The sequence below is a fragment of the Oncorhynchus gorbuscha genome, linkage group LG14, assembly GCF_021184085.1.
Source record: "Oncorhynchus gorbuscha isolate QuinsamMale2020 ecotype Even-year linkage group LG14, OgorEven_v1.0, whole genome shotgun sequence".
In the NCBI taxonomy this organism is placed as follows: Eukaryota; Metazoa; Chordata; class Actinopteri; order Salmoniformes; family Salmonidae; genus Oncorhynchus; species Oncorhynchus gorbuscha.
The window spans coordinates 39,943,371-40,197,396 of NC_060186.1; the positions used below are offsets into that span (position 1 = coordinate 39,943,371).

At 43.2% G+C, this 254,026-nt stretch overlaps 3 protein-coding genes and 1 long non-coding RNA gene across 6 annotated transcripts; 2 read left to right on the top strand and 2 right to left on the bottom strand.

Annotated features, from left to right (window-relative positions):
- Positions 1 to 37,041: 37,041 nt before the first annotated feature.
- LOC123995645 (probable G-protein coupled receptor 132) lies at positions 37,042 to 44,593 on the bottom strand. Of its 2 annotated transcripts, none has more exons than XM_046299295.1 (2): positions 44,442 to 44,593; positions 37,042 to 40,439 (listed from the first exon to the last, which is right to left on the bottom strand). In XM_046299295.1, exons 1-2 carry the CDS (start codon positions 44,482 to 44,484, stop codon positions 39,361 to 39,363), a joined length of 1,122 nt encoding a protein of 373 aa, XP_046155251.1. In that variant the 5' UTR covers positions 44,485 to 44,593; the 3' UTR covers positions 37,042 to 39,360. The 2 variants fall into 2 exon arrangements, with proteins under 2 accessions (XP_046155251.1, XP_046155252.1); XM_046299296.1 differs by lacking the exon at positions 44,442 to 44,593 and adding an exon at positions 44,173 to 44,311.
- A 23,293-nt stretch (positions 44,594 to 67,886) lies between these two features.
- Positions 67,887 to 75,169, top strand: LOC123994931 (cell division cycle-associated protein 4-like). Of its 2 annotated transcripts, none has more exons than XM_046298054.1 (2): positions 67,887 to 68,095; positions 73,191 to 75,169. In XM_046298054.1, the coding sequence occupies exon 2, from the start codon at positions 73,198 to 73,200 to the stop codon at positions 74,002 to 74,004; it is 807 nt and encodes a 268-aa protein (XP_046154010.1). In that variant the 5' UTR covers positions 67,887 to 68,095; positions 73,191 to 73,197; the 3' UTR covers positions 74,005 to 75,169. The 2 variants fall into 2 exon arrangements, with proteins under 2 accessions (XP_046154010.1, XP_046154009.1); XM_046298053.1 differs by lacking the exon at positions 67,887 to 68,095 and adding an exon at positions 71,368 to 71,938.
- Positions 75,170 to 87,429: 12,260 nt separating this feature from the next.
- Positions 87,430 to 218,083, bottom strand: LOC123994932 (serine/threonine-protein kinase MRCK beta-like). The gene is given in 38 exon segments (XM_046298055.1): positions 87,430 to 89,069; positions 92,670 to 92,740; positions 94,200 to 94,308; positions 96,116 to 96,230; positions 100,741 to 100,771; positions 100,774 to 100,857; positions 106,613 to 106,697; positions 109,246 to 109,343; positions 111,115 to 111,469; positions 111,827 to 112,068; positions 115,957 to 116,019; positions 116,475 to 116,691; positions 120,617 to 120,698; positions 120,851 to 120,990; positions 121,432 to 121,568; positions 121,786 to 121,891; positions 121,993 to 122,073; positions 122,450 to 122,533; positions 127,068 to 127,147; positions 129,656 to 129,744; positions 137,930 to 138,078; positions 140,291 to 140,396; positions 140,548 to 140,672; positions 140,919 to 141,024; positions 141,443 to 141,696; positions 144,284 to 144,394; positions 146,748 to 146,990; positions 147,755 to 147,888; positions 157,777 to 157,896; positions 158,088 to 158,331; positions 163,174 to 163,422; positions 167,200 to 167,400; positions 172,207 to 172,300; positions 178,276 to 178,424; positions 180,228 to 180,323; positions 185,261 to 185,344; positions 204,988 to 205,079; positions 217,164 to 218,083. Coding segments are annotated over 38 exon segments (5,106 nt in total). The 5' UTR covers positions 217,339 to 218,083; the 3' UTR covers positions 87,430 to 88,964.
- Positions 218,084 to 240,347: 22,264 nt separating this feature from the next.
- Positions 240,348 to 246,164, top strand: LOC123995785. Its single transcript, XR_006831891.1, has 3 exons — positions 240,348 to 240,600; positions 245,844 to 245,948; positions 246,103 to 246,164. It is a non-coding gene; the product is annotated as an uncharacterized LOC123995785 (long non-coding RNA).
- The last annotated feature ends 7,862 nt before the right edge of the window (positions 246,165 to 254,026 follow it).

Sequence of the window (254,026 nt, forward strand, 5' to 3'; positions counted from 1 at the left end):
TTGTACATTTACCCAATATGTCATGCTAACTATTGTCTTCTTCTCTACCTGTATCGCTGCCAACAGGGAGGTATTGAGTGCTCGATTACATCTAGCTTTTTTTAAAGATGTCTGAGCTGCTGATCCATATGCTACACTTCCATAATCCAGTGATCACCTCTATATAACATTTTTGATGCCATGCTATCTTACCGCCACTCCATTCCAGACAAGCAACACATCACATTCAACATTTTCTTTCTTTTGACAACTACTCTGCGAACATGCTCCACCCATGCCCAGATTTATTCCATAAAACCTCAAGTGTATTTCTTCCCCGACCTTACTTCTAGGGAAAAAAACACTGTGTTTTCTCAACTGAAAACGTATAGCTCAACTTCACTAATCGCTTCTTGAACTCTTCTGGCTGTATGGGTAATACTTCTCCCTTTCATCCGCAAACAATGACCTCCCAGTATCAGGCCTCACTTGGGAGAATACATTGTCAATCATAATGTCACACCCTGATCTGGTGTCGCCCATTTTACCCATTATCCCCTGTGTATTTATACCTGTGTTCTCTGTTGCCAGTTCATCTTGTCCCGTATGCCTGGTTCTCTCTCTAGTCCCTGTTTTCTAGTTTTGACCATTCTGTCTGCCATCCTGTATCTTGTGACACTGCCCTGGATTGCTGACCTCTGCCTGCCCTAACCCTGAGCCTGTCTGCCATACTGTGCCTTTTGGACTCTGCTCTGGATTACTGACCTCTGTTTGCCCTTGACCTGTCGTTTGCCTGCCCTCTGTTTTTGTAATAAATGTTTGTTACTTTGAACTGTCTGTGTCTTGGTCTTATCCTGAGGTCTGATACATATTGGAGAACAACAAAGGCCTAATTACACTTCCCTGGGGGATACAATTATCTACCTCAAATCAAATTGTATTGGTCACATACACATGGTTAGCAGATGTTAATGCAAGTGTAATGAAATGCTTGTGCTTCTATTTCAAGTAATCTAACAAATTCACAACAACTACCTTATACACACAAATGTAAAGGGATGAATAAGAATATGTACATATACATATATGGATGAGTGATGGCTGTGTGTATTTATATAGCCCTTCTTACATCAGCTGATATCTCAAAGTGCTGTACAGAAACCCAGCCTAAACCCCCAAACAGCAAGCAATGAAGGTGTAGAAGCACGGTGGCTAGGAAAAACTCACTAGATGGTATAGGATACAGTATATACATATGAGATGAGTAATATGGTGAGGATATGTAGACATATGTAGACATTATTAAAGTGGTGTTATTTAAAGTGACTAGTGATACCTTTATTAAATCCATTTATTAAATGTATTAAAGTGGCAAGAGATTTGACTCTATGTTAGGGATGGCTGTTTAACAGTCTGATGGCCTTGAGATAGAAGCTGTTTTTTGTAGCTTTCTGACATAGAGCTCCCCACCCTCACTTGTATTGATCACCAAAAATGAAAATCCTTTATCCAGTTAAAAACCCTTCCTCCAACCCCCATGTTATCCATCTTGATAAGCAGGCCTTCATTCCACATCATGTCATAAGCCATCTCTACATCAAATAAAATGTCTACCACCACCCCCTTATTTGCCTGTTCCTTCCATATGACTGACTCAAAGGACAGTACAGGATCCATCATTCCCCTGCCTTTCCTGAACCCACTTTGATCTGGTGACGTTAGTCCTCTACTCTCCAGGATGTAAGTCAGTCTTTCCGCTATCATCCTTTCCATAAATTTACATACGTGAGATGTCAACGCTATTGGCTTATAGCTTGAAGGACTAGTAGAGTCTTTCCCTGGTTTCCATACTGGCACCACTACCGCCTGCTTCCACCCTCCAGACAGTTTCCCTTCCTGCCACACCTTATTCTAAAGGCCCAATACTTTCCCCATTGCAGTGTCACTGAGATGAGCCATCATGATGTAACACATCTCATCCTTCCCAGGAGATGTTACCCCAGCTTTAGCTAAAGCTCTCTTCATCTCAGCACACATAAAAGGGCATATTCAATGTATCCCCCACCATCTCTCTCTGATCCAGGACCCCTGGATGTTCTCCTCTGACCCTCTCTTCCCCACGCTGCCCTTCTTCTGTCAGATTATGTGAGCTGTGCATCTTCACAACTCATGCCATCAGAAAATTAGATTTTAAAAAATTAAAAAAGATTAAAAAACACCTTATTGTACAGCGGAGACTGTGAAGCAAACACAAACATTGGCACAGTGTCACGATCGTCGTATTGAGGAGACCAAAGCGCAGCGTGGTGTGAATACATACTTTTAATTAACATGCCATTAACATCACATAGACAATAACCCACGAACCACAATACAAAACCGGCTACCTAAATATGGTTCCCAATCAGAGACAACGACAAACACCTGCCACTGATTGAGAACCATATCAGGCCAAAACACATAGAAACAGACTAACTACACATGCAACATAGAATGCCCACTCATATCCCAACTTGACCAAACAAAACATAGAAACAAACAACGCAAATAATGAACAGAGTGTGACAGTACGCTTGCACTTGTTCACTGCCAAGTTCAGTCTGTTGGACTAGGACAGCATCAAGTCCAACATCAATTGCATCAGTGTAAAAAACAAAAGGGCAGTCAAAGTTGGGATGACCCAAAATGGGAGGTGTGACGAAGTGTCGTTTCAGGGTTTCAAAGGTCTGGCACTGCCATCCATCGGAATTTTGCTCCCTTTCTCTTCAATGTGTTGAGTGGTTCTGCCACCTGGAAGAAGTTCGACACAAACAGATGGTACCATCCAGCCATCCCAAGGAACCGTTGAAGGGCTTTGAGTGTGGTTGGCACAGGGAAGTCTTGTACAGCCTTGGTCTTTCAGGATCCACAAGAATGCTTGTTTGGTATTGTTTGGTATTTACCATGCACAGGTTGATGTTCTTTGCTATTTACCATGCACCGGTTGATGTTTTTTGCTGTTTACCATGCACAGGGTGATGTTGTTTGGTATTTACCATGCACAGGTTGATGTTGTTTGGTTTTACCATGCACAGGTTGATGTTGTTTGGTATTTACCATGCACAGGTTGATGTTCTTTGCTATTTAGCATGCACAGGGTGATGTTGATGTTGTTTGGTATTTACCATGCACAGGTTGATGTTCTTTGCTATTTACCATGCACAGGGTGATGTTGATGTTGTTTGGTATTTACCATGCACAGGCTGATGTTCTTTGCTATTTACCACGCACCGGTTGATGTTTTTTGCTGTTTACCATGCACAGGTTGATTTCGATGTTGTTTGGTATTTACCATGCACAGGTTGATGTTCTTTGCTATTTACCATGCACCGGTTGATGTTTTTTGCTGTTTACCATGCACAGGGTGATGTTGTTTGGTATTTACCATGCACAGGTTGATTTCGATGTTGTTTGGTATTTACCATGCACAGGTTGATGTTGTTTGGTATTTAATAATATAATAATAATATATGCCATTTAGCAGACGCTTTTATCCAAAGCGACTTACAGTCATGTGTGCATACATTCTATGTATGGGTGGTCCCGGGGATCGAACCCACTACCCTGGCGTTACAAGCGCCATGCTCTACCAACTGAGCTACAGAACCCCCCCAGAACCCCTATTTACCATGCACAGGTTGATGTTGTTTGGTTTTTACCATGCACAGGTTGATGTTGTTTGGTTTTTACCATGCACAGGTTGATGTTGTTTGGTATTTACCATGCACAGGTTGATGTTCTTTGCTATTTACCATGCACAGGTTGATGTTCTTTGCTATTTACCACGCACCGGTTGATGTTTTTTGCTATTTACCACGCACCGGTTGATGTTTTTTGCTATTTACCATGCACAGGTTGATGTTGTTTGCTATTTACCATGCACAGGTTGATGTTGTTTGCTATTTACCATGCACAGGTTGATGTTCTTTGCTATTTACCATGCACAGGTTGATGTTGTTTGCTATTTACCATGCACAGGTTGATGTTCTTTGCTATTTACCATGCACAGGTTGATGTTGTTTGGTTTTTACCATGCACAGGTTGATGTTGTTTGGTATTTACCATGCACAGGTTGATGTTGTTTGCTATTTACCATGCACAGGTTGATGTTGTTTGCTATTTACCATGCACAGGTTGATGTTCTTTGCTATTTACCATGCACAGGTTGATGTTGTTTGCTATTTACCATGCACAGGTTGATGTTGTTTGCTATTTACCACGCACCGGTTGATGTTTTTTGCTATTTACCATGCCCAGGTTGATGTTGTTTGCTATTTACCATGCACAGGTTGATGTTGTTTGCTATTTACCATGCACAGGTTGATGTTCTTTGCTATTTACCATGCACAGGTTGATGTTGTTTGCTATTTACCATGCACAGGTTGATGTTTTTTGCTGTTTACCATGCACAGGGTGATGTTGATGTTGTTTGGTATTTACCATGCACAGGTTGATGTTCTTTGCTATTTACCATGCACAGGGTGATGTTGATGTTGTTTGGTATTTACCATGCACAGGGTGATGTTGATGTTGTTTGGTATTTACCATGCACAGGTTGATGTTCTTTGCTATTTACCATGCACAGGGTGATGTTGATGTTGTTTGGTATTTACCATGCACAGGCTGATGTTCTTTGCTATTTACCACGCACCGGTTGATGTTTTTTGCTGTTTACCATTAACAGGTTGATTTCGATGTTGTTTGGTATTTACCATGCACCGGTTGATGTTTTTTGCTGTTTACCATGCACAGGGTGATGTTGTTTTGTATTTACCATGCACAGGCTGATGTTGTTTGCTATTTACCATGCACAGGCTGATGTTGATGTTGTTTGGTATTTACCATGCACAGGCTGATGTTGTTTGCTATTTACCATACACAGGTTGATGTTGATGTTGTTTGGTATTTACCATGCACAGGGTGATGTTGTTTGGTATTTACCATGCACAGGGTGATGTTGTTTGGTATTTACCATGCACAGGTTGATGTTGTTTGCTATTTACCATGCACAGGCTGATGTTGTTTGCTATTTACCATGCACAGGTTGATGTTGATGTTGTTTGGTATTTACCATGCACAGGTTGATGTTGATGTTGTTTGCTATTTACCATGCACAGGTTGATGTTGATGTTGTTTGCTATTTACCATGCACAGGTTGATGTTGATGTTGTTTGCTATTTACCATGCACAGGTTGATGTTGATGTTGTTTGCTATTTACCATGCACAGGTTGATGTTGATGTTGTTTGCTATTTACCATGCACAGGTTGATGTTGTTTGGTATTTACCATGCACAGGTTGATGTTGTTTGGTATTTACCATGCACAGGTTGATGTTGATGTTGTTTGGTATTTAGCATGCACAGGTTGATGTTGATTGCTATTTACCATGCACAGGTTGATTTATGTTGTTTGGTATTTACCATAAACAGGTTGATGTTGATGTCGTTTGGTATTTACCAAATACAGGTTGATGTTGTTTGGTATTTACCATGCACAGGTTGATGTTGATTGCTATTTACCATGCACAGGTTGATGTTGTTTGGTATTTACCATAAACAGGTTGATGTTGATGTCGTTTGGTATTTACCAAATACAGGTTGATGTTGTTTGGTATTTACCATGCACAGGTTGATGTTGATTGCTATTTACCATGCACAGGTTGATGTTGTTTGGTATTTACCATGCACAGGTTGATGTTGATGTCGTTTGGTATTTACCAAATACAGGTTGATGTTGTTTGGTATTTACTATGCACAGGTTGATGTTGATGTCGTTTGGTATTTACCAAATACAGGTTGATGTTGTTTGGTATTTACCATTCACAGGTTGATAATGTTTGCTATTTACCATGCACAGGTTGATTTTTATGTTGTTTGGTATTTACCAAATACAGGTTGATGTTGTTTGGTATTTACCATGCACAGGTTGATGTTGATTGCTATTTACCATGCACAGGTTGATGTTGTTTGGTATTTACCATGCACAGGTTGATGTTGATGTTGTTTGGTATTTACCATGCACAGGTTGATGTTGTTTGGTATTTACCATGCACAGGTTGATGTTGATGTTGTTTGGTATTTACCATTCACAGGTTGATGTTGTTTGGTATTTACCATGCACAGGTTGATGTTGTTTGGTATTTACCATGCACAGGTTGATGTTGTTTGGTATTTACCATGCACAGGTTGATGTTGTTTGGTATTTACCATGCACAGGTTGATGTTGTTGTTGCTATTTACCATGCACAGGTTGATGTTGTTTGGTATTTAGCATGCACAGGTTGATAATGTTTGCTATTTACCATGCACAGGTTGATTTTTATGTTGTTTGGTATTTACCATGCACAGGTTGATTTTTATGTTGTTTGGTATTTACCATGCACAGGTTGATGTTGTTTGGTATTTAGCATGCACAGGTTGATAATGTTTGGTATTTAGCATGCACAGGTTGATAATGTTTGGTATTTAGCATGCACAGGTTGATAATGTTTGGTATTTAGCATGCACAGGTTGATAATGTTTGGTATTTACCATGAACAGGTTGATAATGTTTGGTATTTAGCATGCACAGGTTGATGTCGTTTGGTATTTACCATTCACAGGTTGATAATGTTTGGTATTTAGCATGCACAGGTTGATTTTTATGTTGTTTGGTATTTACCATGCACAGGTTGATGTTGTTTGGTATTTAGCATGCACAGGTTGATGTTGATGTTGTTTGGTATTTAGCATGCACAGGTTGATGTTGAGTTTGTTTGGTATTTAGCATGCACAGGTTGATAATGTTTGGTATTTACCATGCACAGGTTGATAATGTTTGGTATTTACCATGCACAGGTTGATTTTTATGTTGTTTGGTATTTACCATGCACAGGTTGATAATGTTTGGTATTTACCATGCACAGGTTGATTTTTATGTTGTTCGGTATTTACCATGCACAGGTTGATGTTGTTTGGTATTTAGCATGCACAGGTTGATGTTGATGTTGTTTGGTATTTAGCATGCACAGGTTGATGTTGAGTTTGTTTGGTATTTAGCATGCACAGGTTGATAATGTTTGGTATTTACCATGCACAGGTTGATAATGTTTGGTATTTACCATGCACAGGTTGATTTTTATGTTGTTTGGTATTTACCATGCACAGGTTGATAATGTTTGGTATTTACCATGCACAGGTTGATAATGTTTGGTATTTACCATGCACAGGTTGATAATGTTTGGTATTTACCATGCACAGGTTGATAATGTTTGGTATTTACCATGCACAGGTTGATTTTTATGTTGTTTGGTATTTACCATGCACAGGTTGATAATGTTTGGTATTTACCATGCACAGGTTGATTTTTATGTTGTTTGGTATTTACCATGCACAGGTTGATAATGTTTGGTATTTACCATGCACAGGTTGATAATGTTTGGTATTTACCATGCACAGGTTGATTTTTATGTTGTTTGGTATTTACCATGCACAGGTTGATAATGTTTGGTATTTACCATGCACAGGTTGATTTTTATGTTGTTTGGTATTTACCATGCACAGGTTGATAATGTTTGGTATTTACCATGCACAGGTTGATTTTTATGTTGTTTGGTATTTACCATGCACAGGTTGATGTTGTTTGGTATTTAGCATGCACAGGTTGATGTTGATGTTGTTTGGTATTTAGCATGCACAGGTTGATGTTGAGTTTGTTTGGTATTTAGCATGCACAGGTTGATAATGTTTGGTATTTACCATGCACAGGTTGATAATGTTTGGTATTTACCATGCACAGGTTGATTTTTATGTTGTTTGGTATTTACCATGCACAGGTTGATAATGTTTGGTATTTACCATGCACAGGTTGATTTTTATGTTGTTCGGTATTTAGCATGCACAGGTTGATGTTGATGTTGTTTGGTATTTAGCATGCACAGGTTGATGTTGAGTTTGTTTGGTATTTAGCATGCACAGGTTGATAATGTTTGGTATTTACCATGCACAGGTTGATAATGTTTGGTATTTACCATGCACAGGTTGATTTTTATGTTGTTTGGTATTTACCATGCACAGGTTGATAATGTTTGGTATTTACCATGCACAGGTTGATTTTTATGTTGTTCGGTATTTACCATGCACAGGTTGATGTTGTTTGGTATTTAGCATGCACAGGTTGATGTTGATGTTGTTTGGTATTTAGAATGTTGAGGTTGTTTGGTATTTAGCATGCACAGGTTGATGTTGTTTGGTATTTACCATGCACAGGTTGATGTTGATGTTGTTTGGTATTTACCATGCACAGGTTGATGTTGTTTGGTATTTAGCATGCACAGGTTGATGTTGATGTTGTTTGGTATTTACCATGCACAGGTTGATGTTAATATAATAATAATAATATATGCCATTTAGCGGACGCTTTTATCCAAAGCGACTTACAGTCATGTGTGCATACATTCTACGTATGGGTGGTCCCGGGAATCGAACCCACTACCCTGGCGTTACAAGCGCCATGCTCTACCAACTGAGCTACAGAAGGACCACAGGTTGATGTTGATGTCGTTTGGTATTTACCATGCACAGGTTGATGTTGATGTCGTTTGGTATTTACCATGCACAGGTTGATGTTGATGTTGTTTGGTATTTACCATGCACAGGTTGATGTTAGTTGGTATTTACCATGGACGGGTTGATGTTAGTTGGTATTTACCATGGACGGGTTGATGTTAGTTGGTATTTACCATGGATGGGTTGATGTTAGTTGGTATTTACCATGGACGGGTTGATGTTAGTTGGTTTTTGCCATGGATGGGTTGATATTGTTTGGTATTTATCATGGACAGGTTGATGTTGTTTGGTATTTATCATGGACGGGTTGATGTTAGTTGGTATTTACCATGGATGGGTTGATATTGTTTGGTATTTACCATGGACGGGTTGATGTTAGTTGGTATTTACCATGCACAGGTTGATGTTAGTTGGTATTTACCATGGACGGGTTGATGTTAGTTGGTATTTACCATGGACGGGTTGATGTTAGTTGGTATTTATCATGGACGGGTTGATGTTAGTTGGTATTTACCATGGACAGATTGATGTTAGTTGGTATGTACCATGGACGGGTTGATGTTAGTTGGTATTTACCATGCACATGGTGATGTTGTTTGGTATTTACCATGCACAGGTTGATGTTGTTTGGTATTTACCATGCACAGGTTGATGTTCTTTGCTATTTACCATGCACAGGTTGATGTTCTTTGCTATTTACCATGCACAGGGTGATGTTGATGTTGTTTGGTATTTACCATGCACAGGTTGATGTTCTTTGCTATTTACCACGCACAGGTTGATGTTTTTTGCTGTTTACCATGCACAGGTTGATTTCGATGTTGTTTGGTATTTACCATGCACAGGTTGATTTCGATGTTGTTTGGTATTTAGCATGCACAGGTTGATGTTGATGTTGTTTGGTATTTAGCATGCACAGGTTGATGTTGAGTTTGTTTGGTATTTAGCATGCACAGGTTGATGTTGATGTTGTTTGGTATTTAGCATGCACAGGTTGATGTTGATAATGTTTGGTATTTACCATGCACAGGTTGATAATGTTTGGTATTTACCATGCACAGGTTGATAATGTTTGGTATTTACCATGCACAGGTTGATTTTTATGTTGTTTGGTATTTACCATGCACAGGTTGATAATGTTTGGCATTTACCATGCACAGGTTGATTTTTATGTTGTTCGGTATTTACCATGCACAGGTTGATGTTGTTTGGTATTTAGCATGCACAGGTTGATGTTGATGTTGTTTGGTATTTAGAATGTTGAGGTTGTTTGGTATTTAGCATGCACAGGTTGATGTTGTTTGGTATTTACCATGCACAGGTTGATGTTGATGTTGTTTGGTATTTACCATGCACAGGTTGATGTTGTTTGGTATTTAGCATGCACAGGTTGATGTTGATGTTGTTTGGTATTTACCATGCACAGGTTGATGTTAATATAATAATAATAATATATGCCATTTAGCGGACGCTTTTATCCAAAGCGACTTACAGTCATGTGTGCATACATTCTACGATGGGTGGTCCCGGGAATCGAACCCACTACCCTGGCGTTACAAGCGCCATGCTCTACCAACTGAGCTACAGAAGGACCACAGGTTGATGTTGATGTCGTTTGGTATTTACCATGCACAGGTTGATGTTGATGTCGTTTGGTATTTACCATGCACAGGTTGATGTTGATGTTGTTTGGTATTTACCATGCACAGGTTGATGTTAGTTGGTATTTACCATGGACGGGTTGATGTTAGTTGGTATTTACCATGGACGGGTTGATGTTAGTTGGTATTTACCATGGATGGGTTGATGTTAGTTGGTATTTACCATGGACGGGTTGATGTTAGTTGGTTTTTGCCATGGATGGGTTGATATTGTTTGGTATTTATCATGGACAGGTTGATGTTGTTTGGTATTTATCATGGACGGGTTGATGTTAGTTGGTATTTACCATGGATGGGTTGATATTGTTTGGTATTTACCATGGACGGGTTGATGTTAGTTGGTATTTACCATGCACAGGTTGATGTTAGTTGGTATTTACCATGGACGGGTTGATGTTAGTTGGTATTTACCATGGACGGGTTGATGTTAGTTGGTATTTATCATGGACGGGTTGATGTTAGTTGGTATTTACCATGGACAGATTGATGTTAGTTGGTATGTACCATGGACGGGTTGATGTTAGTTGGTATTTACCATGCACATGGTGATGTTGTTTGGTATTTACCATGCACAGGTTGATGTTGTTTGGTATTTACCATGCACAGGTTGATGTTCTTTGCTATTTACCATGCACAGGTTGATGTTCTTTGCTATTTACCATGCACAGGGTGATGTTGATGTTGTTTGGTATTTACCATGCACAGGTTGATGTTCTTTGCTATTTACCACGCACAGGTTGATGTTTTTTGCTGTTTACCATGCACAGGTTGATTTCGATGTTGTTTGGTATTTACCATGCACAGGTTGATTTCGATGTTGTTTGGTATTTACCATACACAGGGTGATGTTGTTTGGTATTTACCATGCACAGGTTGATGTTGTTTGGTTTTTACCATGCACAGGTTGATGTTGTTTGGTATTTACCATGCACAGGTTGATGTTCTTTGCTATTTACCATGCACAGGGTGATGTTTTTTGCTGTTTACCATGCACAGGGTGATGTTAGTTGGTATTGACCATGGACGGGTTGATGTTAGTTGGTATTTACCATGCACAGGGTGATGTTGATGTTATTTGGTATTTACCATGGATAGGTTGATATTGTTTGGTATTTACCATGCACAGGTTGATATTGTTTGGTATTTACCATGCACAGGGTGATGTTGTTTGGTATTTACCATGCACATGGTGATGTTGTTTGGTATTTACCATGCACATGGTGATGTTGTTTGGTATTTACCATGGATAGGTTGATATTGTTTGGTATTTACCATGGATAGGTTGATATTGTTTGGTATTTACCATGCACAGGTTGATATTGTTTGGTATTTACCATGGATAGGTTGATATTGTTTGGTATTTACCATGGATAGGTTGATATTGTTTGGTATTTACCATGGATAGGTTGATATTGTTTGGTATTTACCATGGATAGGTTGATATTGTTTGGTATTTACCATGGATAGGTTGATATTGTTTGGTATTTACCATGCACAGGTTGATATTGTTTGGTATTTACCATGCACAGGGTGATGTTGTTTGGTATTTACCATGCACATGGTGATGTTGTTTGGTATTTACCATGCACATGGTGATGTTGTTTGGTATTTACCATGGATAGGTTGATATTGTTTGGTATTTACCATGGATAGGTTGATATTGTTTGGTATTTACCATGCACAGGTTGATATTGTTTGGTATTTACCATGGATAGGTTGATATTGTTTGGTATTTACCATGCACAGGTTGATATTGTTTGGTATTTACCATGCACAGGGTGATGTTGTTTGGTATTTACCATGCACATGGTGATGTTGTTTGGTATTTACCATGCACAGGTTGATGTTGTTTGGTATTTACCATGGACAGGGTGATGTTGATGTTAGTTGGTATTTACCATGCACAGGTTGATTTCGATGTTGTTTGGTATTTACCATGCACAGGTTGATGTTGTTTGGTTTTTACCATGCACAGGTTGATGTTGTTTGGTATTTACCATGCACAGGTTGATGTTCTTTGCTATTTACCATGCACAGGGTGATGTTGATGTTGTTTGGTATTTACCATGCACAGGTTGATGTTCTTTGCTATTTACCATGCACAGGTTGATTTCGATGTTGTTTGGTATTTACCATGCACAGGTTGATGTTGTTTGGTTTTTACCATGCACAGGTTGATGTTGTTTGGTATTTACCATGCACAGGTTGATGTTCTTTGCTATTTACCATGCACAGGGTGATGTTTTTTGCTGTTTACCATGCACAGGGTGATGTTAGTTGGTATTGACCATGGACGGGTTGATGTTAGTTGGTATTTACCATGCACAGGGTGATGTTGATGTTATTTGGTATTTACCATGGATAGGTTGATATTGTTTGGTATTTACCATGCACAGGTTGATATTGTTTGGTATTTACCATGCACAGGGTGATGTTGTTTGGTATTTACCATGCACATGGTGATGTTGTTTGGTATTTACCATGCACATGGTGATGTTGTTTGGTATTTACCATGGATAGGTTGATATTGTTTGGTATTTACCATGGATAGGTTGATATTGTTTGGTATTTACCATGCACAGGTTGATATTGTTTGGTATTTACCATGGATAGGTTGATATTGTTTGGTATTTACCATGGATAGGTTGATATTGTTTGGTATTTACCATGGATAGGTTGATATTGTTTGGTATTTACCATGGATAGGTTGATATTGTTTGGTATTTACCATGGATAGGTTGATATTGTTTGGTATTTACCATGCACAGGTTGATATTGTTTGGTATTTACCATGCACAGGGTGATGTTGTTTGGTATTTACCATGCACATGGTGATGTTGTTTGGTATTTACCATGCACATGGTGATGTTGTTTGGTATTTACCATGGATAGGTTGATATTGTTTGGTATTTACCATGGATAGGTTGATATTGTTTGGTATTTACCATGCACAGGTTGATATTGTTTGGTATTTACCATGGATAGGTTGATATTGTTTGGTATTTACCATGCACAGGTTGATATTGTTTGGTATTTACCATGCACAGGGTGATGTTGTTTGGTATTTACCATGCACATGGTGATGTTGTTTGGTATTTACCATGCACAGGTTGATGTTGTTTGGTATTTACCATGGACAGGGTGATGTTGATGTTAGTTGGTATTTACCATGCACAGGTTGATTTCGATGTTGTTTGGTATTTACCATGCACAGGTTGATGTTGTTTGGTATTTACCATGCACAGGTTGATGTTCTTTGCTATTTACCATGCACAGGGTGATGTTGATGTTGTTTGGTATTTACCATGCACAGGTTGATGTTCTTTGCTATTTAGCATGCACAGGTTGATTTCGATGTTGTTTGGTATTTACCATGCACAGGTTGATGTTGTTTGGTATTTACCATGCACAGGTTGATGTTGTTTGGTTTTTACCATGCACAGGTTGATGTTGTTTGGTATTTACCATGCACAGGTTGATGTTCTTTGCTATTTACCATGCACAGGGTGATGTTGATGTTGTTTGGTATTTACCATGCACAGGTTGATGTTCTTTGCTATTTAGCATGCACAGGTTGATTTCGATGTTGTTTGGTATTTACCATGCACAGGTTGATGTTGTTTGGTATTTACCATGCACAGGTTGATGTTGTTTGGTTTTTACCATGCACAGGTTGATGTTGTTTGGTATTTACCATGCACAGGTTGATGTTGATGTTGTTTGGTATTTACCATTCACAGGTTGATAATGTTTGGTATTTAGCATGCACAGGTTGATGTTGATGTTGTTTGGTATTTACCATTCACAGGTTGATAATGTTTGGTATTTAGCATGCACAGGTTGATGTTGATGTTGTTTGGTATTTACCATTCACAGGTTGATAATGTTTGGTATTTAGCATGCACAGGTTGATGTTGATGTTGTTTGGTATTTAGCATGCACAGGTTGATGTTGATGTTGTTTGGTATTTAGCATGCACAGGTTGATGTTGATGTTGTTTGGTATTTACCATGCACAGGTTGATGTTGATGTTGTTTGGTATTTAGCATGCACAGGTTGATGTTGATGTTGTTTGGTATTTACCATGCACAGGTTGATGTTGATGTTGTTTGGTATTTACCATGCACAGGTTGATGTTGATGTTGTTTGGTATTTACCATTCACAGGTTGATAATGTTTGGTATTTAGCATGCACAGGTTGATGTTGATGTTGTTTGGTATTTACCATGCACAGGTTGATGTTGATGTTGTTTGGTATTTACCATTCACAGGTTGATAATGTTTGGTATTTACCATGCACAGGTTGATTTTTATGCTGTTTGGTATTTACCATGCACAGGTTGATGTTGATGTTGTTTGGTATTTACCATGCACAGGTTGATGTTGATGTTGTTTGGTATTTACCATTCACAGGTTGATAATGTTTGGTATTTAGCATGCACAGGTTGATGTTGATGTTGTTTGGTATTTACCATGCACAGGTTGATGTTGATGTTGTTTGGTATTTACCATTCACAGGTTGATAATGTTTGGTATTTACCATGCACAGGTTGATTTTTATGCTGTTTGGTATTTACCATGCACAGGTTGATGTTGATGTTGTTTGGTATTTACCATGCACAGGTTGATGTTGATGTTGTTTGGTATTTACCATTCACAGGTTGATAATGTTTGGTATTTACCATGCACAGGTTGATGTTGTTTGGTATTTAGCATGCACAGGTTGATGTTGATGTTGTTTGGTATTTACCATTCACAGGTTGATAATGTTTGGTATTTAGCATGCACAGGTTGATGTTGATGTTGTTTGGTATTTACCATGCACAGGTTGATGTTGATGTTGTTTGGTATTTACCATTCACAGGTTGATAATGTTTGGTATTTACCATGCACAGGTTGATTTTTATGCTGTTTGGTATTTACCATGCACAGGTTGATGTTGATGTTGTTTGGTATTTACCATTCACAGGTTGATAATGTTTGGTATTTAGCATGCACAGGTTGATGTTGATGTTGTTTGGTATTTACCATGCACAGGTTGATGTTGATGTTGTTTGGTATTTACCATTCACAGGTTGATAATGTTTGGTATTTACCATGCACAGGTTGATGTTGTTTGGTATTTACCATGCACAGGTTGATGTTGATGTTGTTTGGTATTTACCATTCACAGGTTGATAATGTTTGGTATTTACCATGCACAGGTTGATTTTTATGCTGTTTGGTATTTACCATGCACAGGTTGATGTTGTTTGGTATTTAGCATGCACAGGTTGATAATGTTTGGTATTTAGCATGCACAGGTTGATAATGTTTGGTATTTAGCATGCACAGGTTGATAATGTTTGGTATTTACCATGCACAGGTTGATAATGTTTGGTATTTAGCATGCACAGGTTGATTTTTATGTTGTTTGGTATTTACCATGCACAGGTTGATGTTGTTTGGTATTTAGCATGCACAGGTTGATGTTGATGTTGTTTGGTATTTAGCATGCACAGGTTGATAATGTTTGGTATTTAGCATGCACAGGTTGATTTTTATGTTGTTTGGTATTTACCATGCACAGGTTGATGTTGTTTGGTATTTAGCATGCACAGGTTGATGTTGATGTTGTTTGGTATTTAGCATGCACAGGTTGATGTTGAGGTTGTTTGGTATTTAGCATGCACAGGTTGATAATGTTTGGTATTTACCATGCACAGGTTGATAATGTTTGGTATTTACCATGCACAGGTTGATAATGTTTGGTATTTACCATGCACAGGTTGATTTTTATGTTGTTTGGTATTTACCATGCACAGGTTGATAATGTTTGGTATTTACCATGCACAGGTTGATGTTGTTTGGTATTTAGCATGCACAGGTTGATGTTGATGTTGTTTGGTATTTACCATGCACAGGTTGATGTTAGTTGGTATTTACCATGGACGGGTTGATGTTAGTTGGTATTTACCATGGACGGGTTGATGTTAGTTGGTATTTATCATGGACAGGTTGATGTTAGTTGGTATTTACCATGGACGGGTTGATGTTAGTTGGTATTTACCATGGACGGGTTGATGTTAGTTGGTATTTACCATGGACGGGTTGATGTTAGTTGGTGTTTACCATGGACGGGTTGATGTTAGTTGGTGTTTACCATGGACGGGTTGATGTTGTTTGGTATTTAGCATGCACAGGTTGATGTTGATGTTGTTTGGTATTTAGCATGCACAGGTTGATAATGTTTGGTATTTAGCATGCACAGGTTGATTTTTATGTTGTTTGGTATTTACCATGCACAGGTTGATGTTGTTTGGTATTTAGCATGCACAGGTTGATGTTGATGTTGTTTGGTATTTAGCATGCACAGGTTGATGTTGAGGTTGTTTGGTATTTAGCATGCACAGGTTGATAATGTTTGGTATTTACCATGCACAGGTTGATAATGTTTGGTATTTACCATGCACAGGTTGATAATGTTTGGTATTTACCATGCACAGGTTGATTTTTATGTTGTTTGGTATTTACCATGCACAGGTTGATAATGTTTGGTATTTACCATGCACAGGTTGATGTTGTTTGGTATTTAGCATGCACAGGTTGATGTTGATGTTGTTTGGTATTTAGCATGCACAGGTTGATGTTGATGTCGTTTGGTATTTACCATGCACAGGTTGATGTTGATGTTTTGGTATTTACCATGCACAGGTTGATGTTGATGTCGTTTGGTATTTAGCATGCACAGGTTGATGTTGATGTCGTTTGGTATTTACCATGCACAGGTTGATGTTGAGGTTGTTTGGTATTTACCATGCACAGGTTGATGTTGATGTCGTTTGGTATTTACCATGCACAGGTTGATGTTAGTTGGTATTTACCATGCACAGGTTGATGTTAGTTGGTATTTACCATGGACGGGTTGATGTTAGTTGGTATTTACCATGGACGGGTTGATGTTAGTTGGTATTTATCATGGACAGGTTGATGTTAGTTGGTATTTACCATGGACGGGTTGATGTTAGTTGGTATTTACCATGGACGGGTTGATGTTAGTTGGTATTTACCATGGACGGGTTGATGTTAGTTGGTGTTTACCATGGACGGGTTGATGTTAGTTGGTGTTTACCATGGACAGGGTTGATGTTGTTTGGTATTTACCATGGACGGTTGATGTTAGTTGGTATTTACCATGGACGGGTTGATGTTAGTTGGTATTTACCATGGACGGGTTGATGTTAGTTGTTATTTACCATGCACGGGTTGATGTTAGTTGGTATGTACCATGGACGGGTTGATGTTAGTTGGTATTTACCATGCACAGGGTGATGTTGATGTTATTTGGTATTTACCATGGACAGGTTGATATTGTTTAGTATTTACCATGGATAGGTTGATATTGTTTGGTATTTACCATGCACAGGTTGATATTGTTTGGTATTTACCATGCACATGGTGATGTTGTTTGGTATTTACCATGCACATGGTGATGTTGTTTGGTATTTACCATGCACAGGTTGATGTTGTTTGGTATTTACCATGGACGGGTTGATGTTAGTTGGTATTTACCATGGACAGGGTGATGTTGATGTTAGTTGGTATTTACCATGCACAGGTTGATTTCGATGTTGTTTGGTATTTACCATGCACAGGTTGATGTTGTTTGGTATTTACCATGGACGGGTTGATGTTAGTTGGTATTTACCATGGACAGGTTGATGTTAGTTGGTATTTACCATGGACAGGGTGATGTTGATGTTAGTTGGTATTTACCATGGACAGGGTGATGTTGATGTTAGTTGGTATTTACCATAGTGTGTGCGGTTCCAGTCAAGCACAGGAAGTTGATGGCACCGTAATTGGGGAGGACGGTCTTGTGGTAATGGCTGGAGCGGAGTAAGTGGAATGGTATCAAATACATTAAACACATGGTTTCCATGTGTTTGATGCCTTTCCATTTGCGCCGTTCCAGACATTATTATGAGCCGTCCTCCCCTCAGCAGCCTTCGCTGCTGAGTCAAGTATTATTAACACATGAGCTAAGGATGAAAGATTAGTTGATTTGTTTAGTCAGGTGTGTTAGTACTGGGTAGAAACAAAAACCTGCACACCTTCTCCAGGACCAGGTTTGAAGAACACAGGACTACCACCACCATGTAAATCATTGTCAACACGTACTGGTACTGCTTGTACCTCAGTTAGCCAGCAGGGGGAGACACAGGTCCATAAAACAGCAAAACGTGTACATTTGTTTGACCCAATTTTCTACTCTTCCCAGAGACTATTGGTATCTCTGTTTTTCATGTTAATGCAGACAATACATGCAGGTTGCAGAAAACAGCTGCAGGTTAAGGTTGCCCCATAACCACAGATCTGGGATTTGGGTTGGCGTATGTTTCCGTAAAATACTGGATGTAAAATGCAAAACTGAGCAAGAACACGGTTAGCTACTGGTGGTCCCCTCTAACTATGTATCCTTCTAGCATCTATCTTATTAAACAACTTTTTATCACTTTTGTCTGTGCCCTTTTTGCTATTTATTTTATGTTGAACAACAGAAATATAAAAAATGATTGAAATCTTTTGTTTCCTCATGCACAGGTTGATGTTCTTTGCTATTTACCATGCACAGGGTGATGTTTTTTGCTGTTTACCATGCACAGGGTGATGTTAGTTGGTATTGACCATGGACGGGTTGATGTTAGTTGGTATTTACCATGCACAGGGTGATGTTGATGTTATTTGGTATTTACCATGGATAGGTTGATATTGTTTGGTATTTACCATGCACAGGTTGATATTGTTTGGTATTTACCATGCACAGGGTGATGTTGTTTGGTATTTACCATGCACATGGTGATGTTGTTTGGTATTTACCATGCACATGGTGATGTTGTTTGGTATTTACCATGGATAGGTTGATATTGTTTGGTATTTACCATGGATAGGTTGATATTGTTTGGTATTTACCATGCACAGGTTGATATTGTTTGGTATTTACCATGGATAGGTTGATATTGTTTGGTATTTACCATGGATAGGTTGATATTGTTTGGTATTTACCATGGATAGGTTGATATTGTTTGGTATTTACCATGGATAGGTTGATATTGTTTGGTATTTACCATGGATAGGTTGATATTGTTTGGTATTTACCATGCACAGGTTGATATTGTTTGGTATTTACCATGCACAGGGTGATGTTGTTTGGTATTTACCATGCACATGGTGATGTTGTTTGGTATTTACCATGCACATGGTGATGTTGTTTGGTATTTACCATGGATAGGTTGATATTGTTTGGTATTTACCATGGATAGGTTGATATTGTTTGGTATTTACCATGCACAGGTTGATATTGTTTGGTATTTACCATGGATAGGTTGATATTGTTTGGTATTTACCATGCACAGGTTGATATTGTTTGGTATTTACCATGCACAGGGTGATGTTGTTTGGTATTTACCATGCACATGGTGATGTTGTTTGGTATTTACCATGCACAGGTTGATGTTGTTTGGTATTTACCATGGACAGGGTGATGTTGATGTTAGTTGGTATTTACCATGCACAGGTTGATTTCGATGTTGTTTGGTATTTACCATGCACAGGTTGATGTTGTTTGGTATTTACCATGCACAGGTTGATGTTCTTTGCTATTTACCATGCACAGGGTGATGTTGATGTTGTTTGGTATTTACCATGCACAGGTTGATGTTCTTTGCTATTTAGCATGCACAGGTTGATTTCGATGTTGTTTGGTATTTACCATGCACAGGTTGATGTTGTTTGGTATTTACCATGCACAGGTTGATGTTGTTTGGTTTTTACCATGCACAGGTTGATGTTGTTTGGTATTTACCATGCACAGGTTGATGTTCTTTGCTATTTACCATGCACAGGGTGATGTTGATGTTGTTTGGTATTTACCATGCACAGGTTGATGTTCTTTGCTATTTAGCATGCACAGGTTGATTTCGATGTTGTTTGGTATTTACCATGCACAGGTTGATGTTGTTTGGTATTTACCATGCACAGGTTGATGTTGTTTGGTTTTTACCATGCACAGGTTGATGTTGTTTGGTATTTACCATGCACAGGTTGATGTTGATGTTGTTTGGTATTTACCATTCACAGGTTGATAATGTTTGGTATTTAGCATGCACAGGTTGATGTTGATGTTGTTTGGTATTTACCATTCACAGGTTGATAATGTTTGGTATTTACCATGCACAGGTTGATGTTGTTTGGTATTTACCATTCACAGGTTGATAATGTTTGGTATTTACCATGCACAGGTTGATTTTTATGCTGTTTGGTATTTACCATGCACAGGTTGATGTTGTTTGGTATTTAGCATGCACAGGTTGATAATGTTTGGTATTTAGCATGCACAGGTTGATAATGTTTGGTATTTAGCATGCACAGGTTGATAATGTTTGGTATTTACCATGCACAGGTTGATAATGTTTGGTATTTAGCATGCACAGGTTGATTTTTATGTTGTTTGGTATTTACCATGCACAGGTTGATGTTGTTTGGTATTTAGCATGCACAGGTTGATGTTGATGTTGTTTGGTATTTAGCATGCACAGGTTGATAATGTTTGGTATTTAGCATGCACAGGTTGATTTTTATGTTGTTTGGTATTTACCATGCACAGGTTGATGTTGTTTGGTATTTAGCATGCACAGGTTGATGTTGATGTTGTTTGGTATTTAGCATGCACAGGTTGATGTTGAGGTTGTTTGGTATTTAGCATGCACAGGTTGATAATGTTTGGTATTTACCATGCACAGGTTGATAATGTTTGGTATTTACCATGCACAGGTTGATAATGTTTGGTATTTACCATGCACAGGTTGATTTTTATGTTGTTTGGTATTTACCATGCACAGGTTGATAATGTTTGGTATTTACCATGCACAGGTTGATGTTGTTTGGTATTTAGCATGCACAGGTTGATGTTGATGTTGTTTGGTATTTACCATGCACAGGTTGATGTTAGTTGGTATTTACCATGGACGGGTTGATGTTAGTTGGTATTTACCATGGACGGGTTGATGTTAGTTGGTATTTATCATGGACAGGTTGATGTTAGTTGGTATTTACCATGGACGGGTTGATGTTAGTTGGTATTTACCATGGACGGGTTGATGTTAGTTGGTATTTACCATGGACGGTTGATGTTAGTTGGTGTTTACCATGGACGGGTTGATGTTAGTTGGTGTTTACCATGGACAGGTTGATGTTGTTTGGTATTTAGCATGCACAGGTTGATGTTGATGTTGTTTGGTATTTAGCATGCACAGGTTGATAATGTTTGGTATTTAGCATGCACAGGTTGATTTTTATGTTGTTTGGTATTTACCATGCACAGGTTGATGTTGTTTGGTATTTAGCATGCACAGGTTGATGTTGATGTTGTTTGGTATTTAGCATGCACAGGTTGATGTTGAGGTTGTTTGGTATTTAGCATGCACAGGTTGATAATGTTTGGTATTTACCATGCACAGGTTGATAATGTTTGGTATTTACCATGCACAGGTTGATAATGTTTGGTATTTACCATGCACAGGTTGATTTTTATGTTGTTTGGTATTTACCATGCACAGGTTGATAATGTTTGGTATTTACCATGCACAGGTTGATGTTGTTTGGTATTTAGCATGCACAGGTTGATGTTGATGTTGTTTGGTATTTAGCATGCACAGGTTGATGTTGATGTCGTTTGGTATTTACCATGCACAGGTTGATGTTGATGTCGTTTGGTATTTACCATGCACAGGTTGATGTTGATGTCGTTTGGTATTTAGCATGCACAGGTTGATGTTGATGTCGTTTGGTATTTACCATGCACAGGTTGATGTTGAGGTTGTTTGGTATTTACCATGCACAGGTTGATGTTGATGTCGTTTGGTATTTACCATGCACAGGTTGATGTTAGTTGGTATTTACCATGCACAGGTTGATGTTAGTTGGTATTTACCATGGACGGGTTGATGTTAGTTGGTATTTACCATGGACGGGTTGATGTTAGTTGGTATTTATCATGGACAGGTTGATGTTAGTTGGTATTTACCATGGACGGGTTGATGTTAGTTGGTATTTACCATGGACGGGTTGATGTTAGTTGGTATTTACCATGGACGGGTTGATGTTAGTTGGTGTTTACCATGGACGGGTTGATGTTAGTTGGTGTTTACCATGGACGGGTTGATGTTGTTTGGTATTTACCATGGACGGGTTGATGTTAGTTGGTATTTACCATGGACGGGTTGATGTTAGTTGGTATTTACCATGGACGGGTTGATGTTAGTTGTTATTTACCATGCACGGGTTGATGTTAGTTGGTATGTACCATGGACGGGTTGATGTTAGTTGGTATTTACCATGCACAGGGTGATGTTGATGTTATTTGGTATTTACCATGGACAGGTTGATATTGTTTAGTATTTACCATGGATAGGTTGATATTGTTTGGTATTTACCATGCACAGGTTGATATTGTTTGGTATTTACCATGCACATGGTGATGTTGTTTGGTATTTACCATGCACATGGTGATGTTGTTTGGTATTTACCATGCACAGGTTGATGTTGTTTGGTATTTACCATGGACGGGTTGATGTTAGTTGGTATTTACCATGGACAGGGTGATGTTGATGTTAGTTGGTATTTACCATGCACAGGTTGATTTCGATGTTGTTTGGTATTTACCATGCACAGGTTGATGTTGTTTGGTATTTACCATGGACGGGTTGATGTTAGTTGGTATTTACCATGGACAGGTTGATGTTAGTTGGTATTTACCATGGACAGGGTGATGTTGATGTTAGTTGGTATTTACCATGGACAGGGTGATGTTGATGTTAGTTGGTATTTACCATGCACAGGTTGATTTCGATGTTGTTTGGTATTTACCATGCACAGGTTGATGTTGTTTGGTATTTACCATGGACGGGTTGATGTTAGTTGGTATTTACCATGGACAGGTTGATGTTAGTTGGTATTTACCATGGACAGGGTGATGTTGATGTTAGTTGGTATTTACCATGCACAGGTTGATTTCGATGTTGTTTGGTATTTACCATGCACAGGTTGATGTTGTTTGGTATTTACCATGGACGGGTTGATGTTAGTTGGTATTTACCATGCACAGGTTGATGTTGTTTGGTATTTACCATGGACGGGTTGATGTTAGTTGGTATTTACCATGGACGGGTTGATGTTAGTTGGTATTTACCATGGACGCTAACCACTGCTAGCGGTCTACAGCTAACCTTTCGCTCGGAAAACTCTCTCCAGTTTGCACAACGCAATTCAAACCATAGCATACCAGACTTATTTTCTCTCCATATCCCCAGATTCCTACCACAAGCTCTGAACCTTTTCACCGGATCATCGCAGCTAGCTAGCTGCAATCTGAGTGACTACTCCTGGCTAACATCAGTTCCGAAGCTAGCACCAATTAGCATGGAGCTAGCCCATGCTAGGCCCATCTCCCGGCTAGCTGAAGAGGTCCATCAGCCACTTCTGGGCTACAATACCCGGACCCCGGCTATTATGAGGATTATGAGGATATATTGACATCAGTCAGGAAGTTCAAGTTTGGTCGCAAATGGGTCTTCCAAATGGACAATGACCCCAAGTATTCTTCCAAAGTTGTGGCAAAATGGCTTAAGGACAACAAAGTCAAGGTATTGGAGTAGCCATCACAAAGCCCTGACCTCAATCCCATAGAAAATTTGTGTGCAGAACTGAGAAAGCGTGTGTGAGCAAGGAGGCCCACAAACCTGACTCAGTTACACCAGCTCTGTCAGGAGGAATGGGCCAAAATTCACCCAACTTATTGTGGGAAGCTTGTGGAAGGTTACCCGAAATGTTTGGCCCAAGTTAAACAATTTAAAGGCAATGCTACCAAATACTTATTGAGTGTAGTAAACTTCTGACCCACTGGGAATGTGATGAATGAAATACAAGCTGAAATAAATGTATCTCTCTACTATTATTCTGACATTTCACATTCTTAAAATAAAGTGGTGATCCTAACTGACCTAAAACAGGGCATTTTTGCTCGGATTAAATGTCAGCAATTGTGAGAAACTGAGTTTAAATGTATTTGGCTAAGGTGTTTGTAATCTTCCAACATCAACTGAGTTGGTTACTATGCATTTTTTAAATGTTGATTTGTGTGCACTTGCTGTCTATGTGTACCTCAGACTCACAGTAGTGACTCATGAGCCAACTAGAGGAAGTTAGTCAGCATTTGCGCTACCTACTACACAGCGTTACCAAGGCCGGAGTTGCTATACCTGTCTGCTAGTACCACTTCAGTAGCCCAATGATTAGTCTCAATGGAATGTCTGAATGGCACCAAAGGGACTATTCACTCCCTGTTGGGTTTGAAACATTAGTGAAAATGTCACCGTTTTGAGCACAAAGTATTTGAGGTAAACAATGTATTGGAGCCCAACTTCAACGTTACTCATATATTCCGTCTATAATTACAGTGGTGGTAGCGTGTCAGAAGAGCAACAGCACAAACTCTGAAATGAGAGCAAACCACTTAGTCATGAGTTTCCGATTTGCCATCTGTGTGGCATGATAGAACAACTTAATGTACATTCTCGTCAACTCAGCAGACATAGATAATTGTTAGATACCTCAAAACAGGGGAAGGATCAACAGTTACCCCAGCTGGACAGAAGTAATGTTTTGAATGTACTTTCTACTGACAGGTTGGCTATAATAACTACAATTACAATATATACCCATCCATTCACCCGTTATCCATCTGTCCATCCATCCACCCACCTAGTCATTTATGTTTGTGTGTGTGTGTTTGTGTCTGTTTTTCTGTCTGTCCATGCATAATCTGTTGCCAAGGATTTGACAAGGATTTTTTTTCGTTAGGTGACCTTCTCCTACCTCCATCCCGTCGATTCATAGTGTGTGCGGTTCCAGTCAAGCACAGGAAGTTGATGGCACCGTAATTGGGGAGGACGGTCTTGTGGTAATGGCTGGAGCGGAGTAAGTGGAATGGTATCAAATACATTAAACACATGGTTTCCATGTGTTTGATGCCTTTCCATTTGCGCCGTTCCAGACATTATTATGAGCCGTCCTCCCCTCAGCAGCCTTCGCTGCTGAGTCAAGTATTATTAACACATGAGCTAAGGATGAAAGATTAGTTGATTTGTTTAGTCAGGTGTGTTAGTACTGGGTAGAAACAAAAACCTGCACACCTTCTCCAGGACCAGGTTTGAAGAACACAGGACTACCACCACCATGTAAATCATTGTCAACACGTACTGGTACTGCTTGTACCTCAGTTAGCCAGCAGGGGGAGACACAGGTCCATAAAACAGCAAAACGTGTACATTTGTTTGACCCAATTTTCTACTCTTCCCAGAGACTATTGGTATCTCTGTTTTTCATGTTAATGCAGACAATACATGCAGGTTGCAGAAAACAGCTGCAGGTTAAGGTTGCCCCATAACCACAGATCTGGGATTTGGGTTGGCGTATGTTTCCCGTAAAATACTGGATGTAAAATGCAAAACTGAGCAAGAACACGAAGTTAGCTACTGGTGGTCCCCTCTAACTATGTATCCTTCTAGCATCTATCTTATTAAACAACTTTTTATCACTTTTGTCTGTGCCCTTTTTGCTATTTATTTTATGTTGAACAACAGAAATATAAAAAATGATTGAAATCTTTTGTTTCCTCATGCAATGACTGCATTATCTAAAGTGGGATAATAGTCTATGATATACTGTACCTGAAGCATAATGTTTCACATATTGATAGTATCAGCTTTTTCAGGCTTTCCTGAGATCCAGTACATTTGGGGAATTATCCTTTGGGGAAGGGAGAAGCTTTTCCCAAGGAATGCTGGAGGATCCAAGTGTGAGATTGTGTTTCCTGAGGCTGAAGTCAGTGGGAGTCAACCCTTATTTGTGCATTAATAATTCACGTCTTTCAGGAAAAAGGAAGATATAAAGGGCAGTGCCATGAGAGAGCGAGAAGCAGTAGAAAGAACAAAAGAAAGAGCCTCAGAGACTAGAGAGGCCAGACAGTGTACAGAAGGAGGAGAAGAGAGAGCATGGAAAACAAACTACCTTGGTAAACTGACAGATTTAAACTCAAACAGCAGAGAAGTGGGTCAGTGTGAAAAAGCTGTAATTCACAAATGTAATTCATTTGCTCGCTCTGCCCTCATATTTAGCCTCACATTGAAATGTTGAACTATTTTATTATTATGAAACCAGGGCTTCAAGTAAAAGTAGTACAGAAATGGTTTGCTCAGTGGGAAATTAATATCAGGCTAGTCAGTGACAACTGTGTGCAGTTTGGAGTTTGTGAGAGCCACTATGAGCTTATTGCAGTGACATAGACACTGTCCTGGGATTTCCTATTATCTTCTATGTAGAAGAACATTGTAATGCCTTTTGTGTGGCTTGTGAGCACCATAGAGCAAAACAGATTACATGTGCGTGTTCGAGAGTCTCATCTTTTCATAGTGGGGTAAGATGTTTTTGTAAGAAAAAACATTTCCGGGATCAAAACACCGCTCTAGTTCAGCTAATGGTTGGTATTGGTGGATGCAGAAGAAATAGAAAAATACAACGCAAAAACCCAGAAGTCTGTAATTCAAACACACAATGATGAAAAGGGGTTAGAGGCACTAAACGACGCCGGTCTTACCGTGGGAGACTCAAAGCGTTTAAACACTCTTGCCAGCACGCCATATACTGTAAATAGCTACTTTAGAAACCTGTTATTTTTCTAGTGTATGAATATGTTTCCACATGTGGCATACTACATAGTAGTCTTTTGAACCATCATCAAGCCCTTGACTTGTCTAAGTGCTGGATTGGATGACGTGCACTCCTGTGGGTCCCTATGGCGACACCCTGCTTTAAGAATTCCACCATTGCTTAATTATGACACGATCAAGCCAAGATTGTGCTCTTTATCATGGACTGTTCTGTGCAACTGTTGAAACAGGTCAAGATGAATAAAATTGTCCCTTTTGAACTCAAGTCTCAAACTAAGAAGCCAGGTTATACTGTATGTCTATTCTGTAACAGTTCCATACAACTAATCAGCAGAACTTGTTCTGCCTCAATTCCTCTTTTTTTCAACCCAGAACGGCCACAGAATAATTTCTCACACTGACACAACCAGAATACACAGACCTCAGAACTGATAGGACTGTATATAGACGTTTCCTCTGCACACTTCCTCTTGATCATTTAGTTTAAATCACTCTCCTTTATGGTCTGACTGGGAGAATCAGTCACCTACAATGTGTTACTTCCCTGTTTTATTAAGCATAGAGCCATAACGGCAGATCAGTACTAGACAGACCCCTAACCACACCCTGGACAGTAGTGCACATCTGAAACGATTGGATAGATAGAAGGAAAATAGTGGAAACAGAACCAAAGGGCAAGGATGTGCGTGGGCCTTCAACGACATTGCTTATTTCAGATCTACACAAGTCTCATCTGTTCAGGCTGTGTATTATTAGTATTATATATATATGTTAAGGCTGTGTAAGGGAGGCAAAGTCAGGTGCAGGGGAGCAGAGTAGAGTAAACAGGCACACTTTTATTCCGTTCAACAATAGGCACAAATAATGAAATAAGTGCCCAAACACATGCGCGTGAACATACACCATTAACAATGAACAATTACACACAAAGACATGATGGGGAACAGAGGACTAAATATACTATTGATTGGGGAATGAAAACCAGGTGTGTATGGAACAAGACAAAACAAATGGACATATGAAAAATGGAGCGGCGATGGCTAGAAAGCCGGTGAACAAGGAGAGGAGCCGACTTCAGTGGAAGTCGTGACATCGTCAACCATTTAATTAGCCAAATCAGGTGACTTACTGCTGGGAAAAAGCTCAAATTCAACCCATGTGGGTCAGGATTAAGAACCCCGGCACTAGGAAGTATGGAGGCTAGCTCTTGATTTGTGATTGGGTGTAAATGATCAGACTTTGGCAAGGGGACAACTTTCAAACTTTGGAATGAGATACTGTCTGATGAGATACTGTTTGTGTCCCAAATGGCACCCTATTCCAATTATTATTAGTATTATAATTAATACACATTTTTGTAAGGATTGACTATTTGTCAAAGTGGAAATTACAAACTTCAGAAGCATTTTTGAATCTCAAATACACTACACATTTCATATTTTCTGCATTGCAACAGGCTGATCAAATTAAGATCCTACATCTGAATGTAGTACACAACTTTTAGTGTACTACTTTTGAACAGAGCCCAAAAGCCACTGTCTGCCTCCTGTATCACTCAGCTCACCCACTCAGTATCGAGCGGTTATAGGGTCACATGCCCTTTTCACTGACCCTTCTGTACCATCTAACATTGTCAAGTCAAATGTATTTATATAACTCTTCTTACATCTGCTGATATCTCAAAGTTCTGTACAGAAACCCAGCCTAAAACCCAAAACAGCAAGCAATGCAGGTGTAGAAGCACGGTGGCGAGGAAAAACTCCCTAGAAAGGCCAGAACCTGGGAAGAAACCTAGAGAGGAACCAGGCTATGAGGGGTGGCCAGTCCTCTTCTGGCTGTGCCAGGTGGAGATAACAGAACATGGCCAAGATGTTCAAATGTTCATAAATGACTTGCCTGGTCAAATAATAATAATCACAGTAGTTGTCGAGGGTGCAACAGGACAGCACCTCCGGAGTAAATGTCCTTTGGCTTTACATAGCCGATCATTAAGTGTATCTCTACCACTCCTGCTGTCTCTAAAGAGTTGAAAACAGCAGGACTGGGACTGGTAGCACGTCCCGTGAACAGCTCAGTGTTCCATAGCCGCTGGCAGAACAGTTGAAACTGGAGCAGCAGCATGGCCAGGTGGACTGGGGACAGCAAGGAGTCATCATGCCAGGTAGTCCTGAGGCATGGTCCTAGGGCTCAGGTCCTCCGAGAGAAAGAAAGAAAGAGAAATAGAGAATTTGAGAGAACATACTTAAATTCACTCAGGACACCGGATAAGACAGGAGAAGTACTCCAGATATAACAAACTGACCCTAGCCCCCCGACACAAACTACTGCAGCATAAATACTGGAGGCTGAGACAGGAGGTGTCAGGAGACACTGTGGCCCCATCCGATGATACCCCCGGACAGGGCCAAACAGGCAGGATATAACCCCACCCACTGTTCCAAAGCACAGCCCCCACACCACTAGAGGGATATCTTCAACCACCAACTTACCATCCTGAGATAAGGCTGAGTATAGCCCACAAAGATCTCCGCCACTGCACAATCCAAGGGGGGGGGGGGCAACCCAGACAGGAAGATCACATCAGTGACTCAACCCACCCAAGTTACACACCCCTCCTAGGGACGGCATGGAAGAGCACCAGTAAGCCAGTAACTCAGCCACTGTAATAGGGTTAGAGGCAGAGAATCCCAGTGGAGACAGGGGAACCGGCCAGGCAGAGACAGCAAGGGCGGTTCGTTGCTCCAGAGACTATTCGTTCACCTTCACACTCCTGGTCCAGACTAGACTCAATCAAATGACCTACTCAAGAGATGAGTCTTCAGTGAAGACTTAAAGGTTGAGACCGAGTCTGTGTCTCTCACATGGGTAGGCAGACCATTCCATAAAAATGGAGCTCTATAGGAGAAAGCCCTGCCTCCAGCTGTTTGCTTAGAAATTCTAGGGACAATTGTGACTTCTTGTGACCGTAGCGTACGTGTAGGTATGTACGGCAGGACCAAATCAGAAAGATAGGTAGGAGCAATCCCATGTAATGCTTTGTAGGTTAGCAGTAAAACATTGAAATCAGCCCTTGCCTTAACAGGAAGCCAGTGTAGGGAGGCTAGCACTGGAGATATATGATTTAAAAAATTGGTTCTAGTCAGGATTCTAACAGCCGTATTTAACACTAACTGAAGTTTATTTAGTGCTTTATCCGAGTAGCCAGAAAGTAGAGAAAAGCATGGATTCATTTTTGTGCATCATTTTTGGACAGAAAGTTCCTGATGTTTGCAATGTTACGTAGATGGAAAAAAGCTGTCCTTGAAACAGTCTTGATATGTTCGTCAAAAGAGATATCAGGGTCCAGAGTAACGCCGAGGTCCTTCAGAGTTTTTTTTGAGACGACTGCACAACCATCAAGATTAATTGTCAGATTCAACAGAAGATCTCTTTGTTTCTTGGGACCTAGAACAAGTATCTCTGTTTTGTCCGAGTTTAAAAGTAGAAAGTTTGCAGCCATCCACTTCCTTATGTCTAAAACACAGGCTTCTATCGAGGGCAATTTTGGGGCATCACCATGTTTCGTTGAAATGTACAGCTATGTGTCATCCGCATAGCAGTAAAAGTTAACATTATGTTTTCGAATGACATCCCCAAGAGGTAAAATATATAGTGAAAACAATAGTGGTCCTAAAATGGAACCTTGAGGAACACAGAAATATTCAGTTGATTTGTCAGAGGACAAACCATTCACAGAGAAAAACTGATATCTTTCCGACAGATAAGATCTAAACCAGGCCAGAACTTGTCCGTGTAGACCAATTTGTCATGTTTTGTCATATATTGTCTTGTCCTTGTGCTTTCCCTTCTGTTCCGTTTCCCCCTGCTGGTCTTATTAGGTTCGTTCCCTTTTTCTATCCCTCTCTCTCCCCCTCCCTCTCTCTCTTCTCTCTATCGTTCCGTTCCTGCTCCCAGCTGTTCCTCATTCTCCTAACTCATTTACTCTTTTCACACCTGTCCCCTATTTTGCCCTCTGATTAGAGTCCCTATTTCTCCCCTTGTTTTCCGCTTCTGTCCTTGTCGGATCCTTGTATGATGTTTGCTGTTCTGTGTCCTTGTCTCGCCCTGTCGTGTTTTGTCTCCTTCAGATGCTGCGTGTGAGCAGGTGTCTTAGTCTGCTACGGTCGGTGCCTTCCCGAAGCAACCTGCAGTCAATGGTCGAGTCTCCAGTCTGTCCTCGTTACTACGAGTGGATTTAAGTTTTTTCCTGTTTTGTTTTCTTCTTGATTTTTCCAGGATTATTACTTTTGTCATATACTGGAATAAAGACTCTGTTTTCGTTAAGTCGCTTTTGGGTCCTCATTCACCAGCATAACACAATTTGGGTTTCCAAAAGAATGTGTGGGTGATCAATGGTATCAAAAGCAACACTAAGGTCTAGAAGCATGAGGACAGATGCAGAGCCTCGGTCTGACGCCATTAAAAAGGTAATTGACCAACTTCACAAGTGCCGTCTCAGTGCTATGATGGGGTCTAAACCCAGACTGAAGTATTTCCTATACATTATTTGTCTTCAGGAAGGCAGTGAGTTGCTACGCAACAGCTTTTTCAAAAAAAATTGAGAGGAATGGAAGATTCGATATAGGCCGATTAGTTTTTTATATTTTCTGGGTCAAGGTTTGGCTTTTTCAAGAGAGGCTTTATTACTGCCACTTTTAGTGAGTTTGGTACACATCAGGTGGATAGAGAGCCGTTTATTATGTTCAACATAGGAGGGCCAAGCACAGGAAGCAGCTCTTTCAGTAGTTTAGTTGGGATAGTGTCCAGTATGCAGCTTGAAGGTTTAGAGGCCATGATTATTTTCATCATTGTGTCAAGAGATATAGTACTAAAACACTTGTGTCTCCCTTGATCCTAGGTCCCGGCAGAGTTGTGCAGACTCAGGAGAACTGAGCTTTGGAGAAATACACAGATTTAAAGAGGAGTCCGTAATTTGCCTTCAAATGATCATGATCTTTTCCTCAAAGAAGTTCACGAATTTATTACTACTGAAGTGAAAGCCATCCTCTCTTTGGTCATGCTGCTTTTAGTTAACTTTGCGACAGTATCAAAAAGAATGGTATGGCGCCATTACCGTTCCAATTTTATGGAAGCTTGCTTCAGAGCTCGGGTATTTTCTGTATACCAGGGAGCTAGTTTCTTATGACAAATGTTTTTGGTTTTTAGGGGTGCGACTGCATCTAGGGTATTGCGCAAGGTTCAATTGAGTTCCTCAGTTAGGTGGTTAGGAGGGAGTCTGGAAGGGCATCTAGGAATCTTTGGGTTGTCCGAGAATTTATAGCACGACTTTTGACGATCGTTGGTTGGAGTCTGAGCAGATTATTTGTTGTGATTGCAAATGTAATATAAAGGTGGGTCCGATAGTCCAGGATTATGAGGGAAAACATTCAAATCCACAACATTTATTCCACGGGACAAAACTAGGTCCAGAGTATGACTGTGACAGTGAGTAGTTCCAGAGACATGTTGGACAAAACCCACTGAGTCGATGATGGCTCCGAAAGCCTTTTGGAGTGGGTCTGTGGACTTTTCCATGTGAATATTAAAATGACCAAAAATTATAATATATCTGCCATGACTACAAGGTCCGATAGGAATTCAGGGAACTCGGTGAGGAACGCTGTATGTGGCCCAGGAGGCCTGTAAACAGTAGCTATAAAAAGTGATTGAGTAGGCTGCATAGATTTCATGACTAGAAGCTCAAAAGATGAATTTTATTTTTTTGTTGTAAATTGAATTTTGCTATCGGAAATGTTAGCAACACCTCCGCCTTTGCGGGATGCACGGGGGATATGGTCACTAGTGTAACCAGGAGGTGAGGCCTCATTTAACCCAGTAAATTCATCAGGCTTAAGCCATGTTTCAGTCAGGCCAATCGCATCAAAGGCTTGCAGCACAGCTATCCTCACCATAAAGCGATAGTTTTCCTGTATATTAGGAGTACAGCGACTGCAATTAGAAGGCATCATGTTAATGTTACTACTTAGCTTCGGCTGTTGGAGGTCCTGACGAACCATGTCTTGATAAAACGTCCGGAGTGAAAAAGTTGAATGAAAAAAAGTATAAACGGTAATTAAAAAGTAAAAACCGTAAAGTTGTCAGGTAGCAAAGTAAGGTTGGCAACAAAACGCAAAGTAACACGTAAACAAGTCTGTAAGTTGTGACCAGACAAGCCCTCAAAACTATTTAGAAACAGGACAGGGGAACGTTGTCAACAACTGTTCCCTCCTCACTCTTCTTCAACCCAAGTCCACACCACACCCTTTTCCAGTCAGCTCTGCTCTGTTTATCTCTCACCCCCATACCTTGCCAAGCCTGCCTGGAGACAGGGGTTACGAGAGGGTGGGGCTGAACAGTGTAGTCAGGTGAATGATGCATAAATGGCCACCAGCTGAGATTGAGGACCCCTCAAAGCCCCCGTAGGCCATTAGGCTGTCCAGACAGTTGCCAGTGCCACTGTCACTGCCACCCAGCTCTCAGACTCAGACAGACGGGTACATTAACAACAAACACCAGCCGGACCAAGTAGAAGGCTGGCAAAGGGGAGGGGCTGGGGTGTTCCCCCTGAGCAGAGGAGGGCCCTATTGGCTGTTGCCCGGTGCTGGGTACTTAAATATTCATCAGGGTCCAATTAAGCAGGCTGTCTTGGTCATTTAGTGGATTAAATATTCATAAGATGTGTGTGGTAGGAGTGGCCGGATGCACCAGATGACCGTTTCTCTGTCCCGGTCACACCGTATGACCTGTGTAGTTATCCCACTATGATTTAGTGGAGTGCTGTGGTGGTGGGTATGTGTCCTTTTGCATCCCCTTGGCCATTCTCTGTAGTATGATGATGTGATCACGCTTTGTTAGTGATCATGTGTTTGTTTAAAATAAAGAATGGTCAACCCTCATGTTATTACCAAATCCTTCTTTTTTTAAATGTTGATGTAATACTCTTTTCGGACTAATACATTTCATGGCATTACCAACTTCTTTTCTATTTTCCTGAAGCCATTTGATTGATATTACCTGTCGACCAGATGCTATACATAAGAGTTGCCCTTTTGCCTCCTTGTCCGATTATGCTTGACATAGTAAAAACACATCCCAGAGCTTTCTATTTTAAAACCTATTATTTATGACCACTGTACAGTATATTCAGGACTTCCTGGAATCAGGCTGACGAGGTGGAAAGTCTGTTTGATAAGTCCATCAATCTCTCAGCAGAATAATTGAATAGGCCTGTTAATGCTGCTCAGACAGTGGTTGTGTTGGTGGGGGAGAAAACGTCCACAAATAGAATATGCATCACATTATGGAACACAAACACTCTTCACAGACACATCACAGGTTCACACACTTAAATGCACGACTATCCTATTTTTCCACCATGGAAAACTGTCAGTCCTTCAAATACAGCACACTAAGATAAACATTCTGTCAAAATCAAATCATAATGAATTATTGTAATCTGGGATGGAATGGCAGTAAGCTATATCAATAGAGCTGAGTTGTAACTGGGATACACAGGTGTTATGCTAGTGTGAGAGGTGAGGCATGTTTTACTGACATGGTGAGGGTCTGAAATATCAGTCGAATGAAGCACGTAAACTGAGTGACTGCGCTTGTGTTATGCACTGTGTGCATGATGACACAGGCAGGGCATGAAGATGATTGGCAAGTGAGAGAGAAAGAGTTCTATTAAACATAATTATATTAAGCATTAATTATTTATTTTATGCATGTGCCTATTCCTTTGAGGAGATTGTACACAGAGCTGCCATTGTGGATACTTTTCTTTCACGTTTCCCATGAGAAACAGAGTTGCAGTGAAATCTTGGTTGACTCTGTTTTTGTAAGAAAATGAAAAGACACTTCAAGCATGTTGCTGTTGTAATTATGAATGATATCCTCCCTAGATGTGGAACAATCTCTGCTGGGATTTCTTCTTTACTTTTGATGAACTGTCAAAAACAGTTGAAGTCGGAGGTTTACATACACCTTAGCCAACTACATTTGTACTCAGTTTTCACAATTCCTGACATTTAATCCTAGTAAAAATTCCCTGTCTTAGGTCAGTTAGGATCACCAATTTATTTTAAGAATGTGAATATGTCAGAATAACAGTTGAGAGAATTATTTTTTTCAGCTTTTATTTCATTCATCACAATCTCAGTGGGTCAGAAGTTTACATACACTCAATTAGTATTTGGTAGCATTGCCTTTTAAATTGTTTAACTTGGGTCAAATGTTTTGGGTAGCCTTCCACAAGCTTCCCACAATAAGTTGGGTGAATTTTGGCCCATTCCTCCTGACAGAGCTGGTGTAACTGAGTCAGGTTTGTAGGCCTCCTTGCTCGCACACGCTTTTCCAGTTATGCCCACAAATGTTCTATAGGATTGAGGTCAGGGCTTTGTGATGGCCACTCCAATACCTTGACTTTGTTGTCCTTATGCCATTTTGCCACATCTTTGGAAGTATGCTTGGAGTCATTGTCCATTTGCAAAACCCGTTTGCGACCAATATTTAACTTCCTGACTGACTTGAGATGTTGCTTCAATATATCCACATAATTGTCCTCCCTCATGATTCCATCTATTTTGTGAAGTGCACCAGTCGCTCCTGCAGCAAAGCACCCCCACAACATAATGCTGCTACCCCCGTGCTTCACGGTTGGAATGGTGTTCTTCGGCTTGCAAGCATCCCCCTTTTTCCTCCAAACATAACGATGGTCATTATGGCCAAACAGTTCTATTTTTGTTTCATCAGATCAGAGGACATTTCTCCAAATGTACGATCTTTGTCCCCATGTGCAGTTGCAAACCGTAGTCTGACATTTTGATGGCGGTTTTGGAGCAGTGGCTTCTTCTTTGCTGAGTGGCCTTTCAGGTCATATGTTTCAGGACTTCTTTTACTGTGGATATATATACTTTTGTACCTGTTTCCTCCAGCATCTTCACAAGGTCCTTTGCTGGAGTTCTGGGATTGATTTGCACTTTTCGCACAAAAGTATGTTCATCTCTAGGAGACAGAACGTGCCTCCTTCCTGAGCATGGTCCAATGGTGTTTATACTTTTTGTACAGATGAACGTGGTACTTTCAGGCGGCTGAACCAGACTTGTGGAGGTCTACAATTGTTTTTATGAGGTCTTGGCTGATTTATTTCGATTTTTCCATGATGTCAAGCAAAGAGGCACTAAGTTTGAAGCTAGGCCTTGAAATAAATCCACAGGTACACCTCCAATTGGCTCAAATGATGTCAATTAGCCTATTAGAAGCATCTAAAGCCATGACATAATATTCTGGAATTTTCCAAGCTGTTTAAAGGCACAGTCAACTTAGTGTATGTAAACTTCTGACCAACTGGAATTGTGATATAGTGAATTATAAGTGAAATAATCTGTCTATTAAACAATTCGAAAAACAAGTTTGAAAAATGACTTGTGAAATGCACAAAGTAGATGTCCTAACCGACTTGCCAAAACTATAGTTTAACAAGACATTTGTGGAGTGGTTGAAAAACGAGTTAATGACTCCAACCTAAGTGAATGTAAACTTCTGACTTCTATCACCAGCGAAACCACATATAGTAATTCATACACGCAGTATCATTAACCATTGAATTAAATCTGTCCACCTTAATGAACTTTGTTTACATAAATGTGAGAACCAAAATGAAGGCCTGGGAAGAGCTAGACCTAACAGTTTAATGTATTCTTTGTTAGCGAAAACGAAAATGAGAAAAGTTCCACACCACAAGCTTACCGGATCCTCTTTCTGTTGACACAGCTCTTAAACACATTTTCATCTGCACGTTCAGAGATTAAGATCATTTGTGACACTAACGAGAGTTTTTTCCATCTCACGAAAGAGTGCCAACTAAAAAATCTGACAGTGTATTAGTGCAGGAATGCTTTTTTTGGTGCTATTTTATGTGTTACCCTTTTAGTGTGAAACTCCTCACCAGTAATAGAAAGATACATATGTACAGACATCCACTTCAATAATGAAACTGAAATGAGACATTTTACTTCAAATGTTTACTTAGAAATGTTCAGAAACAGTATAAATAATATTCAAGAAGTGCAATTTTCTAATAAAAAGAACAAACTTTTGCTTTTTTACAAACGTTTACAATGGTCTGCAATATAGGAGGAAAAACACCAAAGTATATCAAATGTTATATTGCGACTATAAAAGGTTATATGAAGATTATGTCTTGACTTATATTTACATTGTTACAAAACACTTAACACCTAAAACATGACGAATACTACAATTGTTCTTGTTTTCAAAATACACTTGATTAAAGTTTAAGAACATGATGTAGATCTATGCATCTACTGTGAAACACAATATCTATGTATTGCAACATAACATATTGGATTAGCTTTTGCACGATTTACTTAACAAATACTGTTCCTCCAAAGGAAGACACATTATTTCATAGAAAAGCTTCAGTAATAGACAGTTTTGTAGAAGCTTCTCACTCCTACATTAGCAGCAGAGAGGCAAGTTTCAAACGTGTCTTTCATATGGACACGAATAACTGCTGAGTTTGTCAAAACATTGGCAAGCCCTTAATCTGGAGATGAAGAGCAAAACATGACGCAGAAATGAACTTAACGTTAATGTCTCAGATCAGGGCCTCGTTTCCCAGCTGTGATGTAACTTAAAGGTCCAATGCAGCCATTTTTAAAAATCTCAAATCTTAAATCATTTCTGGGTATCAATTAAGTATCCTAATGTGATTGTTTTCAGTTAAAATGGTCAAAAAGAAACAAAAACATAGCTTCTTAGCAAAGAGCAATGTCTCAAGCAAGAATTCTGCTAGGACTGTCTGGGAGTGGTCACCGCCTTGTGATGTCACCAGACAGACCAAAACTCCATCCCACCCAAATAGACAGACACTTCAGGCAATCTTTTCAAACATCTCTAACATTAAAGGGTACCAGAATAATTTCACAGTATTATTCCATCTTCATGGTGTGGAAATATATACAAATCATGTTTTTGACTGCACTGGGCCTTTAAGCATTACGACGATCGTACCAGATGAACCTTTCTTTACAACCTGTTTAGTGTTTTCCAAACAAACACACAGAGAGGGCGTTCTCTAAGTGCGTTGTAAGACCATGTGTCGATACTGATAGGATCCAAAGAAAAGCAGCACTGTTCTCGGATCAGCTTTCTCCATTCAATACATTGGCATTAGAATTATTCCACAATACTGAAGACGGATCAGCTCCTAGAGAGATTTTACCACCTATGGCTGCAAATAGGCAATTGAGGCTGCTTATTATGTTTACCCAATAATAATGCACTAAATTACAGATAGGGCACATCATTACGCACATGCTGTCACAGAAACAGTAGCCTAGTCGCAAAATACAACTCAATTGATTCAATGCTACAAAGGCTCTGGGGAATCAAGGCCTTGTGTGATAACTCACAAACAATCAGGGATAGCTAACAAGGCGTTAGGCTACAATATGCTGTCCTAACATTAGAAAATGTTACCAAGGTGACATCGTCCACTGAACCCCCTTTCATCCTCAAAAGAGTCCGAGTTAGTCTTACCAAAAACAATAAATCTGTAGCTAATAATATTGACGTTTTTTCCTAATTCTACATCTATCTAAGGTGTGTTTATGAAAATCGTAATGTGCACGAACATTTGCTAGCTAGCTAGTGTCTGCTTGCTGGCTGAACCAACTTGCTGGCTGAACTCAGATCCATCCATATGATGAAACTAAGGGATGCTAACAACGCCAGTTCACAGAGACACTCAGATCTTTCACTTCACTGTATTTCACTTCACTGTATGTCAAACAAAAACCAATGACTGCAAAGGTAAACAAACCATACAACTCTATGCACAGTGAGTGCGTCAAACAATTTCCACAGAAAATTTGACAAAAAACACATTTACTTGATAAACAGTGCAGGTGCAAAGTTGGATAACAGAATGATGGTTTGTGCTGTTTGTGCCGTCATTCTCTTATCAAACTTTGCAACATTTGCCGTTAGACAGATGGCTCCTGGCAACTGCGAGTCTTGTTAGAATGATGCCATCAATAGGGAGAGGTTGCCCCTACTTGAACCGTTTCAATGATATCATTTCAGATTTGAGTCAGATTCTGGGATAGATGGATTACATCGTCCCCCATTGCTCTTGCTATGTTTGGGGTTCCACCTGGCTCTATGCTGATTCTGTTTCATTTTCCAGAGTACCTGCAAGTCACCAGTCCAGGGTTCTTTCAGTAGTCACACCTGCATATCCCCCTGGCTCCCATAGTTTGAGCATACATACTGTACATCGAACCCCTAACCTTCCTCTGCCATCAACGACCATGCTTTTCCCCCTCTTGTGTGGCGGCCGCCACTTCTGACGAGTTCTTGGAGTTGTGCATCTTGTGCTGGCTGCTGTCGGTGGAACGTGGCCGCAGGGTGGTTCGCCCGCAGAGGCCTGCAAGGCCGCGACGTAGCTCCTTGCGGATGTTGTCGCTGGAAAGCACATAGAGGATGGGGTTGATGGCGCTGTTGAAGGTGGACAGGCCCAGGGAGATAGTGTAAGGGGTATAGAGGCTTTCCTGGAAATGGCAATTCTGCAGCTCGGGGAAGTGGAAGGTGACCGCACGCAGTAGCAGAATGACATGGTATGGCGCGAAGCACACCAGGAAGAGGACCACCACGGCGAACGCCAAGTAGCGCACCCGCTCCTTCTGGCACTGCCTTAGCCCTGTGCTAGCCTGCACGTTGGCCAGGATGGCACGGTTAGTGACCACAAGCACAACCAGGGGGAACAGGAAGCCAATGACAAAGCGGGCATAGTTGAAACCCGTCACAGTGGACGTGCCCTTGCCTGGCTCGAAGCAGCGCCGCTGCCCCTCTGCCGCATCGCCCTCTGGCATGGTAAACACCGGCACGTGGCCCACGAACACCACCAAAACGATGGCCACGGTAACTGCAACCGCCAGTCTCTGTCGCCGAAGGCCGCGCGACTCCACGGCGTAGACCACGGCCACGTATCTGTCACTGGAGACGCAGCACAGCAGGAAGATGCTGATGTACATGTTGTTGAAGAAGAAATAGCCTGTCACCTTGCAGGCCATGGAGCTCCAGCGCCATTGGTGGCCCGCGTTCACGTAGTTGGCCCACATGGGCAGGGTGCAGAGGTACATAAGGTCACACACAGACAGACTCAACAGGTAGATGCCCAGGACATTTTTGCGGCGCACCTGGAGGAAGGTCAGGTAGACAGTAACGATATTGGCAGGCAGCCCGATGACCAGCACCAAACTGTAAAGCACCACCAGGGGCACGCGGTCCTCTTCGTAGTTCGGGGTGCACGGGGGAGCATCAGTGCTCCAGTTGATGGCAGCCACGCTGGTCTGAGTCACAGTCGGGTCATGCATGGTGTCTGAAGGGTAAAGAGAGAGAGGGGAAAAAAGAAGTCACATTTCCCATTTCAGGATGCCAAAATGCATGTAAATACAAATGAGGAAATCACAAGATTAACTCTAAATCACTCTATTTGCAGACCCTATTTCCAGAGACTTTTCCAGGTTATTCATATTGGCTGGATATCTGCAGAACAAATCATGCTTATAGATGGCCTTTGGTTGTAAGGCAACTTAATAAAGGTATTTTAATATTGATCACAATTAGAGTTTTAATGGTTTATTTCAAAGCTTTTCTTTGGTCTTTGTCTTCTGTTAATGTGATAGACTTTACCTAACTAACATACACAAACAGAGACATAATTACCCTCTGTATTCACAGGAAAGGCCATATAACCCTCCCTTAGGGGCCACTAAAGGACCAATGAGTAAGTTGCTCAAGGATACAGAAGCTGAGTCATATGCATTGTGGGTCACATGCACGATTATGTGCGACTGTCCAAAAGTGGCAACATGGTTTATAGTCAGCCCTCGGCTTTATGAAAATGTGCATGTGAGTTGTCAAGGAATATTCAGAAAACATTGCACTTAGCATGTTGAGTTGTTAGCATGTTAAAGCTCTTCTTTGCTGATAAACAATTAGCATGCAACCAAAGACAACACGGTAAACAAGTAATATCACAACTCCATCAGAGGCTAAAATATTGACCCTGGTTGATGTATCTCAACTGAAACCTACTTTCTGTTAACTAACCTCGATGACATTCTATTCTTGACCAGAGTGGAAGAATGGAAAAAAATGGAAGAGAACGCACTGAAACAAAAGAGGGACCTCGAACAGAAGCGCCCATTTTCGTTTTCCGTTGTGTGAACACAACCCTAGGTTTGTAAAGGGAGACAGTACTGGACTGCCCCTTTAGATGTCTGGCTTCCTCACGGTTTGTTCTTTACTTTAACGTTAGGGGCTGTTTCCACTGTAGCCCTATACTTCTCTTTCTGGGGATTGCCTCATACTTTCTGAGAGAAATGGTGTCCTTTCAGAAATTGCTTTCCAAATGAAGCTATATCTAGACCTAATTGTAACACCGCCCGAGAGTATTTCTCTCCCTCCTCTCAGAAATAGTTTTTCAAATACTTGTAACACTGCTCATTCTTCTATACTGAACAAAAATGTCAACGATTTTACAATTAGGCCCTATATCGATTTCACATGACTTGGCAGGGGAGCAGCAAGGCTGGGCCTGGGAGGGAATAGGCCCACAAACTTGAGAGCCAGGCCCACCCAGTGGGGAGCCCGATGTGAAGGTACTGGGCTGGTATGGTTACACGTGGTCTGCATTTGTGAGGCCTGTCGATATGAACATAACACTCTGGTGGACATTCCTGCAGTCAGCATGACAATTGCATGCTCTCTCAAAACTTGAGACTTCTGTGGCATTGTGTTGTGTGACAAAACTGCACATTTTAGTGCACTTTTTTGTCCCCAGCACAAGGTACACCTATGTCATGACCATGCCGTTGAACCAACTTCTTGATATGCCACACCGGTCCGGTGGATGGATTATCTTGGCAAAGGAGAAATACTAACAGGGATGTAAACACATGTGTGCACAAAATGTGAGAGAAATACGCTTTTTGTGCATATGGAACATTTCTGGGATCTTTTATTTCAGCTAATGAAAAATGGGACCAGCACTTAACATGTTGAATTTATATTTTTGATCAGTATAATTGTATTATTTAACCTTTTCATCCCCTCTTTGCTTAGCAACATCTGTGCCTGAAAAGAAAGACCACAACATAAATCTAACCACACACACCCACACACAACAGAGCTCTAACCGTATGAGGTGTAGGCTACGGACAGCTTTTAACCACTCCTAGCAAAACAACAACTCTAAACCAGAACCCACCCCAACCAGTTCTCTCTTGCTCTCGCTTCCGCCTCTTATCCAAGCCCCCAAGCTTAACAAGGCATCTCCTGAAAAATTCATCACACATCTCAGAGGAGAAAGGAGGGGAAATGCTGTAGATGGAAAAACAAGTGCACCACTTAACACTGATGACATGTGAATGATAGATATCATAGTCATCAAATATATTAGATTAGAATAAATCTGAAATCTAATGAAGATTTATACCTACAAATTACTGAGATTGGAGGAGGTTTTGCAATTAATCAATGAATGAGGACATGATGAATTAGGGTATTTTTGAACAACATACTAGACAACTGGTGATACAACATACTAGACAACTGGTGATAACCAGTTCAGGCATTTTAATTGTTGAGTGACCTGAGTACAAAGGAGTGATTTAATTCAACTTCACCCTAAGCCAAGGCAAAGAGAGTCTTACATCTAGCTTGCGTTATTTTTTAAACTGAAAATGTCTGAGGTTTAACCCTGCAGTCACACAGCTGACAGTCCCTGTGATGTGCTGAGGAGACATGGTTCAACCCAGTTTTTACTTGAAACAGTCTTTACTTGATAAAATAACATAGTCACTTCAGAAATGAGTATGGGTCAAGAAGCCTTGTTTTACCATTTTACTTGTGACCGGTACAATCACCGCGAACAAGAGCAACACTCATCTGTGGCTGTTCAATATCGATGCTTAAATAAGTGATTGTTCATTTCCCAGTTACATTTAAAATAAGATGGCTTAATGAATGGATCACTACAGGATTGGAAAAACAAGCCTCAGGGAGCCGCTGCCTGGCAAGTGAGACAAGGAGCTGGTACTGTAGATTAGACAAATGTACATTTGAATCATTAATACAGTACTACAAGTAACGTATATTAATTTTACATGAAATTTACCATTCGGAATTCATAGCCCAGGCTGTATAGCTCCTATTGAACAATGACATTGGTTCAGTCAGTGCATTGACATTATATATATATATATAAAACACTGAACAATGTATATATATTTATTATCTCTGAAACCAAGCTTGTGCCTGAAATAGAATCCCCACTAGATAGACACTTTGGATCGATATTGAAAGAAAGCGGGGTTACTCGGCCTGATGTAAGGCTTTGTCTTCATTGTGTTACATGCTCTGTTTCCTGACACACATCAACCGTTAAGGAGGACACGATTACTTTCGGAGAAAAAGTAACATTTTCTCAATGTATCGCCTGCCATACGTGAGAGGGATGCACGCTCATTTCACACCCGTTAATCTCGGTGCTCCGGACATATTTGGGGAGAGGAGGTCTCAGGGCCTCTTTCAACTCACTTGATAGTTTGAATGGGAGGCATGTGGGTCGTGTAGATCTACATTGTATCTAGGCTAGCCAGTGTACGGGATGGGACACACATGATTATGAAAATAGGGTTAAGATATAACTGGCCGAGTTTTCGTGTCTTGGCCTCTTTCAGTAGCATTCCTTCCCTCTGGACAGAATTAGTGTCACATTACTTGACATCAAATGTCAACAAGTCAACATGTATTTTTATAAACAACATGCACTACAAGGTTACAACAACAACCTGACCGATGAAGAGGCATTGCCAGACAATTTCAATTAAACTTACAATGACATATATTCATTACATATCGATAATCCCTTTGTTTCCAATAACAAATAACACACTAAATCAACAAGGTGGCAAGCTGAACAGCTACGTTATGCTTGCTTATTTTATTGGGCACTTAATACTGAATAGCCGCCTAGAATGTATAATCACAATTGCTTTCTAATACTAAAAAAAATATAAGAAAGCAGGCTAACCACCAATACTCACTATTTTATTTCATTTCCAGGTATGGGTAAAATTATCCAATATCGGCTACAACAATAACAGCTAATGCAGCAGACCCCCAACTGAGTTCTCAACCACCCACCCATACATGAATGAGTGACTATTGCTCGTGACTACCAGTGACTGAGGTGACCTGCACTGCGAAGGAACGCGCACTAACGACCTGGACCAGAGCTGATGTTAAATCAATCATTTCCTAAAAGTTACAATTATCACCATCACACGTATCAACATTTGTCAGACAAACTCACCGTTTAGCTGTATCGTCTCTTGAAATCTGTAAAAAGTGTTCATTCATTGTTGTCTGCAAGAGATGCTTGTTCCATCTTCATACATGCTCCATTCAGAAACCGTTAAAAAGCTGTCTGCACGTCCACCTACGCGCGCAGGGAGGTCTTAGTCCTCGCGCTCTCAAGTGTCACGTGGTTTGATATAGTAATATCAAGTGACAGACAATGATTTATTTATTGCTCCAGTGAACTCTGGCTACCACCTCCTCATAAATTGCAATTACTTATTGAAAAAGACATGCATAAGCACATGCAATATTTTTTTTGTGCTGTATACAACTACATTTATTTTACCTGCTTGACAATCTGGCTTTATATAACAAATCTCTACAATATAAATGAATAGTGTACATATGTGGCTATTGAATTAATCCAACATTTCGTTTTAAACAACAAAACAATAACCCTACAATAAATTAATCGGGCTACATGCAACCGAGCTACAAAAGTGAATAGCCTACAGACAATAAACTCCACTGATAACAGACTAGTAAAGTTGACTATTTGAATTTCGGTTGGATTCAGAGCTCAATTTGTAAAACAAAACCTGGTATCATTTACTCAATGGTTAATGATTATAAAGTGCAGGCCATTGCACAATATGTTAGAGCCAACACCAGGAGCCATATCTGAGCTAACTGCTCTGAAATGTCTGTTGATGTTCTTTACTTAGTCTTCTGTGTAAAAACAGAAGGACATGCATTAGTGTTAGCATTTAGACACTGCCGAAGGATATTGTTTAAGTAATTAAATAGACTATGGCAATGGTTAGTGGGATCACTGCATGTGTTGTTCTGAACTTGCCCCATCCCTGAACATACTTGCAGCCTAAAAACTTAGATAAAATTGCACAAAAAAATGGCCAAAAATAAGACAGCACAGAGACATGTTTTCAAAAGCTCTAGAGGAACTGAAAGAATAAAAGGAGAAAGAATTCTCAATCCAAATAACTTACATTCCATTCCAAGATGGCGTAGCAGTCAGACGTCTTTGCCGCCGTCTTGTCGTGTCCCATGTATATATCTTTTTATATATTTTTCTTCGCAAATCTTTTTTCTTTTTTTCTAAACCTCAACTTCAAAATACTCTCCTGCAACCCGCCTCACCCAATGTGGTGTGGATCTGTTTTTTCTAAGGTATTTTTCTTTACTTCTGAACCGGAATCCCCCAAGAGAAGCTAGCCAGCTCACTAGCTACTAGCTAGTAGTCAGCTAACCACTACTAGCGGTCATCAGCTAACCTTTAGCTCGGAAAAATCTCGCCAGTTTGCAGAACGCAATTCAAACCATAGCATACCGGACCTATTTTCTCTCCATATCCCCAGATTCCTACCGGAAGCTCTGAACCTTTTCACCTGGATCATCGCAGCTAGCTAGCTGCAATCCGAGTGGCTGCTCCTGGCTAACGTCTCTGTCTCGAAGCAAGCACCAATTAACCTGGAGCTAGCCCATGCTCGGCCCATCTCCCGGCTAGCTGAAGAGGTCCATCAGCCACTCTGGGCCTACTGTATTATTGATTGTATGTTTGTTTATTCCATATGTAACTCTGTGTTGTTGTATGTGTCGAACTGCTTTGCTTTATCTTGGCCAGGTCGCAGTTGCAAATGAGAACTTGTTCTCAACTAGCCTACCTGGTTAATTAAATAAAGGTGAAATAAAAATAAATAAAAAACAATACCTATTTTGCCAATTGGCCCGGACCCCTTTTACTGACAGTAAGGAGCTCCTTCACGACTGGACTACCGACATAATCTGCCCGAGGTGGGTTATTCAGTCTAAAGCATATCGGACTGTTAGCTGAATAGGTTCATTGGCCAATTTCTTGGGCCACTATACCTATTTTGCCAATTGGCATGGACCCCTTTTACTACACGAAGCCCTGCTTATCCATCACGACTGGACTACTGACTAATCTGCCCGAGTTAATTTTTTCTCCAACATGCCCATCTGTCGCGACGTCCCCTGAATGCCCATCTGCTAGCTTGCAAGCCCCGGTCTGCTAGCTGTCTGAATCGACGCGTCTCCAGGCAGCCCAACTACTCACTGGACCCCTATGATCACTCGACTACACATGCCTCTTCCCTAATGTCAATATGCCTTGTCCATTTCTGTTCTGGTTAGTGATTATTGTCTTATCTCACTGTCGAAGCCACTAGCCCTGCTCAATATGCCTTAGCCAACCCTTTAGTTCAACCTCCCACACATGTGGTGACATCAGCTGGTTTACATGTTTCTAGAGACAATATCTCTTTCATCATCACTCAATGCCTAGGCTTACCTCCACTGTATTCACATCCTACCATAACTTTGTCTGTACATTATGCCTTGAATCTATTCTATCGCGCCCAGAAACCTGCTTCTTTTACTCTCAGTTCTGAAAGTAATAGACGACCAGTTCTTATAGCCTTTAGCTGTACACTTATCCTACTCCTCCTCTGTTCCTCTGGTGATGTAGAGGTTATTCCAGGCCCTGCAGTGCCTAGCTCCACTCCCATTTCCCAGGTGCTCTCATTTGTTGACTTCTGTAACCGTAAAAGCCTTGGTATCATGCATGTTAACATTAGAAGCCTCCTCCCTAAGTTTGTTTTATTCACTGCTTTAGCACACTCTGCCAACCTGGACGCCCTAGCCGTGTCTGAATCCTGGCTTAAAAAGACCACCAAAAACCCTGACATTTCCATCCATCCAACATTTTCTGACAAGATAGAACTGCCAAAGGGGGCGGAGTTGCAATCTACTGCAGCGATAGCCTGTAGAGTTTTGTCTTACTATCCAAGTCTGTACCCAAACAATTCGAGCTTCTACTTTTAAAAATAAGTCTCTCACTGTTGCCACTTGCTATAGACCACCCTTTGCCCCCAGCTGTGCCCTGGACACCATATGTGAATTGATTGTCCCCCATCTATCTTCAGAGCTTGTGCTGCTAGGTGACCTAAACTGGGACATGCTTAACACAATCCTACAATCTAAGCTTGATGCCCTCAATCTCACACAAATTATCAATGAACCTACCAGGTACATCCCCAAATCCGTAAACATGGGCACCCTCATAGATATCATCATAACCAACCTGCCCTCTAAATACACCTGCTGTTTTCAACCAAGATCTCAGCGATCACTGCCTCATTGCCTGCATCTGTAATGGGATTGCGGTCGAACAAAACCCCTCATCACTGTCAAACGCTCTCTAAAACACTTCAGCGAGCAGGCCTTTCGAATCGACCGGGCCCGGGTGTCCTGGGAGGATATTGACCTCATTCCATCAGTAGAGTCACTATATGTACAGGCTGTACTGCCCAGCTTCGCCCTATACCACCTAATTCGGACAACAGATCAAGACTGTAATTAACCAAATTGGGTGTATTAGTTCTAGGCTGGAACAAAAGCCTGCACGCATGTCTGCCCTTCAACGTAACTCAGTGGTCATTGACTCTGACTTTCCTCTAAATCAGTTACTCGTACCTCTGATTTAACTAATTCAGGTTTTTATGTGTAGCTGATTAGTAAACTCTAGTGTGTACTGTAAGTGTTGCGCTAGAGGCAGTCCATGGTTGGTAATACAAAAGCTCTCAGATCATGTGACTGAGGCCAACCTGTGATGATGACTATAGATGACTGATTATGACTGTAGGGTGAAGTTGCCCATAGACACGATACTGCTTTACTTTAGCAATTTTCCCACTAATGGTTCAGGTTAGGATTGGGGGAGGGGAAGCCGATCCTAGATCTGTACCTAGGGGAAATTTCACCCTAGAGCCTATTTTACCGAGTTACTGAGGATTTCCTCGATCTTCTTGTCCTCAGGCAAACCTCTCCACGTCTCCCCAGTACAAAATCAACTGATGCTGGTCCTTCAGCAAAAGAACCACCAATCAATCAATCACGTTACATAACAATAAATAGAATGTGGGTCGTTCCACGAATAGAGTAACCAGCTAACAAACATTCCAACAACTTTAGAGAACCTTCCCTTAAGAGTCTCATTAGGTCATTAACTAATATTTTAATAGTACTGTTCCTGTTATGTGCAAGGAATATTTCCAAGAGACCATTCCCTTAATGTCAAATAGAACTTACCCAGAATGTGTTTACCATGTTATCAGATATTAACGTTCTATACTCGTTAAATGAGACCATTGCAATAACAGTCATGTTTCAAGTTCTGTGGATTAAGAGAATATTCCATCAACATCCCACCAAATAACATGGCGCAGCTCAGAGTAAATATTTATTGCATTTTCCTTTTCCAAATGGGTGGTAATTTAGAATGCAATAGATACTGTATTTACGATAGCCCAGCTTATTCCCTTTGTTCCTCAGTCTTCCCGCTCCTTCACTCGAACCAGCCCCTTTTCTTTTGTGTAACAAGCTTTCATATCTGTTCAGCCCGCTATTCCCCTTTTCTTTTGTGTAACAAGCTTTCATATCTTCAAGTGCAGATTCACCTGCATTTACCAAGGTACCCAGCGACTAATTTTCCCCTGGTTTTAGTGGATTGCGTGTGATATTGTGTTCCTCCCAACCCAACACATACTCACAGAGGATTTTTCTTTCAGAAACCCTTACCAGTTTTCAAATGATTCCTTACGACAGCTTCTCGTAGTTCATTGCGTGTCTCCCATTGTGTAATGGATTTTCTCATTGGGTTCCGATTATCATGTTGAGTTTCGCATCCTGCCCTCTAGTGACTGAACGAGCCGGCGCTGCCCTTCGTTTCTAGATCTTGGTCAGGCATTCTCAGGTTCCTTCAGTGTGGATTCTTTGATTGCTCTCGCCATCCGCATAGAAGACGGGTAGTCTTCGTCCTGACGTCCTCCCTGAGCTGCAGCTGGGAGGTATTCCGGACCAGGAGAGGGAACGGAGGATCCCAACCGCCTGTGCTCTGATTCATTTGATGCCATTTTGTCATTCATGTCCAGTAAAGGCCAGAGCTCTGGCGGAGGGCTACTGGTGAGGCTACTACTCAGCTCTTCATCTAGATCCTGTACATGTCGATCGAGGATGACATTCCTTTCAGACAGTGCTTCCCTTCTTTTTCTGCTGGTCTTATTATTTATCTGGTTCTTTCCCTTTTTTGTCAAGAAGAAGGACTCTTTCTATCCCTCTCTCTCATCCCTCTCCCCCAGGTCTCTCACTCTCTCGCTCTCTCTTCTCTCTATCATTCCGTTCCTGCTCCCAATTCCCTAATCAATCATTTAGTCTTCCCACACCTGTTCCCGATCCTTTTCCCTGATTAGAGTTAATTGTATCCTTGTCTATTGTTCACAAGCTGTTGTATTCTGTCGTTCCGCTGCGTGGTGAGCAGGTGTCTGAGTCTGCTAGTAAACCTGCAGTTCTTGATAAGTTTATGACGTAATTTGTAAAGTAACTTTACTGGATTAAAAACTCTGTTTTCGCCAAGTCGCTTTTGGGTCCTCATTCACCTGCATAACAAATTGTATGTATGTGTAATTCTGTGTGATTAGTTAGGTATTTAGTAAATAAATAATTAAACACAATTTTGTATTGCTGATTCAACTTGTTATCAGGGTTCGTGCAGATAAAATAATTTACAACTTTCAGATGAGACTGAATTAAGATGATGATTGTTATTGACTGCTTTGATGTAAAATATTACTAGGTCTTTAACCTGTTGCGACGAGCAATCCCGTATCCGGGAGCGTAATTATAGCCTCAAGCTCATTACCATAACATAACGTTAACTATTCATGAAAATCGCAAATGAAATGAAATAAATATATTGGCTCACAAGCTTAGCCTTTTGTTAACAACACTGTCATCTCAGATTTTCAAAAAATGCTTTTCAACCATAGCTACACAAGCATTTGTGTAAGAGTATTGATAGCTAGCATAGCATTAAGCCTAGCATTCAGCAGGCAACATTTTCACAAAAACAAGAAAAGCATTCAAATAAAATAATTTACCTTTGAAGAACTTCGGATGTTTTCAATGAGGAGACTCTCAGTTAGATAGCAAATTAGATTATTAGTTAGATTATTAAATTAGATTATTTGTGTAGGAGAAATCGCTCCGTTTTGTTCATCACGTTTGGCTGAGAAAACCCCCCGAAGATTCAGTCATTACAACGCAAACTTTTTTCCAAATTAACTCCATAATATCGACAGAAATATGGCAAACGTTGTTTAGAATCAATCCTCAAGGTGTTTTTTACATATCTATTCGATGATAAGTCACTCGTGGCAGTTTGGTTTCTCCTCTGTTCAAAATGGAAAAATGCACGCACCTGGAGATTACGCAATAGTTTCGACGGAGGACACCGAGCGGACACCTGGTAAATGTAGTCTCTTATGGTCAATTTTCCAATGATATGCCTACAAATACATCACAATGCTGCAAACACCTTGGGGAAACGACAGAAAGTGTAGGCTCTCTCCTTGCGCATTCACAGCCATATAAGGAGACATTGGAACACAGCGCCTCAAAAATCTGTCTCACTTCCTGTATGAAATGTCATCTTGGTTTTGCCTGTAGCATTAGTTCTGTGGCAATCACAGACAATATCTTTACAGTTTTGGAAACATCAGAGTGTTTTCTTTCCAAAGCTGTCAATTATATGCATAGTCGAGCATCTTTTCGTGACAAAATATCTTGTTTAAAACGGGAACGTTTTTCATCCAAAAATGAAATATTGCCCCCAGAGGTTCAAGAGGTTAAGAGTATCGGAAGATAACAGCTCTATAAATATTTTTCGACGCTAGCGTCCCACCTCGACAACAGCCAGTGAAATAGCGGGGCGCCAAATTCAAAACAACAGAAATCCCATAATTAAAATTCCTCAAACATACAAGTATTATCCATCATTTTAAAGATAAACTTCTTGTAAATCCAACCATAGTGTATGATTTCAAAAAGGGTTCACTGCGAAAGCACACCATGTGATTATGTTAGGTCAGCACCTAGTCACAGAAAACCATATAGCCATTTTCCAGCCAAGGAGTGTCACAAAAGTCAGAAATATCATTCAAATTAATCACTTACCTTTGATGATCTTCATCTGGTGGCACTCCCAGGTCTCCATGATAGACAATAATTGATCATTTTGTTCGATAATGTCCCTCTTTATGACTAAAAACCTTATTTTTGTTTGCACGTTTTGTCCAGTAATTTGAATGCTTAAGGCACTAAGTGCACTAAGTCCAGACGAAAAGTAAAATATTTAAATTAAAAGTTAGTAGAAACATGTTTAAAATCAATCCTCCGGTTGTTTTTGTCATAAATAATCAATAATATTTCAACCGGACAAAAGCTTTGTCAATAGGAAAGGAGAAACAACAAAGGCGCATTCCCGATCAGGCAAATGGCTGATGTCTGGAAATTTCCACTGGCCTCTCATTGAAAGTGCTGTATCTCCCTCATTTTTCAGAGTAAAAGTCCGAAACAATGCCTAAAGACTGGCCACATGTAGAGGAAGCCACAGAGCTTGTGAACTGGGTCCTAATTCTTTGTATGGTGGATAGGCTTTCAATGGAAAAACAGCCTTTCAAGATAATAGTGCTTCCTGGTTGGATTTTCCGCGGGTTTTCGCCTGCCATATCAGTTTTGTTATACTCACAGACATTATTTTAACAGTTTTGGAAACTGTAGAGTGTTTTCTATCCATTTTCTATCCATATCCTATCTTCTGGGCCTGAGTAGCAGGCAGTTTAATTTGGGCACGCCTTTCATTCAAAATCAGGCAGGTTAGGGTACAGCATGAATTCTGTTAGCATGAGACAATGCTCTAAAAAATATATAGATATATGCTTCTGAAAGTAATGTACAGTACTTGAAGACAGTAACTTGTTATGTTACTCCGTTACTCATAAAAGTAATAAATTGCTATATTATAAACTGGGTGGTTCGAGCCCTGAATGCTGATTGGCTGACAGCCATGGTATATCAGACCGTATACCATGGGTATGACAAAACATACATTTTTACTGCTCTAATTACAATGGTAACCAGTTTAAAATAGCAATAAGACACCTCTGCGGTTTGTGATATAAGGCTAATATACCACAGCTAAGGGCTGTATCCAGGCACTATGCATTGCGTCGTGCATAAGAATAGCCTTTAGCCATGGTATATTGGCCATATACCATACCCCCTCGTGCCTTATTGCTTAATTATAAACGGGGTGGTTCGAGCCCTGAATGCCGATTGGCTGAAAGCCTTGGTATAGCAGACCGTATAGCACGGGTATGACAAAACATTTACTTGTACTGCTCTAATTACATTGATAACCAGCAATGAGTAATAAGCAATAAGTCACCTTGGGGGTTTGTAGTATATTGGCCAAATACCACACCCCCTCCGGCCTTATTGCTTAAATATATTACTGTAAGTCATTATTACCCCCAACACAGAGTTCTGTTGCAATTTGTCTATTTTTCCTCATTAAAACTTTAGAGATGACATCATCATTGATTAAATGTAAGGAAGTACAGACATGCTACTGTAAATAAAGTATTTCTGATATTTCTGAACACTACCAGGAATGTAACATATATAAATGCAATAAAGAATGCTGATGCGATTCCTTTTCTGACACAAGTTGTTCTACATCAGTAGTACTCATTGTGCGGCCTGCGAGTCCTTATTTTGCAGCTGGCGATGATTTTCCCATTTTCCATTCATAATACATAACAATGATACAATTTCAATTCAATGTGTTTAATGCAGGCCTGAATCACTTCATTGAATATATCTATTGTTCCCTGGACGACAGATAGATGGCAATGTAGCGCAGCTGTTGAACAGAAAGGCCGAAATAGAATGTTTGCTGAAATAGAGCACAACTGCTCAGTTACAGCGATCGACACATCAGTTTGCTACTAGCTAATTTTGCAGTCTGGTCTACATGGATCGATTTAATGTAAAAAAGAAACATAAATCTATTGACAATGAAAATGTGGGAGAAGAGCTGGAGAACAAGGTGACAGTTATGAACGAACAACCACCAGAGAAGGATACAGTCGATTCAAGAACACAACGTTCCAAGAGATGGACAGACAAGTACTTTTTTGTACTGCATCATGGGACTAGCTCACTTTGTCTTATTTTCCCATTTTAAACGAGCAAATTCAGAGCAACATTTCCAGCCACACAATGGCAACTTTCACAAAACATATCTGCCACAAAGCAACTTTAGAAACAACAAAATAACGCAACTCAAAGGACCGCTCAAAGAACAACAAATGATGGGCAGATCTATCACTGTTGCAGAGAGAACCACAGAAGAAACATATGAGATTCAAATCAAAATCAAATCAAAGTTTATTTGTCACGTGTGCCGAATACAACAGGTGTAGACCTTACAGTGAAATGCTCACTTACAGGCTCTAACCAATAGTGCGAAAAAAATGTGTGTGTGTAGGTAAGTAAAGAAATAAAACAACAGTAAAAAGACATTTTAAAATAAGAGTTGCAAGGCTATATACAGATACCGGTTAGTCAGGTTTATTGAGGTAGTATGTACTTGTAGGTATGGTTAAAGTGACTATGTATATATGATGAACAGAGAGTAGCAGTAGCGTAAAAAGAGGGGTTGGCGGGTGGTGGGTGGTGGGTGGCGGGACACAATGCATATAGCCCGGTTAGCCAATGTGCGGGAGCACTGGTTGGTCGGGCCAATTGAGGTAGTATGAATGTATAATTAAAGTGACTATACATATAAGATTAACAGAGAGTAGCAGCAGCGTAAAAGAGGGTTTGGAGGGGGAACACAATGCAAATAGTCTGGGTAACCATTTGGTTACCTGTTCAGGAGTCATATGGCTTGGGGGTAGAAACTGTTGAAAAGCCTTTTTGTCCTAGACTTGGCACTCTGGTACCACTTGCCATGTCGTAGTAGAGAGAACAGTCTATGACTGGGGTGGCTGGGGTCTTTGACCATTTTTAGGGCCTTCCTCTGACACTGCCTGGTGTAGAGGTCCTGGATGGCAGGCAGCTTTGCCCCAGTGATGTACTGGGCCGTACGCACTACCCTCTTGTGGTCGGAGGTCGAGCAATAGCCGTACCAGGCAGTGATGCAACCAGTCAGGATGCTCTCGATGTTGCAGCTTTAGAACCTTTTGAGGATCTGAGGACCCATGCCAAATCTTTTTAGTTTCCTGAGGGGGAATAGGCTTTGTCGTGTCCTCTTCGCGACTGTCTTGGTGTATTTGGACCATTCTAGTTTATTGGTGATGTGAACACCAAGGAATTTGAAGCTCTCAACCTGCTTCACTACAGCCCCGTCGATGAGAATGGGGATGTGCTCGGTGCTCCTTTTCCTGTTGTCAGCAGACCACCATAGTCCCTGTGCCCAAGAACACAAAGGCAACCTGCCTAAATGACTACAGGCACGTAGCACTCATGTCCGGATTGCTTGGATACTCGTGAGAAACAAGAAGGCCTTCACAGACGCAGAGTTTGTCAAATAATGTTTTTTTGGCCTCAGCCGAAATATTGTATGCCAATTTCACAAACAAGGAAGCTTTTTTTATTTTTTATTAAGGGACTGCAACTCAGACTCGACCATAACAAGATGCATAGAAGACATCGGTAAGGGACTGATTACTGTGGCGCCGTGTTTTAGTATTGCGCTTGACGAAAGCACTGATCAGAGTGACATTGCCCAATTATGTGTTTGGGACCGCTTCCCTCAAAACGAGTTGTACAGAGGAACATTTATGTTTACTGCCCCTTCAGGGACAAACGAGAGAGCATATTCTGGAAGCCCATATTCATTGCTGCTCATAATATTACTGGTCAAATCTGGCACTGACGGCGCTCCAAGCGATGGGAGCGAGGAGCTAGAGCTGGATGATCCACAGTGGGTATTAAACAGCTTTTTTGAACTGACATCACCTGCCACCTGAACACGGTGAAGCTACAGCTACAAGGGAAAGCTACAACTCCAGGCAGAATGCTGTGTGTGGTCACATCATTTAAAAATAAAATCGCCCCTACTGTTAATACCTGACAGACAGGTTGTTCATTTCCCAAAACTCAGAGCAGTCACCACATCCAACCCAGACATACTGCAACATTTTAGCGATGATGCATTTGTGCGTGTGTTGGAAGAGTTGAAGTTGGATGTTGAACTTTGTTGTGTATTGTTTTGCTTTAACTTGCAACACAATGCTTTAATGCAAAATGTAAGAAATTACAGACATGCACTATAAATATACACATTTCTAATGTGTATAAGAGTTGAAGTTGGAGTTGGAGTCAAGATTCAAGGATATCATGGAGTACAAGGAGATTTTCAACTTCATTGAGAACCCCTTTCATGTGCCAGTGTTATCCCCTACCCCCAGTCATCACAGACCTCTGTCCTGACCGTGCTGGAACAGAGAGTGAGATAGTGGAGCTGCAGGCAAATGACACATTGCAAGGTGAACTATGATCAGGTGTTACCCATTTCTGGAGCCTTATGTCGGAAAGACTATCCACTTCTGAAGCAGTGTGGACATCATTTTTTGTCAGCGCTTATTCATGTGAAGCAACATTTTCAACAATTACCATTGTGAAAGAGAAACAGATTGACCAATGCACACTGGATTGCAACAACAATGCATTTTGAATAAATTCAGTCAAGAAGCAGAAGGGACATTTTCACTAATCCACCTGAGGTAATCCTTAATATGGGTCTTAAACATGAGATGTAGCCTCTTTGATGTGTGTACGTATATATTTGTGATGTGCTTTCCTTTCAATCAATTGCATGTGCTCTATTGCTCTGAATTTGCTTTCAATTGAAAATTGATAATATTGGAAGAAAAAGTATGACGAATTAAATGATTGTCTCACATTTACATTTAAGTCATTTTCTTCTTTAAGTCATGTCTCAACCCAAAGTTGTGAGTAACACTGTTTTACATTGTATATGTGGTGTGGATTTCAAATAGATGATTTCTCTTTGAGATGCTCAGATATCTAGAATTTTACTGATTCCCATCTTTCAATGAGAAACACATTTTAATTAGATCAGATAAGTGTGTTGTAACTGCTGCCAAGTAATGACATTAGTATATATTGTTAAGAATGCAAGAGTGGGGGGGACAAAATGGCGCCGTAAATATATATTTTTACATTAATCTTCTATCTTGAAAAAGTGGTAGAAATTGCTAAATAAGTTATCCTACATTGAGTCTTGACGGCTATTTCTCAAAAATTTCCGACAACATGCTGTCACGATTGGAACAAAGTGCAGAGTGATCTGGGTTCCACATATTTATTGAAGTGAAACACACAAAAACACAATAAAGAGCAAACGACACGTGAAGCTATGGAGTGCTCACAGGCAACTACACATAAACAAGATCCCACAAAAACCCAGTGGGGAAATGGCTGCCTAAACAGCTGCCTCTGATTGGGAACCATACCAGGCCAACATAGAAATAAAACAACCTAGATTGCCCACCCTAGTCACACCCCGACCTAACCAAAATAGAGAATAAAAAGGCTCTCTATTTTCAGGGCTTGACAGTACACCCCCCAAAGGTGCTGACTCCGACTGCAAAACCTGACACTATAGGGGATGGTCCGGGTGGGCATCTGGTGGCGGCTCCAGTGCGGGGCGAAGTACCTACTCTGCTCGCGGATCCGCCAGCATCCGTTGCAGCTCAGGTGCGGGGTGAAGAACCCGCTCTTCCCCCGGATCCAGCATCGGTGCGGGACTTTGTCCCCGTCCAGACCAGGGGTCCGGCCATGGAGCCGGGTAGAACGCCGCACCTGGACTGGGCACCGGCGCCGAGGAAGGCTCCGGCCTTGGAGCGGGACTGGATGCCGTGCATGGACTGGACATCAGCGCAGAGGAAGCCTCCTGCCATAGAGAAGGACTGGACACCATGCCGGGACCGTGCCCCGGCGCAGAGAAAGGCTACGGCCTTGGAGAGGGACGTTGTGCCTGGACTGGGCACCGGCGCAGGGGAAGGCTCCAGCCTTGGAGCAGGACTGGACACCGGGCCTGGATTGGACATCGGCACAGAGGAAGGCTCCTACCATGGAGCGGGACTGGACGCCGTGCCTGGACTGGGCAACGGCGCAGAAGAAGGCTCCTGCCATGGAGCAAGACTGGATGCCATGCCTGGACTGGACATCGGCGCCGAAGGAGGCTCCGGCCTTTGAGCTGGACTGGACGCCATGCCTGGACTGGACATTGGCGCAGAGGAAGGCTCTGGCCATGGGGCTGGACTGGACACCGTACCCGGACTGGGTACCGTCGCAGAGGGAGGCTCCTGCCTTGGAGCAGGACTGGACGCCGTGGCTGGTCTGGACACAGGCGCAGAGTGTGGATCCTGCCCTGGAGCGGGACTGGACACAGTGCCTCGACTGGGCATTGGCGCAGAGGAAGGCTCCGGCCTTGGAGCTGGAATGGACAAACGTGCCTGGACTGGGTACCGGCGCAGAGGAGGACTCCTGCCATGGAGCGGGACTGGACGCAGTGCCTAGACCGGGCACCAATGCAGAGGGAGGCTCCTGCCCTGGAGCGGGACTAGACACCGTGCCTGGACTGGATATCGGCGCAGAGGGAGGCTCATGCCCTGGAGCTGGACTGAACATCTTGCCTGGAAGTGCTGGCCCAGGGACCGTCGCCAGAAGGTTCCGGACCGTGGACCATCGCAGGAGGTTTCGGACCGTGGACCATCGTAGGAGGTTCCGGACCGTGAACCGTCGCCAGGAGGTTCCGGACCGTGGACCATCGCAGGAGGTTTCCGACCGTGGACCATCGTAGGAGGTTCCGGACCGTGGACCGTCGTAGGAGGTTCCGGACTGTGGACTGTCGCAGGAGGTTCCAAACGGTGGACCGTCGTAAGAGGTTCCAGACCGCGGACGGTCGCTGGAGGTTCAAGACCGCAGACAGTCGCAGGAACCACTGGATTGTGAACCGTTGCCGGAAGCTTTAGACTGGGGACCATCTCCGTCTGGACTGGGGTCCGTCGCCGGAAGCTCTGGACTGGGGACCGTCTCCAGAAGCTCGCCAGAAGCTCTGGACTGGGGACCGTTGCCGGAAGCTCTGGACTGGGGACCATCGCCGGAAGCTCTGGACTGGGGACCATCGCCGGAAGCTCTGGACTGGGGAACATCGCCATCAATTTGGTCATTTTGTTATAATTAATGGTACTTTACAACGGCATAGTATTTCCATAATTAATCTTTACTTCACCCCCCTGATTTCCTCACTAAGGTATTTCTAGACTTTCCAGAATTAAACTCAGACACTGCAGTGGTTGGAGGAGATTTTAATTGTTTTGTTGAACCCCCTTACTGACAAGTTTCCCAGCGGTATAGCTTCACTCTCTCCTCAAGCTAAGTCACTTAAAGCTATTTGTGCCGATCTGGGGTATGCTTGATGTTTGGAGAACTTTTCATCCCTCCAACAGAGAGTTCACTTTTTTCTCTGCACCTCATGGATGTCAGACTATAATAGATTACTTTTTTATGCCCAGGACATCTTTGCAGTCAGAGAGTAACCCTGTTCCGCCTTAGATGGTAGTCATCTTCCCAGTTGATTTTCGATTTTTCACCGTTTACACCTGTTGTTTTGGGTCATCCCTTTATCCGCTAGGATAGGAAGCATAGTCATATCTGATTATGCAGAGGTGATCCTGGACATAAAACTCAAAGGGGCATTCAACCGGTCAAGACATTGGAGGTTAACTCTCAATCAACAGATAACCCCTCGCTCCTTTGCGAAACCTGTAAAGCACATGGCAGGGGTCTGATTATGTCATACACAGCCACGAAGAGGCGGAAAAGCGTGAAGAAAAAAAAGTTAGAGGGTGAAGTAGGTACTAAAGAGAAGGATTACATTAAAACTCCCACTCCTGCCCTACTAAAGGAAATATCAGTCCTTAGATCAAATTCGGACTCTCGCCTAACACAGGACGCTGAAAAGAAAATGAGATTTGTCAGGCAAAATCTATTTGAACATGGTGATAAGCGTACCTAGCTAAAGAGAGCTGACTCTCAGTCAATTGGTACTATTACTGACTCTGATGGCAATCATTTATATGAAAATAAATTGATAAATTACTAATTTAAGAAACGTCATGCAAATCTTTATGCCTCAGAACTGACAAATGGCGCACCCAAATTAATGGAGGACTTATTTTCTAAGATTGAGCTCCCAACTATTTCCGAAGAACAGAGGTCTCTCCTTAATGTCCCTATTACCGAGGAAGAGATAATGTTCGCAATTAAGAATCTGCAAAATGTTAGGGCCCCAGGACCAGACGTGTTTTGTAGTGAGTTCTATAAGGAGTTCCATGGCCTGATCCTTGAGCCATTGTGTGATATGTTTAACCACTCATTTTCAAATGCCCACCTCCCTCAAACGCTGAGAGAAGCCAACATATCACTTATTCTCAAAAACGGAAAATGCCCAGAGTCTTGATCTTCGTACAGACCCATTTCACATCTGAATGTGGATAGAAAATTGCTTTCTAAAATTCTAGCCACGAGAATAGAGGACTCGCTGCCATTTATTGTGAAAGGAGACCAAACTGGCTTCATGTAGCAATGTCAGGACGCTTCTTAATGTAATTCAAGCCTACCAACAAAGTGCTATGGATGGCCTTGTGCTCTCCCTAGATGCTGAGAAAGCATTTGACTGTGTGGAGTGGTCTTACCTATTCTTTGCTTTGACTAAATTTGGTCTAGGGGACGACTTTATATTATGGGTGAAAGTTGAAAAGAAATTGAAAAGATCCTAGGTGTTGATCTAGAATTAGACCCAGTTTCTTTGCTGTTAGGTCTCCCTAGTAGGCATGGTACTTCTGTTGGTGGGAGGAGGCTTTACAACATCCTTACCGTCACAGTGAGGACAAACATTATCTTACAGTGGATTTTTTATAAAGTTCCTTCTATTAAAGATTGTTATAAGACACTATTTGAATGGATGCCACTGTAATATCTGATGTACATTACATTCTAAAACAGATCAGTTCTACAAAGTATGGGAACCTTATCTAAATTACCTAGAATCTGTGGTATCAGCTATTATGCTGCAAGGATCCTCTTAGAATGGTGGTGATCTATGTATTTCAGAATTACACTGTACGTTCCATGTGTGGAAACTAACTTCTTGGTTTAAACTGATTTTTTTGTTTAATTTCTGTTTGTATGTTTGTTTAAAATGTATGCATTGAGATACACAATGTTGGGGATGGGGTGTGAGAAGTGCCGAGTTGGGAGAGGATTTTGATTTGATTTGGATCTCTTTTAGTCCCCATTTGGACTAATCTTCCTTAAACATTAAAATACAATTCATAATACAAACACATTTTCACATATAACACACTATTACAAACATACATAATATACTAACATAATGACCCAATAAATACTCAATCTAAAAAATATTGATTCTTCATCTACTATAGTCCCACAACATTTCTATGTATTATATTTACATCGTTTTAAAATCATGTTTAAATGTATACATTGAAAGGTTTCTAGTTTGCTCAGTTAATTTATTCAATTTCTGTATTGCTCTAAATCTAAAATCTTATTTTGCCTATTTCTCTTTTCTGTCTGGATAATGCATAGATGGTGGGCAATCTATTCCTAGTATTTACAGAATGTCTGTCTCTTACCAACTGAATACCGTTGTGAATAGAACTTGGCCGTTTTAAATGATGTACAGTGGGGCAAAAAAGTATTTAGTCAGCCACCAATTGTGCAAGTTCTCCCACTTAAAAAGATGAGAGAGGCCTGTAATTTTCATCATATGTACACTTTAACTATGACAGACAAAATGAAAAAAAAAATCCTGAAAATCACATTGTAGGATTTTTAATGAATTTATTTGCAAATTATGGTGGAAAATAAGTATTTGATCAATAACATAAGTTTATCTCAATACTTTGTTATATACCCTTTGTTGGCAATGACAGAGGTCACTGCCCGGGTGGTGTGTTTGTGATCATTGTCATGCTAAAAGACCCAGCCACGTTTCATCCTCAATGCCCTTGCTGATGGAAGGAGGTTTTCACTCAAAATCTCACGATACATGGCCCCATTCATTCTTTCCTTTACACGGATCAGTCGTCCTGGTCCCTTTGCAGAAGAACAGCCCCAAAGCATGATGTTTCCACCCCCATGCTTCACAGTAGGTATGCTGCCTTATTATTATACGACCATGCTGGTCATTTATGAACATTTGAACATCTTGGCCATGTTCTGTTATAATCTCCACCCGGCACAGCCAGAAGAGGACTGGCCACCCCACAGCCTGGTTCCTCTCTAGGTTTCTTCCTAGGTTTTGGACTTTCTAGGGACTTTTTCCTAGCCACTGTGCTTCTACACCTGCATTGCTTGCTGTTGAAGGGCTATATAAATAATTAAATGATTTTATTTTATTTTATTTGGTGTTCTTTGGATGCAACTCAGCATTCTTTGTCCACCAAACACGACAAGTTGAGTTTTTACCAAAAAGTTATATTTTGGTTTCATCTGACCATATGACATTCTCCCAATATTCTTCTGGATCATCCAAATGCTCTCTAGCAAACTTCAGAAGGGCCTGGACATGTACTGGCTTAAGCAGGGGGACACGTCTGGCACTGCAGGCTTTGAGTCCCTGGCGGCGTTGTAATGCTCCGGGTGTCGTGGGTGTGGAGTCAGACGCAGGAGACAGAGAGTGCAAGGCTGTGCTCTTTTAATGCACCAACGCATCACAGGGTGCTCACAATAATAATGGCCCCAAACACGGGGAATGTCAAAGGTACAACTGAAATTTCACGACCAGGAACAAACACGTTCCTCTACATTAGAGCCTAAGGTTACAATCATTAATCCCGCACAACAACCAGGCGGGCCGGCTGTCTAATAAAGACAAACTAATCATTCACCAACAGGTGCTACCAATAAACATACAAGGAGGGGGAGGAAAGACAATCAGTGGCAGCTAATAGGCCGGTGACGACGACCGCCGAGTGCCACCCGACCGGGAAGGGAAACCACCCTCGGTCGGACTCGTGACAGGCGTAGTGTGTTACTGATGGTCGGCTTTGTTACTTTGGTCCCAACTCTCTGCAGGTCATTCACTAGGTCCCCCCGTGTGGTTCTGCGATTTTTGCTCACCGTTCTTGTGATAATTTTGACATCAAAGGGGTGAGATCTTGCGTGGAGCCCCGGATCGAGGGAGATTATCAGTGGTCTTGTATGTCTTCCATTTCCTAATAATTGCTTTTTTAACCCTTCTTTTAACTGTTAAGGGTTAATGCCACATGGTGACGGTTAGGCTTGCACAGATCGGGAGGACCTTAGGAACATTTCTGTGGTTGATTTGTCTTTCTAACCCTAACGGTTCCGCCGCTGTCCGCCAAAAGCACCTGCAATTTAGGGCCAGGATTCATTTTGGGCCTACTTTTTTCACTGTCGCTGCACTCAGAGCGAGCTATGGTCAAGCGGGGCATCTTGTTGAACTCGACACGGTCTAGAGACTATGGTGATGGCATTTTTTGTGTTGATTTCAATCTGTCATTTTGGTGATGGTTCCTTTCCTCACTGTTTAAACATATTGCAAATGTACAAAAGTCACCTAGCAAGTCAGCGTCCATCAGTCAATTAGATATCATTCTGACACCAAACTGATACAATCTGAACACCAAACACACTTTTTGTGTGTGTGTGTGTGTGTGTCAAATCAAATCAAATCAAATGTTATTTGTCACATACACATGGTTAGCAGATGTTAATGCGAGTGTAGCGAAATGCTTGTGCTTCTAGTTCCGACAATGCAGTAATAACCCACAAGTAATCTAACTAACAATTCCAAAACTACTGTCTTATACACACAAGTGTAGGGGGATAAAGAATATGTACATAAAGATATATGAATGAGTGATGGTACAGAGCGGCATAGGCAAGATACAGTAGATGGTATCGAGTACAGTATATACATATGAGATGAGTATGTAAACAAAGTGGCATAGTTAAAGTGGCTAGTGATACATGTATTACATAAAGATGCAGTAGATGATATAGAGTACAGTATATACGTATACATATGAGATGAATAATGTAGGGTATGTAAACATTATATTAGGTAGCATTGTTTAAAATGGCTAGTGATATATTTTACATAATTTCCCATCAATTCTCATTATTAATGTGGCTGGAGTTGAGTCAGTATGTTGGCAGCAGCCACTCAATGTTAGTGGTGGCTGTTTAACAGTCTGATGGCCTTGAGATAGAAGCTGTTTTTCAGTCTCTCAGTGCCAGCTTTGATGCACCTGTACTGACCTCGCCTTCTGGATGATAACGGGGTGAACAGGCAGTGGCTCGGGTGGTTGTTGTCCTTGATGATCTTTATGGCCTTACTGTAACATCGGGTGGTGTAGGTGTCCTGGAGGGCAGGTAGTTTGCCCCCGGTGATGCGTTGTGCAGACCTCACTACCCTCTGGAGAGCCTTACGGTTGTGGGCAGAGCAGTTGCCGTACCAGGCGGTGATACAGCCCGCCAGGATGCTCTCGATTGTGCATCTGTAGAAGTTTGTGAGTGCTTTTGGTGACAAACCGAATTTCTTCAGCCTCCTGAGGTTGAATAGGCGCTGCTGCGCCTTCTTCACAATGCTGTCTCTGTGGGTGGACCAATTCAGTTTGTCTGCGATGTTTATGCCGAGGAACTTAAAATTTGCTACCCTCTCCACTACTGTTCCATCGATGTGGATAAGGGGTGTTCCCTCTGCTGTTTACTGAAGTCCACAATCATCTCCTTAGTTTTGTTGATGTTGAGTGTGAGGTTATTTTCCTGACACCACACTCCGAGGGCCCTCACCTCCTCCCTGTAGGCCGTCTCATCGTTGTTGGTAATCAAGCCTACCACTGTTGTGTCGTCCGCAAACTTGATGATTGAGTTGGAGGCGTGCGTGGCCACGCAGTCGTGGGTGAACAGGGAGTACAGGAGAGGGCTCAGAACGCACCCTTGTGGGGCCCCAGTGTTGAGGATCAGCGGGGTGGAGATATTGTTGCCTACCCTCACCACCTGGGGGCGGCCCATCAGTAAGTCCAGTACCCAGTTGCACAGGGCCGGGTCGAGACTCAGGGTCTCGAGCTTGATGACAAGCTTGGAGGGTACTATGGTGTTAAATGCCGAGCTGTAGTTGATGAACAGCATTGTCACATAGGTATTCCTCTTGTCCAGATGGGTTAGGGCAGTGTGCAGTGTGGTTGAGATTGCATCGTCTGTGGACCTATTTGGGCAGTAAGCAAATTGGAGTGGTTCTAGGGTGTCAGGTAGGGTGGAGGTGATATGGTCCTTGACTAGTCTCTCAAAGCACTTCATGATTACGGAAGTGAGTGCTACGGGGCGGTAGTTATTTAGCTCAGTTACCTTAGCTTTCTTGGGAACAGGAACAATGGTGGCCCCTTGAAGCATGTGGGAACAGCAGACTGGGATAGGGATTGATTGAATATGTCCGTAAACACACCAGCCAGCTGGTCTGCGCATGCTCTGACGGCGCGGCTGGGGATGCCATCTGGGCCTGCAGCCTTGCGAGGGTTAACACGTTTCAATGTTTTACTCACCTCGGCTGCAGTGAAAGAGAGGCCGCATGTTTTGGTTGCAGGCCGTGTCAGTGGCACTGTATTGTCCTCAAAGCGGGCAAAAAAGTTACTTAGTCTGCCTGGGAGCAAGACATCCTGGTCTGTGACGGGGCTGGTTTTCTTTTTGTAATCCGTGATTGACTGTCGACCCTGCCACATACCTCTTGTGTCTGAGCCGTTGAATTGTGACTCTAATTTGTCTCTATATTGACGCTTAGCTTGTTTGATTGCCTAGCGGAGGGAATAGTTACACTGTTTGTATTCGGTCATGTTTCCGGTCACCTTGCCCTGATTAAAAGCAGTGGTTCACGCTTTCAGTTTCACGCGAATGCTGCCATCAATCCACGGTTTCTGGTTTGGAAATGTTTTAATCGTTGCTATGGGAACGACATCTTCAATGCACGTTCTAATGAACTCGCACACCGAATCAGCGTATTCGTCAATGTTGTTGTTCGCCGCAATGCGGAACATATCCCAGTCCACGTGATGGAAGCAGTCTTGGAGCGTGGAATCAGATCGGTCGGACCAGCGTTGAACAGATGCTGATACAATTTAGGGAGTCTTGTTTTCAGATTAGCCTTGTTAAAATCCCCAGCTACAATGAATGCAACCTCAGGATATGTGGTTTCCAGTTTGCAAAGAGTCAAATAAAGTTTGTTCAGAGCCATCGATGTGTCTGCTTGGGGGGAATATATACGGCTGTGATTATAACCGAAGAGAATTCCCTTGGTAGATAATGCGGTCGACATTTGATTGTGAGGAATTCTAAATCAGGTTAACAGAAGGACTTGAGTTCCTGTATGTTGTTGTGAACACACCACGTCTCGTTAACCATAAGGCATACACCCCCGCTGTTACTGTTTACAATCTATGTAAAGCGCATTGGTATTGCAGTAAAAAAAAAGGTTTAATTTGTATGCAGATTTGTGTTCCATTGCTCTATCGGTTGGCCAAGCCTATTCCCATTTGAAGTCTGATTTTCTAGCACTGCAGAGGTCACTAATGGATATAAAGTTAGTGCTAAATGCAAACAAAACAAAATGCATGCTTTTTACATCCCATAACGCAGATTTAAATGAATTTGTAATGACTAGTTGGAATGGTACACAAATTGAGCGAGTTCCTTCCTACTTCTGCCGCTTACAAAATAACTGGAAACTCGGAACTGGGAAATCTCAGACTTCAGTGAGTTCAAGACAACTGGGAACTCAGATAATACTAGTTAAGACTGGGAAAATATGGAAAACTATTTTGAAAGGTCATCCAACTCGGGATTTCAGGACTCTTTCTAGAGCCCACAAGAAGGTCCGCTGCGCCACCTTCCTGTTCAACTGAGCACAGCACAACAAGGTGAGTCCAAAAATATATTGTATGCTGCTGCATAAATGATTTAATATGCCAGGGAGATATGTATACTGTGGCCAAGAAAGTAATACTAAGTGTATGTTGTTTAGTAAGCTGTAGCAGCCCATGTGCCTCGCCCTAATAATTTGGTCCCTTTCCTCCCTCATAACTTAGTCTACTGTTCTGACTTGATGGTGCACATGTAGCCTATAGCCTGGTGCACATGTAGCCTATAGCCTCTTACAATAATCATTGAATATTGTAAAAGCTTTCATTGTTTGCTTATATGCCCCCTTTATTTATCCTACGGTTCAGACTTGGTGTACAGGGAGGAGAAGAGCCCATGTTCTGAATTCTGTCACTGTACATTTCAAAAGTGCTGAACAAATAGTTATATTGACTACATCCGTCCTAGCTCACTCAATAATGTCTTAATCGAAATTATGGATTCCCTCTTATCCAGTCGTCATCAACTTATGCCATAGTTTATACATCTCAAATGTCAGTAGAAACCACATTTGTTTAAGCAAGTCAGCCATATCAGCTATGTTTTTCAAAAAGGCAGTAAATGAGGCTGAATAAACTGTTTCGCTGCCAGACAAGGCTCCGCTGATCGCGAGGTGTAGTGGTGGTAAGGATTCACTCCATGTTGCTGTTGGGACAGGTTTATGTAGGCCCTAGCAGTTTGTGGGCACCGTTTGTCACTGTTATAGTGCAATACATGTATTGTTTAGTGTTGTGTTGTGGCTTTGCCGGCATGCATCCCCCCCCAAAAAACATTGTTTGCGCCACCAATATTGACATGCTAAAATCGCCACTGTCTGTATGCATGCAGCAGCATCTACACTTAAACCACTAGATTATGTTTTCCATTGTGCCCTTTGGTTTATACGGTGATGGTAAAATAACTCACCATTGTGCTTTGTATCAAAAAGTGATTTGGGCGGGCCTCTTTGTATGTAAGAAGAGAACAGCATTTTCTTGTGTTTATCTACAATGCACTCATGCAGAAACTTGTGTCGATCATCATTAATTTAATTTAGACTGACAAATTACCAAACCTGGTCTCAGGCTTGGATAACATTGGATGCCCCTTCGGTCTCCACAGAGTTGGATAAACCTGCTTTTAGTTTTTTTGCCCCCTTTATGTGGAACAATTTACAGATTATTAGATGATCTTGTCCCCCTTGGTCAGTTCAGAGTAATGATCTCTGTTGATACATGTGTCTGTTTTTCTTAGTGTTTTGTAATTTTGTGTATTGTATGTGTTTCAAGTATTTATGCAGGGCTCATCTGTAAAAGAGATCCTAGTCTCAGTATGACTTCTCTGTTAAAATAAATGTGAAAACCATATTTGTTTATTTGTTTACTTAAACAACCTAATGCCTTTTCTTGTTGGCACAATAAAAGTGGCCAAAATTCAATGTCTTTGAGTTATCCACATTGAAATGGAGTCTTTTATTTTGAAGGTTTCCTCATTACCATATAAACTTGTCGTCATCATTTGTGCTGCTGGCAGAATACTGGTGTGGCGTCTCCTGTTTCTTCAGTGTGGCTTTTGTTAATGTTTTCCCCCATTTCAACAGACGGCCTGTCGATCAAGACCTATGTGTCCGCTCACGACAAGCAGCAGTGATTCGACTGCAATCTGTGTCGGTGGAAGCTACGCCTTTCATTAGTTTACTCACGAAGATCACATGAACCCTCGGCTAAAAAAATTGATTTTGTAAAGGTAAGCCCAACACATTGAAATATGCATTACGTAACGTGTGTTGAGTGTAACGAGTTTTAAATGGTCAGTTTTCTCTTTAAAAATAAAAGTCCCCCGAAAGTGTTTCAAATGCGCGGTCGATTTCGAACGTAAGTTATCATGGAGTTTGCGAGCGGTATTTAATGCTTTCCATATATATTTATTACACTGTAACCTCTGTTACCAGTAAGCAGACTGGTAATAAATCAGCGCTTTGATGTGTTACATCCAGACGTGGTCCCAGGACACATTTTAAAACTAATTGTTGGCGCCTTCGGCGACCATAATTTGGCCAGAATAACGTTAGATTGTCAATTCAAAATGGCCTCCTTTTCCCTCTAGGTTTTTATATTCGTCTCTAAAAAGTAAGTTAAGAGGATGTCACAAACACCATGTAAAGTAATTTATCGTGGTGGACCAAGTTTTGTGGGTCTTATAATAATGTATGTTATACTGTAAACTTTTTTGACACAGTATTTTCCGCATACTGCAGTTATACTGCACTCTGACTGCAATCTTTTTTCGTAAGGGATCATTTGACCTCTACACCAGTGGATGTAAATGATAAAACCTAGTAGCTCATCTTCAGTGTTTTCAAATGCCACCCTCCAGGCCTCTTACATTGTGGAAGTGTTGAAATGGGTCCACATACTGCTACTTCTAACAAAGCATGGTGCCTCCCTACTGTGGACGCTCCACCCATGTTCATGTCACTCCTCCGTTCGCCCCACGTCCTGATGTGGTCACAGTGCTGCCATTACTGGCCAGATGACGAGCTCTGGCTACATTCTCACAGCAGTAAAATCATGATTCATACATGAGAGGGGAGGAACACTCCAATTAAATTCTCTGCAATTACTGTGTCCATAATACCGCAGTTGACTGCAGCAACTAAATTGCAACATGTTTTTGAGGGATAATATGTGGCCAAAAGGGCAGATGTTCCTTTTATTTGGCAGTTATTTTTTTTCTTTTAAAATTGACATTTTTATAAGAAAAAAAAGCCCATCAGTCTAAGGCCCTCTTGGAGTTTAATGTCACTGTCAAAGCAAACACCGGGAACTCAACTGTCCAAGGTTTGTTACTGCAGTGCTGTGTACAAAGATGAAGTATTAAAATAAATCCAATCCACTGTAGGCAATTTGAACATCAGTTGACCTGTAAAGATTTTTGTTGCAATTTGCCATACAAGAGGCATCTGGGAGTTTATTCACCTTGGAAAATGCTCATAAATTGCTTCATGATTTGAGGTGTGGGAAATAATAACTTTTTTTTGAAACAAATGTCATTTCACTTTCAGTAAGTCACTTCCACATTGCCCTAAAAACAATGTAACTTTCTCAAATGACTGCAAATGGGCAAGGAAGTGAAATAGCTGCTGCTGTGTGTCCCCTGACATTTGGTGTAGTTTTGTCACGCTGTAGAGAATGTGTCGGCTTGCATTCTGGTCAATGTCTCTACAGTGCTGGGATGACGCTCTTGTGACAGGTAGGCTAATCTCCCATGCCTTCATCTCAACCTTGACTGACCCCCCCCCCCCCCCTTCAATGTTATGTGTTATCCTTACAGCTAACAGTTGTTAAATCAAATGTATTTATATAGCCCTTCGTACATCAGCTGATATCTCAAAGTGCTGTACAGAAACCCAGCCTAAAACTCCAAACAGCAAGCAATGCAGGTGTAGAAGCACGGTGGCTAGGGAAAACTCCCTAGAAAGGCCAAAACCTAGGAAGAAACCTAGAGAGGAACCAGGCTATGTGGGGTGGCCAGTCCTCTTCTGCCTGTGGAGATTATTACAGAACATGACCAAGATGTTCAAATGTTCATAAATGACCAGCATGGTCGAATAATAATAATAAGGCAGAACAGTTGAAACTGGAGCAGCAGCAAGGTCAGGTGGACTGGAGACAGCAAGGAGTCATCATGTCAGGTAGTCCTGGGGCATGGTCCTAGGGCTCAGGTCCTCCGAAAGAGGGATTTAGAGAGAGCATATGTGGAGTGGCCAGTCCTCTTCTGGCTGTGCCGGGTGGAGATTATAACAGAACATGGCCAAGCTGTTCAAATGTTCATAAATGACCAGTATGGTCGAATAATAATAATAAGGCAGAACAGTTGAAACTGGAGCAGCAGCACGGCCAGGTGGACTGGGGACAGCAAGGAGTCATCATGTCACGTAGTCCTGGGGCATGGTCCTAGGGCTCAGGTCCTCCAAGAGAGAGAAAGAAAGAGAGAAGGAGAGAATTAGAGAACGCACACTTCGATTCACACAGGACACCGAATAGGACAGGAGAAGTACTCTCAGATATAACAAACTGACCCTAGCCCCCCGACACAAACTACTGCAGCATAAATACTGGAGGCTGAGACAGGAGGGGTCAGGAGATTTCCTCCTGTGATCTTTGTGACTATCAAACAAATCCTGTAATTTGCATAACGATTCCACCCTTCAACATTATATATTTTTTGCATTATGTATGTGGTTCTTAGTTTTCGCCTGCAACTACCGTAATTGCTGGACTATTAAGCGCACCTGACTATAAACCGCACCCACTGAATTATTAAAAAATATGTATTTTGTACATCGATAAGCTGCACATGTCTATAAGCCGCAGGTGCCTACCGGTACATTGAAAAAAGTGAACTTGGTCACTATCTTCCTCCTGTGCACTGAAACCACTGAAGTCATCTCCTTCTATGTCGGAGTTGAATAGCCTCAGAATTGCTTCATCCGATGTTGGATCGTTTTCATTGTCGCTCTCGTCACTTTCATTCGGAGGCAAATACCCCGCTGAGCTCATGCTGCCCCTTCAACACGCAGCAGTCCAGCCTTTGAAACCCGTTGATGATAGTGGATTTTTTGGCAATGCTCCACGCTGTCAGGACCCACTGGCAGACTCGACCATAAGTTGCTCTTCGCATGCAGCCCGTTTTAGTGAAGGATTTCTCCCCACTTGTCATCCAAGCCTCCCACTGAACAAGGAGCGCCACCTTAAATGCACGATTTACACTGATGTCGAGTGGCTGCAAATACTTTGGGCCATCTGCTTTTCTTCCCTCTGAAAGCGTTTGTTGTCTTTTTGTTTGCACTGAGTCAGTTCCTCACGCTGCTGTTTCCAACGTCTTATCATCGACTCATTAAGGCCAAGCTCCGGTGCAGCAGTTCTATTTCCTTTTCCAACAGCCAGATCGATCGCCTTCAACTTTAAAGCTGCATCGTATGCATTTCTCCGTGTCTTTGCCATGAGGGTGACAAAATTACTACCGTAATCAGAATGATGGGAAGTTTGAGCGCGATCAATTTACGTCACATTATGTGACGGTGCTCAGTTTTTTGGTGGCATGACTCTTGTGAAAGTGGGAAAAATCCATAAATTAGCCGCGTCATTGTATAAACCGTGAGGTTCAAAGCGTGGGAATAAAGTAGCGGCTTATTGTCCGGAAATTACGGTAACAGTTTGATGGTTTGGTGTTCAAAACGATGCATACTACCTTCCCGCTTCCTGTAGCTCAAACAACCACACTAGGTTCTAACCCGATGTGACAAACAACTTGGCATTGGGGAGGTAAAGAGGGCATTGTTATTAGCCTTTCATAGTTCCTCAGCACCTGGTCCCAGTAGCTGAGTTCTAGTGCATCTTCCCCTCTCCCCTCTACATACACACGGGTCACCCAGTGACATTGGATGTAATGTGTATTGACATGCTGGAACTCTCATGTGTTGTCCCTGCTCTAGTTGCATGTTTGTCACTTTTAGGCTCCCGCAGCTCTGGTTGGCTGGCCGCCGTGGCTGGAGGCAAGTGTCCAACACTCGTCTCAGTTCTGGATGTATGTACAAAGTGCTGTTTAGCCATTTTCAGTGCGTGTCTGCCATTTTATTGGTACTCTGTGTGATATTTTGGGTTAATATTACTAATGCTTGCATCAGAAGTGGGTTATTTCTTTCTATTGCCACTATGCTTGAATTGACAAAGGTCCAATTTCCACATATTCATGTTTCACCTTTCTTGCAAATGGCTAAAACAAGTCTGTGTATGTGTTTTATTTTAGGGCCACAGTATGTACTTTTGAAAATGATTTACCAATACTGACATTGGTTGGAATATGCTCTTGACAGTTAACAAACTGTTTTCTTTAGTTGATGTAACTCTTTGCCTGTAAACATGTATTTTTTTGACTCCCTCTGTCTTAAAAGGCATTTACTAAAATGTCATATTAGAAGATGTGCTCAGTGGCCGTTGGCCCAGATAATCGGCAGAGATGGTATCAGTTCAGACGAATGCCTTTCTGCCATTGTTCCGCTTTCTTTCCCTCTACCGTAACACAAGCCTTGTTATCGGTTTCAAGACTGGAGAGCTAGTGTGCTCCAATCACAAGAATTCTGGTAGCAAATTATATATTTCTTTATCAGTGGTGATCTAAGTTGGATTTTCCACTTAGCTGGCACCTTCCAGGTCTGTCTGAAAAGACCTGAAAGAGAGTTTAGGAACAGAAACGGTTGTTCAATAACCATCATAACTCTCAGTTCCATTAGATTACACATAGGAGTCATTGGACGAAGGTGTCGTCTTTACAGAGGAGTTTTGTTAAGAGCCCCGATGCTCAATCTGAACATTAAGACGTGTCACTTGCGGTATGATTTTGAAGGATAAGGACCTTTTCATATCAGTGAGAAATATGTATTTTTAAACTAGAATGCCGCTTAGTTTCGAGAGCTAGTTCAGTAATGTAGCTAGTTCAGAACCCGCCTCGTGTATGTGCCTGTCCGTACCCGTAGGAAAGGTCAAGTAAATGAACACAAGTACATTATTGATAATATCTTTGATTTTCAGGTGCACTCGGGATGTACATTTTCATTTCTAGCCTTAGCAAATTGTCATTACAGCCTTTTGAAATCTTGATATTCTAGTATGTTTTATTAAGAAATCTTATTACAATAAGTAAATAGGGCTTTTGACATCTTTCCAGAACAATATAAAACACTGAAATACTAAGCTTAACATGCTAAACAAGTGAATGGACAAGGCTAATTATTAAAAAGCTTTGTTCTAACCAAAGTCCTATTTGGCTCCACCCACAGGGCCAACATGTACTCCAAGGGCACCAAACGCAAGTTCTTTGACAGTGTGGAGGCGGCGACGGACAACAAGGCGGTGTTGTACAGCCGGCAGCGCCAGTCCCTGCTGGACATGTCTCTGATCAAGCTGCAGCTTTGCCACATGCTGGTGGAGCCCAACATGTGCCGCTCGGTCCTCATTGCCAACACGGTGCGCCATATCCAGGAGGAGATGACCCATGACGGTAGCTGGCAGTTGGTCACTGAGGTTTTCGGCGGCTCTGGCCCATCTGACCACCTGGTGGCCACCGAGGTTTTGTGTCGGTCATCGGCGCTGGAGCAGCAGGGCGGTGGGCCCAAGCTCTACTCGGTGATGGGCTACGATGGTTGCCGCGAGGAAGAAGTGGTAACGGACGAGGCTCTGTGTTCTGTGACATTTAGCGACGGGGCCCCGGCCCTCTTGGGGACCATCGACCACTGCTGGGACAGGGCAGAACTGAGAATGGCGGCGGTAGAGGACCGGGTCATCAAAGACTCCGGTTCAGAGGTCGAGTCTGGGCAGGGGGCTAAAACAGTGATGGGGCAGGTGTTTGGGACGTTCGAGATCAAAAATGGCACCCCTGGGTCAGACCCGGCACTAGAGGAGCTGTTCTCAGCCGTTGATGCCTCGTATTATGACTTGGACACCATGCTCACAAGCATTCAGAGCACCCCCAAGATGGGGCCTTACAACCTTCTGGACAGCATGGCCTCCTCCCATGGCCCCACGTCCAACTCCAGCTGTAGAACCGATCTCAGTGAACTTGACCACATTATGGAGATCATTGTCGGCTCTTAGCTTATAGACTTAAAACTTGACTGTTTGGTTGAACTTGTGCCTCTGACTTTTTGTCTTGTATGTGTGAATATACAGTATCTACATACCTTCCTCTGTATGGAAACTGAGTGATATCCGTCTCCATGCAATGCCATATTTTTTTTATCTGAGAGGTTAACAGTTTCTCAAGTTCACCATACTTATTTATTATGTTTACTTTGTATTTCAATATGTACTCTTTTTGGTTTAAATTATTGTACCTATTACACTACATGAATTCAGAGCAGCACAACATTGACATTAATAATCTTTTTTTAAAGAAAATATGTGTAGTTAAAGTATATGTTTTACTATAGAGACAGTCTGGGAATTGTTCTCGGCTGTCTTTTTATTTTTTACATTTGTAAGCAAGAACGATTGCACAAAAGCTCAATGTGTGATGAGGGACTAATTTACCTAGTCTTTCACAGGTTTATCTTTGGTTGTGTCTTTGAGCTACAAGAGCAAATAGGCATTGTTGAAACTGTGAATTATGTTCAGTATGCTCACAATGTGATCTTGGTCTATGGTTTGGTGCTATATGCACTATGTACAGTATTCCTAATGAACACATGGCCTTATTGAGCCAGACAGTTCCATCTTACACTTCGGGTAGCTGTCACCTAGCATGTGGTGCCATTTGTTTGCTATTAAAGTTACATAAGTTCTTATATTGTCTCCTTATAAGTTAATAATTATAATGGGTATATGTCTAATTTTCTGTGATTACTTATTTATTTATTCATTTCAATCATATGGTGATGTTCAACCTTGGCAATACTAACGGTTGCAGAAGCTTTTCCCCTTTCAAACATCAATTTGTATTTGGTTTCTTGACTTTCTTTGCGTGATGTAATGACCTTATTCAAACCAATCTGAGAACGTGCAAAGAATTGTGCTTTTCAGCTGACCTATTCCAACAGAGTGGTTTATTTTGTACCACGTTCAAAGCCTGCACTCGGCCACAAGATAATATTGTGAGTAAACAACTGATTTCTGATTAAACAGCCATGAGGTGGGAGATGCCACGTTTCTTTTTTTTATGATGAAGTTGACATACATGACAATGAGCTTGAGAAGATGATGCTTTTCATGAGTAAACCAGCAGTTTATACCATTTTTAATAAAGGTTTCAAAATCATATGAATGAATTGTGTGCTTATCCAGTATTTTGAGTTCTTCTGCCAATCTTTGAACGAAAGAGCCCCTTATTCAAAACAATCACGTCTCTGATTCAAATTTGTAGGATTTCCTGCTTAAAAAAAATCATTCCTGCTGCTGGCGATTTCAACTACTGACGTACCGCTAGGAATTCAGACACTGCAGTGAATTCAAGGACAGCCCTAACCAGGACTTGAATCCCAGTCCCAGACTTGAATGTCAACCCAATACCTTAGCTGTTATGACAAGTTCCGGACCTCTTAATGAGGTTGTTCTTAGGTTAAGGTCACTACACCCTTCCTTTGCACTTCTCTATCTCAAGCCCCTCACCGTTATACCAATAGATCTGAGCCTCTTGACAAGGTTACCAGGTATTGGGTAATGTCGCTACAAACAAATGTCATCACAACTCAAGAACTAAGGACCTGATTTCAATGTTTTTTAATTTTTTTATTTAACTAGTCAAGTCGGTTAAGAACAAATTCTTATTTACAATGGCGGCCTAACCCGGACGATGCTGGGCCAATTGTTCGCTGCCCTCTGGGACTCACAATCACGGCCAGTTGTGATACAGCCTGGAATCGTATCCAGAATCTGTAGTAACGCCTCTAGGCTTTGTTGACAAACTCCCAGAAAAGTTGTTACTCATCTGGTATGCCATATTAAAGGCTCAGTGCAGTCAAACATGATTTGCCTGTGTTTCATATATACACTACATGACCAGGGCGTTTATAAAGCTGGAAGCACTTAGTGATTCAATTAATTCTAGCTCTTGTGCAATGTCTTCTATGTGTTCAGCTCTTGTGAACATGCACGAGAATATCACCACCCACCTTTTGCTATTGGCGTGTCCTCCTGGTGCGGCGTGATACCAACTCCCATGTGCATAAGAGCCAAAATCATCCACATCTACGTAAGTGAAAGGTGATGCTACCTGTTGCCACTCAGCTGGCAGTTCTGCCATCTGCTGGAGTTCCCTCTTCCCATGGAGCTTATTGCACGTGACACACTTGAAGACTGCACCACACCCCTTACATGCTGACCAGACCGCAAGTGTTGCAAAATAAATGTACACATACATGTTATTCAATCATTGCTCCCACATTGCTTGCAGGTGTCAACTAGCGTCTGCGTAGCCACACGCTAAAATAGAACTTGGTTCTATTTGTGATGCTCGACACTGCAGGTCCTGCCTCTCCTATCTCCTCACTGGTTTTTAGGAGCATATACCCATGTGGGTGATTGAAAGGTCCACACTCCAGTCCAGTTGGTGATGGTAATGCACCTTAAAGTTGGTTGCCAACCACCATATAAAGTCCAAAGAAGAAGCCTGAAGGAAGATTACAAGAAATGAACTCGGTTTACCCTTTTATCTGTGGATTAATTGTCGGAGTAGAGGACCTTGTGCATTTCAGGTAAAATGACAACCCAATGTTTATATCCCAGGACAAATTAGCTAGCAACAGCAAGCTAGCTAGCTAAATTGCCATAAATGTTTAATGATTTTGGACCTGTCCCCAAATGAATATACAGTGGGACAAAAAAGTATTTAGTCAGCCACAAATTGTGCAAGTTCTCCCACTTAAAAAGATGAGAGAGGCCTGTAATTTTAAATAAGTCAGAGAAACATGCTTGCAAAACGCATGGAAACTTTGGCTTGAAGATAAAAAGCTGCACCAGCTTGGGGTTCATAGAAACATCATCCCCAGGTCAGTGTCTATAGTGACATGTCCTGTTCTGTTTTTGTATGTTTTTAGCCTATGTATGTTATGTACTTTTGAAGCACTGCAAAATTAATTTGATTGGACTTGAATCCATGATTGTGCCAATATCTCATTTATTTTTTTCACGTCATGTTTTTAATCATACCTCAGTCTCCGTATACTTATTATCATTATCGAAATCATCCTCCGAAACATAGGTATCATTACCGCAACAGGTGTTCATTTAATGTGCATTTAACAAATGGAAAAATAGTTGGCTCTTAAATGCATGTGCAGAATCTATACATTACGTTGTTTCAGGCTTGCCACATCATTTAGAAAATATGTCAGGTTTTAATGATCCAAAATATTAGGTTGTAGATTGAGGAAGGTGTTGCGGTAATGAGAGAGCAGCCAAAATAAAATGTTATATTTATTTATTTCAGAGTTTCAAGTAACTGTGCATGACTAACATTTTCAATTATTTTATTTTTATTTTTTACTATTAGCTTTCCTAATGGTCTTGACGTTTTTGTACTGTTGCGGTAATGAGATTTTTGAGGACTTGTGTTTACTGACAATTTAATGCGCATGAACACTTGAGACCTTGTTATTTATGTCTAAAAAGGACATTTTGTTAATGCAAGTCTTTAAAGATTTCATGTTTGAAATCTTTGAAACCAAGATTTTGTGAGAGTCACCCTAATACAGAACATCAATAGACAAGAACAGCTCAAGTACAGAACTACATACATTTTTTTTAAAGGCACACGTAGCCTACATATCAATGCATACACACAAAATATCTAGGTCAAATGGGGAAGAGGTGCTGCTCATTTGTCATGTCAAACATGTATTCTAGGTGCTGCCCACTATATTCCAATGATAGAATTCGAAGAATCATTATGTCCATGATTCCAACAGTTCAATTAACTAGGCCTAGATTTGTTTGAATATATAAAAATATATAATAATATATCATGCTGCGTGGCAGTGTGAAAATTATTTTCAAGTGCAGGAAATGCATTTCTTTAACGGAGGGGGTAGTTGGATTGAACACTTCAAATGGAGAAAGCCCCATTTGAAATCACTTATAATTTGTTTCCACCCTAGGGTCATGAACTACTCAGGATATTTATTTGAAACATAAAATAACTGTCATACCGTCAAATGTGAATAATATTGGGTTATATTTTTTCTCTATCGACCAGCCCTAGCCTTGTGTCCGGTTGACACGACTTCCGCCCGAAGTTGGCTCCCCTGCCTGTTCGGGCGGTGCTCGGCGGTCGTTGTCACCATCCTACTAGCCGCTACCGATCCCTTTTTCGTTTGTCTGTTGGTTTTGTCTTATTAGTTTCACCTGTGTGTATTTTAGTTTAATGAGCTTCCCTATATGTAGTAGTTTGTCCCGCCCTTGTTTTGTGTGGGATTGTTTTTTGTTTGGTCCTGTGTTTGGGCTGGTCTGTTATATGCGCCCTGTATGTTGGCGTGACCGTTTTTTGGCCGGAGAATAAATCACGATACACTGAACCCTGCTCTCTGCGCCTGATTTCAACCCACCACTCCTAGTATCCCGTGACAGAATCCCGCATCGGATCACATGGAATCAGCAGGAGCAGCCGCATCTCCTCTCCCATCGATGGAGGAGAGAGTCCTCCATCATACCAGCGTTCTTCATAGGATTGGTTCGGCAATGGACCAAATGATGGAGTGGGTGGATCGATGGGAGAGGAGTGGCCTCCCCACCTCATCTCCAGCACCTCCTGTTCCTGCTACCACATCTGGCTCCGGGGCTCTTCGGCTGATGCTCCCACGGGAGTATGATGGAACGGCGGCTGGGTGCCAGGGTTTCCTTCTACAACTGGAACTGTACCCGGCTACCGTGCGTCCTACTCCCTCCTGAGAGGAGAGCGTGAGCGCCCTCGTCTCCTGTTTGACTGGGCGAGCCCTTGAGTGGGCCAACGCAGTGTGGAATGGTCCAGACTCGGCGAGGATAATTACCCTGAGTTCACCCGCCGATTCCGAGCTGTGTTTGACCATCCACCAGAGGGTCGGGCGGCGGGTGAATGGCTGTTCCACCTGCGTCAGGAGACGAGGAGCGTGCAGGACTTTGCCCTGGAGTTCAGGACCTTGGCCGCAGGAGCAGGGTGGAACGACAGGGCCCTGATAGATCATTACCGATGCAGTCTCAGGGAGGACGTCCGCAGGGAGCTAGCATGTCAGGACACCACCCTCACACTGGATGAACTTATTGACTTGGCTATCCGTCTCGACAACCTGCTGGCTGCCCGCGGGAGTTCGGATCAGGTCCTGTCGTTTCCACTTCCCAGCCCTCCTGCCCCTATCCCTATGGAGTTAGAAGGGGTGGCTTCGAGGGGACCGGAGGAAGAGTGTCCTCCTGCACCAGTTGTGGTCGGCGAGGGCACACGGCCGACCGGTGCTGGAGGAACTCTTCTGGGAGTCGGGAGGGCAGGCGGAGAACTACTCGATCACCCCAGGTGAGTAAGCACCAGACTCACCCAGAGCTTCCTGTCGGTCATATGTATGTGTTAACTTCTTTTTCTGGGTTTCTTCCCTCTCTACAGCATAAGGCGCTAGTCGATTCAGGCGCAGCTGGGAATTTCATGGATCGTGGGCTCGCGTTAAGGCCAGGGATTCCCCTGGAGTTGTTAGACCTACCTTTCCCGTGCACTCCTTAGATAGCCGACCATTAGGGTCATGAGTAGTTAGGGAGGCTACGGTGCCGCTGGACATGGTAACGCAGGGGGATCATAAGGAGCAGATTAGTCTGTTCCTTATAGATTCACCTGCGTTTCCAGTGTTGTTGGGAATTCCCTGGCTAGCTCAACACAACCAACCTGGTGATTTCCTGGTGAGAGGGGGCTCTTAAAGGGTGGTCAGAGGAGTGTTCAGGCAGGTGTATAGGAGTTGCCGTTGGTGCGACTACGGTGGAGAGTCCAGACCAGGCTTCCACCGTGCGCATTCCCTCTGAATATGCCGATTTGGCTATCGCCTTCAGGAAAAGGAGGGCGACCCAATTACCACCCCATCGTCGAGAGGACTGCGCGATAAACCTTCTGGAGAACGCTGCACTTCCTAGGAGTGCAGCGTGTATCCCTTGTCCCAGGAGGAGACAGTAGCGATAGAAACATATGTTTGTTATGCAAGTGAGTGAGGACCCAAAAGCGACTTAACAGAAACTGAGTTTATTTAAGTCCAAACAAAAATAACATAATCCTCAATCCTTAACAGGAAATGTCAAAACGGGGATAACAGAAATCCTCTAGTAGTAGAGGGGAATTGCAGGATAAGCGGCAACCGACTGCAGGTCCCTTCGGGTAGGCGCGGGCCGTAGCTGACAGAGACACCTGCTCACACGCAGCATCTGATGATAGGCAAAACACGACAGGACGGAACAAGAACACAGTAAACAGCAAACAAGGATCCGACAAGGACAGAAGCAGAAACAGAGAGAGAAATAGAGACTTAATCAGAGGGCAAAATAGGGGACAGGTGTGAAAGAGTAAACGAGGTCGTTAGGAGAATGAGGAACAGCTGGGAGCAGGAACGGAACGATAGAGAGAGAGAGGGATAGAGAGAGGGAAAGAAACCTAATAAGACCAGCAGGGGGAAACGAATAGAAGAGAAAGCACAGGGACAAGACATGACAATATATGACAAAACATGACAATGTTGCTGAAGCGCTGGGACAGGGGTACATTCGGCCCTCCGCATCACCCGTCTCCTCGAGTTTCTTTTTTGTGAAGAAGAAGGATGGAGGTCTGCGTCCGTGCATTGATTATAGAGGTCTAAATACCATCACAGTGGGGTTTAGTTACCCATTACCTCTCATCGCTACAGCGGTGGAATCATTTCACGGGGCGCGCTTCTTCACAAAACTGGACCTGAGGAGTGCGTATAATCTGGCACGTATCCGGGGAGGAGATGAGTGGAAAACCGCATTTAGTACTACATCTGGTCATTATGAGTACCGCGTCATGCCATATGGGTTGAATAAAGCTCCAGCCATCTTCCAATCCTTCGTAGATGAGATTCTCCGAGACCTGCTCGGGCAGGGAGTGGTAGTGTACATCGATGACATCTCGATCTATTCTGCCACACGCGCGGCGCATGTGTCTCTGGTGCGTAAGGTACTTGGGCGACTGCTGGAGCATGACCTGTATTGCAAGGCGGAGAAATGTGTTTTTCAAACAGGCCATTTCCTTCCTGGGTTATCGTATTTCCACCTCCGGGTGGTGATGGAGGATGACCGCATTACAGCCGTGCGTAATTGGCTGACTCCGACCACGGTGAAAGAAGTGCAGCGGTTTTTAGGGTTTGCCAATTACTACCGGAGGTTTATCCGGGTTTTTGGTCAGGTGGCTGCTCCCATCACCTCACTGCTGTAGGGAGGACCGGGCGCTTGCGTTGGTCAGCAGAGGCGGGCAGAGCTTTCAGTCGTTTGAAGGAGCTGTTCACCAATGCGCCCGCGTTGGCGCATCCGGACCCCTCTTTAGCGTTCATAGTGGAGGTGGGCGCGTCCGAGGCGGGGGTCGGGGCCGTGCTGTCCCAGCGCTCGGATGTGCCACCCAAGCTCCGCCCTTGTGCCTTCTTTTCGAGGAAGCTCGGTCCAGCGGAGCGAAACTATGACATGGGGGATCGGGAGTTGTTAGCTGTAGTCAAGGCTCTGAAGGTGTGGAGACATTGGCTTGAGGGGGCGAAACACCCTTTTCTCATCTGGACTGACCATCGTAATCTCGAGTATATCTGGGCAGCGAGGAGACTAAATCCACGTCAGGCTAGATGGGCCATGTTTTTCACCAGGTTTCGCTTTACCATCTCATACCGGCCAGGCTCCCAAAACACCAAAGCCGACGCGCTGTCCCGCCTCTATGATACCGAGGAGCGGTCCGTTGAGCCAACTCCCATCATTCCACCTTCATGTCTCGTGGCACCGGTGGTATGGGAGGTGGACGCGGAGATAGAGAGGGCCTCACGGTTAGAGCCGGCCCCTAACTGTCCAGCGGGGACTCAGTACGTGCCGAGGGGGTCCGGGATAAGCTGATCCGGTGGGCTCATACTCTCCCCTCCTCGGGTCATCCTGGCTTCGAGAGGACAGTGCGGAGTCTTAGAGGGAGATATTGGTGGCCCACGCTGGCTAAGGACGTGAGATTTTATGTGTCCTCCTGCTCAGTGTGCGCTCAGAGCAAGGCTCCTCGGCACCTGCCTAGAGGGAAGTTACAACCCCTCCCGTTCCACAACGGCCGTGGACACACTTATCGGTGGACTTTCTTACCGACCTTCCCCGTCCCAGGGAAGTACTACGATCCTGGTCGTTGTGGATCGGTTTTCTAAGTCCTGTCGTCTCATCCCGTTGCCCGGTCTCCCTACGGGCCTGCAGACTGCGAAGGCCTTGTTTACCTATGTCTTCCGGCACTATGGGGTGCCTGAGGACATCGTTTCTGATCGGGTCCCCAATTGACATCCAGAGTGTGGAGGGCGTTTATGGAGAAACTGGGGGTCTCGGTCAGCTTAACCTCAGGTTTTCACCCGAGAATAATGGGCAGGTGGAGCGCGTAAACCAGGATGCGGGCAGGTTTCTGTGGTCCTACTGCCGGGACCGGCCTGGTGAGTGGGCACGGTATGTTCCTTGGGCTGAACTCGCTCAGAACTCCCTACGCCACTCCTCAACTAACTTGTCCCCTTTTGAGTGTGTGTTAGGTTACCAGCCGGTCCCGGCCCCATGGCATCAGAGCCAGACCGAGGTTCCTGCGGTTGAGGAATGGGTACAGCGCTCCAAGGACACATGGAAAGCCGTCCAGAACTCGCTAAAGTTAGCGGGAGAACGGCAGAAGAGGAACTGATATAAACTGAGGAAAGGACATTGGACATGACAATGACATTAACCCTCTAGAAAAGCGGTCCCCAACCTTTTTTGCACCATGGACCAGTCTCATATAGACAATACTTTCCGGACCGGCTGTGGGGGGTCACGACACAACCGGAATATCGATTAGGCCTATAATTTTAGTATAGCTGCTTTTTCATAACAATGTGACAATATTCTAAAAACAAAGTGCATATTTGTCTTTAATGACCATCTAATAAAAACATTGCAACTCACCATGTCGCTGAATCAGTGGGAGCCCTGAGCTTGTTTCCAGGCAACAAGACGGTCCCATCTGGGGTGATGGGAGACAGTGACACCGAAGGGTGTTCCTAATGTCCAGTCTACTCCGTTCCTAATGTCCAGTCTACTCGTTTTTGTTGCCGTCATTGTGGAAAACCCGCTCGCAGAGATAGGATGTTGGAAATGGAAGCAACGTTTTCAGTGTTTTTGTGACTCTCAAATCAAATCAAATCAAATTTTATTTGTCACATACACATGGTTAGCAGATGTTAATGCGAGTGTAGCGAAATGCTTGTGCTTCTAGTTCCGACAATGCAGTGATAACCAACAAGTAATCTAACTAACAATTCCAAAACTACTGTCTTATACACAGTGTAAGGGGATAAGGAACATGTACATAAGGATATATGAATGAGTGATGGTACAGAGCAGCATACAGTAGATGGTATCGAGTACAGTATATACATATGAGATGAGTGTGTAGACAAAGTAAACAAAGTGGCATAGTTAAAGTGGCTAGTGATACATGTGTTACATAAGGATGCAGTCGATGATGTAGAGTACAGTATATACATATGCATATGAGATGAATAATGTAGAGTAAGTAACATTATATAAGGTAGCATTGTTTAAAGTGGCTAGTGATATATTTACATCATTTCCCATCAATTCCCATTATTAAAATGGCTGGAGTTGGGTCAGTGTCAATGACAGTGTGTTGGCAGCAGCCACTCAATGTTAGTGGTGGCTGTTTAACAGTCTGATGGCCTTGAGATAGAAGCTGTTTTTCAGTCTCTCGGTCCCAGCTTTGATGCACCTGTACTGACCTCGCCTTCTGGATGATAGCGGGGTGAACAGGCAGTGGTTCGGGTGGTTGATGTCCTTGATGATCTTTATGGCCTTCCTGTAACAACGCTCAGGACATTCAGCCTTGATTTTAATCCAGAAGGTCGGCAGAGATGAAGTTCTCAAACATATTTTTAAGGCCACTGTCATTTGCAACCTCAAGGAGTAGATCATCTTCCTGCACGGACATGGACGATTCACCTGGGACATTCACAAATGGGTTGTGGATCCATTCCTTCGCACTTCGTGGGTCTTTGGCGGTTGGGAAGTAACGCTCGAACTCCATTGACAGCGAAGCTTGGTGATCGCACACCAGCTGGGAGAAAGACGTGTCAGTCTCTCCCAAAATCCCACTAATGTTTGGAACATGTCAAACATGCCCCTGTCCACTCGCCATCCCCACAGTTCGTTTGGCATTGAATGCAGACACTTTATCTGCCAACTTAAAGACAGATTGAGTTCATTGAGCAGGTTGAAAATGTTGCACAGGTAAGCAACTTTTGCAACCCATTCCTCGTCATTGAAATGTGCTGCCAGTGGTGACTTTTTTTTCTGAAAAATCTCTGCAGCGGCTCTCGTAACGCAAACACTCTGGCAAGCGACCTTCCCTGGATAGCCTATCTCCACATACTATGCACGGGGCTTGGAGCATGCAAGTCATCTGTTGCAATAAAGCCATATTTTAGGTAGGACTCATCATATTTTATATTGAATGAGGCTTTATTTTTTGTTTTGCAGTCTCGGGCTCTGCTGTCTCTGCATTATCGGCATCGTCGTTGGGCCTTTTATCTCCCTTATCCCTTCTGAAGAAGCTCTCCAGCGATCTTACCAATTTTAAAATAATAATGTTTATCCATTCCGTGCTGCCTGGTAGCGAACGTGCCCACGGCCCGGTGGTTGGGGACCGCTGCTCTAGAGTTTAAGCCTGGGGGGTTCTACTAAACTAATATTGCTAATTAGATTTTTCACAGGACATTCATTCGATGATTATTGCAAGCTTATAGTTAACTAGTGAGAGACCCAGCTAAACTACATTAAATTTCTCAAAAATGCTTTACAGCTAAAGCTCGACAAATGATTATGTTAGGTCACCACCAACTCTTTCCAGCCAAAGAGAGGAGTCACAAAAAGCACAAATGAAGAAAATGAATCACTAACCTTTTGATCTTCATCAGATGACACTCATAGCACTTCATGTTACACTATACACAAAATGTATGTTTTGTTCGGTGAAGTTCATATTTCTATCCAAAAATCTTATTTTACATTGGCGCGTTACGTTCAGTAGTTCTAAAACATGCAGTGATATTGCAGAGTGCCACATTAATTCACAGAAATACTCATTATAAATGTTGATAAATTCAAGTGTTATGCATGGAACTTTAGATACACTTTTCCTTAATGCAACCGCTGTGTCAGATTTTAAAAAAACTTTACGGAAAAAGCATAATCTGAGAACGGCTCTCAGAGCCCAAACCAGACATGTTGGGTAGTCAACATTAGTCAGAAATAGCATTATAAATATTCACTTACGTTTGATCTTCATCAGAATGCACTCCCAGGAATCGCAGTTCCACAATAAATGCTTGTTTTGTTCAATAATGTCCATTTATGTCCAATAGCTTCTTTTGTTAGGTCGTTTGGTAAACAAATCCAAAACCGTGTTCAGGTCCAGTCAGACAAAGTTCAAAAAGTTATATTACAGGTCAAAGAAACTTGTCAAACTAAGTATATAATCAATCTTTAGGATGTTTTTATCATAAATGTTCAATAATAATAATAATAATATAATGTTCCAACCGGACAATTCCATTTTGTAGAAAAGCAATGGAACGAGAGATACCTCTCATGTGAAAGCACGTGACTGAGAACGAGGCTGCAGGCAGACCCCTTAGTCAAACAGCTCACATCTGACCCCCACTTCACACGAGAAGCCTGAAACAACGTTCTAAAGATGGTTGACATCTAGTGGAAGCCTTAGGAAGTGCAAAATAACCCATATCCCACTGTGAATTTGATAGGGCTGAGTTCAAAAACTACAAACCTCAGATTTCCCACTTCCTGTTTGGATTTTTTCTCAGGTTTTTGCCTGCCATATGAGTTCTGTTATACTCACAGACATCATTCAAACAGTTTTAGAAACTTCAGTGTTTTCTATCCAATACTAATAATAATATGCATGTATTAGCATATGGTACTGAGTAGGAGGCAGCTCGCTCTGGGCTCGCTATTCATCCAAAAGTGAAAATGCTGCCCCCTATCCCAAAGAAATTAAAGAAAAAAAATAAGCAAACATGTTTGGTGTTCACCAAAAGGCATGTGGGAGACTCCACAAATGCATGGAAAAAGGTACGCTGGTCAGATGAAACTAAAAACTAGCTTTTTGGCCATCAAGAAAAATACTGTCTGGGGCAAACCCAACACCTCCATCACCCCGAGAACACCATCCCCACAGTGAAGCTGGTTGGTGCCAGCATCATGCTGTGGGGATGTTTTTCCATTGGCAGGGACTGGAAAACTGGTCAGAATTGAAGGAATGATGGATGGCATTAAATACAGGGAAATTCTTGAGGGACACCTGTTTGTTTTTGGTTTCATCAGACCAGAAGACATTTCTCCAAAAACTATGATCTTTGTCCCCATGTGCAGTTGCAAACCGTAGTCTGGCTTTTTTATGGTGGTTTTAGAGCAGTGGCTTCTTCCTTGCTGAGCGGCCTCTCATGTTAAGTCGATATAGTACCTGTTTCCTCCAGCATCTTCACAAGGTCCTTTGCTGGTGTTCTGGGATTGATTTTCACACCAAAGTACATTAATCTCTAGGAGACAGAACGCATCTCCGTCCTGAGTGGTGTGATGGTTGCGTGGTCCCATGGTGTTTATACTTGCATACTATTGTTTGTACAGATGAACGTGGTACCTTCAGGAGTTTAGAAATTGCCCCCAAGGATGAACCAGACTTGTAGAGGTCTACATTTTTGTTCTGTGGTCTTGGCCGATTTCTCTTGATTTCCCCATGATGTCAAGCAGAGGCACTGAGTTTGAAGGTAGGCCTTGAAATACATCGACAGGTACACTCAAATGGATGTCAATTAGCCTATCAGAAGCTTTTAAAGCCATAATTTTCTGGAATTTTCCAAGCTGTTTAAAGGCACAGTCAACCTAGTGTATGTAAACTTCTGACCCACTAGAATTGTGATACAGTGAATTATAAGTGAAAATCTGTCTGTAAACAATTATTGGAAAAAATACTTGTGTCATGCACAAAGTAGATGTCCTAACAGACTTGCCAAAACTATAGTTTGTTAACAAGACATTTGTGGAGTGGTTGAAAAACTAGTTTTAATGACTCCAACCTAAGTGTATGTAAACTTCCGACTTAAACTGTCCTTCTCATGAACTTTTACCCATTCATGTTTTTTCATTAATCATTTTCTAGACATTTTTCACAAATCACAATTAAAAAAATAAATTCATATCATTAAAGTAGTGTTTTTTTAGGTGATGAAAATGCATTAAATAATCCATATATAATACAGTATAGAAAAAACAGCACACACAGAGACAAGCAAAGCACAACAGATATTATTTTATTTTCTGTTCACGTGTTTGTTGCTAACAATTCAATAATTACAAAGATTTCAACTGGTGATTAAGAGGGAAAAAAGTAGTGTTTCGAAGAGAGAAAAAAAAACCTCACATTTTCAGAGCTGAAAAGACCAGGAAAAAAAGGAAAATAAAAGATCACTGACAAAATCAAAGAGTATTTTCCTGGGATTAAAACATGTGCAAGTTTAATACAGTGTTTCTGAACCCCCCCTCACCGATGGCCTGCAGAGTTAAAGTCACTTCAGTAATTGATCTGAATGTGATGCTGTAAGACTAAAAAAGAAAATGTCACTGAAGGCACACTAGTGATTAAACTGGATATGCCTGTACAGTATCTCACACTCTTGCTGTACAATGAAACGTTCCTCAATTGAGGACCACTATTCACATGCCCCCTCGTGGCGGTTTGGCGCTATGACTATACCTCCGCTTTTTATTTATTTAACTAGGCTCATGATTGAACGGTTAAAAATGAAGGGCCTCGTCCAGGAGGTTCTCTCTCTATGGTGAGCGGCTCTTCACACACATACTTATATAAACATAGCAAACGACAACAGCAGCTTGTGAGTTGTGGTCCTTTTCACTGTTCAGACTCCCACCATGTCTTACGTCTCATGATTATGTGGCTATGGCGCATTGGTTTTTGCCAACTACACTTTTATAGCAAAAGATCTAAGTTAAAAACAATCCACGTTATAAAGACTGGCGGGAGATGTGTAATTGCTGTAAAAGATGCCCACTCTAGTTTAGCTTAACAGTAAAACCCCTGCAGTCTGTTGAGTGGCAGCTCGTCCCTTGGGTAGGGACTGCTCTCAAATTAATGGCCACTAGTCCGGGAAGAGCTCAATAAGGGTTACAACACCAGTACGACAGGGTCTGGAATGTGGGGGGGTTTATGGTCCCTTTCAAGGTTGCCCTTTCTTTCACTGTTCAGTTGTGTGTACCCCATACTATATAGTTTAAAACAAAAAAGTTATCCTTCACTCTTTTCTTTTTTTTCTCTAATCTTTGTTTAGAAACACAAACATATACCTATGATTAGGATAGTTCATCATGAATGTTTTTTTTTCCTGCGAGTGTCCTATCGTCATTGATCTTGGTTTTTAATTCGGTCATCGTATGCATCTATGTATCAATAACCTAAACTAAGTATGAATAACCCATAAAAACTCATAGGAAAATGAGTGTCTCCCCCAACAGGGAACTGGAGAGGTGTGTGTGTGTGTGTTGGGGAGAGATGTCAGCTCAGGATTGCTAGTAGTGCTGTGGAGTGTACATGGTGGCACCCTCCCTTAACAATGTGAAAAGGAAGAGAGGAAAGAAGACAAGTAGGAATGGGGGGGGGGGACCAAAACGTTCATCTAAAATCAGGGTGGGGGGCTGGGACACAGTCTGTTCTTGGCACTTCTGCAGTGATGCACAAGTTTTATGTTGAATGTAGGTGCGTCGAGTGATTAAGCACGTATTATGTGTGTGTGTGTAGGGTGGTGGGGTCCTCAGCCGTCCAGGGCGTGTTCCAGGCCATCCAGCGTTAGCTGGCTGCGGTGGAGAGAGTTGGGGCTGTTGGAGGGAGTGGAGTGCTTGGTGGAGTCCCAGTCCGGCTGAGGGAAGAGAGAGAGAGTGTTTATGGTAAAGATGGCTGCGGTGGAGAGAGTTGGGGCTGTTGGAGGGAGTGGAGTGCTTGGTGGAGTCCCAGTCCGGTTGAGGGAAGAGAGAGAGAGTGTTTATGGTAAAGATGGCTGCGGTGGAGAGAGTTGGGGCTGTTGGAGGGAGTGGAGTGCTTGGTGGAGTCCCAGTCCGGCTGAGGGAAGAGAGAGAGAGAGAGTGTTTATGGTAAAGATGGCTGCGGTGGAGAGAGTTGGGGCTGTTGGAGGGAGTGGAGTGCTTGGTGGAGTCCCAGTCCGGCTGAGGGAAAGAGAGAGAGTGTTTATGGTAAAGATGGATTATATTACATATTGGTTTCTTTAGCCTGTAAGTAGTCTATGGACAAGGTATGACAGCAATCCATGCTTTGGTTTAGTTTCTCTGGCATTTGTGGCACAAATCCCATTCAAGTCATGGGACCGATATTAGCTTTTTTCGTACATCACTTCTACAAGTGATTTTGTTGAGCTTTATTAACAATCAATTTGAGATACTTTCGGATTATTTGGACATAACGTGCGAAAAGGCTAATATTGGTTTCATGACTTGAATGGGATTTGTGCTACAAATGCAAAAATGTTAGCATGTGAAAACAGTCAGTCTGTTTACATGCACACTCATAATTCAATATTAAACTGATTATGGCAGTAGTTAGAGCAAGGAAATAGTTCATGTAAACACCTACTCCACTTACACTATGTGGACACCCTTTCAAATGAGTGGATTTGGCTGTTTCAGCCACACCCGTTTCTGACAGGTGTATAAGATCCAGCACACAGCCATGCAATCTTCATAGACAAACATTGGCAGCAGAATGTCTCAGTGACTTTCAACATGGCACCTTTCCAACATGGGCTTCCAACTTTGTGGCAACAGTTTGGGGAAGACCCTTTCCTGTTTTCAGCAAGACAATGCCCCAGTGCATAAAGCCAGGTCCATACAGAAATGGTTTGGTGAGATCGGTGGCCTGCACAGCCCTGACCTCAACCCCATCAACCACCTTTGGGATGAATTGGAATGCCAACATCTACAGTGCCTTGCGAAAGTATTCGGCCCCCTTGAACTTTGCGACCTTTTGCCACATTTCAGGCTTCAAACAAATATATAAAACTGTATTTTTTTGTGAAGAATCAACAACAAGTGGGACACAATCATGAAGTGGAACGACATTTATTGGATATATCAAACTTTTTTTAACAAATCAAAAACGGAAAAATTGGGCGGGCAAAATTAGACAGCACCTTTACTTTCAGTGCAGCAAACTCTCCAGAAGTTCAGTGAGGATCTCTGAATGATCCAATGTTGACCTAAATGACTAATGATGATAAATACAATCCACCTGTGTGTAATCAAGTCTCCGTATAAATGCACCTGCACTGTGATAGTCTGAGGTTCGTTAAAAGCGCAGAGAGCATCATGAAGAACAAGGAACACACCAGGCAGGTCCGAGACACTGTTGTGAAGAAGTTTAAAGCCGGATTTGGATACAAAAAGATTTCCCAAGCTTTAAACATCCCAAGGAGAACTGTGCAAGCGCTAATATTGAAATTGGAAGGAGTAGCAGACCACTGCAAATCTACCAAGACCTGGCCGTCCCTCTAAACTTTCAGCTCATACAAGGAGAAGACTGATCAGAGATGCAGCCAAGAGGCCCATGATCACTCTGGATGAACTGCAGAGATCTACAGCTGAGGTGGGAGACTCTGTCCATAGGACAACAATCAGTCGTATATTGCACAAATCTGGCCTTTATAGAAGAGTGGCAAGAAGAAAGCCATTTCTTAAAATATCCATAAAAAGTGTCGTTTAACGTTTGACATAAGCCACCTGGGAGACACACCAAACATGTGGAAGAAGATGCTCTGGTCAGATGAAACCAAAATTGAACTTTTTGGCAACAATGCAAAACGTTATGTTTGGCGTAAAAGCAACACAGCTCATCACCCTGAACACACCATCCCCACTGTCAAACATGGTGGTGGCAGCATCATGGGTTGGGCCTGCTTTTCTTCAGCAGGGACAGGGAAGATGGTTAAAATTGATGGGAAGATGGATGGAGCCAAACACAGGACCATTCTGGAAGAAAACCTGATGGAGTCTGCAAAAGACCTGAGACTGGGACGGAGATTTGTCTTCCAACAAGACAATGATCCAAAACATAAAGCAAAATCTACAATGGAATGGTTAAAAAATAATCATATCCAGGTGTTAGAATGGCCAAGTCAAAGTCCAGACCTGAATCCAATCGAGAATCTGTGGAAAGAACTGAAAACTGCTGTTCACAAATGCTCTCCATCCAACCTCACTGAGCTCGAGCTGTTTTGCAAGGAGGAATGGGAAAAAATTTCAGTCTCTCGATGTGCAAAACGGATAGAGACAAACCCCAAGCGACTTACAGCTGTAATCGCAGCAAAAGGTGGCGCTACAAAGTATTAACTTAAGGGGGCTGAATAATTTTGCACGCCAAATGTTTCAGTTTTTGATTTGTTAAAAAAGTTTGAAATATCCAATAAATGTCGTTCCACTTCATGATTGTGTCCCACTTGTTGTTGATTCTTCACAGAAAAATACAGTTTTATATCTTCATGTTTGAAGCCTGAAATGTGGCAAAAGGTCGCAAAGTTCAAGGGGGCTGAATACTTTCGCAAGGCACTGTAGTTCCAACATCTAGTGGAAAACCTTTCCAGAAGAGTGGAGGCTGTTATAGCGGCAATGTTCCAACATCTAGTGGAAAGCCTTCCCAGAAGAGTGGAGGCTGTTATAGCAGCAATGTTCCAACATCTAGTGGAAAGTCTTCCCAGAAGAGTGGAAGCTGTTATAGCAGCAAAGGGCGGACCAACTCCATATTAATGCCTATGATTTTGGAATGAGATGTTGAACGAGCAGGTGTACACATACACAACATCATCAAAAGTATCTTAATTGGCAGAGTAAGCATACACTGATTAAAACAGCTGGTTTTCTGAGAAATCATTCTAATTGTCTAAAATGACAACTCCCGTACGGGCTCGGGAGAGACGAAGGTTGAAAGTCATGCGTCCTCCGATACACAACCCAACCTAACCGCACTGCTTAACACAGCGCGCATCCAACCCGGAAGCCAGCTGCACCTGGCAACCTTGGTTAGCGCGCACTGCGCCCGGCCCGCCACAGGAGTCGGTGGTGTTCGATGAGACAAGGACATCCCTACCGACCAAGCCCTCCCGACGCTAGGCCAATTGTCGCCCAACAGACCTCCCGGTCGGTTACGGTAGAGAATGTGTCATCATACCCAGGAAGATAGTTGAATTTGATGTAACAGAGAATGTGTCATCATACCCGGGGAGATAGTTGAATTTAATGTAAACAGAGAATGTGATGTAATAGAGAATGTGTCATCATAACCAGAAAGATAGTTGAATTAAATGTAACAGAGAATGTGTCATCATACCCAGGAAGATAGTTGAATGTGACGTAACGGAGAATGTGGGATAGACAGGGAAAAGAGAGGGGCATAGATTGAGTACATGTGTGAGTGATTTAATGTAACAGTCAGTGTGTGTGTGCGAAGTCTTTACCTCTCTCTCGAAGTCCCCGTCTGGGTTGGAGATGTTCCGCGACGATCCTGCTCCTCCAATGTCTGCACCTCCTTCATGACACAGTGAAACCCCCCCCGAGACACACACACCGCGAGACGCACACCGAGACACACACACACACAGCGAGACACACACACACACACAGCGAGACACACACACACACACAGCGAGACACACACACACACACAGCGAGACACACACACACACACAGCGAGACACACACACACACACAGCGAGACACACACACACAGACAGCGAGACACACACACACAGACAGCGAGACACACACACACAGACAGCGAGACACACACACACAGACAGCGAGACACACACACACAGACAGCGAGACACACACACACAGACAGCGAGACACACACACACAGACAGCGAGACACACACACACAGACAGCGAGACACACACACACAGACAGCGAGACACACACACACAGACAGCGAGACACACACACACAGACAGCGAGACACACACACACAGACAGCGAGACACACACACACAGACAGCGAGACACACACACACAGACAGCGAGACACACACACACAGACAGCGAGACACACACACACAGACAGCGAGACACACACACACAGACAGCGAGACACACACACACAGACAGCGAGACACACACACACAGACAGCGAGACACACACACACAGACAGCGAGACACACACACACACAGACAGCGAGACACAGACACAGACAGCGAGACACAGACAGCGAGACACAGACAGCGAGACACACACACAGACAGCGAGACACACACACAGACAGCGAGACACACACACAGACAGCGAGACACACACACAGACAGCGAGACACACACACAGACAGCGAGACACACACACAGACAGCGAGACGCACACACAGACAGCGAGACGCACACACAGACAGCGAGACGCACACAGACAGCGAGACGCACACAGACAGCGAGACGCACACACAGACAGCGAGACGCACACACAGACAGCGAGACGCACACACACACAGCGAGACACACACACACACAGCGAGACACACACACACACAGCGAGACACACACACAGACAGCGAGACACACACACAGACAGCGAGACACACACACAGACAGCGAGACACACACACAGACAGCGAGACACACACACACAGACAGCGAGACACACACACACAGACAGCGAGACACACACACACAGACATAGAGCATTAGCATCAATGACAGAGAGAGAATGTATTTACTAGTGTGTGTGTTGAAATGTATGCATTATGTGTTGTATGTGTTCGGGGCGGCAGGGTAGCCTAGTGGTTAGAGCGTTGGACTAGTAACCGGAAGGTTGCAAGTTCAAACCCCCCAGCTGACAAGGTACAAATCTGTCATTCTGCCCCTGAACAAGGCAGTTAACCCACTGTTCCTAGGCCGTCATTGAAAATAAGAATTTGTTCTTAACTGACTTGCCTAGTTAAATAAAGGTAAAATAAAAAATAAACATGTAGAACGTGCGTGTGCTTGGGATCCTCTCACCAGAGGCCGTGCGGGTGATGTGGGTCTTGCTCCTCTGTTGCCGGGATATACTGGATAGCGGGCGGGGCTTATCCTTGGCCAGGTCGTCCTGAGAAGAATGCATCACACTCTGTGCCGCAACGCAGTCGCCAACACACACAGACCGTAAGACAATGACAAATACAGCCATTGGTATAGAAGGACCTTAATATACGAGTGAACATGTTTATGCTCATTAGGACAGACAACAGAAATATTTTTTTTTACATTTTTAATTTGTCTTTCTTATTGACTAATTCATTGACTAATTCCGTTGGGTGCCTAATGAACACGACCCATGTACATGAGCAGACAATGTCAAGACATTTACATGGATGCTCACACATTAAACCAAATAAAATTGTTATTCTCACATGTACCGAATACAACAGGTGTAGACCATACCGTGAAATGCTTACTTACAACAGACTTGTACACGCAAACACACACGCACTTTGTGATAAATAAACTCCAAATGCACAGCAAGTCCCTCGTTTGACTGAAACAAGTCACACGTGGCATGTTTTCACAGAATTCTATGGGGGGGAAATAGCCATAGAGAAGTGTCTACTTCTCTTTTGGTGTTGGTGGCTGTCTACTAATGAAATTGACCTCGTTTCAAATCTTTCTCTCCATTGAAACCCTAAGGTAAGCTTTTCAAGTGTGTTGCGGTTTTTAAGATGACAAATATGCAGAGATCACGCAAAGCACAACTACACTGCAGCCAGTACAGAAAAACACACTCATAGGACATCAGCCCGAAATAAAACCACCCCAGCTTTCGAAAAACTCAAATGGAGAAAAGAACAGCGAGAAGGGAAAGGAATGGGAAGAAGGAAGACTGGGTGAGAGAGGGTGGCAGGAACACTGGAAATAGGCCCGGTCCCAAGTCGACCCCTTGTACCAACTCCCTATCTACTTGTGGAGACTAACGGTTAGATAGGTATGATCAATCATATTGCTTATCCCTTCAGATTCACACAAGTGCATAGGGATCTTTTCCTCAAATCTAGGCCATAAGGGTAGAAGTACAGCCGGTTGTATCATTTCCCTTTAATTAGGGACTGATTCAGACCTGGGACACCAGGTAAATCTGCCCAATTAAAAATAAAGTGAGTCAATCAATTAACAAGCAAAGAGAGAAAACGAGAACCAGCAGTACTCCAGGCTCGTATTTGACTACCAGTAACCCTGGCATAGGGTGTAGATATGTAATTGGAGGAGGCAGGAGGGGTGGGAAGTGTCAGGTTAGGCCTACCCTTCCTAGGGAGGAGGTGGAGGGAGAGGAGGAAAACTGGGGCAGGATGCAGTGCTGCAGCAAGTAGGTGGTGGTGGCAGGTTCTTTTTGCAGGTAGAGGTCGGCCGACACAAGGCTCATGTGATAGACGTGCTCCAAGTTGCTCGGTGGGGAGATCAGGGTGTGGTGGTGGGAGGATGATGGGGGGGTGGTGCTCTCCCCTGCTGCTGGGCCGGGCGGGGGTGAGAGAGAGGGAAAAATGACAAACAGGACACCGAGAAAAAAGAGAGAGAGGAAAGAGGGAGGGAGAAAGTGAAAGAGGGTGTGGACTATAGGGTCATTCTCCAAAAGGAGGAGGAAAACATGGGCAGAGATGGTGGAAAGTAGGAGAAGGGTGACATCTAGAAGGTAGTATAGTGCTATTCTGTGGAGTTAGGAGTGGAGCTGCTGCTGTCAGAAAATGCCAGGAGACACAATTTTGGCTCCAATGGTGTCTTGTGATCGTTAGAATCCAGCTGTTATGGCTCCTGTTTTGTCACCCGCAATATCAGCAAGCTTATCAGGGGTTGGGAGGCCATTTTTGTTCGTGGGTTATGAATACAGGATGAGGCAGACATTTTGGCTCAAGCTGTGTTGACAGGTGGTCAGTTGAGGCCCTTACCAGAGGCAGATCCATGAGGACCTGCATGCCGTCGCCGGGGCCCATGTGTGCCACGTGGTTGAAGTTGATTGGGTTAGAGATCATCTTGGATCTCAGCTCAGGGTCCTCAGCATCTCTCTGTCAACACAAGACAGGTGGTTAACAATGGTCAGTATGTATTATTGTGAATAGTTGTGAGTGTAACTGAGAATGAGTGAGTGCACTGACAAATTCAAGGTTTTTCTTTTCTTTTTATATTATCTACATTGTAGAATAATAGCGAAGACATAACTATGAAATAACACATATGGAATCATGTAGCAACCAAAAGTGTTTAACAAGTCAAAATATACTTTACATTTTAATTTCTTCAAAGTAGCCACCATTTGCCTTGAGAGCTTTGCACACTAAGCATTCTCTCAACCAGCTTCACCTGGAAAGCTTTTCCAACATTCTTGAATGAGTGCTGCATATGCTTTTCCACTAGATGTTGGAACATTCCTGCAGGGACTTGCTTCCATTCAGCCACAAGACCATTAGTGAGGTCAGGCACTGATGTTGTGCGATTAGGCCTGGCTCGCAGTCTGCATTCCAATTCATCCCAAAGGTGTTCGATGAGATTGAGGTAAGGGCTCTGTACAGGCCAGTCAAGTTCTTCCTTACGGATCTCGACAAACCATTCCTGTATGGACATCGCTTTGTGCACGGGTGCATTGTCATGCTGAAACCGGAAAGGGCCTTCCCAAAGTTGGAAGCACAAAATCAAAATCATTGTATGCTGTAGTGTTAAGATTTCCCTCCACTGGAACTAAGGGGCCCAAATCATGAAAAACAGCCCCAGACCAGTATTCCTCATCCACCAAACTTTACAGTTGTCACGAAGCATAGATGCAGGTAGCGTTCTCCTGGCATCAACCAAACACAGATTTGTTCGTAGGCCTGCTAGTTGGTGAAGCGTGATTCATCACTCCAGAGAAAGTGTTTCCAGTGCTCCAATGGCGGCGAGCATTTACTCCAGCCGACGCTGCACTGTGAATGTGTGCTGCTCGGCCATGGAAACCCATGTCATGAAGCTCCCGACGAACAGTTATTGTGCTGAAGTTGCTTCCAGAGGCAGTTTGGAACTTAGTAGTGAGTGTTGCAAACGAGGACAGGTGATTGTCACATGCTACGGGCTTCAGCATTCCCATTCTGTGTGGCCTAATACCTTGCGGCTGAGCCGTTGTTGCTCCTAGACATTTCCACAATAACAGCACTTACAGTTGACGAGGGCAGCTCTAGCATGGCAGAAATTTGACGAACTGAGTTGTTGGAAAGGTGGCATCCTATGACGGTGCCATGTTGAATGTCATTGAGCTCTTCAGTACAGGCCATTATACTGCCAATGGTGGTCTACAGAGATTGAATGGTTGTGTGCTCGATTTTAAACACCTGTCAGCATGGGTGTTGCTGAAATAGACGAATTTGAAGAGTTGTCCACATACTTTTGACCATGTAGTGTATTTTATACTAAGAATAGAATATAATTTAACAGAATAAAATACAACAAATATTTTTCCCACACAACTTGTGTCACGGAACGTGGGCCGTTGGAATATAAAAAAGTTATATTTTCAAACAGAGCTTAAGGCCCATGCTTCTTTATCTATTTAAATCTCTTTCCTACTCTCAGTTTGTTAGGGAGCAGGCGTAGGGGTCTTACCTTCATTCATCCTGATAGAAAATATTAGCAAAAGCATGTGAGTCTCGTTCATATTTCACAACCTCCATAGCCTTTTGGACTTGCCTATATGCGATTGAGCTAAAATAATAGGCCTACACTTGATTTGGGCTACATTATTGCATGTTAAATGTTTCTGAACGGTGATAGATGAACACTTGATTTAGGCTACATTATTGCATGTTAAATGTTTATAAATCCAATTACGATCTCGTATCATCACTGCAACTCCCAACGGGCTCGGGAGAGGCGAAGTTAGAGTCATGTGTCCTCCGAAACATGACCCGCCAAACAACGCTTCTTAACACCCGCCCGCTAAACTTGGAAGCCAGCTGCACCAATGTGGGGAAAGGGGGATACCTAGTCAGTTGTACAACTGAATGCCTTCAACTGAAATGTGTCTTAAGCATTTAACCCAACCCTCTGAATCAGAGAGGTGCGGGGGGGCTGCCATAATCTATTTAGGTTAACTGCCCAACTGCAGTATGTTAGAGGATACACTATTCAACTGACGACTAAAGTCAGCCTGCAGGAGCCCGGCCCGCCACAAGCAGTCACTAGAGCGCGATGAGTTAAGTAAAGCACCCCCGCCCGGCCAAACCTCCCTAACCCAGACCCCTGGGCAATTGCATGCTGCCCTATGGGACTCCCCGGTCACGGCCGTTTGTGACAGTCTGTAGTGTCAACTCCAGTCCTGCGATGCAGTGCCTTAGACTGCTGCACCATTCGGAAGGCCACAAGCTAAATGCTTCTGATCAGTGACAGAATGAGCTCTACCACCTCCATTTATCTGCCCAGCCAAACACCACTTAACCAAATAGCCTACACTAACAGATACAGTGAAACAAAATCACATTGATTGATTGTCAGTGAAGTCACAGGCTTTTGGTCAGAGTAGGTAATAATAATAATAATAATATATGCCATTTAGCAGACGCTTTATCCAAAGCGACTTCTAGGCTATTATGCAACTGCGAGTGAAGAGCAAAATAAGCTTTCAAAATGTTCTAATAAATGAGAAAACTAGACAAGATGATCTGCCCTTGAACAGGCAGTTAATCCACTGTTCCTAGGCCGTCATTGAAAATAAGATTTTGTTCTTAACTGACTTGCCTAGTTATATATATATTTTTAAAGGCCAACACTCAACTAAGCACCCTTTTTCCTAGCCTGATTGCAGCCTAACCAATATCCAAACAGACATTCAGTGAAAAATCTATAAAAATGTAATAATTTAGTTATCAAGACGAGTCCCCAAGCAGCGCGATGACGCTGTCCCAATAAAAAAAGCTACCGAAATAACATCTAGTTGGCCACCCTATTGCTTCCAAATTATTACAAGGATTGGATGACTTTAGGAATTTCAGAAAGCAAAATTTTCATAATTCAGGGTTATTTATTCCCACAATAATTATTTTTGGATCTATCCAGTTGTGGGTAAGAAAACAGTGCATGCTTAGTGGTGGGCTATGAGAAGAGATGGGCAAAGTGACATGCCTTGCAAAGTTTAGAACTGGCAGGAGGATGATTAATGGGTACCCCTTAGCAACCATCAAGAGTTTAAGAGTGTAGTGCATGCCAATGTTACATACTAAGCCGCAGGCAGAACTTCACCGAAATGATTACTAGGTCGTTTGGCGGAAATAAAGGTTTCGGCTTTGATACCAGTATGTGACTAGTTTCAGGAAACTAGGCGTGTGTTGCGCATCACTACTTCACAGGAGAGCCATTTTAATGTAATTATTGTATTTATAAAAATCAGAAATGCCTTCCGGAACATGTCAACTTTCATGCCATCTGTAAATCCGAATAAAATTGTTAAATTACGAGCCAAGTCGGTTTAGCCACGTAAAAGACAGGAACCTTCCCGCTAGCCATGATTGGCTGACATAATGGGTGGGCTGGACATGCCTAGAGAGGAGTTTGGATTGGTCTGCCATGTAGCACACTTTTGTATATAATATGAGGTGGTCAGTATGTGTAAGTAATCCTTTCTAACGCTGCTGTTTGAAAGATAACACGTTGTAGAACTGCAAAAGTGTAGCTCTCCACTTTCTGGAGGGCCGAGTTTTGAAATCAGTGGATTAAGTATGATAGCTAAGGATATGGAGAAAATTCTGACGTTTGATTGCAAATATGCAGAAAGAGTTAAAAAAAAGAGAACACAGAGAAGGCTGTTGTATAAAACACCCGTTTCCAGATTACATCTTCAAACTAAGGGCAACCGTGGCATCCGTGACAGAGGAAGAAGCGTCCATCCATGTATATGGGTAATATAGTCTAGCTAGCTACATTTTTTAATATAGTCTAGCTAGCTACAGATATTATATGTCGTGTCAGAAAGTTGTTTTCATTTCAAGTTAAAGCGTACTGTTAGCTAGCTTACTAACGTTAGCTGGCTGGCTTGCTAGCTAACATTATGTGTATGACCTGTGTAGTAATATTATTAATCTCCGAGCTAGTTATAGCCATTTTCTCAAAAGTTAGGTTACAAGTTTATCAACTTCCAAAGCAGAATTACTTCCCCATTGTTCCTCAACTGTAGTGTCTGATATACAGAGTCTCTACTTTTATCCAATGTAAAAAAAGACAATTTCAAAATTTGCTACATAAGACCGAATCGAGCAGGTCGGTCACACAAGAAAAGGCAGAAAAAGTTGGCATTATGATGGTTTCCAGAAAAACATCTTAGTATGAAAGGTATAATAATGATGAGTGAACAGAGTAATGTTACCTCCTCTGATGCTGGAGTCTGGTCGAGCAGTAGCGCTCTCGACTCCAGACCACAAAAACCTCCTGGCGACTGTGGTTCAAGCCCAGACTCCACCTCCCTTGTCTATGCCCCTACTTTCTGTCTCCTCTCTACTTTACTGCTTCACAGTCCAAAAGGTAATTCAAGTATAAAAAGGATTGGAAAAAAGGATACCTCCTCTGCTGAAGTCTCTCCTCCTCGGGACCTTGAAGAGGAACTTCCTCTTGCTGCGCGTCCTCATCATCAGCTTCTTACTGTTGTCAGACGTCTCCGGGATGGCCAGGTCACCTTCTGGAGGAGAGAGACTATATTGAGAAGCTGTACTGAGAGCGAAATGCTCCTGAGGATTCGTTAATGACTATATTGTGTATAGGTGTAGTTGTGCCTGAGGAGGTAGTAGTGAGTTAAGGCATTGAGGGGTCAGTAGTTAGTAAGTATATTACAGGTAGACTCAGCGATATGATGTATATGCAGAAAGAAAAATAGCATAGGGGGTCAATTTCCTCAACACCTAAGAGTGTTGAAGCGTGCGGCTCAACTTCTCCTCCTGGCTTCCACATTGTAGCAGTGTGAAGCCAAACCGCGCACATGGGTAGATACTGTGTGTGACAGTGTGAGAGTGAAGTCATGCATCTCGCTCATCTCAATATCTGTGGGGCTGCTCACGGCAACGTCATTTCATTGAGTCTACCTTTAAGGTGTAGGTGAGTATTTGGGGATACTGTATACAGTGCCCTCAGAAAGTATTCATACCCCTGGACTTAATACACAAATTCCAAATGGATTAAATGAAAAATGTCTCTCACCAATCTGCAAACAATACCCCAAAATTAGTGATTTAAATTTATTTTTAGTTTTAAATGTTAGCAAATGCATTGAAAATGAAATAGAAATATCTAATTTACATAAGTATCTCCAACCCTGGAGTCAATACTTTGTAGAAGCACATTTGGCAGTGATTACAGCTGTGAGTCATTCTGGGTAAGTCGCTTAAGAGCTTTGCACACCTGGATTGTTAAACATTTTCGAAATTCTTCACGCTCTGTGAAATTGGTTGTTGATCATTGCTAGACAAACATTTTCAGATCTTGCCATTGATTTTCAAGTCAATTTTTAAGTCAAAACTAACTCTGCCACTCAGGAACATTTACTGTATTTTTGGTATGCAACTCCAGTGTAGATATTTCCTTGTGTTTTAGGTTATTGTCCTGGTGAAAGGTGAATAAATCTCCCAGTGTCTGGTGGAAAGCAGAATGAAAAAGGTTTGACTCTAGGATTTTGCCTGTGCTTAGCTCCAATCCCTATTTCTTATCCTGGAAAACTCCCCAGTCTAACAATTACAAGCATTGCCCCCAACATAACACTCTGTATTCAGGACAAAAAGCCAATTGCTACATTCTTTGCAGTTTTACTTTATAGCAATGGAATGAAACACACAACCAATGCCTCAAGTGTCATGCTGTACGTGAACCACACACCTGAATCGTTGTGTGGTCCTGTCCAGAAACAACCCCCTAACCCCTAGACACTTGTGGAGATCTGACAGATTTGGACAGGTGTAAGCAACACCGCCACAATTTCACTGAGCCTACCAGAGGGCACATGTCACCATCCATCAATCCAGCTCAGATCTCCACAAGTGTCTAGACTCTGGGCAGTAGGTGCTAGGGATTGTTTCTGGACAGGCCATGGGTATTATGGTAACTCAGTCAGTCAGTCTAGCACAGTCAACAAAATGGTAATAGCTGTCAAAAACTTGCTTCCTCTCTCCTTGGAATAATCTAAATTGCATTTCCTTGATTAGTCACCTCCTCACTCCTCGTCTCCTTAAAACCCATTAGATGAGAAGGTCAGAGGTCACTCAATGTAATTAAGACTCTTTCCTTGTTTCTCCATTCCTCACCTCCATCTCAAAGCACATTGCACTTTCTAATGCACTTTTCAAGGAGAGGCAAGGTGTGGAGGAAACAAGGACAGAGGAAGCAATGACGGTTAGTTCAGAGACTCACACTTTTACATTTATATTTATCATTTAGCAGAAGCTCTTATCCAGAGCGACTTAGTGAGGGGGGTGATTATCTAAGGTACTCTTTGAAGCGGTAGGGTTTCAGATGTTTTCGGAAAAAGGGCAGGGACTCTGCTGTCCTAACTTCAGGGGGAAGCTGGTTCAAACATTGGGGTGCGAGGACAAAGAAGAGCTTGGACTGGGCAGTGGGAGCTCCTCCCATAGGGGTGGGAAGGCCAAGAAACTGAGGTGGCAGAACGGAGTGCTCGGGTTGTGGTGTAGGGTTTGAGCGTAGCCTGACGGTAGGGAGGGGCTGTTCCGGGGGTAAACACCATGGTCTTGTAGTGGAAGAGAGCTTCGACTGGAAGCCAGTGGAGTGTGCAGAGGAGCGGGTTGACAGGGGTCAACATGAGAAGGCGAGAAGGCTGAAAACCAGGAGGGCTGCTGCGTTCTGGATAAGTTGCAGGGGTTTGATGGCACAAGCGGGGAGCCCAGTCAACAGAGAGTTGCAGTAGTCCAGACAGGAGAAGACAAATGCCTGGATTAGGATCTACACCACTTCCTGTGTGAGGTAGGGTCGTACTCTAGGGATGTTGTAGAGCAGTTCCTAACGCTGCCAGAGACCTGGAACTCCACATGGGTTGCGCATGCAGGATACACTAAATTAGAAGGGTTGTGTCCAAGTGGTGGGGATTGTCTGTAAAAACCTACAGGGAAAGGATCGAACAGATATAAACTCAGACCCTGTCTTTCAAAAATAAAACATTAAAATCCAAATAACTTCAAAGACCTTCATTGTAAAGGACTTAAACACTGTTTCCCATGCTTGTTCAATGAACCACAAACAATTAATGTTCATGCACCTGTGGAACAGTTGTTAAGAAACTAACAGCATTAGACGGTAGGCAATTAAGGTCACAATTATGAAAACTTAGGACACTAGAGGCCTTTCTACTGACTCTGAAAGACACCAAAAGAAGATGCCCAGGGTCCCTGCTCATCTGGGTGAACATGCCTTGCTGCAAGGAGGCATGAGGTCTGCAGATGTGGCCAGAGCAATACATTGCAATGTCCGTACTGTGAGACACCTAAGACAGCACTACAGGGAGACAGGACAGACAGCTGATTGCCCTCGCAGTGGCAGACCACGTGTAACACCAGCACAGAATCAGTACATTCGAAAATCACAGGTACAGGATGGAAACAACACAAGACTTACACCAGGAACGCACAATCACTCCATCAGTGCCAGACAGTCCACAATAGGCTGAGAGAGGCTGGACTGAGGGCTTGTAGGTCTGTTGTAAGGTTGGTTCTCACAAGACATCACCGGCAACAATGTCGCCTATGGGCACAAACCCACCGTCGCTGGACCAGACAGGACTGACAAAAAGTGCTCTTCACTGACGAGTCGTGGTTTGGTCTCACGAGGGGTGATGGTCGGATTCACGTTCATCACCGAACGAATGAGCATTACACCGAGGCCTGTACTCTGGACCGGGATCGATTTGGAGGTGGAGGTGGTCCGTCGTGGTCTGGGGTCTGGGGCGGTGTGTCACAGCATCATCGGACTGAGCTTGTTGTCATTGCAGGCAATATCAACGCTGTGCGTTAAAGGGAAGACATCCTCATGTGGTACCCTTCCTGCAGGCTCATCCTGACATGACCCTCCAGCATGACAATGCCACCAGCCATACTGCTTATTCTGTGCGTGATTTCCTGCAAGACTGGAATGTGAGTGTTCTGCCATGGCAGTAGTCCAGACAGGAGAAGACAGTTGCAGTAGTCCAGACAGGAGAAGACAAATGCCTGGATTAGGATCTACACCACTTCCTGTGTGAGGTAGGGTCGTACTCTAGGGATGTTGTAGAGCAGTTCCTAACGCTGCCAGAGACCTGGAACTCCACATGGGTTGCGCATGCAGGATACACTAAATTAGAAGGGTTGTGTCCAAGTGGTGGGGATTGTCTGTAAAAACCTACAGGGAAAGGATCGAACAGATATAAACTCAGACCCTGTCTTTCAAAAATAAAACATTAAAATCCAAATAACTTCAAAGACCTTCATTGTAAAGGACTTAAACACTGTTTCCCATGCTTGTTCAATGAACCACAAACAATTAATGTTCATGCACCTGTGGAACAGTTGTTAAGAAACTAACAGCATTAGACGGTAGGCAATTAAGGTCACAATTATGAAAACTTAGGACACTAGAGGCCTTTCTACTGACTCTGAAAGACACCAAAAAGAAGATGCCCAGGGTCCCTGCTCATCTGGGTGAACATGCCTTGCTGCAAGGAGGCATGAGGTCTGCAGATGTGGCCAGAGCAATACATTGCAATGTCCGTACTGTGAGACACCTAAGACAGCACTACAGGGAGACAGGACAGACAGCTGATTGCCCTCGCAGTGGCAGACCACGTGTAACACCAGCACAGAATCAGTACATTCGAAAATCACAGGTACAGGATGGAAACAACACAAGACTTACACCAGGAACGCACAATCACTCCATCAGTGCCAGACAGTCCACAATAGGCTGAGAGAGGCTGGACTGAGGGCTTGTAGGTCTGTTGTAAGGTTGGTTCTCACAAGACATCACCGGCAACAATGTCGCCTATGGGCACAAACCCACCGTCGCTGGACCAGACAGGACTGACAAAAAGTGCTCTTCACTGACGAGTCGTGGTTTGGTCTCACGAGGGGTGATGGTCGGATTCACGTTCATCACCGAACGAATGAGCATTACACCGAGGCCTGTACTCTGGACCGGGATCGATTTGGAGGTGGAGGTGGTCCGTCGTGGTCCGGGGTCTGGGGCGGTGTGTCACAGCATCATCGGACTGAGCTTGTTGTCATTGCAGGCAATATCAACGCTGTGCGTTAAAGGGAAGACATCCTCATGTGGTACCCTTCCTGCAGGCTCATCCTGACATGACCCTCCAGCATGACAATGCCACCAGCCATACTGCTTATTCTGTGCGTGATTTCCTGCAAGACTGGAATGTGAGTGTTCTGCCATGGCTAGTGAAGAGCCCGGATCAATACCAATGAGCATGTCTGGGACCTGTTGGATCAGAGGGTGAGGGCTCAGGCCATTCCCCCCAGAAATGTCCGGGAACTTGTAGGTGCCTTGGTGGAAGAGTGGGGTAACATCTCACAGCAAGAACTGTAAATCTGGTGCAGTCCATGAGGGGGAGATGCACTGCAGTACTTAATGCAGCTGATGTGTACACCGAGGAACTTAAAACTTACTACCTTCACTACTGTCGCCACATTCTACAACTCGATTGGAGTCCACCTGTGGTAAATTTGATTGATTGGACATGATTTGGAAAGCCACACACCGGTCTATATAAGGTCTGACAGTTGACAGACACCCATTCTGCCAGTCACATTCTGTTAAAGGTCCCCAAAGCACACACATCCCTGGGTCCCTCGTATTTTCAGTTCGCTGCAGCTAGCGACTGGAACGAGCTGCAATAAACATTCAAACTGGACAGTTTTATCTCAATCTGTTCATTTAAAAACTCAATCATGGACACTCTTACTGACAGTTGTGGCTGCTTCACGTAATGCATTGTTGTCTCTACCTTCTTGCCCTTTGTGCTGTTGTCTGTGCTCAATAATGTTTGTACCGTGTTTTGTGCTGCTACCATGTGGTGTTGTCATGTGTTGCTGCCATGCTATGTTGTTGTCTTAGGTCTCTCTTTATGTAGTGTTGTCTCTTGTCGTGATGTGTGTTTTGTCCTATATTTGTATTTAATTCATTTGTATTTTTAATCCCAGGCCACCGTCCCCGCAGGAGGTCTTTTGCCTTTTGGAAGGCCGTCATTGTAAATAAGAAATTGTTCTTAACTGACTTGCCTAGTTAAATAAAAGGTAAAAAAAAATATATATATATATATATATCAATTTTGAATTCAGGCTGTAACAACAAAATGTGTAATAAGGCACTGTATGTACTGAGTGAGTATATGGAGATATAGTTGTGTATTGGGCCATATGTAAGTGAGTGAGTATATTGAGGTGTATTTGTACCTGTGGAGTTGTTGCTGAAGTAGATGAGGCGTGGTTGTTCGGAGCCCAGCAGGTTCAGACTGCCCTCCACATTTAGAGGCCTTATCTGAGGGGGCAGGGACATGGGTTACACCAATCCACATTACAAATGCACACATTCATAGATGCATGAAGGGGCATAAACATGCACATGATGCGTAAAAACACAAGTGCACAAAGACACTAACACTCTTCTCACTCATGGGTGCACACACTTTTTAACACTCACCCGAGATTAGAACACGCATCTTCTCATACACTCACCAAGATGGGGAATTCGGCTCCCCGTTCCTGGAGAGCTACCCTCCAGCAGGTTTTCAATTCAACCCAGTTCTAACTAACCTGGTTCAGATTATCAACCAGCTAATTATTAGAATCAGGTGAGCTAGATTAGGGTTGGAGTGAAAACCTGCAGGACTGTAGGTCTCCAGGATGTGGCTGTGTACGTGCGCGTGTGCGTGTGCGTGTGTGTGTGTGAGCATCTGCCTAAGTGAGTTTTGAATGCCAATGTGTCTAAATATGTAACATGATCAAATGTGTGTAGTGGATCACCTGTTCACACATTTCATTTAGCCTGCTCATGAATATCTTACAGGCTACAACACCATATCGACACATGGCACTGAGTGTACAAAACATTAAGAACACCTTCCCTAATATTGAGTTGCACCCTACCCACTTTGCCTTCAGAACCACCTCAATTCATCAATACAATGTGCCGAAAGCGTTCCACAGGGATGCCGGCCCATGTTGATTCCAATGCTTTCCACAGAGGTGTCAAGTTGGCTGGGTGTTCTTTTGGTGGTGGACCATTCAGCGTGGAAAAACACAGCAGTGTTGCAGTTCTTGACACAAACCGGTGCGCCTGGCTCTCAATGGGATTAAGGTCTGGGGAGTTTCCTGGCCATGGACCCAAAATATTGATGTTTTGTTCCCCGAGCCACTTAGTTATCACTTTTGCCTTGTGGCAAGGCGCTCCATCATGCTGGAAAAGGCATTGTTCGTCACCAAACTGCTCCTTGGATGGTTGGATGGTTGGGAGAGGTTGCTCTCGGAGGATGTGTTAGTACCATTCTTTATTCATGGCTGTGTTCTTAGGCAAAAATTGTGAGCGAGCCCACTTCCTTGGCTGAGAAACAACCCCACACATGGTCTCAGGTTTCTTTACTGTTGGCATGACAGGACTGATGGTAGTGCTCACCTTGTCTTCTCCGGACAAGCTTTTATTTTCCGGACAAGCATTCTTCACAACAATTGAACCGCTCTCCTTGAAGTTCTTGATGATCTGATAAATGGTTGATTTAGGTGCAATCTTACTGGCAGCAATATCCTTGCCTGTGAAGCCCTTTTTGTGCAAAGCAATGATGACGGCATGTGTTTCCTTGCAGGTAACCATGTTTGACAGAGGAAGAACAATGATTCCAAGCACCACCCTCCTTTTGAAGCTTCCAGTCTGTTATTCGAACTCAATCAGCATGACAGAGTGATCTCCAGCCTTGTCCTCGTTAACACGAGAGAATCACTGACATGATGTCAGCTGGTCCTTTTGTGGCAGGACTGAAATGCAGTGGAAATATTTTTGGGGATATTCAGTTCATTTGCATGGCAAAAAGGGACTTTGCAATTAATTGAAATTCATCTGATCACTCTTCATAACATTCTGGAGTATATACAAATTGCCATCATACAAACTGAGGCAGCAGACTTTGTAAAAATGTATATTTGTGTCATTCTCAACTTTTGGCCACGACTGTACAAGCAGACACGGGTGACAGATTAATTTTAACGTCATTGGTGCATTTACACCGCACATCCATGCAGGGGCACTCTTGTGTACTTTCAACAGGCAGTCATGCAGTGGGGGACAAAGGCAACAATGTAATTTCACAATACATCTAGTGACATGCACAAGAAAATGCAGACCTCACTTCTGCATGCAGGCAAAGCAGAAAATAATTTGCCACTAATCAAAAATTTTCCAACACATGAAATAGAGCATTATGTTCAACCAGAACCATTGTTCTACATGGGCAAGGTAATGCCATTGACACAAATTCAATAGATAAGAGTGAACTAGGTCCAGTAGAGCCGTATAAAATCCAGATTTTTGACTGGTTCCATTATGTTTTTTTTCCCAAATTCTGTTTTCTTCGTTTTGTTTTTTCAGGTTTCCGTTTATCATTAGCATTGTCGCTAACAGCTACACAGCGTAGACTAGACATACCGTACACAACACACAGATGGACATTCCAGACTGTTGTACGGGCAGCGCTGCTCTTTTGCCTGATGACTCACTCTGAATTTAATTTATCGATCGCTACACACATTTAGTCAAACTGCAATCCTACAAGTCATTTGTGTGACTTCAAAATGAGGGGCGTTGTACAAAAATGTATCAGCGATTGGATCGTCTCTAACAAATTTAACCAATCAGAGTATCAAAGTTAATCACACCATCATGTAAGCCTGTTCAGGCCTAACCCATCGGTTTCTGGGACCAATCAGAACAGTGAGAATGTGTTTGCAATCTAGAAATCATTGGGGAGGGAGGCAAATCCAGACTCATCAGTTGGCAGGAGCGATATGGATGGGTAACCATGGAAAGCTACTCTTACCTTCCTCAGTGAAATGGTCTGGACCCACTCGGTGGTGTGGATGTCAAACACATCCACTCCGTACTCGCTGTACACCGTCAGGTAAGACGAGTTGGAGCCTGGAGGACACACAGGAGGCACGCTGAGCAAAAACAGAGGCCTCCACAATTTAATCTATTTGTAGGATCCAATATACCAGATCATTTTCATGTTTCAATAATATAAAAATGTTGTCTTTTAGTGCCCCTTCGGATAGCTAACAATTTCTGGTGTCAAGCATTCAGGCATTCTACATAGGCTGTTACAAGGTGTCTCTATCAATATTATCTGGAGCCGACATTGTGAAAAAAATACTTTAATACACAAACAGTACCAGTCAAGACACACCTATTCATTCAAGAGTTATTCTTTATTTGTACTATTTTCTACATTGTAGAATAATAGTGAAGACATCAACACTATGAAATAACACATATGGAATCATGTAGTTACCAAAAAAAGTGTTAAACAAATCAAATATATTTGAGATCTTCAAAGTAGCCACCCTTTGCCTTGATGTCAGTTTTGCACACTCTAAGCATTCTCTCAACCAGCTTCATGAGGTAGTCACCTGGAATGCATTTCAATTAACAGGTGTGCCTTGTTAAAAGTACATTTGGGGAATTTCTTTACTTCTTAATGTGTTTGAGCCAATCAGTTGTGTTGTGACAAGGTAGGGGTGGTATACAGAAGATAGCCCTATTTGGTAAAAGACCAAGTCCATATTATGTCAAGAACAGCTCAAATAAGCAAAGAGAAACAACAGTCCATCATTACTTTAAGACATGAAGGTCAGTCAATGCGGAAAATTTCAAGAACTTTGAAAGTGCAGTTGCAAAAACCATCAAGCACTATGATGAAACTGTCTCTCATGAGGACCGCCACAGGAAAGGAAGAAGTTCAATTAGAGTTACCAGCCTCAGAAATTGCAGACCAAATAAATGCTTCACAGAGTTCAAGAAACAGACATCTCAACATCAACTGCCTTTCATGGTCAAATTGCTGCAAAGGAACCACTACTAAAGGACTCCAATAATAATAAGAGGACTTGCTTGGGCCAACAAATGATAGTCCCACTAAGCGCGAACCAGACGGGATGGCGTATCACTGCAGAATGCTGTAGCAGTCATGCTGGTTAAGTGTGCCTTAACTTCTAAATAAATCACAGACAGTGTCACGAGTAAAACACCATCACACCTCCTCCTCCATGCTTCACAATAGGAACCACACATGCGGAGATCATCCGTTCACCGACTCTGCGTCTCACCAAGACGTGGCAGTTGTAACCAAGAATTCCAAGAGGGTGAAAAGCTGTCAAGGCAAAGGGTGGCTACTTTGAAGAATCTGAAATATATTTAGATTTAACACTTTTGGGTCCTACGATTCCATGTGTTTTATTTCATCACTATTATCCTACATTGTAAAAAAAAAAATAATAAAAACCTGGAACGAGTAGATGTCCAAACAATTGACTGGTAGTGTAAGTGAATTTATCCCAATACTTTTGGTTCACCCTCAAATTAAAGCTGACAGTCTGCATTTTAACTTTAGTCATTGTATCATTTCAAATCCAAAGTGTTGGAGTACAGAGCCAAAACAACAACATCATTGTCATTGTCACAATACATTTGGAGCACACTGTATATTTTAAGATAGAAGATGATAGTGGGGAAGGACAGGGAGAAGTTGTGTCAAAGAGCAGTAGGCTGGATTCAAACGTGTGCCGAAACCATAGATGTGTGTGCCAGTTGCTGCAGCATTACCGTTAGACCAGCAAGGCCACTGCATTTCTTCTCCAAACCTTGTCTAACCCAACTTAACCACTTAAAATAAAACAAAACCGCTACGTACTGCAGGCTAGCGGTGTGGCGGGCCACATCAGTTCCTGGGCCCTGCTCCTCCTTCCTGTGGGGTCCACATAGATGCCTAGCTGGCTGAAGCAGAGCAGCAGCTCAGCCGTGCCCACCTCCAGGGCGTGCAGCGCGTCCAGGGGCTGCTGGGCCAGGAAGGCAAGCGACGGGTCCCCGGGGCTCACCAGGCTTACGGGCGATGACTCACCCTGGAGGGCTAGCAGGGCGAAGCCCGAGGGGTAGCCCACGCACAGGCGCTCACGCACCATGCCCAGCCACTGGGCCACCCCCGGGGCCTGCACCTCCCACAGCTTGCGGTGGTGTGGCTTGGCCCAGGTGATCTCATAGCACAGCACCTGGTAGAGGTGGAGGGGGGACATTTTGTCATACATTCAGGCAAAGCAGCAGATGTAAATGACCTTTCATGTCACCTTTGATGTAGCTAGTATGAGTTCGCTTATGAATGATATGCAAAGCATCGATGCAGTTCTTATGAAGACTTTATGGATGCTACCTTTATATGTTGTTTGTTTTGAAGTGGGGAAGATAGATGTATCTTATGACTCCCCCCCCCCCCTATTTCTTATAAAAGTCACTTCACCTTCACATGTAATTTGAACTATTTTGTATTGGAACTCTTTTATTAACTTTGTTTCACTTTAGTCACTAAATTTGCCTGCATGTGTAAATAAATACATAAATAAAATAGAGACCTGGCGCTTGATGGCGGCCAGCAGGCAGGCGGGTCCCCCGGGATACAGCACGCCGGTGGTCAGCGCCTGACAGCCCTTGGTCTCCGTCAACTTGATGTCAAAGGCAGACTCAGCCCCCTCCAGCGCCCCCCAGGGGTGCAGGTGCACGTGGCGGTTGCGTCCGCACAGCAGGGCCACCATCTTCTGTTTTGGGATCAGCTCGATCTGGTGCACCTTCTTGCAGTCAGCCGCACGGACGATCACTGGAGGAGGGAGAGAGGGGTGAGTCAACAGGGGAGTTTGTAGGGCAGGGCTCCCCAACTGGTGGCCCGTGAGTCAATACAATAATTAAAATCACTTGGAGCGGATTTGATGTTTTTATAGTCTTATGTCCAACAATTGCTCAGAAAACTTGAAGGGCTGTTAAGGGAATTTTTATCTATAATGACTAATTATGTATACATTTCAATCAGGATGTACTAATCAGAATACTATTACATTACTGTATATGTACTAATCAGAATACTAAATGTTACTGTATATGTATGAATTTTCTTTCTTGATCTCAGTGCTGAATATAATGTGTGTGAATGTGGTCAAGAGTTAGAACAATGACTGTCTGTTCCTTGGTACAAATGAATCAGACTGGCTAGAATGCTTATCTACACAAGAAAACCTTGACTCATAAATTATATTAAATTGGTAGGGCGAGGGATGTGGGAAGACTTGAGATACAGCCTTTGTCCTGGAAACGGAGATGACACGGGTTGGTGTTGGAACTAATGATGTCATTTTCAGTTTATAACCTGTGGTAAACTGTATCATATGGAGTACTCTCGTGAATAAACTCTGCGGTTTGACTTTATGACTGGGCTCTGTCTATTACTATAAAATAAGGGAATTACAAATCCTTATGAATTGACAGAGTGTTTAATTTTAATTGGGTATTAAAACATAGAGCAATTTAATTCCTTTAACAAGGGCCAAATAAAATCATCAAGTGATTTTAATTTTGGAAAGTATTCGTATTCCCATACACAATAGATAGAAGGGTTGAAATGAATGTGTTAGTCAAATATTCTATCTGTTTGGGCTTCTTGCAGTCGACAAATTATTTGTAATTATGTTCCGTATCATCTTAGCCTCTATGGGCGATCTCACATATCCCATTAACAACTTATTTGGAAAGTCAATCCGTAACATTTCAACTAACCATCTAATGACCTTAACCCTAGCTCTAACCTTACACCTTACATTTATTCTAAACCTAACCATAACCTTAGCAAGCAGTTGCTTATCAACAGATTTGGTCATTCTATCAACATCTGCAGAGCATCATGTGATCATAGAACTAAAAAAAATGATGAGCTGCATGGAGGAGTCTGCATGTTGCTGTGCACAAAACCAGTTATGTTCAAATCATCTGAGCCTCGATGGGAGCTCTCACATATCCCTGTTTGATCCAGATAATGGAGCTGATGATCTGCACTATAGAGCATTTGTGAGATGTAAATGAACTCTGGTAGAAACAAATCCTGTGGTGGGTCCAAGATCCAGGACCAAAGTAACAGGTATCGTGACGTGCCAGTTGAGTGGAATCTCGGCAAATTGCACCATGCAACTGTGATTTTCAGGTCTTGTGAAAGCACACCGTATATGGTCAAACTTTCACAACTGCTCCAGGAAACGATTGTCAAACTATGAAAACGCCCAGGAAACCGTAACCATGCTATGGAATGTCATATGTGAAAACACCAAGAAAAACGCTACCATGGTATCGAATGTCAAACTGTGAAAACACCCAGCAAATGGTACCATGGTATGGAATGTCAAACTGTGAAAACACTCAGCAAATGGTACCATGGTATGGAATGTCAAACTGAAAACACCCAGCAAATGGTACCATGGTATGGAATGTCAAACTGTGAAAACACCCAGCAAATGGTACCATGGTATGGAATGTCAAACGGTGAAAACACCCAGCAAATGGTACCATGGTATGGAATGTCATATGTGAAAACGCCCAGGAAACAGTAACGTGGAATCGGATGTCATATGTGAAAACGCCCAGGAAACCGTAACGTGGAATCAAATGTCAAACTGTGAAAACGCCAAGGAAATCGTACTATGGTATGGAATGTCAAACTGTCAGAAAACTGTGAAAAACCCAGGAAACCGTACCATGGCATCAAATGTCAAACTGTGAAAAACGGCCAGGAAACCGTACCATGGTATCAGATGTCAAACTGTGAAAAACGGCCAGGAAACCTTACCATGGTATCAGATGTCAAACTGTGAAAACACCCAGGAAACCGTACAATGGAATGTCATATGTGAAAACACCCAGAAAACTGTACCATGGTATGGAATGTCATATGTGAAAACACCCAGGAAACCGTACCATGGTATGGAATGTCAAACTGTGAAAACGGCCAGGAAACCATACCATGGTATGGAATGTCATATGTGAAAATGGCCAGGAAACCGTACCATGGTATGGAATGTCATATGTGAATACACCAGGAAACCATACCATGGTATGGAATGTCATATGTGAAAATGGCCAGGAAACCGTAACATGGTATTGAATGTCATATGTGAAAACGCCCAGGAAACAGTAACGTGGAATCGGATGTCATATGTGAAAACGCCCAGGAAACCGTACCATGGTATCAGATGTCAAACTGTGAAAAACGGCCAGGAAACCTTACGATGGTATCAGATGTCAAACTGTGAAAAACGGCCAGGAAACCTTACCATGGTATCAGATGTCAAACTGTGAAAAAAGGCCAGGAAACCGTACCATGTTATCAGATGTCAAACTGTGAAAAACTGCCACGAAACCGTACCATGGTATGGAATGTCATATGTGAATACACCAGGAAACCATACCATGGTATGGAATGTCATATGTGAAAATGGCCAGGAAACCGTAACATGGTATTGAATGTCATATGTGAAAACGCCCAGGAAACAGTAACGTGGAATCGGATGTCATATGTGAAAACGCCCAGGAAACCGTAACGTGGAATCAAATGTCAAACTGTGAAAACGCCAAGGAAATCGTACTATGGTATGGAATGTCAAACTGTGAAAACGTCCAGGAAACCGTACCATGGCATCAAATGTCAAACTGTGAAAAACGGCCAGGAAACCGTACCATGGTATCAGATGTCAAACTGTGAAAAACGGCCAGGAAACCTTACCATGGTATCAGATGTCAAACTGTGAAAAACGGCCAGGAAACCTTACCATGGTATCAGATGTCAAACTGTGAAAAAAGGCCAGGAAACCGTACCATGTTATCAGATGTCAAACTGTGAAAAACTGCCAGGAAACCTTACCATGGTATGAAATGTCATATGTGAAAATGGCCAGGAAACCGTACCATGGTATCGGATGTCATATGTGAAAACGGCCAGGAAACCATACCATGGTATCGGATGTCATATGTGAAAATGGCCAGGACACCGTACCATGGTATGGCATGTCATATGTGAATACACCAGGAAACCGTACCATGGTATGGCATGTCATATGTGAATACACCAGGAAACCGTACCATGGTATGGAATGTCATATGTGAAAATGGCCAGGAAACCGTAACATGGTATGGCATGTCATATGTGAATACACCAGGAAACCGTACCATGGTATGGCATGTCATATGTGAATACACCAGGAAACCGTACCATGGTATGGAATGTCATATGTGAAAATGGCCAGGAAACCGTAACATGGTATGGCATGTCATATGTGAAAATGGCCAGGAAACCGTACCATGGTATGAAATGTCATATGTGAATACACCAGGAAACCGTACCATGGTATCGGATGTCATATGTGAAAACGGCCAGGAAACCGTACCATGGTATCGGATGTCATATGTGAATACAGCCAGGAAACCGTACCATGGTATCGGATGTCATATGTGAAAACGGCCAGGAAACCATACCATGGTATCGGATGTTAAACTGTGAAAACGGCCAGGAATCCGTACCATGGTATTGGATGTCACATGTGAAAACGGCCAGGAACCGTACCATGGTATCGGATGTCATACGTGAAAACGCCCAGGAAACCATACCATGGTATCGGATGTCATATGTGAAAACGGCCTATGGGTGAATATGACCTGAGTATGTTCTTACCATCTCTGGTGACCTCCACTACAAACAGGCCTTCCTCTGTGCCCAGGGCGATACGCTCTCGATCTGCAGAGAGAAGAGCAGTCAGTCACACTTTCTCTGACACTCACACATTCTCTGCATACACCTCCCTCTCCCTCGCTCTCTCTTTCCATTTTTCCTGCACACATTCTGGAACTAATATATCAATACATACCTTACATTTGTTTCTATGAAAAACGCATAAACAAAACCCACAAGAGATTGAACAAATATTTAACCCTTGAATATTGTTGTTTTGCCTGTTCCAGCTACTAAACTGTGTAAAAGCTGTAATCAGAAGAAAAGATTTACACAAATGTCTTGCTGGTCACGAATGATAAGAGGCCCATTGTCCCTTACTCACTTATCATGGAGAGTGTGGTCTTGATGGCAGACAGTGACGAGTCGTATGCCTCGCGCACACACACAAAAACACACAGCGCAGTTGTGTTGGTGAGACGTAAATGTCACATACAGTCTCCCCATTTCCTCCAACTCACCGACGATGGCGGCGGAGAGCATGGTCTTGATGGCGGGCAGTGACGAGTCGTACGCCTCGTGCATGACGTGCACCACGCAGTTCCTGAGGTGGTTTTTGGCCAGGATGCTCTGAAGGCCCTCCAGGATGCCAACCCACTTCCTCTTCTCCGCCTCGCTCTCCGCCAGCACCAGTAGGGAGGCGGCGCACACTGGCGAGTTCAGCAGGGATGATGTCACCTGGGGCAGAGGCGAGGGTTAATTAATAACAGGAAGTGTCTTTAGGTCCTTCAATGGTGCATTACCATACAGGATTGACCCCAGTGTTTTACCCATAAAGGCTCAGACTTTTCTTTTTCCATCTACGCGGGCCGGCACCCGTTGTTTCACTGGGCCATGGTCCGGAAAACCTGCTTTCACCTGGGGCAAAAGCCAGGTCACTGGTACTTTTTAGCTGGCATTTACAAAACAATGGCCAAGTTCAAACTTTAACACCTTCTCACAAAGCAGTCTTGATGATGCAGAAGTTGTTGATTCTGCTCTCCCAGTGTCACACTCCTAATGGACACAATTACACTACAGTTACTATTAACCTCTCTGAGCACGGAACCCGGTAGCGGGCAGAAATTCCACAACATACGGTGATCGCTACATAAATAGTCATTAAACATTCATGAAAATACAAGTGTCTCACATGTATCGAAAGCCTAGAATCTTGCTAATCCAACTGCGTTGTCAGATTTAAAAAAGGATTTACTGCAAAAGAATACGATGTGATTATCTGAGCCCCCATAAAAAACAACCATTTCAACCAGCACAGGCGTAACAATCAAACTGCATTAAAATAAATAGTTTTCCTTTGACGATCTTCGTCTGTTTGCAATTCCAATGCTCCTTGTTACACAATGAATGATCTTTTGTTTGATAAAATCCGTTTTTATAGCCCAACACGAAAACATTTTGTGAACCGCTTGTGTCGTGAATTCTGTCTCATTCCATTTTCGACGACACATTCCAGGTAAATAACCCACACAGAACGTGACTTTTACAGTCATGTTTGGTTTCACTGCAACCAATTGGTTTGTTGGTAACACAATTAAACCTGATGGGTCATTTCGCGGGACGTATTGACTGAAAGAAATCGATTTCAAGACAAGTAATGACATCCTTGTGCACAAAAGATTTGCCCGCTGTTTCGTTGATTGACTGTATTTTAACCCAATGAACACTGACGGTCTTGAAATCTTGCTGGGTAGATAGCCAATGAGCTGAGGTAAACGGCAATAGGTAACGTTTATGTCTTAGAAGACCAACCCATGTAGTAAACTCAGCAATGGAACATTCATACTAGAAGGAGCCCTTTTTGGTAACGCGCATCTTCAGCTGTTTATATATCGAACATCATGGCGAATAAGTCAGGGAAAGCTAAATTAGGACTAGATATACGAATGTAGACAAAATTATAGAGGAAATTGATCGTGACAGTGAAACAGATCTTCTTTTAGATTCAGATTCAGCTAGCGACCATAGCTATGACTCCAAAATGGAAGCATATTTTTTGAACGGTGAGGACATAGAACTTACCAGTCCAAAAGTTCTAAGTTTCTGCTAATGCCGTTGTTTGAAATTAATAATATAAATATAATTTGTGATTTTCTTTTAAAACATTTTATTTCCAATATATAAAAATGTGTAAAGTACACATTGGCTATGCGTTGTGGGTGGGGGTATGTTTGTATGTATGTGAATGACCCACACGTGTGTGTGTGTGTATTATATATAAAATGGAATGGAGTAGAATGTAACAGCAAACCCACACATCGCAACACAGAAACCATGCTTCTTCCTCTCAGTCTACAGTTTATGGATTAGAGGGAGCATGGTTGAGATGCGTGTCTGCCGCTCCACCCCACCCCCACACGAAATAGCCTATTTGAGGCAGGCCCACAACAATGGCCAAAGTGAAATGGAACAGCACTTTGTTCCCTGTACTCTCTATATATATATATGTTTATTATACCTGTTGATACAGGGCTCATATGTGAAACTATTCTAACTGAACATTTTCTTCCACAGTGACACTGGGAGCCCCCAGTGCCAAGGTGTCCATCCCCCACGGAAGCTGGTTCATCCAGCTGGACACCTGTTGTCTCCGACTCAACACCTCCCGGGCCATCTAGAGGTGTGAAGGCACTGACAAAGAAGCGGAGGAGGGGAAGTGTACCACCTGCTAACGAAGGGACAGAAGGGCGTTGGCACACTGTCCTAGAAGATAATATAATAATAAGATGATGTGGAGCCACCTCAACCAACATTTAGGCCGAAAAGGGAGCCAGGACCTCAGGTGAGTATGACAAACTTACAGCCCCCTTCAGCCGTTTTTCCACCCAATCCGTTGTCGATTCGCTCGTGTCTAACACAAATAAGTATGGGGAGAAGAAGCAAGCAGGCAAAACGGTAGCATGGAAGCCCGTATCCATGTCAGACTTGTTCTGCTACCTTTCACTGGTCATCTACATGGGGCTGGTGAAGCTGAAAAGGCTGAAGGACTACTGGAAAACGTCATCTCTCTACCAACTGTCTTTCCCCATGACTGTTATGTCCTGCAAAAGGTTTCTGGTTCTCTCACATACGCTTCACATCAGTGACCCAAAGGTTGATGAAGCGTATGACAAGAAGAGAGGCACAGCAACGTTTGATAGACTGTGCAAAATAAAACCTCTCTACTACAACACTGTTGAGGCCTGCAAAACCTACTTTCAGCCAGCCCAGAATGTGTCAATAGATGAGAGGATGGTAGCCTCAAAGGCCAGAATTGGCCTCAAACAGTACATGAGAAACAAACCAACCAGGTGGGGTTACAAGCTGTTTGTGTGTGCCTACACATGCAATGTTTTTGTCTATGAGGGGAAGAACAGTTTTGCTACCGGTAAGGGACTTAGCTATGACTCTAATGGAGTTATTGGATTTTCAACTGCTAGGGAAAGGTTACAAACTGTTTGTGGATAACTTCTACGCAAGCCCTACCCTGTTTGCAGACCTTAGGAAGCGGGAAGTGTGGGCTTGTGGCACCATTCGTACCAACAGGGTGGGCTTTCCGAAGACGAAGGTGAACGACATGCCTAAGCAGGCTGAGCGGGGGACCATGCGATGGATCCGTGAAGATGGCCTGCTGTTTGTAAAGTGGATGGATACCAGAGAGGTGGTGATGTGCACAACAATCCACAAGTCCTTCAATGGGGATCATGTTGTCAGACGTGTGAAGGACGGTGCCGGGGCATGGACCACCAAAAATGTCCCCATTCCAACTGCAGTAAAGGACTTACAACAAGAGCATGGGAGGTGTGGTCCTATCAGATGCGCTGATAGAATATTACAATGTTCTCCATAAGACGATGAAATGGTACAAGACGTTCTTCTATCATTTAATCTATATTGCTGTGGTGAATGCATTCATCCTACACAAGGAAATGGCTAAGAGCTTTGGAAGGCCCTTCCTCTCACAGAAAGCCTTCAGAGAACTGCTCATCAAGGAGCTTGCTGGCTGCAGCACCACTGCACCACGTTCTACCTACTCTACCTCTGTCCCTTCTGCTCCTGCCACAAGTGTTCATCTGCCCAAATTTATTTCTGCAGGTATGGATGTGCCTCAGGGCCAAAAGGGCACAGCATGGAGGAGTCGCTGTGTTCTTTGCAAGATGAAGTCCCCGATCACCTGCACCACATGCTTGGTGACCCTCTGCTTTACTGGGAACACACTGGTGTGGGGGTAAAGTCTCCATGGAAATGCAGCAGAAAAGTGCTATATAAAACCCATGTTTAATTATTCTTAATTCAATTTTGTTCGCGTTGACTTTGACATATGAAACACCCAGTAACGGTAGATTAGAGTGAAACGATAGAGTAATCAATCTAATAACATTCACAAGAAGGGTAGTGTGTTATGATACACTTATTACGTGTATGATTCAATACAACGCTCCATAGTAACGCATAGTTATAACATCCTTCAGAGCGTGTTACAATAATGTCTTCACTTAGAGATTGTTTATTGGGTTTTCTCCGATAGGAAACATCATCCCATAGTAGGAATATATTATAAAAAGGGTCAATATAATAACTTTATAGACATACAGCATTTCACATGCTGCAGTTAGAAGTTTACCCTGAATATGCAGGGGATATCTTTTCGGGTGGCGTGGATGACGTCTGAGGCCATGACGGAGCTGACGGAAAATTCCTCATCCCTGTGGACATACACAGAACATAGTGTTACAAACACGCACACACCCCGCCACACACCCCGCCACACACACACACACACACACACACACACACACACACACACACACACACACACACACACACACACACACACACACACACACACACACCCTACCTGAGGTCCAGGACCTGACTGGTCACCACGCCTGGCTGGGTGGACTTGCCCTCAGGCACCTCGTACAGGAAGAGTCTACAGTCACACACCACAGCGTATGCCCGTTGCCAGCCCTTCTTTACCCCCGTGGGCTTGGGGATCTGACGGAGAGGGGAGCAGCAACCTTTCAATTGAGGTCTGTTTATGTTGTTCAATTCCAATACACGCTACAGTTCCTCCATATTGTTAAGCTGAACAGAATTTGAGATGTTTTGATTGTTAACTCCCAATGACACAACGACTTGGTTCCAGTTTAACACCGTTCACTTCACAGTATCTCCACAGTACATAGGTGCCATTACATTTAATTACACTCAGGCCCGGTCCAAGAACAAGGGAAACGCCTGCACAGGCGCACTAATAACAGAGTGAAAGCACCGTAATAAGTATAGGAATACTTAAAACATGAACTTACATCAGATACAACATCCAAAAATGATAGTAGTGAATTATCATGTAACTGAATTACGGACAACATGCGGCCAGAATGCATGTTCTAGTCATTCTATTTCTATGGTCATAACCTTTCATTAGGTGCTCACCCTGACGAAGCCCTTGTAGGCGGTGCCGATGCCCCTCTGTACGTCGATGCCCAGCGGCCTCTTGGCCTGCTCGGGGGGGATGGGGCACACCAGGGGGGCGTTGTCCTTACAGGACACGTGGCAAATGAAGGAGCACACTGGCGAGATCGAGGGAGAGAGAGAATTCGTTTACAAGGTTACATGCAGTACAATGGCGAGCTGCACTATCAGATCTGCTGTTTATTTAAAATGTTACAGTTTGTTTACTCAGTGTGTGTGTTTGCCAGAAAAAAATGCCACCCATAGTTTCCTCAGTCCCCCAACTCACCGAGAATGGCGGCGGAGAGCGTGGTCGTTCGTGTGTATGAAACCTACCTTCGCAGGCGTAGCCCTGGCGGAAGAGGCCCACCATCAAAGAGCTGCAGTGGGTGCACTGGGTGGGGCTGGAGAAGGTCTTGATGCTCAGATGGTGAGCTTTGGGCTGCGGGCACACGCACGCAAACACACAAGAAGAGAGAGATAACAACACATAGCCAAGCATTACAGACTACCTGACAGCGTGTGCGTGTGGCCAGGTGGTACCTTTGGTGCTGTCAGCAGCGATGTCAGATAGACAGGGGACGGGACAGCAGGGGCAGCAGCAGGGGGCTTGGGGACTGGATCCTGTGGGAGAGAGAGGGGTCAAAGTTCACAAGTCAGCAGGTCAGACTGGAAAAAGGATAGAGCTGAGTCGTGTTCATAAGGCACCAAATGGAAGATAATTTATTGAAACAGGGAGGGACTACATTGAGTTGCCCAATAGGAAACACAATTTTATTTTGCATACCCTAATGAAAATACCTCTGGTTCTACACTGTGAAACTGAACTACGCTTTACTGGGATAAGATAGTCGTTCATTGACCTACATTCAGGATTAAGGTCAAATGTTAATTCTAGAAATGTATTTAATTAATTGACTGGAAAAATGACTATGAAGAAAGGATGTATGGGAGGAATGTGCACCGGGACGGAAGTGTGTGTGAGAGACAGGACACTCACATCCTGTTCAGATGCTACAGAGATTGACGAGGAGAGGACGTCAGACTTCTGAGGCGTGGAGTCAATTTCGCTGACAGAGCTGCTCTGGAGGAGGGAGAGGAATGACAGGACAAGTAAGTGTGTGTGTCTGTGTACTGGGCGGGTGGTACTAATTTCCAGTGTCGCAATGCTTGTGTTGTGTCCAGACGTGTTCCTCTCCTCAAATACTTGTGTTTTCCATGTACTAACTAGTGTTTTGATAAATGAGTATCAGTATCTGAGGCGAGGAACACATCTCAACAACACCTGCACCAACTCACACACACAAGAACTGCCAACGCTAATAGTATTTGACCATCATGAAGGCATACTAGGGACATGTACGGAGTTCATGTGGTTTTGTGAATAAAACTAAAATACATCAGCCCATATTTACAATGCCTTCAGAAAATATTCACACCTCTTGACTTATTTCACATTTTGTTGTGTTACAGCCTGAATTAAAAGTGGATTAAATTGCTTTTTTTGTCACATCTACACACACAAAAACCCATAATAATAAACCTGTTTTAAAATTATTTAAAATTAAATCTATACTTTTTTATTTACCTAAGTATTTACACCCCTGAGTCAATACATGTTAGAATCACCTTTGGCAATGATTACAGCTGTGAGTCTTTCTGGGTAATTTTCTTAGAGCTTTGTATACCTGGAGGGTACAATATTTGAACATTATTATTTACTAAATTCTTCAAGCTCTGAAGTTGGTTGTTAATCATCGCTCGACAGCCATTTTCAAGTCTTGCCATAGATTTTCCTGCTGATTTAAGTCTAACCTGTAACTAGGCTACTCAGGGACATTTAATGCCGTCTTGGTAAGCAACTACAATGTATATTTGGCCTTGTGTTTTAGATTGTCCGCTGAAAGGTGAATGTCTCCCAGTGACTGTTGGAAAGCAGATTGAACCAGGTTTTCCTCTAGGATTTTGCCTGTGCTTAACTCTACTCTGTTTCTTTTTACCAAAAAAAAGTAATTGCCAATGACAAGAATACCCATAACATGATGCAGCCACCACCATGCTTGAAAATATGAAGAGTGGAACTCAGTGACATAATCCTTTGTATTCAGGACAAAGTACATTTCTTTGTCACATTTTTTGTTGCAGTTTTACTTTATTGGCTCATTTTTATTTACCTAGGCAAGTCAGTTAAGAACATATTTTACAATGACGGCCTACCCCGGCCACACCCTCACCCTAAGCAGACGACGCTGGGCCAATTGTGCGCCACCCTATGGGACACGATCATGACCGGTTGTGATATAGCCCAGGATCGAACCAGGGTCTGTAGTGATGCCTTTAGCACTGAGAAGCAGTGCCTTAGACCGCAACGCGCCACTCGGGAGTCCTTGAAAATACCTTTATTGCAAACCAGATGCATGTTTTGGAATATTTGTATTCTTTACAGGCTTCCTTCTTTCCCCCCCCCCCCCTGTCATTTATGTTGGTATTGTGAAGGAACTACAATGCTGTTGTGGATCTATCCTCAGTTCTCCCATCACAGCTATTAAAAGTCACAATTGACCTTCGGTTGAAATCCCTGAGTGCTTTCCTTCCTCTCTGGCAACTGAGTTAGGAAGGACGTCTGTATCTTTGTTGTGACTGGGTGTATTGATACACCAAATAAAGTGTAATTAATAACTTCACCGTGCTCAAAGGATTATTCAATGTCTGCTTTTTTACATTTTTTTACCCATCTACCAATAGGTGCCCTCCTTTGTGAGGCTTTGGAAAACCTCCCTGGTCTTTGGATGAATCTGTTTAAATTTCACTGCTCAACTGAGGGACCTTACAGATAATTGTAAATGTGGGGTACAGAGATGAGGTAGTTATTTAAAAATCATATTAAACACTATTATTGCACACAGAGTTCATGCAACTTATTATATGACTTGTTAAGCACAATGTTACTACTGAACTTATTTACAAAGGGGTTGAATACTAATTGACTTAAGACATTTGAGCTTTCCATTTCTTATTAATTTGTAAAATTTGTGACACAACCTGCATTAAAAATGGAATGTAACACAACAAAATGTGGATTAAGTAAAGGGGTGTGAATACTTTGAAGGCACTGTATTGTCTAAAACATAAGTATACTGTATTATACACAAATCATGTCATCATACACTATTTTGATGTCGATCTACTAATCTGTGGGAAACCTTCAGTATACGGCCCACTTCAGAGTCTAACAATGAGTACGTTTACATGAAAACACAATTCAATATTAAACTGCTTATGGTAGAAGGCCACGTATGGCATTAGTCATGTAAACTCCTTACTCTGCTTATCTTAATTGGCGTAATGTCATAATCGAGGTAAGCATACGCCAATTAAAACACCTGGTTTTCTGAGCAATCTTTCAAATTATTAGGACATGTAAACAGCTTCATCTGTGTTCCAGTTGTGTATTTGTGAAAACTGAAAGAATGCATCTTAGAGTTTAAAAAAAACTTTATATGTCCGAACTCAAATAGTCTTTGCAAAAATAGCGTGGTCACTGTGGTAGAACGTTCATTTTAATTGCCGATTTTTTTATCAAAAGCCCCACCAGGTTGCCTGATTTCAGATGTAAACATGATTATTAGGGAAATGGTTATTTTTGCCAAGCATTTAAACACTTTAAAAGGAAATATTATATTGACCTGACTATACACAATAATTGCACGTAACCATGGTCAATTTAACCACGGAGCGTATCAACTGAAACGTTATGTAGTCTACATTGAACACGTATAGCCTAACAGTGTCACAGATAAGGTTTTGACTTTTGAAAAAAGTTTGGCAAGATTAGGAGAAATCATGGAGGTATCTGACGCTAATCACTTTTTAATGAAAGTAAAATGAAGGGCAGGTTAAATATCCTCCCACTCATTCACTGACTAAAGACGCAGTGAAAAGGTCCTGCTCATCTCAGTGTGCTGCTGTAGGGTTTTATTCCTTTTGACTCGTTAGTTGTGGAGGAAGATAAAAGTATGCTAATAGTTAACAGGGTTTTGTGAGGTGATTGGCTACACCACTGAGGAGTTATGACTGGCGTTATTAGCCGTTAGAGGGCCGGCTAATGCTAACGGTGGGGATTCTGATAAGGAAGCACGTTCTAGAGGAGCAGCTCAGTAACCTTTTAGTGCCCAACACATGCTATGCAGGTTTAGGGGGAGGTTTACTAGGGGAGAAGAGTGCCACCAGCTATGAAAAGGTCTATTTTAGCATAACATCCTTCTAGCTAAATTAGCATTAGCCAAAACCTGTGCTAATCACAAGTTATTTTATTTCACTAAACGTGTAGCAGCGAACCTGTTCACAATATTAACAATAGAAATGCTAGGAAAAGTTCAAACTATAAGAGTATGCACACTACTATATGAGACAAGACATTAAAGGAGCATTAGTCCATATTAGCATGCTACTGGATAACGGCTAATTGCTAAAAAATAGGACAACACACCAGGAGGAAGCTCAATGCTTTCCTCCCGACCTTTTTATACGCTGGCAGCACAACCCCTCGGGTTAGGGGTTAACTGTGAGAAAAAGGGGTAAGGAGCTTTGAGCAGCAAACTTACTTCATATGCAGACGAGGAAGAGACCGAGTCCTTTTTTGGAATGGTGACACACGAGAGGGACCCAAAAAATAAAAAGCACAGGTTTTTCGGGGGTTTATTTTGCAAAGAAAATAACACAAGGGGGTCAAAGAGTTGACAAGGTCATTTACCAGAGTTTACTGCGAGAACATAATTAGACCATCGTTTCCGATGGTTTATCCTGTGTCAATTTATGACCCTAAGAGACTAGAAGGAACAGAGACAAAATAAGTTTCCTCTGAACAAACACTTAAAACAGGTTTTCTGGGGCCTTTAAGCTGACCTGTTGTGACTTCGTTGCTGACTAAACCATTTTTTTTACAAACTTGAGGCAGCCAGGCAGTGAAGAAAACCCTGGTTCACGTTTGCGTTGAGATGAAAATGAGGGGAAACAGTTAGACCAAACTAGCTTCTCTCTCGTTAAGTTCAGGTCACGGCCAGCTTTCTTGTACCCCTACTCTCTCCGGTGCAGTTCCTCCCTTTCATGACTGACTTTCACTGCAGATCCTGTCCAAACAGTGGTGGCTGCATCGGCTTACCATATGCCGATGGGTATCATAACACCGATGTATTCTGTGGGGAGAGGGTCAGGAAGTATGATACCGTTCGCGTCCCCCCTCCGCGCTATTGAAGTCCTTTGAGGTGATGAGGTGATTGAGCACATCAGAGGGCTTGGTGATATGAACTCCGGGGCTTGGCACTCTCACATGTTGAACTGTGTGTCTCTCAATCACTGCATCTAAGGATTTTAGTGTGTGTGTAAATGTGTTTGACAATGCGAGTGTGACAACAGCGCCAGCCAGTCTGTCTGTGTGTGTGTGTGTGTGTGTGTGTGTGTGTCTGTTTATGTTTGTGTGCCAAGTTTCCCACCCTTTGAAATATCTTTATCAACTCCCACCGGCCTGTCACCACCAATACACACAGAGGCGGCGAGACAGTGGCTATTAAGGTTTGTTACGGACATGTGATGAGAGAGACGTGCAGAGAGACACTCACTCTGAACGTCAGGTCATGGGCCAGGGGAGAGGTGTTGAAGTACTCGAAAATTGAGTCCTGGAAATCAGGCAGTTTCATCCCTGTGTTTAGAAGAGAAGGACAGTCAGGTATTATGTTCATAGCCTGCATTTAAACGATTCTAGAGAGGAATACTGTTAATATTTGTACAGTTGAAGGGAAACATGTAACTGACATTACTAGAGAAAGAAATGTAATGTTCTGTTTATAACTGAGAGGTAATCCTTAGAAGTTATGGATGTATGTGCATCTCCAATGATCAAATAAAACCAAACAAACTTTATTCTAAACCTGTACGACCAACTACAATCATACAACATTTGTATGAAGTATAGTATACCAAATACTGTTTATATTAGTCCAGATGAAGAGAATCTAACAGCCTAGAGCACCTTCAGAATGTATTCACACCCCTCGACTTCTTCCACAATATGTTGTGTTACAGCCTGATTAAAATAGATTCACTGACATACATACATACATACATACATACATACATACATACATACATACATACATACATACATACATACATACATACATACATACATACATACATACATACATACATACATACATACATACATACATACATACATACATACATACATACATACATACATACATACATACATACATACATACATACATACATACATACATACATACATACGTTTCACTGTAATAAAAAATGAAAAGCTGAAATGTCTTGAGTCAATAAGCAATAAGTATTTAACCCATTTGTTAATTATGACACACCTAAATAAGTTGAGTAGTAAACATTTGCAAAACTTCTCTAGGGTTGGGGGCAGCATTTGGAATTTTGGATGAAAAGCATGCCCAAATTAAACTGCCTTCTACCCAGGATATGCATATAATTAGTATATTTGGATAGAAAACACTAAAGTTTCCAAAACTGTTAAAATAATGTATGTGAGTTTAACATAACTGATTTGACAGGTGAAAACCTGAGAAATCCATTCAGGAAGTAGGATTTTTGTTTATTTGTAGTTTTCTATTCAATGTCATTCTGAATGAACCCTGGCGTGTCAGCTTTTTCATGTGCGCGACCAGAGAGTGCCTTTCTTGTTTACCTTTTATATTGATGACGTTATTGTTCGGTTGAAATATTATCGATTATTTAGCCTAAAAACAACCCGAGGATTGAATATAAACATCGTTTACATGTTTCTATGAACTTTACGGATACAATTTGGATTTTGTGACTGCGTTTGAGCTTGTGGATTACTGAAGAAAACGGAGGTTTTCGGATATAAAGAGACTTTATCGAATAAAAGGAACATTTATTGAATAAATGAATGTCTTCTGAGTGCAACCATATGAAGATCAAAGGTAAGTGATTCATTTAATCTCTATGTCTGACTTGTGTAACTCTTCTAATTGGCTGGTTACTGTTTGTAATGATTTGTCTGCTGGGCTATGTTCTCAAATAATTGTAAGGTATGATTTCGCCGTAAAGCATTTTTGAAATCTGACACAGTTGTTGGATTCACAAGAAGTTATTCTTTAAACCTAATGTTTAATAGTTGTATCTTTTCTGAATTTTTATAATACAGTATATCTGTATTTGAATTTGGCACTCTACAATCTCACTGGATGTTGGCCAGGTGGGACGCTAGCGTCCCACATACCCTAGAGGGGTTAAGCATGCGTTCCAGTTTGCAACAAGGCACTAAAGTGACACTGCAATAAATGTGGCAAAGGAATTCACTTTTTGTCCTGAATAACAAATGTGTGTAGCAAATCCAATACAACATATTACTGAGAACCATCTACATATTTTCAAGCATAGTGGTGGCTGCATCATGTTGTGGATATGCTTGTAATCGTTAAGGACTGGGGAGTTTTTCAGGATACAAAATAAACGGAATGGAGTTAAGCTGGGGGCAAAATCCTAGAGGAAAACCTGGTTCAGTCTGCTTCCCACCAGACACTGGGAGATGAATTCCCCTTTCATCAGGACAATAACCTAAAACACAAGGCCAAATCTACACGAGTTGCTTACCAAGAAGACAGTGAATGTTCCTGAGTGGCCTAGTTTCTAACTTAAATCTCCTTGAAAATCTATGGTATGAAAACGTTTGTCGAGCAATGATCAATAACCAATGTGACAGAGCTTGAATAATTTTGAAAAGTATAATGGTTAAATGTTGCACAATCCAGGTGTGGAAAGCTCTTAGAGACTTACCCAGAAAAACTCACAGCTGTAAATGCTGCCAAAGGTACTTCAACAAAGTATTGACTCAGGGGTGTGAATACTTATGTAAATGAGATATTTCTGTATTTGATTTTCAATAAATTTGCAAAAATGTATTAAAACGGGTTTTCACTTTATCATTATGGGGTATTGTTTGTAGAGGGATAGAAAAAAATACATTAATACATTTTGAATTCGGGCTGTAAAACAACAAAATGTGGAAAAAGTCAAAGGGTATGAATACTTTTTGTTGGCAATGTATTTGTGTAAGGTGGCATATGCCAGGGACAGTTTAAGGGTAATGCATGGTTGGCCAGAGGTTAGGTTCAGGGTTAGAGCATGGTTGGCCAACCTTTGACGGAGCGGCTCTCCAAGTCCTTCTTCATGCTCTCCAGCTGCTCCGCCATCTCCCTGCTCCTGGACTCGGAATCCTTTAGTTTGCTGTGTGAGAGATTGAAAGAGAGTGTGTGTGTCATGGGGTGAGAGAGAAAAACACGTGGTTTCCACGTCATCCTCCTCATGGCGTTCAAATGTGAAAGAAGATCAGTCATGCTTACTTATTCAAAATAACACTACATCTTCGCATAGATCAACATCTAGCTCGCTTGCATTAGATCTTTCACGTTTGACCCTTGAGAAGATACATGTGTCTCCACATCCCTTGAAAGGTCAAATGCCTGGAGCCAACCATGTGGGGTGGTAACGTGTGTGGTGTATGCATGTGGGGTTAGTTTCAGGGTTAAGGTTGAAGTGAGGTTGAAATTCTTCTTAATTAAAAAAATAAATAAATACAGTACCAGTCAATAGATGGATAGAGCTACTTATTCTAGAGTTTTTCATTATTTCGACTATTTTCTACATTGTAGAATAATAACATCAACATTCTGAAATAACACATATGGAATCACGTTGTAAACAAAAGTGTTAAACATAAAAAATATATTTTATATTTGAGTTTCTTCAAAGCAGAATATAGCCCTATTTGGTAAAAGACCAAATTATTCCATATTATTGCAAGAACATCTCAAATACGCAAAGAGAAACGACAGTCCATCATTACTTTAAGATCAGTCAATACGGAAAAGTTCAATTTTCCTCAAGTGCAGTCGCAAAAACCATCAAGTATTATGATGAAACTGGCTCTCATGAGGACCACCACAGGAAAACCCAGAGTTACCTCTGCAGCAGAGGATAAGTTCATTGGAGTCAACTGAACCTCAGATTGCAGCCCAAATAAATGCTTCATAGAGTTCAAGTAACAGACATCTCAACATCAACTGTTCAGAGGACACGGTGTGAATCAGGCCTTCTTGGTCAAATTGCTGCAATGAGACCACTACTGAAGGACACCAATAAGAAGAGACGACTTGCTTGGGCCAAGAAACACAAGCAATGGACATTAGACCGGTGGAAATCGGTCCTTTGGTCTGATGACCTGGCCTCCACAATCACCCGACCTCAACCCAATTTGATATGGTTTGGGATGAGTTGGACCGCAGAGTGATGGAAAAGCAGCCAACAAGTGCTCAGCATATGTAGTAACTCATTCAACACTTTTTGCAAAGCATTCCAGGTCAAACTGGAGATAATGCCAAGTGTGCAAAGCTGTCATCAAGGCAAAGGGTGACTACTTTGAAGAATCTCAAATATTTTGTTTAACACTGTCACTACATGATTCCATATGTGTTATTTCATAGTTTTGATGTCTTCACTATTATTCAACAATGTAGACAATAGTAAAAAGAAAGAAACTCAAATGACTAGGTGTGTCCAAACTTTTGTGTGGTACCGTATATTAACTTCATATGTGACTCGTTTCAGGAAAGTAGGTTTATGTCACGTGTCACGACTGCATTTAAACTGTTTTTTTTTTAATCAAAATGTGTTTTTTTGGCAGAAATTACTTCTGGAACATGTGAACTTTTATGTGCCTTAATAACAAATGTGTTTGCCACCTGTAAATCCGAATAAAATTGTTAAATTACGAGCCTAGTTGGTTTAGCCACAGAACTCTGTTCCGGAGTTCTAAATTGAGCAGCTGCTGAAAAATGAGCTCCTGTATATATTGAGATTTAAATGGTTTTTTAGAGTGAAGTACATCGAAAAAAAATCAAGAGAAAACTGCAAAACTCAATAGAAGACAAAACAAGGAACAAACCAAAAAAGACAGGCTTTTGAAAAATTAACTATTTTTCATAAAATTGTACAGTTATCTTAGCTAGCTGAATTGCTAGCAGAATTGTTTACTTGTTGCTAAGCAGTTGCTAGGGACTCTCCTGGAAGAAGCTAGCTAGTTTACAAGGAATAACAACAAAAAATATCTAGTTAACAGAAGAAAGGAAGACAAAATAAGGACAAAAGAAAAGAAGAAAAGGAAAAGAAAGAGGACAACAAAGTGAAACAGTCAGCACTTCTATTGCAACTTCGTATTTCGTCGTCCTAACGTAGTCTACACTGCCATCTGCCCAGCAGCTAGCCAGCTAGCAAACGTCCACCGTCTACCGAATAGCAGCACTGTAGAAACTATTACACTCAACTGAACGACTTGATTAGTGTAGTGTTAGCTAGCTACATAGTTGTCTTTGCTGTCTTCGTATCCAAGATAATTGTGTAGTTTAGAGCGTGTAGTCTTAGAGTGATTATTTTAATTTACCGAGGTTAGCTAGCCAGCTATTTGTCGTCCTTAACGTAGGAGACACTGCTAGATAGCCAACAGCTAGCCAACGTCTACTGAATAGAACTTCCGCACTCAACAACCCGGTCGCATTCCGCTTCGCTCCACAGGTAGTATCACATTTTTCATTTCATTTCATTACAGCACAACGGTTTGATTTGTTTGATCGTAGCTAGCTACATAGCTAGCTACATAGCCGTCTGTGTATTAAAGATAATTGTGTAGTCTAGAGCGATTTTCTAGGTTAGCTAGCCAGCTATTGTCGTTCTTTTAACGCAACGTAACGTAATCAACACTGCTAGCTAGCCAGCTAGCCCCCGAATAGCAGCACTGTAGAAACTATTACACTCAACGGAACGACTTGATTAGTGTAGTGTCAACAACGCAGCCACTGCCAGCTAGCCTACAAAGTCAACAACGCAGCCACTGCCAGCTAGCCTACTTCAGCAGTACTGTATCATTTTAATCATTTTAGTGAATAAGATTCTTGCTACGTAAGCTTAACTTTCTGAACATTCGAGACGTGTAGTCCAATTGTCATTCCAATCTCCTTGCATTAGCGTAGCCTCTTCTGTAGCCTGTCAACTATGTGTCTGTCTATCCCTGTTCTCTCCTCTCTGCACAGACCATAGAAACGCTCCACAACGCGTGGCCGCTGCCACCCTAATCTGGTGGTCCCAGCGTGCACGACCCACGTGGAGTTCCAGGTCTCCGGTAGCCTCTGGAACTGCCGATCTACAGCCAACAAGGCAGAGTTCATCTCAGCCTATGCCTCCCTCCAGTCCCTTGACTTCTTGGCACTGACAGAAACATGGATCACCACAGATAACACTGCTACTCCTACTGCTCTCTCTTCGTCCGCCCACGTGTTCTCGCACACCCCGAGAGCTTCTGGTCAGCGGGGTGGTGGCATCGGGATCCTCATCTCTCCCAAGTGGTCATTCTCTCTTTCTCCCCTTACCCATCTGTCTATCGCCTCCTTTGAATTTCATGCTGTCACAGTTACCAGCCCTTTCAAGCTTAACATCCTTATCATTTATCGCCCTCCAGGTCCCCTCGGAGAGTTCATCAATGAGCTTGATGCCTTGATAAGCTCCTTTCCTGAGGACGGCTCACTTCCCACAGTTCTGGGCGACTTTAACCTCCCCACGTCTACCTTTGACTCATTCCTCTCTGCCTCCTTCTTTCCACTCCTCTCCTCTTTTGACCTCACCCTCTCACCTTCCCCCCTACTCACAAGGCAGGCAATACGCTCGACCTCATCTTTACTAGATGCTGTTCTTCCACTAACCTCATTGCAACTCCCCTCCAAGTCTCCGACCACTACCTTGTATCCTTTTCCCTCTCGCTCTCATCCAAAACTTCCCACACTGCCCCTACTCGGATGGTATCGCGCTGTCCCAACCTTCGCTCTCTCTCCCCCACTACTCTCTCCTCTTCCATCCTATCATCTCTTCCCTCTGCTCAAACCTTCTCCAACCTATCTCCTGATTCTGCCTCCTCAACCCTCCTCTCCTCCCTTTCTGCATCCTTTGACTCTCTATGTCCCCTATCTTCCAGGCCGGCTCGGTCCTCCCCTCCCGCTCTGTGGCTTGACGACTCATTGCGAGCTCACAGAACAGGGCTCCGGGCAGCCGAGCGGAAATGGAGGAAAACTCGCCTCCCTGCGAACCTGGCATCCTTTCACTCCCTCCTCTCTACATTTTCCTCCTCTGTCTCTGCTGCTAAAGCCACTTTCTACCACTCTAAATTCCAAGCATCTGCCTCTAACCCTAGGAAGCTCTTTGCCACCTTCTCCTCCCTCCTGAATCCTCCTCCCCCTCCCCCCCCTCCCTCTCTGCAGATGACTTCGTCAACCATTTTGAAAAGAAGGTCGACGACATCCGATCCTCGTTTGCTAAGTCAAACGACACCGCTGGTTCTGCTCACACTGCCCTACCCTGTGCTCTGACCTCTTTCTCCCCTCTCTCTCCAGATGAAATCTCGCGTCTTGTGACGGCCGGCCGCCCAACAACCTGCCCGCTCGACCCTATCCCCTCCTCTCTTCTCCAGACCATTTCCGGAGACCTTCTCCCTTACCTCACCTCGCTCATCAACTTATCCCTGACCGCTGGCTACGTCCCTTCCGTCTTCAAGAGAGCGAGAGTTGCACCCCTTCTGAAAAAACCTACACTCCATCCCTCAGATGTCAACAACTACAGACCAGTATCCCTTCTTTCTTTTCTCTCCAAAACTCTTGAACGTGCCGTCCTTGGTCAGCTCTCCCGCTATCTCTCTCAGAATGACCTTCTTGATCCAAATCAGTCAGGTTTCAAGACTAGTCATTCAACTGAGACTGCTCTTCTCTGTATCACGGAGGCGCTCCGCACCGCTAAAGCTAACTCTCTCTCCTCTCATCCTTCTAGACCTATCGGCTGCCTTCGATACTGTGAACCATCAGATCCTCCTCTCCACCCTCTCCGAGTTGGGCATCTCCGGCGCGGCCCACGCTTGGATTGCGTCCTACCTGACAGGTCGCTCCTACCAGGTGGCGTGGCGAGAATCTGTCTCCTCACCACGCGTTCTCACCACTGGTGTCCCCCAGGGCTCTGTTCTAGGCCCTCTACTATTCTCGCTATACACCAAGTCACTTGGCTCTGTCATAACCTCACATGGTCTCTCCTATCATTGCTATGCAGACGACACACAATTAATCTTCTCCTTTCCCCCTTCTGATGACCAGGTGGCGAATCGCATCTCTGCATGTCTGGCTGACATATCAGTGTGGATGACAGATCACCACCTCAAGCTGAACTTCGGCAAGACGGAGCTGCTCTTCCACCCGGGGAAGGACTGCCCGTTCCATGATCTCGCCATCACGGTTGACAACTCCATTGTGTCCTCCTCCCAGAGCGCTAAGAACCTTGGCGTGATCCTGGACAACACCCTGTCGTTCTCAACTAACATCAAGGCGGTGGCCCGTTCCTGTAGGTTCATGCTCTACAACATCCGCAGAGTACGACCCTGTCTCACACAGGAAGCGGCGCAGGTCCTAATCCAGGCATTTGTCATCTCCCGTCTGGATTACTGCAACTCGCTGTTGGCTGGGCTCCCTGCCTGTGCCATTAAACCCCTACAACTCATCCAGAACGCCGCAGCCCGTCTAGTGTTCAACCTTCCCAAGTTCTCTCACGTCACCCCGCTCCTCCGCTCTCTCCACTGGCTTCCAGTTGAAGCTCGCATCCGCTACAAGACCATGGTGCTTGCCTACGGAGCTGTGAGGGGAACGGCACCTCAGTACCTCCAGGCTCTGATCAGGCCCTACACCCAAATAAGGGCACTGCGTTCATCCACCTCTGGCCTGCTCGCTTCCCTACCACTGAGGAAGTACAGTTCCCGCTCAGCCCAGTCAAAACTGTTCGCTGCTCTGGCTCCCCAATGGTGGAACAAACTCCCTCACGACGCCAGGACAGCGGAGTCAATCACCACCTTCCGGAGACACCTGAAACCCCACCTCTTGAAGGAATACCTAGGATAGGATAAAGTAATCCTTCTCACCCCCCTTAAAATATTTAGATGCAATATTGTAAAGTGGCTGTTCCACTGGATGTCATAAGGTGAATGCACCAATTTGTAAGTCGCTCTGGATAAGAGCGTCTGCTAAATGACTTAAATGTAAATGTAATGTAAAATGAAAAAGTCTTGATTGGCTGAGAAAACGACTGGGCTGGACATGCCGAGACATTATTTTGGATTGGTCTGCCATGTTGCACACTTCTGTCTATAACATGAGCTGGTCAGTATGTGTAAGTAATCCATTCTAACACAGCTTTTTTGAAAGATAACACGTAGTAAAACTGCAAAAGTGTTGCTCTCCACTTTCTGGAGGACAGAGTTTTGAAATCAGTGGAATTAGAGAACGATCGCTAAGGAGATGGAGAAAATTCTAGTGTTTGATTGCAAATATGCAGACGGAGTTGAAAAGAGAACACACTGAAGGCTGTTGTATAAAAACCTGTCTCCGGATTATACCTTCAAACTAAGGGCAACCATGGTCCATGCATGTAAGTGGGTAAATTAGTCTAGCTAGCTCAATTTTCAGATATTACACGTTTCTAATTTTGTCAGAAGGTCGTTTTCATTTCAAGATAAAGTGTACTTTTAGCTAGTTAACGTTAGCTGGCTGGCTCGCTAGCTAACGTTACGTGTATGATCTGTGTGTAGTTATATTATTTGTATCTCCAAGCCAATTGCATTGCTAGTTATAGCCTAATGTAGCTAGCTAACATTGAATCTGGTTGGTTAGATACCTGCAAATTCATGCATGGTAGTAACTTTATGAGTTGGGATTATGGTTCATTGTTATGCTATTTATTATTTATTTAACTAGGCAAGTCAGTTAAGAAAAAATTATTGTTTACAATGACGGCCTACACCGACCAAACCCTAACGACGCAGGGCCAACTGTGCGCCGCCCTATGGGACACCCAATCACGGCCTGTTATGATACAGCCCGGAATCTAACCAGGGTCTATAGTGATGCCTCTAGCCATGAGATGCAGTGCCTTAGACCGATGCGCCACTAGCTACAGATCTAAACAAAAGTCCTCTACTATGCAAGTAACCATTTTAATAGAATGTTCATGATGCCACTGCGACAACTGTCAATAGACATAGCTGATAAATTCACTCTGGCTATCAACTGCGATTTCAGAGCACTGTTGTCTGAGTGTGCCGGAGCACAGAATAACTGACATTTCCGAACGCTCAACACCCGTTGAATACGGCCGGTGTCAGTTATTGTTGGTAAAAAAGCGTAATTAAATTGTTGCCAGCAGCACAGTTACAGTCACCGATGCTCTGAATAACATAAAAACAGCCTAACCAGCTCTGCTAGGGTGAGTAAAATGGTCAGAATGAGCTGTTCTCTCAAAAGTGTCGAAGTAGCTAGCAAGCTAGTGTAACGGATGTGAAACGGCTAGCTTAGTTAGCGGTGTGCGCTAAATAGCGTTTCAATCGGTTACGTTACTTGCTCTGAGACCTTGAAGTAGTGTTTCCCCTTGCTCTGCAAGGGCCGTGGCTTTTGTGGAGCGATGGGTAACGATGCTTCGAGGGTGACTGTTGTTGATGTGTTCAGAAGGTCCCTGGTTCGCGCCCGGGTATGGGCAAGGGGACGGTTTAAAATTATACTGTTACACTAGCCAACGTTAGCGTGGGTACTTGACTGCTGCTGTTAGGTCAGAACGCTCGGATCAATCCTACTCCGGCCAGAACATCCAGTACGCACACTGAACACAGAGCGAAATGCTCTGAATTTACAAACGGACAATATGACAATGCTCTGAATTCAGCACTTTGAGCACACTCTGGCACTCCAGATTGTAAATTTATAAACACACCAGTAGTATAAACCAGCCTTTAGCCTTAATCATTGGTTGTTTAGTACATGGCCTCACATGTGAATCCTTAAAGGGTTGGGGGGGGCTAAGTCTTTAGAGGTGTGAACAATGCTCAATGGGTGTAGACAAAGAGCTCTCCAGTAGGTGTACCAAAATGGTAAAAGGCCATTTTCTAAAAAAGTTGAGTTACAAGTTTATCAACTTTCAAAGCAAAATTACATTCCCATTGTTCCTGAAATGCAGTGTATGATAAACCATTTTGTAGCTCTGAGTCTCTACTTTATCCAATGTAAAAAAACACCATTTCAAATTTTTCTCCATAATACTGAATTGAGCTGGCCGGTCACATATTCCAAATAGAATGCTTTATATTGTGTATCTGAAAAGTAAAACTAATATTGTAACAAAACAAAGCTGCAACATCGTATGGCAGTGCCTTCCTTGCAATTCCGGTGCGTCACACCACGCGCACTGAGGAAGGTGCAAGGCAAAACCTATGCCATTACACAAGAGGATTTAGAGTTGAGCACATTCTCTTCTTTACGGTTGGGGGGGTCGCCTGGGCGGGGCTGACCTTTCAAAGGAGATGTTGGCGGCCTTGAACTTGTGGAGCTCCTCCTGGACGAGCTGCTTGGCCCGAATCTCAGCGTCCAGGGCCGACTGCAGCTCCAGACGGGCCGACATGTCCAGCTTCTGGCTGCGGCGCACCTTCCACAGGGGGTCCTGGGGACGAGGCAGGATTATTAGATTGTATTCAGGGTGGGGAGCAAGGTTTCATGTGATTACATTAATCAGTGGTCAATTCAACTCGCTCTGAGTATGGGGTGCAGTTAAGAGTACGGCGCTGACAACACCAGGAATGTGGTTTGAATTCTCTGGTGGGCCAAAATGAGCTAACTAAGTCACTTAACTGATTCCTGTCAGAGATGAGTAACCAGGCAACTGGCCAATAAGGTGACTTCCTCTACGTGCTGAATCTGCTCCTGTATTCACATTCTCTCCATGGTAAGTCTGGTGACTGGTTTTCCAGGAATCACTGGGTTCCTGTCTATAATCAAGCTGTGATGTAATAGTCCACATGTAATTCAATAGAGTGTGTAAGACGTAAGAATCCGTCATTCTAGAAAAAAAGATAACTGAACATGGCCTCAATGAAAACACCTGTTCAACAATAAAACCTCAAACAACCATATCGGCCCAACTAAAATACAATTCAGCAGGTGCAAAAAATCCTATGACATTTCATTAATTCCACCCTACCCTCTCTCACAAACACAATGCGATGGACATGTTAAATTGAGCGAAGGAGGGAGCGCCATTCGGCTGCCGATGACAAATTGACTTTTCAGGATGACATTCCGTGGATGCTGACGGATCGCGTAACATCGCGGCCTAAAGAGCCAGGAAATGATGATGCATCATATGGGGGGGGGGGGGGGGGGGTTAGAGAGCGAGAGAGAGAGAGAGGGGGGGGCAATATGTCTGGAATGGATGCTCATATCAATATCACATTCAGGATCGATACAGTGCTATATAGTGTATGTGAACCACTGACATACATACATACACTGTACAAACGTCAATATGGAGCACAGTCCAGGACATTAAATTGTGTGTACTTTTTGCACAGCACAAATGTGGAGCCCTTTCTACTCAAAGTAGCTTGAGTGCTATATGAAAAGTAATTGCTTACATTTTGTTCATTGTGACTGAAAGCCATGTCAAATGCAGTGCCTTCTACCAATAGGTGCCCTTTGCAAGGCATTGGAAAACCTCCCTGGTCTTTGAGGTTGAATCTGTGTTTGAAATTCACTGCTCGACTGCGAAACCGTACATATAATTGTATGTGTGGAGTACAAAGATGAGATGTCATAAAAAAAATCATGTTTAACAAAATGATTGCACACAGAGTGAGTCCATGCAACTTATTTAGACTTGCCATAACAAAGGGGTTGAATACTTATTGCTTTCCATTTTTAATTGCACTGAACAAAAATATAAACGCAACACCTAAAGTGTTGGTCCCATGTTTAATGAGCTGAAATAAAAGATCCCAGAAATCTTCCATAAGCACAAAAAGCTTATTTCTCTCAAATGTTGAGTACAAATGTGTTTATATCCCTGCTAGTGAGCATTTCTCCTTTGCCAAAATAATCCATCCACCTGACAGGTGTGGCATATCAAGAAGTCAGTTAAGAACACATTCTTATTTTCAATGTAGGCCCATAGGGCTCCTGTTTAAAGTACAGAACTATGGGCCTACAGTAAGTCAAACCTACTCCATAAGCACCCTATTCCATACATAGTTCTGTACTTTTAACAGGAGCCCTATGGGCCTACAGCAAGTCAAACTTACTCCAAAAGCACCCTATTCCATACATAGGGCTCTGGTCAAAAGTCGTGCACTATGGGGCCAACTCAGTGTGGTGTTAGCGTGTTCGCCCTGAGATTGGAAGGTTGATACCAAACTATAAAAATAGGATTTGTCTGTACTTGGCACTCAGCATTAAGGAAATATATTGGGGGTAAGGAAGGCCCTGCGACAGATTACCGTTCTGTCTAGGGGGTGTACTTGTACCCTCACGCTCCTATGAGTCATTCCGGCAAACTTACACTGGGAAGCACCACTGGGGCATCAGAAAAATTGTAGGTTTATACCACAGCACAGCAGTAATGACAAGGTAAAATGAATAGACAGGGTGTAGCCTACACACTACACAGCTTGTGGTGCTCAGAAACAGCCGCTGGACCCTCCAGTCAGGCAACCTGACCTGCTTCAATTAACATCCGTCCCTAGAGACGCCTGCGCTCAGACCGGGGGGGGGGGGGGGGGGGGGGGGGGGTTAATTTAACAATGACATGTATAATCCCAGGATACAAACACCCCGGAGGGGATGGGGCGTGTGCGTGGGTTTCTCTCTGGTACCCATCTTACCAGTGGCTTGGAGCCCAGGCTGGAGCAGCGGAGTGACTCGAGCTCCTCGGTCATCTTGGAGGCCAAGGCCTGCAGGTAGCCGCGGGCGTCCTTCTCATCGCTCACCCTACGGGGTCAGACAGACATCAGCTTAGGAAAGGTTTCTGAAGAATCTATACAGGCCGTACACAGGGTTTAAACATTTTAAAAACAGAAAAGGAACATTTGCTATCCTATTGGACAAGTTCACAGCCCCGTATAGCTGCCTTTCCCCTCACCACTGAATGATCTCGGCAATCTGGGCCTCCCAGTGAGCCACGCTCTCCTTCTTAGAGGCCAGGTCCTGCAGCTCGTCCTCCAGCTGACGGTTCTGAGCGGTCAGCTTGTCCACAAACGTACACAGCTGAGAGAGAGAAAGCGGGAGATAGCAGGAGATGGAGGGGGGGACGGGGGACCGGGAGATAGTGGGGGTGATGGAGAGGGGGGAGAGAGAGAAAGAGAGTGACAGGAAAGGAGAGAGCAGGAAAGAGGTAGAGAGTGGGGGGGAGAAGAAGAGAGCGATAGCGAGAGAGAGTGTCAGGTTAAGTGTCCATTCACAACGCCTGTCTTTCCCACAGCGTGTACCTCTGTACGTATGTGTGGTCCTTACCCTGTCGGTCTCCGCGTTCAGCTTGCCGTTGTCCTCGGTCAGCATGCTGCGCTCACGCTCGTACTTGTCCTTCAGAGCGCCTACTGCCTCGTCCATCTCGGTTTGCCTGCACACACACGCACAGAATGAGATCAAGTACTCAAGTCTGCAGGTCAAACAGTCGGTCACCCTTGGTTAAACAGCTTGGGGACAGGGCAAATGTAGCCCCTCTTACATCTATAGACGGTTCATATGAGCTCAAAATGAAAGGCTTGTTTTGAAGCTGTAGTACTAGTTTATAATTAGGTTGCTTACAAAGGTTGGGAGTAAAACAAGTTTATATTTGGGGTTCTGATGGGGGACGACAGTTGAACTGAGCTCACAAGTTATTTTCTCCAAGAATCAATGGGTATAAATAATTAGTGGATGCTAGCCTAGCCCACCTTTCACTCTCAACAAAGCCTATGCTATTAAAACCTGTCCTAGCTAGACCTCTACTATCCTAACCCACCTCTTGCTCTTGGAAAAGCCTATCCTAAACCCACCTCTCTTTCTTGGCTTTCTCCAGCTTGTCCTTGAGTACACGCAGCTCCTTGTTCAGGGAGAGCTGCTGGCCCTCTGAGTCGTGGAGCTCTTTCCGGAGGCCCTTGAGCTCACTGGTGTGGGAGGCCTCGCGGCGCACCAACTCCTCCTCGTAGGACAGCACCTTCTTGTCCAGCTCCGACTTTACCCTGGACAGCTCCTGAAGCAGCCCTGGGCTGCTGCTTCCGCTGCCGCGCGCACTGCCCAGCTGCTTCACCTGGGGGGAGGAAGCGAGAGAAATGGCAAATAAACAAAAAATGTACAACATGAAAGAGAGAAAGTTTATAAATCCTCTTAACTTCTTGGTGACACGGGGGCAGGTTTGAGTAGCTTAGATGAATAAGGTGCCCAGAGTAAACTGCCTGCTACTCTGTCCCAGATGCTAATATATGCATATTATTAGTAGTATTGGATAGAAAACACTGAAGTTTCTAAAACTGTTAGAATGATGTCTGAGTATAACAGCACTCATATGGCAGGAGAAAACCTGAGAAAAATCCAACCAGGAAGTGAGAAATCTGAGGCTTGTAGTATAACTCAGCCCTTATTGTAGATACATTGGGATATTGGTTGTGTTGCACTCCCTGCGGCTTCCACTAGATGTCAACAGTCTTTAGAACTTTGTTTGAGGCTTCTACTGTGAGGTAGGACCGAATGAGAGAGGAATGAGTCAGGTGTCTGGCAGAGTGCCACAGGCTCTGAGGCGCAGTCACGAGAGAGTTAGCTCTCGTTCCATTGCTTTTCTACAGACATAGGAATTCTCCGGTTGGAACATTATTGAAGATTTATGATAATAAGATTTATGATAACAACATCATCCTAAAGAATGATTCTGTACTTAGTTTGACAAGTTTCTACCTTTAAATTTTCGTCCGACGTTCGGCTGGACCTGAACGCGCTTTTGGATTTGTTTACCAAACGCCCTAACAAAAGAAGCTATTTGGGCATAAATGGACATTATCGAACAAAACAAACATTTATTGTGGAACTGCGATTCCTGGGAGTGCATTCTGATGGGGATCATCAAAGGTAAGTGAATATTTATAATGCCATTTATGACTAATATTGACTACCCAATATGGCGGATATCTTTTTGGCTGCTTTGTTGTCTGAACGCTGTACTCAGATTATTGCATGGTTTGCTTTTTCCGTAAAGTTTTTGGGAAATCTGACACAGCGGTTGCATTAAGGAGAAGTAGATCTCTAATTCCATGTATAACACTTGTATTTTTCATCAACATTTATAATGAATATTTCTGTAAATAGATGTGGCTCTCTGCAAAATCACTGCATGTTTTAGAACTACAGAACGTAATGCACCAATGTAAAATGACATTTTTTGGTAAAAGTATGCACTTTATCGAACAAAACATACATGTATTGTGTAACATGAAGTCCTATGAGTGTCATCTGATGAAGATCATCAAAGGTTAGTGATTCATTTTATCTCTATTTGTGCTTTTTGTGACTTCGCTCTTTGGCTGGAAAAATGGCTGTGTTTTTCTGTGGGTTGGTGGTGACCTAATATAATCGTTTGTGGTGCTTTCTCTGTAAAGCGTTTTTGAAATCAGACACTGTGGCTGGATTAACAAGAATTGTATCTTTAAAATGGTGTAAAATACTTGTATGCTTGAGGAATTGTAATTATGAGATTTTTGTTGTTTTGAATTTGGCGCCCTGCACTTTCACTGGCTGTTGGCGGGGTGGGACGCTACCGTCCCACATATCCCAGAGAGGTTAAGGATCTACGGGATCGGTGTCCCTATACCGGGACGGTTGTTGCATACGTGTGCTATTGTGACTAGAATGATGTAAGTAACAAACTTTCCCGGACATGGGCAGAAAGCTTAAATTCTTGTTAATCTAACTGCTTTGTCCAATTTACAGTAGCTTTCACAATAAAAAACTACCATGCTATTGTTTGAGGAGAGTGTACAACAACACTTTCATCACGGCAACTGGTGTGATACATTCATCTCTGAGGGTAAATAATGTACTTACATTCAGTAATCTTGCTCTGATTTGTCATCCTGAGGGTCCCAGAGATAAAATGTAGCATTGTTTTGTTGGATAAAATCCATTTTTATATTCAAATGTAGGAACTGGGTTCTACAGTTTGAACCCCTGTTGAAAAGGAAAAAATCTGAAAATGGGGTGGACAAAGTGACAGGCTAGCAACGTCACAAAAACGACAGACAAGAATGTCTGAAATGCTTCTCTCATTTTTTCTCTCATCATTATTGCCTTGCTTCCTGGAAGCCAAGGGACCTCCCAATCCAGCCCTGACTGAGTCAGCCCTGGTTTAGATAAGAAGTATATACAGTGAAGTAGTTTTGCATGCCAGGCCATAAACCTTGCTCTAATGCAACCCAGTCAAGCCTCCATAATGCTCTATGGGGGCCAGCTGTTAGTCTAGACCCATTGCCAACAACAAAAAACACACACACACACTATATATAGCCATGCCAGAGGGAAGACCCCTCAGCTATCTGGGGGGAAGGGAGGGGAGAAGGAAAAAGATATAGCAGGGGGATAGGGGAGAGAGTACAAGGATAGTGGAGAGAGCGAGGAAGTGGGGGAGGGGAAAGAGAATGAAAGGGAGAGCAGGGGGATAGGGGAGAGAGTACGACGATAGGGAAAAGGGTGGAAAAGGGAAGCACAGCAGGGAAAGGAGAAAGAGGTAGGTGGGGAGAAGGAGAGGTACTAGTAGGGGTAGGGAGAGGAGAGTTGAGACAGGTAGAGGAGGGAGAGAACGTGAAAGGGCACAGGAACATCAGTGAAAAGGAGCGCGTGTGAACTCTGACCTTGAGGATCTCAAGTTCCATCTCCAGCTGTTTGGAGTAGACCTCGCTGTGCTCACGCAGCTTACGCTGCTTAGATGCCTCCGCCTTGGCATCCTCCAACTGGGCCTCCAGCTAACACACAAACACATTGAGACAAAGCAGAGGTTAACGTCAACATACAGTTTTATATCCTTCCACCAGGAAATATTTATGCACACATATACCACGTTCTTATTCTAAACCACACCAAACATTCATGGGCATGTATTGAGTAAATATGTGTATTGGCATTATGCATACCAGTACTGTGAATATGAATGAACAGTATTTGGGAGATGGTGAGGAGATGAGACATTGGTTTATCACCCTCCCTGGCCCCATTAACTTCAGCTGGGGTCACCAAAACCCATGTGGAATCTAAAAACACAGGCAAGGCCAAAGCAATATGGAGGAAGCCTTCTAGGAATTTGCTTTAACCTGCCCAGTTCTTCAATGTCAGTGGAGGTGGAGGACGCTATTTTAGGACTACTGAGATACAACCCTAGGTTGTTTTGGCAGTGTGTGTATTATGTTTCCTAACCCCTAAAAGGGCTCTACAAACTCTATGCAAACTGAGCTATGGTGTATCTTATACGGTCCATTCCATAAATTCAGCTGCACTTAGGTACGTAGAATTGTGTAGAGAGAGACGCAAACAGAGAGACGCAAACAGAACTCCGGCGTTCCGTTTGCATAGAGTAAAGTTCACAGGTAACTTTTGAGATATTTTGTAGTCACGTTGAGCAAGTTGGAACAGGTGTTTTTCTGGATCAAACGCGCCAAATAAATGGACATTTTGGATATATATCGACGGAATTAATCTAACAAAAGGACAATTTGCGATGTTTATGGGACATATTGGAGTGCCAACAAAAGAAGCTCGTTAAAGGTAAGGCATGTTTTATATTTTTATTTCTGCGTTCTGTGTCACGCCTGCAGGGTTGAAATATGCTTTTCTCTCTTTGTTTACGGAGGTGGTATCCTCAGATAATAGCATCGTATGCTTTCGCCAAAAAGCCTTTTTGAAATCTGACATGTTAGCTGGATTCACAACAAGTGTGGCTTTAATTTGCCATCTTGCATGTGTGATTTAATGAAAGTTTGATTTTATAGTAATTTATTTGAATTTGGCGCTCCACATTCTCCCTGGCTTTTGGCCAGGTGAGACGCTAGCGTCCCACATATCCCAGAGAGGTTAAGGGGATTCTGACATTCAGATGGAGAAATAAACAAATGGATAAAAAGCTGATGATCAAAGATACAGCTGGAGAGGTGTCACGATCGTTATAATGAGTGGACCAAGATGCAGCATGGTATGGTTACACCCTCTTTATTAGGTAGTGAAACTCAAAGAAAACAAAAAAACACTCAGCTCAGGTAGTGCTCGCAGGCAACTATACATAGACAAGATCCCACAAAGCACAATGGGGATCATATTTAAATATGATCCCCAATCAGAGACAACAATAAACAGCTGCCTCTGATTGGGAACCATACCAGGCCAACATAGATATATAATTCACCTAGATAACCCACCCTTAAAATCACACCCGACCTAACCAACATAGAGAATAAACATCTCTATGGTCAGGGCGTGACAAGAGGAGAGAAGTTGGTTTGTGCTTTCTGAATGGCAGGAGGAGCCATAACACTAAAACAGGTTGCGTGTTGAGGTTTAGAGTCTGGTATTCTTGTATAGACAGTCACATAAGCACACACACAGTTAATAATACACATATCAACCACAACCAATACACTCAATTATGCCCTCATCACAGAAAGCTAAACATTGCTAACACATTGCCATTCCACCTCCGGCATGCTAACTTTATCCACAATTGTTAGCATGCTAAGTGTTAGTGAACTTAATGTTAGTAAGCTAAGACTTAGCAAGCCAAATGTTAACAGAGATGGTAGAGAAAGCGAAACCACCTAAATGTTTTCAGGTCGGGGCAGGGCCACTCTGGTTTGCTTATTGCCCTTGACCTGCAGAGGTGGTGTCCCAGAGACTATAGAGAAAGGAGACATCTCACTGGCAAATTGTTTCTGGTCAGGATGGGGTGGGTGGGGCGAGCGTGGTGGGGACAATAAGTTGACCAGAAGCAGCTGTTCCCTCTCTCGGGAAAGTATACTCACGAGAGAAAACGACCACTTACAAAGACAGGAACAGTGACAATTTTTTCAACAGTAAATGGCCTGAGTGAACTCTAAAATTATCCACCATTATTGATGCTAGCAAGCAAAGACTTAGCAAGTGAACAAGATAAACATTAGCAAGCTAAGAGTTAGCAATCTAAGTACTAGCAAGGTAAAGGTTAGCAAGCTAAATGTTAGCGAGCTAAGTGTTATAAAGCAAAACCAAACAAATTGTTACTTAGCAAGCTAAATGCTAGCACTTTAAGTGTTAGCATTAGTGAGCAGCGCGCTAGTCACTTTTCCGTCTCACCTCCTTGCGAACCTTCTCAGTCTTGCGGATGTCCTGGCGCATTGCGTCCACCTTCTGCACAGCAGCATCCATCTCCTCCTCCTTGTCGCGGAGCTGGCGCGAGAGGCGCTGCTTGGTGGAACGCAGCTCGGCCATGCGTTCATTCAGCTCAGAGAACTCCTGAAGGGCCAGTTTCCTCTGGCTATGGGCCTCCTTCAGCTCCTTGGTCTGGGACTTGAGGCGCTCCAGGGACTCCACCAGTTGCTGTTGGTGGAGAAGGAGAGGGGAAGCATGGGGGTGAGAGAGAGGTGGAGAGAGTAGATAAGGGAGGGAGAGAGTGAGAAAGAAGGAAGGAGGGTGAGATTGTAGATGGGGAAGAGAAGGAAGGGAGAGGAAGGTTGAGTGAAAGGGTGGGTGGGTAGGTGAGGGAAATGGAGAGAGAAATAAAGAGTCAGGAGAGAGCAGAGGAGGAAGGGTGTGAGGGAGTGAGAGGGCAGCAAAAGAAAAGAGAGCAGAGGAGGAAGGGTGGGAGGGAGTGAGGGCAGCAAAAGAAAAGAGAGCAGAGGAGGAAGGTTGGGAGGGAGTGAGAGGGCAGCAAAAGAAAAGAGAGCAGAGGAGGAAGGGTGGGAGGGAGTGAGAGGGCAGCAAAAGAAAAGAGAGAGAGAGCAGAGGAGGCAGGAGAGATGGTGAGAGAGAAACAGACAGAGCCAGACAGAATGAAAGGTGAGTAGATGAAATGAGGAGAGGGAGCGAAAGCATGAGAGAAAGAAAGAGAAAGGAGGATGAGAGGAGAGGAATCGGGAGAGAAATAAAAAGTAATCAGTTAACTACCAATTATAAGCTCGACTGACACTAAAACATACATAGATAATTAGCACCGAACAAATTAATAATCTCCAGCTCCACACCAAAATGTGAAAATGGTGGGTTTCTATGGCTGCCTGAACTTGTCCAATAACAAACACATGGTGTGCACTAATAAAAATGAGCCTGGGGTGGGTTTGAAGGTCAGGGGGGGGTGATGTTACCTTGTGGATTTCCTCCTTCTCTAGTCTAAGGGATTTGACCTGCTTGTCCAGGGTATTCAGCTTGGAGGAGGAGCTCTCGAAGTCCTGGCGCAGCGTCACCACCTCCTCCAGCTGGTGCTCCAGCTTATCAGAGTCTGAAAGGGCAAAAAGGGGGGACTTCCTGGTTAGCGGGATGGTGATAGGTTAGGGTCAATGTTTCCCAAAAGGTCACAATTTTACTGGAGAAGGGCTTCAGACTGGGTTTCAGGAAGAAATCTTTGATTTATTTTGTAAAGAAAACTAATAAAATATACTACTTTGTTTATGCAAAAGGTGACAAGAACTGAGCCCTACAGATGTAGAACCATAGATGTGCCTTATATATACACACAGTACCAGTCAAAGGTTTGGACAACACCTACTCAAAAGGTTTTTCTTTACTTTTACTATTTTCTACTTTGTAGAAAAATAGTGAAGATATCAAAACTATGAAATAACAAATACATATATTTGAGATTCTTCAAAGTAGCCACCCTTTGACACTCTTGGCATTCTCTCAACCAGCTTCATGAGGAATGCTTTTCCAACAGTCTTGAAAGAGTTCCCACATATGCTTAGCACTTGTTGGCTGCTTTTCCTACAGTCCAACTCATCCCAAACCAATCTCAATTGGGTTGAGGTCGGGTGATCCTGGAGGCCAGGTCATCTGATGCAGCACTCCATCAGTCTCCTTCTTGGTCAAATAGCCTTTACACAGCCTGGAGTCAAATGATAGTCTCACTAAGGGCAAACCAGATGGGATGGCATTTCGCTGCAGAATACTGTGGTAGTCATGCTGGTTAAGTGTGCCTTGAATTATAAATAAATCACTGACTGTGTCAACAGAAAAGCACCCCCACACATATATATATATACATACAGTTGAAGAAGGAAGTTTACATACATTTAGGAGTCATTAAAACACATTTTTCAACCACTTCACAAATTTCTTGTTAACTTCTTATTGGCAGTATTGAGTTTGGATGAATAAAGTGCCCAGAGTAAACTGCCTGCTACTCAGGCCCAGAAGCTAAGATATGCAATATTATTAGTAGATTTGGATAGAAAACAATCTGAAGTTTTTAAAACTGTTTGAATGATGTCTGTGAGTATAACAGAACTCATATGGCAGGCAAAAACCTGAGAAAAAATCCAACCAGGGAGTGGGAAATCTGAGGTTTGTAGGCTTTCAAGTCTTTGCCTACCCAATATACAGTGTAAAATGTGGTACGATTGCACTTCCTAAGGCTTCCACTAGATGTCAACAGTCTTTAGAACTTTGTTTCAGGCTTCTACTGTGAAGGGGGAGCGAATGAGAACCGTTTGACTAAGAGGTCTGGCAGAATGCCATGAGCTAAGTCATGCGTGTGGCCGTGAGAGTGAGCTGCGTTCCTTTTCATTTCTAAAGACAAAGGAATTGTCTGGTTGAAACATTATTGAAGATTGTTAAAAACATCCTAAAGATTGATTCTATACTTCGTTTGACATGTTTCTACTAACTGTAATATAACTTTTTTGACTTTTCATCTGGACTAAGTGCCTGCGCCTCGTCAATTTGGATTTGTGAACTAAACGCGCAAACAAAGTATTGAGATAACAAAAGTTTATTGACCAAATACTTATTTCTTATTTCCACCATTTGCAAATAAATTCATTAAAAATCCTACAATGTGATTTTCTGGATTTTTTCCCCTCATTTTGTCTGTCATAGTTGAAGTGTACCTATGATGAAAATTACAAGCCTCATCTTTTTAAGTGGGAGAACTTGCACAATTGGTGGCTGACTAAATACTTTTTTGCCCCACTGTATATCCACAGTAAAACAAGTCCTATATTGACATCACCTGAAAGGACACTCAGCAAGGAAGATGCCACTGCTCCAAAACCACCATCATAAAGCCAGACGACAGTTTGCAACTGCATATTGGGACAAATATTGTTGTTACGGATACCAGTATCCTGTGTGTGTGTGTGTGTGTGTGTGTGTGTGTGTGTGTGTGTGTGTGTGTGTGTGTGTGTGTGTGTGTGTGTGTGTGTGTGTGTGTATATCCCGTGTTCTTTTCTCCCCTCACAGGTGAAAATCATCACTCCCCAATCAGTCACCAATCCAATCATCAATCAGAAGGCACATCTCCTCCTGTTTCCTACCCTATCACAGTTCCTTTCCCTTGGTTTAAAAACCCTGTCAGTTGTTTGCTCTAGAGCTCAATCTCTCTGTAAATGCCATGTCTGTAGGTCTCTGTGTTTTACTCTTTGTGTATTAACCTCTCTTTTGTTTGAGCACCTCCATAGCACTTTGTCCTCACCTGTGAGTATTGTTTTTGGTTATGGTGTTTGTTTGTTTGCTGGTGGGAAAAGGGGAAACCAAGACAAGGGGTGTAGACTACCCGTAGGTAGACTTTGTTAAATACACTAGGTAGAACTGGGCGGACCACCCACTGTATTTTTGGTTAGTTAGCTGTTGTTAAAGTAGGCTAGTCTAGCTTAGGGGTGTTTTTGAATACTTGTTTCTTTCCTTGGGTCCAGCTCAGCCCCTTTTCCTGCTCCCCCCATTACTGTGTGTTTATTAATAAACCTAGAGTTTGACGGTAGATTTCAGTAGTCGTGGTTATTTCGTTCTCAATTTTTCCTTTGTCACAATTCTAATTTGCATGAGTTATGTTACGGGTCTCATTACCATTCCCCCTAGACTGTCGGGCCAAAAGGGATTCGTAACAATTGTACTTTTTGGAGAAATATCCTCTGGTCTGATGAAACAAAAATAGAACTGTTTGGCGATAATGACCATCGTTATGTTTGGAGGAAAAAGGGGGAGGCTTGCAAGCCAAAAAACACCATCCCAAACGTGAAGAACGGGTTGTGGCAGCATTATGTTGTGTGGGTGCTTTGCTGCAGGAGGGACTGGTGCACTTCAGAAAATAGATGCCATCATGAGGGAGGACAATTATGTGGATATACTGAAGCAACATCTCAAGACATCATTCAGGAAGTTGAAGCTTGGTCGCAATGGGTCTTCCAACTGGACAATGACCCCAAGCGTACTTCCAAAGTTGTAGCAAAACAGCTTAAGAACAACAAAGTCAAGGTATTGGAGTGGCCATCACAAAGCCCTGACCTCAATCTCATAGAAAATTTGTGGGCAGAACTGAAAAGGCGTGTGTGAGCAAGGAGGCCAAAAACCTGACTCCGTTACACCAGCTCTGTCAGGAGGAATGGGCCAAAATGCACCCAACTTATTGTGGGAAGCTTGTGGAAAGTTACCCGAAACATTTGACCCAAGTTAAACAATTTAAAGGCAATGCTACCAAATACTAATTGAGTGTATGTAAACTTCTGACCCACTGGGAATGTGATGAAAGAAATAAAAGCTGAAATTAGTCACTCCACTTATTCTGACATTTCACATTCTTAAAATAAAGTGGTGATCCTAACTGAACTAAGACAGGGAATTGTTACTAGGATTAAATGTCAGGAATTGTGAAAAACTGAGTTTAAATGTAATTGGCTAAGGTGTATATAAACTTCAGACTTCAACTGTGTGTGTGTGTGTATATTTTATTTTTTACAATAAACATACTTACATACCGTCAGAAGGCAATTATTTGAGTGCACAATATGACATACAGAAATGAAGTTTAGTTTACAATAAAAAAAATACTCTTTATTATTGTCAGAAAATAAAATGTCGTCCACACTCCCCTACCATGCAGGTCCAATGCTTGGTCAAGAGTTGTTGACATCTGATAGAGTTTAGCATAATAGATCCCTTGCATCAACTGGATTTGCCCGAGCTTTGTTATAACGGCCACTGATCGCTCTACACGAACAATATCTTGAAAATATGATACTCGTGTTTGAGACGAGAGGATTGTAGGGGTAATCCAAGCACTAAGGATAACCTTTTTTACTGCTGTTAACCCCGCATAAATTATTCTGTTCTGAACCATTTGCAGAACAAGTGAAGAGTCATCATTCAATAAAAATAAAAGGTGCATTTTGTTCACAGGGAAACCCATCATTTTGTAAGGAAATCTGAAACATGTGACCAGAACTGGGACCCCACAGGACATTCCCAAAACATGTGACCAGAACTGGGACCCCGCGGGACATTCCCAAAACATGTGACCAGAACTGGGACCCCGCGGGACATTCCCAAAACATGTGACCAGAACTGGGACCCCGCAGGACATTCCCAAAACATGTGACCAGAACTGGGACCCCGCGGGACATTCCCAAAACATGTGACCAGAACTGGGACCCCACGGGACATTCCCAAAACATGTGACCAGAACTGGGACCCCACAGGACATTCCCAAAACATGTGACCAGAACTGGGACCCCACAGGACATTCCCAAAACATGTGACCAGAACTGGGACCCCACGGGACATTCCCAAGACATTTGACCAGAACTGGGACCCCACGGGACATTCCCAAAACATGTGGCCAGAACTGGGACCCCACGGGACATTCCCAAAACATGTGGCCAGAACTGGGACCCCACGGGACATTCCCAAAACATGTGGCCAGAACTGGGACCCCACAGGACATTCCCAAAACATGTGACCAGAACTAGGACCCCACAGGACATTCCCAAAACATGTGCATTAGTGGTGTTCCAACAGCATTCATATGTCATCTATCACATATTGGAGTAGGAATCAGCTTAATCTTAAAATGTCTAAATGGGGTTCCATAACTTCTATGTATAAGCTGGTGTGCTGGGTTTTTAGAGGAAACAAATACATTCTCCCAAATGATATCTCAGTTCAGGTTGTGTCCCAGTCTCTGCATTTCACGGTTCCATACTAGTGACACCCAATGTAAAGCATTTAACAGACAGCAGCCAATCATAGGTATCAGAGACCATTTTAGATGTTAATGAAGGGTCTATCCATGTAAGCATTATGCGGGATGTTAAGACAGCAGCCAATCATAAGTATAAGAGACCATTTTAGATGTTAATGAAGGGTCTATCCATGTAAGCATTATGTGGGATGTTAACGGGGCATCCCATGGTAGACCATAAGCTTTTAACAAAGATCTTAACTGTAAGTAAAGAAACCATGAAAAGCCTGGAATTTAATACATTTGTTTGAGGTCCTGGAAAGGTGTATGCAGCAGCATATGCACACTCTTATCTGTCCACAATGGGTACACAAAAGGCTTATTGTTTGTCAGCAGGTTATGTCATATAGGAGAAGGTTCACAGAACATCTTAGTGTTGCCTATATGTTCATCAGCGTAGTACCATACTTGTAATGAGTTGGAAATAATTGAACCAAATTTTATGCTGTTGCTGCTTTGACCTTGATACTACCGGAAGAACCTTCACTGTAAGTCTATGCGGTGCAACAAGTGCCTCCATGCCTCTACAAGAAGCTGCAATAGAATCATCGGACCATACTCAATGATTTTATTTGTAAAGACAAGTAATATAATTTGTAACGTGGAAGAGACAAGCCTCCTATTCCCTTTAACTGCGTAAGAGTATCATATCGAATGTGTGGCTTTTTATTATTCCAAATAAACTGAGGTCATCGACTTCAATTCCTCAATGTATTTTGGCGGAAGTGGTACAGGCAGCACAGAGAAAATAAAATGTTGTCGACCGAGTACGTTCATTTTTGCTACAGCAATCCTACCTTGTAATGAGATGAGAGAGAACCCTCTCTGCAAATCAGAGGTGATCTCTTCTTTTAGTTTGACAAAGTTCATTCTGCAAACTTGAGAAATTTTGGTGGGTATGCATACGTCCAAATAAATAAAGTCTGCCTCATGCCACTGCACCGGATATGTAGCAAGCAAAGTAAGCAATTTCGCAGGGCAATTAAGGGGCACCAGTATAGATTTGTCCCCACTTTATTTGATATCCAGAGAATTAACTGAAAATAGTAAATACTTTCAGAATCAGTGAAAGAGAAATTGAGATGTCTAAGAAATACAATAAGGTGTGATCGGCAGAGTGAGACTTTATGCTACCTTTAATATCGATGGGTCAAATAAGTTGAATCTAATCACTTGAGCAAGGGGTTCCAAAGATGGTGCAAAGAGCGTTGGTGATAACGGACATCCTTGTTTTGTGGAACGTTGTAAACAGAAAGTCTTAGATATAATGTTTCCTGTATGCACAACTACTTGGGACGCATGAATACAATGTTTTTAACATGGAGATAAATCCATTACCAAAACCAAAGGCCTCCGAAACACACCATAAATCGTTCCATTCTAGCCTATCAAAGGCTTTTTCTGCATCCAAACTAAAGAAGTGCAGCAGTGACTGGGTCATTTTTGGACTCATTTATGATGTGGAATAGACGTCTAATATTGTCTGAGGCTAAACGACCCTTTATAAACCCAGTTTGATAATCACTAATTAGATTTCCAACAAGCAGTTCCAATCTGATGGCAAGTACCTTTGCAAAACAGCTTGTGCTCTGTTGTATTAAGGCTGAAGGGCCTATAACTTTTACAGTCTATGGGAGATTTTGCATTTAAAAAATAAATAAACAAACCACAATCAGTGAGGTCTCTATGGAATTCTCCATATTTGAATGCATGATTGATAGAACCAAGAATTAGTACCATATCTCAAGAAACAGCTCAGGAGGGAAACCAAGTCCTGGCGATTTGCCTCTTTTCATAGATGTTAATGCACTCCTGAGTTCTTCAAGAGTACGTGGGGAATCAAGGAATCCAGATTGCTTTCTGTAGAGTTTGGGAAAGTCCAATGATGATAAGAAGTGTGTCATCTTACTATGATCAGGGTCCACCTCAAAAGGTATATAATTGGGAATAAAACTGCCTATATTCATTTCTGCCAGGTCATGTGACATCTTACCAGATGGTGTTTGAATTTTATTGATACCAGAAAATGCCTAATTTTGCTTAAACCTTACATCCAAAAAACGACTAGCTTTCTCCCCTTAGAATAGTATGTTAATCTTGCATTATAAACTCTTCTTTAGATTGCAGTAATGTTCTACCCATCTTTTAATCATGTAAAAAAATATTCCCCTTTTGCTCTGTACATTTTTGTTTTTGCTAATTTTCAACCAGAGCAATCTGTTTTTCCAGATCTACTACTTTTTTAAATTTTTACTGCGAGTTAAATTAAGATCTGAGGGAAACGAGCTACAGTTTCCCCTTAAACATTTTGTCCCCTCCCAAAGTGACTGAGGGGGATGTGGCTGTATCTGTATTAAACAATAAAAATGTCAACTTTGCTGAAATTTGTGTCAAAAAAGCCTTATTCTGCAGCAATGCTCCATCTTCTGGTAGGTACCTTTCTGCTTGGAGCTGTCAAGTAAGGTACTATACAGGACAGCTCCATAGTCAGAAATGACAACGGGGGAGCAGCTTGGTTGTCTGAATACACCCGTTTATATAGGTTGCCACATATGTAGTCTATCCGTGAAAATGTATGTCTTGAAGAAGAAAAAAGTAGCATCTTTGACAGTCAAATTCCTTAGATGTCAGGTGTAAAATATTAGCAGCAAATTACATTTACATTACATTTAAGTCATTTAGCAGACGCTCTTATCCAGAGCGACTTACAAATTGGTGCATTCACCTTATGACATCCAGTGGAACAGCCACTTTACAATAGTGCATCTAAATATTTTAAGGGGGGGGTGAGAAGGATTACTTATCCTATCCTAGGTATTCCTTAAAGAGGTGGGGTTTCAGGTGTCTCCGGAAGGTGGTGATTGACTCCGCTGTCCTGGCGTCGTGAGGGAGTTTGTTCCACCATTGGGGAGCCAGAGCAGCGAACAGTTTTGACTGGGCTGAGCGGGAACTGTACTTCCTCAGTGGTAGGGAGGCGAGCAGGCCAGAGGTGGATGAACGCAGTGCCCTTATTTGGGTGTAGGGCCTGATCAGAGCCTGATCAAATGAGATGAGGTCACCAGAGGCCTGACCAGATTGAGAGTGAGATGAAACATGAGACCTATCTGAGAATTACATACCTGATTAAGATCCCCTCCCACAACAAGTTGGTATTCTGAAAGATCTTAGTCTTAGAGATAGAACTAAGGACAATAGAATCAGGTAAGTTTTGACAGTAGATTGAGGTGAAACACATCTTAGTGTGATTTATAACCATAGTTAAAAATGTCCTGCAATCGTCATTATCAGAACCCTCAATCTGAACACGTAGTTTTCTATCAAATAATATGAAAACCCCTTTGATTTTGTTAGTGGCTGAGGACTGAGCAACACATTTATAGTGCCCGTTTTGGAATCTATAGACAATATTTTTGCGTCCGATGTATTCTAAGCATTTGGTACACTTGATAGCAGAGTTCAAACCATGGGAATTTAACGACATTACGGTGAGCTCACGGTTCATTTAAAACCTTAGTCCTATAATATTTATGGATGTGTGTATGACAAAATAAACAAGATATTTAATAAAAAAACACCTACTTCAATATAAACGAAAAAATATATTTGTGCACCATTATATATATTTGAACAAACTCAGGTTTTTAACAATAATAGAAACAGTAACCACCCACAAGAGAGGAAGTCTATAGCGTCAACTGCTCTCTTTGGCTGGTAGGAACTCAAATTTGCTAACATCATGAGGCTCCCAAACAGCGACACACATCCCATGTCCAGTCCCATTCTGTCAGCCACTTGTTTTTATCCAACATGACATGAATACGTGACAAAATTACTTTTCACAGAACACGTTCATACCAAGCTGAGTGCTCTGTATGTCAATCCCCATAATGTTTACCCTACACCAGGACTGCTTTACTGACGACTAAATAGTATAGCCAGCTACAGTTTGCAGCCTGAACCCAATAATTATCCAGCCAGCTAACCTAGCCAGCCAGCGAACCATGTGCCAGCCAGCTAACCATGTGCCAGCCAGCTAACCTAGCCAGCTAGCCAACCTAGCCAGCTAGCCAACTCAGCAAGCGAACCACGAGCCAGCAAGCGAACCACGAGCCAGCCAGCTAGGCGAGCCACGTGTCAGCAAGCTAACCTAGCCAACTAACCAACTCAGCTAGCGAGCCACGTGCCAGCCAACTCAGCTAGCAAGCCACGTGCCAGTTAGCTAACCTAGCCAGCCAGCCAACTCAGCTAGCGAACCACTTGCCAGCCAGCTAACCTAGCAAGCTAGCCAACTCAGCTAGAGAGCCATGTGCCAGCCAGCTGCATTTTAGCCATATAACCAGCATGCCAACAGCCCTGTTAACAAATCCACCTGGCCCCTCATACCAAATAAACTACATTATGTCACTGAATAACAAATAAACATGGGTGACGTTAGCTAGTTAGCTTGGCATTAGTTGTGTCCATCTTACTAGTTAAGATGACCTTTCATGGGGTGGGGTATCCAAGGAATCTGTTTCTTTAATTTGCCACGGGGAGAATCTGGAAGAATTCTGGAAGAATTCTTTAGTAGTTGTCCTCAGCTGCAAGGCATGCCTATGCCTCTTTCACATTATGGAAAATACTGGAGTGTTCCTAAACTCGTTTCCTGATCTTCAGGATGGCTGTGTATATCAGGAACGGGTGAAGTCCTCTTGCTGTCATTTGTCATTGTCAAAGGATTTCCTCTTCAGTTTCATTGTTGTATTCTGGGTAGAGTGCCAGATTGGATCTCCCATGTCTTGGTGGGTTCTCCAGGGCTCTGGTTCACCGCAGAATATCCACTCGGTCCTCATTTGTTAACAGGCAGAATATGAGGGTGCGGGGACGGCTATGGTTATTACTGCCACTGTAGATTTGGTGTGCCCGTTGAATTTCAATCTTCCTCTCTTGTAGCAATGGTATCCATTTTGGTAGATTCTCCTGAAGAAAACCTTTTGGGTCAGAACACTACGTTTTTTTCCCAGGAATAGCCCCAAAAGTAAACCAAGGGCGCATCAAACACTTTCAGGTATTTGACCTTTGTGTTCCAGCCAGGCCTGATTTCAACACCCAGGCAATGTTGAGTTGCTAGTCAATGACATTGGGTTGCCAGATTGGGTTACATTGAGAGACACTGACCTGCAAGTTTCTTCTTGAGCCTCTCAATCTCTTCATTGAGCTTCTTCATCTCCTTGTCTCGGCCCTGGGTGCAGGCACCGCGGCCCGGCCCGTGGAGAGACTGCACAGCCTGAGTGGACTCTGGAGGGGGTCAGAGGGGGCAAGAAACACAGGTCAAGGGTCAGAAGTCATGTCCACTTTAAACTGTGGGACACTAAGGGTGTGTATCAAGGTTGTCTGTGTGTGCATGCTGTGCGAGTGTTTCTCCTGGCCTCGCTGGTGTGCATGTCTACGCATGCGATCTGTGTGTGTGTTTCTTTTTGCCCTCTCACCCTGCAGCTTGCGACTCAGCTCCTGCTTCTCCTGCTCCAGCCGGCGGATCCTCCTCTCGAAAACCTCGACCCCCAGCTCCCTTTCCTGGTCCCTGGGACCGCCCTCCTTGGAGCCCCCGTCGGACAGTCCGGCCCTGTTGACGCTGCCGCAGTCCGAGAAGCAGCTGTCCGTGGTGTAAGTGAAGCCCACGAAGGGCAGGTGCTGGCCAGTGAAGCCTGTGAGCGTAACTGGAGGGCCAATGTCCTGTTGGGTAGGAGAGAGAAAGAAAGAGAAATCGGTTAGTCGAACAGCCAAACTGACCAAGGGAAGAGGTAATTAAACTACTGAGGTCGTGGAGGACAAAACCACTTATGGTTTTCATTCTTAACCAGGGACCTGGGACTGTAACTGAGTGTCTTTCGCTGGCCAATCAGTGAAATAGAGTTCATTCACTTTAGCTTGGCAGGCTAGCTTGTTTCCAGTTAGCATTAATTAGCTAGCTCCTTTCCATTTAGTGTTCACAATCTAGCTTGTTTCTAGTTAGCATTAATTAGCTAGCTCTGTTTGAATGTTAAATGATGAGACAGAGGCATTGATGCGAGTAACCAGTCTTGTTCAGTACATTGCAATACATCCGGGTATCTCAAGCACACGGGTAAAACACTGGAGTTGCAGTAATTGACATTTACCACCAGATGGCATCACTGTGCCATCTTACACCCATAACATCTTGCCTTTTATAAAATAGAACAGGAGCTGTCAATTCACTAACAAAACAAACCTAGTAATAATTTCCAACATGAACAGTGTAGGTTTTTTTTGGTATTTTTTTCAGATAACAACTTAACATTTTTATCCTCTATTCACTTTTATCTCTGTGTCAACAATCCCAAATGGGAAACCTACAGATTAAGTATTTTTGGTGGCTGGGAAAGACGCCCGCAGCGTGAAAAGACAGGGGGCTTGTCTGCGAGAACTGCGGGTCCCCGCACAGGCGTGTCACCTGACTGTCTAAGGGGAGTATTGATGGGTGAGGGAGCGGCCGCCCTGTGATCCCCTGGCTCTTCGCCCAGTCCCTCAGTCCCCATGTGACTTGCTGGGGTTCAGTCTTTCGTCACGCGACCCCTTTGACCATCGGCATTCTGAGTAGGTGCTGGCTCAGCAATCCGAAGGTAAACCCTGGTACGATGGAACAGTGATCCATTCACTTCGACCAAATAAGAGCGTGGTGCCACTTTCTGTACAAAGGATCCGAGTCTCCAGAGGCCTGTCCGGTCCCCTGGCAGTGGCTTCATTCACATCGTTTCACCCACCCTGAGCTCAGGTAAGTCTTTTGCTGATTTGTCGTAGATGAACTTGGAGACCTGTCTTCTGTGACGTTGCTAAACCAGCATGTCTGTCACCACACATGGCTCAAGGAGAGTGCTGGCTATTGGCAGAGCTGCTTTTGGGTGCCGTGGTGATGAAGTGACGTGCTCGAATTCCCATTCTGCAGGAAATTTTCGGAACTCAACTCCGGAGAATTGGGGTCCATTGTATTAAATTACCTTTATTATCTGGCTGGCCATAGCGGGCAAACTGAGCCTTGCAGCGTTTGATCATTGTCTCTGCTGAGAGGTCAGGGAGGTCAATCTCCCAGAAGCCTGAGTAATGATCGACTACCAGCAGAAAGTCTTTGCCACTGTGCTGGAAGAGATCTAGACTTACTCTCTGCCAGGGGCGCATCGGTAGCTTGTGGGACATCATAGTCTCGCTCTCTGTTGCTCAATGGCATATTCATTGCAGATTGTGCATTTACTGACAGTCCGATTTCACTCTGCATTCCTGGCCAATACAGTGAGTCACGTGCTGGTCTGTAACAGGCCTCACCTCCAATGCGACTCGAGTGCACGCGTGTCAACATCTCAGGGCGCAGAGACTAGGGAATAATGACTCTCTGACAATTACTCAGTTTTGAACACGGAGCCCCTCTTTGACTGGCCAATATTCTCTGACGGCTAGAGAAGTTTCTTCCTTGCAGTCAGGTCAGCCCATCAGAATCAGACCTCAATGCCTGGAAGTGCTCGTCCCTGTCTGTGTGCTGTCTGATTTGTGTAAGGCGCTGGTCCGTAACATTGAGGTAGTCAGTCTGGTTGATGTGTTCAACATCCACTTGCTCTGTTTGTAAGCTGCACACTGCGTGTTGTTAATGAATGGAGTGTGTGTGTGTGCCTGATGCAGTAGCCCTGCTGAGCAGGTCACTCACATACATCTCTGGCCCTGGCTTATACACCACCTTGAGGTTGTAGTTTGTAGGGCCAGTAGCATGCTCTGCAGTCATTTCGGGGCATTCAGTAGAGGCTTGCTGAATATAGCAATAAGGTGCTTGTGATCTGTCTCTGCGGTAATGTTGTCGCGCCCGTACAGTTAGTGGTGGAAGCGTTGGCATTTAAACACAATGCTGTGACACTCCTCTATCTGGGCATAGTTCTGCTCTGTTGGAGTGAGTGCCCTAGAGGCAAATGCCACAGGCTGGCCCTCCTGCATGAGGCAACAGCCAAGTCCATACTGGCTTGAGTCACTCTGAATCGTGACAGGTTTTGACACATCGTAGTATCACAGTACAGCTGTCTGGGTGACCAGTTGTTTATTTCCCTCACCGCTGCGTCATGTTTTGGGAGCCAATGCCAGATGCTGTCCTTGTCCATGAGCCTCCTTAGTGGCTCACACACCTCAGAGAGCCGCGGTAGGAACTTGGCCAGGTAGGTGACATATCCGAAGAAGCGCTGCACTCCCTTCAGATGGGTGGGGCATTTCCAAGACAGCCTGCACTTTTTCAGGATCCGCCTTCAATCCAGTGGAGGACAAGATGTGCCCATGAAAGCAGACCTCTGGCACTTTAAACTGAAGCACTTTTATGCTTCACCTTAACTTGACGTCATGGTCACATTCTGCCTCCTCATCACTGTCCCCACAGCCCACTACAACGATGTCATCTGCTATGGGTTCCACGCCACTGAGTCCCATCAACAGCTCATGCTGTTTCCGCTGATACACCTCTGGAGCCACGGAGACACCAAACGGAAGCTTCAACCACCTCTTGTCCCAGGGTGTCCAAAAGGTGGTCATGTAGCTGCTAGGCTCGTCGAGCTTGCACTGCAGGAAGGCATCGCTGATGTCCACGAGCGTGAAGATTCTGGCCTTTGGGAGCTTGTAAAGAACACCCTACAATGTGGGCATAATGTAATGTGAATGCCGCAGAGCCCGGTTGAGGCGTTTAGGATCAATGCATATCCGTAGCTTATCTGGTTTCTTGACGATTACCATATTACTTATCTAGTCTGTAGGCTGACGGATATGATGTGGCCATCTGCTTCGTGTTTGTTAAGCTGAGCCTTCGTAGCTGCTTTCATGGACACTGGTACATTGCTGGATTGCTGCGTCCAACTCAAAGTGGACTTCCCCGGGAACTGACTTGACCGGTGCGTTGAAGACATAAATAGTACTTGCTTAGGAGTGTCTCCTTGCTCAGGGGCCCAGCCTGGACTTTGTCTAGAATGTTAAGATCAGCTGGGATGGTGAAGTCAATAAGCACAAGGCGCTCGCATGTAGAACCTGACAGTGATGGCTGTTGACTAGGCTCAACTATTTCAAACTCAAGGGTGTGTTTCTGGCCATGTAAAACACACTGTCACAAACAGGCCTAAAGAGGTCATGAACTGGCCTGAATACAGTTTCAGCTTGGTGCTACTCTGTGTGAGTTTCTCTCTGGGTGCGAGCCTCCTTTTATCTTTAAGGCTCATAACGTTACATGTGGCCCCTGAATCTAGCTGGCATTGCTGTGGTTTATTATTAAGTAGCAGAGTGACAAACCACTTTTGTCCTTTTTCCCCTCACTGCCCCTATGCACTCGCTAGCATGTACATCCTCTGTGCTGTCGTTCCCTTCATCTGTGTTTGTTTCCATGGAGTGCACGTTACCCTCCTTTCTCTTGCTTTTCATGCAGACCCTTGCGAAGTGATTAGCTATACCACAGGATTTGCATATTTTTCCATAGGCTGGGCAGTGTTCTTTTCCTCGTCCATGAGAAATGCCACAATAACGGCATGTATTGGGGTTGTCTACAGCAGAGTTGGCTGTAGTATTAGCATTAGCTGTGGTAAAGGTGGATTTCTTTACTGGCTGCCTAGCATACTAGCATTGACATTGTCCATATGTTGCCTTTCTAGCTCCATGGACCTTATCCGTATATCAGTAAGCTCTGCTGCACGGCATGTCTCCACTGCCAAGACCACTGCCAAGACCAGCATCAGGTCACGTTCTGTCAGCAAACGTCTGCGGGTGCCCTCATCAGTTAGGCCAAGCAAATCTTATCTCTGATGTGTGGCAGTAACTACCTCATCGTCCTTTTCCACAAGACCCGTTGCTAGCGCATAGTCCTCTAATTCACCTTTAAAAGTATCCCAGTTCGTGCTTCAATTCCCGCTGAGCTTCATAACGGCGGGAGGGGGAATGTTCGCTGCCATGTCTAACCGGTGCTAACAACACTGTAGCTAAATAGCAAACTCACTCTAGCTAAGGCCAATTCCGGTGAAGTTTTACTCAAATAAGCATTTTTTTGGTAAACCAAAACAAGTGACTCTAATTTGCGGAAAGCAAGGTTAGTTATCCGACAACATGTTTGAATGTTAAATGACGAGATAGAGGCAGTGATGCAGGTAACCAGTCTTGTTCAGTACATTGCAATACATCCGGGTATCTCAAGCACACCAGTAAAACACTGGAGTTGCAGTAATTAACATTTACCACCAGATGGCATCACTGTGCCATCTTACACCCATAACAAGCTCCTTTCCAGTTTGTGTTAACGAGCTAGCTTGTTTCCAGTTTGTGTTAACGAGCTAGCTTGTTTCCAGTTTGTGTTAACGAGCTAGCTTGTTTCCAGTTTGTGTTAACGAGCTAGCTTGTTTCCAGTTTGTGTTAACGAGCTAGCTTGTTTCCAGTTTGTGTTAACGAGCTAGCTTGTTTCCAGTTTGTGTTAACTAGCTAGCTTGAGTCTAGGTAGCATTTGCTAGCTATTTTTCTGTTATCATTAGCTCGATAGCTTGTTTCCCCAAGTCCACCCACCGGGTTTTTAAGAATATCGTCGTCTACGTCGAAGTTGGAGGTGTCAGATGGCGAGCTGACGTCAGGGATGTAGGGCGCCTCAGTGGAGCGGATGTGATCCCAGTCGATGCCGGCGAAGAAGGGGTGGTCCTTGAAGTCGCCGATACCGTTCTGGCCCAGGCGGCGCTCGCGGCCGCAGATGAGATGCGAGATCAGGTCCTTGGCGTCCTCCGACACGTCGCTGATGTTTGAGGGGAACTGGAAACGCTCCTGTGAGAGAGCAGGGAAGAGAGGAATCAGGACTTAAAATCTCCTTTATAGTGTCAATAGCATTCATTACAATAACACTAAAACACTCACATATAAACATCTGCAAAAGAAGCAGGAGGGGGATGAAAGAGAGAGGGGGAGCGATGAAGGCGAGTTCAGAGAAAGAGAGAGGGGGAGCGATGAAGGCGAGTTCAGAGAAAGAGAGAGGGGGAGCGATGAGCAGAGAAAGAGAGAGGGGGAGCGATGAAGGCGAGTTCAGAGAAAGAGAGAGGGGGAGCGATGAAGGCGAGTTCAGAGAAAGAGAGAGGGGGAGCGATGAAGGCGAGTTCAGAGAAAGAGAGAGGGGGAGCGATGAAGGCGAGTTCAGAGAAAGAGAGAGGGGGAGCGATGAAGGCGAGTTCAGAGAAAGAGAGAGGGGGAGCGATGAAGGCGAGTTCAGAGAAAGAGAGAGGGGGAGCGATGAAGGAGAGTTCAGAGAAAGAGAGAGGGGGAGCGATGAAGGCGAGTTCAGAGAAAGAGGGGGTAACATTAGGGAGCCTGACCAAATGAGGCACAGGAACGGCAAAAGAAGTAGGAGGACAGCAGTGAGACCTACAAAGAAAAAGTCAGAAAGACAGCAGGAAAAGGGCAAATCAACAGAATTACAGAGATATACATGTATATATGCCTTCAAAGTATTCAAACCCCTCAACAAATGTTGTTGTGTTACAGCCGGAGCTAAAAATGAATCAAGAAAAATAATTGTTTGCTAATTTATTGAGAATGTAATACAGAAATATCTAATTTACATAAATATTCACACCTGAGTCAATACTTTGTAGAAGCACCTTTGGCAGTGATTATAGCTGTGAGTCTTTCGGGGTACGTCTCAGAGCTTTCCACACATGGATTGTGCAACGTGTATACATTTTTATTGAAAAACAATTGTTCAAGCTCTGTCAAAATGGTTGTTGATCATTGATAGACAACCATTTTGGCCTGGTGTTTTAAGTTATTGTCCTGCTTGAGAGGGGAATTGATTTCTGGTGGAAAAGCAGAAAACCAGGTTTACCTGGTTCTGCAGCATTGAAGGTCCCCAAGAACACAGTGACCTCCATCATTCCTACATGGAATTAGTATGGAACCACCAAGACTCGTCCAAGAGCTGGCCGCCCAGCCAAACTGAGCCATCGGGGGAGAAGGACCTTGGTCAGGGAGGTGTCCAAGAACCCGATGGTCACTCTGACAGAGATCCAGAGTTCCACTGAGATGGGAGAACCTTCCAGAAGGACAACCATCTCTGCAGCACTCCACCAATCAGGCCTTTATGGTAGGGTGGTCAGACGGAAGCCACTCCTCAGTAAAAAGGCACATGACAGCCCACTTGGAGTTTGCCAAAAGGCACCTAAAGGACTCTGACCATGAGAAACAATATTCCCAGGTCTGATGAAAGCAAGATTGAACTCTTGGCCTGAATGCCAAGTATCACATCTGGAGGAAACCTGGTACCGTCCCTACGGTGAAGCATGGTGGTGGCAGCATTATGCTGTGGGGATGTTTTTCAGCAGCGGGGGACTGGCAGACATTGATATCCTTGATGAAAACCTGCTCCAGAGCACTCAGGACCTCAGACTGGGGTGAAGGTTCACTTTCCATCAGGACAATGACTCTAAGCACACAGCCAACACAACACAGTAGTGGCTTCGAGACAAGTCTCTGAATGTCCTTGAGTGGCCCAGCAAAAGCGCGAAATTGAACATGATCGAAAATCTCTGGAGAGACTAGAAAATAGCTGTTGCGGCGATGCTCCCCATCCAACCTGAAAGAGCTGGAAGAGCTGAAAGAGAGGAATGGGAGAAACTCTCCAAATAAAGGTGTGCGAAGCTTGTAGAGTCATACCCAAGAAGACGCAGGGCTGTAGTCACTGCCAAAGGTGCTTCAACAAAGTACTAGTAAAGGGTTCGAATACTTATGTAAATGTGACATTTTGTCATTATGTGGCATTTTGTGTAGATTGATGAGGGGGAAAAAACATTTTTAATCAATTTTAGAACAAGGCTGTAATGTAACAAAATGTGGAAAAAGTTAAGGGGTATGAATACTTTCCAAATGCATTGTACGTAAAACCATCAAAAGACAGCATTTCAAATACAAAATTTGATTTCACTCGTGGAGCGCCGTTGTTTCAACTATGCGCTAAGACAATTTGTACAATTGTTAGACAAAAATAGGTTCATCAGAAACCTTGAAATCTGCTCTTTCTAGTATGGTATAGCAATCAAAACATCTGGCCTGCATGGACATCTGTAGAATGATATAGAAGGAGTGCTATTTGGTAAGCTCCTTGCTTCTTTGTCAATACACGCTGTCAATACATTCTCCGCAGGTCATCAGTCTCTCCATTCTCTATTCAACAATTTATAATTGTCAGCCATCAGACTATTGTCAATTTAATGTTGTCTTTAGGCCACATCTATTATTATATGTGTGGAATTAGTTTCAATATTGTTTAGGTGTAGTTTGGATGGGCCAGCTGGGTGGGAAACTTGTCTTCTAGTCAGGTTTCTTAGGACTTATTTTAACATAATAAATGCATTTATTTAGCAACATATAATTTATTATGGAATATTTATACAATTGAAATATCAACAGTCAGAATGACATTCATGGCCATTCTAGCAGTTATGCAATTCTGGCAGTCCGCATATTAACAATTACAAGCATGCCCATAACATGATGCATCCGCCACTATGCTTGAAAATATGGAGTGTGGTACTCAGTAATGTATTCAGGGAAGAATGTTAACTGCATTGTCACATTTTTTAGAGTATTACTTTAGTGCCTTATTGCAAACAGGATGCGTGTTTTGGAATATTGTTTTATTCTGTACAGGCTCTCTTCTTTTCCCAATGTCAATTAGGTTGGTATTGTGGAGTAACTACAATGCTGTTGATCCAACTGTTGTAAAGTCACCATTGGCGTCATGGTGAAATCCCTGAGCGGTGTCCTTCCTCTCCGGCAACTGAGTTAGGAAGGATGACTAGATCTTTGTAGTAACTGGGTGTATTGATACACCACACAGTGTCCTTAATAACTTCACCATGCTCAAAGGGATATTCAATGTCTTCTTTTTTTAAATATTGACCCATCTACCAATCGGTGCCCTTTATGCAAGGCATTGAAAAACCTCCCTGGTCTTTATGGTTGAATGTGTGTTTGAAATTCACTGCTCGACTGAGGGACCTTACAGATAATTGTATGTGTGGGATAAAGAGATGTGGTAGTCATTCAAAAATCGTGTTAAACACTATGTTAAACACGGTGAAATACTGTACATTTGGAAGTAAACAATCAATAACTCGTTAAAAAAAATCATTAATCAAATGTTTGGAATATGTAGCACTTATTGCTGGCCAATAGATTCAGAAAAGGAGGCAGGAAAAGAATATGAGAGTTGCTAGCTGTCACTAAGGAAGTTTGGATGCTGATGACACACACACACAAGCTAAATACACTAGATTGTGGCAAGCTAGTCACTAGGCCCCCCTCACGTTGCCCTGACTCAGAGGTAGGCAACACGCTGGTCCTTAAACATAGATCTAAGACCAGATTTCCCTACACAAACCTGTGACCCAATGCTCCTGCATGGCATCCTATCCTTGCTTCCTTTCCTTGTTTTTAGGAATGGACACAAATGTGTGAAAGCATAGACTTTGAAGGCCCACTTTCCGCTTCACATCACCACATTGTTGCAACAAACTAAACTTCAAAAAAATGTCAGCCAGTTTCCAAGTTTACCTCGTGATTCATGATCTTGCCGTAGGTCTCCACCAGTGACTCTGCATAGAAGGGCGTCTCCCCGTAGAGCATTTCATACATACAGACCCCCAGGGACCACCAGTCACACTCTGGGCCATACTTCCCCATGCCGTCCTCCATGGCCTGCAGGATCTCAGGGGAAATGTAGTCCGGAGTGCCAACAGCCACAGACGACTGGACCTAGAATAGGAGAGGATAGAGGGGGGAGAGAGGTAGGGAACTACAAATGAGGGGTGGAATTGAAGGGTTGTCAGAGAAGCACGATTTAACATTGTACTTGTAAAGAGGTCCTGCTGTGATGAAATCAAAGGGGTTTGGGTGTGTATAATGAGACCCTATTTAAGTATTAAAAACCCAGTGTGTGTTTGCTCTGATATGAGGGTTCAAATACAATCTGAAAAACCCACTACGGCCTTCAAGCACCTCATCAAGTTTAAACATTTCAATTTTAGAAACATTTAAAAGCCAATCAAATTTAGTCTGTTACCTGTTGTATTCAGAGTATGTGTGTAGACCTTACAGTGAACTTACAAGCCCTTAACCAACAATGCTTTAAGTTAATATATATATATATACATATATTATTTTAAATAAAGTGTTAAGTAAAAAATAGAAAATAAAGTTAACAAATAATTAAACAACAGCAGCAAAATAACAAGCAAGGCTATATACAGGGGGTACCAGTACAGAGTCAATGTGCAGGGGCACCGGTTAGTAATGAGACTATATACAGGGCTACCAGTACAGAGTCAATGTGCAGGGGCACCGGTTAGTAATGAGACTATATACAGGGGTACCAGTACAGAGTCAATGTGCAGGGGCACCGGTTAGTAATGAGACTATATACAGGGTGTACCGGTACAGAGTCAATGTGCAGGGACACCGGTTAACAATGAGACTATATACAGGGGGTACCGGTACAGAGTCAATGTGCAGGGGCACCGGTTAGCAATGAGACTATATATAGGGGGTACCGTACAGAGTCAATGTGGAGGCTATATACAGGGTATTACGGTACAGAGTCAATGTGGAGGCTATATAAAGGGGGTACCGGTACAGAGTCAATGTGGAGACTATATACAGGGGGTACCGGTACAGAGTCAATGTGCAGGGGCACCGGATAATAATGACACTATATACAGGGGGTATCGGTACAGAGTCAATGTGCAGGGGCAACGGATAAGAATGACACTATATACAGGGGGTACCGGTAGAGTCAATGTGCAGGGGCACCGGATAATAATGAGACTATATACAGGGGGTACCGGTACAGAGTCAATGTGCAGGGGCAACGGATAATAATGACACTATATACAGGGGGTATCGGTACAGAGTCAATGTGCAGGGGCAACGGATAATAATGACACTATATACAGGGGGTACCGGTAGAGTCGATGTGCAGGGGCACCGGATAATAATGACACTATATACAGGGGGTACCGGTACAGAGCCAATGTGCAGGGGCACCGGTTAGTAATGAGACTATATGCAGGGGTACCGGTACAGAGTCAATGTGCCGGTACATGGAATCTGATTGATTGATTGCTTCTGTGGACAGTTGTCTTTTATACAGGTAACAAGCTGAGATTGGGAGCACTCCCTTTAAGAGTCAATTTATACAATTGATGAAATGAGTTTTTCTGGATTTTTTTTGTTATTCTGTCTCTCACTGATCAAATAAACCTACCATTAAAATGATAGACGGATCATTTCTTTGTCAGTGGGCAAACATACAAAATCAGCAGGGGATCAAATACTTTTCCCCCTCACTGTATATGTTAATCATAACTATTCACCCCCCCAAAGCCAATACTTTGTATAGCCACCTTTTGCAGCAATTACAGCTGCAAGTCTCTTGGGGTATGTTTCTGTAAATTTGGCACATCTAGCCACTGGGATCTTTGCCCATTCTTCAAGGCAAAACTGCTCCAGCTCCTTCAAGTTGGATGGGTTCCGCTGGTGTACAGCAATCTTTAAGTCATACCACAGATTCTCAATTGGATTGAGGTCTGGGCTTTGACTAGGCCATTCCAAGACATTTAAATGTTTCCCCTTAAACCCCTCGAGTGTTGCTTTAGCAGTATGCTTATGGTCATTGTCCTGCTGTAAGGTGAACCTCTGTCCCAGTCTCAAATCTCTGGAAGACTGAAACAGGTTTCCCTCAAGAATTTCCCTGTATTTACAACCATCCATCATTCCTTAAATTCTGACCAGTTTCCCGGTCCCTGCCGTGGAAAAACATCCCCACGGCATGGTGCTGCCACCACCACCATGCTTCACTGTGGGGATGGTGTTCGAGATGATGAGAAGTGTTAGGTTTGCGCCAGACAGTGTTTTCCAAGATGGCCAAAAAGCTCAATTTTAGTCTCATCTGACCAGAGCACCTTCTTCCATATGTTTGTGGAGTCTCCCACGTGCCTTTTGGTGAACACCAAACGTGTGCTTATTTTTTTCCTTTAAGCAATGGCTTTTTTTCTGGCCACTCTTCTGTAAAGCCCAGTTCAGTGGAGTGTACGGCTTAGTGGTCCTATGGACAGATACGCCAATCTCCGCTGTGGAGCTTTGCAGCTCCTTCAGGGTTATCTTTGGTCTCTTTGTTGCCTCTCTGATTAATGCCCTTCTTGTCTGGTCCGTGAGTCTTGGCAGGTTTGTTGTGGTGCCATATTCTTTCCATTTTTTAATAATGATTTAATAGTGCTCTGTGAGATGTTCAAAGTTTCTGATATTTTTTTAGAACCCAACCCTGATCTGTACTTCTCCACAACTTTGTCCCTGACCTGTTTGGAGAGCTCATTGGTCTTCATAGTGCCGCTTGCTTGGTGGTGCCCCTTGCTTAGTGGTGTTGCAGACCCTGGGGCCTTTCAGAACAGGTGTATATGTACTGAGATCACGTGACACTTAGATTCATGTGACTTCTGAAGGTAATTGGTTGCATCAGATCTTATTTAGGGGCTTTATAGCAAAGCAGGTGAATACATATCAACACACCACTTAATTTTTTTTTGATTTTATCGAAACAAGTAATTTTTTTATTTCACAAATTTGGACTATTTTGTGCATGTCCATTACATGAAATCCAAATAATCTATTTAAATTACAGGTTGTAATGCAACAAAATAGGAAAAACTCCCAAGGGGGATGAATACTTTTGCAAGGCACTGTAGTAGGGAATAGCGTGCCATTTGGGATGCAAGCTTCTTTCCATTTTACACCCGCTGAAATTTGAGGGCGCTCGGCATATCACGTCATTTACTTTTTATGTACAGATGCTAGGTTTTTAAGAGGGAGACTAATCTTAATAAAACACGAAGAGCTTGATTCCTAGACAGATTACGCCACTCCTGGCTAAACCTAAATTGAGCATATTTCTTGTTGTGAGTTAATCAGGTTCTGTGAAAAAGACACTAAGTGAAGCCCCCTATGACACCCAAATCAGATTATATAGCCACCATTACCATTTGAATCGACTAAAACTGGATGATGTTAGCTGCTGTGCAGTGTGAAAGTGTGTGTGTGTCAACTGTTCTTTAGATATGCCCTCGTTGGTGAGCATCGGACTCAAGTTGCTGTTGCTGCAGTAGGGCGAAGTTGCCCCTAGACGCTGATCGTGCATCGGTTTTGCATTTCCCCCACAAATGGTTAAGATTGGGGGAAGGCAAGCTGATCCTAGATCTGTTCCTAGGGAAAACTTCACCCGGAGTGCTGCTGCTGCACAAGGCTGAAGTTGTCCCTTGACAAAGGGAAGCTGATCCTAGATCTGTTCCTAGGGAATACTTCACCCGGAGTGCTGCTGCTGCACAAGGCTGTTACATTCCAATGTGGCTTCTACTTGTGGTACTAGTTCTCTTTAAGATTGTTCAGGTCCTTGTTGTATGTAAATAATTAGAATCTACTGTAATCTCTAGTCATTGTATTTCTATAGTTGGAAGTATTTACTGTAAGCCACTCCTCATTGACCTGACTAAAGCGTTGACCTGACTAATCTCACGAAATATCACCCTATCCCCTATAGACCCATTTACCGACCCGTCATGAAAAGTAGCGAGCGCAGTTAATCATCAGAAACCTCTGTTTACCAAGCACGGGACACAATCAATCACATGCAACTAGATTATCACATATGTCAGAGGAGGATTGATTACATAGCAAGTTAGCGAGGTAAAATATCCCAAATAGAGCTATATAAAGCCAGAAGCAGTCAAGCTTGTTTTCATGGTCATCACCCACTCACTTAAGTTTGTCAAGGACTTTAAATGTTAGCTATCATGCTACAGAGCTTTTTGGTACCGGGATGTGTATGAGTCACCCGAACGTGACGCTTTCTTGTAAACAAAAAAGGGCTCTGGTCAAAAGCAGTGTACTGTATATGGAAAAGGATGCCATTTGGGACACAGGGTCAGTCAGTGAGAAAAAAGCCTGAACTTCTGTATATTCAACTGCATTCTACGCTTGTGACGTGTTTTGAAGATGAGGCATAGCCTGTGGGGTTATGTCATTGTCACACGTGTACACGTGACACACACATACAGTAGTAGACGCATAGTGATTTCCTGTCTATTGGAGCTAAAGGGGCTGGTATGTGTAGAGAAAGAGAGGCTTCAAGTCCTATGTGTCTAGAGAGCTTTACATTGCTCCAGGGGCACTGCACTGTAGGTGACCCAGTGCTGCATCCATCCTCCCTCAACCTGGAGCTGTACCCTTCATGTGTCTACCTGTCCATGGCGTACTACTCCGACCGTGATGACCAGGCCCTGCAAAAACCAGTCCCACGAAGAGCTGAGAAGCTGATGATCTGTATGGTTTCCTAGCAGTGGCTCCCTCTGGAAGCAGTTTGCAGTGCCAGTGCTGTTCAGTGTGTTCTTTTAACCATGCTGTGTGTAGCTCCTCAGCTCGGCATCAAAATCAATGGTGGTGGGGCAGCAAGTGGAGCGGTTTCCACCTGAGGCAGATTCCAACTTATTTGCTAAACCTGTGTGTCTGACTGACCGTGCCATCCTGCATCATCTTCAGGCAGGAGCCAAAGTCGGCCAGCCGGATGTGGCCGTTCATGTCTAGCAGCACGTTGTCTGGCTTGATATCTCTGGAGGAGGGAGAGAGAGAGGGGTAGACAGAGAGACAGAAATGGTTAGGATTGGCCATGTGCGTCTCCTCTCCACCAATATATAGCCCTGTATATGATTGTGACATTGTCTTAAAGAGCACCTTAAAAAGTGCATCAGATAAAATGTACGGCTCAATACACACACACCCTCCCCTCAACATTTCTCTCCCGGGTGGCTATCTGAGCTGAACAGCTCGCCATTGTTTATCCACCGTCCCTCTCTCTCCCGTTCCCCCTCTACACCCGCTCCCTGGCAGTGCCCTCTGTTGTACTAATCCTGGCACCATGCTGGGCACAATGGGCACGGCATAAACACCTAAACACAACAAGCCCAATGCAAACTAATAAGCCACACACACACAATATCAAGTTTATGATTGTGTATTGATACACTCATTCACACAACCATTAGAGGAGAGAACAAACTAAGTGTAAGGTGGTGTTTGTCCTCTTCTAATTTCACAGTTATTTTATCCTTTAAACAACTACCATGATGGTTGGAGCCATCACTTTTCCCATGAACCCTTTACACCTGACAAGACTGGATCCAAACATTACCACGGTTGATTTTGTGACATTTTACAGTACTTTTTGCCGCATTTGTTGACAAGGAAATCTGAAAATACTCTGGATACATTCAGTAACATGTTAAGAATATTCCTGGAAAATGTGGGATACAGTTGAAGTCGGAAGTTTACATACACCGTAGCCAAATACACTCACAATTCCTGACATTTAATCCTAGTAAATATTCCCCGTTTTAGGTCAGTTAGGATCACCAATTTATTTTAAGAATGTGAAATGTCAGAATAATAGTAAAGATAATTATTTATTTCAGCTTTTATTTCCATCACATTCCCAGCGGGACAGATGTTTACATACACTCAATTAGTATTTGGCAACATTGCCTTTAAATTGTTTAACTTGAGTCAAACGTTTCAGCTAGCCATCCACAAGCTTCCCACAATAAGTTGGGTGAATTTTGACCAATTTCTCCTGACACAGCTGGTGTAACAGAGTCAGCTTTGTAGGCCTCCTTGCTCGCACACACTTTCAGTTCTGCTCACAAATTTCTATAGGATTGAGGTCAGGGCTTTGATGGCCACTCCAATACCTTGACTTTGTTGTCCTTAAGCCATTTTCCTACGACTTTGGAAGTATGCTTGGGGTCAGTGTCCATTTAAGACCCATTTGCGACCAAGCTTTAACTACATGACTGAGATGTTGCTTCAATATATACACACAATTTTCCTCCCTCATGATGCCATCTATTTTGGGTAGTGCACCAGTCCCTCCTGCAGCAAAGCACTCCCACAACATGATGCTGCCACCCCCGTGCTTCACGGTTGGGATGGTGTGCTTCACGGTTGGGATGGTGTTCTTCACGGTTGGGATGGTGTTCTTCACGGTTGGGATGGTGTTCTTCGGCTTGCAAGCCTCCCCTTTTCCATCCAAACATAACGATGGTCATTATGGCCAAACAGTTCTATTTTTGTTTCATCAGACCAGATGACATTTCTCCAAAAAAGTACCATGTTTGTCCCCAAGTGCAGTTGCAAACCATAGTCTGGCTTTTTTATGGCGGTTTTGAAGCATGGCTTCTTCCTTGCTGAGCGGCCTTTCAGTTTATGTCGATATAGGACTCGCTTTACTGTGGATATAGATTTCCTCCAGCATCTTTACAAGGTCCTTTGCTGTTGTTCTGGGATCGATTTGCACTTTTTGCACCAAAGTACGTTCATCTCTAGGAGACAGAACGCATCTCCTTCCTGAGCGATATGACGGCTGCGTGATCCCATGGTGTTTATACTTGCGTACTATTGTTTGTACAGATGAACATGGTATCTTCAGGCATTTGGAAATTGCTCTCAAGGATGAACCAGACTGGTGGAGGTTTAGCATTTTTTTCTGAGGTCTTGGCTGATTTCTTTAGATTTTCTCATGATGTCAAGCAAAGAGGCACTTAGTCTGAAGGTAGGCCTTGAAATACATCCACAGGTACATGTCCAATTGACACAAAGGATGTCAATTAGCCTATCAGAAGCTTCTAAAGCCATGACATCATTTTCTGGAATTTTCCAAGCTGTTTAAAAGCAGTCAACTTAGTGTATGTAAACTTCTGACCCACTGGAATTGTGATACAGTGAAATAATCTGTCTGTAAACAATTGTTGGAAATATTAATTGTGTCAAGAACAAAGTAGATGTCCTAACCAACTTGCCAAAACTATAGTTAACAAGACATTTGTGGAGTGGTTGAAAATGAGTTTTAATGACTCCAACCTAAGTGCATGTAAACTTCCGACTTCAACTGTAGGTGCAATATAAGACCAAAACAATTAAAAGTGTTAGAGGGTGAGGACAAACTGGTGTCTCCAAGTGGCCACACACCTCTCCAAAGTGTGCACAGATCCTGAGCAATTTCAATGCACTTTTATGACTTGACAAATAGTTAACTAGAAGCTACTTTTTGAGCTCTCCTTGCTTTCCCTTTCAGGAACAGCATGTAGTCGTTTCCCTTGGAACACACAGCCCTGCATCCCCGCCATCACACAATTCCTGTTGTTGTTTACACAATCCAAAAACGGTCCATTAGAAATCATAATATGGTTCAGGTGACCATGATTTTTAAGCTTTTTCTATTGCCAACATGACTCGTTAAGTCATAAAATACGATCTTAACAGTGTCAGGCTTTCACAAGGCAATTCAGAGAAACAGATGGCAATGTCGGTGCGGGGAGAAAGGAGTCATGAGTGCATTCAGGTACGTGTGCCGCGGCAAATTGTCTTCGCAATAATTGTGTTCAGAACAATCTAGGGTATGACGTAATCCTGGAACTGTGCATCGAACATAGTGATCATAAACATTTTACACTGTATTCAACAGGAGATGTACGAATTGGAAACGAGAAATGCATATTTGGACTCGCTTTCATGACATCAAAGAGGTGTTTATTATAATCGTCAACGTCTCATCTTTCAAAATACATTGAGTCATCTTCATTTTCAGTATTTCCCTCAGACAACAAAAAAATTGCAAAAAGTTGTCCAATTACAGGGAGGGATGGGGACAACTTCCTGTCACACGAGGTGCTCAAATTCAGAGCGGTTGTCAGTCAAAACCGCACCGTGAAGCGCAGAGCCAGAACTCTGACAATTACTGTACAGCCTCTACATTCCAATTTAAGGGCATATTAGTGCTCAGATCTGCCATTTTCACCCCGTGTACAGGTACGAGTGTAAAGGGTTAACAATCACTCATTCTCGTAAACGTATTTCATTTCAAAACTTCATTTCTCTTGATAACTGATCGGTAAAGTCAGTGAATCATTTTCGGTTTATAGTCCCAGCTCTAGTATGTGTGTTTGTTTTGGAGTGTGTGAGTCAGCAAGTGTGTCGGAGTGTGAGTCAGCAAGTGTGTCGGGGTGTGTGAGTCAGCAAGTGTGTCGGGGTGTGTGAGTCAGCAAGTGTGTTGGAGTGTGTGTCACAGAGAGAAAGTAGGCTTCCACCGACACTTTCATTCTCTTGTTCTGTCGCTTCCCCTCTCTCACACTTCATCTCTTTCTCCCGCTCTCATAGTTCCACTTCTATCCCACCCTCCCTCCGTGGATTAATCTTGTGCCTCTCCCTCCAATTCCCTCTATCTCACTGCAGAACATCACAGTCTAATACGGCACATTCCATTGTGGTCCCTGGCCCCTCCGGTGTTCCCAAATTTGAAAGGATGCCATAGGGGGAATAGCAATTTGCAGAAGGTTCCACTTAGCCCAATTGGAAAGCCTACTTTCGCCGCATTGTTGGCAATTACACGCATCTATCCCATTCAGATGGGTAAGGGCTACAGACTACAGATCGAAATGGTACCAGACCCTTCCTCTCTCTGGCTGTGGTCAAATTCCCTCCCCGTTCAGTCCTCACAGATTCCCAAAGCATTAGACCAAATAAAATACAATTGTATTTGTCACGTGCCCGAATACAACCTTACAGCAAAATGCTTACTTACAAGGCTACATACAGGGGGTACCGGTACAGAGTCAATGTGGAGGCTATATACAGGGGGTACCGGTACAGAGTCAATGTGGAGACTATATACAGGGTGTTACGGTACAGAGTCAACGTGGAGGCTATATACATGGGGTACCGGTACAGAGCCAACGTGGAGGCTATATACAGGGGATGCCGGTACAATCAATCAATCAATCAAATTTTATTTATATAGCCCTTCGTACATCAGCTGATATCTCAAAGTGCTGTACAGAAACCCAGCCTAAAACCCCAAACAGCAAGCAATGCAGGTGTAGAAGCACTCCACAGAGTCAATGTGGAGGCTATATACAGTGGGTACCGGTACAGAGTCAACGTGGAGGCTATATACAGGGTATTACGGTACAGAGTCAACGTGGAGGCTATATACAGGGGGTACCGGTACAGAGTCAATGTGGAGGCTAAATATACAGGGTGTACCGGTACAGAGCCAATGTGGAGGCTATATACAGGGGGTACCGGTACAGAGCCAATGTGGAGGCTAAATATACAGGGTGTACCGGTACAGAGTCAATGTGGAGGCTAAATATACAGGGTGTACCGGTACAGAGTCAATGTGGAGGCTATATACAGGGGGTACCGGTACAGAGTCAATGTGGAGGCTAAATATACAGGGGTTACCGGTACAGAGTCAATGTGGAGGCTATATACAGGGGGTACCGGTACAGAGTCAATGTGGAGGCTATATACAGGGGGTACCGGTACAGAGTCAATGTGGAGGCTAAATACAGGGGGTACCGGTACAGAGCCAATGTGGAGGCTATATACAGGGGGTACCGGTACAGAGCCAATGTGGAGGCTATATACAGGGGGTACCGGTACAGAGTCAATGTGGAGGCTAAATATACAGGGTGTACCGGTACAGAGTCAATGTGGAGGCTAAATATACAGGGTGTACCGGTACAGAGTCAATGTGGAGGCTAAATATACAGGGTGTACCGGTACAGAGTCAATGTGGAGGCTAAATATACAGGGTGTACCGGTACAGAGTCAATGTGGAGGCTAAATATACAGGGTGTACCGGTACAGAGTCAATGTGGAGGCTATATACAGGGGGTACCAGTACAGAGTCAATGTGGAGGCTATATACAGGGGGTACCAGTACCGAGTCAATGTGGAGGCTATATACAGGGGGTACCGGTACAGAGCCAATGTGGAGGCTATATACAGGGGGTACCGGTACAGAGTCAATGTGGAGGCTATATACAGGGGGTACCGATACAGAGTCAATGTGGAGGCTAAATATACAGGGGATACCGGTACAGAGTCAATGTGTAGGTAAAGTTGTTAAAGTGGCTGAGCATAGATAATAACAGAGTAGTAGCAGTGTTGGGGGGGGGGGGGGCAATGCAAATAGTCTGTGTAGCCATTTGATTAGCTGTTCAGGAGTCTTATGGCTTGGTGGTAGAAGCTGTTTAGAAGCCTCTTGGTCCTTGACTTGGCGCTCCGGTACCGCTTGCCATGCGGTAGCAGAGAGAACAGTCTATGACTAGGGTGTCTTTGATGATTTTTAGGGCCTTCCTCTGACACCGCCTGGTATAGAGGTCCTGGATGTCAGGAAGCTTGGTCCCGGTGAAGTACTCTGCCTACTCTGTACCTGTTACAGATTCACATCTCTTCAAACACTCTCTGTACCTGTTACAGATTCACATCACCTCTTCAAACACTTCCAGAGAGAGATCTGCCTACTGTACCTGTTACAGATTCACATTCACCTCTCTTCAAACACTTCCAGAGAGAGATCTGCCTACTCTGTACCTGTTACAGATTCACATTCACCTCTCTTCAAACACTTCCAGAGAGAGATCTGCCTACTCTGTACCTGTTACAGATTCACATTCACCTCTCTTCAAACACTTCGAGAGAGATCTGCCATTCTATATATCGGTCACAGATACACATCCCTCTTACCTGTGGACGTAGTGTTGTTGGTGTATAGAGTGGATGGCCAGCACCATCTCTGCCACATAGAACTTGGACATGTCCTCTGGGAGACGGTCCTCAAACTTACTGAGCAGGGTCAAGAGGTCACCGCCCACATAGTAGTCCATCACCAGGTACTACAGAGGAGAGACAGGTTATATTGTGTTAACACAGTGGTCCATCACCAGGTACTACAGAGGAGAGACAGGTTATATTGTGTTAACACACAGTGGTCCATCACCAGGTGCTACAGAGGAGAGACCGGTTATATTGTGTTAACACAGTGGTCCATCACCAGGTACTACAGAGGAGAGACAGGTTATATTGTGTTAACACAGTGGTCCATCACCAGGTATTGCAGAGATAATGGCAAAGCAAAAAATGGATTCATACAAATAAAAAAGCTGAAATTTCACATTTACATGGATTTATTCAAATAAAATAAAAACTGAAATGTCACATTTACATAAGCATCTAGACCTTTTACTCAGTACTTTGTTGAAAAATCTTTGGCAGTGATTAGAGTCTTGAGTCTTCTTGGGTATGAATGAAAACAGGATGCACCTGAGCTCAATTGAGAGTCTCATAGCAAAAGGGTCTGAATACTTACAGTGGGGAGAACAAGTATTTGAAAACCTGCAAAATCGGCAGTGTTTCCTACTTACAAAGCATGTAGAGGTCTGTACTTTTTATCATAGGTACACTTCAACAGTGAGACACGGAATCTAAAACAAAAATCCAGAAAATCACATTGTATGATTTTTAATGAATTAATTTGCATTTTATTGCATGACATAAGTATTTGATCACCTACCAACCAGTAAGAATTCTGGCTCTCACAGAACTGTTAGTTTTTCTTTAAATAGCCCTCCTGTTCTCCACTCATTACCTGTATTAACTGCACCTGTTTGAACTCATTACCTGTATAAAAGACACCTGTCCACACACTCAATCAAACAGACTCCAACCTCTCCACAATGGCCAAGACCAGAGAGCTGTGTAAGGACATCAGGGATAAAATTGTAGACCTGCACACGGCTGGGATGGGCTACAGGACAATAGGCATGCAGCTTGGTGAGAAGGCAACAACTGTTGGCGCAATTATTAGAAAATGAGGGAAGTTCAAGATGACGGTAAATCACTCCCGGTCTGGGGCTCCATGCAAGATCTCACCTCGTGGGGCATCAATGATCATGAGGAAGGTGAGGGATCAGCCCAGAACTACACGGCAGGACCTGGTCAATGACCTGAAGAGAGCTGGGACCACAGTCTCAAAGAAAACCATTAGTAACACACTACGCCGTCATGGATGCTAAATGGGATATATGGATTAAAATCCTGCAGCGCACGCAAGGTCCCCCTGCTCAAGCCAGCTCATGTCCAGGCCTGTCGATAAAAAGTAGGAAAACCTGCAAAATCGGCAGTGTATCAAATTCTTGTTCTCCCCACTGTATGTAAATAAGGTATCTGTTTTTAATAATAATTTCGCAAAAAAAAAAAAAATGTTTTCGCTTTATCATTATGGGGTATTGTGTGTAGATTTGATGAGGAAAATATACAATCAATTTTAGAATGAAGCTGTAATGTAACAAAATGTGGAAAAGTGAAGGGGTCTGAATACTTTCTGAATACACTGTATACATAAACACACACAGATACTACACACCCAGACAGACTATACACAAGTGTGTGTGTTGGTTCTTCTATCCTTGTGGGGAACTAAAATCCCCAAATGTCTCCACAAGGATAGTAAAACAAGAAACAAAACTCCCTTGTGGGGACATTTCCCACATCCCCATGAGGACAAAGGCTATTTTAGGTTCAGGGTTACCATTAGGGTATGGGTTTGGGGTTTAGGTTAGGGAAAATAGGATTCTGAATGAAAATGTACTTTAGGTCCCCACGAGGATAGAAGAACATCGTGTGTGTAAAGCTGTTACCAGGAAGTTGTCGTCCTGGAAGGCGTAGTGGAGGGTGGTGATCCACTGGCAGTCTCCGTTCACTAGAACGTTTCTCTCCTCGCGGAAACACGCCGTCTGTGTAAGAAACAATGACATCGAGGGGTCAGCTATGACATATTCCCTACTTTCATGCACACACGGGCGAGCAGACACAAACAAATGTGGATCAACAGAGAATTGGAAACAGTAAAATACTATTTTTTTAAATGTCAATTTCATACAGGTCAGTCTGAATGAGGTATTCCTGAAAAACCACATTTTGACCCTCCTCCTCCCAGTCATGAAAAACCACATTTGACCCTCCTCTGTCATGAAAAACCACATTTGACCCTCCTCTGTCATGAAAAACCACATTTGACCCTCCTCCTCTGTCATGAAAAACCACATTTGACCCTCCTCCTCTGTCATGAAAAACCACATTTGACCCTCCTCCTCTGTCATGAAAAACCACATTTGACCCTCCTCCTCTGTCATGAAAAACCACATTTGACCCTCCTCCTCTCAGTCATGAAAAACCACATTTGACCCTCCTCCTCTGTCATGAAAAACCACATTTGACCCTCCTCTCAGTCATGAAAAACCACATTTGACCCTCCTCCTCTCAGTCATGAAAAACCACATTTGACCCTCCTCCTCTGTCATGAAAAACCACATTTGACCCTCCTCCTCTGTCATGAAAAACCACATTTGACCCTCCTCCTCTGTCATGAAAAACCACATTTGACCCCCCTCCTCTCAGTCATGAAAAAACCACATTTGACCCCCCTCCTCTCAGTCATGAAAAACCACATTTGACCCCCCTCCTCTCAGTCATGAAAAACCACATTTGACCCCCCTCCTCTCAGTCATGAAAAACCACATTTGACCCTCCTCTCAGTCATGAAAAACCACATTTGACCCTCCTCCTCTGTCATGAAAAACCACATTTGACGCTCCTCGCAGTCACTAAATACCACATCTTTGACCCACCTCCTCGCAGTCACTAAATACCACATCTTTGACCCTCCTCTCAGTCATGAAAAACCACATTTGACCCTCCTCTCAGTCATGAAAAACCACATTTGACCCTCCTCCTCAGTCATGAAAAACCACTTTTGACCCTCCTCCCCAGTCATGAAAAACCACATTTGACCCTCCTCCTCTGTCATGAAAAACCACATTTAACCCTCCTCCTCTCACGAAAAACCACTTTTGACCCTCCTCCTCTCAGTCATGAAAACCACATTTGACCCTCACTCCTCCCACCTCAGTCATGAAAAACCACATTTGACCCTCCTCCTCTCAGTCATGAAAACCACATTTGACCCTCCTCCTCAGTCATGAAAAACCACATTTGACCCTCCTCCTCAGTCATGAAAAACCACATTTGACCCTCCTCCTCTGTCATGAAAAACCACATTTGACCCTCCTCCTCTCAGTCATGAAAAACCACATTTGACCCTCCTCCTCTCAGTCATGAAAAACCACATTTGACCCTCCTCCTCTCAGTCATGAAAAACCACATTTGACCCTCCTCCTCAGTCATGAAAAACCACATTTGACCCTCCTCTCAGTCATGAAAAACCACATTTGACCCTCCTCTCAGTCATGAAAAACCACATTTGACCCTCCTCCTCAGTCATGAAAAACCACATTTGACCCTCCTCCTCTGTCGCTAAAAAACACATTTGACCCTCCTCCTCTGTCGCTAAAAACCACATTTGACCCTCCTCTCAGTCATGAAAAACCACATTTGACCATCCTCTCAGTCATGAAAAACCACATTTGACCCTCCTCTGTCATGAAAAACCACATTTGACCCCCCTCCTCTCAGTCATGAAAAACCACATTTGACCCCCCTCCTCTCAGTCATGAAAAACCACATTTGACCCCCCTCCTCTCAGTCATGAAAAACCACATTTGACCCCCTCCTCTCAGTCATGAAAAACCACATTTGACCCCCTCCTCTCAGTCATGAAAAACCACATTTGACCCCCTCCTCTCAGTCATGAAAAACCACATTTGACCCCCCTCCTCTCAGTCACTAAAAACCCCATCTTTGACCCACCTCCTCTGTCATCGACATAACCTGAAAGGCCACTCAGCAAGGGAGAAGCAACTGCTCCAAAATCGCCATTAAAAAAAGCCAGACTACGGTTTGCAACTACACATGGGGACAAATATCGTACTTTTTGGAGAAATGTCCACTGGTCTGATGAAAAAATAAATACAACTGTTTGGCCATAATGACCATTGTTATATTTGGAGGAAAAAGGAGAGGCTTGCAAGCCGAAGAGCACCATCCCAACCATGAAGCATGGTTGACAGCATCGTGTTGTGGGGGTGCTTTGTTGCAGTAAATTGTGGGTATATTGAAGCAACTTCTCAAGACGGGTTAATGCAAGTACACATTTCACCTTCAGAGGTGAATTTATCAAACCTATCGCGTTGAACAAAGTGTTTTGTTAGCTCTCCTCAAACAATAGCATGGCATTTTCTCACAGTAATAGCTACTGTAAATTGGACAGTGCAGTTATATTACCAAAAATTGAAGCTTTCAGCCAATGTAAGACACATATGTACTGACATTTGTTGTTACTCTAAAATCTGCGATCTTGATACAACGCGCTGCATGATTTACAGTAGCAGAGAACTGTCCATGACTGGGGTGGGGTCTTTGAACATTTTTTAGGGCCTTCCTCTGACACTGCCTGGTGTAGAGGTCCTGGATGGCAGGCAGCTTAGCCCCAGTGATGTACTGGGCCGTACACACTACCCTCTGTAGTGCCCTGTGGTCGGAGGCTGAGCAGTTGCCGTACTAGGCAGTGATGCAACCAGTCAGCATGCTCTCGATGGTGCAGCTGTCAAACCTTTTGAGGATCTGAGGACCCATGCCAAATTTTTGTTTTTGATGGTGCAGCTGTCAAACCTTTTGAGGATCTGAGGACCCATGCCAAATATTTTTTTTGCCAAATATTTTTTTTTGTCGTGCCCTCTTCAAGACTGTCTAGTTTGTTGGTGATGTGGACACTACAGCCCCGTCAATGTGAATGGGGCCTGCTCGGTCCTCCTTTTCCTGTAGTACACAATCATCTCCTCAGTCTTGGTTACGTTGAGGGATAAGATGTTATTCTGGCACCACCTGGCCAGGTCTCTGACCTCCTCCCTATAGGCTGTCCATTCGTTGTCGGTGATCAGGCCTACCACTGTTGTGTCGTCTGAAAACTTGGTGTTGGAGTCGTACCTGGCCACGCAGTCATGGGTGAACAGGGAGTACAGGAGGGGACTGAGCACGCAGGGCTCCAGTGTTGAGGATCAGCGTGGCAGATATGTTGCTACCTACCCCTCACCACCTGGGGGAGGCCCGTCAGGAAGTGCAGGATCCAGTTGCAGAGGGAGGTGTTTAGTCCCAGGATCCTTAGCTTAGTGATGAGCTTTGAGGGCACTATGGTGTTGAACGCTGAGCTGTAGTCAATGAATAGCATTCTCACATAGGTGTTCCTTTTGTCCAGGTGGGAAAGGGCAGTGTGGAGTGCACTAGAGATTGCATCATTTGTGGACCCGTTTGGGCGGTATGCAATTTGGAGTGGGTCTAGGGTTTCTGGGATAATGGTGTTGATGTGAGCCATTACCAGCCTTTCAAAGCACTTCATGGCTACGGACGTGAGTGCTAGGGGTCTGTCGTCATTTAAGCAGAACATATTGATGCAGTAGTAGCGAAGATGGGAAGAAGTCTGTCTAAAATAAAGTGATGTTCTGCCTTCTTAACACTATCAACAAGGCAGGTCCTACAGGCCCTAGTTGTCACACCTTGACTACTGTTCAGTCGTGTGGTCAGGTGCCACAAAAAAGGACTTAGGAAAATAGCAATTGGCCCTTGACAAGGCAGCACGTCTGGCCCTTGACAAGGCAGCACGTCTGGCCCTTGACAAGGCAGCACGTCTGGCCCTTGACAAGGCAGCACGTCTGGCCCTTGACAAGGCAGCACGTCTGGCCCTTGACAAGGCAGCACGTCTGGCCCTTGACAAGGCAGCACGTCTGGCCCTTGACAAGGCAGCACGCCTGGCCCTTGACAAGGCAGCACGTCTGGCCCTTGACAAGGCAGCACGTCTGGCCCTTGACAAGGCAGCACGTCTGGCCCTTGACAAGGCAGCACGTCTGGCCCTTGACAAGGCAGCACGTCTGGCCCTTGACAAGGCAGCACGTCTGGCCCTTGACAAGGCAGCACGTCTGGCCCTTGACAAGGCAGCACGTCTGGCCCTTGACAAGGCAGCACGTCTGGCCCTTGGATGTACACAGAGAGCAAATATTAATAATATGCATATCAATCTCTCCTGGCTCAAAGTGGAGGAGAGATTGACTTCATCACTACTTGTATCTGTGAGAGGTATTGACATGTTGAATGCACCGAGCGGTCTGTTTAAACTACTAGCACACAGCTCAGACACCCATACATACCCCACAAGACATGCCACCAGAGGTCTCTTCACAGTCCCCAAGTCCAGAACAGACTATGGGAGGCGCACAGTACTACATAGAGCCATGACGACATGGAACTGTATTCCACATCAGGCAACTGATGCAAGCAGTAGAATCAAATTTTAAAATCAGGTAAAAATACACTATATGGAACAGTAGGGACTGTGAAGAAACAAACATAGGCACAGACAAGTGGATTTATTACTGTAGATATGTGGTCGTGGTGGAGTAGGGGCCTGAGGGCACACAGTGTGTTGTGAAATCTGTGAATGCATTGTAATGATTTTAAATTGGTATAATCTGCCTTAATTTTGCTGGACCCCAGGAAGAGGGCAGCAGCTAATGGGGATCCATAACAAATACAAGTGTATTGAAAATGAAGCCTTGAGCACTTATTGGGAGCACAAATCAGTATGCAGAAATGGCTCTTCTCTATCACATATAAATAAAACTACAACCAGCACAGGACCTTGACTTGACTGGGAATATACCTTCTTGCTCTTCTATTTATAGCTTTCAATTGGAGATTTTGGACACTACAGCATGATCCTTACCTCTGCTCTCTTCAGCATCTCCCACTTGTTCAGGATCTTCATGGCGTAAACGCGTTCTGTGTTCTTCATCTTCACCACCGCAACCTAGAGTGGGGGAGAGATAAATAAAGAGATGGAGGAGGAGAGAGAAATCATTAATACACAATTAAAATGCAGCCTGAGAATTGCAGGTTCTTCCTTATTGAAGTTTCCTGCCCGTTCCTACTGGCCTAGTTACTGTAAACTAGGAGCCTCCCCCAGGACACAATGCTTTCTAAGATAGTGGGTGCATTCCAAATGGCACCATAGTCGCTATATTGGGCCCTGGTCAAGAGTAGTACACTATTTATTTGCATTTATTTCACAGACTTGCCAAGTTAAATAAAGGTTAAGAACAACTTCTTATTTACAATGAAGGCCTACCCCCAGCCAAACCCTCCCCTAACCCGGATGACGCTGGGCCAATTGTGCGCCGCCCCACGGGATTCCCGATCACGGCCAGTTGTGATACAGCCTGGGATGGAACCAGGGTCTGTAGTGACGTCTCTAGCACTGAGATGCAGTACCTGAGACCGCTGCTCCACTCGGGAGCCCTAGGGATTGGGGTGCCACATGGGTGGCAGCCATAGTGTTTTGATCCTCACACCAACATCCAGAATGCATTAAGGGGGAATATAGGCTTGTGTTCATTAGGCAGCAAATGGAAGAAAATGGACAGAAAAAGGGAGGGACTAACTGGACTAGTTAAATAAAAAAACGCTCCTTTAGATTTTTCCGTTGCAAGTCGGCGTACTTCAGTGTTTCCCCTAACATCTATTATTTTCCAGGTGGGACGCAATTATGCCTTAAAATAAAATGTTGAAGCCAAAAGACTGTGGGTGGGAAATAGCTTATTGGGAGGGGAAAAAGCCATATGTACAATGTTGGGGAAAAACACTGTAGTTAGCTGGCTTGTGGAGAATCTGGTCCGTAAAATAGTTCTGACCCTAGAGATATGTATGAGAGCTGTTAATGAGCTATGATTAAAAAGTCTTTAAAGATGTATAAATTGCACTTACAGGCCAAATACATCTAAACCAACAGTCATAGTGCTTCAGACATATCTGGGGAAAGGCGAGGCAGCGTAGCCTAGTGGTTAGAGCGTTGGACTAGTAACAGAAAGATTGCAAGTTCAATTCCCCGAGCTGACAAGGTACATATGTCATTCTGAACAAGGCAGTTAACCATGTTCCCACATGGTTTTAAATTGAATTAGAATCTTTTAAAACAAAACACTAAGCCGTCATTGAAAATAAGAATTTGTTACTAACTTGCCTAGTTAAATAAAGGTAAACTAAATTTAATAAACTTACAGTGGAAGTCGGGAGTTTACAAACTCGTTTTTCAACCACTCCACACATTTCTTGATAAACTATAGTTTTGGCAAGTCTTTTAGGACATCTACTTTGTGCATGACAAGTCATTTATCCAACAACTGTTTACAAACAGATTATTTCACTTATAATTCACTGTATCACAATTCCAGTGGGTCAGAAGTTTACATACACTAAGTTGACTGTGCCTTTAATCTCTCTAGGGTACGTGGGATGGTAGTGTCCCACCTGTCAACAGCCAGTGAAACTGCAGGGCGCCAAATTCAAAACAGAAATCCCATAATTAAAATTCCTCAAACATACATGTATTTTACACCATTTTAAAGATACACTTGTTGTAAATCCAGCCACAGTGTCCGATTTTTAAAAGGCTTTACGACGAAAGCAAACCAAACGATTATGTTAGGTCAGAGCCAAGTCACAGAAAAGCACAGCCATTTTTCCAGCCAAAGAGAGGAGTCACAAAAAGCAGAAATATAGATAAAATTAATCACTAACCTTAAATGATCTTCATCAAATGACTCATAGGACTTCATGTTACACAATACATGTATGTTTTGTTTGGTAAAGTTCATATCCAAAAATCTGAGTTTACATTGGCGCGTTATCTTCAGTAGTTCCAAAACATCCAGTGATTTTGCAGAGAGCCACATTAAATTTACAGATATACTCATCATAAACATTGATAAATGATAGAAGTGTTATTCACAGAATTAAAGAAACTTCTCCTTAATGCAACCGCTGTGTCAGATTTTTTAAAAACTTTACGGAAAAAGCTAACCATAATCTGAGTACGGCGCTCAGATGAAAAATCAAGCCAAATTGATATCTGCCAAAATGATATCCGCCATGTTGGGAGTCAACATTAGTCAGAAATAGCATTATAAATATTCACTTACCTTGATGATCCTCAGAATGCACTCCCAGGAATCCCAGTCCCACAATAAATGTTTGTTTTGTTCGATAATGTCCATTTATTTCCAAATAGCTACTTTTGTTAGTGCGTTTTGTAAACAAATCCAAAGTCACGAAGAGCGTTCACTGGAGCAGACGAAATGTAAAAATGTTCCGTTATAGTCCGTAGAAACATGTCAAATGATGTATGGAATCAATCTTTAGGATGTTAACATAAATCTTCAATAATGTTCCAACCGGACAATTCTTTTGTCTTCAGAAATGCAATGGAACACAGGTCGCTCGTGGAGCTTGTGGCTGCTGGCAGACCTCTGACTCATTCGGCACCACTTCACAGTAGAAGCATCAAACAATTTTCTAAAGAATGTTGACATCTAGTGAAAGCCTTAGGAAGTTCAATATGACCACAGACACTGTGTATTCGATAGGGCAAGAGTCGAAAAACTACAAACCTCAGATTTCCCACTTCCTGGTTGGATTTTTTCTCAGGTTTCTGCCTGCCATATGAGTTCTGTTATACTCACAGACATCATTCAAACAGTTTTAGAAACTTCAGTGTTTTCTATCCAAAACTAATAATAAAATGCATATTCTAGCTTTTGTGGCTGAGTAGCAGGCAGTTTAAGTTGGGCACGCTTTTCATCCAAAATTCCCAATGCTGCCCCCTATCCTGGAGAAGTTAAACAGCTTGGAAAATTATGTCATGGAAAATCTAAAGAAATCAGCCAAGACTTCAGAAAGAAAATTGTAGACCTCCACAAGTCTGGTTCATCCTTGAGAGCAATTTCCAAATGCCTGAAGGTACCCCGTTCATCTGTACAAACAATAGGACGCAAGCATAAACACCATGGGACCACGCAGCCGTCATATCGCTCAGGAAGAAGACACGTTCTGTCTCCTAGAGATGAACGTACTTTGGTGCGAAAAGTGCAAATCAATCCCAGAACAGCAGCAAAGGACCTTGTGAAGATGCTGGAGGAAACGGGTACAAAAGTATCTATATCTACAGTAAAACGAGTCCTATATCGACATAACCTGAGAGGCCGGTCAGCAAGGACTAGACTATAGTTTGCAACTGCACATGGGGACAAAGATCATACTTTTTGGAGAAATGTCCTCTGGTCTGATGAAACAAAAATAGAACTGTTTGGCCATAATGACTATCGTTATGTTTGGAGGAAAAAGGGGAGGCTTGCAAGCCGAGAAACACCATACAAACCGTGAAGCACGGGGTTGGCATTATCATGCAGTGGGGGTGCTTTGCTGCAGGAGGGACTGGTGCACTTCACAAAATAGATGGCATAATGAGGCAGGGAAATTATGTGGATATATTGAAGTAAAATCATCATCAAGACATCAGTCAGGAAGTTAGAGCTTGGTCGCAAATGGGTCTTCCAAACGGACAATGACCCCAAGCATACTTCCAAAGTTGTGGCAAAATGGCTTAAGGACAACAAGTCTAGGTATTGGAGTGGCCATCACAAAGCCCTGACCTCAATCCCTTCAAACATTTGTGGGCAGAACTGAAAAAGTGTGTGCGAACAAGGGTACCTACAAACCTGACTCAGTTACACCAGCTCTGTCAGGAGGAATGGGGCAAAATTCACCCAAATTATTGTGGGAAGCTTGTGGAAGGCTACCCGAAACATTTGACCGAAGTTAAACAATTTAAAGGCAATGCTACCAAATACTAATTGAGTATGTAAACTTCTGACCCACTGGGAATGTGATGAGAGAAATAAAAGCTAAAATACATCAATCTACTATTATTCTGACGTTTCACATTCTAAAGTGGTGATCCTAACTGACCTAAGACAAATAATTTTTACTAGGATTAAAATGTCAGGAATTGTGAAAAAAATGAATTTAAATGTATTTGACTAAGGTGTATGTAAACTTCCGATTTCAACTGTAACAGCCCACTTAGGAGGTTTTCCAAAAAGGCACCTAAAAAAGGCACAGATTAAAGGGTCTGAATACTTATTACATACCTCAGTTTATTATTTTTTTTATACATATGCTACCATTGATAAAAATCTGTTTTTGCTTTGCCATTATGGAGTATCATGTGTAGATAGATTTGGGGGAAAAAACGATTTAATCCATTTTAGAATAAGGCTGTAGTAAAGTAACAAAATGTGGATAAAGTCAAGAGGTCTGAATGCACTGTATGGAAGGACATGAAATCCAAAAACAAAACAAAAAATGTTTGTTGAGAGTGAGACTAAGGAGTTAAAAGAGACTTGACAAAGGCCTTCCAATACTTTCTAATACAATCTGCACCAAGTTCGTCATGATTGACTGAGTGGAAGGAAGGCGAGAGGTCGAAGAGCTTCCATTGGGTCTGATGCCCGGGTTACTGAATGACTTATCGGGTACAGAATCCCTCAAAGCCCTCATGCACTTGCACAGCCCTGTGTGTGTGTGTGTGTGTGTGTGTGGGGGGGAGTCATTGAAAACTGTTTGATGTAAACACCTTTTAACTGTTAAGGGTTAATGCCACACGGTCAAGGTTAGGCTTGCACAGATCGGGAGAACCTCAGGAACATTCCTGAGGTCAAATTGTGCTTCTCACCCTAAAGGTTCTCCCACTGTCACCCAAAAGCAAATGAAATTTGGGGCCAGGCTTAATTTTGGGCCTACTTTTTTCACGGTGGCTGCACTGAGCGAGCTACGGTCATGTGGGGCATCTTGTTGAACTCGGCACGGCCTTGAGAATATGGAAATGCCATTGTAGGCTCTGTCTTTTTTTTCTTTTTTGACCCCTGTCTCCCCAATTTCGTGGTATTCAATTGTTTAGTAGCTACTATCATGTCTCATCGCTACAACTCCCGTACGGGAGAGATGAACGTTGAAGGTCATGCATCCTCCGATACACAACCCAACCAAGCCGCACTGCTTCTTAACACAGCGCGCATTCAACCCGGAAGCCAGCCGCACCAATGTGTCGGAGGAAACACTGTGCACCTGGCGCGCACTGCGCCAGGCCCGCCACAGGAGTCGCTGGTGCGCGATGAGACAAGGATATCCCTACCGGCCAAGCCCTCCCTAACCCGGACGACGCTAGGCCAAATTGTGCGTCGCCTCACGGACCTCCCGGTCGCGGCCGCTTACGACAGAGCCTGGGTGCAAACCCAGAGTCTCTGGTGGCACAGCCACTGAACCACCCGGGAGGCCTGGCTCTGTGTGTCTTTAAGCACTGCACTTTTGTCACTCCATCCTTGCTGTGTGTGTGTGTGTGTGTGTGTGTGTGTGTGTGTGTGTGTGTGTAGCTTTTCTTTGACATCTGTTGGGAGAAATTACTGATTTACAGTTCATGACGGTTGCCTAATAACACATGCAGTTTTGAAAAGATCAGATATTTTTAACCCTTCAAAACAGCACCTATGACATAATTTTATGGCACTTCCGGTTTACACAGGAAGCTGAAAGTGAACACATATCCTCCTTGGGGTAGGCACTTATAGAATTTTGAGTTAAGTCTATGTTAAGAACTGACTTATTTACGGAGGGTTTAGTGAGTGTTATTTCAGAAAATCACAGAAATCTTAGAGCTCGGAAGCACAGTTTAAAACGATTCGTATGAACACACTGCAACTGGATCTGTAACTTAATAATAATAATAATAACTTAAAAATAAAAAAAACACCCATTTTTGAACCAATTTGACATTGTACAATTTCTCTTAAATGACGATCGATAAATGGCTGGTTCTGTTTTTGACACTGTAGGTTCATTTACTTTGACGTGAAGCGGAAAAATTATTGCTCTATTTAAATGTTTTACCTTTTTTACCTTTAATCCCAGAAAAATGGCCATAACTCAAAAACCGCTGAGACCTAGACGCCATCTTGTTCGGGGCCAACTGCCCATTACGCCAAACCTATGCTCACCAAGTTGTCTAAATATTTTCCGTTTAGGAGATAAGGCCACGTCGTGATTGATGTTTTGTACATTTGCAATATGATTCCATTCGCCCTCTTGTGGGATTTACCGGGAGAGCGGAATTTTTTTATAAAACTGAAACCGAATGTCCGAGAGAGTTCGTTTGATGACTTCCTGGAAGATCCGGCCCTGCAGCACGGCCCGACACCGTCCGAATTTTAGAAAAGTCGTCAGACGTCTAGTAAGGGACTTTCTCACTAACTATATGGCAAATGTCAAAAAAAGTTCCCTTAATTAACCTCTTAGAGCTCGGGCTGAATACTGCCCCCTTTGGAGAAAGTGCATGCCCATAGTAAACTGAAAATATTTTTTCCCAAAATTGCTAATATATGCATATAAAAATTATTATTGAATAGAAAACTCTAAAGTTTCTAAAACCTTTTAAATTATGTCTGTATGTAAAGCAGAACTCTCAGGGCAGCCTTTCTCCCAAACTCTCTCTTGTGAAGAGAAAAGTTGGGTCAACTTTGACGTCATCGCCCCCACCCTTCCCAGGCAGCTACCGATCCAGGAAGTCTCTCTTCAGCGCGATGCCTGCTTTCAAATGGCACGTTCATTGTGAGAATCCCACGAGCCCTAGACGTTTGGCAGGCGAAATTGCTCGTGTCCCTCTGAAAAACAGGCACTCTATTGCGCGCGGCCGATTTGGAGTACGTTCTTTTCCATGATCCAGCATTTGAAGCCGGTTTGTCTGTTCGCGCTGATCTTTGTTCTACATGCTAAAAACATCATAAAGCTCGATTTTGCACATAGTTTGACCAGTTTAGTCGACATATATGTAAATTGGAAGTTTTGATGCGCAAGAGTGCTGGACCAGAAGTCATTTTGGATGCATTTCAGCTGAAGCTGTTGGCATATGCTAATACAGAGACACCCAATACATCGTTTGGTTTCACGTTGTGTAAGTATGACTCCTACGTCTTCTGATGGAAGAACATCAAAGGTAAGGGAATATTTATGTGGTTATTTGGGGTTTCTGTGGACTCCAAAACGTAGAGGAGACATACTGCTAATATCTGAGCGCCGTCTCATTGTATAGCCCAGTGAACAATGTCTGTAACGTTAAAAATAAATGTAATACAGCGGTTGCATTAAGAAGAAGTGTATCTTTGTAAATATATGTAGAACATGTATATTTAGTCATGTTTATTGCTTGTTATCTGACGTTATCTGTCGGAGCTATCATCATTTCTCCGGACATTTGAGTAGCATATTTTTAAATGTCGTCATTGTAAACAGAGATTTATGGATATAAATGGCATATTATTGAAAAAACATTAAATGTACTGTGTAACATGTAATATTACTGTCATCTGATGAAGATTTTCAAAAGGTTAGTGAATTATTTATTTTTTAATCCTACTTTTAAATTTTATTTTTTCTGGGACAAAATGGCCGCCGCTTGTCTTTTGTTTCGGTGGTGATCTAATATAAATATGTGCTATGTTTTCGCCGTAAAACATTTTAGAAATCTGAAATCTGAACAAGGTGTTTATCTTTCATTTGAGCTATTGGACTTGTTAATGTGTAGAGGTTAAATATTTCTAAGAATATTATTTTGCATTTGTGCGTTATGGTAATGAGCTTGAGCCGTAGTCACGATCCCGGATCCGGGATGGGGAGTTCTAAGAGTTAAGGTATGTTAGTGCCACTGCTATGCATTGATTAACTTATTATAGGTTACCTACTGGAGCTATATTTTAAGTGACATTATTTAAATCCAACCTTTATTTAACTAGGCAAGTCAGTTTAAGAACAAATTCTTATTTACAATGACTGCCTAGGAACAGTGGGTTAACTGCCTTGTTCAGGGGCAGAACGACAGATTTGTACCTTGTCAGCTCGGGATTTGATCTCGCAACATTTCGGTTACTGGCCCATCGCTCTAACCACTAGCGTACTATTTAGGCTAGAATGTCATTTTCAGTCATGATGTTGACCTCTTACACAATGACCAAACCGTTCCGCCCGTGCATCCGTGTGCACCATCGTCTGCATGATCATTGTGTTTATCCCCACCAGACACAATCAACATGCAGGTTAAAATACCAAAACCAAATGTGAATCAAACCATAAGTCTATTGACGCACCCATACGTCAATAAAAGTAACATAATAAAAACATCCATCAAACCCTGTCCGTTTAAGACAAAGATACTTTTTTTGCATGGGCTGCATTTCAATACACTGCATCAGCCTGTTGCCTTACACATCAGCGATGGAAAGAAAACGAGTTACAGTTTGTCAGAACATGAGAAAATTCTCACAAAAAAAAACATTTATCTTCTGAACGGTTTGGCCTTCAAATTATTCAAATCACCTGACATCTACACCAACCATGAAAAAGACAAACTAACATGATCTCAGTTTTGCTCTACGACCCCCACAAGTGACGGAACTCGTCTGAAGGCAACCCATACAAAACAAACCGAAGTAAAGAGGTTGTTTTGTGCCAACAAAAATAAGGGGTTAAAAATGCATTTAAAAAAAACTCAAATATCTTCTCAGCTTTCATATACCTCCTAGGACAGACACCGCACAACCTTATGATGGCGGAGATCTTTGTGGGCTATACTCAGCCTTGTCTCAGGATGGTAAGTTGGTGATTGAAGATATCCCTCGTGGTGTGGGGGCTGTGCTTTGGCAAAGTGGGTGGGGTTATATCCTTCCTGTTTGGCCCTGTCCGGGGGTGTCCTCGGATGGGGCCACAGTGTCTCCTGACCCCTCCTGTCTCAGCCTCCAGTATTTATGCTGCAGTAGTTTGTGTCGGGGGGCTAGGGTCAGTTTGTTATATCTGGAGTACTTCTCCTGTCCTATTCGGTGTCCTGTGTGAATCTAAGTGTGCGTTCTCTAATTCTCTCCTCTCTTTCTTGCTCTCTCTCGGAGGACCATGCCCCAGGACTACCTGACATAATGACTCCTTGCTGTCCCCAGTCCACCTGGCCGTGCTGCTGCTCCAGTTTCAACTGTTCTGCCTTATTATTATTTGACCATGCTGGTCATTTATGAACATTTGAACATCTTGGCCATGTTCTGTTATAATCTCCACCCGGCACAACCAGAAGAGGACTGGCCACCCCACATAGCCTGGTTCCTCTCTAGGTTTCTTCCTAGGTTTTGGCCTTTCTAGGGAGTTTTTCCTAGCCACCGTGCTTCTACACCTGCATTGCTTGCTGTTTGGGGTTTTAGGCTGGGTTTCCGTACAGCATTTTGAGATATCAGCTGATGTATGATGTGTTTTTTAAATAAATTTGATTTGATTATGATATTTCTTTTTCACCATTTATGAACATGTTAATCAATGTGTTTCAATGGGCTACAGTAAACTCAGCAAAAAAAGAAACGTCCCTTTTTCAGGACCATCTTTCAAAGATCATTCGTAAAAATCCAAATAACTTCACAGATCTTCATTGTAAAGGGTTTAAACACTGTTTCCCCGTGGTTGTTAAATGCACCATAAACAATTAATGAACATGCACCTGTGGAATGCTCGTTAAGACACTAACAGTTTACAGACGGTATGCAATTAAGGTCACAGTTATGAAAACGTAGGACATTAAAGAGGCCTTTCTACTGACTCTGAAAAACACCAAAAGAAAGATGCCCAGGGTCCCTGCTCATCTGTGTGAACGTGCCTTAGGCATGCTGCAAGGAGGCATGATGACTGCAGATGTGGCCAGGGCAATATATTGCAATGTCCGTACTGTGAGACGCCTAAGACAGCACTGCAGGGAGACAGGACGGACAGCTGATGGTCTGCCACTGCAAGTACTAAGTGTAACAACACCTCCACAGGATCGGTACATCCGAACACCACACCTGCGGGACAGGTACAGGATGGCAACAACAACTGCCCGAGTTACACCAGGAACACACAATCCCTCCATCAGTACTCAGACTGTCCTCAATAGGCTGAGAGGCCTACAAGCCCTCAGTCCAGCCTGTTGTAAGGCAGGTCCTCAACACACCCATAGGCAACAACGTCGACAATGGGCACAAACCGACCGTCGCTGGACCCTCTGCATGATGCCCTCTTGTACCTCTTCACTGATGAGACGCGGTTTTATCTCACCAGGGGTGATGGTCAGATTTGCGTTTATCGTCGTAGGAATGAGCGTTACACCGTGGCCTGTACTCTGGAGCGGGATCGATTTGGAGGTGGAGGGTCCATCATGGTCTGGGGCGGTGTGTCACAGCATCATCGGAATGAGCTTGTCACTGCAGGCAATCTCAACGCTGTGTGTTACAGGGAAGACATCCTCCTCCCTCATGTGGTACCCTTCCTGCAGGCTCATCCTGACATGACCCTCCAGCATGACAATGCCACCAGCCATACTGCTCATTTTGTGCGTGATTTCCTGCAAGACAGGAATGTCAGTGTTCTGCCATGGCCAGCGAAGAGCCCGGATCTCAATCCCATTGAGCACGATAAGTGATGTCTAAATCGACATATCTACTGCCCTCTGCATGATGAATGCTCATGGTGGGGACAGACCTTCTCCATGTGTAGACCTACAGTACCATCATGGTCTTGTGACAGGTAGGCTGCATTTGCTGCAGCATTGCCTGTAAAGACCGGCTGCGCGTCTAATTTACCCATCTCCTTCTGGCTGTCTGGGTCACCTTATATTCTTCTAATTTTTTATGGCAGCTGCAGAGTTTTATACAGCTTATCAGTCAAATATTATTGCTATAAATCATTGCACGGTCACTCTCTCTCTAGCAGTCACTCTCTCTCTCTAGCAGTCACTCTCTGTCAAAGGTATACCCGATTGTTGACATTTTGGCAAATGTATAAAAATATAAATTTTAAATATCATTTACATGCATTAGAATCTACTTGGTTATGACGCTACAAGCTTGGCACACCTGTATTTGGGGTGTTTCTCATTCTTCTCTGTAGATCCTCTCAAGCTCTGTCAGGTTGGATGGGGAGTATCACTGCACATCCATTTTCAAGTCTCTCCAGAGATGTTCAATTGGGTTCAAGTCCGGCCTCTGGCTTGGCCACTCAAGGACAGGTTTCCTCCAGACGTGACGCTTGGCATTCAGACCAGAGAATCTTGTTTCCCACGATCACAGTCCTTTAGGTGCCTTATCTCCCGATTTCTCAGTTTGGCAGAGCGGCCAGCTCTAGGAAGAGTCGTGGTGGTTCCAAACTGCTTTCATTTCAGAATGATGGAGGCCACTGTGTTCTTGGGGACCTTCAATGCTGCAGACATGTTTTGGTACCCTTCCCTAGATCTGTGCATCGAAACAATCCTGTCTCGGAGCTCTACGGACAATTCCTTCGACCTCATGGCTTGACTTGCTCTGACATGCAGTCAACTGTGAAACCTTATATAGACAGGTGTGCCTTTCCAAATCATGTCCAATCAATTGAATTTACCACAGGTGGACTCAAATCAAGTTGAAGAAACATCAAGGATGATCAATGAAAAAAGGATGCACATGCGCTCAATTTCGAGTCGCATAGCAAATAAGGTAAATAAGGTATGTTTTTTCATTTGAATAATATGCTAACATTTCTAAAAACCTGTTTTCGCTCTGACATTATGAGGTATTGTGGTTAGATTGATGGGATTTTTTTTTTATTGAATCCATTTTAGAATAGGGCTGTGACGTAACAAAATGTGGAAAAAGTGAACGGGTCTGAATACTTTCTGACCAGTGTTTGGCAACACAAACACTGGTTGACAGGTGCCAGCAGTGTGGGTGAACTGATTGACATGTAAAAAAAAAAATGTAAAAAAAACGCTTGCGCACGCAGAGTAGCCGGTCTAGTCTGTTGGACCAAATCCACTTTGGCATCCATCTGCATTCTCCTTCCCCCTTGGTCTCTGTATTATTTTCCCCTTCACTCTTCTTTCCCCTCGCCCTCTGCGATTCTGGCTTCTGGCTTTTTTGTTCATTGCTCCAGTCTCTTGGCTCCCTCTTCTCATCCCTCCCTCTCTGTGAGGATCTGTCTTTTGCTCCCGTCTCTTGGTTCCCTTATCCCCCTTATTTCCCCTCCCTCTCTGTGAGGATCTGTCTTTTGCTCCAGTCTCTTGGTTCCCTTATCCCCCTTATTTCCCCTCCCTCTGTGAGGATCTGTCTTTTGCTCCAGTCTCTTGGTTCCCTTAGGATCTGTCTTTTGCTCCTGTCTCTTGGTTCCCTTATCCCCCTTGCTCTCTGTGAGGATCTGTCTTTTGCTCCAGTCTCTTGGTTCCCTTATCCCCCTTATTTCCCCTCCTCTCTGTGAGGATCTGTCTTTTGCTCCAGTCTCTTGGTTCCCTTTCCCTCTATTCATACATCACTCTGTGATTATCTGGCTTTTTCTCCCATCTCTTGGTTCCATTTCCCCTCTTCTTTCCCTCTAACTTTAATCACCCTCGTTCTTGCTCTCCCTTGTTTTAAAAAGTCATGCAGGGTGAGTTTCAAAGGGAGGAAGGAACAGTCAGGATGGAGTGAGCTTTTTGGCATTAAAGAGAGAGGGATGGTTCTCTGACCTCCATTTCTCTCTGAAAAGGACTTTGTGAATGTGGTAAGAGAGACAGAGGCACTATCCATCATAAGTGTTTGGCCTGCATTTCCTGTTTATCTGGAAAGGCATCGTGTAACTTACAAGCCCACAGGAAACTGCAGAGGGCGCGAGGTAGGGCAGAGTCGACGACAACAACAGCTAACAAGACGTAGAGACTTGCAGCCTTGTTCACACAGAAACACTCACTGTGAGAAAGTGCAAAGTAACAAGTGTGAGAGTGACCAAGTATTAAATTAGCGCTTACAACTAAATCTTATATTTTCAAATCGATAATAACAAATGGTTGAATTGTGTTAACTAGCAAAAAGTGACATGAGTATTGAGTATTGGATTCCCAAAAAGTATCATTAAGTTTGAACTTTAGCAGTGTTACCAGCCCTTATAGCAAACAAACCACATCCTATCTAGCAGCCAAAGCACTGGACTGAACTTAAGTGGCCCTGCCCAATTTATATGAAATGGCACGTTATCAGTGTGTGCGTGTGTACGGGACATTATCTGTTAAGGGAAACACTATTTTGGTCAGCGTTTCCCCTTGGGTACGGTATTCCTTTCCTGAGGGTTTCCTGGAAGCAGGGCTGTTGTCCGGACCTCCTTGTGCCTAGCGTGTGTTCGGTGTGTGTGTGTGCATTTTAAATAGTACCAAGTAGTCGTCCAAGTCTGAGGACTTCTAGCTGAGACGAGGCATGAACACAAATACAAAATGATACAGGCGCTCACACACACACACACACACACACACTGGAAACACTCTTCCCCATCTTTGTCTCCCTTTCGCGCTCTCTCTCACACACACAGTTAAACTCCCTCACATTCTATGTGTGATGCGCTGTATCCAAAATGGCACCCTATTCCCTCCCTATGCAGTGCACCAGGGCCCATAGGCCTCTGGTCAAAAGTATTGCACTTACAATATAGGGAATATTGTTAACTCCAAAGGACACAACGACTAGGTTCCAGTTTAACAACGTTTACTTCACAGCACGATACATAGCGGCCATTATGCTCGGACCCGGTCCAACCGTAACCTCTGCACAGCCACACTAATAACAGAGAGAGAGAGCAGCATAATTACAAAAGTTTTAGGATACTTAACTTATTCTCACACTTTTCTTGAAAGACAAAACAAATAATTAAATGGCTAAGCATTATTCAAATCCCTCATTTCAATGGGTCATGTGGCAATGTCGTGACATTTTTACACATGCTGACACTTTCCTTTACTGAGTGCTTTCAGGATTACACTTTGTCAGTCAGTCAGCTGTTCCTTTGTAGCTGACCACAGAATCCGCTGGATTCTCAGAGCCAGAATAAGTTCCTTGACGCTGCTAATCTCAAACTATTTTCTGTCAGACTTGGTTGACAGCATCAACTAGGGAGTAGCTGTCAGTGACACACACCACAGGCCTTTTTGCCTCACCAGTGGTATTTTATTTAACTTTTTTTAAATTAGGCAAGCTCTGAGAACAATGTTGCATTGTCAATTCCATCTGCAGGAGCAAGGTTGTTTTCTAGCAAGTGTGCTCCTGACAACCCTGCTGATACTTTGATAACAGATAGGTGAGAATCTTTCTTCCTCGTCCCAGTAAGACAATTAGATGTCCACCTTTTGTGCCTCCATAAACAAAGCTGGAGGCACAACTAGTTTCAGAGTCATCTTTTCCCACATGCTGAAACCTTAGAGTCACTTGTTCTGATTTCAGTTTACAAACCACTTTGTTATCCTCATGCATGGTTTGTACAGTGGCATGTTGTGTTGAATGCCAAGTTGCAGCCATCAAACATTACGTCAGGTCTCCTCTGTCTATCAACCCATATAATTAGACCCATCTTTGACCTCAGCTGATCAGCTTCAATTGCAGAGGGAGGAAGGAGTCTCTTTATACGGCTCTTGAAGAATCCAAATGGATGGGTTGAAGATTCATGATGTACCTCTCCTGTTGCATCAGTATTATTCCGGCAACTGAAACATTAAAAAAAGAGTGCCACGCCCCTCACGGCTGTCCAGGTAAATGGCTTTGCGGTGTGGAATCACTGTTGTGGTCTGTGAGCCACCACAGATGTCATCAACATGAAAGGAGAGAACTCCAACCATTGCAGTCTTGATCAAGCTTGTAGAAGACGGCAGGATCCACTTGACATTTTTCCTTCTGTACTCAGCATTGTTGCCTTGACTTTGTTGTACCAGTAGAGTGATGCATCTTCCAGGCCATACACACACTTTAGTTCCCACAGTTCCTTCACCCTTAACTTCAGGCAGAGGTCGGATCTGAATGTCCCTTGACAGCAATGTTCCCTGCAGAAATGCAGCTTATGTCCATAGAATTAACCTGTTGAGTGTAGGGGGCCGTCGTTTGATGTTTGGATGAAAAACGTACCCAAATTAAACTGCCTATTTCTCACGCCCAGAAGCTAGAATATGCATATAATTGGCAGATTAGGATAGAAAACTCTAAAGTTTCCAAAACTGTCAAAATATTGTCTGAGTATAACAGAACTGATATTTTTTTCTACCAGACCACTGTCGGTGACAGACTCATGTCGGTTAGTCTTTTGGGAGTTCTTTAGTTGCCAGCTCCTCAAAACCTCTAGCCATGCTTTTGGCACTATTCCAGTAAAGAATTATTCAAGGGAACACATCCACAGTGTTGAAATATTTTTTGGCCAATGTCTTTGACACCCTCAGTTTCTTTCCTCCAATTACTGAGCTCATCTTGTTAAAACAGGTCAAATGACACGTCATTTGTTTCGACGACATCATCCTCATCAATGTCATTCAGTCATTCTAGATTGTTTCAATTCTGAGAATATCTACAAGTGACAGGTCCACTGACCACAGTAACAGAAAGGGCAGCTGGTTCAGAGTACTGAAAGTTGTTCTGGTTCTGGTCGAATGTTTTTCTGCTCGAATGTTGCTGTGTGTGGAATACCACTTTCTCTGCCCATGCATTTAACAGTTTGTGCAGTTTTCAGATTGGAACAAACATGTTTTAACATGTGCCTGCTGTTCAATGTTTTCCTCAAAAGTATTACCTGTGTCATGGTTGAAGGTCTCTGCTCCATTTCCTGTGTCAGTTTCAGTGTCCATATCAGTGGATGCGACATCTGGTAGGTTTGTGTCGGTGAACTTTTCGATATGCAGATTCTCAGCAACAGCCCCTCCAATCATTTATTTACCTTCTGCCATCTTCAGTGGTGCACCCAGACAACAAATACTCTCATCATTACTCCCAGTACCGCTGATTAATTTCTGAAGTCGGTCAACTGTAGCATGTCCAAACTGTTTGAAGTTTCAACAATACTTTCAGCTGTATTTTCCCTCTGTGGTCATGTGCTCTGTGACTGTCCGAATCAGATTTCCATGGACTCTACGTCATCTGTCTAAAAAATGTACACAATAGTGTCCTGAGGTAGTAAGTTCACAGGTCACTGGGTGTTTAAACATCCCTGCCTTGTCATTTTCCATGTTTAGTACAGCTCCTGCCTTCTTGAAGGAAGTCTTGCTTAATAGTAAGGAGATATCTGCAGGAACCACCTCTGTTTCAATGTGACACTTAGAATAACCAATTTTTGTGTCAAGGTGCCATGAGAGTTATTTAAGATAGCCTTCAAAGAGGTAGGGCAGCTTTGCTGGGCACGAACTGCCCTCCCATACGGGTGGGAGGGCCAAGAGACTAGAGGTGGCGGAACGGAGTGCTCGGGTTGGGGTGAGGGTTTAAGCATAGCCTGAAGGGTAAGGAGGGACAGTTCTCCTTGCTGCTCCCTAGGCAAGCACCAGGGTCTTGAAGATGATGCATGCGTTGGCTGGAAACCAGTGGAGTATTCGGAATAGCGGGATGACATGGGAGAATAAGGAAGGTTGGGGGGAAGGAGAAAAGTAGTTGAGTGTCATCTGCATTGCAATGATGAGTGACCATGTGAGGATATGACAGAGCAGAGAAATTGATGTAAAGATAAATGAGGGGGCCCAGAACCGAGCCCTGGGGGACACCAGTAGAGCGAGCACATGGTACAGACACTAATACTCTTCACACTGCATGGTAGGAACAGCCTGCCAGGTTGGATGCAATCCAGGAGAGTGCAGAGCCTGAGACACTCAACCCTGAGAGGGTGGAGAGGAGGATCTGATTGTTCACGGTGTCAATGGCTGCAGATAGATCGAAGAGGAGGTTGAGAACAGTGGAGAGAGAGTCCGTTTTTTTCTAGAGCAGAGAAGGGTCTCATTTGACTGAGCTGCCTTGAAACCGGACTGGTTAAGGTGAAATCATATTTTGAACATCCTTCCGATTTAATTCACTGACATAGTTATCAGGTCTTTTTTTTTTTATCACACACTGTGCGTGTTCATGCAGTGTCAATCACAGCATATCCTAAGGATTCAACTATAAAAAAAAACTTGGTATCTGAAACATTTGTTTTACAACAGTGTAATGTTGTACTGCTCTCTCAGTGCTTACATTTTCCTGTTAGTTTAAGTTGTTTGTTTTTATGAGGACAGTCTTCAAAAAATGGTAAGTGCTTTGACAAATTGCACATTTTTGATCTCCTTCAAATGTTCCAGTGGATTGGTTCCAGGCAATGGAGCCCTTGTCTGGCTGTCTTAAGAACGTGACTTGTTCGCCATTTCTCTGCTGATCAGTATAGTATGCCACGTAACTCACTTGGATTCCATCCGTTATTGGCGCAGTGCTGTATCTCTCAGGCTACCCTTGAACTAGAATATAATCGCAAGTGCTTGTTTTTTCTTGTCTAGATTGGTAACTCGCGTCCAGATTCCAAGTTCAATTCCAAACTTTCACACGACCTCTTCTCGTCGAAGCAAGGTGGCACATTGTTTAGGCATCCTCTGCTACCAATGTTCAACGCGATGATCAGGTTTCACTTGAATAACATTTACTTCACAGTATCAGCACAGTACATAACGGCCATTACACTCAGACCCGGTCCAACAGTGACTTCTGAGCAAGCACACTAACAACAGAGGGACAGCGCTGTAATTACAGAAGTATTGGGCTACTTAGAACATGAACTTGACAATAGGGTGCCATTTGGGACACAGACAGGGCTTTCCATCTGTGGGCCGGAGCAGCTAATGGACTGGCCATTGATTTGCTGCATCACCGCTTCGTATGGAAACCGCTTGGCATCCGACCGCAAGGCACTACGGCGGGTAGTGTATACGGCCAAGTGCATCACTAAGGCCGAGCTCCCTGCCATCCAGGACCTCTATATCAAATAATAAATGCCCTAAACAAGGTCAGAATCCAGCTACCACAGACTGTTCTCTGCTACCGCACGGCAAGCGGTACCAATGCACCAAGTCTGGAACCAACAGGCCCCTGAAGAGCTTCTTCCATCCCTTAGCCAGAAGACTGCTAAATAGTTCATCAAATAGCTACCTGAACTAACTGCATTGCTCCAACTCGTTTGACCCATCACATACACTGCTGCTACGGTTGTATTATCTATATACACTGGTACTCTGTGTATATAGCCAAGTTATCATTAGTCATTGTGTATGTATTATTTTTCTATTTTTCTCTCTGCATTGTTGGAATACGTAAGTATTTCACAATATGTAAGTATTTCACAAACAAAAATATATTGAAATGTCTGCTCTACCAAAAATTACAACTAACTAATTGAAGCATTGCCGCATAAATGGAAGAGGCAAGTGGAAGAGTGAGAAAGTAAGGAACTTGTCTGTCGACCCTGCATTAAAGACCAAAATTGGTTAAAGACAATTGTGATAAATACAAAAGTACCCCAATTAAATGTAATGACAAAAAAGCTTGGCCATATAGATTGCAAAAAATTTGGGAAGAGATTCTTGATATACCGATTCCATAGCACATGGTTTACTAACTGATACACAAAACGACGCCGTATACGAAACTTAGTTTTTCAATTTAAATTATAATACAAAATTCTTGAAACCAATAGAATGGTATATATATGGGGGATTACAACCATCCCAGCTCTGCAGATTTTGCTACGAAGAGACAGAAACATTAGGTCATTTGTTTTGGTACTGTCCATATATAGCTTGTTTTTGATAGCAGGTTCAGGTTCTAACTCTGCAAATAGCACGGCTGGGTGATTTGAAACATCATAGTCAATTGATCAATAATATAATAAACACTCTTAGCAAAAATGTGTATCTTTCATTTACAATCAGTAGAAACTATGAGAATAGAAAGGCTCAGAGCTTTTGTGAAACAACACCGCACAGCTGGAAAATGTATGTCAAATAGAAATCAAACCTGGATGGTGTTCAGAGTGGGACTAAAAATAAGCTAACTAATGTAAAATGTATGAAGTGTGTATTAGCTGGGAGTAGAAGCCCAAGTGTCATTGTCCATTTGTTTACTCCAATTAGGGGCGCGGTGGTAGGGTCAGGGGAAAATAATTCAAATAAACTGAACTAAAATAAACGCAACATGCAAGAATGTCTACAATTTTACTGAGTTAGGTCATATAAGAAAGTCTGTCAATTTTAATAAATTCATTAGGTCCTAATCTAACCTCTAACACTTTACTCAGGAAGTTTGCCACTGGCACACTGCAGTAGGGAAGTAAAGCCGAAGTCGAATCCATCACTTCCGTTGTTTGTTTGTGCCCATAGCGACGTTTTAAAAAATGAGGTGGATAACACTGAAAATATCATCACTGAGTATGATCTGCAAGTTATATGGATCTACAAAATAGATAGGCCTGGGACGGGGACTAGACGGGACAGGGACTAGACGGGACAGGGACTAGACGGGACAGGGACTAGACGGGGACTAGATGGGACGGGGACTAGACGGCCCTGGGGCGGGTACAAGATGGCCCTGGGACACCTGAAAACATTTGAAAAACTTTGGCATACCTCCTCTCTGGCTCTCATCAAAGCTTTTCCACTCACGATAGTGACAGGATAACGCATGTATTTCATGCCAATAAAGCTTTATACTGAATTGAAGCATGACTGGTTGTTTCAGGCAGTCTTACCTCGCCAAATGCTCCCCTGCCGATCACCTTGAGCATCTCGAAGTCTTCCCTGTGCAGACGCATCTCCTTCACGGTGGTAGTGAACGGCTTCACTGCAATAACAAAATGGGGGAAAAAATGAACTCTAGGCATACACCTCTCTCACATTACACCATCATAGAATGTCCCTGTTGTATCATATGTTAGGTGAATCTGTTTTAGTATAGCAGTTCACTGACATTACACCATCACATAATGTCCCTGTTGTATCATATGTTAGGTGAATCTGTTTTAGTATAGCAGTTCACTCACATTACACCATCACATAATGTCCCTGTTGTATCATATGTTAGGTGAATCTGTTTTAGTATAGCAGTTCGCTCACATGAGCCATGCATGAAGCACGAGCAGTCGGCCTGTGTTCCTCAACCATAGGACGAACCTGTGTGAATATCCACACGTTGTTACACACAAATTTCAAAAGACCATGATGTTTTACATTAGACCATTTGACAACATTATCCAATGAATAGAAGGTGACAACTTACCTTGGTCTGTTATGCTGATGTGTTACATACAAAATGGGATCAAAGAGGGTTTGTGGCAATGTTACCAACCGCATTGAAAATGTTACTTAGGCTTTCAATAGGGATGGGCATTTGAAATAATATCACTATTTGAATAATCATGAAATGTTTTCGGAAACCCAGATAGTCAAAATTCATGTTTAAAAGTTGGGAACTAGCTTGATGTGCACCCTGCGTGACTTGGGAGCTCTGCTTACATCAGAGCGGGGGATGGGCTGGGGCCGGTCAATTACACACAGGAGGGAGAGAGCCATGCAGACTGGTGCAAGTGAAACAAACTTGTAGATCCCATATATTATCCATCATCCCATCTGGTAGTGCTTCTCTTGACTGCTTCAAATCGAAGCTAACAAAGATAGCCAGCCATATTGTGCTGCGCTTTCTGTCCTTGTCTACAACTTTATTCAAATTTTTTAAAAACAACCTACCTGATGGTTGCTTGTTGTAGCCTACTCCTCATTTAGCCAATTGAATTCTGTCATTTTAATTCCATTTTGCATTGATTAGAGATCTGACATTGATAGCTACACATGGAGCCCGACTGTAGCCTAGTGTCACTTTGAATGCCCGACAATAACAACAAGCGTGTGAAACCTGTGTAGGCTACAGCCTGTGTAGGCTGGCCATGCTGCTGCTCCAGTTTCAACTGTTCTGCCTTATTATTATTATTCATCCATGCTGGTCATTTATGTATGATCATTTGAACATCTTGGCCATGTTCTGTTATAATCTCCACCCGGCACAGCCAGAAGAGGACTGGCCACCCCACATAGCCTGGTTCCTCTCCAGGTTTCTTCCTAGTTTTTGGCCTTTCTAGGGAGTTTTTCCTAGCCACCGTGCTTCTACACCTGCATTGCTTGATGTTTGGGGTTTTAGGCTGAGTTTCTGTACAGCACTTTGAGATATCAGCTGATGTACGAAGGGCTATATAAATACATTGGATTTGATTTAGGCTACGGTATGTCTGTCATAAAAGTCTTGAATTTCAAATGTCATAGAGATAATTCCGGAGTTCTAAATTGAGCAGCTGCTGAAAAAAATGAGCTCCTGTATATATTGAGATTTAAATGTTTTTTTAGAGTGAAGTACATCGAAAAAAATCAAGAGAAAACTGCAAGACTCAATAGAAGACAAAACAAGGAACAAACCAAAAAAGACAGGCTTTTGAAAAATTAACTATTTTTCATAAAATTGTTCAGTTATCTTAGCTAGCTGAATTGCTAGCAGAATTGTTTACTTGTTGCTAAGCAGTTGCTAGGGACTCTCCTGGAAGAAGCTAGCTAGCTTACAAAGAATAACAACAAAAAATATCTAGTTAACAGAAGAAAGGAAGACAAAATAAGGACAAAAGAAGGACAGAAGAAAAAGGAAAAGAAAGAGGACAAAGTGAAACAGTCAGCACTTCTATTGCAACTTCGTATTTCGTCATCCTAACGTAGTCTACACTGCTATCTGCCCAGCAGCTAGCCAGTTAGCATACGTCCACCGTCTACCGAATAGCAGCACTGTAGAAACTATTACACTCAACTGAACGACTTGATTAGTGTAGTGTTAGCTAGCTACATAGTTGTCTTTGCTGTCTTTGTATCCAAGATAATTGTGTAGTTTAGAGCGTGTAGTCTTAGAGTGATTATCTTAATTTACCGAGGTTAGCTAGCCAGCTATTTGTCGTCCTTAACGTAGGAGACACTGCTAGCTAGCCAACGTCTACTGAATAGAACTTCCGCACTCAACAACCCGGTCGCATTCCGCTTCGCTCCACAGGTAGTATCACATTTTTCATTTCATTTCATTTCATTACAGCACAACGGTTTGATTTGTTTGATCGTAGCTAGCTACATAGCTAGCTCCATAGCCGTCTGTGTATCAAAGATAATTGTGTAGTCTAGAGCGATTTTCTAGGTTAGCTAGCCAGCTATTGTCGTTCTTTTAACGCAACGTAACGTAATCAACACTGCTAGCTAGCCAGCTAGCCCCCGAATAGCAACACTGTAGAAACTATTACACTCAACGGAACGACTTGATTAGTGTAGTGTCAACAACGCAGCCACTGCCAGCTAGCCTACAAAGTCAACAACGCAGCCACTGCCAGCTAGCCTACTTCAGCAGTACTGTATCATTTTAATCATTTTAGTCAATAAGATTCTTGCTACGTAAGCTTAACTTTCTGAACATTTGAGACGTGTAGTCCACTTGTCATTCCAATCTCCTTGCATTAGCGTAGCCTCTTCTGTAGACTGTCAACTATGTGTCTGTCTATCCCTGTTCTCTCCTCTCTGCACAGACCATACAAACGCTCCACACCGCGTGGCCGCTGCCACCCTAATCTGGTGGTCCCAGCGCGCACGACCCACGTGGAGTTCCAGGTCTCCGGTAGCCTCTGGAACTGCCGATCTGCAGCCAACAAGGCAGAGTTAATCTCAGCCTATGCCTCCCTCCAGTCCCTCGACTTCTTGGCACTGACAGAAACATGGATCACCACAGATAACACTGCTACTCCTACTGCTCTCTCTTCGTCCGCCCACGTGTTCTCGCACACCCCGAGAGCTTCTGGTCAGCGGGGTGGTGGCATCGGGATCCTTATCTCTCCCAAGTGGTCATTCTCTCTTTCTCCCCTTACCCATCTGTCTATCGCCTCCTTTGAATTTCATGCTGTCACAGTTACCAGCCCTTTCAAGCTTAACATCCTTATCATTTATCGCCCTCCAGGTCCCCTCGGAGAGTTCATCAATGAGCTTGATGCCTTGATAAGCTCCTTTCCTGAGGACGGCTCACCTCTCACAGTTCTGGGCGACTTTAACCTCCCCACGTCTACCTTTTGACTCATTCCTCTCTGCCTCCTTTCCACTCCTCTCCTCTTTTGACCTCACCCTCTCACCTTCCCCCCCCTACTCACAAGGCAGGCAATACGCTCGACCTCATCTTTACTAGATGCTGTTTTTCCACTAACCTCATTGCAACTCCCCTCCAAGTCTCCGACCACTACCTTGTATCCTTTTCCCTCTCGCTCTCATCCAACACTTCCCACACTGCCCCTACTCGGATGGTATCGCGCCGTCCCAACCTTCGCTCTCTCTCCCGCTACTCTCTCCTCTTCCATCCTATCATCTCTTCCCTCTGCTCAAACCTTCTCCAACCTATCTCCTGATTCTGCCTCCTCAACCCTCCTCTCCTCCCTTTCTGCATCCTTTGACTCTCTATGTCCCCTATCTTCCAGGCCGGCTCGGTCCTCCCCTCCCGCTCCGTGGCTTGACGACTCATTGCGAGCTCACAGAACAGGGCTCCGGGCAGCAGAGCGGAAATGGAGGAAAACTCGCCTCCCTGCGGACCTGGCATCCTTTCACTCCCTCCTCTCTACATTTTCCTCCTCAGTCTCTGCTGCTAAAGCCACTTTCTACCACTCTAAATTCCAAGCATCTGCCTCTAACCCTAGGAAGCTCTTTGCCACCTTCTCCTCCCTCCTGAATCCCCCCCCCCCCCCCCTCCTCCTCCCTCTCTGCAGATGACTTCGTCAACCATTTTGAAAAGAAGGTCGACGACATCTGATTCTCGTTTGCTAAGTCAAACGACACCGCTGGTTCTGCTCACACTGCCCTACCCTGTGCTCTGACCTCTTTCTCCCCTCTCTCTCCAGATGAAATCTCGCGTCTTGTGACGGCCGGCCGCCCAACAACCTGCCCGCTCGACCCTATCCCCTCCTCTCTTCTCCAGACCATTTCCGGAGACCTTCTCCCTTACCTCACCTCGCTCATCAACTTATCCCTGACCGCTGGCTACGTCCCTTCCGTCTTCAAGAGAGCGAGAGTTGCACCCCTTCTGAAAAAACCTACACTCGATCCCTCCGATGTCAACAACTACAGACCAGTATCCCTTCTTTCTTTTCTCTCCAAAACTCTTGAACGTGCCGTCCTTGGTCAGCTCTCCCGCTATCTCTCTCAGAATGACCTTCTTGATCCAAATCAGTCAGGTTTCAAGACTAGTCATTCAACTGAGACTGCTCTTCTCTGTATCACGGAGGTGCTCCGCACCGCTAAAGCTAACTCTCTCTCCTCTGCTCTCATCCTTCTAGACCTATCGGCTGCCTTCGATACTGTGAACCATCAGATCCTCCTCTCCACCCTCTCCGAGTTGGGCATCTCCGGCGCGGCCCACGCTTGGATTGCGTCCTACCTGACAGGTCGCTCCTACCAGGTGGCGTGGCGAGAATCTGTCTCCTCACCACGCGCTCTCACCACTGGTGTCCCCCAGGGCTCTGTTCTAGGCCCTCTCCTATTCTCGCTATACACCAAGTCACTTGGCTCTGTCATAACCTCACATGGTCTCTCCTATCATTGCTATGCAGACGACACACAATTAATCTTCTCCTTTCCCCCTTCTGATGACCAGGTGGCGAATCGCATCTCTGCATGTCTGGCAGACATATCAGTGTGGATGACGGATCACCACCTCAAGCTGAACTTCGGCAAGACGGAGCTGCTCTTCCTCCCGGGGAAGGACTGCCCGTTCCATGATCTCGCCATCACGGTTGACAACTCCATTGTGTCCTCCTCCCAGAGCGCTAAGAACCTTGGCGTGATCCTGGACAACACCCTGTCGTTCTCAACTAACATCAAGGCGGTGGCCCGTTCCTGTAGGTTCATGCTCTACAACATCCGCAGAGTACGACCCTGCCTCACACAGGAAGCGGCGCAGGTCCTAATCCAGGCACTTGTCATCTCCCGTCTGGATTACTGCAACTCGCTGTTGGCTGGGCTCCCTGCCTGTGCCATTAAACCCCTACAACTCATCCAGAACGCCGCAGCCCGTCTAGTGTTCAACCTTCCCAAGTTCTCTCACGTCACCCCGCTCCTCCGCTCTCTCCACTGGCTTCCAGTTGAAGCTCGCATCTGCTACAAGACCATGGTGCTTGCCTACGGAGCTGTGAGGGGAACGGCACCTCAGTACCTCCAGGCTCTGATCAGGCCCTACACCCAAATAAGGGCACTGCGTTCATCCACCTCTGGCCTGCTCGCCTCCCTACCACTGAGGAAGTACAGTTCCCGCTCAGCCCAGTCAAAACTGTTCGCTGCTCTGGTTCCCCAATGGTGGAACAAACTCCCTCACGACGCCAGGACAGCGGAGTCAATCACCACCTTCCGGAGACACCTGAAACCCCACCTCTTTAAGGAATACCTAGGATAGGATAAAGTAATCCTTCTCACCCCCCCCTTAAAATATTTAGATGCACTATTGTAAAGTGGCTGTTCCACTGGATGTCTTAAGGTGAATGCACCAATTTGTAAGTCGCTCTGGATAAGAGCGTCTGCTAAATGACTTAAATGTAAATGTTAAATGTAGATAATTATTGAATTTAGACAGTCTTTCCATTGTTAAAATAGGCCCGTTCGGATAGTCGATTAACCGTGCCCATCCCTAGCTTCCAAGTGCTGACACTTTATTCTGTATAAATATGCCTTAACTCCATCATAAACTATTTGGGAAACGGCAGCCAAGTCTAATAGAGCATGCTTATTTGGAAAATAAACCTGTCTCCACAGTGATCTGGTCAAAACAGACAAACCAGCAGACTAAGTCATGAGCCAGTATGGCCAACAGACCTCACAACACAGCCACAAACTGAGCACTGTACCCCATCTCTCCACCCCTCCTCCCCGGTTTACAAGGCTCTGCAGGAGGGCTGGCACGGACCCAAGCAGGGCCTGCGAGGAGCCAATCTGCAGCACTCCTCGCCATATGAGGACATGCAGACCGATCCTGTGTAGAGTGTGTTTATCACTCCCAAGCCTTTTTCTCTAAACAGAGGGAGCAACCTGCCTCTCGACTGTGCTCATTCCCTCCAATGGCAGATCCTTCATAGCCTACACGCAGAATGACGGGTTCACGGCTCGGCAATGGAGCACACAAAAGGGTCACGATACACACATGAAGTGTAGAGTAATGGCTACCACAGAATGTAACAAACGTGCATGCTAAAAACTGTGGGCCATTAGCACTGATGATTTTGACAACAACTTAAACTGAGCGCACCCTTTGCCTTCAGGTCCCTGTTAGTTAGTTTTTTAAATCTCTGATGTGATTGGTCCCTCGCAGCATTCAAGGTGAGGATTTACTTAACCAATAAAAATGTGGGTAGGCAGTGTCCCCTTGACAGAGCAGATAGCAGTGGGCCAAGTGACCACCCACCAATCACCCAAACACTGGATTGCCTGAACGATTACGTAAACCAGCATTATGAAATGAGCTCTCAGATTATAATCTCGATTTGATGCTCCGCATATGCATACCAAGAGAGCGACAGTGAAAGGCCGACATTTGGGCCTTGTTAGTAATAAGGAAAGTGACAACGAAAATTACTTGCACGCTAGTGTCTCCACACAACCATCAGGCGTCCTATGTCGATTGAAGTGCCAACATGATTCTAGCTAAACCCTTTGAAGACAAAGACTGGACTTTCATATCCTCAGCCTAAATGATGTGTTACTTTTGTAATTCACGCAAGCCCCATCTTGTCAATTACAATAAACTCCCATCACCGGCAATCAGAATGATTCCATGCGGAAAGTGAAACACCAGCTACAGAAGCTTTGTATTAATGTACTTTTTATAGGATCTCCGCAACCATCATGAAATTACTTGCACTTTTTTGGCAAACATCACAATAGAGCGTATGGAAATGTAGAGAGCAGTGCTTTTTCATTCATAGCTCAAACTCTAATTAGGTCTCTGCCTACACTGAGCTGCTTTGGAAAAATGTATTCAGTACAGAGTACTTCAACAATTCTAGCAGCCAGTGTCTTTGAACCCCTTAGGTAGTTGGTCGTTCTTTACGCCATAGAATGTTCAGTATGCAGGAGGGTGCCTGCCGCTTTGACAGCTGCTTTAGGCTCCCGTACAGATCCAGAGGGTATACGCTTGGCACAGCACAGAGTGCCACTTGGAGAACGGGCAGCCCAGTGACAGAGGCATCAGCAGTTCACACTGATGGAAAGAAGAACCATTGTCTCCTAATTAAATAGATTACTGGTAGCCTTAAACAAATGCCATTCATGTCAACGCAACTACGATTTGTGGACGTGCACTGCAAGATGTTAAAGAGGAAGCGTTAAATATAATTTAAGCATATTTAACTTAATTCCCCTCGCCCGAGATGTATTTCATTCATCCGTCTATATGAAACATTAGCCTAAAAGTATGTTGTCATCTTAAACAGGACACCTAAACTGAACAGGACTCAAGAGGGCGGAGGTAATAAATCGCAGATGTAACAGGATGATATAGCCTAGAGGGATTGATGGCAAAAGACAGTCCGTGCTTTCCAACACCGAAGCCATGACATAGGCTACCGGTGACAGAGCAGGAACGTGAAGACCGCTTCCAACCGTCTTGGACTGGCAGCCCTACTCAGAATCTGACCCTGATGGATGTGCAGCACTACCCAAAGTCAACTCAATCGACAGCAGTAAATCTCTCCTGCTCCCTTCAGTATGGGCGAGACTGTACACCCCCATCCATCATCATTACCAAAGCATGGGTTCTCAGACGGAAATACTTATTTTCCTTCTGTAGCTCAGTTGGTAGAGCATGGCGCTTGTAACGCCAGGGTAGTGGGTTCGATTCCCGGGACCACCCATACGTAGAATGTATGCACACATGACTGTATGTCGCTTTGGATAAAAGCGTCTGCTAAATAGCATATATTATCTGCATTTGCAAATTAATTAATTAAAAATCCTACAATGTGATTCTGGATTTTTTTCTTCTCATTTTGTCTGTCATAGTTAATATAATAATATATGCCATTTAGCAGACGCTTTTATCCAAAGCGTTGAAGTGTACCTATGATGAAAATTAAAGGCTTCATCTTTTTAAGTGGGAGAACTTGCACAATTGGTGGCTGACTAAATACTTTTTTGCCCCACTAAGTTCAGACCATTTGCTTTGAGCCTCTAAATTGAGCTCAAAGCAAACTTTCCATTGATCATCGTTTAGATGTTTCTACAACTTGTAAAGTCACACAACTGTCTTTATAAAAAGGTCCCACAGTTAACAGTGCATGTCAGAGCAAAAACTAAGCCATGAGGTGGAAGGAATTGTCCGTAGAGCTCCGAGACAGGATTGTGTCGAGGCACAGACTTGGGGAAGGGTTAAAAAAACACGGTGGGCTCCATCACTCTTAAATGGAAGAAGTTTGGAACCACCAAGACTCTTCGTAGAGCTGCCCCCCAAACTGAGCAATCGGGGGAGAAGGGCCTTGGTGAGGGAGGTGATCAAGAACCCGATGGTCACTCTGACAGAGCTCCAGAGTTCCTGTGTGGAGATGGGAGAACCTTTCAGAGGGACAACCATCTCTGCAGCACACCACCAAATCAGGCCTAAAGGCGAAATCCATTAAAGCCAAGATAACGGAATTCAATGCCCTTGACAGTCAACCGTTCTCTGTCGTGGATGATGTTGGCTTTCGCCGACTGGTCAAGCACCGGTACACACTACCAAGTGCGCTATTTTTCAGATGTTGCCCTACCGGAGTTACACAGTAATAGCGTCGCGACATACATACTACGGAACGCCGTTTGAGTCTTTGCATGTCAAAGAAGATACAGTAGCACTGTCAAAGCTGTACAAAAAAGTCTGCAAACAATCAAACACCAGCCACGAAGGATGTCTTTACAATACCTCGTTAGTAATGAAGCATAATTTGTTCGACCGAAACTTCTGGGGTAGCTAGCTTTAGCTAGTATGAAAGCAATGAGCAGTAGAAACTGCAGTCATTTTCATTATTCTTAGCAATGATTTATGAATCCTTGTGAGTAAGTATTAGCTAGTTAGCCACTTGTTGTTTGCCGTTTTAAAATTGAACTTCAGTTCATGAAAATAAATAGCTAGTCAGCTACTTGACCCTGTTGCCCAAAGCAACATTATAAGCAGCCAGCTAGCTACTGAGGCTCGAACGCACTGGGTTGTGTTGAGACGCTAGCCACAATAGTGGAATTTGAAGTTTGCCTTTAAAATAAAAATACATCATTGACAGCAATGCAAATCAATACAAATAGCAGAATTATGCCAAACTTATTTTGAAGGAAAACAAATTCCACTATTGTGGCTAGCGTCACAACACAATCCAGTGTTGAAGGATCTGCAGAGAAGAATAGCAAAAACTCCCCTAATACAGGTGTGCAAAGCTTGTAGCGTCATACACAAGAAGACTCTAGGCTGTAATAGCTGCCCAAGGTGCTTCAGAGAATCAAGTAAGGGGTCTGAATACGTACGTAAATGTGATCAGTTTTACATTTTTTTATACATTTACAAAAATGTCTAATAACCTGCTTTGTCATCATGGGGTATTGTGTTGGGTGTAGATTGATGAGGGGAAAACATTTAATACTTTTTAGAATAAGGCTGTAAAGTAACATTCTGAATACTTCCCAAATGCACTGTATGAGCAGGCTTCTGCCTCTCTCCATTGAGCTGGCCTGCCTACTCTGCCAGCCTGGTCTCAGACGTAACATCGTAAATGTAAATCCAGGACACTATAATTAGTATGTTAGGTTACGTTTGGTACAGTTACATAAGACATGGTTTCTTAACGCAAAAACTAAAGTAGGGTGATTGGTCCGCGTGGATGGGTGGGCGTATATAACCGAATATCCTCACAGACAACTTTAGCCTTTTCAATTACTTACAACTTGAGCTACTTAGCATGTTAGCTAACCCTTCCGCTAACTATCACCTTACCCATTATATTTTATTTTATTTTAAATTTCACACACTTAGGTTGGAGTCATTAAAACTCGTTTTTCAACCACTCCAAATTTATTTTTAACAAGCTATAGTTTTTGCAAGTCGGTTAGGATATCTACTTTGTGCATGACACAAGTCATTTTTCCAACAATTGTTTACAGACAGATTATTTCACTTATAATTCACTGTGTCATAAGTTTACATACACTAAATTAACTGTGCCATTAAACAGCTTGGTAAATGACAGAAAATTATGTAATGTCTTTAGAAGCTTGTGATTGACTCAAATGATGTCGATTAGCCTATTGGAGAACTCCAAGAGTGTGCTAATCCGTCATCAAGGCAAAGGGTGGCTATTTGAAGCATCTCAAATAAACATATTTGGATTTCTTTTAACTTTTTTGGTTACTACATGATTCCATGTGTTATTTCATAGTTGATGCCTTCACTATTATTCTACAATGTAGAAAATAGTTTAAAAAATAAAAACCCTTGAATGAGTAGGTGTTCTAAAACTTTTGACCAGTAGTGTATATCGCTCTACCTTTCACCCATTTTGTGGTGACTGAACACAACCCTGAGGTGTTCGATCTGACCAAGACCACGGAGATAAACTTGACTCTAATCCAACCCTAATTTAGCATATCTGATTCAGCTAGTTAAGCAGCTAATTTGTAGAATCAGGTGTGTTAAATTAGGGTTGGACTGAAACCCACAGGAAAGTAGATCTCCATTTAGCTGCCCTGGCTGAAGGACCATTCACAAACAGGCCTAGGATAAACCAAATGAGCCCATGTGATGAATCCAGTGGTAGGGCAGGAAACTGTAGCCATACTCTCCCCCCCCTCATCGGATGCTGACTTTAGTTCCAGTTCCAGGACCCAAGGAGGAGTGGTGCACTGGACTCTGACAGTGAAAACAGAGTTGTGGCACCTTCTGATGACAGCGACCGTATTTCCAGGAGCAGACACACCGGGGTGTAATCTCATTAATGACGTCAATGAAAAGCCCAAGTTAGAGAATGCTCTCATTGTATAGAATGACTGCAGCCCAAAGGCCAGAGTGGACTACAGTTTGCGTGTCTGGACTGGAGCAAGGGGGGGGGGGGGGGGGGGGGGTCCTGACATAACATGAGGAGTTCTGTCACGAAGAACAGTTTGCTTGTTATTCATTCTGAATAATAACAATTGGCCTATTTGGCTAAATTAATCCCTTTTAGTTGGAACATTCCTCAATTTCTCTTGACCTGGAAACTATAAACCACGAGGTTATGAGCCTCACCTGATTCTGAACACCATTCCTTAGGTATGAGGTTCAAATTGGAGATGTGGTCACATTTGTAGAACAGCCCAGACAAGTAAAATGTAAACAGTGCCTGATAGGACAGGCTGAAGGAGGGTCAAAATCAGCAACTTGTTTCCCCGACAAAACACAATCCTTTTGAGTGCATTCTGTTTGTATTTTGATTCCACACACACTGAGTCACAATAGATAAGCAATCCAATAGAAACAGTACATTCACCTCTGTAAGAGAACACTAACCCGGCCACATTTCAGAAACGAATGTTTAGTGTGAAGTGGTATAGACAAAATAATGATCATGAAGGTATTGGTTATTTCAAACTATATGCACAATGTACCATGATTTTAAATATAAGTAGCCTAATTGGTTTAAGTGCGAGTATGCTAGAGCTTTATGTAATTATTCCAAATGACTGACTCTTAGCTAGGCCAGAAATGCAGTTCGCTTGTCAGATACAGAGTTAGCATAGATGGGTTACAAGTAACGGAGAACGTATAATTGCACATAAAGAGCACAAGCCCTGTCACAGACCGTGAAATCAGAGCAGGTTACCAAATGTAAAAACGTACCCCATTCCAGAAAGTCCGTCACGTGTTTCTCTCGTTTCAAATGAGAGTTGCTGCATTCGTTGTACAAACATATCAGTATATCCAGAAGGGTCTCCACGCTCAGTGAACTTGCGTTCTTTTGGGTTCCGTCCACGAGCAATTGCTCCAACTTCTTCAGGCGTACCTTCGCTGACATTTTTCTATCAATGAGCGAAGATAGTTACCACTCTTAGTCGAAAAACCGCTCCCCGGGTTGGTATGGAAGAAGAAATCTAACCCTACCCCCTTCAAGCGCAACCGAAAAAGTACAGATTTATTTCCCCAAAGTGGAGCATTTGGGTGTATTCATTATGCCGAGTATGTTGCAAAACGTTTTGAAACAAAAACCGCTCACTCCAAACGGAAACGTTTTGAAAGGAAAACGAGTTTCTATTCGACTAAATTCAAGTGGGTCCTCCCCGTTTAGTTTGCACTGTTTGCTTCCGTCTAGTGCTTAAACAATTACATAGTTAACGTTAGAGTTAATGAATACACCCCTGAAATCCCAAACTCCAATTTAGCTAGCTAGAAAAAAGGACATTTTGATAAACAATGTTTATCCATAGATTTGCCTTGTTCTAAGCGTCGCCACCATGTTCCCTTCACTTAGACTCGAGGCTCAGTGGGTCCCATTTGCTTTAATCCCGACAAGTGATGTCGGGTTTTCCTCCCGTCGAATCTCAGGTTGATCGGTCGGATTATCTACTCATTCGCATTCCCAATAAATCTTCTTCAACACTGCTAAAGAGGGGTATGCACACAAAATTGTGGAGTGGCTGTCTTTTCGTAGATTAAACCATTTTTTCTTAATAGCATCCAATAGAAGCCGGTGTGACTCACAACGGCGCTGAAGCCGTGTCCAGCCTTGTCTCTCCCTAGTTTGCAGAAGAGTCGAAACCAGGGAATATGGAGCCCCCTGCCTACCCACACCGGAAACGCAATGGATAGGTGACGTCATTCTATGATTGACGGACACTGGGAGCAATGGTGCTTTAATATGGAACGCTTTTGGGGTATTTGCCTGTCAACAAAATATACACATCAAATAATGCCCTGTACACATCGTGACGCTTTTCGTTACGCCTTACGTCATCTTCACGGAGTCTTGTGCCCGTTTACATCGCAACGTATGTCATTACATCTTAGGTCATCTTCATGGAGTCTTGCCCCACTGCTGAACCTGAATGGAGAAGTGTAGTGTTTGTTATGCAAATTGGAGGAGAGCGTGCAAAATCACATGTGAAGCTAAACCAGGAAAAGGGGCCATATTACAATCTATGTGTTGTTATAATTGTGTTGTTTCCTCTATAACCTGTTAGTACATATGCCTTGACACTGTGCCTTGGTACTATTGTAGCTAGCGACCTCCACCTAATAATTATAATCAAAAAGAAATGTCATTACCATAGGCCTAAAGTTTTTTCTGTAAATGACTTTTGGCTTTTGAGGTGATGTGATTGGTGTGAAGCCAAATTGGCTTCCCTTTACCCTTTTTTTTGGTGCACCTGGATCATTCATATTCTCAGATTAGCGCAACATTGATTGGCTATTATAAAAATATATATATATCACAAGAGGCCAAATGCTCGCTGGCTTCCCTTGTATTCAATGTAACAATATCATATTATTTTTGACCAGACAGCATCAGATAAATGGGCTTCACATACAGAGATGGATGCTTTCTCCAGTGAGTTTATGTTCAGCCTGTTGTGAGTAGAAGGAAAATGATGAAACACAAAGAGACGGAAGATAATTTTTTTTTATATATGGGGTGCTGTTTTGATGCATCTACTGTGGGCTTCATGGGATGGCTTTATGGGATAGCTAGCAACTTGTAAACAATTACCCATCCCATTCCATACACACCACTGGAGGAGAGCCTGTCTCTCATCAGAGATTGCATTTATTTTGGGAGATTGCAAAATATGACATTTTTATTCAAGACATGATACAAATATTGTTTCAGGTGATAATAAAACATGTTTTGTTTAGTTACTTTTTCCTCAACTTGTTTCTTTAACTTTATAGCAAGTCAAGCTAGCTTGCACTGCAGAGCAGCTAGCTAGCTAACTTAAAGCTAGGCTAGGTTGAAGACACTATTGTAGCTAGCGACCTCCACCTAATAATGCTAATCAAAAACAAACGTCATTACCATCCCAATAAACATAAACGGAAGTCAACAGTCATGTGACTTAACAGCCAATGTGTATTATTTAATATTACTATTAAAATAGTACTTGCATATAGGAATGGGTCATTGTATACAAGTTGCTAGCTATCCCATAAAGCCATCGCTGAAAACCACATATTTACATTTTCTTTTCTGTTTTGTTAACTTCCTGTTCTTTGATGGACTCAGGCTAGACTGAAGAGAAATGAGGGTAGCTGCATCCCAACTGAGCCCCACAGTGGAGGCGCCATAATACCGATAAAACTTAGAGGTCAACCACAGAAATGTTTCCAACAGTTTTTTCACCATTCATTTTAGCAATTGCAGAAACATGTTTTGATAACCATGTAAATCTATCTTAAACAAAGAGACTTTTATCAATATATTTGACACTATGATATGGAGCATCACATATCACGTCACAATTCTGTAGCTACACTGAAACAAAAAATATAAACACAACATGCAACAATTTAAAAGATTTTACTGAGTTACAATTCAAATAAGGAAATCAGTCAACTGAAATACATTGATTAGGCCCTAATCTATTGATTTCACATGACTGGGAATACATACAGTGCCTTGCGAAAGTATTCGGCCCCCTTGAACTTTGCGACCTTTTGCCACATTTCAGGCTTCAAACATAAAGATATACAACTGTATTTTTTTGTGAAGAATCAACAACAAGTGGGACACAATCATGAAGTGGATGACATTTATTGGATATTTCAAACTTTTTTAACAAATCAAAAACTGAAAAATTGGGCGTAAAAAATATTCAACCCCTTTACTTTCAGTGCAGCAAACTCTCTCCAGAAGTTCAGTGAGGATCTCTGAATGATCCAATGTTGACCTAAATGACTAATGATGATAAATACAATCCACCTGTGTGTAATCAAGTCTCCGTATAAATGCACCTGCACTGTGATAGTCTCAGAGGTCTGTTAAAAGCGCAGAGAGCATCATGAAGAACAAGGAACACACCAGGCAGGTCCGAGATACTGTTGTGAAGAAGTTTAAAGCTGGATTTGGATACAAAAGGATTTCCCAAGCTTTAAACATCCCAAGGAGCACTGTGCAAGCGATAATATTGAAATGGAAGGAGTATCAGACCACTGCAAATCTACCAAGACCTGGCTGTCCCTCTAAACTTTCAGCTCATACAAGGAGAAGACTGATCAGAGATGCAGCCAAGAGGCCCATGATCACTCTGGATGAACTGCAGAGATCTACAGCTGAGGTGGGACACTCTGTCCATAGGACAACAATCAGTCGTATATTGCACAAATCGGGCCTTTATGGAAGTGGCAAGAAGAAAGCCATTTCTTAAAGATATCCATAAAATGTGTGGTTTAAAGTTTGCCACAAGCAACCTGGGAGACACACCAAACATGTGGAAGAAGGTGCTCTGGTCAGATGAAACCAAAATTGAACTTTTTGGCAACAATGCAAAACGTTATGTTTGGTGTAAAAGCAACACAGCTCATCACCCTGAACACACCATCCCCACTGTCAAACATGGTGGTGGCAGCATCATGGTTTGGGCCTGCTTTTCTTCAGCAGGGACAGGGAAGATGGTTAAAATTGATGGGAAGATGGATGGAGCCAAATACAGGACCATTCTGGAAGAAAACCTGATGGAGTCAGCAAAAGACCTGAGACTGGGACATAATTTTGTCTTCCAACAAGACAATGATCCAAAACATAAAGCAAAATCTACAATGGAATGGTTCAAAAATAAACATATCCAGGTGTTAGAATGGCCAAGTCAAAGTCCAGACCTGAATCCAATTGAGAATCTGTGGAAAGAACTGAAAACTGCTGTTCAAATGCTCTCCATCCAACCTCACAGAGCTCGAGCTGTTTTGCAAGGAGGAATGGGAACAAATGTCAGTCTCTCGATGTGCAAAACTGATAGAGACATACCCCAAGCGACTTACAGCTGTAATCGCAGCAAAAGGTGGCGCTACAAAGTATTAACTTAAGGGGGCTGAATAATTTTGCACGCCCAATTTTTCAGTTTTTGATTTGTTAAAAAAGTTTGAAATATCCAATAAATGTCGTTCCACTTCATGATTGTGTCCCACTTGTTGTTGATTCATCACAAAAAAAATACAGCTTTATATCTTTATGTTTGAAGCCTGAAATGTGGCAAAAGGTCGCAAAGTTCAAGGGGGACGAATACTTTCGCAAGGCACTGTATATACATCTGTTGGTCACAGATACCTAAAACAAATAGGTAGTGGCATGGATCAGAAAATCAGTCAGTATCTGGTGTGACTGTTTGGATGTTAAAGGACGAGACAGAGGCATTGATGCGAGTAACCAGTCTTGATCAGTACATTACAATCCATCCGGGTATATCAAGCACACTGGTAAAAACACTGGAGATGTAGTAATTAACATTTACCAACAGATGGCATCACTGTGCCATTTTACACCCATAACATCTGCCCTTTTATAAAATAGGACAGGAGCTGTCAATTCACTAACAAAACAAACCTAGTAATAATTTCCAACATGAACAGTTTAGGATTTTTTTCAGGTATTAACTTAACACATTTTGATAGTTTCTTCACTTTTCCCAGTTTGTCTATATTTTTATATCTCTGTCTGTCAACAATCCCAAATGGGAAACCTTCAGATTAAGTATTTTTGGTGGCTGAACACTGAGCTCCTCTTTGACTGGCCAATATTCTCTGACGGCTAGAGAAGTTTCTTCCTTGCAGTCAGGTCAGCCCATCAGAATCACATACCTCAATGCCTGGAAGTGCTCGTCCCTGTCTGTGTGCTGTCTGATTTGTGTAAGGCGCTGGTCCGTAACATTGAGGTAGTCAGTCTGGTTGATGTGTTCAACATCCACTTTCTCTGTTTGTAAGCTACACACTGTGTGTTGTTCATGAATGGAGTGTGTGTGTGTGTGTGTGCCTGATGCAGTAGCCCTGCTGAGCGTGACACTCACATACATCTCTGGCCCTGGCTTATACACCACCTTGAGGTTGTAGTTTGTAGGGCCAGTAGCATGCTCTGCAGTCATTTTGGGGCATTCAGAAGAGGCTTGCTGAATATAGCACTAAGAAGCTTGTGATCTGTTACTGCGGTAATGTTGTCATGCCTGTACAGGTAGTGGTGGAAGTGTTGGCATACAAATACAATGCTGAGGCACTCCTTCTCTATCTGGGCATATTTCTGCTCTGTTGGTGTGAGTGCCCTAGAGGCGAATGCCACAGGATGGCCCTCCTGCATGAGGCAACAGCCAAGTTCATACTGGCTCGAGTCACTCAGAATCGTGACAGGTTTTGACACATCATAGTATTGCAGTACAGGTGTATTTATAAGGCAGCCTTCACTTTCTCAGGATACTCCTCTGGAGCCATGGAGACCCAAAATGGGAGCTTCAACCACCTCTTCCTGCCCCATGGTGTCCAAAAGGTGGTCGTGTAGCTGCTGGGTTCGTAGAGATTGCACTGCAGGAAAGCATCTCTGGCGTCCACGAGCATGAAGACTCTGGCCTTTGGGAGCTTGTAAAGAACATCCTCCAACGTGGGCATAATGGAATGTGAACGCTGCAGAGCCAGGTTGAGGTGTTTAGGATCAATGCATATCCGTAGCTTGTCTGGTTTTCTTGACGATTACCATATTACTTATCCAGTCTGTAGGCTCGGTGATGGTTGTGATGTGGTCATCTGCTTCGTATTTGTCAAGCTAAGCCTTCGTAGCTGCTTTCATGGCCACTGGTACATTGCGGGGTGTACACTGGACAAGCTAGATTGCTGCGTCCAACTTAAAGTGGACTTCGCCGGGACACTTACCGTAACACGTGGACCCTGCTGGCATTTAAGTGGTAAATTATTAAGTAGTTGAGTAACAAACCACTTTTTTTCCATTTTGTGCTCACTGCCTCTATGCACTCGCTAGCAAGTTTTGAGAATGACACAAATATACATTTTCACCAAGTCTGTTGCCTCAGTTTGTATGATGGTAATTTGCATATACTCCAGAATGTTATGAAGAGTGATCAGATGAATTGCAGTTAATTGCAAAGTCCCTATTTGCCATGCAAATGAACTGAATCCAAAAAACATTTCAGAGCTGCCACAAAAGGATCAGCTGACATCATGTCAGTGATTCTCTCGTTAACACAGGTGTGAGTGTTGACGAGGACAAGGCTGGAGATCACTCTGTCATGCTGATTGAGTTTGAATAACTGGACGTTGGCCTGGTGACAAGAAGGGCAGCAAAGAAGCCACTTCTCTCCAGGATAAACATCAGGGACAGACTGATATTCTGCAAAATGTACAGGGATTGGACTACTGAGGACTGGGGTAAAGTCATTTTCTCTGATGAATCCCCTTTCCGATACCATCAGTCCTGTGTCATGCCAACAGTAAAGCATCCTGAGACCATTCATGTGTGTGGATGCTTCTCAGCCAAGGGAGTGGACTCACTCACAATTTTGCCTAAGAACACAGCCATGAATAAAGAATGGTACCAACACATCCTCCGAGAGCAACTTCTTCCAACCACCCAGGAACAGTTTGGTGATGAACAATGCCTTTTCCAGCATGATGGAGCACATTGCCAGAAGGCAAAAGTGATAACTAAGTAGTTTGGTGAACAAAACACCAGGAAACTCCCCAGATCTTAATCCCATTGAGAACTTGTGGTCAATCCTCAAGAGGCAGGTGGGCAAACAAAAACCCACAAATTCTGACAAACTCCAAGCATTGATTATGCAAGAATGGGCTGCCATCAGTCAGGATATGGCCCAGAAATTAATTGACAACATGCCAGGGTGGATTGCAGAGGTCTTGAAAAAGAAGGGTCAACACTGCAAATATTGACTCCTTACATCAACTTCATGTAATTGTCAATAAACGCCTTTGACACTTATGAAATGCTTGTAATTATACTTCAGTATTCCATAGTAACATCTGACAAAAATATCTAAAGATACTGAAGCAGCAAACTTTGTTGAAATTAATATTTGTGTCATTCTCAAAACTTTTGGCCACGACTGTGTTTGTTTCAATGGAGTGCACGTTACCCTAATTGCTCTTGCTTTTCATACAGACCCTCGCAAAGTGATTTGCATATTTTCCCATAGGCTGGGCAATGTTCTTTTCCCCGTCCATGATAAATTTCACAACATTTGCACGTATTGGGGTTGTCTACTGCAGAACTGGCTGTAGTTTTAGCATAAGCATTAGCTGTGGCAAAGGGGAATTTCTTTACTGGCTGCCTGAACGTAGCATTGACATTGTCCGTATGTTGCCTTTATAGCGCCATGGACCTTATCCATATATCAGTTAGCTCTGCTGTACGGCATGTTTCCACTGCCAAGACCAGCGTCAGGTCACATTCTCCCAAATCAAATGTCATTAGTTACATGCGCCGAATACAACAGGTGTAGTAGACCTTACAGTGAAATGCTTACTTACGATCCCCTAACCGACAGTGCAGTCTCAAAAAATATGGCTAAGAATAAGAGATAAAAGAAACAAGTCATTAAAGAGGAGCAGTAAAAAATAACAATATATACAGGGGGGTGTGGAGACTATATGGGGCAGCAGGGTAGCCTAGTGGTTAGAGTGTTGGGCTAGTAACCGGAAGGGTGCGAGTTCAAATCCCTGAGCTGACAAAGTCTGTCGTTCTGCCCCTGAATAGGCAGTTAACCTACTGTTTCTAGGTCGTCATTGAAAATAAGAATTTGTCCTCAACTGAATTGCCTAGTTAAATAAAGGAAAATATACAGGGTATTACAGTACAGAGTCAATGTGGAGGCTATATACAGGGTGTTACGGTACAGAGTCAATGTGGAGACTATATACAAGGTATTACGGTACAGAGTCAATGTGGAGGGGGGTACCAGTACCGGGGCACCGGTTAGTTGAGGTAATATGCACATGCAGGTAGAGTTAATTAAAGGGACAATGCATAGATGCCTTGTGGTCGGAGGCTGAGCAATTACCATACCAGGCAGTGATGGAACCTGTCAGGATGCTCTCGATGGTGCAGCTGTAGAACTTTTTGAGGATCTGAGGTCCCATGCCAAATCTGTTTAGTCTCCTGAGGGGGAATAGGTTATGTCGTGCCCGCTTCACGACTGTCAGGGTGTGCTTGGACCATGTTAGTTTGTTGGTGATGTGGACACCAAGGAACTTGAAGCTCTCAACCTGCTCCACTGCAGCCCAGTCGATCAGAATGGGAGCGTGCTCAGTTCTCTTTTTCAAGTAGTCCACAATAATCTCCTTTGCCTTGATCACGTTGAGGGAGAGGTTGTTGTCCTGGCACCACACGGTCAGGTCTCTGACCTCCTCCCTATAGGCTGTCTCATTGTTCTCGGTGATCAGGCCTATCACTGTTGTGTCATCGGCCAATTTAATGATGGTGTTGGAGTCATGCCTGGCCGTGCAGTCATGAGTGAATAGGTAGTACAGGTGGAGCAAGCACCCCTGAGGGGCCCCTGTGTTGAGGACCAGAGTGGCGGATTTGTTGTTACCTACCCTTACCACTTGGGGACGGCCCGTCAGGAAGTCCAGGATCCAGTTGCAGAGGGAGGTGTTTAGTCCCAGGGTCCTTAGCTTATTGATGAGCTTTGAGGACACTCTGGTGTTGAACGCTGAGCTGTAGTCAATGAATAGCATTCTCACTTAGGTGTTCCTTTTGTCCAGGTGGGAAAGGGCAGCTACAAAGAATATAGATGAAAACTCTCTCTGTAGGTAATGTGGTCTGCAGCTTATCATGAGAAACTCTACCTCAGGCGAGCAATAGCTCGAGACTTCCTTAGATATCGTGCACCAGCTGTTAAATAGTTAAATAGACAGCCGTCCATTCTCTTACCAGACGCAGCTGTTCTATCCTGCCGGTACATCGTATAACCAGCCAGCTGTATGTTGATATTGTTGTCGTTCAGCCATGACTCCGTGAAGCATAAGATGTTACAGATTTTAATATCCCGTTGGTAGTTTAATCTTCCCAATAACTCGTCCATTTTATTGTTCAAAGATTGCATGTTTGCGAGCAGAATTTAGGGGATTGGGGGTTTATTCGATCGCCTCCTACTCCTCAGAAGGCAGCCCGCCATCTGGCCTGTCTCTCTCCGCCTCTTCTTCACACAGATCACTGGGGTCGGGGCCTTTTCCCGAGGGAGCCGTATATCCTCGGGCTCGTCAGAGTTGTGAAAGAAGAAAAAGGATTCTGCTAGTCTGTGGTGAGTAATCTCAGTCCTGATGTCTAGAATGCTTTTTTGGTCATAAGAGATGGAAGCAGGCACATTATGTTAAAAAAAAGTATTTTAAAAAGAAGTTACAAACAATGCAGATAAACGAACAACAAAACACAACCGGTTGGGGGCTCCGGCGCCATTTTACATCAAATGTCTGCGCGTGCCCTCATCAGCTATACCAAGTACTATCTGATCTCTTATCAGTTCATCTCTTTAAAGCACCATATTCACATGTAGCTGCCTTTTCCCTTAGCGAGGTGACAAAGCTGTCAATGGACTCCCCGTCCTCCTGTTTGTAACAACCAAAAACATAAAGCTCATAGATAGCATTTTTGCTGGCTTAAAGTAATGTTCAAGAGCATCAAGATTAGCTGTAGCGTTACCTTGCTGAGCTGCTGTCAGGTTCAGGTTGTGTTTGTATATACGTGTCAGCATTCAGCTCCCATTATAGTCCTCAAAGTGTCAGTCACTACATCATCATCCTATTCCAGAAGTGCCTTGGCTAGTGCACAGTCCTCCCATTCACTTCTAAACGTATCCCAGTTCGTGCTCTAATCTCTGCTGAGCTGCTGTTAGGTTCAGGATGTGTTTGTATTCAGCTCCCATTATAGTCCTCATAGTGTCAGTCACTACATAATCATCCTAGTCCAGAAGTGCCGTGGCTAGTGCACAGTCCTCCCATTCACTTCTAAACGTATCCCAGTTCGTGCTCTAATCTCCGCTGAGCTTCATTACGGTGGGAGGGGGAATGTTCGCTGCCATATTTGATAAGACGAAGTGAAGGAAGTCTATATACATTGTGTGCAAAGAGTCTATATACATTGTGTGCAAAAGGCATGAGGAGGTAGGCGAATAATTACAATTTTGCAGATTAACACTGGAGTGATAAATGATCAGATGGTCATGTACAGGTAGAGGTATTGGTGTGCAAAAGAGCAGAAAAGTAAATAAATATAAACAGTATGGGGATGAGGTAGGTAAAATTGGGTGGGCTATTTACCGATAGACTATGTACAGCTGCAGCGATCGGTTAGCTGCTCAGATAGCAGATGTTTGAAGTTGGTGAGGGAGATAAAAGTCTCCAACTTCAGCGATTTTTGCAATTCGTTCCCGTCACAGGCAGCAGAGAACTGGAACGAAAGGCAGCCAAATGAGGTGTTGGCTTTAGGGATGATCAGTGAGATACACCTTCTGGAGCGCGTGCTACGGGTGGGTGTTGCCATCGTGACCAGTGAACTGAGATAAAGCAGAGCTTTACCTAGCATGAACTTGTAGATGACCTGGAGCCAGTGGGTCTGGCGACGAATATGTAGCGAGGGCCAGCCGACTAGAGCATACAGGTCGCAGTGGTGGATGGTATAAGGTGCTTTAGTGACAAAAGGGATGGCACTGTGATAAACTGCATCCAGTTTGCTGAGTAGAGTGTTGGAAGCTATTTTGTAGATGAAATCGCCGAAGTCGAGGATCGGTAGGATAGTCAGTTTTACTAGGGTAAGTTTGGCGGCGTGAGTGAAGGAGGCTTTGTTGCGAAATAGAAAGCTGACTCTAGATTTGATTTTAGATTGGAGATGTTTGATATGAGTCTGGAAGGAGAGTTTACAGTCTAGCCTGACACCTAGGTACTTATAGATGTCCACATATTCTAGGTCGGAACCATCCAGGGTGGTGATGCTAGTCGGGCGTGCGGGTGCAGGCAGCAAATGGTTGAAAAGCATGCATTTGGTTTTACTAGCGTTTAAGAGCAGTTGGAGGCCACGGAAGGAGTGTTGTATGGCATTGAAGCTCGTTTGGAGGTTAGATAGCACAGTGTCCAAGGACAAGCCGGAAGTATACAGAATGGTGTCGTCTGCGTAGATGTGGATCAGGGAATCGGAGTAGCCAGGAGGAAGGCATGGCCAGCCGTTGAGAAATGCTTGTTGAAGTTTTCGATAATCATGGATTTATCGGTGGTGACCGTGTTACCTAGCCTCAGTGCAGTGGGCAGCTGGGAGGAGGTGCTCTTGTTCTCCATGGACTTCACAGTGTCCCAGAACATTTTGGAGTTGGAGCTACAGGATGCAAATTTCTGCCTGAAGAAGCTGGCCTTAGCTTTCCTGACTGCGTGTATTGGTTCCTGACTACCCTGAACAGTTGCATATCGCGGGTACTATTCGATGCTATTGCAGTCCGCCACAGGATGTTTTTGTGCTGGTCGAGGGCAGTCAGGTCTGGAGTGAACCAAGGGCTATATCTGTTCTTAGTTCTGCATTTTTTTAACGGAGCATGCTTATCTAAAATGGTGAGGAAGTTACTTTTAAAGAATGACCAGGCATCCTCAACTGACGGGATTAGGTCAATGTCCTTCCAGGATACCCGGGCCAGGTCGATTAGAAAGGCCTGCTCACAGAAGTGTTTTAGGGAGCGTTTGACAGTGATGAGGGGTGGTCGTTTGACTGCGGATCCGTAGCAGATACAAGCAATGAGGCAGTGATCGCTGAGATCCTGGTTGAAGACAGCGGAGGTGTATTTGGAGGGCCAGTTGGTCAGGATGACGTCTATGAGGGTGCCCTTGTTTACACATTTAGGGTTGTACCTGGTGGGTTCCTTGATGATTTGTGTGAGATTGAGGGCATCTAGCTTAGATTGTAGGACTGCCGGGGTGTTAAGCATATCCCAGTTTAGGTCACCTAACAGAACAAACTCTGAAGCTAGATGGGGGGGCGATCAATTCACAAATGGTGTCCAGGGCACAGCTGGGAGTTGAGGGGGGTCGGTAGCAGGCAGCAACAGAGAGAGACTTATTTCTGGAGAGAGTAATTTTTAAAATTAGGAGTTCGAACTGTTTGGGATGACGTGGGATGCTTGCTCTCGTGGTGCTGCTTGAACATCTTCAGGTCTGCGTCTATAAAAAGTAAAGTACAAAATGGAGGAAGTTAACATTTGAATCATTAAATGAAAAGAACACCCTGTAATGCTCCGGGTGTCGTGGGTGTGGAGTCAGACGCAGCAGACAGAGAGTGCAAGGCTGTGCTCTTTTAATGCACCAACGCACCACAGGGTGCTCCCAATAATAACTGCCCCAAACACGGGGAATGAGAAAGGTACAACTGGATTTCACGACCAGGAACAAACACGTTCCTCTACATTAGAGCCCGAAGGTTACAATCATTAATCCCGCACAACAACCAGGCGGGCTGGCTGTCTAATAAAGACAAACTAATCAGTCACCAACAGGTGCTACCAATAAACATACAAGGAGGGGGATGAAAGACAATCAGTGGCAGCTAATAGGCCGATGACGACGACCGACCGCCGAGCGCCACCTGACCGGAAAGGGAAACCACCCTCGGTCGGACTCGTGACACACCCTCCCTACCATCAAACATGGGGAGGTTTGTTAATGCTGTGGGATTGCATTGTTGGCTCTGGACCTGTGGTCTTGAACGTGTGCATCATGGCATCATGAAATGGCATCATGAAATGTATTCAATGTAGGCAAGAAAAATATAATTTGTGTGTTATTATTTTAACACACCGAGTTTGTTAATTGTTGTGACCGATGAAGATCAGATCAAAATTTTACGTACAATTTATGCAGAAATCCAGATAATCCATACTTTTTCTTGCCACTGAACAGCAGCAACCCCTCTCCTTGTCATATGCTTATAGCAGGTCTACTTTCTCTGGCAAGATCAGCATTTCACAGAAGTAGCGTTACCGTGGGAGCCTGGTGCCTTAAATATTCACAAGAAAGCAAACATTGAAATAATACAGGACATTTTACTCATTTCCTAGGTACAAATTTAGTAAATTTTTTATCCAGTATTTCAAAAAGGTATTAAAGTTCTCTGATACTTGCTACATGTGTAATGTACAGTGCCTTCAGAAATTATTTATACCCCTGAATTCAAAATGGATTAAATCAGTTCTCCGATACTTGCTATATGTGTAATGTACAGTGCCTTCAGAAATTATTTATACCCCTGAATTCAAAATGGATTAAATCAGTTCTCCGATACTTGCTATATGTGTAATGTACAGTGCCTTCAGAAATTATTTATACCCCTGAATTCAAAATGGATTAAATCAGTTCTCCGATACTTGCTATATGTATAATCTACAGTGCCTTCAGAAATCATTTATACCCCTGAATTCAAAATGGATTAAAAAACATTTTCCTCACCCATCGACACACAATACCCCATAATGACGAAGTGAAAAACATGTTTTTAGAAAATACAGAAATCTCATTTACAAGTATTCATACCACTTTGCTATGACAATCCTAATTGAGCTCAGGTGCATCCTGTTTCCATTGATCATCCTTGAGATGTCTCTACAACTTGATTGGAGTCCACCTGTGGTCAATTCAGTTGTTTGGACATGACTTATAAATAAACACTCCTGTCTAGATAAGGTCCCACAGTTGACTCTGCATGACAGAGAGGTGGCGACTGAGTGACAGACGGCAGAAGTGGATGCTGAGTTCCAGTTAAGCAGCGCGTCAAGCAAAGTTGGTGAAGTTGAATGTCCTGAATGGACAACAATAGTGTGGGAAAATGGAACAAAAATGAAATAGTCTAAAATTGGAGTGGAGGATAAGTGTATGATTGGATAATGAATTGTTTCTTTTTTGGGATGCGTTTGTTGAGTTAGGATGCATATGTGGGAGATGCATTGGAGGTGACAAATGGTGAAGTATGCGCTGGGTATATCAGAGTAAACAGGAGTGGTCTTATTTGGATCAATTGTGTTTCTAAAGAGCAGAGGAAGATTGCAGTGGGCCTCAAAATAATCTGGAAACCAGAAGTATTGTGCTTGGAACTTCGGAGCAGAGCACCCGTCAAAGGAGTCATGTCACGTCAGGTGTGACGATGGATGTTCAGGTTGAATACCTTAAGAGAATTCCTGGTGCGTTTGGTACCCGGCGTCTAACCTGCTGGGTGAATGGAGAAAAAAAGAAAGTCTGTCAGTTGTTTTTTTTTTACATAGAGCCCTACCTATGCATGTGAAGATTGGTTATGTAAGACATGTTTAGAGTGTGTGCAAACGGACACAGTATACTGAAGAACGATATGTAGAAGGACAATGGTGTTGCCATCACACACTGTAACATTGACAATTTTCCATTCATTTTTACTTCATTTTCATAATATATGCCCTATTATTTCTTACAACCGACAATAACTTTTGAACTTCAGATTGGCAGTTACTTACCCCAATTCAACTTCGACTCATCTGCCCAAGGTTCTCTCTGTAATGCCGTCCCATTTTCGGCCTACCTAAGAGGAAGCACCGGTGTTACAGAGGCAAGAGGGCGGGGATCCTGGTGAGATTAAGGCAAAGAGAAAGCTAGCCACCTCTTCCCTCCATTCTACTGGCAAGTCACTGGATAATAAGATGGATGACTTCCAATCGCAGATTTGCTACTAACGGGACTCTTGAAACTGCAATATTCTTTGCTTTTCTCTCGGACAGATACCCCCCAAGGCTATTCAGCTCAATGGATTCTCCATTCACAGACAGGCCAGTGGAGTCGGGGAAATCGAGGGGGAGATGTTTGCCTCTACATCAACACCAACTGGTGTGCTAAGTCGAGCGCTGTTGAAGTGTCGACACACTGTTCACCCATCTTGGAATAAACTGATGGTCAAATTCCGACTCTCTACCTCCCGAGGGAGTTTTCATACATTCCAGGACAAGAAAAATAACAGCTGGTACTTGACAAACTGTACAAGGCAAAAAACAAGTAAGAAACCCTACAGTACCAGTCAAAAGTTTGGAGTCCTACTCTTTCAAGGGTTATAACTTATTTTTTACTATTTCTACCCTGTAGAAAAAGTGGACATCAAAACTATGAAATAACACATATGGAATCATGCAGTAACCAAAAAGGTGTTAAACAAATCAAAATATATTTGAGATTCTTCAAAGGAGCAACCCTTTGCCTTGATGACAGCTTTGCACACTCTTGGCATTCTCTCAATCAGCTTCACCTGGAATGCTTTTCCAACAGTCTTATTAAAGGAGTTCCCACAAATGCTGAGCACTTGGCTGCTTTTCCTTCACTCTGCTGTCTATCTCAATTGGGTTGAGGTCGGGTGGTTGTGGAGGCCAGGTCATCTGATGCAGCACTCCATCACTCTCCTTCTTGGTCAAATGGGCCTTACACGGCCTGGAGGTGTGTTGGGTCATTGCCCCGTTGAAAAACAAATGATCGTTCCAGTAAGCACAAACCAGATGGGATGGCGTATCGCTGCAGAATGCTGTGGTAGTCATGCTGGTTAAGTGTGCCTTAAATTCTAAATAAATCACTGACAGTGTCACCAGCAAAGAACCCCCACACCATCACACCTCCTCCTCCATGCTTCACAGTGGGAACCACACATGCGGAGATCATCTGTTCACCTACTCTGCGTCTCACAAAGACATGGCGGTTGGAACCAAAAATCTCAAATTTGGACTCATCAGACCAAAGGACAGATTTCCACCGGTCTAATGTCCATTGCTCGTGATTCTTGGCCCAAGCAAGTCTCTTCTTATTATTGGTGTCCTTTAGAAGTGGTTTCTTTGCAGCAATTAGACCATGAAGGCCTGATTCCACAGTCTCGTCTGAATAGTTGATGTTGAGATGTCTGTTGCTCGAACTCTGTAAAGCATTTATTTGGGCTGCAATCTTAACTCTAATGAGCTTATTTTCTGCAGCATATGTAACTCTAGGTCTTCCTTTCCTGTGTCGGTCCTCATGAAAGCCAGTTTCATCATATTTGTGACTGCACTTGAAGAAACTTTCACAGTTCTTTAAATGTTTTGCAATGACTGACCTTCATGTTTTAAAGTAACGATGGACTGTCATTTATCTTTGCTTATTTGAGCTGTTCTTGCCATAATATGGAATTGGTATTTTACCAATTAGGGCTATCTTCTGTATACCACCCCCAACTTGTCACAACACAACTGATTGGCTCAAACACCTTAAGGAAAGAAAATCCACAAATGAACTTTTAACAAGGCATAGCTGTTCATTCATTAAGCTGGTTGAGAGAATGCCAAGATTGTGCAAAGCTGCCATCAAGGCAAAGGGTGGCTACCCTGAAGAACCTCAAATATAAAATGTATTTGTATTTGTTTAACACTTTTTTTGGTTACTACAAGGTTCCATATGTGTTATTTCATAGTTTTGATGTCTTCACTAATATTCTGCAATGGAAAGAATAGTAAATATAAAGAAATACACCGGAATGAACAGGTATGTTCAAATGTCTGACTGGTACTGTACATCCAGAGGCAGTGTAGCTACAAGTGAAGATATGGTAGTGGACGCAGCCTGTTGTAAATGTTTGCTGTGATAAAAACATACCCCATGTGTTAAAAATGTGCAAATGTGGTGTTCATTGCCACAGTTATAAACTGTGCAGCTCAAGTTTAAAAGAAACTGGACATCATTTAGGCTGTGGCAGAATATTTTTGGGACTTTTACATCTGAAGACTTGCAAGGCGTAGTGCCGCATCACGCACAGTAGGTGTCGGGATGCACATTTTAATTGTGCAAACATCAATATACTATAGAAGAAGAAGAATTGTATGTCAGAATAGAAACTATACCATGAAGTTCATGGAATTGGCCGTAGATCTCCGAGATAGAATTGTGACGAAGCACAAAGAAAGAAGAAGAAGAAGAAACAGTACATCTGAGGAAGGGTATAAAACTATTTCTTCAGTGTTGAAAGTTTCCAAGAGCACAGTGGTCTCCATCATTTCAGAAATTGAGAAAATACGAGAGCTGGCCGTCCAACTAAACTGAGCAACATGGCAAGAATAACATTGGTCAGGGAGGTGACAAAGAACCCAATGACCACTCTGACAGAACTATAGAGGTACTAAGCTGAGATGGGACAACCTGTCTCTACAGCACTTAAACAATCTGGGCTTTATGAGACAGTGGCCAGACTGTCATGACTTCCCCCGAAGTCGGCTCCTCTCCATGTTCAGGAGGTGTTCGGGAGATCTACGTCACCGGCTTTCTAGTCGTCACCGCTCCATTTTTTCATATATCCATTTGTCTTGTCTTGTTTCCATACACACCTGGTTTTCATTTCCCCAATCAATCGACTTGTATTTAACGCTCTGTTTCCCATCATGTTTTGTGTGTAATTGTTTCATTTTACTGTGATGTCTTATTACGCGCTTTACTTTTGTTATGTTCCATGTTTTGAGCCCATTTGATTTATGTAGTGCTCTCGTTTTGGAACTAAAATAAAAGTGTGCCTGTTTACATCATGCTACTCTCCTGCACCTGACTTCGCCTCTTGTACACTCGCTGACAGAATTACACATCTCCGATGGAGTCAGCAGGAGCAGGTACCCCGGTTAGAGGAGCCACCAGAATATACGCCTCAGGAACTCCCATGTCCGATTATCCCCTGGATGCACAGTTAATTTAGAGGAGTGTCCCCATTGTAGTACACAGGAATGGGCTGATCGCGGAACATAAAGTCTGTTAGAGGGACCCCCGCCGGGGACAGGTTCTTGGGTCTAGGCTTGTTGTACCGTGGTCTCAATACTCCATATCAACGGGGCCACAATGCGAGACCTGGGGATGATGGGCTCGGAGTCCCTCTGCTTGTTAGAGACATTGTGTCTTTCTGATTCTTGGATCCCTGGGGATAGGTTAGTGTGAAGTTGAACCTGTTAAAGAACAGAGCCCACCTTGCCTGGCAAGCTTTCAACCTCTTGGCTTCTTGAATGGAGAGCAAGTTCTTATGGTCCATCCAGATCACGAAAGGATGAGGTGCCCCCTCTAACCAGTGTCTCCACCCCTCAAGGGCCCACTTAACTGCCAAGAGCTCCCGGTATACACAGAACTCACACTTCTCTATCTTGATGAATAGTCGAAGCTGCAGGTGGCATCTCAGGACTTGGCGGACGTGATCTGGGAGGGTCTTGGAGAAGATCAGGGTGTCGCCGAGGTAAACAAAGACAAACCAATTCAACATATCCCTAAGCGTGTCATTGACCAATGCTTGGAAGACTGCCGGTGAGGGCATGACTAAATACTCATAGTGGCCACTCGGGGTGTTAAAGGCAGTCTTCCATTCATCTCCCTCCCTGATTCTCACCAGATTGTAAGTGTTGCGGAGGTCCAGTTGGTGAAGAATTGGTCCTCATCACCAACTCCAAAGCGGCGGACATCAGGGGTAAAGTGTAACGATTCTTAATTGTAATCCTGTTCAGCCCTCTGTAATCGATGCAGGGATGCAGACTTCCATCCTTCTTTCCCATGAAGAAGAAGCCTGCACCAGCTGGGGATGTAGAGGAGTGAATGAAACCTGCCTTCAAATACTCCCGGATGTAATTGTCCATAACCACTGCTTCAGGGGTCGAGAGGGAGTACAGACGGCCTTGGGGATGGGTGGAGCCGGGTAGGAGTTCTATGGCGCAGTTGTATGGTCGATGAGGAGGGTGGGTGGCGGATTGTCTCTTACTGAATGCCTCCCTGAGGTCGAAGTACTTGGGAAGGAGAGCGGAAAAGTCTTGGTCTTCAATGGATGCCGGGGAACGTGGCGGGGCTCTTGGTGGGGGTCTTAGGCATATAGTCTGCCAGTTCTTACCACAGTCTAGTAGGTGTCCTGTGGACCAGGAGAATAGTGGGTCATGTAGCACTAGTCAGGGGTACCCTAGGATAAGGTGGAGTTGCAGTTAGTTTCAGAGTGGGTGGCAAGGAATAAGTTAGCCCTAAATATTTCTAAAACTAAAAGCATTATATTTGGGACAAATCAACTAAATCATGTGGAAATTGAGCAAGTTGAGGTGACTAAACTGCTTGGAGTAACCTTGGATTGTAAACTGTCATGGTTAAAACATATTGATACATGTCCATAATAAAACGCTGCTCTAACTTCAACACTATCAACAAGGCAGGTCTAGCCCTATTTTTGTCACACCTTGACTACTGTTCAGTTGCATGGTCAGGTGCCACATAGAGCCATGACTTACATGGAATTCTATTCCGCATCAAGTAACTGACGCAAGCAGTAACACTTTATTTTTAAAAAACCCATAAAAAACACCTTATGGAACTGTGAAGCAACACAAACATCGGCACACATGCACACTATACACACACATGGATTTAGAACTGTAGATATGTGGTAGTGGTGGAGTAGGGGTCTGGGTGCACACAGTGTGTTGTGAAATCTGTGAATGTATTGTAATGATTTCAAATTGCATAAACTGCCTTGATTTTGCTGGACCCCAGGAAGAGTAGCTGCTGCCTTGGGAATCCATAATAAATACAAATGCTGGGCTTGGGGGAGCTTGGGGTGCTCTGGAAACCGGGATAGTGTCAAAAAGGTGCTGTCCCACATGTTCTCGGATGTGGTTGTCCATCCTGAAGGGCAGCGTTATCAGGGACTCGAGGTCCTCTCCCAGTTTCCGAGTGCCCAGTTCATCCTTGATGGAGTTAGACAGACCCTGGTGTAAATCGGTAAACAGTGCCTTAGTATTCCACCCACTCTCGGCTGGCGAGGGTGCGGAACTCAATGGCGAAATCAGCAACTGGTCTGAACAGTTGAACAGTCAGAACTGCAGGATGGTGGCTGGTGTTCCCACATCCCCGTTGCCCACGTCAGGGCCTTGCCCCAGAGTAGAGAGATGAGGTAGGCGATCATGGCCCGATCGGAGTTGAACGAGGAGGACTGTAGCTCGAACACCAGAGAGCACTGTGTGAGGAACCCCTTACATCTTCCCGGGTGGCCATCGTACCACTTGGGGGCTGGGATCTTGGGTTCCCTGGGTGCAGGTTCCCTGGAGGATCTACGGCGATGCCTGTAGCACTGGGTGATGAGACTTGGGCATTGGTTCCTCCTGGGTTGAGTTTGGGCCGCGTTTGGAGGTAATTGGTAAGTGCCCGGAAGGTCTCTGATATTTGGGAGAGTTGTTCTTGCTGCTGCCCCAGCAGTGCTCCTTGGTGGGTTATAGCATTCTGGATCTGGATCTGGGTGATCTCTGCTGGGTCCGTGTTTAGACAGAAGCTTACTGTGACGTGGTGAAGTTGGACCCAGGTGCAGAGAAGAGACTAGACGAGGAATCAGTGGTTTTATATTATAAAGCTCTTATCTCCACACACAGCCTACATCATTGTCACCATATTAGCTAACCTCAACTCAACAACATAGCTACTGGAACTAACACGTTAGTAAACCTGCTACAATCATGCAGTACAGTGTACAGTTAGGAAGCAGTTTAGCAGTTACACCGGCGGGTCCGGATGGCAATACATTTATAAAACCAAAAGCCTACCTTGACTTTGAAGATTTCCCGTGTTGGATAGCCCGAGCAAACTTGGTAAGATAGTATCCCTCTGTTAGAGCCGGGTGTTTGAGTATGCTAAACTTGGTGGGTGAATTTGTTATCTAAGTAAGTGAAAGTGAATGGAAAAATATTTATGAAATATAGATAGTGCTCTCTCGCTCCCTCATTTTTGAAAACAAATATTTGCTCAAAACTGTTCAACTGTGGTCTTTCACTTTGAGGCAACTACTCAACACATTTTATGCACTGCAGTGCTAGCTTGCTGTAGTTTATGCATTCAGTACTACATTCATTCTCTGATCCTTTGATTGGGTGGGCAACATGTCAGTTCAGGCTGCAAGAGCTCTGATAGGTTGGAGGACGTCCTCTGGAGGTTGTCATAATTACTGTGCAAGTCTATGGAAGGGAGTGAGAACCGCAAGCCTCCTAGGTTTTGTATTGTTGTTTATGCTCCCAGAGGAGGACGGACACTAGCTGTCATTCGGCTGTCATATAACCGAATGCTGTAGACAAAGCATTCACGGGTCACTACAGAGGAGTTTTGGTCCCTGCCATCTCCCTCTGAGAATCAATGCCGTGTTCAAAACAACTGGGATCTCGGAACTCTGAAATCTCCGACTTACAACTTCAGTGATCAAGATAACTGGGAACAAAATGAGCTCAGACTGGAAAAACTCATTTTGAACAGGCATCTAACTAGTAATTCCAACTTGGGAACTCTAGCCTCTTTCTAGCGTTCCGACTTTCCGACCTAAAGATCATTGATGTCATGATTTGACCTCATATTTTTCAGAGTTCCCAGTTGTCTTAAAAGCATTATTCAACACTTGGTAGGCTACCCTTTGCCAGCTCAAATCTGTGTGAAGCTGGAGTCAGTGCTCTCGTCTGCATTAAAACCAAATATCGATCTAGGTTGCATTTGACAGTAGAGATGATGTGCACACTGTTGACCACGCCCCCTGACTTTGAGAACCTCCAATGTGACATGCATCAAGCACACCCATCTCATTAGTGGTGGTGAGATAAGAGACATTATGTCAGACTCATTTGCAATTGACTGTCACAGCACCACATTAAAAGAATGTGCTGGCGAGTTGAAAAGACAAATCAGAAATATAGATTTGAAATGTAACCTTTTATTTAACTAGGTAAGTCAGTTAAGAACAAATTCTTATTTACAATGACGGCCTACACCGGCCAAACCCGGACGGACGATGCTGGGCCAATTGTGCGCAGCCCTATGGGACTCCCAATCACAGCCAGTTGTGATACAGCCTTGGTTTGAACCAGGGTGACGCCTCCAGCACTGAGATGCAGTGCCTTAGATCACTGCGCCACTCGGGAATCTAAATACTGTTAGAATGTTTTTCAATTGACTGCCAAAGCCCCAAATAAAAAAAGTTAACATTGGCTGTTAATTACATATTTTTAACATGGTTGGGGGGGGGTCCGCAAGAATTTTCCGATATCAAAATCTGGTCATGGGCCAAATAAGGGTGGGAACTCCTGGCATTACCTACAAAACAGCTTCCTGCATATTACATACTGACCACACAGCTTGTGTCACGTGCGCAGGTGTTGCAAAATAAATGTACACATACATGTTATTCAATCATTCCTCCCATATTGCTGGTCCGAGTCAACGAGCGGCTGCATAGTCAGCCTCTCCCATCTTCTCATTGTTTTTTAGGAGCATATATCACCGTGTCAGAGATTGAAAGATGAACTGAGATCCACAGTCCAGTCCAGTCCAGTTGGTTGCCAACCCCCATAAAATGTCCAAAGAACAAAAAAAGCCGGAAGGAGGAGAGATTAAATGTTTAATGCTTTTCCACCTGTTCCTAAATTAATATAGTTGGTTCAGAATAAGTTTTGAAATTTCATCCTGCGTGTCCTGATCGCGTCTGATGTGGGTGGACAAAATCCACATGCGCGTGATGGTGCACGTGGACAAGCAGTCTGGTCAGCATGTTAGCCTGAGTCAGAATGACAGTGTGGCTTCGAATATAGGGAGAAATGAAATTGTTTCATTATTTATGCAAATTACACAATTGTACATATGCATGAACCAAAAGGAAATATACACTTTCATTGCATTAGTGGAACCCCACTTGTATAGGGAGCATAGGAGGCAACACTTTGGGTCTGTGGCCAAGTAGCCTAAATTTGGTAAAAAGTGAGAATCATTGTCTACACAGTCTTAGGATATGTTATCTTTCTATCCTCCTCTCTGTAGCTCTTTATCTCCCTCCCTCTTATCCTCTCACAACAGAGAGAGAGAGACACAACCACAATGCCAAGAGTGAGCAAAGCTGTCAGCAAGGCAAAGGGTGGCTACTTTGAAGAATCTCAAATTTCTTTAACACTTTTTTGGTTACTACATAGTTTTGATGTCTTCAATCCTACAATGTAGAAAATAGTAAAAAATTAAGAAAAACCTTTGAATTGGTAGGCGTGTCCACACTGAATTGGTTCTGTGCATGCTCAGTGAGATATACAAACCGCGTGCGCACACACTTCCAAAAACTCACTGGCTCTCCAGTTCTCCAGTGAACGAACGCTGTTTTCTCCGCTGGGAAGTGGAATCGGAACTTCAGCGTATGAGCCACGAACTCACGGAGAAACAATCAAACTATTGTTGTAACTCCAGCACGACAGCTCCACTCTTTATATCTTACACCATCTGCGGATAAATCAAGACCATAACAGAACATTAACGCTTGATAAAGGTAAGTGTTGCTCGGTTTCTTCTCCTTAGAGATATCTTCAAACATGCGTGTTTTCAGCAACATCCTCATAAGCAGAATCACAAGTTTGAGGTGATTGCCCTTTCAAGCGTTTACTGCTTGGATAAAAGGAGTACGTCCAACTGTCCATTCCATGGCATTATCGAGATAGCTTTCCTATCTAAAAAAAAAGCCATATATGGAATCTAAAATAGTTTTATTTTAGATTTTAAAAATCCATGTAGAACACAGATGAAAATAGTATAATTTATTGATATTATATTGTAAACTACAAAAAAGGCTGTAGTTGAAACAATTGATCAATTGTAGTTGTAGTAGGTGTAGTTGATTCATCTGTGATTTATAAATATGAAAAAATTGTCATTTTTTAAAGTCATATACAGATTATCCAAAATGACTAAATGCATAAAACACATGTATGACACATTCAGATGTAGGCCTACAATGTACTTACGATAGGCTACTTTTGTTTAGAATGTGGTTGGTTTCAATTTGCACAACCAAGCTGGCAAAATATGTGATTCTTGGGCCACAGTTTTGCTTGATTGTGTAATATACCTTGCCATGCCTTAACCTTCTGTCGATTTACAAGCTTGAGCGTGTTATTTCTGACTGATTGATGTTAAATAATAACTTCACTCATTTGCATGGATTTGAATGCCAAGGGCAACAGATTGGGACTCGCCTGCACCCTTCAGGCAAGGTCTTTTAATAATCCACCTTTCCAGAAACAAGTCTCTTACTGTTGCTGCTTGTTATAAACCCCCCTCAGCCCCCAGCTGTGCCCTCAACACCAAATGGGAATTGATTGCCCGCCATCTATCTTCAGAGTTCGTACTGTCAGGTGACCTAAACTGGGACATGCTTAACACCCTGGCCGTCCTACAATCTAAGATAGATGCCCTCAATCTCACACAAATTATCACACACAATTATTATTACAACCCTAAATCCATAACCATGGGCACCCTCTTAGATATCATCCTGACCAACCTGCCCTCTAAATAAACCTCTGCTGTCTTCAACCAGGATCTCAACAATCACTGCCTCATTGCCTGCGTCCATTATGGGTCCGCGGTCAAACGACTACCCCTCATCACTGTCAAACTCTCCCTAAAACACTTCAGCGAGCAGTCCTTTCTATTCGACCTGGCCCGGGTATCCTGGAAGGATATTGACCTCATCCCTTCAGTAGAGGATGTATGGTTGTTCTTTAAAAATGATTTCCTCACCATCTTAAATAAGCATACCCCATTCAAAGAACGGACACACTATAGCCCTTGGTTCACCCCAGACTTGACTTCCCTTGATCAGCACAAAAACATCCTGTGGTGTTCTGCATTAGCGCTCTGCATCGAATAGCCCCCGCGATATGCAACTTTTCAGGGAAGTCGGGAACCAATCTACACAGTCAGTTAGGAAAGCTAAGTCTAGCTTTTTCAAACAGAAGTAGAACTAATTCTAAAGGTTTTGGAACACTGTAAAGTAAATGGAGAATATGAGCACTGCCTCCCAGCTGATGTTCTGAAAGAGCTGCAAAATTTGGATCCCTACAAGTCAGCTAGGCTAGACAATCTGGACGCTCTCTTTCTAAAACTTTCCACCAAAATTGTTGCAACACCTTTTACGAGCATGTTCAACCTCTCATTCATATCTTCTGAGATCCCTAAAGATTGGAAAGCTGCTGCTCCTCTTCAAAGGGGGAGACACTCCAGACCCAAACTGTTATTGACCTATATCCATCCTGCCCTGCCTTTCTAAAAACCTTTGAAAGCCAAGTTAACAAACAGATCACCGACCATTTCGAATCCCACCATACCTTCTCCACTATGCAATCTGGTTTCTGAGCCGGTCATGGGTGCACCTCAGCCACGCTCAAGGTCCTAAACGACATCATAACCGCCATCGATAAAAGACCGTACTGTGCATCCGTCTTCATCGACCTGGCCAAGGCTTTCGACTCTGTCAATCACCACATTCTAATCGGCAGACTCAATAGCCATGGTTTCTCAAATGACGGCCCAGCCTGGTTCACCAACTACTTCTCAGAGTTCAGTGTGTCAAATTGGAGGGCCTGTTGTCTGGACCTCTGGCAGTCTCAATGTAGATGCCACAGGGTTCAATTCTCAGGTCGACTCTTTTCTCTGTATATATCAATGTCGCTCTTGCTGCTGGTGATACTCTGATCCACCTCTACGCAGACGACACCATTCTGTATACATATGGCCCTTCTTTGTAGACTGTGTTAACTAACCTCCAAATGAGCTTCAATGCCATACAACACTCCTTCCGTGGTCTCCAACTGCTCTTAAATGCTAGTAAAACTAAATGCATGCTCTTCAACCGATTGCTGCCTGCACCCGCCTGCCCGACTAGCATGACTATTCTGGACGGTTCTGACTTAGAATATGTGGACAACTGCAAATACCTATGTGTCTGGTTAGACTGTAAACTCTCATTCCAGACTCACATTAAGCATCTCCAATCCAAAGTTAAATCGGTTTCCAATTTTGCAACAAAGCCTCCTTCACTCATGCTGCCAAACATTCCCTTGTAAAACTGATTATCCTACCGATCCTTGACTTTGGCGATGTCATTTACATAATAGCCTTCAACACTCTACTCAGCAAATTGGATGCAGTCTTATCACAGTGCTATCCGCTTTGTCACCAAAGCCCCATATACTACCCACCACAGCGACCTGTATGCTCTCGTTTGCTGGCCCTCGCTACATATTTGTTGCCAAACCCACTGGATCCAGGTCATCTATAAGTCTTTGCTAGGTAAAGCCCTGCCTTATCTCATCTCACTGGTCACCATAACAACACACCCATAGCACACGCTCCAGCAGGTATATTTCACTGGTCATCCCCAAAGCCAACACCGCCTTTGGCCGCCTTTCCTTCCAGTTCTCTGCTGCCAATGACTGGAACGAACTGCAAAAATCACTGAAGCTGGAAACATATCTCCCTCACTAACTTTAAGCATCAGCTGTCAGAGCATCTTACCAATCACTGTACCTGTACACAGCCAATCTGTAAATAGCACACTTCATCCCCATATTTTTTTTGTTGCTTTTTTGCGCCCCAGTATCTCTACTTGCACATCATCATCTGCACATCTATCACTCCAGTGTTAATGCTAAATTGTAATTATTTCGACTGTAAGGCCTATTTATTGCCTTTACCTCCCTTATTATCTACATTTGCACACACTGTACATAGATTTGTCTTTTGTGCTATTGACTGTACATTTGTTTATGTGTAACTCTGTAGATTTGAATATGGTTTTCCATATTGCTTAGAGCAGGTGAAACTCACCTCGCTCAATATATATTTTTCTCCCCCCTCCACCTTACTTGCCCCTGTGTATTGTTGGAGTAAAGGAGAAATTAACTGTGTCAATGGCTCCCTCACTCTGGAGACGTTTAACCTGTCACTGTCTGGGGAAAAAGATTGGAAAATCAATCAAGGATAATTATGGAACATTTGTTGCGAGTGTGTGTGGCTGAGTCACACACACACACACACACACGTTGTTGTATTGTTGAAGCTTCTTAAGATCGCCTAGTTCAAAACAAAATGGTACATAGTCACAAAAGTAGATGAGATGGTTGATAAATTATATTTTTAAACAAAAAATGGAGTGAATTTGGAGCAGCAGTTTTTATCTTGTGAGTGCTGAGTGATATTTTTTAATATTTTTTTTGTGCAATGCAGGGTAAAGGATTTTGAGCAAAAACCGCTCTGAGGGTGAGTGGGATTTCCAACCATTCAACTCTGCTCAAATACCCTGATCAGGATAGATAATACACTGCTGCTACTCTGTTTATGTGAAGAGTGTGTGTCTCCGTGTGAGTGTGTGTATGGCGTCAATATGCATGCATGCGTGTGTGTGTGTGTGTGTGTGTATTACTCTAATCACAATCGTATGTGTGCATAGTAAGCGCCATTGCCAGTCCACATTACTGGGAGAAAACAAACTGCTAGTTTTTCTCCTTTTATGTCATTGTCTTCTACCATGGAGGCACTGCATGTCTCAATGAAAGATGTTCATATATAAAATGAGCCAATTTAGAAGCTAGGATAAGTATGGCGATGAGCCAATTAGATGCCGGGATGAGTATGGACATGATAGCATGAAGTGCAATTGACTCGTTTGTCACCACAGTGAGTCAGGACATTTGCTAAGTCTCTTCTGAATGAGAGCTTGATTGACATATGGTTGATATGTAGTCACCACTATTGGCATAGTTTAGATTGTTGGCAGAGATCTGGGTGTTGACTAATTTGGAATGTGAAGCCAGCAACTTACTGTTACCTTGATGAAGACTATGGAATGTGTGATGAGTTATGTATTTGTTTCTGGGCCTGATTAATGCAAGGCATGTCAATCTTACAATCTGTCACTGTTTTGGGCTCTGCTCCAGTCTCAAAACACCTATGTCACAACTGGCTCCCTTAGGTTATACTGCACGCACACACACACACTGCCCACCCACCTACTCGCCATTTATACCCTCTTTAGTATGGCACTCATTTCCATAAAAGACGTCTCGGTTTTTTAACTTTTCCCCCATAGATGCCTTCCAACCCTCCAATCCAACCCACTTTGGTCACAGCTCACTCCCTAAGGTTATTCTCTGTTTCCAGGACTGGGCCAATGCAATAAACACGTCCTTACCCTATCAATACCCACTTCCCCTCTGGAGTATGGCACTTATTTTCATTAAAGGCATGTTGATTATTGACTGCCCACCATGTGCATGTCCATTTGGGACTTATTTCATAATGCTGATCAGAGCATTTTGTAGGCGCATGAGCACAATCAGGCCGTGTAGCAATCATTGGCACGAGTACTTAATGACTGTCAGAGATACACCCAATTCCAAACCAATCATTCATTACTTACCTCTAGGTTGTTATTAGCCTGGTCCCAGATCTGTTTGTGTTGTCTGGCCAACTCCTATGATAAGTTGGCAAGACAGCACAAACAGATCTGGGACCAGGCTAGGACTCACAGATAAAAATGTCATTGCATAGGAATCAGGAGTATAGTACTAGATGGACTTTTCCCCCTATTTCCCAAACCAATTCAGCCCTCATTAGTCTATGAGGGATAGTGAACAAGGGACTAGTTCTAGGGATGTTTGGAACGATGCCATACTTTACAGCTTTGTTAATGTACTGAGAACATGTCATTCTTTTCTTTTGGCTTGGCTGAAGACGAGGCTTACTGACAGGATGACAGAAGTGATAAACACCTGTGATTCGGCGGTGGGAGACTTCAGCATCGGAGGCACCTCAGGAGAAGAGGGTATATCCTCCCAGGTGGGACTAATTCACACAGACACACTCACAGACACAACACTAAAAAACAACAACAAAGGAACACACCACAGTTCCACAAACTCACAAGACACTACAGCGCCTGCCATGCCGACTACTGCTCATTCTGTGTCTCCCTAACCTGCCGTTCCCCCAGTGTGTGTGTGTGTGTGGGTGGAGACAGGTGTGCTGGAGGCAGAGCAGATCCCCACCAGCTGCAACCTGTTCCATAATCAAGACTTCTACAAATACTGCAGCCCTGCCACTTCCATGCTGCCAAATTGTAACCTCTGCTCAGTCAGTCTGCATTTTGTTCCTGCATAGATCCTGTTTTCGTGTTATGCCTGTTTTTCTGTCCGCTCTGACTGGTCCCTGTCTCCAGTCCCACATCTCGTAAGTCCTGCTACCCTGTCCTGGACCCCCCCCTCCACTCTACTGCTTTCTTGGATGCCTCTCCGGACCGGTTTACACAGCCCCAACTCCCCTCACTACAGCCTCAGCACCTGGCTCCCTGCAATCCAACCTAGCTTTCCTTGGCCTGCAATCCACCCTAGCTTTCCTTGGCCTGCACCCTATCTTCCCCATTTTTCAATAAATACCTTGGTTACCTCATCCCAGTCTCCTCGTCTGAGTCTGCCCTTGGGTTCACCTGCTCCGCTCCGCGTAACAGCACAACATAAGAATAGTTACCCACGTAGTAAACCCATAGAATTGTTGACATGCACAAACAAATGAGGAACACGCGCATACACTCTTCATGGCATCAGATCTCTCTCTTCTCCTCTCTCCTTCTCTGTAGACCCCCGACAGGTGTAAATGTCCTTCCACCACTCTGAGCTGACGTCAAGGCAATTTCTGACTGCACCTCAATCACACCCTTTAACCCCCCCCACACACACACATAAATCTGATTTCTGCTAACCTTTTACAGTCAAGACCCATTATTTTGACGAACATATGCATGTGAGGACTTCATGGACTTGGCTCGTAATCAATAGGGAGTAAAGCCCACACAAGCTCAAGTAAGAGATGGCAGCCAATCCAGCAGCAAGCAGTTCCTTTCTCAGCCAACTGGCTTGCCCCATTGCAGATGCAGGTGTCCTTCACTGACTACCCTCTTCCTCCTAGTGCAGTGGTGTTATGAAAGTAATCACACCCCACACAAAGTGAGTCACACATCCCCTTATCGGCTTGAGCTCTTCAGAGGCCTGGGCTTTTGCCAGAGAAGTCACACTTGCAGCATGTGGCGAATGCAAAGCACCTCTTTCCCCCCTAGCATCCATTTCAAAGCATTACATTACATTTTTGAGCAGTGGGCAATGACAATCAGGGAGGGAGGAATTTAAAAAATAAACAGTGCATTTGGAAAGTATTCAGACACCTTGAGTTTTTCCAAATTTTGTTACATTACAGCCTTATTCTAAAATGGATTTAAAAATATATATAATTCATCAATCTATACACAATACCTGATAATGGAAAAGTGAAAACAGGTTTTTAGACATCTTAGCAAATGTATTAAAAATAAAAAACAGATTCCTTATTTACATAAGTATTCAGACCCAAACTGAGCTCTGGTGCATCCTGTTTCCATTGATCTTCCTTGAAATGTTTCTACAACTTAATTGGAGTCCACCTGTGGTAAATTCAATTGATTGGACATTATTTGGAAAGGCACACCTGTCTATATAAGGTCCCACAGTTGACAGTGCATGTCAGAGCAAAAATCAAGCCATGAGGTCGAAGGAATTGTCTGTAGAGCTCGGAGACAGGATTGTGTCGAGGCACAGATCTGGGGAAGGGTACCAAAACATTTCTGCAGCATTGAAGGTCCCCAAGATCACAGTAGCCTCCATCATTCTTAAATGGAAAAAGTTTGGAACCACCAAGACTCTTCCTAGAGCTGTCACTCTGACAGAGCTCCAGAGTTTTTCTGTGGAGATGGTTGTTCTTCTGGATGATTCTCCCATCTCTGCAGCACTCCACCAATCAGGCCTTTATGGTAGAGTGGCCAGACGGAAGCCACTCCTCAGTAAAAAGGCACATGACAGCCAGCTTGGAGTTTGCAAAAAGGTACCTAAAGGACTCTCAGACCATGAGAAACAATATTCTCTGGTCTGATGAAACCAAGATTGAACTCTTTGGCCTGAATGCCAAGTTAAGTCTGGAGGAAAGCTGGCACCATTGCTATGGTGAAGCATGGTGCTGGCAGCATCATGCTGTGGGGATGTTTTTCAGCGGCAGGGACTGGGAGACTAGTCAGGATCGAGGGAAAGATGAACGGAGCAAAGTACAGAGAGAGACTTGATGAATACCTGCTCCAGAGCACTCAGGACTTCAGACTGGGCGACGGTTCAGCCTCCAACAGGATAATGACCTTAAGTACACAGCCAAGACAACGCAGGACTGGCTTCGGGACAAGTCTCTGAATGTCCTTGAGTGACCAAGCCAGAGCTCGGACTTGAACCTGATCGAACATATCAGGAGAGACTTAAAAATTGCTGTGCAGAAGTGCTCCCCATCCAACTTGACAGAGCTTGAGAGGATCTGCAGAGAAGAATGGGAGAAACTATCCAAATACAGATGTGCCAAGCTTGTACCATCATACCAAGAAGACATCAGGCTGAAATCACTGTCAAAGGTACTTCAACAAAGACTGAGAAAGGGTATGAATACTTATGTAAATGTGATATTTCAGTTCTAAATTTTACTTCTTTAAAACTATTTTTGCTTTGTCATTATGGGTTATTGTGTGTAGATTGATGATGGAAAATAAATGATTTATTCCAGTTTAGAATTCGCCTGTCACATAACAAAATGTTATACTTTCCAAATGCACTGTATAATTATGTCTTTAATTTCCCATTTAAGTCACTAGACATCTCTGAGGCAAGCAAAAGTACCTCTCTCACAGAGCATCATCTAGTGGTTGCGATTATCCACACTGTCTGGTTCTGCAATGTGTTTTGAGCCATTGGAGACTACTTGGTAAACTACACATTTGTTGGATGCCAAGAAAGTTGCATAAACAGAAAACTGACCATAGAATCTAGGATCAACCTGATACTACTCCATCAATGTCACATGTTACACGCAGGGTTACCAGCAATTCAGTTTTCAACTCAGTTTTCAATTCAGTGGAATTCACCCCAACCCTTACCCTGGTTACCAGATATTCCCAGATATATTCTTTCTTTTGGTGACGCTGACGTGATTGTGTTTCCAGATATTTCCGGACTCCCACGAACGGTTCCCCGAGCTGTCCAAACTGCTTCCCTCCATCGTGGTGGAGCCCACTGAGAGCGGGGAAGTTGAGAGTGGCGAGCTCCGTTGGCCCCCCGAAGACCTTAGTTAACCCGATGAAGACTCCGGAGAGGCCCAGGCAAGCAGGTGAGAACCACTCAAACCCATTTCCAGCCAAGAGAAGTGAGAACCAAAAGGGCTTTCCAGGGGACAATATAATAGAATCTGTTTATTTTTCCCAGAGCTTCAAACAAAAGAGAAGGACTATGGAACTCTTACTTTCTATGCCTACTGAAGAACATTTTTAAACTATTCAACAGTATTGTGGGATGTGATTTGGAATTCCGGTAAAGACTAGGAGCTTGTAGGTTGTAGTCTGGGGTGGAGCCTGTAATCAAAATGTAGCTATACAAATTTAATGGATTTAAATGTGTGTGTGTGTGTGTGTGTGTGTGTTGGTGGCAGGCGAGGATAATTCAGCAGCGGTACAGCAATGATGGGAGGAGTTTAAAACGGACTCTCACAGTGCTGGCACCATTCCAGCCACACACACTGTGAGTGTCTCTATGATGGACAGAAGCAAGGAGGAGGGTGTTCAGGCTCAGCCCGTAATCAACTAGAAGCGCCAACCTGTTGGTAGACCTCCACAACACTTGGTGGGGTTGAGCCCTGTCTTAAATTGCTCATAGGTGCCAAACACCAGTGAGTAGCTTGTTACTGTAGATTCATTTGTTGCTTGTTTTACTTTTTTTAGGTTTCACAAACAACATGTTTATGTACACCCCATCCAGAGTTTGTTTAGCTGTGATCTTTAGATACAGTATACAAAATAAAGATATGAACAGTTCTGTGTATATAATTTTTATGTATCTGGCTGCCTTAGACCAAAGTCTATGACACCGTACTCTTATGAAAACTATATGTACTGTACACTGTAGATCAGGGGTTGGAACTGGTCAGAACAGACAATTGGAAAATAACATCATTTTTCAAGGGAACAGAAACAACCAGGAACAAAAGTGATCTCTAGTGTCCTGGAACAGAACCATTATTTTCAAATCTTGAGAACTGGTAAATAATCATATTTTTTTGTTACAAAAATGTTTCTTATGTCGAGCATATACGTTACCGGTAAAACGTTTTAGAACACCTACTCATTCAAGGGTTTCTCCATATTTTTTAAAACAATTTTCTACATTGTAGAATAATAGTTTAGACATCAAAACTATGAAATAACACATATGGAATCATATAGTAACCAAAGAATTGTTTAACAAATCAAAATGTATTTTATATTTGAGATTCTTCAAATAGCCACCCTTTACCTTGATGACAGCTTTGCACTTTTGGCATTCTCTCAACCAGCTTCATGAGGTAGTCACCTGGAATGCATTTCAATCAACAGGTGTGCCTTCTTCAAAGTTCATTTGTGTTATTTCTTTCCTTCTTAATGCGTTTGAGCCAATCAGTTGTGTTGTGACAAGGTGGGGGGTGGGGGGTATACAGAAACCCTATTTGGTAAAAGACCATATTATGGCAAGAACAGCTCAAATAAGCAGAGAAATGACAGTCCATCATTACTTCAATACAGTCAAAGTCACGACTTCCGCCGAAGTCGGCCCTTCTCCTTGTTCAGGTGGTGTTCGGCGTCACCGGCTTTCTAGTCACTACCGATCCATTTTTCTGTTTTGTCTGATTACACACACACCTGTTTTACATTTCCTATTTAACCATCTGACATACATTTCTGTTCTGTCTGTGATTGATTGTTCATGTCGTTAGTAGTTGTGTTTGTGTTAGAGTTGTGTTGCATGTTCCTATTTGGAATTTTACTTTATTCTTTGAGTAAACTCCGTTGGATTACTCTATACTTGTGTCCTGCGCCTGACTCCGCTTTCACTCTGCACCCAATCACCCAAACTTTGAAATTTTCTTCAAGTGCAGTCGCGAAAACCATCAAGTGCTATGATGAAACTGGCTCTCATGAGGACCGCCACAGGAATGGAAACCCCTGAGGTACCTCTGCTGCAGAGGACAAGTTCATTAGTTACCAGCATCAGCCCAAATAAATGCTTCATGGAGTTCAAGTAACAGACACATCTCAACATCAACTGTTCAGAGGAAACCGTGTGAATCATTGTCAAATTTCTGCAAAGAACTACTACTAAAGGACACCAATAAGAAGAAGATACATGCTTGGGCCAAGAAACACAGACAAAGGACATTAGACTGGTGGAAATGTCTTTTGATCTGGAGTCCAAATCAGAGATTTTTGGTTACAACTGCCGTGTCTTTGTGAGATGCGGTACTATACTTTGTTTTTCAACAAGACAATGACCCAACACACCTCCAGGCTGTGCAAGGGCTATTTTACCAAGAAGGAGAGTGATGGAGTGCTGCATCAGTTGACCTGGCCTCCACAATCCCCTGACCTCAGCCAAATTGAGATGGTTTGGGATGAGTTGGAACCGCAGGGGGAAGGAAAAGCAGCCAACAAGTGCTCAGCATGTGTGGGAACTCCTTCAAGACTGTTGGAAAAGCATTCCAGGTGAAGCTGGTTGAGAAAATGCCAACAGAGTGCAAAGCTGTCATCAAGGTGGCTATTTGAAGGATCTCAAATATAAAATATATTTCATATATTCTTCTTTGGTTACTACATGATTCCATATGTGTTATTTTATAGTTTTGAAGTCTTCATTATTATTCTACAATGTATAGAATAAGAACTCTGAATGAGTAGGTGTTCTAAAACTGTTGACCGGTAGTGTAATTCTGTAATTCAGTGAACTTATACTGTAGTAATAGCCTAAACACACTCCAATTAACATCATGTCATAAGGTTTAGCGTTTCACACCATGCACCCTCCATGTCCACCGCTCTCTCCCCACCTGTGAAATCTCAGACACATCTCTGATCAATTAAACATGTAAACAAGTAGCTTACCCATTCCAAAGCAAGCTGCTCTATCCGTGCTGGTTGGCGGGGTAGAATAAAGAGCTAAATGTAAAAACTATGTTGATTTCACAGGTTCAAAAAATTGTACGAAAGGGAATTATATCAACCGTTACTTTTCGGGGATTCTAACCGATTCAGAACCTTATAATGCTGCTTAGAACACTGGAATGGAACAAGAAAAATATGGTTTCTGTTCAGAACAATTGGAAAATAATTTTGGTTCTAACCCCTGTTGAAGATAAACAGTTTTATACAGTGAGTTTGGGAGAGGAATTCATCATGAGGAACATGGCTATCTTATATTAAACTGTATAGCTGTCAATTACGGCTTCTGCTCATATGCATGTTCTTATCTATAAGCACTTATTTCAATGTTTTTTTTCTTCTTTCAAACCATAGGCTTTGAAGCATCATCGTAGTTAATATTTTACATAGTCCTTGATTGAAATGACGTGTTAACTGAAAAAACATAACTTTCAGGTTTTTCCAATTTGTATTTCATCTATTGCCCAATTTCAATTCATGTCTGGGTTTGTTTCTGAGTCTCTGATACTATAGTTAAATTTTAAAAAGTCACACACCCTTCTACAAACATGTCTTGCTTAAATGCTGACCAGAACGGACACGTCGCGTGCACGAGAGTCGCAAGATAAATTATGAAATCCATGTTATTCAATTATTGCACCCACACTGCGCGCCAAGGAGCGTCTGCATTGCCATGGGTTAAATTAGAAGTCAGTTTATTATTATGATTATTTATCCTATTTCTGACGCAGATCGCGCTGCAAGTCCTGCCTCTCCCATCTCCTCGTTTGTTTATAGAAGCAGGTACCCACGTGCCTTCTCCTCATTGGTTATACCCACGTGGGTGATTGAAAGACTAACTGTTTTCCCGGTTGTTATGGTAATACTATGAAAGTGTAGATGAATCACCATATAAGTTCCTAGATGAAAAATCCTGGAAGGAGGAGAGTTGACTAGAAACGATTTGGTTGGCCGTTTTATGTGTGGATTAATTGTCGTAGTAGAGGACCTTGTGCATTTCAGGTAAAAAAAACAACTCAATGTTTATATCCCAGGACAAATTAGCTAGCAACAGCAAGCTAGCTAAATAGGACAAATTAGCTAGCAAGTGCAAGCTAACTAGCTAAATTGCCATAAATGTTTAATACTTTTCGACCTCTCCCCAAATTAATGTAATTGGTTCAGAGTTTGTTTTGATATTTTAACCTGCATGTCGTGATCGCGTTTGCACGATAGCGCACGCGCACAGCCAGTTTGGGTTCCATGTTACGTCCTTTTGAATATAATTAATATACAGTTGTTGGAAGTTTACATACACCTTAGCCAAATACATTTAAACTCTGTTTTCATTTTTACAATACCTGACATTTACTCCGAGTAAAGATTTCCTTTCTTAGGTCAGTTAGGATCGCCACTTTATTTTAAGAATGTGAGATGTCAGAGTAATATTAGTGATTTTTTTTTTCAGCTTTTATTTATTTCATCGCATTCCCTGTGGGTCAGAATTATACTGTACATAGTCAATTAATATTTGGAAGCATTGCCTTTTAAATTGTTAAACTTGGGTCAAACATTTCGGGTAGCCTTCCACAAGCTTCCCACAATACGTTGGGTGAATTTTGGCCCATTCCTCCTGACAGAGCTGATATAACCGAGTCAGGTTTGTAGGCATCCTTGTTCGGCACACAATTTTTCAGTTCTGCCCACAAATGTTTCTATAGGATTGAGGTCAGGGCTTTGTGATGGCCACGCCAGTACCTTGACTTTGTTGTCCTTAAGCCATTTTGACACAACTTTGAAAGTATGCTTAGGGTCATTGTCCATTTGGAAGACCCATTTGCAACCAAGCTTCCTGACT

What these genes read in the sequence shown, in the direction of transcription:
- LOC123995645 (XM_046299295.1), bottom strand. Translation starts at nt 44,484, where the DNA reads ATGAACACTTTTTACAGATTTCAAGAGACGATACAGCTAAACG. An exon ending in AGAGACGATACAGCTAAACG is followed by an intron (nt 40,440 to 44,441) that starts GTGAGTTTGTCT and finishes TTTACCCTTCAG; the next exon opens with ACACCATGCATGACCCGACT.